This window comes from Periophthalmus magnuspinnatus, chromosome 7 (assembly GCF_009829125.3).
Source record: "Periophthalmus magnuspinnatus isolate fPerMag1 chromosome 7, fPerMag1.2.pri, whole genome shotgun sequence".
In the NCBI taxonomy this organism is placed as follows: Eukaryota; Metazoa; Chordata; class Actinopteri; order Gobiiformes; family Gobiidae; genus Periophthalmus; species Periophthalmus magnuspinnatus.
The window spans coordinates 26,116,935-26,401,358 of record NC_047132.1 but is presented as its reverse complement, the minus strand read 5'-3'; the positions used below and the strand labels follow the sequence as shown (position 1 = coordinate 26,401,358).

Sequence of the window (284,424 nt, the reverse complement as noted above, 5' to 3'; positions counted from 1 at the left end):
CCCAAGTGTTGTTTTACTTGTTTATTTTAAGCCCTTATTGAATACATTTGTCCCAATCTATTTTAGTGTGAGCTGTACCACTGGGTGGATCTCCTGGACCGCTTTGATGGCATTCTCTGTGATGCAGGCCAGACAGTTGAGAATATGTCGTGGCTTCTGGTGTGTGATCGTCCAGACAATAGTCAGCTCAAAGCTCTGCTGTTGGCAGTACTTAACTTCACAGCTCTTCTAATTGAATATAGCTTCTCTAGGCACCTTTACAGTTCCATAGAGGTTGGTTTGAGCTGATTATCACACATTGTTTCTTTGACATATCAATACATGTTATTTATCTTTTTTTTTTTGGGTTCTTCACAGCACTTAACTACCTTGTTGGCGTCATGTGACATGCAAGTGGTCCTATCTGTGCTGAACCTGCTATATGTGTTCAGTAAACGTTCCAACTACATCACAAGACTAGGATCTGATAAAAGGACACCATTATTAGCTCGTCTACAACATCTGGCAGAGGTGTGTTTGGCAAAAAGCTATGGTAGAAATGGCAAAGAAATGTAATCATTGTTTTTTATTTATTTATTTTTTTTTTTGTAAATTTGTAGAGCTGGGGTGGAAAGGAAAATGGCTTTGGTCTGGCTGAATGCTGCAGGGATTTGCCTATGACGGTATTTTGCTTACTTGTTCTCTTGGTAAAAGTAATTTGTTTTTCTTAGTCTTGTCTCTGATACTTTAATACTGGTCTACAGAAGTATCCCCCCAGTGCCACCACACTGCATTTTGAATTCTATGCTGAACCAGGTCCTGAGGTCAAAATTGAAAGAAAGGTAAAGATTACCATTATTTACCAAAATACAGCCCATGTACATATTTTAACCTTCCATTTTACAGCAGACAAGTAGTAATACACTACACTATATTCACATCGAGCAGCTTGACAAGGTAATGTTTCTCAACCTTCTGATATTTTATCAAAAGGACAACAAATATTACTGTTTTGTTTTGTTATAGATTTCTGAAAGTCCGTCTGAAATCATGGAGTCATTGACTGCAATGTATAACATCCCTAAAGATAAACAGACCTTACTGTTTACACACATTCGATTAGCCCATGGCTTCTCCAACCACAAGAAGAGACTGCAAGCAGTGCAAGCCAGGCTACATGCCATTTCTATACTGGGTATGAGAAAGTAGATTTTGTAAATGACAATGCAATATTTTTATATATTTATTTTTCTTTGTATAGTGTACTCAAATGCACTCCAAGAGTCAGCTAACAGTATTCTTTATAATGGCCTGATAGAAGAGCTGGTTGATGTACTCCAAATTACAGACAAACAGCTTGTGGTAAGATTTGATGTACCCTCAAAACACCTAAGCCTAGCACACATTACAGGATTTTAGAGTCTCTGCTGCTACAGACCACAGACAGAGAATAACCATGATTTAAAGTTGTATGGTCCTCTAAGCACAAACAAAACAGCTTTAGAGAGACTGCATAGTTGATGTTGACAGTGATATGAGTTGGTGAACCTTAGTGTTTTGTTTGTTTTGTTTTTTAGTGTAATGCAACTCTTACTTTAAGTATCAAATGTTTTCTGGGCAATTAGAGCTATTCACCTGTATTTCTTTTTTACCTGCTAATGGAATTTTGCCTGAAAAGCTTAGAGTGAGTGATTAAGAAAAGTAATTATTATTTATTTTACTGTTTCTGTGTTTGTGTCCTGTACATGCTAGTGGTGATAACAAATGTTTTGGTTGTAATATTACAGAGCACTTCAGAGTGTCACTGATACAGTGCAGATGAGGAACATAACACAACACAATATTGCTCACAATGAATCAAGCTTGGGTCACGCCTCCCAAGGTTAAATTATTCTGTAATGTGTTCCAGGCTTTACAGTGTTGGTCAGTGTTTGTGTTACAGTATATGTCTGCTATTGATCATGAAACATTGATGCCAATGTAGTCACATTTTACTATGTTCATTGGTTGTTTTAAAGGACATCAAGGCAGCATCTTTGCGCACTTTAACATCCATTGTTCATCTGGAAAGGACTCCAAAGCTTTCGAACATCATTGACTGCACTGGCACTGCTTCCTATCATGGCTTTTTGCCTGTGTTGGTGCGCAACTGTATACAGGCAATGATTGGTGAGGAAAGAAGCTGACATGTTTGACAAGGTGACTTAGTCTAAAGAATTTAAACAATGAGTTTTTAATTGTAGATCCTCTGATGGAACCATACCCACACCAGTTTGCAACTGCACTGTTTTCCTTCCTCTATCACTTGGCCAGCTATGATGCTGGAGGGGAGGCACTTGTTTCTTGTGGCATGATGGAAGCTCTTCTGAAAGTAAATAGTCAAAGTTGATACTATTTGTTTTTTGTTGAAGTTCACTAATCGCACATTTATAATCTATAAGGTGATAAAGTTCCTTGGGGATGAGCAGGATCAGATCACCTTTGTGACACGAGCGGTACGGGTAGTGGACCTTATTACCAACTTGGACATGGCTGCCTTTCAGTCCCACAGCGGCCTTTCCATTTTTATTTGCAGACTAGAGGTCAGTTATTGCTTTGAATTTTAAAATGACAAATTATTTGCCAATTTTGTATTAATTTCCTGTAACACTTAAATGCAGCATGAGGTAGACCTATCAAGGAAAGAGTGCCCTTTTGTCATCAAGCCAAAGATTCAAAGGCCCAACTCTGCAGTGGATGCTGAAGACATGGACACTGACATGGAAAGTTAGTAACAACATTTCAAGCCATATAGATGACAGAGTAAATTTTCCTAAATTATATCACATGATGATTTTCATTTTTTTCAGTGTCAGAAGTTGCCATGGAAAGTAGTCCTGGCCCATCTACATCTTCTGGATCAAGACCAGACGTAGACCACCGGGCACAGAACAATGCCGTTAGTACACCACGTGCAGGTAAATGAAATGTAAATTATGTAAAATACATAAATAATTTACTCAGTTAATTGATTTTTGCCTACCTACCCTTAAGGTATGCAGTGTATACCACAGCGAGCAGCACTGTTAAAATCGATGCTCAACTTTTTGAAGAAAGCCATCCAGGACTCTACTTTCACTGATGGTATTCGCCACAGTAAGTCATTGGCATTTTAATACTTAGGCTCATAATTGTGTAAAGCAGGGGTTGCACTGTGCCATTTTGACACAAATTTTAGTCACATAACAATTTTGGTATGCAGTGTACAGGGGGATATAAGCTGCAATCACCTGCTCATGATAATTGCTGTACAGGTGATCGTGCAGCTATCAGACATGATCGAGGTCCGAGTGCCCATAATATATTTCTATGATGATCGGGGAGTTTAAATGCATACGTATGAAAAGGTAGCAGGGTTACAAATATGTCCACAGCCCTACACATACGCCTCTTCTGGTTCTTGTCCCTTCTACACTGAGCAGGTCAGCATGTCTGACCATCGCTCTGGACAGTGTGTGCACGCTCCTTTTGTGAGCTTTGTGTAAGATTCAGTCACGAAGTGTGAGTTTGGGAATAGTTTGGAACGTCACAAGATTGTACAATGTAAGCCCATCTTAAGCTCCACGCAATTCATACAATGCACATTTGAATCTTCCATAGTAATGGATGGGTCATTGCCTACCTCACTCAAGCACATCATCAGTAACGCAGAATACTATGGTCCATCACTTTTTCTTTTGGGTGAGTTTGCAGCCTTTTAGAATTTTTTGACCAATATTGTTTTTGAAATAAAGGTGTTTACAGAACATGGGTTTATAATACAATTTTTTTTGTTTGTTTCTGCTCCAATTTTAGCCACGGAGGTGGTGACGGTGTTTGTATTCCAGGAGCCATCTCTGCTTTCTTCTTTACAAGACAACGGCCTCACAGATGTTATGCTGCATGCACTTCTCATTAAAGATGTGGGTTTAGTTCAATGCTGTCTTTTTTAACAGAACCAACTGCTATCTGGTTCTAACACTAAAGCTGTTGATTTGTCAGAAAAGTGAGTGGACTGTTGGTGATATTTTACAAACCAAAGCAAACATGACAGCTGCTGCCGACGTACATGTAGGGCTACACAGTTAATGAAATTTTACATATTACACCTGATGATTACAAAAATGGCATAAACAAGATGTGGAAAAATTACAATTCTAGATGAAAAGTAATCCATTTGCACCACAACAGAATAATTGTGATTTCAAATATGAAAAAAATGTTTTCAATAATCGAGAAGCCATATGTTCATGTATTTTTTGGGGAAAATTAGCCAAATGGATGCAATTTTTGCATTTTGGATTCACAAGATGTTAGTGCTTTTCTCTCAACTAGATTAGCAAATGTTTCATTTCGAGGCTTGCTGCGCTTTGCCTAATCAGCTTGACTGCTGCTTGGCCAAGGCAGAGATGAGGCTAGGGGAAGAAGGTTGACTGTCACCAATTTTCTTCACCAAATTGAAACCCAACCCTTCTTATAGTTTGCATTTAATTCTTTCCAGGTTCCAGCAACCCGTGAAGTTTTAGGGTCCCTTCCCAATGTGTTCAGTGCACTGTGTCTGAACGCAAGAGGTTTGCACTCTTTTGTTCAGTGTCAGCCCTTTGAGCGGCTCTTCAAAGTGCTCTTGTCTCCTGACTACTTGCCTGCTATGCGCCGACGCCGCAGTTCGGACCCTCTTGGTGAGTTGACTGTAGCGCAGAGAGTAAAACAAATCAAACCATCAATACACATAGTCATGGCTTGTACTTCTAGGTGACACTGCATCTAATCTGGGAAGTGCAGTTGATGAGCTCATGAGGCACCAGCCCACACTGAAGACAGATGCTACTACAGCCATAATTAAGGTAGACTAATGTCACAGACCTAAATGCACACTTGCCATTATTATTTTTGAAAATCTAAGTGAATCAAAATTGCATGAGAAGAATGGTGAATTTTATTTTACAGTTACTAGAGGAGATCTGTAACTTAGGCCGGGCCCCAGAGTACATCTGCCAAAAACCTTCCATCCAGAAAGCAGATGGCACTGTGGCTGTACCACCTGCACGGTCCAGTCATGCAGCTGAAGAAGCATCCAGTGAAGATGAAGAGGAGGAGGAGGCACTTCACACCTTTAGCCAACAGGGGGAGCCAGAGAGCAACAGACAGTCAGTGCCACTTGAACTGTATGACGCTGAGTTCATAATACAGTAGATTAAAACATCCACTTAGTCAGGCTTTCTTCACCCACATTTATTAACATTTTTCATTTAATCCCAAATTTTATAAATTTTATATCTCTTGTTTATTTTAGGGTTGTGGGTACTGAGGAACGGATTCCTATTCCTCTTATGGATTATATCTTGAATGTGGTACGTATTTGTATTCGCTATCTTTATTAATATTAATAATTATTACCTTTTATTACTGACAGTAATTTGGTATTGGATATTTTTCTTAGATGAAATTTGTTGAATCCATACTAAGCAACAATACAACTGATGACCACTGCCAGGAGTTTGTCAACCAAAAGGGACTGCTGCCTCTGGTTTCAATTCTGGGTTTACCTAACTTGCCCATAGACTTCCCCACATCAGCTGCCTGCCAAGCAGTTGCTGGTGTTTGCAAGTCAATACTGGTAAGGGAAAATGTCATATTTAAAAGAAACATGAGTCCAATTAACACCATTACTCCTTTTTAGACTCTCTCTCATGAACCTAAAGTTCTTCAAGAGGGCCTGTGCCAACTTGATAGTATTTTGACATCCTTGGAGCCCTTACATCGGCCAATTGAGGTGCCTGGAGGATCTGTGCTTCTCAGGGAGCTGGCTAATGCAGGCCATGTTACAGATGCAACATTGTCAGCACGGGCCACTCCACTTTTGCACGCGTTGACGGCTGCACATGCATACATCCTCATGTTCGTTCATACTTGCAGAGTTGGACAGGTGAATATTTGATGTGTTTCAAATTAATTAGCCTATAGTCAATTTAATCAAACATACTGATCAAATTGTGTTTTAGCCATTCATTTTGATAGCCTTTTAATTTTTTTTTACAAATAGAGTGAAATCAGGGCCATTTCAGTCAACCAGTGGGGCTCCCAGTTGGGCCTGAGTGTTCTCAATAAGCTGAGTCAGCTCTACTGCTCTCTTGTGTGGGAGAGCACTGTTCTGCTGTCCCTTTGCACACCCAACAGGTGAGTCTTTGGGCTCAAGTTTCATTTTGTTAAAAGTTTAGTGTCTAAATGTTAACTTTTTTTTTGTCTTCGCTTAGTCTGCCTCCAGGTTGTGAGTTTGGTCAGGCTGACATGCAGAAATTAGTTCCCAAAGAGGAGAAGCCATCTTGCAGCACTACAACAGCAATGGGCTCAGGCTCTAAGAAAAATGGTAACTATTTAGTGGTGTTTAAAATTATGTTTTTCTGATCATTAGGATCACATAATGACATTTTACATTTTGTTCATTTTAAACCTCAGTTTTAATCTACAACAACTTGAAAGAGGTTTATTGACTTTGTCTACAAACCATAGCATTGATTCTCAGTTGCTGGCCTCAACTCTTTACACCTTAGCACATTAACACTTGACTTTCATTTGCATGTTTTTCTTTTTAAATGGCTATGCAACATTAGTCTAAAATCTTCCAAGAATGGCACTGAGGTATGAGTGGAGACATGAGATGAGTAAAAAAAAGTGCTGACATTTCATATGCAGTAAAACTAAAACATGTATGAACCTCAAAACAGTTGGTGTGTAAATGACAAAATAATTAATGTACAATTTAAGGGTAACTGTTAATTTTAAAAAGGGCAGTGTCGAGTATGATGAGTCTTTTGTAAGGGGGTAAAATCTGTGATCGCATGTATACTATATAAAATGTCATTGAAAAATTAGCCTAACATCTCCAATTTATTTTGCATTGCAGAAAATGAAGCAGTATCTGTGGATACTTCTGCTGGAGGATTGCTAGAAGGCATGGGGCTTGATGGAGATACACTGGCTCCAATGGAGACCGATGAACCCACTACATCAGATCCTAAGACCAAATCAAAACTTACTCCAGCCATGGCCACACGCATCAAACAGATAAAACCACTTCTGTCAGGTAAGAATATTCTGCAAGTTATTCCAATGAAATATCCATCTAGGAAAGTCAGACATATTACATTTTACATCTTATTTATGCTGTGTCTTAGCTTCATCTCGACTTGGACGAGCTCTGGCTGAACTGTTTGGTTTGCTGGTGAAACTTTGTGTGGGCTCTCCAGTGCGACAGCGTCGCTCCCATCATGCCACAAGCACAGGCACCACGCCAACACCAGCTGCACGAGCCACTGCTTCTGCTCTTACCAAACTTCTCACCAAGGGTCTGAGCTGGCAGCCTCCTCCATACACCCCAACACCACGTTTTAGGTCAATACACAGCCCCTGCAAATAAATGATCCTTTTAAGGTACATATACACATATATGTATATCATATTAACTAGATTTTTTTTCCCCTCTTTCTGCAGGCTGACCTTTTTTATTTGCTCAGTGGGATTTACTTCTCCAATGCTGTTTGACGAGAGAAAGTACCCCTATCACCTCATGCTACAAAAATTCTTCTGTTCTGGAGGACACGATGCTTTGTTTGAGTAAGCATTTTTCTGTTTCTTACAAGAAACAACTGATGTTTGATAAATTAAATGACACCATATAATTTTTTTTACATTGCTGTTACTGTATTTGTGTGCAGGACATTTAACTGGGCCTTGACAATGGGAGGCAAGGTACCTGTGTCTGAGGGTCTGGAGCATGTAGAGTTACCAGATGGGACTGGAGAGTTTTTGGATGCATGGTTAATGCTGGTGGAGAAGATGGTGAACCCCAGCACAGTGTTGGACTCGCCTCACTCTCTGCCAGCTAAAATGCCTGGAGTTACACCCACTATGCCTCAGTTTAGTGCTCTTAGATTTCTCATCGTCACCCAAAAGGTAAGTATTTGATAGACGGCAGATAACCCACAGTGAGATAATATACAAAAACACAGTGCTAAATTGATATTATATATTATATGTTTGCAAAAACAAAATGGCGAACAATTTGAAACTATTTTTTAGGCTGCTTTCAACTGCATCCGCAGTCTGTGGAACAGGAAACCACTTAAAGTGTATGGAGGCAGGATGGCTGAGTCCATGCTGGCCATACTCTGCCACATTTTAAGAGGAGAGCCAGTAATCCAAGAGCGGCTTGCTAAGGAGCGAGAGGGCACAGTTCGCCCTGAGGAGGAGGCTGCCTCCACAGGCTCTTTGGGAGGCACTACTGCCCCTGGATCAAGTACAACAAGTGGAGAGGGCTCTGCACCAACTGGGTCCTCTACTGGAGCACCACCTGCAGGATCAGCAGAGGATTCCACCAACTCAAGTTCCCGCCGTGAGCCTCAGGTTAACCAGGCCCAGCTCACACAGGTAGTCAGACTTGTTCAACAAAGCAAAAGAATAAGTTTTATCAGACTTAAATGGAGCAGTGTAAACTTGGTGGCCAAACAGACTACTGTGTATTACCACCTTACTCCTTTTGTTATGTATAAATTGAATCCTGGGCCAGCATTTGTTTTATAACAGGGAAGATGCAGAGGGAGAGTGAGGCACGAACAGGTCCGCCAGCAGCATCTTCAACAGGTATCATAGCCAAGTTTGAGCCAACAGTGAGAGGACTTAGACAAGAAAGGAGTGCAGAATAATGGTTAAGAAAGACTCAGAGGCTGTGTTGGAGAACAGACATTTTATGTGTGACAATGTTTGTGTGTTTTTCTTCTCTTCTTTGCTTTTTTTGTTCAGTTTTGTTAATTTATTCTTCCATCCATTCTGTGTTGTAGCTTGTAGATATGGGTTTCTCAAGAGAACATGCCATGGAAGCTCTGCTGAACACCAGCACTATGGAACAGGCTACGGAGTATCTACTCACTCATCCTCCTCCTCTTCTTAGTGGAGCAGTAAGGGTAAGGACTTGTGGCTTTGCACATTTTGACTTGTTGTGATCTTGATGTGTCTTATGTACATTTTGTTTTACCTCCTAGGACCTCACTATGTCTGAAGAGGACCAGATGATGAGGGCCATTGCAATGTCACTTGGCCAAGAGGTCAGCATGGAGCAACGCTCCGATTCTCCTGAGGTGTGACCTCATATTTTGTGTACTTTGCCAGCTTTATGTGACTCAAAAAATAACAGTAGTAAACATTATTTTCTGGGATATATAGGAAGCGGCACGGCGTCGTGAAGAAGAAGATCGAAGAGCCAGGGAGCGGGCAGAGGAAGAGGAGGCTCGCTGTTTGGAACGTTTTATGGAAGCTGAGCCCCTGGACCCACAAGAACTGCATGCCTTTACCGACGCCATGTTGCCGGGCTGTTTTCACCTTCTAGATGAGCTGCCTGATACTGTCTACAGACTGTGTGATCTTCTCATGACTGCGATTAAGAGGAGTGGCCCAGAATACAGAGACCTTATTCTCGGTCAAGTTGTTCACCAGGTGACCCAATAATTGGACAGTACCTTGCAAACGTTTTCTGGTTCCCCCTTTAAATAAAACAGTAAACATAGAAGTCAGCCAATTACATTGACAGATTTTGGAGTCTCTCGAGACATTTGACTAAAATGAATAAATTAATCAATTTGCACTCATGTAATGGATTATTAAAAGTAACTAGCCCCATTCACACATTTTTTTGTTATACAAATTTGTACAAACTTCAGCTCAGTAAACATTACATACTTCTGCTATAATTTGCTGAATTAGCTTGACCATCCTTTTATTTTGTGCTAGCCTAAAGTTGCAGTTGTGAACATAAACAATATCATCTTTATATAGCCAATGTCTGCATGGGCATGCTGTAAATGTATAGTTTAAAGCCACTTACAATTGGTACATTTATTTTTGGGCAACATGTGAAATGCAGTATAGCATTGACCCATGATGCTTACATTAGTTTTTGCTGAAGATGATGACAAAGTACATGCTGCTACAGTTGGGACTGCATACACGCACGCACACACAGACTGATTGTGCTGACAGGGACCTCTCTTTGTCTTTATGTATACGTTTTATCTTATGGATCCATATCTGATTTGTAGGTTTGGGAGGCAGCTGATGTGCTTATCAAGGCTGCGGTGCCCCTCACCACCAGTGATACAAAGACCGTGTCAGAGTGGACCAGGCAGATGGCTACACTACCACAGGCTTCTAAACTGGCCACGCGCATTCTGCTGCTTACCTTGCTTTTTGAGGTAATCTAAAATTATTTTCAAACAGAAATTTCATTTTCAGCTGTAACATGCAAATTTTTAAAATATTTTTAAGGAGCTGAAACTATTGTGTGCCAGAGTGGTGGAAAACAGCGGAATTCTTGATCTACTCATCAAACTTCTTGAAGTGGTCCAGCCATGTCTGCAGGCAGCTAAAGAACAAAAAGACATCCAGACACCAAAGTGAGTGCTGCTTAAAATGACTGATTGTGATTGTATATACTTGAAAATGTATTGTCTATTAATATATTCTTCTGTAGCTCTGTTTTAAAGTTTGTTTTTTTTACAGATGGATTACACCAGTGTTGCTGCTTATAGATTTCTATGAAAAAATGGCTGTCTCTTCCAAGCGCAGAGCAGAAATGAACAAGGTAATTCTAAGTTTATATGATAAAGTAACTTAGTAAATTAGCTTTTACATCTAAATTCCTGAATAAATTGGTGTCACGTCTTATTTTTATTTATTAAAGCTATGAATACAATTTTTTTTTTTTTTTTTTTTTTTTTTTTTTTTTTTTATAAGAAAACTGTCTTTCAGTATCTGCAGCCTAATGGGAACAATTGGCGGTGGTTTGATGATCGTTCAGGTCGTTGGTGCAGTTACAGTGCATCCAATAACAGCACCATAGACTCTGCGTGGCGTGCCGGAGAGACTAGTGTCCGCTTCACAGCCGGGCGCCGCAGATACACTGTGCAGTTCAACACCATGGTGCAGGTACTGCATATTTTCTATGCAGTTAAGCCTTAAGATTTTATTCTTATTCATCTATACATCTATATTATCTCTGAAAATATTACAGGTAAATGAAGAAACTGGAAATAGGAGACCTGTGATGTTGACTGTCATGAAACTGCCCCGGCTTGCCAAGACTACAAAGGCAAACAGCATAACTGATTCTGAGAAGGAGGAGGGAGAGAAGAACAAAGTTGAAGAAACTCAGACTGAGGCAGACTCTGTTGCACCAGTGGAGATGACTGCTCCAAAAGTGGATGCAAGTCAAACAAAAGAAGCTCCTTCAGGATCTGCTTCTTCTCAAGAGCCTGAGCATACTCAAAGCTCTGATATTGTTGTCCAGGGCCTGAGTGAGGACATGACTACCATCCTTATCAGGGCCTGTGTCAGTATGATCAGTGTCCCAGTAGACCCGGATACACTCCACGCCACACTGAGACTCTGTTTGCGTCTCACGCGCAATCACCAGTATGCCATGATGTTTGCAGAGTTAAAGAGCACTCGGATGATATTAGGTCTCACTCAGAGTTCTGGTTTTAATGGCTTTACTCCACTAGTAACACTGCTCTTCAGACACATCATAGAGGATCCAGCTACACTCCGGCACACCATGGAGAAGGTAGGAACCAGCTGAGTTTGCAGTTTTGCAGACAGTTTTATGGTCTTATGTCCCTAACCTATGAGATATATATATATATATATATATATATATATATATATATATATATATATATATATATATATATATATATATATATATATATATTTTTTTTTTTTTAGATTTTATATTATATATGATAAATTATTATTGTAAATTATATATTATTAATATTATTATTGTTATAAATTATTTTATATATTTTTATGTATTTTTTTCCCCCAGGTGGTTCGATCTGCTGTAACAAGTGGTGCAGGGAGCACCACCTCTGGAGTTGTGTCAGGCAGTCTTGGCTCCAGGGAAATCAACTACATTCTCCGTGTCTTGGGCCCAGCTGCATGTCGCAATCCTGAATGTTTCATTGAAACTGCTAGCAATTGTGTCCGCATAGCTTTACCTGCTCCTCGAGGGGCTGGCACAGGTAAGTTTTGAGATTAAATTAAATTATGCACATTGTATTTGTGCTTATAGTCAATTACTGTATGCTTTGTTCTTCCAGCCTCTGATGATGAGTTTGAAAATCTAAGAATAAGAGGACCAAATGCTGTGCAACTGGTGAAGACTACTCCACTAAAGTTGTCACCTTTGCCATCTATTCCGGATACCATCAAGGAGGTTCTTTATGACATGCTCAATGCCTTGGCAGCCTACCATGCTCCTGAAGAACGTAAGGCAATTTATTAATGAAACTCAATGTCACTATTCAGCATGAGACTAATCCAAACTGTCTGTGCAGCTGAGCGCCCAGAGGAACGTGCAGTTGCAGTACCTGGTGGACAAGACCTTTGCCAAATACTGCAGGATGTTGGTGATGATGTTTACCAGCAATATAGACTCACGCGACAAGGCAGTGACTTTGACTCTCAGTCTGCATTTCATATTAATGTAGGTCTAAAAGGCAAAGTTGCTTTTTGCATTGAAATTTATGTTTTAATTCAGCGTGTGTTTACTTAAATGTAGACTCAAGTGTTTGCGGCTGATGGTGCTGTGGCTGAGACCTCCCAAACAGGAACACCACAAGGAGAAGGTTCACTAAATTAGAAACATGCCCTAAAATGAGACGCAAAAATTGAATAAATATTTTACCAATGTCATGAATATACTGCTTTTTTTTTTTTTTTTTTAGCAAACTCCCCAGAGGAAATGCGTGAGGAGAAAAAGGAGCAAGAGGGAGAAAAAAGCACCAGCTTAGAAGAGGGGAAAGCTGCCAAGGCAAAGGCTTCCAAGCCATTAATGCCGACCTCTACTATCCTCAGACTACTAGCTGAACTTGTGCGCTCCTATGTGGGAATTGCCACATTAATTGCCTCATACTGCTACACTGCCGGGCAGTCTGAGCTGATTAAGGAGGTCTGTGGTTCGTCATGATGTGATTTTTAGACCATCTCAGACATAAAATTAATTGCAACCACTTTGTTTTCTTTGTATCATAGGATTGTAGTGTTCTTGCTTTTGTGCTGGATCATTTGCTTCCTCATACTCAGAATGCAGAAGACAAAGATACTCCAGCTCTAGCACGTCTCTTTTTGGCCAGTTTGGCTGCTGCTGGCACAGGCACAGATGCTCAGGTAGCTCTGGTCAATGAGGTGAAGGCCGCACTCAGTCGTGCACTTGCTATGGCTGAAGGGGCTGAAAAACATGCCAGGTAAATTTACTGTAAGGAAAGTGTCAACTCATACATTTTTGTTTTTTAATTTGACAAATATGTTTCCATCTTCCAGACTTCAAGCAGTTATGTGTATTATTAGCACAATTATGGAGTCTTGCCCTTCAACATCTAGCTTCTACAGCACCGCAGCAGCAAAAACCCAACATAATGGCATGAATAATATTATTAGGCTTTTCCTCAAGAAAGGTCTGGTAAATGATTTGGCTCGAGTACCTCACAGCTTGGATTTGTCAAGGTATAAAAATGTATTTTGTATTAAGTTAACAATAATTGCTTTGTTTAAATGTGTTTTTAATTGCAATTTCTTTTTTATAGTCCTAATATGGCTAATACAGTCAATGCTGCTCTGAAACCACTGGAAACGCTATCTCGTATTGTGAACCAACCTAGCAGTTTGTTTGGTGGCAAAGGAGGCTCAAGCAAGAATAAGACTGAGCACGACACAGTGGGCACTGCAAGAGACAGCAACAGTAACACTCAGGACCAAGGTATGCCATTAAACCAGTGATCAGTTTTCACATTTTATCGGCAATGTTATATCTCTTGTTCATATTTATGATTCTCAACAGGTGAATCTGGTGAGGCAGAACCAGTAGAAGGCAATCATAGAGTCACAGGGCCAGATAGTGACCTCATGGATGGAGAGACAGAAGGAGACACTGTTGTAATTGCTGGACAGCCAGAGGTTCTTAGCACACAAGCCATGCAGGTAACTTTTCAATTCATCTTCTTCTGAAGAATGCTTTTAACGTACCACATACATGTAGTTTAACTTGATTCTAGCTGATAAATGCCTTTATTGTTGTATGTAGGTAGAGAATGAGTTGGTGGATTTAATTGATGAGCTCTTGGAAAGGGATGCTGGCACAGTAAATAGTACAATCATAGGTAATACCAATATTTACAAATACTTGGAACTAAATTAGCCAAAGTCTGAAAGTAATTCTGATGTCAATATTGTGTCAATCAGTGGGAAGGAGTGCTGAGGATGAATCCCAGGAAGACGTGTTAATGGATGAGGCTCCATCTAATATTAGCCAAGCCTCTACACTTCAGGCAAACCGCGAAGGTACAGCAAATTCAGAGGCTTGTGTTGGCACAAACGCAGAGTTGTGGCACTGCGATATTCACTTAGTGTCACATTCTGTATCAGACTCCATGAACATCTTGGAACCAGAGGATGAGGAGCACACACAGGAGGAAGACTCCAGTGGCAGTAATGATGATGAAGACAGTCAGGATGAGGAGGAGGAGGAAGAGGAGGAGGAAGAGGAGGACCAGGTATTATTGATTTATGTATTTATTTTTTATTTTTTTTAAGGTAATGGTGTAATATCACAGTGAATAAAAAAACAACTATTTTCTATAGGATGATGAAGAAGGTGATGAGGATGATGACGATGAAGGTTCAGAGATGGAGTTGGATGAAGACTTCCCTGACATTAATGCTGCTCCTCACATTCGGTTTGAGCGCTTTGACAGAGATGATGACCTCATCATAGAATTTGACAACATGTTTTCCAACAATGGTACTTTTTCATAAATTAAAGGCTAAACCCAAAGCCTGACAGCTCATTAAGATATAAAAAAGTCTTGATCAAAACTACTACGTATACTAATTTGTATACTCTGTTCCCTCAGCTGACATCCCTCCATCCCCAGGCAACATTCCCAGCTCCCACCCACTCATGGTGCGCCATGCCGATCATGGCTCTTTGACTCTTGGAGTTGCAGGTTCCAGCAGCCGCTTGGCCCAGGGCATGGGGCGCAGCCAGAGAACACTGCGACAGTTGACTGCTAACAGCGGACACACCATACATGTCCACTATCCTGGAAACCGACAGCCCAACCCACCTCTCATCCTGCAAAGGTGAAAGCATTTACAGTGAACATGAAACGTGTTTTATTATTTTACATCATTACTATAAATGCTGTTATGCCTCACATATCAGATTGTTGGGTCCCAGTGCAGCAGCAGACATCTTGCAGTTGTCCAGTTCTCTTCCTCTGCAGTCTCGTGGCCGTGCTCGTTTGTTGGTTGGAAATGAAGACGTGCATATCATTGCCCGCTCAGATGACGAGTTGTTTGATGATTTTTTCCATGAACAGAGCGGTACTGGAGGTCAAGCAGGTCCAAATCCTTATTAGATTTAATTATGTATTTAAATGCGTACACCATTTTCTTCTAATTACAATTGCTGTATTTTTCTAGGTACTCTTTCCAGTATTCCCACAGCTCTGACCAGATGGACTGATGAGTGTAAAGTTCTTGATGCTGAAAGTATGCATGATTGTGTTGCTGGTAAGTGTAGGCTCAGAGAGTTACTAACTGACAGTAATTTCTTTTATTGTGTTTTTGACTTGAAACAACAGCTAACTTAAGTTATACATTTTCTCTGTAGTTGTCAAAATACCAATTCTTCAGCATTTGGAATATCTTCGAGATGAGGAGTTGGAAGAAAGAAGGGAAAAGCGCAGGAGACAAATGGCTGAAGAGGAAGAATCTAAGCAGAATGAAAGGAGAGCCTCTGGAGCAGAGCAGTCCAGGGAGCAGAGTCTGCAGGTTTGTGGGTTTGCACTGGAAACATTTCTGTTACTTTATAGATAATGTGAGTCTGAGCGCATCACTGGTTCTTGGTTTTCAGGGGTCTGGACTGGGCACAGTGAATGGTGCAGAGAACACTGCAGGTATTTCGAGCTGAAATATTACCTGATGTTAACTGTTTTCAATAAAAGAACTGCATGCATGGCTCTTTATGAAGATGAATCCAAAAGAGCGTGTCCTGAGATGAGGTAGTAGTTTGTATAGTTTTAGGATCACACCAGATCTGGGAGATAACTATACAGTCTACTGTCTTTCTTATGGCAACGCCAAAGCAGCAGCATTTCTCGATCTCTGGGTAATGTGTTAATATTTGCACTAATCTGCCTTTTATGTTGATTTGATATATTTCTGTTGTCTTTTATTTGCTATGCTGTGGTGAGGTAGTAAGTTGTGTTGTTGTTGGGGATCAGGATTGAAAGCCCCGTTAAGGAGATAACTATACAACTTACTGCCTTCCTCAGTGAAAGCTTGCGTCAACCCAAAGAAAGCTTTATTTGATCAGTATTATAATTTCTTAACAATGGTGCATCACAAAGATAATTCATTTTACTTGTTTAGCTTGACTTCACATTTTGTTTGGATATTTCAGAGGGTGAGCAGGCTCAGGGTAGTGCAGTGACATGTCTGGACCCCCCCAGAGTCGAAGGTTTCCTCACAGCGCCCCCATCTGGAGAGGTTACTCCTACCACCCCAGCTCCTCATGAGCCGGCCTTGGTCTCCTTAGAAACTGCTATAAGCCAACAGGTGCACCAACCAATAGCGGATCTGCTGTTGGCCGAGTCACATGCCAGCTCCCTGGCTGCCCTGGCAGGGGCAGGCCTTGCCTCCTTGTCAGACAGACAAAGCAATGAAGTGGAAGCATCTCAGATGGAAATGTCCCCAGCCCCGACAATCGGTGAGAGAGCCGGAGGAAGTGGTGGAGGAGAAAGAGGAGGAGCGGATGAAGGCAGGGAAGGTAGAATAACTTTCAAACTATTGCATACAGCTACAGGCCCCTGTAGAAAGGAAATGCATAAAAGGAGCACTGTGTACCATTTCCATTTAATGATTGGTTTACACATATTATGATTACTATTGATATCTATTTGTACTTCACAGCCTCTCTGAGTCCCGATATCGTTGAGTCGTCAGAGCCTGCAGCGGTGGGCGTGTCACAACTTGAGGGCTCTCCCATGGACACCAGCAGTCCTGCTTCTGCCACTCAGGAAGAGGCCGCTTCTGCTCCTCCACAAACCACCCATCTCTCCCAGGAGCTCTCGGGCAGTGGGGAGAGCGGACTTACTGACAGGCAGACAGATGTAGAGACAGGGTAAGGACTTGGTTAGCATTGGTTAGCATGCTACTTGTATGTGGTAAACTATTAAACTTATGTTCTTTGCAGGTCAACATCTGTATCTTCTCCTGGTGAAACCATGCCCAGAAGTGACAGTGCTGACAGTCAGACTCAGGCCATTCAAGAGGAACCTCTCCCCTCAACTAGCAATGAAGAAGAGGACCCACTTGCTGGTATGGAACAGAATTACTTTTTTAATATATTAGAAACACCAGTATATAGGTAGGAGTTGCCATTTTTTTGTCAAAAGTCTAATGGTCATTCGGGATTCATAGAGCAGTAGTTACATATGTAGTTTTTGTTTTCACAGTCCTAAAGGTCAGATTTAAGTCTTTTTAAGATGTTATATTCAAAGTTGTAGATCTTGAAAACATTTGCACAGGTCTTAAAATGTTTCTGTCAAGTACCAGTTTTTTACCCCGGGGACACAAAGCTAATCAGGATACATTTCTCTGGAGATGTTAAGAGGAATGATTGACTGACAATTAGTGATGAGATAGTTGGTGTGAACATTGTGTGTAACTAATAACAGAACATGAAAACAGTAAGATTAAAGCTACCATCTGTTAGATGGCAGTAGATTGCCACTTGCCAAACCAGTAGACCCAGTGGGAACTAATAATAGTATTCATTCAAAACATTTTTACTTTTATTTTGAATTGTTAGGCATCAGTCTCCCAGAGGGCGTGGACCCATCTTTTCTGGCTGCACTTCCAGAGGACATCCGCAGGGAGGTGCTTCAAAACCAGCTGGGTATCCGACCACCATCCCGTCCGCCTGCCAACACCAGCCTGCCCTCCTCTACAGCCCCTGTGCTGGGGGCACCAGGTGTTACGGAGGTCAGTCCTGAGTTTCTAGCTGCTCTGCCACCTGCCATCCAGGAGGAGGTATGTATCTGTCCTAAAAAGGTACAGTGTTGATCCTTTTATATTTTCTGAACTAAATGTCTTGTTCTAGGTTCTTGCTCAACAACGTGCAGAACAGCAGCGGAGGGAGTTGGCCCAGCAACCACCACAGGGAGACACTCCTCTGGATCCAGTCACATTCATCCAGACATTGCCCTCAGAGTTGCGGCGCAGTGTACTGGAGGACATGGAGGACAGTGTGCTAGCCGTCATGCCTCCTGACATTGCAGCAGAGGCAGCCGCTCTGCGCAGAGAACAAGAAGCGCGGCAGAGGCAGCTTATGCACGAGCGGCTGTTTGGGCACAGCTCATCATCAGCTCTGTCAGCCATCTTAAGGTCACCAGCATTTACTAGTCGCCTTGGTAGCAATCGGGGAGTCCAGTACACCCGTCTGGCTGTACAGAGAGGAGGCACCTTCCAAATGGCAGGAGGAACGAATCACAGGTGCAGTAACAGTTTTTATTGGCTTGTTTGTGGAGGTAATAATTTTCATTTGACAAACTGAATATTGTCATTTCCTTAGACCCTCCAGTTCCAATGTGGACTCGCTGTTGCGGTTACGTGGTCGGCTGTTGCTGGACCATGAGGCCCTGTCCTGTCTGCTGGTGCTGCTGTTTGTAGATGAGCCTAAGTTGAACACGAGTCGCCTACACAGAGTTCTCAGGAACCTCTGCTACCACTCTCAAACCCGTGGCTGGGTCATCCGCAGCCTGCTCTCCATTCTGCAGCGTAGCAGCGAGAGTGAAGTGTGTGTGGAGACGTCCCGACTGGAAGAGTCTCGTGGCAAAAGAAGCATTCAGAGTGGCTGTGGAGGAAAAGGATCTGCCGTGTCCTCTCTATCTTCATCCTCCTCTTCATCTTCTTCTTTAGAGCTTCTAAACAGGGTGGAGTCCAGAAGTTCCAGCCAGTTGTCTTGGCTTTCGGTTTCCATGGATGCAGCTTTGGGCTGCAGAACTAATATTTTCCAAATTCAGCGAGCCTCAGGGAGAAAGCATGCCGACCGCCACTCAGCAGGGAGCTCCACAGGGTCTGGGACAATTGGGGCGGGGATGTCTGGGGCCACTGCAGGGGTGACCTGTGCTGGAGGTGGAGGCTCTACTGTCCATATTCATCCACAAGCTGCACCTGTGGTTTGTCGACATGTTCTGGATACACTAATTCAACTAGCCAAGGTAATTTGTCTTAAAATGGGAATACCTAACAGTTGAATGAAAACAGAATTTAATTGTCTTTTTGCCTTTGTCTGTCTTATAGGTTTTTCCTAGCCACTTCACGCAGCAGCGCTGTAAAGACCTCTCCTCTTCATCAGACCTGGACTCTCGCCTCTGCACAGGCCCAGGAGGTGGTAGCAGGTCAGGCTCTCAGTCTCAGACCTGTGTTGCTTCAAATACCTCCAACTCCCAAAACACCTTAGGTTCTTGTGTTGCCACCCCCCAATCACTGGGAATCTCCACTGATTTCTGGGACTTGTTAGTAAAGTTAGACAACATGAATGTCAGCCGCAAAGGCAAAGCCTCCATGAAGACTGTGCCTCTAGGGGGCAGTGCAGAGGCAGAAGGGGCTCAGTTCAGCCTGGAGACCTCTCCTTTGGGGCAGCTGATGAACATGTTGTCTCATCCGGTCATCAGAAGGAGCTCTTTGCTAACAGAAAAGTTACTACGGTTGCTCTCCCTCATATCAATAGCTCTTCCTGATAACAAGGCTACAGAGGTGCCAGCTGGACACCCCACTCCACAGGCCGCCAACCCCAGTGCAGCCAGCAGCTCAAGCACCACTGTCCCGGTCACCACCACCACCACAACGTTAGCAGGTTCCACCCAGGCCACTGTGACTGTGCCTATTGCCTCTGCTACCATAGCAACCCAGGGCACTAATGCACCAGCCACCAGTTTAGGGGCATCTACAACACCCTCCACCACAATCTCAATACCCACATCTACTGGGACCACTGTTGCAGGTAGGCTCAAATCTTGGGCTCTGTAATGAAAATGATAAATATTAATGTTTTTGAGTGGAATGTTAATTTTTAAATGTAATTACAGGAAAACCAAGGGGCATAACCACCTGCACAGAGAGTGAGAAAATGGCATCCTCTGGGCTAACTGAGAAACAACTTCAGCTATCTGTTGAGGTAAACTGCTCAAGACAGACATTGATTTAATGTTTTTGTTGTTGTGTTTTTCTTTATGGGATTAAATTCTCAGGGTAAAGAGACACATTTAACATCATTTAAATGCTTGTTTGCATTGTCCAGGTGTTGACTTCTCACTCGTGCTCAGAGGAGGGTCTGGAGGATGCAGCCAACATTCTGCTACAGCTGTCGAGAGGGGACTGTAGCACCAGAGACACTGTGCTGAGACTGCTGCTCAGTGGAGCCAGACATCTCGGATACACTCTTTGTAAACAGATTGGTAAGTCCTGTGAAGCAGCACAGTGTTTTCAAAAGTCACCATTTCTAACATTTGTATGTTTTAAGGTACATTATTGGCTGAATTAAGAGAGTACAATTTGGAGCAGCAAAGAAGAGCACATGCAGATTCCCACTCCCCTGATGCCCCGTCTGAGGACTCCTCCCTCTCAGCCAGACTAAAGGGCAAGATGACCAGCAGGTGAGTTTTTCAGGTTGTGGCCCCAAAGCAAATCAATTTATGTCTGTGCTCAATAATTGAACTTATTTACACTTGTGTTTTTGTTTTGGCTTTAGGTTTGATGGGGCTGAAAGTGTGGTCATTGTTGCTGCCCAAAAACGGACTCTTGGAGGTCGTGAACTCCAGCTTCCATGTATGAGTTCGTTGACCTCTAAAACATCAACACAGAAATTTTTCTTACGAGTTCTTCAGGTTATAATCCAGCTTCGGGAAGACACACGGCGCGCCAACAAAAAGGCTAAACAGACTGGACGATTAGGTAATGAAATGCAACACATGTACATATTGTGGGTATTCCCCCACAAACAAGAGTGGGTCAAATAAATGCCCTTTTCTAAATTATCAGGTTCTGCAAGTCTGGGCTCAGCCAGCAGCATCCAGGCAGCAGTGCGTCAGTTGGAGGCCGAGGCAGACGCCATCATTCAGATGGTGAGGGAGGGTCAACGTGCACGACGTCTCCAGCAGGCGGCGCCACCTACTGCCTCTGCTGCTGTTTCCGTGGCAGCTGGATCGTCTGTGGCACCTACCCATGCTCCTGCTGGTGCTGCTCCCCCTGCTGGCACTGCTGCTGCCACGGTTAGCATGGGCCGCACTGACAGCTAGCATACTCACTGGCATTGCAATATACAATTCAGTTAATCATAAAGAAATTACTTTCCAAGTTGTGACCCCAAGACCATCACCATATTCAGCCACTGTGGCATTTGCTAACATTACTGGTAACATTTGCATTTTGCTTATTTGGTGATAGTGATGCAGTATTTATGTTTAGTTTCTTTAAAATTGACCCTGTCATGATTCCCTTGTTTGTACACTCCCTGGTTTGAGGCTGGTTTATCTGAAACTAGTGCATTAAAACACAGATATGCAAAGGGTCCACACCATCCAGTCAATGATGACATGTTTCCTGCTTGAGTTTTTGATTGATTTTTGCTGGCTGGCATAGCTTCTCGCTTTTATCCCCCTATCCCAGGCCTTTCTCTATTTTTTTGTGGAAATGACAACAGGAATGCATGAAGGCATTAATAAAAAGGTTATATTTAGTGTTCTTACAGTAATTTTTTTCCATTGTGTCTAAAGTCTGATGCCCCAGCTGTGTCAGAGACTCAAGCCCAAAGAGACGACTCACCCATGGACGTGGACCAGCCCTCCCCTCTGGAGCAGGATCCTGCACCTCTGGGTATGCCTTTAGCACACACTACCGTTAATGTGGTTTTTCATTTTAGAGCCCAACATAGAAATGTTTTAGAGCAGTTGATGTGCATATGTCAAATGACCAATATATTTTTAGATGAAGATGGAAATGGCCAGAGTGAGGCAGAGGAGAGACTACCAGACCTTCCTCTCCTTAGTGAGCAGCTGTTGCTGGATGAGCTATGGGACATGCTTGGGGAGTGCCTCAAGGAGCTGGAGGAGTCACATGACCAGCACGCCGTTCTGGGTAGGTAGTCTCTCTAAACAGCACCCTCACCACTAGATTCATTGGTCGAGCTGACTTAGTTGACTAAATATTTAGTTCAGTTTATAAGTATTGACATGGACCACATCAGAAGAGATGATGTATGGAGTGACTGAACAGTTTAATCTGTAATTTAGTGCTAGAAGCTAACAATGTTGGAGCTTTTGCCAGTGCCACGACTTAATTGACGCACAAGTCAATTACAGCCCCACTACCCAGATGTAATGATTTGATATGGTTCAATGTGTGCCCTTTCAGTTCTCCAACCAGCTGTAGAGGCCTTCTTCTTGGTCCATGCTACGGAGCGAGAGAGCAAGCCTCCAGTGCGGGACACACGGGAGAGCCAGTTGTCCCACATCAAAGACGAGCCCCCACCGCTGTCCCCCGCCCCTCTCACACCAGCCACACCCTCTTCTCTTGACCCCTTCTTCTCCAGGGAACCATCCTCCATGCACATCTCTTCAAATCTGCCCCCCGACACACAGAAGTTCCTTCGCTTTGCAGGTGTCTATTCAGTTGAATGAAGTCATTGTTTGTCCTTGTCTTGGGTTAGGGCTAACACTTAAGTTGTTTTTCAGAAACACATCGCACAGTCCTTAATCAGATTCTGCGGCAGTCTACGACTCATTTGGCTGATGGGCCTTTTGCAGTTCTGGTTGACTACATCCGAATCCTGGACTTTGATGTGAAGCGGAAGTAAGGGCCCGTATCTGCATAATTTGACAAAGCAACACACATCTAATGTGAGTTTGTTCTTTGGCTCTAACAGCATTTATTTCATGTCTGCAGATACTTCCGTCAGGAGCTGGAGCGGCTGGACGAAGGCCTGAGGAAGGAGGACATGGCGGTGCATGTGAGGAGAGACCATGTGTTTGAGGACTCCTACAGAGAGCTGCACCGCAAGAGCCCGGAGGACATGAAGAATAGGCTGTAAGTCCTCACAAATGTGCATCTACTGTCAACTGTACAATTGTCTACACAATGCCAACTTTGTATTGCAGGTATATTGTCTTTGAAGGAGAGGAAGGCCAGGACGCCGGTGGCCTTTTGAGGGAGTGGTACATGATTATCTCCAGGGAGATGTTCAATCCCATGTATGCTCTTTTCCGAACGTCACCTGGCGACCGCGTTACATACACCATCAACCCTTCATCTCATTGCAACCCGAACCACCTCAGTTACTTCAAGTTCGTGGGCCGTGTGGTAGCCAAGGCAGTGTACGATAACCGACTCCTAGAGTGTTACTTCACACGCAGCTTCTACAAGCACATCCTGGGCAAGAGTGTCAGGTAAAGATAAAAATCCCATCAGACTAGATGTCCTCTGCCACAGGACATTTCATCATGAAGAAGATGTAGTAACAATCTGCTTTGTGCCTAGGTACACAGATATGGAGAGTGAGGACTACCCATTCTTCCAGGGTTTGGTGTACTTGTTGGAGAATGATGTGTCCACACTGGGCTATGAGCTGACGTTCAGCACAGAGGTAGCCAATTCACGCCAATTACATTACATTTATAGCATCTTCAGATGTACAACTGTCATGGTATTTATTTGAATCACCTACAGTATGTGACTAAGTCTTTGTGATGCATGTGTAGGTTCAAGAGTTTGGGGTGTGTGAAGTTAGAGACCTCAAACCAAATGGCGCCAATATCCTTGTTACAGAGGAAAACAAAAAGGAGTATGTCCACCTCGTGTGTCAGATGAAGATGACTGGTGAGTGCTTAAAGGTCACATGACATATTTTACATTATCTACTTGCAGAGAGTTTCCCTTCATTGCCAGATGATTCAGACTTTAGTGTGCTACACACTGAAACCACTAGGTGGTATCCCATGTATTAAATCATAATAAATCTGTAGCAGAGAAACAATGTTTTGAGTTTTAAGATGGCTGCTTATGATTAGCATCTTCCTCCAGCTGTGACCTGAAGTGTTTAGTGAGGCTGTGGGTCCTCAGCTGTTTGTTTAAATATGCTGCTCTGATTTATGCAACAGTGGTTGTTGCCTAGTAGCAAAGCATTTAGGACTGAGCATTGAACAGCTCAGTGTAGATGCTTATAGTAATGCTTTTGCTATTTCTAAGGTGCAATCCGAAAACAGCTGGCAGCTTTCCTTGAAGGCTTCTATGAGATCATCCCCAAAAGGCTGATCTCTATCTTCACTGAACAAGAGCTAGAGCTGCTGATCTCAGGCCTGCCCACTATCGACATCGACGACCTCAAGGCCAACACAGAGTACCACAAGTACCAGTCCAGCTCCATCCAGGTGGGATACTCACAACATTCTACTTTGAAATTATTCTTAGGACTCAGGGCTTCAACATCCTTCAAGTAGAAATTTCAACAAAACATTGCATTGACTGAAAGGAATGGCATGTTTGTTTCCCTGCAGATCCAGTGGTTCTGGAGGGCTCTGCGCTCGTTTGACCAGGCAGATAGGGCTAAGTTCCTGCAGTTTGTGACTGGCACATCTAAAGTCCCTTTGCAGGGTTTTGCTGCCCTCGAGGGAATGAATGGGATTCAGAAGTTTCAAATCCACAGAGACGACCGATCCACTGACCGCCTGCCGTCTGCGCATACCTGGTAAACTCCAACATGGACCTTTGTGTTCAGAATCCTTTCTACAAAATGAGCACTGGTTAAATTCTCACTCTTGTTTCTCTAGCTTTAACCAGTTGGACCTCCCAGCTTACGAGAGCTATGAGAAGTTAAGACACATGCTGCTGCTGGCCATCCAGGAGTGCTCCGAGGGCTTCGGACTGGCCTAACTCTTCACAAACACAACTGTTAAACTAGTTTGCCTATGCCTCATACATTCACACTAAGATTACAACATACACAACACAGTCTCATCAACATCACTGGAAATGTGTTGGATGGCCTGGTCTTACTGGTTTCTATTCCATGTTAAATGAGCAAAACCAGCAAGTGAACGGACTGATTTACAATAACTGAGAGCCTCATGTTTCATGTGTGTCTCAGTTTAATGACAAATGCACCTGCAGATTCAGAGGATTAAAACATGGACTAATATAAGAGACATTTTCTTCATATAGTTTGTTTCTCTGTACAAAAGGTTTGGGAGTTTATTATGTTTAATCTTTTTTGTTCTGGCTGTGTAAAAAGATCTGAGAATGTTGTTTGAACAGGATGGTTATAAAACCTTTGGGGAAAACTGTTGGTTTCTTGTTGCTAATTTGTGACCTCACAAGCCTTGATGATGGGGAACATTTTTATGGGGGTAGGGGGGTGGGTGTATGAAAAAACTTGGTTTGAGATATTCGCAAAAATGCACTTTTCAACATTTTGTGGCATTTTTAAGGAAGTATGGTACAAAAATGAAGAGAATTTGAAGGAGAGAAGACATTAACCATAAATCCTAGAGTATTTTTGGCTATTAAATCGCTGACCCAGCCTTGAGCCTTTGATTCAGAGTGGAATAACTACATGAATAAATGCATAAAATTGCGTCCATTGTCTCCTTTAACATTTGTATATCCAAAAATGACACCGCTTTCTCCCCCTTTGATTACCAGAGTAACTAAAATCCCTGCTATATTTTCCGCTGGAAAATAGATGTTATAGATTTCTTGTTAAGTACTCAATTATTTAGTTTGGGAGAATGGGATGATTTGTTTTTGAACAGACAAGCAATAACTCACTGCCACGATGTCATTTTCAACTAGAATCTACTGCCTCCAGTCAGACAAGTCTGCAGCTACTTAGTAAAAAAAATGCCTGAACTGTCTTCTTATAGTTACAAATCAAATGCATTGTCACTAAATACTAATTATTTTACAGCTACAGTTAGCTTGTATAAATGTTTTGGGGTTTTTTATTCAATAGAAAAGTCATGAGAATCAATTTTAAGATTCAAGTTTATAGCTGAGCATATATGCTGTACAACTCTTAATTACTAAGGCAATATCTTTTGTTCAATACTTTAAACTGTCCAAACACAACAGCCTATGATATGGCTAATTTGTCTTCTCTTGTAAGCTTTCTTATCCCATTTGGTGTCCCTTTAAAAGCCCTTTCATGTTTCCACTTTGCACCTGCCTTCACCCTTTTCCTCTCAGTGCTGTTTGCCTTTCTGCTCCAGCCAGTCTCTCACTTGCTGAATTTGTTCCACTCCACAACCTGCTGCTCCTAGGGAAGAAATCCAATCCCCAAATGCCTGCGCCTGGTTTCTCTATTGCTTCTGTCTTTGACCTGCCTCCTCCTCCCGTAGCAGAATAGGAACATCCATGTCTGATTTGGTGTGCGGTGAAGCATGTTACATGAAATTAGAACTTTGTCATGCAGGAATTGCCACCCTCACACCGAACTGAGGTGCACAAAACCTGGGACAGCCACGCCATCCCCCACTCAAGTCTCGAGAAATTTTCTAGAGGCCCACACCTAATTTGCATTTTCCTCTAACATCTGTTGCTCTTTAATGGTTTTCATATGCAATTAGCTTGGGATTACTGCCGTGAAATTTTCGTATGCCCTAGTGTTGACAATAGATTCCCAACCAGTCTGCTTTTCCCTGGAGACCTCCAATTTCGGTTGAACATGTGATTTTGCCTGTCACAGGAGATGGAGATGTCTGATGGTTTCAAATGAGGTGTGCCTTCACTGAGCGGAGGTCATTAGACATGAACAGGCTTCTTCCTGTGCCCTATTGCATGTGTCATTTTCTCTTGTGTTGGGTTTTCAACAAAGTCAGTGATGGATTCATTTCATGCTTCAACAACAGTTTGATTTAACCCTTGTACAGATTTAATAATTGCTATCAGCCACCCAGCCCTTCCCCCCCGACCACACCCAATGACGCAACACAGCAAGAAGCCTCAGTAATTTCAGATTTTTAGATATTTGCACAATATATAGCAAGAAATGTACAAGTAGCTTTTAATATGTAATGGCAGAATATGTATAAAAGCCTTCAAAAACAGTGATAGTGACTTAGTGGTTGACCTGTTTGAGTGAGTGACTGGTGATTGAGGGGCCGATGGTGCAGATTGGCAGCCACACTGTTAGTCCCAGGGCATAATATAAATCTAATTAATTCTATTTCTGTTATTATTAAACATTCCACTCCTCCACTACTGCCCTCCAGGTCCACAGGTTGGACATTAGGCTGCTATAGTCTAACAGTCATATAGTGTGTAGTTCACAATTTGAATGGAGTATTGCCCTGGGGACCTTGGGCTGTATAGAACTAAATAGACTCAAATCCCTAGAGCAATGCTTTATATAAAAATAGCCATTTTCCATTATCATTATTAAAAGGCAAAGACCGGCACTAAACAACATGGCGTACAGAAGTGATGGCTTGTTCTTGGTGCGGCCGGAGCAGAGGAGGAAGAGAAGGCCTCTAAAGTTCATTAATAATGTGTGCTTTGTGTGTGAGCCAGAGAGCCTCTCAGCCTAATACATTTAGTGTCCTACGCGTCAAGCATAAATCACTACTGCAGTCTCCCAACAAAATGATAAAAGCTCCTTCAGAATTGAGCCAAATCCAGCAACAGTTCATTACGGAAATTGGTTGACCGTTTCTAATTAGCTTGAGAGATATTTATACTTAAGGAAATGGGTAGGCATCTAAAAGTGAATGCATCGCTCTTGTCTTATTTGGGACAAATTTCTCAATCCAAGAAGGAAAAATGTAACATGGTATGATGTCTAAACATTACTGAGATAATAGCTTTCTTTGTTGTTAGTGTGATTTTGTCACAATTGAAATCCTAAAGCCATAATCGTATATCAAAAGTATATGAAAAATGCTTTTCCACCATCTTCAATGAATGATAATGGCCAAAAACTCTACACTACACCTCATCAAGGAAACAAGGAAATTGAAAGTGACTTTGCAAAATCTATTGCCAGATTGAAAGATGGAACTGTATACAAGTTTAAATCAATCCAACTAAACCAGAATTGAACCAGATATAAACTAGAACTAAATCAGTCCTAAAGATTAAAGAGACCATTTTTAATGAGAACACAAAATGCTTATTGTCCAATCCAAATAAAACCTAATCTGGACGTGAACTGCTAAATTGTTACATATGCACAAAAGGACTGTGTTCCAAAAGTAAATATTGCCCTGACTTGAAAACACCTGAAGAAACCATTTTTATCTTGTCTGTGATATTGAAGAGGACAGAGGCTCTGGGAGTGTGCGGCCTTGGGAAGTGTGATGTTTTGTCTGTCACTTTTGTCATCACCTCCTGATGCTGTTACGTGTGCTGCCATGAGGACTCCAGAGCGATTGTGGAAAATATGAAGGAGGAAGAGGCCAGAGATAAATGTGAGATGGCACAGCAGACCTAAGCTTACATAACATGACACAAAAGAGTTTCAAGGTGATGTTGATAACTGAATTTCTTGTCAAGTGAATGTATCTGAATGTGTTTATTCCCTGTCTACTAGGCTAAGTCATTACATGGATTACTGGGTCTGTTCACAAATGCTTTCTAGTTTTATAATACTATCACTTCTTTGTGAGTATGACTATATTTTGAAGCCACAGTGCATATTTGTGAGCAAGCAGTTTCACCATGATTCTTTGGTCAGTGAATAGGAGTGGGTGATTTGATAAACATCTATTGGTTTATACTGACTTTGTTATTGTGTCATCTGACCTCCGGCCACGTGACTTGGACGCTCGGGTGAAGAGAGGGGCAGAGCTGTCAACCGATCACCACCTAGTGGTGAGTTGACTCCGCTGGCGGAGGAGGAAGCCGGATAGACCTGGCAGGCCCAAGCGTACTGTGTGGAAACCTGAAGTAAGGGATGCCGTCAGGCTAAAGAAGGAGTCCTATCGAGTCTTGTTGGCTTGTGGGGCTCCTGAGGCAACTGACGAGTACCAGCGAGCCAAGTGTGCCATGGCTCGCACGTCGTTGAAGCAAAAATTTGGGGTTGGGAGGAATTCGGAGAGGCCATGGAGGAGGACTATCAGATGGCCTCAAAGAGATTCATACCTTCTCCCTACTGGCAGTACTCCAGTAGGGAGAAGGCATTCGATCATGTTCCTCGTTGTACCCTTTGCTAAGGACTGTCTGGTCCATGTATTTCCGGAGCAGGGGCTGTGTTTGCATTGTCAGCAGTAAGTCAGACCTGTTCCCAGTACATGTTGAACTCCGCCAGGGTTGTCTTTTGTCACTGGTTCTGTTCATTCTATTTATGGACACAATTTCTAGGCGCAACCATGGGCTGGAGGGGGTCTGGTTCGGGAACCACAGGATCTCATCTCTGCTATTTGCAGATGATGTTGTCCTGACGGCTTCATCGAGCCAGGACCTGCTGCAGGCACCGGGGCGGTTTGCAGCAGTGTGAAGCGACTGGGATGACAATCAGCTCCTCCAAATCTGAGGCCATGGTTCTCGTGGAAAAAGGTGGCTTGCATCTCCGGGTGGATGGTGAGTTCTTGCCTCAAGTGGAAGAGTTCAAGTATCTCGGGGTCTTGTTCACGCGTGAGGGAAGGAAGGAGCGTGAGATTGATTGACAAGTGGATTTACCGGTCAGTCTACATTCCTACCTTCACCTATGGTCATGAGCTTTAGGTAATGACCAAAAGGACAAGATCACAGATACAAGCGGCCGAAATGGGTTTCATCCGCAGGGTGGCTGGGCGCTCCCTTAGGGTGAGGAGCTCAGTCACACAGAAGGAGCTCAGAGTAGAGCTGATGCTCCTCCCTGTCGAGAGGAGCCAGCTGAGGCGTCTGTTCAAGATGCCTCCTGGACGCCCCACTAGGGAGGAATGTCCCACCAGGAGGAGCCCCCGGGGAAGACCTAGGAGACACTGGAGGGACTATGTCTCTCGTCTGGTCTGGGAACGCCTTGGGGTCCCTCTGGAGGACATGTCTGGATTGAGGGAAGTTTGGGAGTCCCTTCTTAGACTGCTGCCCCGCGACCCAGCCCCGAAAATGAATGGATGCGTGTGTGTGTGTGTGTGTGTATGTATATATATATATATATATATATATATATATATATATATATATATATATATATATATATATATATATACACACACACACATACACAGCATACATTTTTATTCATATATACATCATTTATATATAAAATCTATAAGTATATACAAAATTTGCCTTTTGAAAACAACATTAATGACATTATCAATAATTTGATATATTACCCAGCTCAAGCTAAGAATTTCAGTATTTCAGTTTTTAATTAAAGATAAGAAAACATTTCCTTTTCCCAAGGACATCCAGGAGGACCTAGAAGCTACAGAAAATCTGTAGTGACATTTTTAGTCTCTACGTTATGTTTAAAATATTTATACTTCTTGGACTCATGGAGGAAAAGGTAAGTCTTGTGGGAGACTTGGGGTGTGTCTTAGGGTGCAGACTTAAACAGTATGTGACAGTGCATCTACTGTAAAGGTCATAGTCTTTATGACCTCTTAGTGTCAGCTCGTCGTCCGCTCAGGCTGATACTCTCTAGGACACGGCAGTGTGTTCCCCCTGGCATCTCCTGTAGTCTGGGTCCACCCATGTTACTGATTGTATTGTGAAGTAATTTGGAGAAATGCTGATCTTTTATCTGTAAAAATAAGCTGGACAGACAGAACATGAGAGATTATTTTATCTTGAGACAGCTCACTGTTCCTGCTGTTGAGATGTAGTCCCTCTTTTTGAGGGTAGTGGAATGATTTGAGATAATTCCATTGTTTTAACAGTGCCATTCTGTTTGTTCAGTTAACGATCCGTGTAAATCCTCTATTTGAATATCACTGAAATTTGAGCACACATCAGCTGTGTTATTGTTGCTGCCTGTAATGTGGAAAAGATTATTATGACTTAAATAATAAAATGGATTGAGCAAAATGTATATGCCCCTTCTTCATATATTGTACATATTCCTAAAATAAAACATAGCTGATGTCGCTATCTATGATGGGACAAACTAATATTTTTTATGTTCAAATTAATTGTGTTTTGATGTTAAATATATATTATGCTTTATATGGTCCACATAATTTGATTTGGCAGGTTTTTTTTTCAGCCTCATATACCATTTGTGGCTGGAGCATGCAATGTGGGTGACATGTCTTGCCCAGGGACAAAATGTCAGTAAATGCTTGTACAAGGTTCAAATACCCTCTCAGACTGCCAGTATGGGTAATGGCATTGTGCTTGTTCTCTTCGGTCTGGGCCACTTTACACAGAGAAGCTAAGACTCATTTTACCTCATTTACAGAGTGATTAACGCTAGTCAGAGCTGGCTGCTTGACCTTCTGACCAGATAATGACTTTAACCAGATCAATGTCTCTTCAATTGCCAACAGCATTTCATGGAGCAGTCATGGCAATGCTGACAAGAAAGTCATTTGGGAGATACTTTGAATATGTATAGTCAGATCTACAATGAGCTAACATGCTTACAATTCATGCATTGTGTTTCTTCTGCCTGTGACTAGGTAGGTTTCTACTGGGTACTCCAAGTTTCCCCCATCTATCCCAATAACATGCATTGTATATACTCTACTTCACCAGCTAAGTAATCAATATGCAGTTTCCAATTAGAGACACAAAGTACAGCTGTAATGACTGGTCTGCCTCATATTTCATTATAATATCTGAATGTTCTCTTCATTCTGTCTTTTAATATACCCTTTTCTCCAAATAAATTGAAACAGATTTTTGATTTTGTCTGTATAATTACTGCTGGGCTCTATCGTCCCTCATCTGAAATATTGTATTATTAAACCCATGTTGTTTCGTTAGAGAATTCAAGTTCTCTTGGACAGGGTGAAACATTGGTAAAAATACTGAGATGTTTATGTGGAAAAAGTACAAAAATAAAATTCCATCATTTGTGTTTTTGGCGAAATAGAGGAAAATTGCTGTCTTTTGTTTAGTTTGAAACCAATTACTTAGAGAGAGTACATTGCAAAGGCACTATTCAGGACATTCAACATCCTTCTTGAATACATAATGTTGTGTGGATTTAACCTGGAAGGATAAACAAAACCAGTTTTTTTTTTTCCATTTACTCCTCTGGCTGTTACATCCGCTACTTCTTCACCACATCAGTTTTGATTTCTCATTTAATTATTTTTTCTGTGTCTGTTGGTCAGTGCATGTTGTGTTCTTGTATCTGAATGTATCTGTATGCAGTCTGTGTCTCTGTGCTCTGAGCCATTTACGATATTGCTCCACGTCTCGTTTTGCGGCTGATGCTATTCACTCTGCCACTGTCTTTTGCTGACTACAAGCCCTTTTCTTGCAACTCTAGACTTTAACTTGTTCATTCACAGCCTCTCCTTTATCACTCTATCCTGGATGCAAGTGTATTCTAGGCAGAGCTAGAGACTGAAATATACATTGTTCTTGCCTAAAAAAAGTGAATAGTAAATATTTAACTTATGTTTCGGCTAGTGCACTGTGCTTCTTAAAAATATTTGGGCTTCTGAGAAACACCAGATCCAAACTAATCTGATCTAAAATAGGACTAAGCAGTTGTAAAGCACCACAGCTTGAGAATCAGCCCCTTCTCCTCCCCCCCATGTATCAACTCAAGTGTTTGTGCATAAAACAATACTTTTTGTGTAAGGGAGTCAGAAATGTCCTAGACCCTGTTGGTTTTGAATGAGGGCCAAGTTGCATTTGCAGCTAAACAGAAGTGACAGCAGAGGTAAGCAGTTCAGGTTTAGGAAGCCCCTTTCCAAACCTGTTTTTGTGAAGCTGTTTCACTTTGAGGGAGACAGGATATGCATTATCTGTATTGATCTGTCTGAGTGACGTTTCCTACAAAGCCCTGGCTAATTTTCCTTTGTTCCGCACTTGTCCTGTCCTTCAAATATTAGTACTGGCCTTGTTTTAATTGCCTGTTTGAACAGAGGCTGTTGGGTAAGTGACTCTGTGTCGTGTTCGCTTAAGGTTACATCTTAATAACTATCTCTAAATGTTAGACCTCCTACAGAAAGAACTGCCGGCAGAGCTTTAAATACACGACGCCACAACCTCTAATGTCAGGCCTATGTTAGTTATACTGATTCCACTATGAGCCAAATGTGAACTCCCGATTGCCATCTGGGTGGTAGTGTTGATAAAAAAGTGTGTGTGTGTATTTTTTTCTAATCTTATCACTTTTAAATCTATGTGAATTAATGCAATGTAAAGCGCTTTGAGTTTCCTGCATGGATGTTTGTGTCTGGATGGATGTTTGTGTGCTGATGATATACAGTAGATAGCAAACTTCCACTTGACTGTAAATTATTTACCACAGGTACAATCCCACACAATTAAGTAATGATAAAAAGGGCTCATATTAACTATTTTCTGATCTATATTATAATGTTTTAGTATACCGTATGCACAATAGAAAACATGTGTGCCAATAACTACCAGTACTTTAATACTAATATTTTTGGCATCCTCTAAGCTCTTACGCTACATTCAAAAAGAGCAGCTAATTAACTTTGATTACTCCATAGTCACCAACCACCTTTTGTCTGCACTGCTGGCATTTTTCCAGGCTGCTGCACTGACCCTGATCTGTAGTCTTAACATAATTGAGGAGGTCCCACACCTTCATCAAGTGGCCTCATCAATCATTTCCCCTGGCTGTCCGTCCCATCCCAGCTTTTGTCTGCTTGCTTGGCAACTCAGGGGGCATTCGCAGCAGATGGGCATCCACTGGCATCGACAAGCTGGAGACAAAATACAGAAAAGAGAAATTATATACGGGCAGATTGGAGATGGAGAGTTTGGACTGGACAAAACACTGCCCCAGTTACCTGCTCTGTGAGGTATTTTTAGGAGCAAAACATAAATCTGTGCCATGTCTCCAGTACAGGCCTGCTCCTGGCCTTATTTATTTGTACTGCCAATTCAGAGCTAATTTTACACCTAATAATGGGTCTAACAAAGTATGAGGGGCTTTCTTGTTGTAAAGTAAATGCTTCTTGGATACAACAGGTTCCAATAATAAAGCTATTGTTATCATTTAATTCATGCAATACTACTATTAATCATGGCTTGGTACTTGGTACTAGTTTGAGATTCAACTTCATTTAAACTATACACCATACTTCTTTGATTCTTGAGTTTCCAACATATTCATTTTAACAACTGGTGTTCTTATATGTGTTTTGTTTTGTTTTTAAAGTGATGATGCCTGTTTATATGTTTGGAAAAAGCAACCAATAGTGACTTTTTAATTTATCGTTTCATTTTTGTGTGTGAAATTCTGGAACAACTATTTATTTTCTCAATGATAACCAATCCCACAGTCTGCAGGGGCCTGAGTTACGTCTGACAAATAAGACTAAAAGTCTCGATGATTTAAAACCTTCTGAGACACTGGAAAAGTAGGAAACATTAAAGGTGCACATTATGTTACTTTTCTGGTGAGGTGTGCAGCACCTGCTATTCTCCATGAAGATGTTATTGCTTTGACAGGCATGGCCATGGCCAGCATTAGCGCATGCTGTCTTGCCCCCATGGAAACAGATAAGTTTAATGCCATTCTATGGAATATTCAGAGAAAAAACATAACATGTTCATGAAGACAAACAGGTGGAAAACCTTCCATTACAAAAATTAGAAATTATGGTTATTATTTAAATTACTAACAATCTCTAGTTTGAAAAGTCATTGCATTCACAGCATCACAAGTTTCCTACGCATATACATAAATTTAGCTCCTCCATTTCTTATTTGTGTTAAGTTATTATTGTATAACATCAACGTGAGACACACACTGCAACGAGCTACACACAGAGAGTTCTGAATATGAAAAGTAACTGTCACTAGGATAGAAAGCTTTTCCGATGCTTGAAATACACGCAGACAATACCAGTCTGAGCAGGCAGTGTCTATAAATTTACCCAGTTAAGATGTGAGATCAGAGCTTATGGAGTCGTAACATAAGATCTGTGATTCCCTATCTCCTTGTGGAACTGGATCATCATCGTACTGTGACATTATATGAGTCTATTATCTTGTCACAACAGCAAACAGCCAGACACCGCTTTGTATTAAGCCCTGTTTTATTACTTTGAAATCTCCATGCTCCTATCTCACTTGGATAAGATACAGCGGCAGTAATTCTCAACACATTTCTATTCACTATCCTCACGCAGCAGTCTTCCCGTTCAGGCCTTTGATTAGAATATAATAGATTTAAGCCGTGCAGTGTCCTAGAGGAGGGCTAAATAAAAAAAAGCTGAACCCAGTGGAGCATGGAGAGGCCTAACTCAGAAACCTCAAGGGCGATCGTTTGTACCTTTGTAGTTTGGGGCAAAGAGAAAGGAGTGTAGAAAGTGATGTGGGTGATGTCTTATGTACTGTATGCTAGCTACAGTCTGGCTGAATCATAACCACCAGGACCTCCTCATCCCTGTTGGTGTATTCTTAAAATGTTTTGAGCTGGATTATCTTTAACCATGTAAAAATATGCCTGGAGTTGTATGTTGTGACCTAGAACAAGTGAACTCCATCACCTTGTCTTGATGCGTCAATTTTTACTGATATTGTGTATAATGTAATGTACAGTATTATGTTTTAAGTGACACACACAGATATTAATTAGACCTATTCATACTTACTTTGCAGCACCTCTATAATTATTGCTTGTCCAATTTTCTGTTTCCATTGACAATGCTGAATGAAAGAGCCCATATTATCCTATTTTCTGTCTATCTATGTAACAATGTTGTTTCCTCATCACAAACATACCTGGAGTTGTGTTTTGTTTCTTTCACACATGCTTAACACATAAACCCTGCATATTGAGGCTGAGTTCTTCTCTCAAACAGAAAACGCTCTGTACCACCTTGTGATGTCATGTGGTAATCCTGGTGCTCCACTGTGTTTTTAAACTCCATCCATACGTACGCATTCTATCTTTGTATAACAGGATGGTTAGTTGCTAAAAATAATAAATAACATAATTGAAATCTATATTTTTTGAAATTTAAATAATTATGCACAGCCAGAAGATGAAGAAAAAATACAAATACAATACAGACCTACTATCATTTATCAATAATGTTTAGTGATTCGTGTCTGAAAGGCCACTGTAAATTAGATGAGACATTTGTGGTAGGAGTAAAGTATACAGTGCACTTGGGTCTCCTTGGCTGAGACTCGAACATTTGAACCCCATAATCCACACAGCAGGAAGAGTGGGCAGAGATGGCAGCAGAGGACAAGGAGGAGATGGAGGAGGGACTTGGGCGTAATAATAAAGGAATGGTCAGAACCTATAGAGACACTGAGGTGAGGAAGAGAGAGAGAGGGAGAGGGAGGAGAGAAGAGGAGGCAGAGGCAGGGTGATGTCACCTCTAGCAGCCAGCCAATCAGAGTGAGGGAGGCAGAGAGAGCGGCCAGAGGAGGGTGTGTTTTCCTATCACTGCAGCATCAGCACTGAACAGGGGCACAATCAATTTGATAGAGAGAAGAGGAGAAAAAGGCGCAAGTGCATTCAGACAGCGGGCAAGTGAAAAAAACAGGACTTGGGAGGAATCTACTGTCAAGCATTTCTGAGGAGGTAAGATGGGTTTTTGGTGCGGGCAAACAGTTTGTCAGGGAGCACAGAGAAAGAGCGGCAGTGAGCACTAGAGTGAGGACGTTAATTAGGCTGCAAGGTGGAGGTGGCTTGTTACAGAATTGCACCTTTGCCTTAGATCAACCTTTACTATAAGGAAACATACTAATATTTGAGTTATTCACTGCCCTTGTATCATTTTCCATGACTGAACATAAACGTGTAATGATGTTTAGTTTAATTAAAAATAGCAGCTTTTAAGCCTCCATTGAAATAAAAGTAATAGCTCCTTTGATTTGTTACCAATGGCTGATGTGCAATAGTGATGAATTCCATATTGTTTTTATCTGTTAACTGATTGTGCGCAACTAGTCACTGAGGAATAACCTGTTGGAACGTGCTACTTTTGGATATAGTTTTGTCATGTTTGGTTGGAGATCTTCTTTCTCTAATTAAACATTTAGAGCACTGCATGCAACAGGGTCTTTACAGAATCACACTCCTTCACTGCCAAATGATTGGAGATGATGATTACAGAGAAACGCAGCTTTGGTTTTCGCTTTCAAAATTCTGAGTCTCTCTTTTCTGTTATTTGCATTTATATTGTTTTCAGAGGCTTTGCTGATTTTGTTGTTAAAATCACCAAACTCTTCTCTTTAGTGAAAGTAAATTAGCGCCGGCTTTCTTAACAACGTCTCATCTATAATGTATTATGCAAATGCACTATAATTTTGTGCTTTGCTATTCAAATGTGATATTTTCAGACACATACCAGACTCGCCTTACATCTCTTGTTGCTTTAGAGCTATGAAATGGATATTCGTTTTCTCACCACGAGTGCATGTTCCCCTCCCCCAGTTAATAGCCAAAAGACTTAATGTGGTTAAGTACCGGCAGCCTATGATTGCGGCTGTCATATTCGCTCCACACAGAGGCTGCACTGCACAGCAGACTACAATGATTTTGTAGTCTACCAGTCTTATCTCCTGCTGCTGCAGTAGGTCTGTTGTGGCGGGGCAGGGACAGGGATGAGTAACCCCAAACTACGGCGCTCAGAGCAGAGGGGAGAGAGAAGATTTAAAGAGAGGAAAAGAACCCAGAACTGAGCTGGATATCAACAGGCAGCAGAGTCAGCAGAGGATATTTATATAAAATGGGATATGGCAGGAGAGAAGCAGGGCGGGGCAGTGCTGAAATCAGTCTGTGCAGGTGTAGCAGTGAATAGAGAGCTCACCTGGCCTTGTGCCACACAGCTGCCATCATTATACCCTCTGTGGCCTGTTACACATCTGCTGTGCCTGCAGAACACACACCGTGTTCTTCTGCTCATGTTAATGATGAAACAGGAACTGCCAGAAGCGGGCACTGCTCTGCCTGATGTCTGTGGGTTACATGTGTGCTTAGTGCATTTGGCCATGTACCACAGTGTTTGTCACTAACACAGTTTGGTCAAATACCTTTATATCTGCTCATCACTGTGTATCTGTTCAGCCCGGTGGTGTGAGGAATATCCCAGCATGCCTCAGTGACCAGCCGCCTGCTCCAGTTGAACCTGGGGGAGGAGGGAGGGCAGTGCGGCTGACAATGACTTGTCACCATCTGTAAAACATCCATAAACACACTGCAGTGCTCACATGCTCTGAGCGCCTCACACAGCCGCTGCAGCTGAATGGGGCCTGTGCATGTGCCCAGAGGCAAAGAGCCTCCGGAGAGCTGCTGCTGGTCTCATTATCATACTGTTTATGCAGCCGGAGCTCTGTATGGCAGACACAACTCTTTATGTAGCAGGGAGCAGCAGAGGTGTGGAGAGATGCTGACTGCAATGGGAGTGCATCAGTAAAGTGCTACTGTTCTGTACAGGCCGTAATCTCCTCCTCTGACGCTGCCCGCTTAATTGAGCCGTCCTGTCAAAGAGATGGATTGAAGTGTAGAAAAAAAGGAGCAGAAAAGATGGGGTCTGCACTGAAAATAGGAGGAGAGGCCAGAGGAGAGTAGCATGAAGCAGATAACAGACGGGGACTAGATACTGGACATGCTTTGAAAGAGAGACTACTTTGCATCCTTTCAACCGGCTTCAATGCAGTGGATATTGAAGGCAGGGATTGAAGGATCAAGTGGGATAGGAAAAAGGCCAAGGTCGAGCAATGGTCCGCAAGGATCCATAGAAACCTGGAAGCAAAGTAATTAAAGATATAAATAATTGCACTGTTGCAATCAGGAAAACAGGAGGAGTCGAAATGAGGCCAAGGTGAATGAGAGTCAGGGGGATTTGATTTGAGTTTAGGTCAGTGACTCACTACATGGAGTTTCTAAATGTTTAAATATCAGAGGAAGTACATGATAAGTGTTTTGACCATTACCACCTCCATCTCAAGTATAGGTTGGCCTTGATTATTGTTTAAAATATTAAGGATTAACCAAATTTTGTTTATTAATTTATATAAAAAGTCAGCTTACTTTAGCATTTTTCTCTATATCTCTTCAATACTCTGTTTCTCCACCATCGTCCGGTTGGATATTGTTGCTTTTATGTATTCATTAGCAGCAGATGATAACATGGGTGGCAGAAATTGGCTTTTTTCCAGCTGCCTCGGCCCTGCAGCTGAAGTGGAGCACTGATGCTGTGTAGGAGGAGAGCAGAGGTATGTTTGTCGGCTGCCTCTTAGCAACTCCAGAGAAGAGTGGTCCAGCACTGGCCTTTTGCTCCGTAGCCACCTGTTATTGCCCCAGGCTCCTTTTATCAGCACTTCTGCAGAGAGAACAACACATATACAAACACATACACATGAGAGACTATGAGCACTTACGCACAGCCCTGTTGCACTGCACCAAAATTAGCTATTCTCAAATGTTGCTTCGCTGGCCTCATTACTTAAGCATCTGCTATGATCAAAGCGCTGCACTTGTCACATTATGGTGATTCAGCCATTACTGCGGAGACTAGGTTAGACAAGGGTTAAAGGAACTGACTATTGCTCAGAATGAAGTGTCAACAATTGTTTCATCTGTATTTTGCTTTGCGTCCTCCTTTGAGACCATCAGCTGTACACTTGCACATTCAAAGGCTTGTGCTGTGGGTGAATCCCTTGAGTTGTATTGTAAAGTCTCTAGGCCTTTCCTCTGTTTGTGTATGCTGTCAAGACGAAGAGTTTTCCCTCCCTCCCTCTCGAGCTGTGTCTTGAAGAGCTGTTTGAATTTGGGATGGGCAGATGGGAGGATGGGAGTGCACCCGCTGGGTGTCAAGTGGTGGGGGATCATGTAGATGGGCTGTCAGGTTTTGGTGAGGAATACATTGAGGTGATTTGAGGAGCTAAGGGTCAGGTGGATTGACAAGGCAGCCACGGGTAACTGATTAAAGACTGGGGCAGCAGGGGAAAGGTGAGGAGAGGGGAACGTGGAGGGGTGACAGGACGGGGAGCCAAAAAAAATATACAAACGTAGAAGGTGTGTCAGGAAACCAGATTTTAACTGGTGGGTTCAAATGTAGCATCTGTGTTTGCTGCTTCTGCAGTCTGAAAATAGTGGAAAACAAGTTTAGGTAGGCTGAGGGAATAAAATACAGAAAGTTTGGCATTTGAATATTTTCTAGTAGATTTTACACATTCAATATAGGACACAGAGTATATTCATTTACTTAACTATGGTAGTTGAAGGAATTAATGACATTAGATGTTTTACAGAATACCAAAATATTTAATCAACTCATGCTACAAGCAGTTACTACAGGAAGCCTATGAAATACATCCCTTTTCTCTTTTCAGGTATCTCCTTTTACACTTAGGCTACTTGCTCTCAGTTGTCATATCAATATTCATCCAGCAGTGGACAGAGAGTCTTAATCAAAATAATGACAGAACCTCATCCAATTGGCCTTCCCAGAAAGAGGCTCTTAGACAAAGAGCAATAAATCCAACGCAATTATACTATTGAACCTGTGATGGAAAACTGGGCTACAAATAGAGGCGTCACATATGGAAATGAATTTAATTTGGGAAAGTGAATTACCTTATTACAGTGTTCAATAGCGATGGTATGAGAGAGGGGAAAGATTGCAGAGCTCCCCAGGGTAGCAAATATAATATTGGTGGTTAAAATGACAAAACTGGAAAAGCCCTTGGTGGATATTGCTTCAGTCAAGCAGATAAATAAATAATTATTGTGAGACCAATACTGAGAAAATGAATTAAAAGTGTGTGTTCCAAAAAAAAAAAAAAAACCCCCCCCAAAAAAAACAGATAAATAATGAAGACATTTGGGCCAGAGGTTGTTCAAGAGCTCCAAGACACAATATATGTATATCGACATTGGCTAAAAAAAACAATAAAAGTAACCGCATGGTATCTTGAATATAAATGAGGTAGTGAGATGCCCAACCAGTGACTGACCTTTCTCTGCCTTAGTGCGTTAATCTTTGCCTTTGAAAAATATGTCTTTGTCCCGGGAGCTACAGAAAACCCCCTTCTGCATCATTTCTTCTGTATGAAAGCGTTCCGTCAATTGCTTCCTTGTTTAAATGCGCATTATAATTGGGTCAAATTGACCCTTTGTGCAGTGTTTTTGCGCAGTACAAGTTGGCACACTGTTGATTGTGCGTGAATGACGCATTGACAGAAGCTCATATCCGCGTGCCTTTTGGTTTATGAGGAGACTATAAATCTACATCAGGCTTCATAGTCTTTTATTTGAGGAGGATGAAGTCATGTCTGTGATGTCCACAGCTTCATGGTAAGTCTACATTTAGAGCAGTTCTCTTTAGTTGTTCATAATTATTGAGCCATCTCTGGCACCAGGCAGTCTATGAGCAGCACGTGTTTATATCACAATAGTAACGTTACATCAGAAATAAATAAAAAATGTTCAAATCTTAACTGTCAACTGTGGTGCTGGCATTTATACAACAAATTACATGTACAAAAGTACAGTTGCATTTTAAAACGCATATATGTCACTGTCCTTTAACCCTAAATTCTAATGTGATCGGCATTAGCATTAGCATTAGCATAACACTGCGGCCAGACTCTAAATTTATATATAATATAGATATAAATATACACTGCAGTGTATATTCTTTATACATTCTATGGCCAAATATAAGAAACATAAGAAAGACCTTAAGAAACCTTCCTGAAACGTGGGCTGTAATAGGTTTGTCTGAAACTTTGTGTGTGTTTGGTAATAGTGCTCTGATACGCCCGAGTGACTTTGGCTGGCAGAAAGTTACCTTAATTTTAGTAGAAAAGTAAAACAGTCCCATAAATATGTACTTTTAAGTGAATTAGATGTTCATTTGAACTGAAAGATTCAGACGGTTTCAAGAGGAGGAAAAGGCTGATCTCCGGGAAATATTTTGGTTGATCTGTCCAGTGGGAGGGATCTGGCAAATGCTCATGACAACAGTCCAACAGTGTTCCAGTAACTACAAATTTACAAATTAAACTTTAAATATGGTTTATTAGAGTAACATAAATTGCAGAAAACTCAATGTAGGTAACAGATCGGAAGCAGATTAATAGAAGAAAAAAAAATCTCTTTCATACTGTGTTACACACTGCCTGGCCAAAAAAAGTCACCACCTGGATTCAACTAAGCAAATAGGTACGAGCCTATAGGTACGAGTCAGGTCTAGGTTCAGCAACAGTATGTACCTGAATATACTGAATGACCAGGTTATGCCAGGATTCATCAGGCTCAAATTGCAAAAGTGTCCAGACCTCAATCTTTGAGATGTGCTGGAGAAGGCTTCGTGCAGCGGTCGGACTCTCTAATACTAGTAAACAGTATCACAACATCTGGTAAATATCAACTGGCCTAGAGACAAGATGAGCTTCTGCCAGATTCCTTGTTATACAACTTTTCATTCAACTTACTGGAAATGCTGAACAAGTAAACAAAACACTTCAGAGAATTTTGAGAAATAGTACTGTGTCCTGTTTTATTAAATTACATACTCAAGAATGCTTATTGGAGAAGATTAAGACAAACATCCACAAAAGAACTTGTATTGGGAGAAAGTGGTATTGGTGCATTCACTTACCACTGTCCATCCAGTAGTTTTTTGCATGTCGTTGTCATATGGATTAACCATAGCAACAGATGGCTGCGTCCTGTTTGCTTCCTGTTTGTCAGGGCCACCCAGGGCACAGAGTGATTTTTACATCTTTACACAGGTACCGTTTCTGTCATAACTGCTTTGAACAAAAGATGAACCTGTGGCACTTTGCATAGAGTGACCAGACCCAGTTTTGTCCCATTTTTCCCATGTCCCAGTGGTTTATCCCAAACCAGTCAATTTATCCAGTTTTATACAAGAAATGTTTTTACCCATTTGATTGAGTAAAAAGGGTAATATATTGTCAAATGTGAAAAACTGTCAAAAACTTCCCTTGAAAATCGTCAGAAGGCCAAAAAGTGCACTCAGTTGCAATAACTGAAATCTCTCATGTTATATACAGATTCACAAGTGAGTTGAGAATGGACCGAGTGCTTCACAATGTTCTTAATTACATGCTCTTTTCACATGTTTTTTATTACCTACCACCCCAAACGTGTGTGTCCAGTTTTTAATTTTGAACATCTGGTCACCCTAACTTTGATTGCATTGATTGCTTTTTTCAGATTTTTCTTTTAACTTTTTAGAATTTGTTTCTTTAGGCACTGTTTTTGTCTATTCTTGCAATTGTAAGGATTAACTGCATGGCATAATTAGGATTGAATGGTTCCTAATCTGCTTGTTATAGACTAAAACATCTTGATAAGATGATCTTACATTAAGCCCGTCACCACTGTAACTGATTGATCAGAGGCTGCTTTGGGTATTATGTCATAGCTCCATTGTCCTCTGGCGTCAGTTACATTGCACGGAGCACACATTAGAGAGACATGACAGCATTGGTTTACTAATTATTGATTTGTTACTGCATATTTAATGGGTGGACCATACCTCAGGTCTTTCTATGTTACAAGCAACACTGCTCTTTCTGAAAGTCATTTTATGTCAGAATGTGTCATTTTGTGACTTTTTTTTTTCTCTCTCTTGCACCATCTTGGTCCTTGGTGTTACTTTTATCCTAATCCTCTCCATATTGTCTATTCATTTTTAATACAGTGCAGCACGTAAAACCATGGGATCTTGGATATATTGATATTTTATTAATGAACCATGCATACATGGATTACATGTTAGTGTGTTCCTAGGGGACATTTTGAAGAATTTTCACCATTCAAAATATATAATATTTAGTTTGAATTATTAATTTCAACTGTGTCAATAATATTTTGTAAGGCTGGATGAACATAATGAACATATCAGTACAATACAATTTTTTTAAGTCAATAGGAGCTGTACATAATTTTCACGGTTCCTGTATTTCATTGCTGGGACATAACATATATCGTTTTCTACAGTACCAATGTTTAAGTCAATGATGTCATATGGAAATGCATGTCCCTGGCACTTCTCTTGTCCCTTGTATTGAGTGATGTATTGAAAGTGACTTCTTTGTATTGAATCTGCATTGACCATCATTTTGTTCACACTAGTTTAGTATTAAATCTATGTTAGTGCCCAATTGGAGTGTTTAGTGTTAAGTGTATCGACTCTTTCATTTAGCCTTTCTCCACTCTATTCTCGCACTTCATTTGAATCAGCCATAACTGAGATAGATGAAGTGATCCACTCATACACGCTTGTACTCTCTGTGCCTCCTCCGACACTGAGGCATTGTGGGTAAACAGCCAGCTACTGTCTGTCGACAATACAGCAATGTTGTGACTGTAGTTCCTAGACGCCTTATCTGCTGTGTCAGCCATGATATATTCATTAGTATTGGATTACACAGTAGTGGGAGGAGATCAGAGTGCGAGTGGGTGCGTAATCCCCATACACTGGCCTTATTTAAGATCACCTACTGTGCCATCCTATTACACACTACGCCCACCAAGACACTGAAGCTGAGGGCCTGGCAAGGACCCAGGCAAAACAAGGCAATGTCAGTCTAATAGTGAATGTGATAAAGAGAAGCACATCAACCAGTTGATTTTAAGCAGTGGGGAGGGAGGAAAGGTAAGGCTAGAGACAGGAAACTGAAATGTCAAGTAGTTGCAAAATGTCAGTCCTGCAGAGCTAGATTAAAAGACTCTTTAGAGTTCATTAAAATAAAACAAGTTGTCGACTTCAGTGTGTGACAAATCAGTCTGCCCTGAGAAAATGATGAAAACACTAACATTTATGGCTATTCTGCTACGCCTCCTAGTGCTGGCGTAGCAGTTTTACAAACTTTTCATAACTCTCAAAAGTCACATACCTTAAAAGACCAAAATGCATAAAAGGTAATTCTGTATGTTTACTCATTGTAAGTGAATATAATTACAACCAGCCAATCTATTTTATGTGCCCTACCCAATCCACGTGATGCGGGAGGAAAAGTCAGACAGGAAATCCAGTATATAATAAAATGTGCATAAAATCCATATTGTGTGTAATTACAGCTTATACTTATCTCTCCTTTAATTACATGTAAAACATGCTTCATTATTAGTTAAACGTTACATAAGCTCCACTTAATAAGCTCTCTTGTTAGCATCACAGTGATCCTGGGCCAGTGTCTCATGTAGTTAGATCTTTTACATTATCCTCATTATTGGACTCCAAACAGCTCTGTTTTTCCTGGCACTGCGCTCTGTGTGTGCCTTCTGCCTGCTGTATTTTGGGAAGCCTCTCATCTCATTTGGCTAATAATTTGCAAAGCCTGCAGTCCCCAATGTGTAAAGTTATATAAGCGTGTTGTGATGTTTTGTGTCATGTTTATGACCTACATTGCTCTCTGCTCTGTGGAGTTGTTCCAGCCTGAATACATTTGTCATGCTTTGTTCACTGTCTACCTCGAAGGATGCTGTCTCTCCTGAAGTGTCCTTGTTAGCATCCCACCGATGTGGACTTTCATAATGGGCCTGATGCTGGAGCTGTTGCAGTTTGCACTCTGAATTGATCAGGGCTAATTGGGCATGGCACTACAGAGGGGTTCCACGCAGGGCACAGTTTGCAATAATGAGTCTCTATATTTAGTTTTAAAATGGTCTGTTTACATCCCCCATCATTCTTTGCTCCACTGCATGAAGCACTTTTCTGTGTCTGGGCTCTAACATGCATTGCTATCATTTTTTTTGTGGTTTTTGAAATCATTGTTTGAGATCTCTTGTGCACAGATCAGGGGGAAGTGGTGAGAGGCTGCATGCTGAAACGTCTTGTTAATACGAAACATAGATAAAAGATACAATCCCCAAGAGAGACAACATCAGGAGCAACAAGCAGGAAGAGTGCGTTTAATAAGGGCTGCAGATGTCACGAGGCGAGACGGGGAGCAGAGCAAGTCACACTCAGATAAAGAGGAGACAGGCCCAGACATTGTTAACGAGCATAATGAGGTAATTATAGCAGATCTGTCCTGTAGGCCTCATGTACATGGGTGGGGCTGGGAGAAGAGCACTTATTTTATGTCAGTGTGTATAGGATTTGATCAATTCACAATTCCCAAGACATCATTGTTATATAGATGCTAATGGCTTGTCACGGCTAATCCTACACAACTTGCCAAGAGAGCAAATCAGATTCTATAGTAAAAGTAGTAAAACTGCCATCTCCATCCATCCATTTTCTTTCCCTTATCTGGGGCCAGGTCACAGGGGCAGCAGTCTTAAGCAGACTTCCCCTACCTCAGACACTTCCTCCAGCTCCACTCACTTCCTCCAGCTCCTTCAGTGGGAGCCCAAGGTATTACCAGGCTTTTGTTATCTGGATTTTGATATCAATGATTCTTGATTCAATTTGTTTTCATTAGATTTGCCAATTATTTTTAAAATCAAGATTGAGTTCATCCAGCGCATTTTAACCATACCGAAGAACATTAACATTTGAGAGAATTTTAGCTTGCAATTATTATTTTCATTTTATTGTGATTAGGCTTGCATCTTTCCAGAGCAAAGCAAAAACCAAAACCGATTACTATTTCAAAACCTTTGAAATTGTAGAAAAAAATATATATATTGATTTAATTCTCCATAACTGTAGCTCCTCCATGTAAACCTTGATTGTATTGCCCCTTTTCCTTTTATAACATTGCTGCTACTATTACTACTATAGGTGCCTGGGGCGATCCAACAGGAAGTGTCCAAGTGCTGGGGTGAATGTGTAGCTTGATAAAGATAAGGAGAGCACAGGAGATGTAGAGGCCTGATAGCCTGCCCAGAGTATAATGTCACAATGGTGCGGGCTCACATATTTACACTCACACCTCACCTGCCTTTAGAGCCTGTCCCAGCTCTAATCACATCTGCCTCAAACACAATGAACTGCCTTCAGCCCGAATAGTATCTTCCTCTCTGTATGCCATCATGTAATACATACACCATTTATTTGTGCTCATAACTCTAAATCTTTTCCTAGTGCCTTCCTCCGCCTCCTCTTCACCTTCCTACTCTGTCCTCTCCTCCATCCACCAGCTCAGACGTCTTGTGTTTTATTTATGACCCATAAGCAAAGATGTTCGGGCCAGACAGTCACTCAGAAGGGGACAACAGTAGCAGTAAATGTAACAGGTCGATCATCATACCTGTACCTGCTTTTTGGGACCTACTTTCTGTTACCGGTGCTTTTGTCCATTTATTTTGAAGACAATAGAAAGAGAAATGGTCAGGAGCAGTTGTTGTGATCTGTAAACTGTGTTTGTTTGGCCAGGGTGAGTTGGCACAAGCTGCTGACATGATGTCTGGGTGTCCTATATAAGAACAAGCCTGATCAGCAGCTTCAGAGCCAGGCTATCATGGGATGAGGATGATTTAGATACCAGCCCCTGAGGACACTGGATATTGCCTCTGGCCCATTTTGTCACAGATAAGGTGTACAGTTGGCGCCTGTTGTATACCGACCACATGCCAGTGGTTAATGGTTATTGTACGTTTAAGGCCACTAGTAATCTATAAGAAATACTATAGAAAAGTTTCAAGTAGGTCTGTCACGATCACTATATCGACTTATCATTCAATTTATGAAAGCTGGAGCAATATATTTTGGGTCTCAATATTTATTGTAAGTATGTTTTCTTTGCAAAAATGTGTGTGTGTGTGTGTATATATATGTTATATGTGTATATAGTTTCAATGCGTTGTATTGTGCCATTTTGGACAATATCTTTTCCAAAATCTTCATTTGATTTGGAATATAAAAAGATTTAAAAGATGGATCTGGTGCATGGATGTGCGCCCTAATGGGAATTCTATACTGTACTTTTATACAGTATAGAATTCCTTTTAAGCTGTGACACATTTTCATTGCTTTCTGCGACTTTACAATCCACGTTCCTTGTAAAACGTAAATATCAGCACAGAGGACATATAGTGGCTACTCATAGTCACAAGGCATCTTACATCCTGTGCCTTTGTTTCTTGTGTGTGTGTATATTCTAAGTGTATATAGTTAGACCCCGATGGCCTCTGTCTACATGAAATCCTTATCAGTGGGTTCGTTAGCCTCGGGGAAAGGTCACTACGACTTCCTTCACTCAGCCTGGACCACCGCCACTGCCAAAGCGGAACGTTTTCTGTCAACTTTCATAAGCAAAGAGAAGCTGGAGACACAGAGAGAGTGGACAGTGTGGTCGCAGCTGGGGCTATAGCCAAAAGGAAGAGACAAATGATCCAGACACAGGATCAAGGCTGGAGGGAGGAGCAGTGATGTAGCATCCCAAACAGTATAAATAGCAAACAGATGAAACAGCATTCTTCTCCATAGTACTTCTGCATTTCTGCTTAGGTACTGTGGGACAAACATTAAAATAGGGCTAAGCATACTCTTTGCCGCCTGATGGTAGCTGACGCACACTGTGTACAGGTAGTCACCCTCTTTCATATTACTTCATGCTGGAAATTGCTTTGCGTTCCCCTAAAATGTCACGTCCTTGATCTGTTGGCGCTGCGAAAGCGTGGAGCATGGAGGGCTGGGTGTGCGGCGGGGCTGGACGAGACTGGGGTCTGTAGCTGCGCTCTTCAGATAACGCTGCGGCTTTTGATGGGAGCCTAGGCCCTCCCTGCTGGAGCCCACCGGACCGGGATAGATCGTGGCTGCTGAGTCTATTGGTAATGATTGGATTTAGTTACCGAGCTGAAATGGTTTACTGATGATAATGATAACAGATGTGGAGGGACTTTGTCAGCCACTTAGAGTCACAGGAACATATCGATGCTGCAGCAGTCGGCAAATTTCCCTCAAGACTGGACTGTCTCATTTAGGCTCCATAGAGAGATGAGGGCCTTGGTCTGAGCACTACCTGTAAATGCATTATGTGTGATTCATTCTTCATAGTTGCAATAAAGACATAATAGCGGGCAGATGGATGACAGTGAGTATGTAGTAATTGATATTTTACAATGAGACAAAATTTAAAGGGACCATATGATGCTATTTTGTGATCTATGTTATAATGTTTCCTCATCCAAAACATCGCTGGAGCTGTGTTTTGTTTCATTTACACAGGTTTAACACATGAATTCTGCAAATGTAGGCTGCATTATATCAAACGGAAAAAACTCTGTTCCACCTTGTGAGGTCATGTGAGAATATGGGAAGTGCTCCTCTGTATTTTGAACTCTACCCACCTTCACTAGAATCATTTGGATGATTTCATCCCTGGAATTGCCAGTCACTGAACTAAAGATAAAAGGTGGCTGTTAAGTTGAAAACTGCTGCTTCATGAGGTGGCTTCACAAGGTGGACCAGAGCCTTGGACATGTAGATAGACTAATAATAAAGGATTACAGAACCATGTAGTTTCAGCTATGTTTTTGTGGAAGTAACAACATTATAACATGGCTTAAAGCTCACAATAATCCATTTTGTGTAATGTAAAATCCCTTTCCGCAGGGAGCTGAACATAGACTATTCTGATAGAGTCACTACACAGCTGTTCAGTTTGCTACAGTTAAGTTTGTCATAGGGCTAAAATGTAGTTTTCAGTTGTTATTTTCATTTGCCCTTCAAGAGGTCATTGCATAAGAGTCCTTTCTGTGCTAAAAATGAACATGTAAGGAGACTTGGGGGAGAAAGGCAGAAAGTTTTCTTTTTTGTCTTGAAATCCTAACCAGCGGGGAGCAGAGTGAGCCTGACAAATAAAAGGCGAGAAGGCAGACTTTCAGCAAAGACAGCAGCGGGTCTTTTTAAGTTCACTTTTAGACAGAGCAAGAGCTGGAGATGGAACTGCGACATGGGGGATACAGAAGAAGGATGACGGGTATAAAGGACAAGAATATATATATGACAGTGGGACTCAGAGGTATAGTGTGGTAGGGGGTGGGGTGAGGAACATGTGGAGGAAGGGGGAGGGGTGATGCTGAAGCTGGAGTCAGGAGGTTGTCATGGAGATGGCAGTGAGAAGATGGGGGGATATTGACACCTTTTTTGATGAATGCTCACATCCAACAAAATGAGTGATGCGTGACAATACTGACCTGAATCAAGGCACAAACAGGTGGTTTGAATACATAAAAGCAAGAATTCTGCACAGAACCCATCAAAGACTCAATTTCCCATCATTCCCTCTGCCTCAGATGTCTTTTATGTTTTCATTTGAATGGCAGGGAGAGTGGCTTAAACTGACCTGTCATGCCACACAATTACTCAAAACCAGCAGACTGACTTTGCGTTTTTTTGGAACAGGAAGATGAAAAATGCACGAACAAGTAATCTGAAGACTGGAGCAAAGCACTCTGGGAGCACATTCTGTAACACTATAAACACACTGAAATATGCATAAAAATAAGATTCCTTCTGAGGGCGATCTAACAGGAGGCAGTGGAGATAATATTCCTTAAAATGTTATAGCGAGGCCTGGGAAGAAGTCTCACCTAATGAATTTGTAAAAGCACTTGACAAATGGACTTCCTTGCACTGTGGATTGAGTGTGAAGTAGAAAATAAATGCATGCACGGCAGAAAGGAAAAAAGATTCCTGTCCCACTCTGCAAACAAATCAATGAAATTACTTATTTGAAATTGAGCACAAGTTTGGATAAATATATGCCGCGTCGCAAATTGCAAAAGGAGGTGCCGTATCAGATGAATAGTGGTGAGCTGATGGAGCTTCGATGGTTTTTGTGGTGTGATGTTTAACAAGATGTAAAAAACAAATTAGTCTCTTTTTATCACCATCTCATCACCATCTTCTCTCTCAGTCCTTTCCGGAAATGTTTACTAGCTGTTTACTTGCTGTTTAAAAAGAACCATCTCCTGCCTCATCCCCAGAAGACCACAGATTTGATTAGCCAAGGAACACTTAAAGAGAAGTGCTGTATTTGCAACTTTTAACAAATGGCTTAGAAGATGCCTGCGTCCAGTTTGGTTAATTGTTGAATAATGTAAGTAACCAAGTCCTGGGAGCCATTTAAAAGCCCGACCTAAAGACAACACTAATGTGGAGTTGATTAGATTTCTCTTACACACTAGCAATATAGAGTTTGTCAGAAAGACATGGGTTTCTGGTATCAAGCTTACAAAATGGGAAGTCCTTAAGCCAGTGGCGATGTTTCATGTAAATGTTTCAGCACAGATTCATGTAGTGTGACCTTGCCCTGGCAGCAGCTCATTTCCAGAAGTGTCACAGAAGAAGTGAGGAGATTACAGCCAATGTAAAGACGCCCCGACAACTGCCTCTCACTCTGAAATCCAAAGCTTGCTGTCATGGGATAAACGCCACCAATGAAAGTCACATATTTTGCTGGCCGCTCTTGCTAATATGATGTCTTATTGGACTGGGGGTGTGATGTTGAGCTGGGTTTCAGATGCCATCACTGGATTACTGTATAATTAAGATGGGGGTAGGCAAGATGACTATTTTTAATGTGCATAAATTCAGGCTAACATTAGAAGGTTAATGGACTTTGACACTATTAATGATAACGATGATGATGATGAAGTTTGTGGATTTTCCTGTTGAATAGTGTGACAATAAGCTGTTCATTTACGTAATTTTTAAGTTAAATTGTGAGGAAGAAACTACATTTATTATAGAAGATTGGCGGTTTGCGATTCTAGCTCCCACAGATGAATGCTGTCGCTATGTTCTTGGGCAAGACACTTAACCATCGTGCCCCCAGTGTCTGCGTACACTGGTGGATCAATGTGTGTGAGTGGACGAGTGGTTTGAAGGCGGAAGCTAAGAAATAGGGGAAACACTTAAATATTTTGATTGAAATTTTAGTTTGTATCGAATAAGTAAAATAAATTTTAAAAATATATATATATATTACTGTGTTAGTATGATCATAAAATGGTGGAGTCTGAAAAAGAAAACAGCATTCTATTGAACCTGTTGTGCTGAAGGTCATAGGTCATTCAGGGCGTGGCAGTATTCCCCATGGACCCCCTCTCCTCCTGGCATGTCACACAAGTCACTGGCAGCTGTGTCCTCTATTGCTGTACAGACCACTTATCACCTGACCCCAGAGACCGCCTCCCTCACTCCACGTGCTGTCGACACCCCTCTTTCAGACTTGTTCAAACCTCCCCCACCTGCACTTCACTCAATACTCCTCACACATACTTATGAGCAAAATCACATCATCTCTATAGCGCGAGACTGAGCAGAATACTAATATATTCTTTATGTGAAACTCCTGGTGTTAAACATTTAGTTGTAATGCTGCAGAGGTATAGACAGCATGCCAAATAGATCCCAAGATGTTGCAAATTGAGTAGCATTTGGCTCACATTCACAGAAATAATTTTAGTAATCTTACAGCGCAACTGCAACTATACTTGAATAGTTTATAGTTTACACGTTTTTTTTTATTTTTTATTTATTTTTTTAACTACCAAGGTGCATAGTGGCAGATTAGTTAGCATTTCTATCATTGATGTTGTTAACTAACTCTGATTTTACTTAAAAAACCATGCATACTTAAGAATGAATGATCCAGGTTTATGAAATGTTATGGTGCATGTGTTTAATTGGACAGGACTGTTGAGATTGGGGTGAATTGTGTGGAGAGACATTCGGCTAATTGTCCCTTGACCACGAAGTGTTGACATGAATGAAGTGTCTATTGGCCCATATATTGCTGAGCTCTGTACCAGGCACCTGCAAAGTAAAATGCCCTAAATTACCAAGTATATTGTGCAGAATACTACCACATTCTCCACATCTTGGTCCCAAAGACTTCTTTTTAAAGATTGGCCTAGTTTCATCCTTATCTCCCCAAAGCTGCTCTAAAGCTCAAACATCACATACCTCTAATATTTCCTTCTCACCTGTCTCTGATCTTCCCATATCTCTCTCTCTCTTCTGTGGAAGAATAACTGCACACAACCCCATTCAGTCAAGGATTTCCACCAAGCTCCTCTGTACAAACACTGGGTATTGTCACTAAGTCAGCGCTAAAGCTAAGCAATAAAGTGGTAGCGGTGAAGGTCAGATTGCATGTGAGAAAGCAAACAGGGCCTTGTGGATGTTGGCTTGAGGGAAGCTGGGGGAGATGCTGACTGCGAGAGATAAACCAAAGAGGAGGATGTGGGGAGAGTGCCAATAGAAGGTCATTCCTAATAGCCCCAGTCCATAATTTCATAATGGCATGATTGGCCCTCTTTAGTCAGGCGGACAGCATTACCTCCCCTCTGAACAGACGCTAAACTATCCTGATACAAAGAATACAGTAATAATTGAATGCGTAATCACACCTAGCGCTTTCATAAACTGCAAATATGTGACAGTGCATGCTCCCAATTTGCAGTGTGCATAACAAGAAGCAAGGCTAGCGTTAGCGTAGCATGTGTGGTCGCATTTGTATGCATCGCCCCATACATCTTGTGGTCGACACTTTGGGTGTGTCTGTAATTAGCGTGCTTTGTGCTGCGGGGGCACAATCTGACTGGAGCAGAGGCTAATGAAGTAGAAGACGCCTACAGGAGCCACAGTGCATGCGCAGCCAAAGAGACAATGGTCCTTGTGAGCTGCAAAGGACACATACATGCTTCTCTTTGCTTACAGAAAAGATTAGATTGGGACTTATTGATTATTTAGCCCCTGGAGACGGAGCTGTCTGCTGTCCTAGCATGGATATAGGTGGACACCAAAGGGCTCCTATAGAATTAGTGAACATGACATATGCTTGACCCCATCCCATTTTAAATTTATGCTAAACCTTAGCTGAATATGTAATACTAAACAAATTTCTTATCTAAACAATTGTACATCAACATAAGCTTGTCACATTGTAAAAAATATGAAATTTCAACTTGTTTGTATTTTTTTTTGCTGTCCTAAGATATTGTGGTCAAGCATTGTGTTTTGCTGTGAGCAGTTTGTTTTTATATGAAGGTCTATGGGGAGAATGTGTAGGGAATATTTACTCTAGGTGTACAGGCAACAAGGAGGAAGGAAGGGATATGCTTGCTGAAATAGCCTCTAGATGTGATTTGAGCTTGGGGTAAACTTAAGTGCTCCTTCTGATACATAACCAGTTTAAACCTGTTCTATAATGTTAACCAGACACGACGGCACAACATTGGCTTGGCCTGTATAGTAGTATAGAAGTTTGTGTGTTTGTCAGATCCAAGAACATCACGCCTGTTGCTGCAAGACGTTAACCACAGACCTCAGCATCATGGGATTCTAAGTTCTGATAGTTATTTTGCAAATTGTCTCTCAAAACTCTTACTTCCCATTTGCTGTCCTTTAATAAAGCCTCTAACCAAAACAGTATAATAAAAAATAAAGAAAACTGGTCTACCACCTGTTTTGGCTATAAAATCATCTTTACGACTGCCGTGAAGACATACATGTTGTGTTAATCTGAACAAAAAGAAGTGCTAAATGGATTAAGAAAAAACTTGGCCATGATCCTGAGCTTTAACAGTCCACCACACAGCCTCCTGCATCCCTACTCATTCTACCTCTTTGCTGTGGCCATATGTCTTCATTTCTGTGACTTAGTGACTGGAAGGCTCGGTATAACCATATTATCTCACTGAGCTGCAGTAGCTCCCATGTCTCCAGCCCAGAGGAAAGGGGGAGAGAGAGAACTACAGGCTGCCTTCCATCTGTAGCGCCCGCTCCATTAGCAGACAACACAGATTAGTTGACCTGCTGACACATGGCTGATCTTCACCGATACACACCATGACACACACAGCATATCAAGGCAATGTGATCCACTTCAACTGCTGGATTACACACTACGCTTTTTGATCATTACCAGCTTTTTATGGCATGTATCCCCCCAACGCCTGTTTAGATTCATCTGTTCAGTTATAAGCCCATATTTACACGTACTTGTCCAAATAGTAGGCTATTGTTGTAAAGAGGACTTGGTTGAAATATGAAGTGTCCATTGACCATAATGAACCATCTAAAGCAGAGAATGAAAGAATCCATCTGAAAACTAAAATGTGAGTAAATTCAATCAAAATTCAATTAAAACTTGACTAAAATATTGTGTAAACATGGCAGATGTTATAAATAGGAAAGGTTGTGTCCAGTTTGCAAATTAATAAGGGGAATAAAATTGCATTCATCTCTATATTAATATTTCATTTTCTTCATAATCCTTTTTTTTAAATCTTCCATTGGTGAGGCCCGTTTTTCCTCTCCACATCCCTCCATCACTCTATACCTCCCTGATCTCTTAATGAATCCAAGGCCTGCAGTTTAAATTATTCACTACTTCTTTTATTCTACCGTTCCCATTGTGTCTTAAGGGGAAAAACGTCAATAAATAAATCACTCCTGTGGAATCTTTCCTAGCACTCAGAGAGTGACTGCAGGTTTATGTGGAGAGAGAGAGAGCAAAAGGGCAGATTTGTCCAAGTACTTAGGGAATATTGTTCTTCCGTTACTTTTGTTTTTTACAGTTGGATAACTTTGTAGCTGGTTTGAGCTCATACATTTTTTAGCAGTTGTAAGTCAGAATACAAAATATACTACTAATGCATAAATTATTTCTTTGGCTCACGCAATATAATCGCTCCTTTCAACTTTTCTTTTTCAAGGTCGACCCAGTCTTGTGCCTTTTGGCTTGATCTCACTTGCATATACCAATTTAAAATACGGATTCGAGTGGATGTAATTTGAATGTTTAGCCACATTGCCCTCTTGTAGGTTATTAAGGTAGATGTCGGGTCCAGATCTCTCCATTTGTTTGGGCTTAGGACTGAATAAGTTTTGATGGACGAGACATAACCACAATATCTCATTCATTGAGTAGCAGAACAATGTGAATATTTTTAAAGGAATCGCCTGGTGTAGAGTGTTTACATGCGTGCGCACAGTAAGCTGATAGCCCCTACCCGTGCGTGTGCATAACTGAATTTGTATGTACAAGGGGGCTGCAGTGTGTGGAGACCCCGTTGGCATGGTAACGAGAATGGCCAGAGCCAGAGAGGAGGAAGAGAGAGAGTAGGCGGCTGCCCTCCTGCCTTTTCTTAAAACCTTTATTTTCTACTGCTTTGTGTCACAGTGGCCCTAACCTTTGACCTGTGACAAAACGTTGGCTGGGGGCAGGGAGAAATGTGCGGTCCTTTGACAAAATACAGTATTCCTGCTGTGATGCTTTTGACACTGTGGCGGGAGGGAGTAGCCTTTAGAGCCGTGCCTATGCTAATGTCGGTATTGATAAATGCGCTGCCTGTGTTCCCTGATTGTAGATAAACGAACACGCTGCAGTGTTTTTTCACTGGTGAATTTCCATTTTGAACTGACCATGGATCATTGATCTCCACACACATGTTGGCTCGGCTTTTAAACAAAGCGTATCGGCATGAGGTAGATATAGGTTTGCATGCTTGGGATGCTTTTGACCATTAAAGTTACAAATATTGAATTAATCAGCCATAAAGCCAGAGTGCAAGAGCAGCAGTTACTTACATTGATAAGTAAAAATGTAAAGAAATGGAAGAAGCAGAGGAGATGGGGTAATGAAATGGTCTGTGGAAAAGTGATCATGAGGGAATGAAAAAAGCTTTTAGAGGCAACAACCAGGGGACCAGTAAGATAGGATGGTGACAGGAAAATAGGCACGTGCCAGTCTTTGACATGTCCTAATACAAGGCCTGGCTCGTAACATATAGCAGTTCCATAAAAACATGAGAAATGTTCCAAAGAAATCCAATCCACTTGGTTGCATATAATAAAGGACACATCCTGACTGAAGAAATGGAGCGGAAGCATGTCTCTAGTGTTATTTCACATGATCGCTGGTATTTTTCGGCTGTGACGACAACGTGGAGACGAGACCTGTCTCACTGCAACAGGCTCATGCATTAAGTATGACCCTGCCAGAGAGAGGAGAGCGGGAGGGAGAAGGGTGGGCAAGGTACAGACACAGAGGAGACAGCAGGTATGGATGGACAGCCTAAACCAAATGTAAAGCAGGAGTGGAAATGAATTATAAATTTGGGGGAATTTGGGCCAAATTGGGCCAAAAGGAAAGAAAATTGTTATGAATAATTCACTCGTTGTGGGGTGATGATCAAAGCCCAGTACCATTACCTTCTTTTTTATTATATATATATTTATGCACTTTCACTATCATACAAGCCCCCAAGTGTCCTTCTGCTGTCTGGTCATATTTCCAGGCCCCAGTCCATTCATCTTGAGTGAGGACTCCTTTCCCCCCCATCCCACCGCCAGTCTTCTCTTCCTCCTCTTGGTACGGAACAAGCCTAAGGGGTAAAGGAGGGGTAAAGGGGGGCACATGTTCATTTATTTTTCTACCCCCTCTGCTGTCCTGTGTCTTCCCCTCCTACACGTCTTCACAGCAGGAGCTAGTTAATATTTAAAGGCAACCCATGACAGGACACAAGATGTACACACATGTTGGTACACTTGATCGTATGCTGCAACAAATAAGATCAAAGCTGGAGAAGCATTTTTTAGGATTCATATTTTAGACTATTACCATAAGTATACACCCTTCTACATTCGTCTAAACGGCTGCTTCGTGCTTGGAAGTTGAAAGATCTGAAAGATTAAACATGTTATGTTTATGTGGGTGGTTCAGAGATTTGACTTTAGGGTTTCATCTCGTGCACCCCACCCAGCTCGTCCCATTACCAAAAATTCTATTCTGTTTTAAATTTGGTATGAAAGGTAAATAAATTGGTGATAATGAGAATGCAATGGTAGTGACAATTAATTAGTGTCCCAGTAAAATTCAGTGTTTTGTAAGCCAAACCCCTTAATACAGAAATCATGAATTATTTAGAACCATGAACCTGACTTGTTTACTACATTGCCTTTTGGCTATTTTTTTTTCTTCGCAGTAAAAGCCACACCCAAAAATCACAAGGCTCCCTCTCCATAACCTCTCTGTGATTGAATGACTGTTGATGGCACCCGCCGACTCTCCAACAGTGATAATAGTTTTTAAAAGCACTCAGGTCCTCTGTGAGTCTATGGGCGCAGCTGCGTACAGGCCTCCTATAGGGTCCACCTCTGACCTCATCCAGTGAAGCAGGTAACAGGGTGACGATTGGGTCTTTGACAGCTGCACAGCGGTCCTCCTGATCAAGTGAAGTGAGGCATCTGCTTGGATATGACCATCTCCGCCCTCCTTTAAAGCTAATGGAGCGAACATGGGGCGGCACGCTGAGAGTGCACGTCTGTGTGTGTCCCAGGTCGAACCAGGCTGGCCCTGGGCTAGCACTGCATGTTTTGGTTACAGTCTTGTAAATAGGCTGTAACAAGGCCACCCAAATACAAATTTCAAATGTAAAAAATTGTTTAGTTTTTTTTTTTTTACATTTGAAATGTTTATTTATAAGACTTCACTTTCTGCTTGTCAAAATATGTTATCATGGTACAGCAAAAAAGATTTCTACAGTTTAAATATGACATTTCAATGGTGGATTGTGGACTGACAGCTCATTTTGCTTTAAATTAAATATGGAAACGAGTCCGAAAAAATTGTGTCCTATGCACTAAATATGGCTAACCAAGACAATTTAAGATAAAATGTTATTAGTCCCAAAAGGAAGGAATAAGGAAACCTGTACAACATAGATATCCTGTATCATATGTTCAAATCTATTCCACTCCCTCTCAGTCTATATTCAAACCCTATTATATTGTTCCTCTTTACTGACCCTTTTCCAAATGACCAACTATGTTTTGTGTCAGTCTGCCTCCTGGATTGAACCCAGTGGACCATGCTTTTCTCTCTTGTCTGATCTCTCTGTTCTAGGTGTGTCCGTCTCCATCCGTCCACCCATCCACTTACAAGCCCCTTTTATGTCCTTCCCTTTGTTGATTTTTGATTGCACCCCAGACAAGCCCCAGCGTGTTTTTTATTGCTAATTCTCATTCACCACTGCTCCTTCGCCCCCCCAAGGAGTTGCCATCTCTCCTGGTACACTCCGGCTTGCATTAACACCACTGCTAATACCCCAACTATACTTGCCCTGCTCCATTCATCTGACTCTAATGGCATTTTGGAGAGGCAGGTTTAAGAGCGGATCACTGTAATTGGCCCCTTGTCTCCGGAGAACAACAAGCACTAAAGCGGGGCCCCAGGTAGGACGACATGTAGATGGAGGGGGAAAACTCAGCTAATGATGCACTGATTGAAGCTATGTGTGTGTTCGTGTGTATACAGTGCAAGGATAGGATTAGCGTCACAGCTGTCACCCTTTGTCAACCCTCCTCCTACTCTCACTTCATGCACTTTTCCTCCATTTTTTTCATTTTCTTTGCAAGTAGTTTTTGTTTCAGTCTTCCTACTCCTTTTCTAAACCAACAACTGTTCATCATCTCCTAAGAGTCTCTCCCACTTGAGCTTGTTCTTCTCTGACAAAGCGAGCCAGGAAGTATCATGGCTCATTTAATCCTACTGCTGTTACTGTAAACTGCAGTAATAAGCGCTTGTCTTTAATTGTTGCCTTGTTTAGATCTATGCATGCACTGCAGTAGAGCTGAACGATCATATTGTTGTTGTTTTTTTACAATATTAATATGAATTTTGTTCCTAGAGGTTATTGTTAATGGTTAAATGTGCAGCCCTTTTTCTGTTGTGCATTTTAAAAGACAGAATTTTGATTTTGTAGTATGGAATATTAAAAATAAATTCACTTTAAATTGTGATTTGAATTGCCAGATAGTGAAAATGTTATGCCACTAATGACTTTTTTGCATTTAATACTTAAAACTTGGCCAGTTTTAACTAGATTGTAGTCTAAACCTTAGTCAAACAAAAATTACCAAGAGAATTTGATGGAGATAATGATTCAGACAATGCAGTTTCCCCAATTGCAGAATTAATTTGGCGAGAATATTTAATCTGTTGATAAAATTGGCAAGTTTTTGTATCGCTTTGCAGATCCTTATGTTTTGAAGATTTCAGTTTGAGTGGCAGCTAAATATTCACCACAATCCACTGGTGTCTCCCATTATCCTCTTGATGTGTGAAAGCGACCGATAATTGCTACTTTGCCTCCTCTTTGTAATGCCCCTCTTTGACCTTTCCCTACTCTTCAAGGTCATCTCTGAGTGTTTTGGCAATACTCCTGAACACAGTGCCAACACTTTCACTGTCAGTTGGCATCACCACAGCCAGCCAAGTCCGCATCCTTTTTCTATCAGCGCCATTGTCTTTTGTTTCCCATGTAACATCTCAATCATAGCATGGCGTAACAGCTCTTTGTGTGTGATAAAGGCAGTGTAAACATTCAGCAGGCTGCTCCACGTGGTGCCGCAGGGAGGACAGACCGGGAGGGAAGTGGCCAGGACACACTCCAAGGGTACAGATGGAGAATGGGTAGACTCCTGGTATGGGGTAGCTCTGCTTGGCTCGACATGACTGATAGCATCTTTATTGTGCAGTTATCCCCGCATTATCACCCAAGAACCACAAGAGCTGGACAATTGAGCTCACTGCTACTTTCAGTTAGAGGTTTGTGTATTTTTTTCTAGGTATTTTTACATATATAGCAAAGATGTAAGCTTGGCAAACAGTCTTAATTGATTTTCACAAAAAACATAACAAAACAAACAACAAACAAAACGAGAGAGTAGGCCTACAGAATAGTAGTCTAATAGCCATAAAATTCAACCTAAAGTTTCCTATTCCTTTGTCAATGATTACATTTATTCAGATTGTGCATGTGCACATGCACATGTTCAAGTTGTATTGCCTTCAGTGTCTGTGTGTCACCAGTCCATCTGTGATTCTGTTTTTATTTCATACCACCATACGGACGAGTGGCCACCCCATTAAGCAAATGGACATTTTTATTCTTACATGATTTTAGTGATTGGTGTGTGTCGAGGCGGGTCCTGTTCATGTCTGATTTGGGTTCTTAGCTCCATGTCCCGTTCTGTCGGCTCAGCCTGACCACATGCTACTGGGTCATTTTTCTCCATTTTGACACATGGCCCTCGGCGCCCCTCCCTCACCCTGCCCCGCCTCTCATTGGCTCTCCTCTTCTATTTTTCAGAGCTGGACCAGCAGGGGGTGTGGACCTGACCGTGAGGAGACAGGAAGAAAAGCAGGAGCCTCTGCGATTGTGTGGCCCGACACTCTTCTGCAGGGCAGTGTAAGCGTGTCTGAGCAGGTGGGACTTTGATGGGAGAGTGAGCAATGCCTCACATGCAGCGACAGCAGGTTGGCAGTAGGGGGCAGTGCTGGTCCCGCCTCCCCCTCTTTCTTCTCCTCCTTGCCCTCAGAGACCAGCCAATCAGAGCTGCCATACACATTCCCTCCACCTGTGAGTACCCGTTCATGCTGCACTATGAAGTTCAAACCTGCATTTGTTGTGTTAATAACGCTGTTGATTCATCAAAGCACGCGTGTAATAATCTTTCATCAGATTAATGAGTACAAATGAGAGGAGTGAACACTTTCCTCTCTATGGGTTTGGATTGTGGTGTTACGCTTGAAATGACACACCGTCTGAGACTTCTCAGGTGTTGCTCTCATCTGCACTGTGTCTAATTACTTTGTAACTGATCCATTCATAGCCCATTGATTAGAGCCCCTATTGATCTGGCTTTCGTGGTGTAAATCAGACTCTGATTGGGAGTAATTCAATCAACAATTGAGTTATACAACAAAAAACCCAATGTGGTTTTGTCAAGTTTGCTCAGATTTCCCATTCTCTTTCTCCATGCAATCTGTGGGCTCAGGACCAGTGCGCGTGGATGTGAAATATTGATCTAATCTCCTCTGCAGCTGTAGACCAGCCCACAAAGCTCTGAGAGAATATTGTTTCCACGGCGCTTGTATTGTTCACTCTTCATCTTAGACTATTTGCTGTGAATCACCGTCCTTCACCACCCACACACTTCTCTAAAGTGCACCAACAAACTGATCTCCTCCTGGCGCTGATGCAGATGTGCTTAAACGGCTTGTTGTAAATGCTGATGAGAAGCTGTAAATCACGCAATCTAATTCCCTAAAGAGCTGAGGTGACACAGAGGTGAAGAAGTCCAACAAATGAAGGAGCGATGGATGGAGGAGTGGGTCAAATATGGGAAAGGTCAAGGTGCCCCTGCCTTTCAATTATCGGCCTCGGTGATGTCAATGAGATGCATTGATCAGGATCGATACAGGAGATGCTTCAGAATAAGTGTCAAAAGAGGCAGTGGTTAAAACCAGCACATCATAAGAGGATATAGGACAGGACTCTACACACATATCAGACAAGATCCACTAATATTTCTATGTTGTATTAACACAAATGCCAAACAAAACAAATGGCACAGAAAAGCATGCCAAACGGCTTATGGAATTGTAACATAAAGCATTATTTTATTGAAGACTTGTTTAAAAATAGGAATTAAACTGCTTTAGAGTATATGCTTTCCACCTCAGACCTTGTAGTGTATCAGTTTAATCTAATTATTACTAATTTGGCCTAATATACTTTATTCAGTTAATTCTTTTTTGGTGCCATGAAATTTAAATTTAAAAATGACAACATGCCAAGTTTATTTTTCTATTAATTAAGTAAATTACTAACTGTTAAATGAATGAAATAAGATCTATATTGTTCCTGCTTTTAAGTATACTTCTCCCACAATATAATACTGTCTTTTGTAAATTTTGAAGATAATGTAATGCTTTTTCACTAATAATTACAGTAAAAAAAAAACATTACATTATTTTACATGCTTCTGTGAACTCGAACTGTATTTTAACTCCTGGTCTGCTCTTCTCTTGTTTACTAAAACTCTTTTCCCTTGTCTGGCTTCTCTTTGGCTCCCGCTGTGGACTAACAGACCGCATAAGTGATCGTAAGTGCTTTTGCCCTAATTGATGTCAATCAGTCTTAATGCAGGTTATTGTAAACACTTTCATTATTTCAAAGAGGTTATTTTTCCATCCGGCTTGCAGTAATGTTCACATATAATGAACCCATAATGAATCCACTGGTCCAGCGCATTTCCGTCTTTATGTGCTTACGTGTTTGTTGTTTTTGTATTTGTATGTTTAGCCCTATTGACTCCCAGTCCCAGTAGTTAAGTAAGTTCTACATAGCAGAGTAGGTAACAGCAAGAGGCCTGTCAGATCAAAGAGAGAGAAAAATAAAGAGAAGTTAAGCTCTAAGCAACCATCTCTCCTCCTCTGCTGCCAATAATGTAACCCGCCTACAGCTCCAAAATTTCAATTTGATCAAAAAAATTCCCTATATCTGTGGGACCTCATTACATTGCTTTCCTAGTCTCTGTGAATCTCCTCTTGTTTGTTTTAGCTTCCTGTCAGTGAGTGCCTGTAGTGTAGTGCATGTATTCTCACTCCACTGCATCCTCATCTATCTCCCCTCGTCCTCTACCTCCTGCCTCTCTTACTGCAGACCTCTGTCCTCTTTTACCCATTTACCTACATACTGTAAATCTATCCTTCTCATTTTCACCTCTAAGTCAAATCTGTACCAAGTGGTTTAAATAAAATAAAATAAAACAATCCCTCCTCAAACAGTGACACAAAAGTAAAACATGGCTGCTAGAGGAAAGTGGGACAAGAACTTTTTAAGGATCTTGCTAATGCTAGGACTGTAACATTTATGCCCATCAAAATCACAGTTCAAAAAGATTGGCAAAGATTGCAAAAAAGTAATATAATTTCCTCTGCATACAACAGGTTTCATTGATTGGCCTACCTTTCAAGTGATGTCACCAACAACATTTTGGGAGGGTAAAGTTTACCTGGAGGCGCTGCGCCCTCTGCAGCTGTTACACAAGTTTCAAAGCTGTTCCCTAATGTGGGCATTAGTGGCCATGGTAACACCCTGTAGTTTAGACCTCTACAAACATGTTCTGACATGCATGTGATTCTTGTATTAGTTTGTATTCCAGTCACATCCTCTCTAGATGTGTTTAAAAATGGGCACTGTAAACAGAGCCCTACTATTAAAATATCAACCCACAAGTAAATCTATTTGTAATCTCAATGCTTGTCTGGAAAATTGCAATTAGATATTTATTTTAAGACTGTTCATCTCTAGATTCAGCTGATTCTGTAATATTTGCATTCACACCACATACACTTAATGACCCTGTCCTTGCTTTATGACATTGAACAGAGACAGACAAATCTTTCTCGGTGGTCATTACATTAACCCATTGAACAGTCAAGCTTTATTTCCCCAAGGCTAAAAGACACCCCTTATCTCTCTTTTACTCCCATACTGTATTATGCTGTATCAACGTCCTCCCATTTCAGCCCATTTTCTCCTCCCTGCTCTCTCAACTTCACTCTTTTACTCAGCCTACATTATAAGCCCTTCCTGTGGGACACATTTTAAGTGATATTGACTGACTGTTCCTTTTTGGCAGTGGTTAAACTGGGGAAACAAGTGCTTTCTCTAGCTTAGCGGCTAAAGATGACATATATATATGCATTTCATCTCTATGTGTGAAAGCAGGTCACACTAATGCAGCAACGCACCTGTTCTCTCTGCATCTTTATAGTGAAAGAACCTCCAACGATAACCACGCAGCCTGAGTCCGTTACAGTTTTCAGCATTGAAGATTTTGTGATGACCTGTGACGCTTCAGGCAACCCTGCACCCATGTACGTAATATCACCCCCACCTGCACACAAACTACACAATTTACGATGTGTCCGAATCTGAAGTGAAGATATATAGCTCATAAAGGAGCATATCCACCCACTTTCCTTTTAGCCAACACACTGCGACCTTCATTCTCCTTGTCCAGCGGACATCTACATATTAGTAAAACATGAAAGCGTAGCATCCGCAGCGGGAGACTCATTTTGATTGGGGAGACATACCTTACAGCTAGATTTTCAGGGTGTGTCAGCTGAGCCTATATCTATTTATTTTTAAAGACTAAAAGAGTACACAATTTTGTGATTGTGATTTTCCTTTCTTTTAAAACGTGTCAAATCTCTGGTTTATTGTTGATTTCCCACAAACAAATGTGTAGTTACAAGCGAATAATTGACTTTAAATTGTCCTTGAATGTGAAAGTGAATTGTGTTGCCTCTCAATGCCTCTTTGTCTCTGCCCTGCGAGATGCATACCACCACTGTTACTCTTGGCAACTGTGTCTACAAGTACTTGTAGTAAGCCACATAAATAAATGAATATACATGTAGGCTTTGATATACCTTACATGTATATCTAAAGTAGAATTGTGTGTGTATATATTATATTTTATAACTAGTTATGTTTTTAATCTATTGACATCTTTATGATTTTGTGGCGTTATATTTCCTCTTGTAGTTTTCGATGGACAAAGAATGGAGAGGAGTTTGATCCAGGTGTTGACCCGGAGCTCAAAGTGACAGAGAAAGTGGGTTCATTTGTTTTCTACACACTGAGCAACACCGTGGACTCACTCAAGAATTATCAGGGCAAATATGTCTGTCTGGCGTCTAACGAACTTGGAACAGCAGTCTCCAATGAGGCCATACTCAGCGTTGACGGTAAGCAGTAATGAGTCAGACTCTAATAAAACATACTTCATTTTAAGAAGTGGATCATAAAAGTTTAGCTCATTATGAATCCAATCATGTTTTCTTTTTGGTAATACTGAGTCTCTAGCCGTGAGAATGGATTTGCTTCCACTGAAGACATCAGTAACATCAAACGCTCTGTGATGTGTAAAACATTTGAACATGAGAGGATTATTAAGGCTATCATGTTCACAGTTAGAGCTTGTGAAAATGTCTCCTTGGTGTTAGTTAAGACACTGTAATACATAAGTGCATGGAGATTTTGAGAATATAAAATAAAATTACATTACAGGCCTAGAGATTTTGGGACAAAATAGTGACTATCTCCATCTACTGTTGTGCCTATGTGGTTTTATGAAACATCCTCGATATTGCTTTCTTAGTGGCTTAGCATTTATACTTCTGTGATACATCAATATACTTCTTGCCAATGCACTTTTATTTGCAATAATGTCTCCCTGACCAGATACAATGATTAGATTCCCAGTTACCATGGATACCAATTCCGGGGTAACATCTTTCAATTAATTTCATGAAGTAAATTATTATTTATTCAAACCTAATGAGCCCAACGCAAAGGTGTATGACTTGTACTACTGATTGCATTGTTTTGAGAGTACGCACACACCTTTTCTCACATAGCTTTACAAGGGACACATTTTCAAGCAGATGGAGGCCCCTGCTGTGAGCTCAGAGGACTGCCACCCAGATCATAATTACATGCCATAATCAGCATATACCTCCACACACACCCGGTGGGCCCCTGGGCAAAAGTAAAGAGCACCTCCGAGCATCCATCCACCTGTGACTGCGGCGCTCTCCCGGGGCAACCTGCATGCTGCACAGTTTCCCTGACAACCGTCTCCCCTAGAAACGCTCTTGAGTTGATGTCATGTGACGTGCTCTTCAGTGAGTCCTGTGGGGTTATCAACAATGGGCTGAGGGAAGGAGGGCACCGTGAGGGCATGCTCATATGCGCTTAACAAAACATGTCACCAAGCAAGACACCCTGACACTTAAAATTTCGAGATAATACTGTATATTTTTGGTCTGCTTCAACAAGTAAAAAGTAGTTCAAAGTCTCTGACATTTTTATTATAATACATGAGTTTTATATATATTTATATAACAACTGAAAGACACTTTACGTAAAAATGAAAAAAAAATTAACATAAATCATTCAGGTAAAATGATATACAAAATTTTCACATTCATAGTAGTTGTTCTGAGGTAATCCCATTTTCATTAAGATGCAAAACATTATATTTGCACTTAAAGTGTTGGCAAATGTTGGCTAATGTTTGCTCTGAAACAACCCATATATGCGGAACACTTAACTCTTTTATTTAATAAAGACTACAACTGGCTAATTTAAAAGTGATTTTTGGGAGAGACACTTGGGATAGGAATTGGGGAAGAGGGGACTCTTACTTATTTATTCATTTATTCTTTTTTTCAATTGTTTGGTAAAATAAAAAGTGTTAGGCTTTTGCCTCATGTTGCTTCAGAAGCCTTACTGAAAAGAATGGATCCTAAAAATATATTCTTCCTTGTCCCATCTTGGCTCTTTACTTCTGTCACAAAGAGTCAGAGACAGATACATAAAAAGTATATTAAAACATTCCAACCTTGCATATTTTTGTAAATTTAATATTCTGGCTTTCTTTTTCCAGCTCCTCCAACACAACAGAAAGAGAAGAAGGTCAGTTTAAAGACAGACGAAGGCAACAGCATTGTCCTGAAGTGCAACCCCCCGCAGAGTGCTATGGAACCTATCATTCACTGGATGGACTGGAGTGAGTACATTATCCCTGCAACACTCTGTCCATTACTCCCATTACTCTCCATCATAAAGCACCTACTCAGCCTACCTGCCTTTCCATCCGATGCCCACTTCTATCTCATCACATTAGCCCTCTAAAAATGTTGATCCTATATATTTCCTTCCTTATGTCTTTCAGGGCTACTTCACATCGCCCTAAGTGAACGTGTCATGCATGGGACCGATGGCAACCTGTACTTTGCCCATGTGACCACGGAGGACAGCAGAAATGACTACACCTGCAATGTCCAGTATTTGGCCACACGCACCATTTTGGCTAAGGAGCCCATCACACTGACAGTCACCCCCTGTGAGTTCAATAAGCAGCCAAATTCACACAGCATGAGGCTAAATCACATTGGAAGTAAAATGAGAAGAGACCAATAAATGACATGCTTACTGAACTAAACTAATTTGAGCAATCATAGCATTAAATGTGCACTATGTAACTTTGGACCACCTCCTGCATGTCTCCATGGAGATGTGGATGCTTTGCCTGGAATGTTCCATGGTATATCATTTAACTTACCGGTACCTGTCTCTCATTTATTCAACTACAGGCTGAAATAAATTGTATACTTACTGTGAGCAGACTCTCCTCTCCACAGATATGACTTGTGAGTTTAATAAGCTTCACTGTGGAATATGCCAGGCAAAGCAATCTACATTGAGACAAGTGTGTATCGGACCTTCCATCAAATCAAGAGATGTGTCCAAAAGTTGATAAGTTGAGTTGGAGGATAGTATTCTGTAATGTAGCTGAAACAGCATTAAAAACAAGCAGCTCTCTTAGTGGGTGCATTAAGATTGTGATGTAGACAGTTTCATCCATCAAACTCACAATGGGATCAATATACAGGCTGATTCAACCGATGGAAGATTGGCCAAAAGTTCAGGTGGTCAGATGTTTTACTTTGTGCGAAGTTGGTGTAAATTTACTTTGGTTATACAAGTTATTGCTCTCTTTACGTAGCACAGTGTTCATATCCCTTAACAGGCAATCACTCAGCTGCAATTCAAAAGAAATACATGTTTTTTTCTCAAAGTTCTCCAACCTTTCAGAGTTTTGAGCTAATTTGCTCATGAGTCATGTATAAGTCACCACTTATACTGAGCAAAGCAATGGCCAGGTCGAGTGCAGAGTCCCCAAAGCAGCAGGCGGCCGGAGCTCCTGAGTCCAGTGGTAATGAGAAGAGGCTTACACTGAGATGTTACTGCAGCATCTGTGGCCCAGCACGAGGTCAGAGGAAGAGCACATGTTAACACAAGCCCTCTGTGCACTGAGGTTGTGTGTTGATGTGTGCTGCTCAGTGGAGAGAGGCAAAGCTTGTGCTGAATGATTACACAGGCTATATTTGTGTAATCCCTCAGTTGTCCAGGTATGATCCATGGAAAAAGTAAAATTAAATTCTTTAATTGGACAAAAGAGTGAAGATGTTTCGCTGTTCATCCGAACGGCTTCTTCAGTTCTGGTCAGATTGCTAGTGGACACTGTCCTATATCCATCTGATATTTGTATACTGTTTCAGTTTGTTGGCTAGGCTAACTACACTAAGTGTGAACTGTGCCTGAGTCATATTTTACATAATCATTCAGGCCCCTAATGGGTGCTCTCACTATTACTATTATTTTCCTTTTTTTTTATTTACCTTATTTTGGTCTGAGGATGGAGTTGTAAATGGAAGATAAATTATGTCTAAGCCCCCCATTTCTGTTCAAAGATGGTCTTTTCTAAGAAAAAGAGAGCAGCTCAAGACCCACATCTGCCGTACATCTCAATCTCAAAGCCACTAACCACTCCTTTGAACATAGTGAGGCACAGATCTTAGCCAAATAAAATAAATGGTTTGAGGGGAGAGTTGAAGACAATCCATCTTTGAACAGTAATGGGGGGCTTAGACATAACTAAGCTAACTAACTAAATCAAAACAAAACTATAGTGATAGGTAACAAAACATCTTCCCTCTAAAACATTGGCCCAGTTGACAGAATTGAGTTTTTCTTTTGCCATACACAGGCTATAGTTATCGTGGCTGCTGCATGTGTAAGCAGTGCTACAATTAAATGTTGCTCATGCATATGGATTATATATTGTATCGTCATAATGTACAAAATGGAGAAACACAAGTCAGTAGTTATAAGCAGAAATCTCTCCCTGATAGAGTCAAGACAAAGACGGAGGTTATGGTCCTTTTTAAGAATAAGAAGGTTTTTACACAGTGTATTTATGGGTTTCAGCTTTTTGTTTATAGAACGGTCCTGCCAACTGTCCTATGTGGTTCCCTTTAATTCCCATTAATTTTCCCCATAGACAAATGTAATATCTAAAGACACAGTAGAGGTTACCAAGCTGTGTAGCAACTAATGTCCCTAACACAATTGTTTTCAGTCCAAAATTTGGCATGTTATAATAACTCATTAATGTGGGTTTATTGAGTTTTTGGATAATAGCTAAGTGTGACATTTTCATTTCTTGTACCTTATTAAACTATATTTTTACATGTTATCTATCTTTCTACAGCCAATGCAGTGGTCCGGCGCAGGAGACCGCACATGATGAGGCCAACGGGAACCCACAGCTCGTACCTCGCCCTCAGAGGCCAGTCTCTGGTGCTGGAGTGCCTGGTCCAAGGATAGTGAGTCTGTAGCCATCAACCTAGACCACTTCTCTCAATCAATCTGGCCTGATCCTTATCCATTTCCTCTCCATTTGCCATGCAACAACCTACATCCATTATGTTTCTATTGGCCTTGTGCCAACTTTCTTATATATATCTTTAAGTACAGGTATGGCTCTTAATGCTTTCAATCTTTTTCCATCTTCAGCCCAACTCCTAAAGTCAAATGGCTGCGTAAGGATGGTGAGCTGTCCGAATCCCGTACCACGAAAGAGATGTTTGACCGTCGCCTCCGCTTCACCAACATCTCAGAGAGCGACAACGGAGAGTACCAGTGTATTGCAGAGAACACACAAGGAAAAGTAGTGCATACTTACACTGTCTCTGTGGAAGGTAACTCACACTTTTTACCTCAGAAGTAATTCGCCAATTGATAAAGGCGTAGTAAATATTAATTGTTTGCTGTAGCGGCACCATATTGGGTAAAGGAGCCCCTGAGTCAGCTGTATGCTCCAGGTGAAACAGTGAAACTGGACTGTCATGCAGATGGTATTCCCACTCCAACCATCACCTGGACTATCAATGGGACTCCTCTTTCAGGTTAGGCAATTGGAATTCCGTATATTTATGGACACAAACTCACAGTAATGTTGGGTCTGCACTTTACATTTTTTATTTATATATGTGTTTATCTTTACTATTTACCAGCCATTGACAAGGATCCCAGACGTGTCTCAGACGATGGATCTTTGACTCTTAAGGATGTCAACTTTGGAGACACTGCCATTTACCAGTGCCAAGCCTCCAACAAGCATGGGACTATTCTTACCAACACCAATGTCTACGTGATAGGTGTGTTTAATTTTAAGATATTATTATTTATTTATTTTTACCAATGTGCCTGTTTTTTTGCTTAATTCTCCTTTAATTGTTGTTTTAGAACTGGACCCACAAATCCTCACTAAAGATGGGATTTCTTATGAGTATGTGGAGGGCCAGAAGGCATTATTTGAGTGTGACACCTTTGGATCTCCTAAACCTAAAGTTACTTGGTATGCCTCTGTCAAATCCTGCCCAATCCTTTGTTTTCTGGTTCATTGTGAATGCTTGTTGTCTGGCTGATTTTCCCTAACAAATGCAACAGAAGTGAAAATGCGTAGGTAGCTCTTGTTATGAATAAATTAACAACCAAATGCTGTTACATCTGGGCTGTGACTGTTGAAATGCGGCAGGTATCCAACACAGATTTGACATGATAATAAAAATAATCCGTGCCAGTTTAAATATACACAGACTGTCATTAGCACAAATTAATTGCGTTGGATGTGCTTTTTTTTACAGGGAGAGTGAGAGCACGTCCTCCCTGCTGTCAGATCCCAGAGTCAACCTGCTCACCAACGGGGGGCTTGAGATTTTGAACGTCACCCACGACGACGAGGGACTTTACACTTGCTCTGTGGAGAATACCAACATGTCAGTCAGTGCGCAGTTGGAAATACTCAGTAAGTCACACACTAAAACAGTCAGGTGCATTGTTGTTTTGGGATTGACAGCTAGCCACATGTGAGAGAGGGATGAAAAAAGCACACAACTAAGGCGTATATGAAGCTATGTTAGTAAAACGTGTGGTGTGCAGACAATAAGATGTGCTACAGAGATGGTCTGGCCTGGTTATATTTACTTAAAGTATAATTTTTAGATGACTACATATTTTTTACATAGGTAATTCAGAACAAAATTGTTTAAAAATAACCAACTTGGTAGCACACTAAAATGCCGGAGTTATGTTAAAATGTTGACTTGCATGTTCCACTGTATAGCATTAAAATGAATGAATCCAGCATTTATTTCATTCAGGGTGTTATTATTACTCTTATTTTCATCACTTGCTTGTCTCCATGGAGACAAATAAGTTTAATGTGATAGTGTGGAACATTCCAAGCAAAGCAATAACATGAAGACCTATACCAGAAAAGGTACACAGTGCACCTTTAATTTCAATGCTTTTGTTCCTTGTCTAGACAGGACAGTGGTGGTATCTCCTCCCCAGGACCTTAAAGTGCAGCCGGGACACTCAGCCACCTTCAGCTGTGTCTCCTCTGTGGACCCCAAACTCAGTCCCCCTTTCATTCAGTGGAGGAAGAACGAGCAGAAGATCTTTGAGTCCCACAGTGATGACAGGTAAAACGCTTACCACAGAAAGATTATAGTGGTGATTTTAATAATTGTTCTGTTACTCCTTAGATATACTTTTGAGGGCTCAGATTTGATCATTTCTAATGTCCAACAAGTTGATGAAGGAAAGTACACCTGTCAGGTCATCACTGATCTGGATATGGCAGAAGCAAGTGGCACTCTTGCTTTATATGGTAAGTCTACTAGCATTATTATTCAAATTATTAACCATTTGTAGGTAATTCTGTTTAATAACATTTTGTCCCCCTCAGATCGTCCAGATCCACCGACTCTACTTCAGATTACAAATGCTAAAGAACGTGTTGTGACTCTCAGCTGGACCCCCGGAGATGAGCACAATAGCCCTGTTATAGGTGACTTTGTAATTCATTCATTCATTCGTGTTATATGAAAATATGTTATACCAATATTTTCTTAATTGCTTATTCATGTCATTCATTCATTCATTCATGGTTTTGGATCTTGACAGAGTACATTGTTGAGTTTGAGGACCAAGAAGAGAAGAGTGAATGGGAGGAGCTGAAGAGAGTAGGAGGAACCCAACAGAACACCCGCCTGTCCCTCTGGCCATACATGTCTTACCGCTTCCGAGTTAGTGCCGTTAACGAAGTGGGCAAAAGTGTACCCAGTAAACCCAGTGACATCTGTATCACCCAAGCAGACGGTTTGGACTACAGCAATTGATATGTTGGTGGTTTATAGTTAAGGAAATACTGTAATGTAATGATTTATGTGGTTACAGGTCCAGATAAAAATCCAAAAGGTGTAAGAAGCGACTCTACAGACCCAGATACTTTAGTCATCACATGGGAGGTACAAGTTACTCTTATCAGTTTTTAGAGACACTAATGTGTCTCTAAAAAAATATCAGATCAATGTTTTAAGTGCATAAACTTTTTGTTCGTGTCATAATAAGTTAATAATGAACCATGAAATGGCCCATAAGCTTTAAAAAAAAGCCCTTCTTCATTAATGGAAATAAACCTTGTTGTAGATTGACTCAAAACAACATCATGTAATGAATATTAATAACATTACAGCCTTACTGACAATTAATGGTCCTTTGTTTTAGGAAATGGACAAACGTGACTTTAATGGGCCTGACTTTAGGTACCGTGTGATGTGGAGACGAGTGGTGGGCAGTGGTCCCAACTGGAACACCAACTACACCACGTCCCCCCCACTCATTCTCTATGACATCGGCGACTTCTCACGTTTTGAGATCAAAGTGCAAGCTGTGAACAAGGTGGGAGATGGCCCTGAACCAAACCCTATCGTTGGATACTCGGGAGAGGATGGTAAAATAACTTGTTTATACGGTCAATGTTTGCTTCCTTTTTTCTCCTTTATATTTAATGGTTGTTATTCAGGGCTATTTTTTTCCATAAATAATTACTAAATAAATCTGAAAATGTTTGGCTGATGACATTTTTTCACTGTAGTAATAGCAAGCTGTAATGAAACAAAGCAACCTCAAAAACTATGAGCATATAATTTTTTATTTTATTTTTTTCTGGCGTTTTCAGTCCCACTGGAGGCGCCTGAGGTGGTGGGTGTTTCACTGGTGAACAGCACAGCCATCAGAGTGACCTGGGCTCCAGTGGACAAAAACACAGTGAGAGGGAACCTGCTGGGATACAAGGTACAATATGTCCCCACTATTTCGACCATGCTCATAAATAAAACAAAGGCAGACAGAGGCTTCACAGCTTTCACAAGTTTCAAGGTTGTGAAAGATAGGACCTTTATTTTAGATGGTGTTATCTTCAAGTGCCATATTCTAGTCACACTCTTACTTCATCTTTGCTTTTGTGTTCATGCATAAAATAATAATCTCCAAGTACATGCCATAGTGACTTTGTGCAACTTCAGCAAGATCATGCAGCAAAGATACTTGACTACAACATAAATGTAACTTATTCCATTAGAGTTTTCCATTTCCTGTATGAATGTATTTAAATATGCAGTGTTTGAATCATTTATGTTGATCGATGAAACATCTTTCATGATTAGAAATTTAATTGAAGAAAAATGTATTTTAAATTAGGTCAAATGTTGTTTCCGCAGTGCCAGAGAAGTGATAATGGCTCCAAATCTTTTTACTTTTAATGAAGAAATATGGCTTTACATCACTGAGTGATGGGACTTTTAATTTGATATACATAATTCAATATTAGCAAAAACTGCAATTATTTGTGTTTTGCCCCCAGATCCATTTGACCTGGAAGGGCTCGAGGGCTCACCAACACAGCCGCAGGTCCACAGAGCTGGAGGCCACGTGGGTAGTGGAGACCGGAGCCAACGAAGAGAAGAAAGTGATCAATGACCTCAGGCCATACTCTCACTATAACCTGGCAGTCACTGTGTTCAACAGCAAGGGCGAGGGACCCCCCTCTGAGACCCTGCTCTTCAACACAAACGAGGGAGGTAAGGAGAGCTACCAGGAAAAATGTGAGGTCATTAAAAAGAAACACGGCAGATGGAACAACCAGTAAATGCAAAATCTGTGTTACAAAAATTATTACTGGTACATTAAAGATGAAATATATATGCACCCGATGTCTTAATAAAACCTTTGTTTTGAATGTTAATTTGCCAGTGAGGATATGGTTTAGCTCTGCCTTCAGTTCAGTTCATTTGTTCAATTTGCCATTTTCACAAATAACTAGATTTAAAATTACTCAAACTTCAAATATTTGACAGAATATATAGTTGTCTCATTGTTCAACATATATAGCATATTGGATATTTTTGTATTGTGTAGACTTCTGCTATATGCATTTGGAAATGTATTATATTTTCTTGGTTTTAGTCCCTGGGCCTCCAAAATCTCTAACACTGGACAGCCCTTCAGAAACAGAGATCACTCTTCGCTGGATACCACCAGAGGAACCAAATGGGGTATTGAAGGGATATCTTCTGCAATACCATCGGAGTAAGGTCACCTTTATCAAAACTCTTAATTTTCTCAGACAGTTCATCTTTACTAATAAAGACATGGTAGTAGAAATGTTTGTGAAGTGTGAATGCTACAAAATGTGTCTTGGTAGAATCAATATGTCAGTGGCATGGCCTGCTAATGATGCTCATCAGTCAGGCCTGGTGTCAGTGAACAATAGAACCTTTAATGATCTGCTGTTTGATTGAATGTCTTTGTGTCTGCTTTCTGGTCAGTTGTGAAGCCGGATGACAGCCCCATGCTGGTAGAGACCATTGATGACCCCACAGTGACCCACCTTACGCTGAAAAACCTGGACCGCCACAGCCACTACCGCTTCTACCTGAGGGGGCGCACCTCTGCTGGAGAAGGGGAGTCCATCAAGAAAGATGGGGCTACGACATTGGAAGGAGGTACAACTAAGATTCATTGATTTTGTTTGAATAGTATTTTTTGACTCAGGCATTTTCTTTGAATTCCATAAACTGACTAAAACCAAAATATTATCAACATAAAAAAAATAATAATCTAAATAGAACAAATGAATTTTGTGGTTAAATTATCATACATTTGGGTCTTTACCCCATTTTTAGGTCTTTCTCTAAATATTTATATTGAGTACAGTGGCTTATAACCAGTTTAATTCTTTGTTGCAGTATGTCATAAAAAGTGTCTTACGCCTATTGAAAGTGAAATTTTGCAAGAAAATGTCTCATTGTTTCTGATAATTACAAATCTTTTTTAATAGCTCCTCCTGTAAACATCAGTGTATCTGTGGGAGAGTCTTCAGCCAACTTCAGCTGGGTGGCTAAGAAGAGACATCGCAGTGTCAACTTTCAGATTGAATACCTCAATAAAAATGGTACCTCTAAATCTCTAACATCCCTTACAAACATCCCTGGACCCTGACATGTAAACAAACAGAACACTTGTTATTTCTGCAGATGGCTCTAAGTGGAAAAAGGTGGAAAAGGTAGATTCTTCACTGCCTTTTTACCAGCTGCAGGGCCTGACACCAGGCTCTCATTACCGCATGCGCCTCTCCTACAACAACAGCACCTTCTGGGAGGACGACCTAGACACCGAGGGGACCGGTATGATGAGCACTTCGTTTATCCCTTTTACTTTCATCCTCTCTGCTCTCCTCTAGGCTTCCCACAACTAAATACAAAGCCTGCCTGCAGCAGAGAGTGTCTTACTGTTCCCCGCGTTGTCTGTGAAGTGCTTTCAAAGACTTATGTAAAAAGAGAGCTGGGTTAGCCGCATGAAATGGATCCATTAATCTGCTTGTCGTTTCTAGTCTTGTTGTTTCTGATGTTTGACTAGTGCAGTGCCAGTCATGTGTTTATTTGTTTGTTCCTTTATATGGATCCCCATTAGTTGCTCCTGTAGTAGCAACTAGTCTTCCTGGGGTCCGTTACTTTAGAATCAGAATCAGAAGACTTTTATTGCCATCGTTTGTGAACACAGGAACTTACTTTGGTGATAAAGTGCATAAAACACACTGAATAAATACAAATACAAATAAGGGCATGCACAAAGTTAAAAAAGATATGCTTAAAAAATAAAATAAAATAAAATACTTATAGGTAGAAAATATATACAACAGCAGCATCAGAATAACAGTGCAAACATGACTTATGAAAGTGACTGGTGTTATAAAGTGTCCAGTTTTGTGCAAATTTTATAAAGTGTTCGTGAGACAAACGGCAGAGGGGAAGAAACTGTTCTTATGACGAGAGGTTCTGGTCCCAATGGACCATAGCCTCCTGCCAGAGGGAAGTGGCTCAAATAGTCCATGTCCAGGGTGAGAAGTGTCAGCTGCTATACGGCCTGCTCGCCCCCGAGTCCTGGAGACGTACAGGTCCTGTAGGGATGGAAGGCTGCAGCCAATCACCTTCTCAGCAGAGTGCACAATGCGCTACAGTCTCTGTCTGTCCCTGGCAATGGCCCCAGCGAACCACACAGTGATGGAGGAGGTGAGGATGGACGCAATGATGGCCGTGTAAAACTGCACCATCATCTGGACCGGCAGCTTGCCTTTCCTCAGCTGCCTCAGGTAGAACATCCTGTGCTGGGCTTTCTTGATGAGGGAGCTGATGGTCAGCTCCCACTTGAGACCCTGGGTGATGCAGGTGCCCAGGAAGTGGAAAGAGTCCACAGTGGTGATGGGGGAGTCCGTCAGGGTGAGGGGAGGCAGGGGAGCTGTGACTTTCCTGAAGTCCATGATCATCTCCATTGTCTTCTGGGCATTAAGCTCCAGGTTGCTGTTGCTGCACCAGGACACCAGCTGGTCCACCTCCCTCTTGTGGGCCGACTCATCGCCGTCCGAGATGAGTCCGATGAGGATGGTGTCATCCGCAAACTTAACCAGTTTGACGGAGTCATGGCTGGATGTGCAGCAGTTGGTGTACAGGGAGAAGAGCAGGGGAGAAAGTACACAGCCCTGTGGAGATCCTGTGCTGATAGTCCAAGTGTCTGAGACATTCTTCCCCAGCCACACGCGCTGTCTCCTGTCCGTCAGGAAGTCAGTGATCCACCTGCAGGTGGAGTCAGGCACGTTTAGCTGAGCGAGCTTGTCCTGGAGCAGAGCAGGGAGGATGGTGTTGAATGCAAAGCTGAAGTCCACAAACAGGATCCTGGCGTAGGTTTCCGGGGAGTCCAGATGCTGGAAGATAAAGTAAAATACAATCAAGTATATTACAATTATAAAACAGCAGCACACAATTGGACCAGTAGATACAATTTTAACAGCAAAAAAACACTTTAAAAGAAATATCCTTTGCTAAAAAGATCAAGCCTTACCTAGCTCTAAAATATCTGATATTGTTAGCTTTAATAGCAGAGGGTAACCTATTCCAATGAATAGCAGCTCTGTTGAAGCTTATGAATATTATTTTTGGGGGGGCACAGACCACAGAGCCATAGTCAAGGTGAGTTGACACTGTATGACATTTTATTGAGGTAGCTGTCATAAAGTAGGTGCATCATTTAATAACGGATACAGCCCTCCCCATTTTGGTCACTGACCAATTCAGTTGTTCATTTATAGTTATTCCTAAAAGATCAAATTGATGTACTTGCTCCAAAGGAAGGCCTTTCAAAGTGAGCAGCAAATGTGCTACATTTCTTAATGCAACATTAGAACCAAGAATTAAAACTTTTGGTTTTACTAGTATTTAAAACAAATTTGTTGGTATCTACCCAGTTTGATAAATGATCTAGTTCATTTTGCATGTCCTCTTTAAATTACTGAGGCTTTCTCTTGAACAGTTTAATGTAGAGTCATCGGCATACATTGTTATAGACCATATAAAACTAGTGTGAAACTAAAACTAATTTATCTTTTTGGCTAAAAATTTCTTGTTTTTGTTGTCTACAGCGATGATGGAGAGGCAGCCGCATTTTCCCACTGAGGGCTGGTTTATTGGGCTTGTAAGCGCCATCGCCCTGCTGCTGCTGATACTGCTGATTCTGTGCTTTATCAAGAGAAGCAAAGGAGGGAAGTATTCAGGTAAGTGCAGCAATGAAAAGTAAATAATTGCAAATACTTGTGTTATAGCCATTGAGTATATGCAGGATATAATCTAATAACTACTATAACTACTACTTTCCTAGTTCTGATTCCAATTTTTCCATTTTTATATCTATACTACTTCAACAAGTGATTTAAGACTTTTTCACTACTTTCTGCAAATAATATCATTCATCAGTCCTTCCTTAATACTGAGTGACTGTATAAGAATCTATTTTGTTGATGCATTCAGAACACTGTTGTCTGGCCTTGATTCTGTAATACAGGCTTAGGAGCCAAGCTGTTACAAGAAAGTGCTGCAGTAAACACCATTATTCCTCGAGCAGACAGTAAAATAAGCCTGCCTCAAATGTCCACCCACTAAACCACAGTTTAAAATATTCATGATCTATATATTTAGTCCACATCCACTTACATTTTAAAAATGAGATCACGCTTGACCAAGATAAAAACTATGCAGACATAATCAGACGTTGACAGGAAACTTTTGACCTGTGTTTGACAACATTCTGAACAAGTAAGAATCATCCTGTATCAAGATAATTAGGCATCTTGTATTTCATTGTGGCAGTAATAGAGAAATGTGAGGGAAGCAGTGATCTTTCTAGATAGGATAACATTGTCACTTACCGTTATCTGGCAGCATGGCAGGCTGTCATTATCGATGTCTCAAACAGTGGTTCAGAGAGTTACATGGCTGCGATCTCACTGATAATGAATTCCAATAATCCCTCTACTTCACAGTGAAAGATAAAGAGGAGGGGCCGCTGGACTCTGAGGCAAGGCCTATGAAAGACGAGACGTTTGGAGAGTACAGGTTTGTCATCCATTCACACACACATAATTTCACTCATTATGCAAATCCTAACACTTCCCATAGTCCCATAGCAGTTTGGTTTAATCTTTTGTTTTGCTTTTGTTGTTCCTCTTCCCTCCTCTGCCTGCTCCTGCTATGCAGATCTCTAGAAAGGTATGCTGCGATGTGACTTGCAGTCCATTCCAAACCTATTCATTTAATAGCCCTTGCAAATGCCTACTGACCATTTAAATACAAAAAAACAAAACATTAGATCTAACAATCTTGTTCTTCAGTATTCATTTTACAAATATTGTCTTTATGTCTTCCTTTCAGTGAATCCTCTGCCTCCTTCTAAGCCCATCTTCAACATGTTTCTCCATCACCTAAATAACATGTATTTCATCACCGTGTTTGGTCCTCCCTTGTGCACATTCAAATCATCTCCGTGTGGCATCTGTGACTCTCTGTGACTCTCTGAACATCCAACATGAGCTGTACCTCTGATGTGCTTATTCTAATCCTTCCTCTTCACTTCAAAGTTACTTCACCATGTTCAGCTCTGCCTCCTGTCATTCCTTCAGTGCCTCTTTTTCCTATATTGCTGGTTTCATCTCTCTTGTACTACACTTTCTTACTTACCGTTGTCACACTTTTTCATGGAAAGTTTGAAAACCACTCAAGTCACTAATATGGTTTGATTTTGAGAAACTGCATAATACTTACAACAATAATATACTAATACAGTAATATCATATGTAGTGATCTGGAGGAGAAGCGCACAGCCAGCCAGCCCTCCTTATGCGAGGAGAGCAAGCTGTGCAGTCAGGACAACTTGGACTTCAATGGCAGCAGCGCCATCACCACGGAGATGAACCTGGACGAATCTTTGGTGAGCCAGTTTAGCCGGCCTAGCGATGTACCGGGCACCGACCTCCAAACAACCAACAACGTCCTCAACAATGCGGTCACCTTTCTGGATTAGGCCTCTCTCCAAATCTAAACACAGCGAACCATCAGACCAAAACATGTCAACACATATGTGCCCATACGTTTCCCTGCATCAGCGACTAACACACAATCAATTTAAGCAACTACTCAGATGCCCCATGGCTGTACTCTGAGGGACTGGACTATTTTGACCAAAGGAGTGTCCAAAGTAGTGGACGATATGATTTACAAGCCTGACCTAAAGCCACTTGAGGATGCCGATAGGCCCTCCTTGTCTTATCAAGTCTTTTCATTGTCATCTGTCTTTGTCTCAAGCAGCTGGTGGGTAAAAGGAGGTTAATTTAAGGTAGAATTTGAACAGATGGCTCCGAGGTGTGGTCCTACAATAATGCAGTAAGATGAATGTGGGGAAACAAACAGCAGACATAGCTGTAATTTTATGTTTTGTATTTCTTTGTATTATGTATGGACTAATTGTGTACCAAGCCATTTGTTTGTATTTATTTATTTTTATATTGTATTATTGTTTCTATACATTTAAACCTTGATCAAATCTAACCATTGGAACACACATATTAAGCTAAGTTTGTTACTTTATTGGATGCATACGGGGAACTTGCTGTGAAAATCTTAGTAGCACCTGGTGTACATACTGCATTGACATGTATCTATTTAGCCATATGACAGTATTACATATATGTAAACATGCTCCCCATATGTCCCTGTGCCTGCTGGGTTTGCATAGAGCACCAGATTGATGTCATTATACTCTCTTGCCTTCCCACCAGAAGTGTAATGGCACTATTGGAAACAACGATAATGTATGTTAATTGTGTGGAGACCCGTGTGTAACTTTCTATATGTCTCTGTCTGCATTGTATTAAATCACTATTGTCTTTAACACACAACCTTTCCATACCTGTCCATCTCAAAGCTTTAGTTGGAGCAGTACTTGTGTATGTTGGATACAGATGAGAGCGGTGTCCGCTCTCAGGTCATACTTTGAATCCTCCATTGATGCACGCTGCAGACAGGCTTTATGTGAGCTGAAGTTTGAATGTATTCTTGTTAGAAATGAGCAGACACTGTATTTACACATACAAGAAAAAAGTCCAGAAAGTCCAGTTTGGTTTGCCACTGAATGTAAATACACCCTGAAATTGTTTTGATGAATTTGATATGAAAAAAGCGACTTTATTTAAAATGTTGCAAGTTCTGATGTTGCTTATTTGTACTGATGCTATGAACATTTCCTTTTGACAAATCATTTGGCTCTTTTTAGCAAAAATAGTTCATAGTTAAAAACAAGAAAAAAAGTTTAAAGGACACGAGTTACTATGTAAATGTTTGCAAATTTGAAATTCTGAAAAAAATGTCATCATTAATGTCATTTAGTGATAGTCGTAGTTACATTACAAAGATTTCTACCTGCACATAACCACCTAGCAATGCATTGCAGTGCAGTGAATATCTGTGGAAATTTTGTCTGATGCAGTTGTGAGGTGAGGGGATGCAGCTAGCAGTTTGTGCATACCACAGGGAGTATATCACATCCAACCTTAATATCTCCTGCTGTAAAAAAAAAAAACAATCCAAAAAACACTGTCAGCTGAAATATTTGTGATGTCCTAAGGTTGCTTGAAAATACCGTATATGCTCCCTGGAGAGGTTGCACAAACACACTCAGGACATTTAAGCTTTTTAAAGTCTATTTTCATACAGGAGCAATGAATGCAAAATACGCCAATACTATTGACTATCTGCTGCTAACCATCTGTGTTTGTCAGTGTTCAGGCAAATGTTAGCTTTGAATGAGGGAGCAGTTAACACACAGATACTCACTCGCCTGCCACTCACCCTTTTGCTTTCATGTTTTTAGGGGAAATGCGGGGGCTTTGCTTTTAAACCTGTGTTTTCCCCTTTTTCTAGTGAAAACTTAAAATGAGCGGGTTTTGTTGGAGCGCTTCTTCACAACTCAAAAGCTGCAGACCGGTTTAAAGAATGATGTCTGAGTGGGAAGGGAAATAGTTGGTGGGCGAGGGTTCAAGAGGAGAGCTGCGTAAATGTCACTGCAGCGTGGACATGTGCTTGTTTGTGCTATGTGGAATGCACTACCAGCACACTGATGGTATCTTATGGTGACAGACTGAGTGGACATTGGGGGTTATGTGACAGTAACTGCATTATGACTCAACCATTGTATCTGGATATATGGCCGAAAATAAAGAAGATGGAACAATCTCAACAAAAGAGTTTTTTTTTCTATTGTAGTGTCCATAATTCTTAGCAGTGGAGACATGTACGAAAACATATCTTTTTTCATTTGCATTTGAAGATAGTGTCTTGTTCACAATGACAAGCAAGTACAGTATATCCATTGTGAGAAATGAGATCAGCGAGAGCTTGTATTGAACTGGCGAAAGTAGTCCTTTGTTGGTTTGTTGGTGTATAAGATTTTTTCCAAATACTCCTGACTAGAAACAGAAAAACATAAAAGTAATGATCAGTTTAAAATACAATATTGTAGAAGTGTTGATAAAATAAGAGCCTCATTAGTGAGTGCTTACTGTATCTGCTGCTCTTTAGCCAGCTGCCTGTTGTACAGGTCTATTTCTGCCCTCCTTTGTCTCCTTTGCTCTGCAACTCTTTGCTCCTCTTCCTCTGCTGCCTGAGAAGACTTCAGCAGCTGCAAGCCAAAAGATGTACGCAAACTTCTTTCTTTGTCTTGTTGTTTCTAAAAACAGTAAGAAGCTAACGTTGTGTACAATCTCATAACACTCAGCCCAGTAAGAAACAAGACAAATTATGTTGATTGATTGAACATTTAGTAAACAATGAAATTAAAAGAGGGTGAAAAATGACTTGGTTTCTTATTTAGAAACATTAAAGATGGAATTCTGTGGCTCAAGAGCCTTCGTTTATCCTGTTTGCCTCAAGCCCTGATCTAGCACACCTTTGAAGGAACCCTGATTGATGGTGCTTTTGCCCATTGCTGCAGAATGTGACTTGAATTATTCTCAGGACGTCACCTGTTTCTCCTCACACTGCGCCTCTCTCTCCTTATGGATGGCACTGAGCTGTGTGGGGCTCATCCCTTTCCACCTGTCAGCCATGACCCCGGGCGGCCTGCCTCCTCCTGGCCTCTCTGCTGCCTCTGCGCGTTCCGTCATCATGTCGGACGTCACCATGTGCCACATCTCTGCTAGGTTCTCCCTCTCCTCTCGTCTGCGCTCTTCTCTCTTTCTTTCAGCCTGCTCTGTGGCCTGTGGGGAGCATGAACCATAATATCATATTACTACTACGTCTGTGTAGACCCTCAGTTGTCCAGGTCTGATCCATAGCAAACAACAAAGTTAAATCTGTCAACTGGACAAATCTTGTAGGAGTGAAGAGGTTTCGCTGCTCATCCAAGCCGCTTCTTCAGTTCTGGTCAGATTGCTGGTGGCCACTGCCTTTAAATCTAACTGAGGGGAGGGTAACTAAGAGAATTTCCCTCGGGGATCAATAAAAGTGATTCTGATTCTGATTTCTGATTCTGGCTAACTACACTGAAAAGTGTTGCCTACAAACACAGAGGGAAAAGTGAAGGAGGAGCAACATGTGGAGAAAGCCCTCTCTGCTTGTGGATATCCAAAATGGGCCTTCAATAGATCTAAGAGAGCTAAAAAAAAAACAGGACAACAGGGAATCTGAACCTAGAAGGAGAGGTGTTACCATCCCTTACACTGCGGGTGTGTCTGAAAAACTTCAGAGAATCTTCAGACAGTATGAGATTCCTGTCTTTTTCAAACCCACAAACACTTTAAGGCAAAAATTGGTTCACCCTAAGGACAAAACTCCGAGCCATAAACAAAGTAATGTAGTCTACTCCATTCAGTGTAGTGAAGAGGGCAGTGAGTGTTACATTGGAGAAACTAAACAGCTGCTCCATAAGAGGATGTACCAACACTGGCGGGAGAGTTCCTCTGGACCCCAGTCCGCCGTGCATCTCCATCTTAAAGCCACTAACCACTCCTTTGAAGATAGTGAAGTTCAGATCTTAGCCAGAGAAAAGAAATGGTTTGAGAGAGGAGTTAAGAAAGCTATTTTTGTTAGGAAAAAGAATCCTTCCTTAAACAGAAATGGGGGCCTGAGACATAATCTCTCCCCATCTACAACTCCATCCTCAGACCCAGAACAATGAGAACAATAGCAGGGTCGTTAAGGGCAGGAATAGGGTAGTTTCAGATGAAACTGGAGATAATAGCTGTTTACAGTTTCAGTGTAGTTAGCCCCTCCCCTCAGTTAGATTTAAAGGCAGTGGCCACCAGCAATCTGACCGGAACTGAAGAAGCGACTTGGATGAGCAGCGAAACGTCTTCACTCCTACAAGATTTGTCCAGTTGACATATTTAACTTAATTGTTTGCTATATTACTACTATATACAGTATGTGGTTTGATCATGTCAGCATATGTTGATTGTCCTCTAGAGGGATCCTCTCAGTTAGTCCTATTTGTCTGTGCATCAGGCATGTTATGTTGTTATTAGAAAACAAAAGTGTCATAAAACAACACTGCCTGAAGGATTTACGTACAATGTTACATCCCTATGGAGGCTTTACCGGAGAGCATACTGGCAATTCAGAGAGTGGTAAATAGGGCCATTTAGAGTCACACTTGGTCATGCATACATCAAAGCAGTTAAACCGTCTACTACACTCTGTTTTTGTTTTTTTTTTTAACAAGTCACTGTGTCCCAGATGTGTGCGCCTGCATCACTTAACATTTTCAATTACTAATTTTAATTTGGAAATCCCCGCTGAAGACCCCATGGAGCAGCTGGCACTCCCCCTGGACTCTTTGTGTGTGTGTGTCCGTGTGTGCTTTGTACCAGAGCATGGTTATAGTTATCCAGGGCCATGCGGGACACTCTTCTGCACTCCTCCTCTAATGTGCGCATCTCTTCTCGCCGGTGGTCCTCATACATCAGCCCCTGACCAGTAAGCATGTCTGTAACACACATAAACTGAGAGTTACCCACTGTTCAGACCTGCTTTACTACTGCACAGTCTGGAGGTGACTCGCTCACACATAGCCGCACTTAGGGATGAGCATTCATCAATGCCACCTGGCACTAAGGTCTGTGCGTAGGAGTGTGTGATTGTTTGTGCACCAAACCCTGAAGCATGTGTGTGATTTAGAGCCACTGCACTGTACAACATGTTAGCTCATAGTCACAATGCGTTTGTCTCCTCACCTCTATGCTTCTCTGCCATTCGTCTCCGCTCATTGTCTTCCTTTTGTGCACGTAGATTTCTTTCCGTAATTTTCATTTGTTCTTTCCGGCTGTCTTTTGCTCCTTGGTCCTCTCCCTGTGCAGACAAAAATGACTAAATATGAACATTCTCCTCAGACAGCATCATTATGTACTTAAGATCATCTGCTTTTTGTTTTCTGTTTATCAGAAAATGGCTTTTGGTAAAACTGAAGCATGCTCTTTAAGGGTGAAATTTAATTTATTCCACTATTTGAAATTTGACTGGTCCTTTGATGGTTGCCAAGCATCTGTCTGGCTCATAAAGCATACCTCAAAGATTTGCATACTGGCAGGTCCCAGCTCACTCTCTGGAACCGAGAGCGTCAACGCCCTCATCTGGTCATTGTTGAGATCTGCATCACGGGAGTCCTCAGCTCTCTGGTAAGTGCACCAGAACTTGGTTGCAAGTTCTCCTGTATGCAAGTCTGCGCGCCGCTGTTTTTCATTGTTGTCCTGCTGCATAAGGGCTTCATCATGGTTCAGTCTGAGAAAATCTGACATATACATAAAAAGTGTGAAATGGTCTATCATTGGCGATTTTGTATGATTATTTTTTATGATTTGTTTTCCACAATTTTATTGATTAACGTCATGGGTCTGCTGAAATAATAAATGTAACACATGGACTGCGAAAGTGCATTTATGTCCATGTCTTACCATAATCCTTATCCCGTTGTCTCTCCAAATGTTGCTGGTGTTTTCTGTCCTGCACTTGTTGTTCCAGAGCGTGAAGGTCCAGGCCCATCACTCGGAGCCGGGTGTTGAAGATACGCTCCTTTCGTGCAGATTCTGCCGCTCTGCGCCTTTCCACGGCATTTTGTGTGGACTGATCCACAGGCAAATCCACTTTGTACATGGTTACGGCCTTTATTCACGTAAAAAACAACAGTAACATCATAATGTGATAAACTATAACTTGCTTTCTCAGTTGGTCTCTCTTAACTCAGCAGGAAGTATGAATACATATATGCAAGTTTAGAAAGCTATGCGTATTATCAATCCATTGTATTAATTATAAACAGTAAATATTAGAAGGCTTACCTTCAGATAAAACACTAAAGCTGTTCAGCTACTTTGTGTACAGTTACTATGGCAACTAATATTGCCACTTAATTTTAGAATGTAAAAAGTCCGTTGCAAAATTGTTACGCATGCTGGGACATCAAGACACGTAATACTGACAAAACAACTAAAATAATCTTATATATAATACAGTTATAATAACAAAAAAAGTTCAACAAAAGTATATCCGTCCTTAAAGCATCGGTGATCTCGCGGTAGTCTACGAGCTTACGATGCTCGCGCGCACTACTCACTTCCGGAAGGTCTGTAAAATGGCGCATTGTTTTTGCAATGAACTGCCGCTATTTTATCACTTTTAAAAAAAATTCAGACTATACCACTTGAGATGTGGTTTGCATGATGGTTTTGGCATTACACTGCGATATATTCAATTGATAGATCGATTCACACAAAAGTGCATGCGTCTTTGAGGGGAATCGTTTTTTGGAAGACATCGGTCGTTAGCATTAGCTAGCAAAGAGATCAAAATTGATACACCCCTTCTAGGAACCAACACATAGACAATATGGGATACCTAAAGCTTATAGAAATAGAGAACTTCAAGTCATACAAAGGCAGGCAGATCATCGGTCCATTCCACAAGTTCACAGCGATCATCGGACCCAATGGATCTGGTATGTTGTCATAATTAATGTTTCACTGTTGGCGGTAGCTATTGCTAAAAGCTACTGCTGACTGTAAACAGTGGAGCATGTTGCGATGACTTTAATTTGTGCTTATGTGTTCTCATATACTTTTCTGATAGTAGCTATACATTCCTGTTCTTGATGTCTTGGGGTTTTAATTTGGTTATTTGTTCACCAATTAATGTTTTCTTTACGTTTCTATCAATGCAACCAGCATAACTGATTTTCATTATTGCATGATTTTATTTTTTACTTTTTTTTTTTTTTTTTTTTTACTTTTTTTAGGCAAGTCCAATCTGATGGATGCCATCAGCTTTGTTTTGGCAGAGAAGACCAGTAATTTGCGAGTTAAAACCCTTAAAGATCTTATCCATGGAGCACCTGTTGGAAAACCAGCTGCTAACAGAGCTTTTGTCAGTATGGTTTATCAGGAGGATAATGGAGAGGAGCGTTCTTTTACACGAGTCATTATTGGTATGTGTTCTGTTATACCAAAATGATTTGTCCTGCCACATCTATTTTTTTTTAAATAATGGGCACCATCCCTATGATGTGTCATCACATTGTGTTTTCTGATATTTTCAGGAGCTTCCTCTGAGTATCGCATCAACAACAAAGTAGTTGGTCTGCCTGAATACAGCGAAGAGCTGGAAAAACTTGGGATCCTGATCAAAGCAAGAAATTTCCTTGTTTTCCAGGTAAGACTTTTTCCACATTCTCAAAACTATACGCTATACTACTGATGTTGAGAAAATCTTTGTTGACATCCAATGCAATAATAATAATCATAAAGACCACAGCCAATACTTACTATCATATTCATAAATTGTCACATTGTAATTCATTATATGGGTCATCTATTCATCTGATAGCTTTGCATATATACTAATGAAAAGTCTTCCAGGTATTTATTTATTTCATGTATTGTGCATATTAATAAACATTTCTGTAAATATCCCAGAATTGGCCAGAAAAGCTATTTTTAATCTGTAGCCCCATGACAGGTGTTAAATATAACATTAATTGTCTAAATATGTGCTTATTGTATACTAATATTTATATTCAACATAAAAACTTAATGATCTTTTAGAAATTACAGCTCTTTTACATTCACCAATGTTATTTTTTCTACTTTTTGTTAGGGAGCTGTTGAATCCATTGCAATGAAAAACCCTAAGGAGCGAACAGCTTTGTTTGAGGAGATCTCTCGCTCTGGAGAACTGGCTCAAGAATATGACCGGAGGAAGAAGGAAATGGTGAAAGCAGAGGAGGACACTCAATTTAATTACCATAGAAAGAAAAACATTGCTGCTGAGCGCAAAGAGGCCAAACAAGAAAAGGAAGAGGTATGTTTGTACCTTCTATAATTGATTATTTAAACAAAATTAGAAAAGAAAAACAAATATTAAACTAATTTAAAATCTCATCTCATCTGTGTTTTTCCCCATCAGGCTGAACGTTATCAACGTCTGAAAGATGAAGTAGCTAGGGCCAGTGTTCAGCTGCAACTTTTTAAATTGTATCACAATGAGACAGAGATTGAGAAACTCAACAAAGAACTTGGTCAGCGTAATAAGGAGATAGACAAGGATCGCAAACGTATGGACCATGTTGAGGAGGAGCTGAAGGAAAAGAAAAAAGAATTGGGCAGGCTGATGAGAGAGCAGCAGACTATTGAAAAAGAAATCAAGTAAGTTTTGTTTGGGTTATGTTGAGTTGACATTTTAACATTTTAACATTTCAAATTTTGCTCACAGGGAGAAAGACTCTGAGTTGAACCAAAAGAGGCCACAATACATCAAGGCTAAAGAAAACACATCACACAAAATCAAAAAGCTTGAAGCAGCCCGAAAATCACTGCAAAACGCCCAGAAGATGTACAAAAAGCGTAAAGCAGATATGGACGAGCTGGACAAAGAGATGAGGGCAGTCGAACTGGCAAAGCAAGATTTTGAGGAGCGCATGGAAGAGGAGGCTCAAAGCCAGGGTCAAGATTTAACACTGGAGGAAAACCAGGTTTGATTTTTTTTCATCAAAATTGATGCATATTACCTTACCTTTTATATTCCTTTACACTTTTCTTGACATTTTTGACATTGTAGGTTAAACAGTACCATCGTTTGAAAGAGGAGGCCAGTAAACGAGCAGCTACTTTGGCTCAGGAATTGGAAAAGTTCAACCGTGACCAAAAGGCAGACCAGGACCGCCTTGATTTAGAAGAGAGAAAGAAAGTGGAGACGGAGGTAGAAAATCAGACATATTTGTAATTTTGGTAGGTAAATTATTGTAAATTACTAAATACTGTACTTTTTTGTTTCTAATTAAGGCCAAAATCAAACAGAAGATTCGTGAAATTGAAGAAAACCAGAAGCGTATTGAAAAACTGGAAGACTATATTACTACCAGCCGGTATTAATTTCTGGCTCTGTACTATTTTGTTGCGTTTCTTTTTAGTTGTAAAATTGATCCACCTTTGTCAATGCTTTTCAGACAGTCTCTTGATGAGCAGAAACGTATGGAGGAGGAGCTGACTGAAGAGGTGGAGATGGCCAAGAGGAGGATTGATGAAATCAACATGGAGCTTAACCAGGTAGTCAATATAAATTGAATGACATAAAGTGTTGCACAATGATCTTTAAGAGGTTTGAACATGATGCCGTGTTCCCAGTGTGATCATTATACCTTTTTACATTTGATATCTGTACATGCAGTAGGAATAAATGAATAACCATGGCTACATTTAAAGGGTATAGTGATGCCACCGTAATCACCATATCAGTATATGACAAGTTTGAATCATCACATTTTGCTGTAGGTAATGGAGCAGCTGGGAGATGCCAGGATTGACAGGCAGGAGAACAGCAGACAGCAACGCAAGGCTGAGATCATGGAGAGTATTAAAAGACTCTACCCTGGCTCTGTGGTAAATATAAATTAATGTTATAATTGCTTTTCCCGGTTTGTAAAGAGAGCATGAAAACTAGAGAATTGAACTTTTCTTTCCTTACCAGTATGGTCGGCTGATCGACTTGTGTCAACCAACTCAGAAGAAGTATCAAATTGCTGTGACCAAAGTGTTGGGGAAGAACATGGATGCCATCATTGTTGACTCTGAAAAAACTGGCAGAGACTGTATTCAGTATATCAAGGAGCAGAGAGGAGAGCCTGAGACTTTCCTCCCACTTGATTACCTCGAGGTAGTACTACTGTATAATACTACTCCAGTCACTTGTTGATAAATAAACTAGTTCTACCAAGTACCACATTCAGTGGCTAAATAAAGTTGTCATTATAAAAAGGTTAAGCCAACTGACGAGAAACTGAGAGAACTACGTGGAGCCAAGCTGGTGATTGATGTAATTCGCTATGAACCCCCTCACATTAAGAAGGCCCTGCAGTATGCCTGCGGCAATGCTCTGGTCTGTGAGAATGTAGAAGACGCACGAAGAATTGCTTTTGGAGGGCCCTACAGACACAAGGTGTGCATTTAAGGATAAGTTTAAATTTGTTAAAGCTAGGCTTCATGTTTATTAGTCTTGGATCTTCTTTCTTCAGACTGTAGCCCTGGATGGTACTCTCTTCCAAAAGTCGGGTGTCATCTCTGGAGGAGCCAGCGACCTGAAGGCAAAGGCTCGCCGGTGGGATGAGAAAGCAGTGGACAAGCTGAAAGAGAAGAAAGAAAAACTGACTGATGAGCTCAAGGTACATGTGAAAGTTATCTTGTCTGTCCCTATGAACACTTTTCACTCAAAAAACATTTTTATATTCGGTATGGTCTTTTTTTGTAGGAGCAAATGAAAGCCAAAAGGAAAGAGGCTGAGCTGCGTCAGGTTCAGTCTCAGGCGCATGGTTTACAAATGAGACTGAAATACTCCCAGAGCGACTTGGAACAGACCAAAACCCGCCATCTGTCCCTCAACATGCAGGTAAATCGACTCCCAACAATAGTATTTTTAATAGTCCAAAAGGCTTTAGGCCTTTCTTCCTCATCAGAGGTCATGCCATGTGACGATAAAGGCTTTTAAATAATGAGTGCTCTGTTGTTTTTTTTTTGTTTTTTGTTTTTTTTTTTACTTTTTAAATCTGAGAGTAATCCATGCGCTGAAGAGCTCCAAAATGACATGTATATTCATCCAAGTAACGTGGCTAAAATTCAACAGGAGCAGAGCTAAAAAAATGTGTGTTTTGCAGGAAAAATCAAAGCTTGAGAGTGAGCTGGCAAACTTTGGCCCTCGCATTAATGACATTAAGAGGATCATCCAATCACGTGAAAGAGAGATCACTGACCTGAGGGATCGCATGAATCTCGTGAGCTTACCAAAACTGGGATCTTGTTGGTTTTATAAAAAACATGCATTTTACTACCAACTTTATGCGCTGTAGGTAGAAGATGAGGTCTTTGTGGAGTTCTGTAAGGAGATTGGTGTGAGAAACATACGAGAATTTGAAGAGGAGAAGGTCAAGAGACAAAATGAAATTGCAAAGAAGCGGTGAGTGACAGTTCTAATGAGCATTACATTATACTGCCCATGATCTGATGGATTGGATTTATCTTCCTCAGCCTTGAGTTTGAGACTCAGAAGACTCGTCTGGGGATCCAGTTGGACTACGAGAAGAACCAGCTGAAGGAGGACCAGGAGAAGGTGATGATGTGGGAGCAAACTGTCAAAAAGGATGAGAATGAAATTGAACGACTGAAAAAGGTAACAATGGGAAAATTAACACAACTTGTATTGATATTTTGACTAAATATTGGCTCAAACCTGTTCATTTTTCTGTAGGAGGAACACAGGCATATGAAAATCATTGATGAAACCATGGCCCAGCTACAGGACCTGAAAAATCAGCATCTTACTAAGAAATCTGAAGTGAATGATAAAAACCATGAAATGGAAGAGATTCGCAAAAAACTGGGTGGTGCCAACAAGTGAGTTCTTTCAAATAAAGCTATATCAAAGTGTTCTGTTTTTCTCGTGTTGGTCATTGTCCTATTCTGTGTTTATTCCAGAGAGTTGACACAACTTCAAAAAGAGGTGACAGCTATTGAGACCAAACTGGAGCAGAAGCGCAGCGACCGACACAACTTGTTACAAGCCTGTAAAATGCAGGACATCAGGCTGCCTCTTCGATCAGGGACAATGGATGATATCAGTCAGGGAGAGGTACAGCTACAGTATTACCCAATTAATAAATTGTGTCTAGTCCCATATAACACATTTTTCTTTTACTTTGTTATTCTTTTTAGGGCAGTTCCCAGAATGAGGAGTCCAGCAGTCAGAGAACATCGAGCAATGTTTCAGCAAAAGAAGCTCTGATTGAAATAGACTACAGCCACCTGTCTGAAGACCTCAAGGTACACTTCCGTCTCTCAAGATTAGCATAAACGTCCTCATTCCGAATTAAGCCTCTTATTAATCTTGTTCTTTTCATTCTTTTGTCACAGGATGCACTTTCTGAGGAAGAAATCAAAGCTGAGACAAACACACTTCAGCAGCGTTTGAATGAACAGCAGAGCATCCTTCAGAGGATTAGTGCTCCCAACATGAAAGCCATGGAGAAACTGGAGAGTGTGAGAGACAAGTTTCAAGAAACCAGTGATGGTAAGGGCCGTAAACATTATGGATATGGAATACATACACTTTAGCTTACTGTATTAAACTAGTGTATATAGTGTATTAACACATTTACATTTATGTATTCTCAAGAGTTTGAAGCAGCTCGTAAGAGGGCCAAGAAAGCCAAACAAGCTTTTGAACAGATCAAGAAGGAGCGCTTTGATCGCTTTAATACTTGTTTTGAATCTGTGGCCACGAACATTGATGAGATCTACAAGTCGCTTTCACGCAACAGTAGTGCCCAGGTATGCCGTTATAAGTAGGCACTTGAAATGCATGTTAAAGAATACTTTACTCAACTTTATTTTTCATAGGCTTTCCTTGGTCCCGAGAACCCTGAAGAGCCGTATTTAGATGGCATCAATTACAACTGTGTAGCTCCAGGAAAGCGATTCAGGCCTATGGATAATTTATCTGGAGGAGAGAAGACTGTTGCTGCCCTGGCCCTGCTATTTGCCATTCACAGGTAAATTCAAATGAATACCCACTAGATTAAATTGTTATTATTATAATACTGTATTTCTACACATTTGTCTACAGCTACAAACCTGCACCATTCTTCGTTCTGGATGAGATTGATGCAGCTTTAGACAACACAAATATTGGAAAGGTAATATGACAATTGCCAATGTTTATGACAATTTTAGAACTGTTTATGACACAGAAATTGTTTCCTGCATCCTGACTAGGTGGCCAATTACATCAAAGATCAGTCTGTACAAAACTTCCAAGCTATTGTGATTTCTTTGAAGGAAGAATTCTACACAAAGGCTGATTCATTGATTGGCGTTTACCCTGAGGTTGGTGTCCAATTCATTTCAGTGATCTATTCAGTAGATGTAAACAATAATGCAGCCTGACAAATTCTGTGTATTTTCTTATATTTGCAGCAAGGAGATTGTGTCATCAGCAAAGTGTTGACATTTGACCTCTCCCAGTATCCAGATGCCAACCCAAATCCAAATGAATAGGACAAGCACTCCCAACCCTGACCTCTGCAGTTTTTTTTATATCGTCGGTATTTCCCACTTATTCTGTAGTGACACATCATGTAGCCTTAGCCTATTATGTTATTTTGTTTTAATGTTTTGGATATGCTCAAATAGTGAGTTTTTAGTTTTGGGATTGACAACCAGGTCAATGTGTAACATACTCATTGGCTCTTTTTTGATTGGCCAAATGATTTTAATTGTGTGAAACATTAAACCAAGCTTTTAACTGTCCCAATCATTGTAGTCAATGTACTGCTAAGCTAATCTTTTATACTGTGTATGGTCTTTTGTCAGTAATGTGATTTAAGCCCTTGCTTATTAAGTTGCTGAAATGTGTTTGTGTTTATGTGCTACGTTTTTAGGAGTAATCGAGAAACTGCTATTGCAGTTACAGTATAAACATTCCCATGTGAAACAGCTACAAATACAGTAAGGATCATGACACCACAAAGCTATTTTATGTTTTTTATTGGTCTCTTGAAATATTCTTTTATACGAGTTCTCTGAAACAATTTGGTTTATCTAAAAATTCTGACACAATGTCTATGACCTGTTTTGTTGATTACCTTAATAAATGAAAAACATTAATAATTTAATTGCCTTTATTTGTAGAGTTTACACTGCTGTATGTTACTGTATGAGTGTCCCTCAAAGACGCATCTGTGCTCTGCAACACTATTTTTAGCAGGTTTCAGTTTTCACACCATAACTTCAACTGTATGTCATTCACACACTGACATTTTCCTACTCTTTAACTTCATACCATGAATCATGTATCTTCTTTTTCACCTGTAATTTGTAACTCAAGTATTGAAAATGTTAAATACCAACATTTATTTTTTTAGATTTGTTCACCAAGCCTCATCCAGAGTAAGTCTCAAAAGCACAGCCAAACTAATAACATGTTAAACATTTACAATGTTTGGATCAAGGCACTGGACAGAAAAGTGCAGTGTGTTTGCGCACAATAGTGAATATAGATTATGCTTCAGTCCACGCTACACCAGGTACAAGGACATTTTACATAGGCTATTTACTGTATTTACACAAAAGTATGGACCACAAAGTGGTGTAACAAATCACAAAACTACGTTTAAAATTAATTTGAAATTAAAATGTGTCCCAGTTAAAAAGAGTCTTCTGATACTTCAAACCACAAATAGTGGTGAGCTGAAAGAAATTGTATTAAGAAAACCTAGCAGGAGACTTGAACACCTCCTAGTCTCTTATTGAACAGCATCAGAACCAAATGACCAGTGTAAAGACTGATGTACGTTTGGCCTGGTGATGACAGTGAACTACAGCACAGTCTTAAGCTGCAGGTTTTCACTTGGGTCACAGTGAGTCCTGTCTGAACTCAGGACATGTGGCTCACTCATGTGGATCGTCCATTAGTCAAAGGAATGGTTTACCTCACACACTTCAAAGAATGGTCAGTAAAGAGATTAATGTTGTTTTTTAACTATACCTATAGAGTCCAGTATAAGAATAGTTTTTATTATCATTGTTTTTGTTGATGGATCTGTTTACCGCAATGGATAATTAAACATAAAAACCAACCAAGCTAGGTGAAGTGCGGTGAGGCTGAGCCAACTGTGTGTGTAAAATAAGTGTTTTTCAAGACAGAGTCTAAACATGAGAGTCCGTCTCGTCGTGCTCCTCCCGGGATAGTGAGGGGATCATGGGTACAGGACGTCTTTTCCTCCTCACAGCTGGTTCCGGGCGGCTGGTCTGTGCTGCAGAGGGGGCCGATGGGGCCGATGGGGGTACGGGGATGGGACGTCTCTTTTTGTTAGAAGCCTGAGAGATGGAGCGCTCTTTGAGGAGGCTCTGAGCAGCGCCCTCTATCTCAGATACAGGTAGGTGCATCGCCTCAGCCAGCTCCCTCTTAGCGACAGACACAAACCCAGGATCACCCGCCAGAGAGCCCACACCACCTTTGAACAGGGCCTGAAATCAATTAAACAATGCTGACTTTAAAATAATAGTTTCATTGTTTTACATTTATAAATATTTACATGAGTAACTTTGGATCCAATTACATTTATATATAAAAAAAACTAATTCAGCTTGTTTTGTCCTCCTGATCTTAAATGCCACAGGCACAGAGCTGATAACACAATCATGTGACAGTCTGACACAGTCTGCAGTAATTAGTGTCTCAGTGGTGTACCTCCTGGACGAGCTGGTCAGCTGCCGACTGAGAGAACTGGCTCTGACTGTCATCGTAGTTTGGGTCATATGCAAACTAAAGATAGAATAATCCACAATGTAAATAACATTTATCTTTCTGAAATGATTCAGTTAGATGGTGCTATTTTAGTACCTGTGATTTGTCTGTTCTCACTGAGAAGTTCCAGGAGCGTCTACTGTCTGTTGAAAAGTGAAAAGAGAAAACTATTGAGTCTATTTAAGTGTCAAACACCACATTAGTGTAAACCTTTTTTGTTCACAAACCTAGTTCTGAATCCTCCAGATTATTGTAAAACTCTGCAGGGCTCCCTTCTCTTTCAAATGAAAAACTAAAACAAATATCAGCAGTTAGATACATTTCACAGAACAGAAATGACACTAAAATATTCATATCTTACTCAAATGCATTGTTGTTAGTGTTGCTCCTTGGTGGGGCTGTGGGGAAAAACTCTGTGTTAGAGTTTGGAGGAGAGTCGGGCTGACTCTCAGAGAACTGCAGAGGGCGCTGGGCGGTCATCTGTTGATTTGCTTGAGCATTGGCCGGTTCAGAAGAGAAAGAGGTGACGCGGTTTCCAAACAAGCCATGGGAACGCTGCCAACAAGACATACGGTGGGCTCTTAAAGGTTTTCTAGTGGAGGGTCCGCCACTTGCTTGTTTCCATAGGGATATTGTGATTGCCCATATTGAATTTATCTTTAATTAAAGGGGGACCCTTCAACAGAAAACGTACATAGTGCACCTTTAACTTTTGTAACACATGTAGATTCACCTGGAAAATGGCCTCTTCTCCAGCCTCCTCCATCGCTCGGTCCATCTCCTCCTCATTTTGCAGGTCTCCTGAAATCGCCCGATGCATCTCTGGAGCAGCCTCTTCCTCAATACTCCTCAGACCAGCCTAAGAAACAATATAATGGGAAGAAGTCACTTATTGTACATCACTTTTTTTTTACTAATTTCATGTTCATTGATTTGTAGTTTACACACTACAAAGGCCAAGGGTTTGCACAGACCTGTATCTCTGGGCCTGATGCATTCTTCTTGGTTGGTCTGTAGCCATAGTATTCCTCTTGGCGCTTCATGAATTTGCGGAAATGGTCTTGGAGCAAGAACGTGGCATAGAATTTGCCCACAGTCACCTCATCATCTACAAGCAAAAACAAGACAAGATCATATCAGGCTGTTAATACAGATTTGTAAATATCATACTGATATAACACTGCTGACTTCCCACCTCCAATAGGTGGGATGACCTGATCCAACAGCTTCATACTGGTGCGCTTCCAGATTTTCTTAATAATTGCTCTGAGCTCCTCATTGGCCTGCTCAAAGTTGCCTGTTCAGAGAAATTGCTGTTATTAGAACCGGTAACAAAGAAACAAAGATAAGAAGGTCAATAAACACCAAGCCCCACCTTCAGTTTTGATCTTTAGTGCGGTCCTGACCAGAGCGAACAGTGTTGCATTGAATGTGACAGTGCCATCGCTGTTCAGAGGCATGTTCATTCCAACCAAACGCTGCAGCCAAAAAATGTTAAAAAATAAGATTATTCATTCCAACAAAAAAACAAGCTAGTGAGTGCTAGGTAGTCAGCTCTGAAGTGACAAGGTAGCTCTAGTCGCTATGGTAATGTGTAAATTATAGTCCTGTTCCTAAACTTCAAATGACCAATCACAGCAAAATGTCCCTCTGGTGTTTATTATCTAGCATTAACCATATTGTAATGATTAGATATTTTGTGTTTACCTCAGAGTTGACACCTTTTGTTGTTCTTGTAACTGTTTATGTGTTGTTGTTGTTGTTGTTGTTGTTGTTGTTGTTGTTAATGTAATTGCTTTTTTTATGTGACACTTGGTCGCTATTCCGACAAGTTGAAATGAAGGTTCTGTTCGTCAGTTACTTGTTGTTGTTGTTGTCATACTTGTTTTGGAGACTGCTGTTGTTTTGCTTTTGTTTTGGCATGGGTTATGGCCTACTGTAGCCCTTTTGTTGAGAAAATAATCTTCCCGAAAAAATTCAGTGTGTTTTCAGAATGCTACAATATGTTCCACACAGACAGAACATTACCTTGCAGGCAGCTCGGTGAGGGCAGAACTTGCCAAATCCAAGTGGAGGCTGGATGCGACGCAGTAAAGTGACCACGTCCAGATGCTTAATTCTTCCTCTGTTCAGACAATATGGTTCATAAATAAAAAGATTTATGTTCTCTATAGTAACATATATATATATATATATATATATATATATATATATATATATATATATATATATATATATATATATATATATATATATATAATTTTTTTTATCTTACGTTGCTTCTGGGTCATATTCAGCCCAAATCTTTTTGAATTCATCCAAATGGTGCGGACCAAGGAGAGACCAGTCGCGGGTCAGATAATCAAAGTTGTCCATAATAACAGCCACAAAGAGGTTAAGAATCTGCAAAAAGGAAGACATTTAACAAATACAATTCAATTATATAGTAAATACAATGTACTTCATACAGCTGCTCACCAGGAAGGCACAGAGACAATAGAAGCTCAGGAAATAGATGACTGCAAAACCAGAGCCACAAGTGTACTCCTCCCCGGGAAGGTAGTCTGATTTTGGGTCACACTTTTTCCCATACATGGACGCCATCATGACCTCCTGCCACTGCTCTCCGGTTGCACATCTGCATAAGAAAACACGCAACATCAGACCTGATCCTAACATCTACAAAATGCAACCAAGAATTTAAAGACAGACCGGAACAACATTAGCACTGCTTGTGGGAATGTCTGGAAGTTATTGTTGCGGTTGATTTGGGTGCCGTCAACTAAGGCTATTTTACCAAATATCTGAAACAAATGAGGAGTAACGTAAGCAAATCGACTGAGACAAAAATGGAAACTGTATATGAGAGAGTTTACCTGCATACCGATGACAGCATATATAAAGAATAACATGACAATAAGCAGAGCTACATGGGGTAGAGCCTATGAACAATAAACAAACTGGTAAATTATTTGGCAATGACAATTGTAGTGCTGAGAGATAAGAGGCTTTAATAGAAACCTGGAAAGATTTAATAAAGGTCCACAGCAGATTACGGATGCCCTCTGAACGGTTCAACAATTTAACCAAACGCATGACACGGAAAAGTCTGAAGAACGTGATGGAAACTGAAGCATTTTCAGTTGCCTGGAGAGAAAGAGAAAACATTTGAATTACTCAGTTTAGGAACAATAATTTATTTTGCATCTTAACAGAATCAGGCTTACCGCAATTGCCTGCATTGGATTTGTTTCCTGTATAAAGAAGACAGTGATGTTAGATGTTTTCAACAAATAATAAGAGCCACTATGCTCTACAGTTAAACACAATTCATTATTTAAAAGTACGTATCAAAGCTTCTATTTTCAAGTTCAGATTTCTGAGATGCTCAATCCTTATTTACTGTGAACTAAAACAACAACTATTTATAACTCATCATGCCACAGATTAGCACAAAATTAATAATAAAGTTGCATTCATTGCAAGCTTCATAAATGCTTTGTTGTTGTTGTTTTAAATCCCAAACTAGCATTCAGTACTATACAACCAATACTGTTACAAACTGAAGACATATACAAGTCTTGCATTGAACTGTAAGATTAACAACTGAAGAAAATGAACTACTAAAACTAGATTAGACACCTGCTTTGGTTTGGTCAGTAGAAAAGCCTTTAGATCCACACATGCTTCAGTTAGATTTAGTAGTGCACAGTTTTGTTCACAAGGCTCATGCAGCAGTGCAGATATTTACAGGACAACCATGGAGACAGTACAGGCCTCCACTGGCAGCTAGGGCAGTCTGTGGGGGACACAGTGAGATGGGTGAGGAGAGTGACCAGGACAGAGCAATACAGAAGTGGTGTTCAATGAGAGAGAAAAGCTGCGTGGGTGTTTATGAGCAATGGCAGTGCAGAAATGTGAAGAAAGAATAATGACATCGTGCTCGACAAAATAAGTGTATATCAGCACAAAAGTGACATTAAATTCAAATTTGGACAAATCTTGTAGTTTAATAATAAATACAGGTCCTTCTTGGTATTTGAGCATTTAATGGGATCGATTTGAATTCATTTGACACCTTAAATTCATTTGACACCTGGGTTGTAATTATGTTCATCTGAAGGTGGCATTTTATACAGAAAGCCTTACATTGGGCTTGTAAAAAAAATAAAAATATCAATTGATACTAATTGATACTAAAACTCGTATCAAAACTAGATGCTAATTTGAAGAAGTATCGATAATGAAAAAAATGAAATAAAGGCCAGGGACAAAACTGGACAATTCCTGAATAGTTTTCCAATGGTCTAGTGTAAGACCACAAACTACTATTACTTTTACTTTTACATTGACTGCGGTATAAAAATCAGTATCAAATATCGATTGTATTTCTTAGAATTCAAGTAGAGTTTGAAATATTTGTCAACATTAACACCTGTAAAACACCTGTGGAAAAATAAGTTGGCAATTTACATTATTAGATTAATGTTATGTTTTACTCACATCCACTTCACTTAGGATCACATCAACCACGCTACCAATGACTATAATGAAGTCAAAAACATTCCAAGGGTCTCCAAAGTAGCCCTGTGTACAAAAACAAACACAGTGAATCGTGTGAGAAAAGACGGGGCCTGTCTTGCTTATTGTAATGTTAAACTACTTACTCTCGCTTTGAAGGCCATGAGTTTGAGGATCATCTCCACTGTGAAGAGCACAGTGAAGATCAAGTTCAGAGTATCGGACAATTTGGTCACATGGTCTGACTGGTTACAGTGCTACAAGAGGAATATTCAAACATTAGTCTAAAAACAGCACTTATACATATTTAGTTACATTTGTTCCCTTTAAATAAATACCTGCATTCCAAGACACAGTGTGTTGAGCATAATCAGGAAGAACATGAGGTACTCAAAGTAGCAGGAGGTGACGATGTACCAGACCCTGTACTGATAAGGGTTCTTAGGGATGTAGCACCTCAGAGGGCGAGCTTTCAGGGCGTACTGAACACACTGACGCTGGAGGAACAAGAATCAAAATATTAACTTTTTAAATACTTAAGCAAATTAATTCACGAGGAGACGAAATAAAAGAAAACCTAAACACACATTTGAATAATCTATCTAGATACTATCTTATAATAACTACAGCGTAATAAACCTTAATAAAATATGAAGACTAAATGATTCAGGCTTAGAACTACTTAGTTAATAGGATAGGAGTTATAGTTTGTGTGTTGATTAAGTAGTTACCAAGTCTGACACATTTTTAATAAAGTATTTGTTCATGCTTTATTAAGGCTTATTAAAATGTAGTTATTATATAGTGTGGCCATATAGAAGTCACTGATAGTGTACCTGGTTCTTATCAAGTTCACAGTTCTTGTACTCTTGCTCGCCCTGCTCCTGGAAGGTGACAATGACAAAGCCCACGAAGATATTCATCATGAAGAAGGCGATAAGGATAATGTAGATGATGAAAAATATAGACACATCCACTCTGTTATTGAAAACCGGGCCCATGTCTTCCTGGTCTGAGTCAATCGCTCTGTATAAAAGTCTGGAAACAAATTTTAGAATAGGGTAAATGTTCAAGGCTCAAAGCAAGGATAAAAAGTTGTCAAATGGTTGGGAAATAAAAATGGTTGCTAGCAATGTGATTGTCTCTGACTTAAGGCAATGCATTAAAGCCAAGGTCTTAACTGTTGTTGTCTAAATCAATCGAGATGAATGAGAAATCGAATCTATCAAATTAAATTCACAACTCACTTTGGCCAGCCTTCAAATGTGGACACGGTGAAGAGAGCGAGCATGCCAAAAAGAACATTATCAAAGTTAAAGTCACTATTAATCCATTCTCTTTTGGCAAGAACTGTGTCCTCCAGGGAGTTTTCCACGTGTTTATAGAAGAATCCTCTGCAAACAAACAAATTAGTTCATGTTAGAATAGAATTGGTAGTAATTTATAAAATTTGAAAAAAAGATCTTACTGGCATTCCTCCTCTGTCATTTTCACTGGGTCTGTACAGCTATAGAATTTACCCTAATGAAAAAGCAAAAATATTACATGTTAAGACACTCTACTTGATTTTTATTTTTGCTACTGAATTATATTAACTCTGCATTGTGATGAGAACTGCCTCCAACTATAAAAGACTGTGCTACTGATTGTTCATAATACAGTATAGGGCTTTTAAAATACATACACTGCAGTATTGGAATCTTTCAGTACTATATGTTTTCAAATGTACCTTAAAGAGTTGGACTCCAATACAGGCAAACATAAAATTCAGCAGCATCGTGACCAAGACGATGTTTCCAATGGTTTTAATGGCCACAAACACACACTGGACAACGTGCTGTCAATAAAAATAGGTATTGCGTTAGACACTGGTCACTTATGGGCTGATTGTCGTAGAGGTGTTATTATTTAGGTATGTATCTCACCTTTAATCCTTTGGCTCTATTGATAGCTCTGAGAGGCCTGAGCACCCTCAACACCCTGAGAATCTTCACCACAGAGATGGCACTAGATCTAGACACAGAGAAATACACAAAGTAATGAAAAGGAACATGCACAGTGATAAATCCTGATACTTAATGCTGTGCTCACTCCATTCCCATTGAAAGCAGGGAGACTCCGACCACAATCAGATCAAGGATGTTGAAGGAGTTACGGCAGAAAGAACCCTCGTGCATAAACGCTCCATAGACTGTCATCTGTTCCATAATAGCAGAGATTTGTGTTAGTTTACAACAATAAATGTGATTGACTCAAATTCCATTAAAGCCAAATAATAAAACAGCACAACCTCTAACTAAATTACCTTTAGCACAATTTCAATAGTGAAGACAGTTGTGAAGACAATGTCAGCATAGGCCAGGATCTAACAAAAACATAATAAAGATTTAAAAAGATAGAGAAATTTTAGATTTTTTAAAAAACAATAATTTTTTATTACCTGATTTCTGTAGGACTTGGGGTCAATGGGATCCTCAGCCGCCAGAGAGATTGAGGACAAAAGGATGAACAGCAGGATCAGGTTGGTGAAGGAGGAGGCATTGATGATCTTATAGCACAGCTTACGGAACCTAGGTCACCAGTGTTGAACAATGATAGTAAACACTCAAAATAATTACCCTTGTGTAATGTGTAATGTCACTAGTGGAGTGTGATGTTTGTACTTGTTTTGAGGGCCAAAGATGAAAAAGGAGCTGGCTTCGGGCAGGGGCACTGCTTCCTCTTTTAGCTGCAGGTCGGCCATGGGTCTGGGCCGAGGGCTGATGGGGATCTCCGGCTCTTCCTCTTCATCATCACCTGAGGAACAACAGTGCATTCAAGGGTGAGTAAATAGTGTATCTCTCTCTCTCTCTCTGTCTCTCTCTGTCTCCCCCCCCCTCTCTCTCTCTCTCTCTCTCTCTCTCTCTCTCTCTCTCTCTCTCTCTCTCTCTCTCTCTCTCTCTCTATATATATATATATATATATATATATGTGTGTGTGTGTGTGTGTGGGGGGGGGTGTACATGTTTTGTGTACATGTAAATAAAGGTTTATGAAGTTTTGTGAGATCTGATTATTACCTTTTTATTTACATTGGATTATTTTACAAACTTTGGAAGTTAAATTTGGTGCATTAACATAAAATTTTCAAAAAAATATTAATACATGAATACCAGTTCTTCTTTTTCTTTATATGGAAGTTAGTAGTGTCAGTAGCTTGTCTAAGTTTAGAGCCACTGGCTGAGTCTATTAATAAGTAGGCTTTACTATACTTACCACTGTAATGCAGCATGCAAGCCTGGTAAACAGGAGCGTATGATTCCTCTATCCTTTTGAGGCTTTCATTTGAAATCTTACAAAAATGTGGAATAAATATCACATAAATGTATACCTGGGAAGTCTGCTGGAGGGAATGGGTCCTTTACTTCATTTACGTTGGACTCAAACTCATCAATTTTGAGCTGCAAAGAAATCATGAGGAGTGATTTAATGGAAAATTGTGCTCTGTTATCCAGTAGTGGTGTGTGGTTTCAGAGGCTGAGGCCATATGATACTACAAACACAAACCTTGGCTGTAGTGGGCATTCCCTCCAGCTTTGCTCTCTGCTCTGCCAGTTTCTTTGCATATCTCTCCCTCTCCTCATCAGTTTTATCTGGCATTTTAGATCTGAAGGGCAAAGGAGAGAGTGATGCAAAGGATTCAATTAATTGTGGTATATTGCGTTTTGTCTAATCTGTGAGTAAATACCTTAGTAGTTTCCTTCGCATTTTCTCCTCTGCCTTCTCCTTCTGGGCTGATGTGAGACTCTCGGCTTCAGCCAAATTGTCCACAGCAATGGCCAAAAACACATTGAGAAGGATATCTAATTGCAGCTACTAAGGAAAACATATCTGAGTGCATATATGATACATTGATTGCAGTGAAAATAAAAACTACTTTCTGTCCCCTTTTACTTGGATAGTAATATGCAAATAAAAAAAACAGCTTAATTAAAAATGACATACTGAAATTTTTTTTATAAAATCATAAAATGCCTTGATTTATCATGCTAATAGAACATCAAACAAGCAAAAAAAATCTGCTTATCTGGAAGTCATAATTTGCAAAGGATACAGTTGCCACAAACAAAGAGCACAATGAAATAGATGGCCACCAAGATGCCAGGAAAGACTGGCCCTCCATACGCCATAATGCCATTGTTCATGATGGTAGTCCAGTCCTCTCCTGTTAAGATCTGAGAGAACAGAAAATGAAGGCTGGAAGAAATAAACGATTAAAGTTAGGGAGAAAAGAGAAAGACAGCTCACCTGAAACACGCTAATGAGAGCCTGAGGGAAGTTGTCAAAGTTACTGCGTCGCGGTCTGTTATCAGAAAAGATGAATTTTCCACCAAACACCTGCATACCCAGGAGTGAAAAAATAACAATGAAGAGGAAGAGGAGGAGGAGCAGGGAGGCAATGGAGCGGACTGAGTTTAGGAGAGAGGCTACAAGATTACTCAGGGAGGTCCAATACCTGAAAGACAGAGACAGATGGTATAAGGCCATACAACTTAAACTGTGGGTTATGTTTAAGTGGCAGGCCTTACTTTGTGACTTTAAGGATCCTAAGTAGACGAATACACCTCAGTACAGAGAAGCCCAAAGGAGTAACGGCACCAGCGGAGAGCATGATCATCTCCAGAATGCCGCACATCACCACAAAAAAGTCAAAACGGTTAAAAAGAGACATGAAATACTGTCTCGGGCCCAAAGCATACATCTTCATAAACATCTCCAGAACAAACAGCACCAGGAGCACACGACTGGCCACATCTGGAAAGAAAGTTTCACTCATTAGCACACATTGCGCTACATTTGATATTCCCTAAGTGTATCTATGACCTTGGAGGTTGGTGAGCCGTTCAGACTGGTCATGATGTTCTGTCGCAATAGTTAAGGTGTTGAGGAAGACCAGAATCATCACAATCCAGTAAAAAGTCTTGGTTTTCACATAGATGAGACATTTCATTCTGAAGAATCTGTTCCAGCGGCGAGCCAAGCGACTGTATCAAACAAAGTACATAGTTGTAAATATATTCATTCATATAAGTTGCATAATTCTGATACCTATGTGGCACTCATTATAATTATTGTTATTATTATTATTATTACTTACTAGTAGTAGATTACTTTACTTTTTCCTTCCAAACCATACAAGCTGTCTGTATCATCTTCTCCATTAGTCAAAGGCAGGAGTCCTGACAAAAATAAAACATCGGATGTATAAGTTGCGGTAACAATTAACAATTTAAAAAGAAAAATATATATATTTTTCTTTTCTTTTAATGGTGAAACCCATGAATACAATTGTCTTTTTACACCCACCTTTGCCCTCTCGATCAGCATCCAGGACCTCAGCGTGAGTGATCCACTCCATGTATCCGTGGAGATCCTCATCCAACTGCTGACGTTCTCGTAACTTCTGAAACTCTCCACGGGACTTGGCCTTTTCTCGCTCTTTGGTGAACTCCCTAAAAACACATCATTATAATTGCTATAAAAACTTAAACAAATAAAGTCAGGGTAAATAGTAATCATGCTGTCTTACCCGCTGAGTACACCCAAAACTAAATTCAGCACAAAGAATGAGCCTATCAATATCAGGGGAACAAAGTAGAGCCATGGCCATTCATTTCCTATGGCGTCATTAACCTGAAAGAGGCAGATAACTTTAGTGCCCAAGTTTAACACTAACAGCATCCAATTAATAAACATCATAAAAGACCCATTACGAACTGACCCAGTAGAGCACTTTGGTCCACCCTTCCATAGTAATACACTGGTAGACCGTTAGCATGGCAAATCCAATGTTATCGAAGTGGGTGATGCCGTTGTTAGGACCCTCCCAGCCCGGACGACACTCTGAGCCGTTGATGATGCACCGACGACCATTACCAGCCTGAGCACAGGGCGCAGGCATCTCTCCTTCAGCAGCGGCATAGATATCTGAGGACACAAGACACATTTTTATATATATATATATATATATATATATATATATATATATATATATATATATATATATATATATATATATATATATATATATATATATATATATATATATATATATATATATATATATATATATATATATATATATATATACATGCACACACAAAGATTAAGCTATACATTTGATTCAGTGTGCAACATGGCAGTCTCAATTTACCTGTGTTGGTGTAATAGCAAGTCTTATGCATTTTGCACTTGAACAGCTCCAGTCCCATGATGGCGTAGATGGTGACCAGAAGAAAGACCAACAAAGCGATGTGTAGAAGAGGTAGCATAGCTTTTAGTATAGAGTTCATTACCACCTGCAGGCCTGACAGTGGGAATAATTAAACCCAAACAATGGCAAATGCATAATGGTAAAGTCAATTAAATGTCTTACTTGGGACTCCAGAGACTAGACGAAGCGGCCTTAGCACTCTGAATGCTCTCAGGGCTTTCATATCAAACCCTCCACCTTTCTCCATTGGCACACCTGCAATCTTATTGATGGTGTCCAAGGCAAAGGTGAAGAGACTGGAAAAAAAAATAGGAATCAGAAAGGGGATAAACTGCTGTTAAAGCTTAAATGCCAGTGGTATGAAAGCTTACCCCATAAAGACAATGACAAAGTCCAATATGTTCCAACAGTTCCTTAAATAGGCTCCTTCATGAAACACTAACCCATACGCCACTATCTTTAGAAAGCACTCAGCAGTGAAGATGACCAGGAAGATGTACTCCAGACTTTCCTAAAAATACAAAAATGAAATGTTTAAGTATATTGCTTGTGATGCAAATACAGAAAAAAAATACACTGTGAGCTTGGCAGGGACATTTTGGCTAACAGCTGTTCAATGAAGATGATGCTGTGACACTTCACAGATGAATGGCTAATGAGTCACAATGATTCATACAGTCGGGCATTTGAAATTTAATTATGTAATGCGATATTAAGGAGCAGCCAGTTAATTGTATCTTTAAATATGTACTGGAGGCAATCAGACAGTCACCTTTTGTTACGACTATTTTCTCATATTTTTTGCTAGTGATTTGACCTTCACTGGTACAGTATTTCATATCATGCCACTTGGGAAAATACAATGTAATACACTGTTATGATCAAATGGTTGAATTAGTTATTGTGTGTTTACTACAACTGCTACATGATACTCTGCTCGCATCCTTCTGCTCTGTGCAGACACAACAGGTCAATACTGTTTGGACACCACAACCCATCGACCCCTTAATCAATTCAGACATCTAATGTCAACATTACTCAAAAACAATATATTACATTTAGCCTTGATGAAATATAGCTCTCTTGTTGCTTAAATCACAACAGTTTCAATAGATCATGATGACAATGGTTTTAGGGGTTAGAGGCAACAGTTAAGCAGTTTCACCCACCCTCCCTGTGTCTTTGTGGTGGTGTGTGGTGAGGTGACCTACTTCTAGAAGCAAGGCTCCTGCCCTGCTCCACTTACACTATTCACCTTTGAGAAATAGCACACTAAGTAAGAAGAAGAATTTATGTCTATGAATAGGTCAATGGAAAAATAAATACAGTGAAAAGTGTATTACAAAGTCCTCATGGTTTTAGTGAATTTATTGTATAAGTAGAAGAAGAAACAATAGTATTTTGCATCAGAAAGAAATTCATTTGGAAAGAGTGTAAATTAATTTTAATTAAAGAGTGTAGTTGAAACCTGTGGCAGATTGTATTCATAACAAATGCAGCCAAGTGTATTGTACTGTGTTGTTTATACTTGGAACTCACCAAACTGGAGTTGGTGTTATTGGAGTCTTCTTCAGGCATGGGCAGGAAAACAGCCAATGCTATACAGTTTGCAAAGATGGTCAATAAGATGATTATCTCAAAAGTTCTGAGAGGGAACGCTCAGGATTATTTAGAAATTATTGACTTCACAAGAAAATAACTAAATAGTAGTTACATTTGTTGCACATATTACACTCATGCATTGATGATTTTCTAAAACCTCTAAACTCCTGGCCTAAACTTATATAACAAACAGTTACAGTCACTAGTGTCTTTGTGTTACATGCAGGATGCGCTGCCAGCTAAGAAAGTAGGGCATTTATTAATCTGTTCTTCTGATGTAGCATGAAACATAATCTCTAAACAAGAGTGATACCAAGGTGCCCAGTCACAGTGCGGTGTAATACGGCCTGGTGCACTGACTCATTTCTACCTCTAGGGGTATCTGTGAGAAAATTCCCCTGCCAGGTCAGCATCATGTCTCCCTGTGATGTTGTAGGACAGCTGCAGGACCCAAGAATACGACTGGCCATTTAAACATTATACACAGATGGTTATATAGGAATAGTTGCTCTATTTGGCCAGAATATATAGTGATGATGTGTTTATTCTTTGACCATGACATAAAATACAAATACTTACTTTTCACAAGTTAATTTAGTCTAATATGTATGTGTTACAAAATCACATACCAATGTGATTAAACTGTAACCATCTTCTTGTTACAGAGGAAATAATGTGACACACGTGCAGGAGAATCCACTTTGTGATGTGATGTATATAAAGCTGCCTGCCTGTAAATGTAATGGCTATATAGATTTGACACATGAAAAAGAAAACTCTCCTTGTAATATGTAAGACCAGTCACATCAGCCATGATACTCCATCACTCACCAGGCTGGCATATGGTTATTTGTTTAGCTGTACAGTGACAGTAGCTCTATGCCAACCAACAATGAAATTATATTTTCTTATTTAGATTTTGTCAAGTAATACATGATTAGAGGAGGAACAGATCTCTCTAAATATCACTTATAACTTCCACATTGATAATATAACTTATAAATTTGGCAAATTATTATTAAGAGACCATTTGTTATTAACTATTTTTGAAAGGATACTTCCACTCCACAATGTTGATGCAGGCCTTGCGGAACGGGTTTTTCAGTGTGAACATGAACAATGAGCGAGCTGGCCGAGGGTTGCCACCTGTTGCTTGGAGCTTTTTCAGTTTTTCCCTTTGCTTCCTCTTCAGCTCCTCTTCATTCATGATAACTGTGGCTGCTTCTGCTGCAGCCGCCATCTTGACGCCACTACCTGAAACAAGTCTCCAGTGGTAAAGAACTTGATCTTCTTACAGTATATTCCCAAAGAGTGGAAAAGTTTTAAAATCCCTTGTTGCAATGGTTAGTTTCCAGACTTCATTGGTACATCCGTTTTGCCCTTTCCCCTTCTCCTCTCCATTCAACTTTACGCCGTCCCACAGGCCTCCCCTGCTGCCGGAGGGCCTCTGACAGAAAAAGCCCCCCAAGCACAGTGAAATAACTGCAACCCAGTTGGTCTGCTGCAGTTTAAATTTAGACTGTGAACCACTGACAGGCCATGCTTGGGGTTTGGTTATGGCACTGATGTAGAAGGTAGAGAAGAAGGGAGCCAGGTGGGGGATTAGAGTGACAGACAAACAACTAACTCTCCATAACAGTCTGAATCGACGGCTTATTCAACTGTGGCATAAGAACTAATAATTGCCACACAAAAATACTACTTGTATGGAGTAATTATGTATCCATCAGAATTGTATACCAGCAGTGGCTCTCCTGTCACAGTGACAGTAATAATGATGAAGATGAAGTGACTGGGGCTGAAACATGGTCACATGGTAGTAGCACATGTTAACGAATAATGAGAGCAATTCAGTTCAAGAGATTGTTTTGTTTATTTTAATTTATGGTCAGTGTAAAGACAAAGCAGTGCAAAAGTCCAGTGCAAATGTAGAGATTATCATACATTATTTTAGTTATAGTAAATGTTAGGACCATAACACAGCAATTCAAACTGAGGTATGATTCTAGTGGACCACATGTCTCCTTATAAATAAAAAAGTGAAAATGCTTTGGTTCAAATTCAGTCAAAAAAATAGAGATTCAAACTGAAATTCTGTGGAAATATGATATAACATTACTTAGCATTTAGTTCACTATCTTGGTCACACAATATTAAAGTTCTTATTTAGCTTATTAATTCAAAATGAAAATGATAGAGTATATTCACAAGCTTAAATAGTTCACAGCCATTCCTACCAAATTAACATAAATGTATTGCGTTGCTAGTTTCTGAAAATATTGGGCAAGTGCGGACGCTTGGCGAATGTAATTATGTATTCATTACATACATCTTTAAATTGTTAATAAGTGTGTGTTCTTAATATCAAAGGTCATGCAGCAGATATGCAGCTGGTAACTATGTGGAGCGCTGAGCTGAGGTTACCTACTCTAACCCTGGTGTGAGGTCCTCGTGGGTCTAACTGAGCAGCTTGTGCCGATCAAAAACAGTCTTTCGCTGCTCCTGGACCTGTTTCTTCCACCGCTGCTGTGCCCCCTCCACCCTCTCCAGTACCGTGTTCCCTCTGAGTGTGGCAGTGTCAGCCCGTGGACGCATCTCCTTCAGAAAACGCACAGGTTTAGAGTTTGTGATACTACTACTATTACTACTACACATATCTTAAACAAAATGAACTCATTGTAACTGCAGCTTTACCTCAGAGTCTTCCTCATTGTGCAGTTGCTGAGTGTATGGGTCTTTTTTACGGATGAGAGGATCCACCAGCAGCAAGAACAGCATGTAAAGAAGAAGAGCACCCACAACACCAAGGTAGATGATGATTGTCACCTGTGAAATAAATATCACAGGATTTGAGTAATAAGTTAGTGGACAAACTATCTGTTGATTAAAATTTCCATAAACAGACATTATGTATATAATGCACATTAATCTTGTGCCTCAATGCACAGTCCGCAATGGCATACTTTTGACATTATTATTTTTTGTCCCATTTGAGTTGGCCCAGCTATTACAAGCATGGTAATCATAAACCTATTCATAAAATCTGCATTTTACCAGTTTAACAGCTATTTTTTAATCCCAATTGAAAAAAAGTTTGAACTTTTAATTATTTTGTTATGATGATCATGTTATAATATCTCATTTTATTTTAAATTCTAAATAAAAGTGATCTTTCTCAAACCCATACCTTAATAGTGTTGCTGCTTCGTTCCTCATATTTGCATTCACACAATAAACAATATGCCTCCACATCATGACCAGGAACTGGCATAGGATCAACTACATGCAGGCAGTTACTGTAACATCATGAACAATAATATTCAGAAGTTGTCTTTACATTTACTATAACATTGTAGTACTTAAAACTCTCACCAGTCTTTCTGAGTCACATTTCTGTTGTACACATTGCCCGATATGTTTCTGTATGGGGGGCAGATACACTTGCAGCGAACATCCTCAAAGTTCTAGAGAAAAAAACATTTACAAATTAATAGATCTTGCAAATACAAACTGTGGAATCGTAGGTTAGAGTAAGTTGGGTTATGTTAAAGTAGGCCTACCTTAGCTTGTGCAACAACCACCTCATGCAACAGACACAAAATTACAACTGTAGTTATTACAGTATATAAAGGTCTGATGGACAGCATGATCAGGCTTTGCAGAGAAGACGAGTAGGCCTACTGTACAGCCAGAAGACAGAAATGTAATTAGCCACTGCGACACCATAAACAGAAGGTAAATGAAGGAAAAGCTTGAATGTTAGACAAAGACTACACACTATGACACAGTAGAAGGCGAATTACTACTATAACTTACTTATCATATGTTTGGTACGTCTTTTGTACAGAGCATTCAGGTCGATTTGGTGAAATAAACTGGAGACGCGGTTGTTGATGTCCCAAATCTCACTTCCGTGATTTGGCGCATGCTCAAACTGAAAAATTGAGTCACACTGCCCTCAGGTGGACAAAGAACATCATTGCTGTCTTCAAATGTTCTACCATTACTTCATTTCAATTCACATCTGCATAAAATGTATTAAAAACATAAATTATTATGAGCCGACAGTGGCTCAGTAGTTGGACTGCCTGACCACCAACCTGAAGGTCAGCAGTTCAAATTCCATTTCAAACCAGTGCATGCTGCCGCTGTGTCCTCAGGCAAGACATCTGATTCAGTCTCTCCAGTAGAGCTGACAGATCTACACTAGTGTATAAATGAGAGTGAGAGAAATTTGTTCATGGCTAGAATTAGACGTAGTTATTTCCATGCATGTGTCCCTTTTTCTTTTTTCTTTTTTTTCTTTTTAAAAAAAAAGCTAAATTCTCAGAAAAAAAGTATTAACATGTTTTATGAGTTTCATTTTTGATGCTTTGTGTCTCCTCTCCCTTTGCTCCCCGCCTTGATCTATTCTCATCAGAATAGCCTATATTCCCATATTCCCTCAGTTGTCTCTCCTCTCATGTCAAATCCTGTCTCCTGTGGAATCTGAAATGTAAGCCTGAGCCTCTTGACCCGATCAATATCTCTATTTCCTGGTAATCCGGCGTTCACTTTCCTCTGTATAGTAAGATACTCACACCTTTAATAAGCCATAGAAATCAATGGACCACAAATTCTGCCTCAACCACTTGAGCTGCTGGTCACTGGGATCAATTGAGACCATAGTTATTTTTCTAATGAACTTTGATATGTGCAGGTGGGTACAACTTCATCCTCTGTCTAACCCCAATCATTCACATGACCTTTTCAGCAGGATAAATTCAGTTCAGTGTTTGGCATGGAAATTGACTATAGGCCTATAGGTGTATGACTAATTTTTTATATTGACATGTTTTGTTTCTGATTCAGGTGTGAATTGCAATTTACCATTGTCAAAATGGTACACATAAGAACTACTGTGCACATTCATTTCTCAGTAATAACAATTTGCTGATCTTGTGTTTTTTATTGTTTATGTTGTATTTTAAATATAAATAAAATAAACACAATACATTTATCACAATGCACACCGATCTAGGCCAATAATATTCAAAACAAATGCTTACATACAAGCCAGATTTCACCAAGTGCCCTTTTTATGTGTCACCTAAAGCCTATTATAAGTCTTCTCTTATGCGTCACTGCCCTTTACACCTTTAGGCCAATTACAGCATCAGTGACACAGAGCAGATCCCCCTGTCTGCTCTAATTAGTGGTTCAAAGATAATATTGAAGACATTAAGCTAATACAATAATAAAACTAAGTATGTGTCAATTATTTGGAGCAATACTCACGTAATGGATGAGGTGTCATTGACAAACTCCAGTGGGCTGCAGCAGACCCCCTATGCATGTGAGATAGCAGTTTCTATAATGGAAGGATGTAGTCTACCTTCTAACAAGCACTCAGGACGTTTTCTTATTTGTCAAGGTACCTGGAAATATTGACTGAATCATATTATTCTGAGCATTAATTTTCATGAAAGAGAAAACAGCAGGCAGTTTGCCCACTAGGAGCTTCTACTCAGTTCCAACTAAAGCTTGATAAAAAGTTTAGTTTTTGGGTGAATTTTAAATAAGATGCAAGTTTAATTGGGTCGATCTATGAATACTTTCATGCTTGTATTTAATTTGAGGTGCAGAAATGCCTGGCTCGGGTTGTGTTTTAATATCACTAAAAAGTCATGCAACTATATGTAGGAAATTTCTTTGTGTCCTTATCCTGCAGTCTCACCCCTCAACCTTTCAACGTGCTTCTTTTTGACCTTTATCACATCATCGGCTGCGTCTTTTAGCTCCTCGACCGCTTCCTCCTCCTCTGTATCTTTTGTGGAGGACAAGGCCAGAATAACAAAGCCATCCCTGGGAACGATACGCCTTCTCGTCTTCTTCTCTCCTGCACGGCCCGCAGTGATGCATTGTGGGCAGCAGGACTATTCTAATAGACACATGTGGTAATTACAGTAGTGGGAGGCAGGCAGCAGACAGTGGTGGTCCAGGGACAACACAAAACTATAAATCACCAGCTCTGGTTCCGCCCTCCTGAGCGTAGCCGATCACGCTCAACCAAAAAGCAATTCTGCCAACACGTGTTTGCACATTTGTCTTCATCAGGCGCTGGCTTGTTTTGGGCCCTGGCGACTGACTTTTCTCTTCCCATGGTAATCAAACACACACCACTTCTCCTCACATATTAATATCAACAATTAGCCACACTTGAGATGCAGCAAGTTGGAATACTTAATGTAAGCAAAAACAAGATGGTGTTAATATCACCGAGATGATTAATTAACGCAGGAGGAGGATTTTTAGTTAATTGCAGTACTCAATGCATGAATAAAGAACGCCTCCAGAAATCAAGATGAACAGGTTGAGCAGGATGCATTCTTGCATTCTTGATCCAAAAGCACACACCTCTTCCCCCAAAACTATTTTGTGGGTTTGGCTCCACCGGACTAAACATCAGACTGTACTGACTGTATTGCTTGTTCAGTATTTTATAGGTTCCTTGAAAACCATGCATTCTTACTGTGAGCATGGTCACCAATCCACAGATTTGACTAGTAGCTTGGTCTGCTGGCGTGACCTGTTTATCTTCATAGAGATAAGTGCATCCTTTAAGATGATTTATCAACATTATATTTAAGTTTTATGTATTGAATTGTATTGTTTCCAAATCTGTACTTGTATTGTGTGTCTTGTTTGGTTCCTGCTCCGTTTATCCGTGCTTGGGACTAGCACAGAGATCTCATGACTTATACTCTGTGTGTGGTTTGATTTCTGTCAGCTCCTATTATGGTGTTCCAAAGGTATAGAGAGACAGTTTGAGGTGAAGTGTCCAAACAAAGGAGGTGAGAAAAACAAAGGTGACACTATAAGTTGGTAAGTGTACAGTGAGTGCTCTGTGATGTGATGGCTGCTGACAGCTGCCCGTCAGACAGCTGAGGCCACGCGCACAGAGAGAGAGGTGTGTGAGAGAGGTGAGGGCGGCCCAAGCCCAAACGGAAGCCTCGGAGGGACACTCTTCCTGCGGCAGGAAGCAGAGCGCGCCGGAGCAGAGACTCAGTCAGACAGAACATGAAAGCTGCGGCGGCCATGACACTTGATGGACACACACGGTGAAGACGGGCTGCCTCCTCTTCTCCCTGATCTCCATTCTTCTCATCCAAAAACGTACATGTGCTAGGGGAACTACATGTGCTGCATTTCATCTGTTACTGATAGCTAATTTGAATGCCTACTGTCTAATAAGGTGATTACATTTTATACAAGACTAATCAAGTTTAAAAATATTGTTATTCAAGACTGAGATTCAGGCATTTCTAATTGTCAGTAACATGGTATTTTTAATTTAAAGGAAAAACAGCCAATACTGGTTAAATGAATGTGATTTGGAAAAGAGTTCAGACCAAGTGATTGCTTAAAATGGCAATTATTTAAAAGTATGTATTGTCACTGTTCCAAAAATCAATATTGTAAGCTGTTTTTATTTGTTTTTAATAGAACAAATAAAATTAAATTGTGATTGTCCAATATGGGGTTATTAAATGTTTTGTTTGTTTTGTTGTTTTATTTTGACACTGCCAGATTTTTTTTTCAAAGAACCATCTGGATCATGGTAAATGGTCACATTTTTATACAGCACTTTTCCACCTTCGAGGTACTCAAAGCGCTTTACATCAAGGAACCACTCACCCATTCACACACACATTCATACACTAGTGTACACAGACACTTTGGGGGAGGTGGGTTAAGTGTCTTGCCCAAAGACAACGACAGCAATCCTATGTGGGACCTGGAATCGCACCACCAACCTGGGTGTTTGTGAATGTGAGAGCGGGATTTAAATCACCAACCTTCAGATAAGTGGGCAAACACTCGACCAACTGAACTACTGTCTCCTCGTTTAATCAGCCGCATAATTGTCAAGGTAAAGTCAGTTTGTATTACCAATAAGCAAGCAATTAATTAAATAGGTACTAATAAATTCATTGTTTAAATTTATTTGACCCAAGCGACAGAAAGATGATGGTGCTGTAATCATTGTGAACTAAAGTTGAACTATGACCTTCAACTTTGGGTCAGAGTGTAACAGACTATATGTGTTATGTAATGTCACTGAAGATGTTTATAGGAGCATGCCACAGGCCATTAAAAAACATCATGATGTCTTTAGAAACCCTATTGAGTTGGCAGAAAACCACATGAATCTTTCAACAGAAATCAGGGGCTGTGAGAGAAGACGGCTAAACACAACTGCTGAGATGAAAGGTGACATGAATTGAAAGGTGGATAAATAGCTGCAGGAGGATGCAGGATGTAGAAAGAAGGGCCACTGTGGAGAAGCAGTGGGTTTAACAAAGCTTGGCAGGTGCAGTCAATATACTTACAACTTTTAGAGTAGCAAAGGACCATAGATGTAGGGGATCCTTAGAAATAAAACATCTGAATGACAAACATGGAGCTGTACTCTACATGTGCCTCTTGTACCCATGTGATTTTCTCAAACGACGAGACACTCTAAACTCTACAAATCATAATTCTTAGATGATTGTAAGACCTTCTCAAAATCAAACCAGCTTCTGACCAGAGAAGACCAGATGATTAGACCTGTACCTTTGTCATAAAGATTTTGTAAAAAGTCCAAAAATGTTAATATAGTTTAAAGGGCTCATGTTATGCTTTTTTCTGATTTTGTTATCATTTTGTTTCCTCATCAAAAACATACCTGGAGTTGTGTTTTGTTTCGTACACATTATGGTTAACACACAAACCCTGAATATTTAGGCTGTCTTCTTCTCTCAAACTGAAAACACTCTGTTCCACCTTGTGATGTCATGTGGTAATACAGGAAGCGGTCCACAGTGTTTTTAAACTCCAAATACCATCATCAGAATCATTTGGATAATTTCAGCCCTGAAACTGCCAGTCTCTACTGAACTAAAGAATCAAAGGTAGCTGTTAACTTGAAAATTAACACTTGGAGATATAGACAGACTAATAATGAAGGGTTACTCAAGCATGTGTGAATGAAACAAAACACAACTTCACTGTTTTTGAGGAGGTAAAAACATTATAACATGTCTTAAAGAGTCAGTTTTGTAAAATATAGGATCTTTAAAACTTGTTTTTCCTCATATCGCAACCACTCGCAGAATAAAAATACACACAGAATTACACACAGTCTATCAGTGATTGCAATATACTGATCATTCTAGTCTGTTTTATCAAATGAAATCACGTGTAGTAAATGTGTCTTTCATAGGTGTTGTTTATTGGTTTTAAAATGCCCTTTACCTGTAGCATGTTGTGGCAGTTTACAATCCACCTGCCCCAGGTTTTGGGTCACATCTTCAGGGTCAAGTCAGTCAGGGGCCTCCTTTTCCTCCAAATGCCACCCAGATCCAGCTCCTCTTGTTTGGGCATTCACAGCAATCTGACTTGGCAGCTCCGCGGTGCTCTGTAAAAACAATTGACATTGACGCTTCATACAACATAAACCAAACAACAGTGCAGCATCAGAAACACCTCTAAAGTGACATATGCTCAAACACACAACATTGTAAGACACGACTGTGAGATGTCTGAATGACCGTGAAGGTCCTATATTACACAAAATGGATTATTGTGATCTCAAAACCATGTTAGAATGTTGTTATCTCACCTAAAACATAGCTGTGTTTTGTTTCATTCACACATGTTTGAGTAATCCTTTATTATTAGTCTGTCTACATCTCCAAAGCTCAAAATGCTCTGTTCCACCTTGTGATGTCATGTAGCGGTAGTTTTCAAGTTAACAGCTACCTTTTACCTTTTGTTCCATTTAGTTTGACAGTTCCAGGGCTGAAATGATCCAAATGTCCAAACACAGTGGACCGCTTCCTGTATTACCACATGACATCACAGGGTGGAACAGAGTGTTTTAGTTTGACAGAAGAAATCAGCCAAAATATGCAGGATTTTTGTGTTAAAATGTGTGAATGAAACAAAGATCAAAAAACAGCGTAATATGGGCCCTTTAACAAAGCATCAGATCACAGCTTCTGAAATCAATGAACAAATGTGAGGGGGCTACGTCTGTAAAAGAGGAATATGGAGCTGATCAACAATCCCGCTGCCTTTAAGATGTTTTCAAACCCTTTTACACTGATCATTAACAAAAGTGGCAGGTAACCATGGAATCCATAGTGAAGCTTACATGTTTGATATGACATACACTGAGACCCATGGATCGGATGTAATTACAGAGTGATGAAAGACTTGCAACTCTGTGATAGCAATGATTAAATATTCTGTCTTTTGAATGGTGAAAAGTCCCCAAAATGTCATCTACAAACGTAAAGCAGAAATCTTGTTTTAATGATTAAACAACTTCAAGAATACAAGACTTAAGTTTGGCAATAACAGACATTTTTATTTCATTGACACAGTGAAGTGGAGAAAATATAATACATAAAATAAATACATTTGTAAAGAGCAGCTACGTTTCATATTAAAGGAGTTATCAGAATTGTATTAACAAATATGTTCCTTGTCCATTGGGTGGTAAAGCTCATTGTTAATAATTTTTCAGGGAAGCTGCAAATTATGTGTTTTTCTTAAAGTCTATCTTACTGACTCAACTGGTTTCACTAAGATGCTACTGTAGTATGCTCTGCACACACAGCAATGCAACCTGTCTCTTCAGCATTCAGCTCAATGCGTTCTGAAGGCAGAGTACCAAATGCATCTAAGATTTTTATTTATGTTCTGCCCTTGTGCAAAACATACTGAGAGGAAACGCACCCCATTTGAACTGTCCTTCTGAAATGCAGATCCTATTTCTACCAATTTCTACCTCTCTGTACTCTCCCCTCTCCTTTAGTCTCAATACACTGTGAAGTCAACCCTCATCCATCCTGCTGGACCAATACAGAATCACATTGTTGGCCAAATAACTTCATCAAACACTTCTTTACCTTTAGAGGCAAAATCTGTAGACGAGACTTGAGAACAAAGATAGTGAGAAAGGAATCAGAGCAGGAAGGAGCTGGAGGTTTAAAATACAGAAAATATGGAAGAAACAGAAGGGGGGATAGAAGGGGGGCTGGTGAGAGACGCTCCACTGGCCGGCTGACAAACACTGGGTCCCTCTAGAGCTGGACTGGGGGAGAGGAGGGGAGTTTGACGCGCCCCCCGCCCGCCCGCCAACAGAAAATCTATGCACTCGCTCTTAGTATTCCTCCTATCTCTCACTGAGGCTCTATGGAGGGAGAAGCAAGACAAGTGGACTGCTAGTGAAGCTATGACCAGCCGACTGTGATGCTAGCTGGGAGTTTTATACCCGTCCCCCCTTTTTTTAGAATGGGGTGTATGCACAGCACTGACAGGGCACAGAGCCATGACGATCTCCGCTAGGGAACTGAACTAGATGTTTCCCCCTGTACACTGCTCTTGTAACCAGCAGTTCAATGAGGGCTATGGCACACAATGACTCTTCATACAAACATACAGAGCTGCTAGAGTTGAGATTACAAGATCTACTGTAAATGGATTCTGGCTAGGACGTCTGCACATAGCTCGAAATCTATTACTCCCTTCTGTGTAGCCTCACCATATTGCATGTGCTGTATTTATATTAGGGATTGACCAATATGTTTGTTTTTTTTCATGGCCATTGCCGATTGTGTAGAATACAGAACAATGGATAGCCGATAAACTCTGCCGATATTTTTGGGCCGATATGTTGGGCAGATTTTGATTATTTTCCCCAAATTATGTAATCTAAATATACTTAATTTTATATTTTTGTATTTTAATTTCATCACAAACATATAAGAGAGCTGTGTGGTCACATTTTGTGCAGTCACCTCTTTGTATTAAAGTGTTTTGTGTGTATTTAATTTAGGTACCAAAATAAAATATTGGCCTATATTAGAGATCGAAGGCCAACAGCTGATACACTAAAAAGTTAAAATATCGGCCTAATATATCTCTAATTTATGTGCAATACTGATGAGACTGGTCAATGTGGCCAGTAGTTTTAAACTGCAAGGTTAAACACAAGTATTTGTATACAAAGGCTACAGCAAGCCCAGTGGTTACAGCTGAACTGTACTACAAACCATACAGTACAGTACTAAGCACAAATGCTACTCAAAGAAGTGCCAACTGATAAAATAATATTGGTGCATAAAACATGTGTAGGTCAGATAAGCATGTGTGTGGTGATCTTCTATAATCACTTTCTCGCCAGCGTAGAGCTGCATGATTAATAATAGGAGCTTTAATTGGCATTTAGTCTACAGTGTATTCAATGTTCATTCATACTTTATCATAAAATTACATTAATGGGAAGCCAGGACATTTATGCTGCTTTATTTCTGTCATATAACCTTTAATTATGTGTGCACATTTAAATAAAAGTTTATCTACTCAGTATGCACCAATTTCTGGCATAAAATCTGATCCCGCCAAGTGTCGTTGGCGGGATCAGACAAAGGACAAAGGTTGACAAAGTTTTAAATGTAATCTGTCATAAAAACATCGCGTATTTCCATTAAAATAGTGAAGTTTGGTTATATGCGTTCAATTAGTCAATTTTTGTACAAAGCCATACCCCTCTGTCCTGCTCAGGTTAAAAACAGAAAACCATGTTATATCTGTCAACAATTAGTCATGTGGTGTGCGCCTGTGCAGTTTCCCTGGATAAATAAGAGGTAAATAAAAGCAGAGCTCCCTGGATGACGGATCATTTCATCTTTAACTACTCTCACACACAGTGGGCCATTGTCTGGAGCAAACATTACAGTCCTATTGATCACCGCTGTGGCCATAATCTCCGTCTGTGCGTCTGTGGCATGACTGCTAACCCGTGCACACACAAAAGCCTATTGTCTTTAAAAACAGCCTCTCCTATGTCACCTCCTGTGCGCTCCGTCATGCCTGTTGAGCGCCTTAAAGGTCGCCACATGTAGCTACTGTCATTAGCTGTCAGTCCAGCACGCTCCCCTCTGCTTCCTTCCAACGTCACTGACACGTCCTGTAAGAGTTAAATACCTCTGCACTGCTAACTGAGGTTATTTTATGTCTGTTGTAATAATGTGCAAATCTACATGCAATCTTTCATTTTGGGAGGTCAAAACTGTCAAAATGATCTTTGGCCCACACAACTCCATAGAAGCCTCATGCATGGGTTACTTGTTCTATGCTAGATGCCTCCTGCCCCACATGAAAAAAAATCTACTTAAATAAAAGTATTAAACTATCTGTGTGAAAACGTACTTAAAGAGTAAACAGTAAAAGTATTTTGCGGATATTTGGAGGTCTTATTATGCTTCAAACATAATGATTTTGATAAAGATTTGCGCTTAATTTTATTCAGTAGAAACAATTGAATCAATAATTTTTTGAGCTATTTTTATTTGTATATTTTTGTTTGCTCAGATTATGAATGTGTTAAAAATGAAACCCTAGGGCTTTTCAGCAGGTCTCAAACAATAATGGAGGTTACTTTTCAGACCAGTTCAAAAATATAGTGGCATAGAAAATACAGATACCTTCTCTCAACTGTAGTGTTCACTTAGGTAAAGTAGAGAAATGTGTATAGTACTTTATTACTTTTACTTCATTACATCATTCTACCGCTGCACTTGCTTATGTATATATTGGGTTATAGCAAATATAACATTTTCTGTACATGCATTAAAACAATAGAAATGTGTTGTTTTCATGGATATATTTTACATTATCATCCCTTTCTCTGCATTCTCTCACTTTATATCCTCCAGTTTCCTGGCCCCAGCACTCTTCTCCCAGTATGTTCACTACTGCTCCTCTTATGTCTAAACCAGGGGTGTCAAACTCAATTTCACCAAGGGCCACATCAGCAAAATGGTTCGCCTCAAATTTGCACAGATATAAAAAATATATCTGTGTAACTGCGTAAGTCCTGATAAACTGACATTTTAAGACACTCATACATTTAAATTTATCTTGTCGCGGGCCACATAAAATTACATGGCGGGCCGCATTTTGCCCCCGGGCCTTGAGTTTGACACATGTGGTCTAAACCATCTTGACTCATCAGCTGTTGATAGTGATATTCTTTCTTCTTATTCTATCTGTCCTCAACACAAACCTCTTCAAACATTCTACCTCCAGTCTTCTCCAAAGGTCTCCAATACATTTGAAGCAGAATTTACTACCTTCTTTATGTAACTTTTGGATTTCCCAGTTGATGGCTTCCTGGATTGCTTGTCTGGAAAGTTTCACACTTTGCCATCAAACTCACCTATCCATGCAAACAAGCAGGAGACGTCACCAGGCCAAGTTACGGGTCAGATCTGTGCAGAAGCAACCACCCTCACGGTAAGAATACATGTTTTATAAGGATTTTTTTTTTGAGTAGTAGAAACACATGTGATTTAATGACTGCAAGACATACATAAGAAAATTGCAATCCCATTTTAAAAGGTGGTGCATAAAACTACAGTGTACTTTTAATTTCATTTGACTTGGGTAAACCAATCAAAGATACTTGAACTTTTTATATTAAGTAGAAAATGTATACGCAGAGTTAGACATTTGTTTTGTTATTTGCAATTATTTCTACATGACATAATTGCAATGCTGAGGTGAATTAAGGCTGTTGCATTGCCTGAGGGGAAGAAGAGTAAGAGATTTCTTTCCTTCCAAATCTCAACACTAACTAATCAAGTCCTAATATTTGAGATTGCCATAGACCATAGATAATTGTATCTTTAATTAGTAAGCGGAAGAACAGTATCTTGTTTTCTGAATACAAACACTGCATCTAATAAAATGAATTTTGGCTCAAGCCCCCAAATGAATACTCAGTAAAAGATGGGAAACTTACTCATTAACGAAACTGACAATTTGAGATGGAGCTTTTGTGCATTGTGGTGCGGGCTTGAGACTTTTGATGAGCTGAGGACAGGGGCGAAGAGGAGAATAAATAAGAAGTAGGTAAACACAGGTGTGGCGTGCTTTTATCTGTTGGGAAGGTGAAGCGTAATCACCGCAAAGTTTAATCAGTTCAGATCAATTATTCATGGTCAGGGGCCTAGATTTCTAAAATGCCCCTTCTCTCTGACTCTCTCTCCTTCTCTCTCTGACAGCGCTGTATGAATTATTCACAGAGCATTTACACAAAGAACTCCATACTCGGATACCGGATCAGTCAGTTAGAAACATTATGCAACCGGGAATGTCGATTAGAAACTGGGGGATGGTTATCATAATGCAAAAAGCAAAACATCTGGAAGGAAAGATCTGCCACTTTAGGGAAAGATTATTCATAGAGCGCTTCAATGGGCTCGGCAAAAGTCTGAATTGTTCCAGCGTTGTGTCCACCCATCGTTTATCAGTTTATCCTCCTACAATGTGCTCCATCAGATCACGGGTTGGGAGAGGTTTAATCATCCCCCCGCAGATCCCTCCATCCTCCTCCTCCCTCCACCCACCTCTCCGTCTTCAAAAAAACACCTCACTCAACCCTGGACTGCTCATTTACTATGATGCCGCCCGGCTCATTTTCATTCTCCGCAAATCACCCACATGTCCTTCATCGTAGCCCTCCTTGCTTCCTCTCTTTACCGGCGCGGGCTGCTGTGGGCTGTTTGTACAAGAGTTAAAACACTTCAAGGATGTCATCTCACTCTCCGACCACAGCAAACCCCACTGTGTCCCCTGGTCATTCTTCCGTTTGGTCACTGCACGGTCCCTCAAGGCAAAATGACCTTCTCCTTTCTCAAGTCTAAAAAGCACCCGGACTGTCTGTTTAAAGATCTTTACGGAAAAGAGAGATAGGGCAACTAAAGATTTTTTCCTCTACTTAAGTTTTTTTTTTCATGTTGTTTCCTGTATCACTACAAACATGTTCTGAAATTGACAGGAGCTTTTACTTTTTATGTTATTAATTCAACATATTTCAATCTCCTCTCAAATGTAAATGTTCTTTGAGTTGTTCAACAGAATTTGACTTTTTAAACATACATTTTAAATTTACCTGCAGTCTTTCTTTTTTTTCTTCTTTTTTTTTTTTTTTCAAAATCATCCAGTCCTAATTTTAATCAATAGTGCAATAAAATCAGCTTTTGAGACTACTGAACTTTAAAATAATTTGTCATTGCAGGATAAGTCCGTAAAGGCTAAATGAGAGATAGGGAAAAAAACACTGACACCGCTATAAAGGTCAGAAAAGGAGCACTAGTTTTTCTTTTAGTTCTTCTGGCTTGTTAATTCATGGATTTATACACCCAGGTCAGGTGTACAACTTCTGGGTCCATATCAAAGAAATCTATGCAACAATAGTGTCAGAACCGCTGATCTGAAGGTTGGTGGTTCAAATTCCGATCTTGACATAAAAAAACATCATTAGTAGAGTGGTCAGATCCACTGGTCCACAGGTTGGCAGCGTGATTCCAGCTCCCACAAATGACTGCTGTCGTTGTGTCGTTGGGCAAGACACTTAACCCTCTTTGCCCCCATGAATGAATGTGTGTGTTCCTTGATATAAAGTGCCTTAAGCTCCTTGAAAGTGGAAAAGCACTATATAAAAATGTGATTATGTGAGGTAAAAGTCTAGACTTTGTAAAATATCTTATCTTAGTCAGTTGCAGTTTTAGCGCACAACATGGACTATTTGTGTAGTAAACATAACACACAAAATTTAGCATTAGAATTCTCAAAGCCTGTGATATAATTATTGACATAGTTCACTTTTGTACCGTATTGTACTGTAGACATATGAATTCTGTTAGAAGTTTGTGTATGTTGGTGTACATATCCACTGGCTCTTCTTACATTTGATCTCGCCCTGAACTCTTCTTTGTGACAGGCAAGTGTTGACAACTTTAAAAACTAATTGGACACTTGGATTCCTGAGAACACACTGTACCAGAGGTGACTGAGAAGTTGGAACAAGGACAGAAGAGGGGAGGTGCCACAGAAGGGGTGGTCAGGCAGTGAAAGCTAGACAAATCGCCGTCAGAGAGATGAGAAAGTGTAATTCCTGTTTGTGGCAATCCATCATGGCCTCCCTGTCAGCTTCCAACCATAAGTCACCAAATAATCACGCTCAATAATTTAGAGGAATCACCGGTGTCCTGTTTGCCCTTGTAACACATTTCACTGTAACACCGCATCACGCCATATGCTCGGTGACACTCTTTGGAGATGCGTTTTGACCAGCGCACTGACTGCAGGCTGCAGAGCATGACAACAGGTTAGAGAGAGGGGAGAGGGGCAGAGGTAAGGATGGGCTCTCATTCCTCACTATGTATCTTGGCAAGCCTGAATGTGACTGACCGGACTAATAGGCGATCACTCTTGACATCTCCATGGAAACATCCAACTGAATTGCTGATACACAATTCTGCTCAGTTTTCTGACATTCCGGTAATATCTCCTGATGGTCTGCAGAGAAAGAGAGAGAGAGAGAGAGACGTGAATGCGGAGTTGGGAATTGCTGGGGGTCTATTGAAAGTTTTGCATGGGAATAACAACTCGATTTAGTTTACTGAAATGCACAAGTATGTCAGTCCTGCTAGATGTACATAAACACTTTATAAGGATTCTCACTCACAGTTGGCAAGAACCTATCTTTGCAATCATATGTCAGACACTAATTCATTTCATGGTTAGGAATCATTAGTTTAACCATTTCTTCCAATTCATGCATGTCTTTGGACAATAGGTGAAAGTAAAAGGGCGCAGAAGAACATGTGCATAGTTTCATATCTTCCCTTTCTTTTAGTTTTTTTTTCTCCCTGGCGTATCCAGAATGATATCATTCTGTATTTTTTATACAGATTGTTATCAGTCTGGTCCCCACGTCCTCTGTTTTATCTAGAGCCTGGCCAAACATGATTGTCCAGTCAGATATGTTTTGTTTCAGAGACTCATGAAATGACGATCATTGGTCACCAAGCATTTACAAATAAAATTACATTTCTTTCACCTCATCTTAAGAGAGATTAACACAGCTTTGCTCATTGGTTCTGCAGAAATATGCAGTGTTTTTCAGTACCCGATGATATTTTTTTCCTTTATTTTTTCCGATGGACGGGCCATGCATGTCCCCGATTGACTAATGTGTCACCTGTCAATCAATCTGAAAACTGGAAAATTCACTGGTGGCCAGACTCACGTTTTCATAAAGTATTGAAGAAGTGTGTATTCTGGATCCCAGGCAACCTGGCAGCATTCCTAACCACAGTTTACTGTTGCTTGGTTAGACAAAAATGGACTAGACAAAACTGGCTAGAGTGAGGTAAGTTGGATAACGCTTAAAACTACTATGTACAGTGTGTGACGACCACTTACAAAGCAATATGTTTCAGATGGTAATGATTTTCTATAATGCCACACATAAAGTCTACGCCTTGAGTAAATGACCGTATCCTATAACCTAAAGCAGCAGTGTTGAGGACTTGGTCTTGGCTGAGAGACATGATGAATCAGATAAATGTAGCGTTTCTCAGCAGCACGTGTCTGGCTCTGGACAGCGGACAGTCCATTCATCCTCGTCATGTTTCTGTCAGAGCTCAGCAGTGGACGAGTGATGACCAGCGCTGTCAGACCCTCCTCTGTCTGTCTGTCTGTAGCTCTGACTGATAGAAATGTGCAAAGTGTTCTTAAAGTAGGATCAATAGATTTATCGCTGAGGTCTACAGTGATAAGATTATTATAATATGGGCAACAATAGAAGGCTCGTGGAATTAGGCCTCACCCCCTGTCTGGTCACATGTGGTTGTATCTTTATTTGTCATGATTTGTATTTAAATCCAACTACCCTGCACAAGACATTCAAACATTTTTCTATCCAGAAACACAACTCATCTGATTGGAATACTTTCACCTGTTGCTAATCTACCTCTGATCCCTCCTTAGATACTGTTGAAATAGTTAATTGAAGATACACAAATAAATAAGAAATTATCAAACTGCTGCAAAAAATTGAAAATAAATGTTCTATATATGTATACAATGATATTTGTGCAATACTTGAACCTCAAACAAGACTTTCTTTTTTTTTTTTTTTACATTTGTCAACATTCTTCAGCAATTGTATCACCTGATTATCGCTAAACAAATTCAAACTAGCATGTGCCCATTTTGTGTGCGTCCATTTTCAAGATATTTGCTGCCTATAATTCCATAGATTAACACCATTTTAATCTTCACATCATTTGTAGTGGTCAAATGTTCAAACTTTTCAAACATAAACCCCAAATCCACAGCATATTAGGACATGGCGTTTAGATACATTGGTGAGTTTTCAGACACCTGTCCACTGTCTGTGTGACTCCCTGACCTTTCCTCAGTGTCACTTCTTTTGTGTGTGACTGTGAGCTTGGCTGGCCATGTGTGTATTTATTTCATAGTCGCAGATCGCTGCACGGACTCGGGAGATGCTCCTAAAATGTCACTGTTTGGTTGTGCGCTGCTTTACCACACAGTTTATACAGACTCAATGATTGTATTTCTTTCTCTTCTCTGTGCGTGGACTTCCTGCTTTCCTGCCTGGAATGGGGAAGAGTAAATAAGTGGTAATGGGAAGTGTACAGGGAGGGGGGAGTCTGCGGACGTCTTTCTGTCATCGCTTTAGGAGGTTGCGACCCTTAAGCGCGGTGGCACAGAGCTGCTAAATTATGCAGCCTGTGTCTCCAGCTCACGATCTCTGAAGGAGGTGGGCTTGTGATTGCTGGAAGCTGACGGACTGGCATTTGCACATGAAAATCATCCCCCCAAACACCAGTTCTGCTTAAGTAATACTGTACAGGGACCTAAAAGGTGTGAGAGGAGGGCACTGGGGAGACTAGTGGTGCAGTTCAACATTTTACACCAAATACCACCTGAATTTTTATCACAACCAAGATGACACTGTTAAATGAAAGTTTTATAATTAAAATGTTTTATTTGTTTTCAGATTTTTTATTATCAATCCGTCCAAAGGCACTGTTAACCTTTTGAACAAAGTACTTCATCCACTTTTCTCACTCTATATTGTTACTCAAAAGCTATAATAAGTATTCACTGGATAAATGTGTCACCCAAAAAGGGGGTAAATATAATGTATACTGTATATTGACAAATAAAGTGACAAGTTGTTCAAAGTCAAAGGAAGGTGTTAAAATAATTAGCAAAACACTGTTGTGAGTAATTGTGGGCAAAGTAAACTGTCAACCGGCTCATCACAACTGCAGAAAGAAATAATATAATCTGAAGTTGAAGATTATCCCAAAAGTGCCAATATAATGAGCATAAACAGGAGTGGAGCAGCGCAGTGGCAGAGAGGCCTGTGGGACCAGCGCACTCATAAATCATCTTTCTAAGTGGGGTCAAGGGCCATTTGACTAAGACATGAGCAGAAATGTGATTTTATTTTCTCACCAATAATGCAATAATACTACGGATATTCCAGCATACACATCGATTAAATGTCAGGATTTTGTGTTGGCAACATAGACACTCCAGGAAGCTGGTTTAATGCAACGAAAAATCAATGAGATCCAAAAAGCAACAGTGTGCTTCCACTTCACAAGTTTAAAGGGACTGTGCATGTTTTATATGGTTTAGTTATATTTGAAATAGTGTGCAGCAACCAGCAGTTTCTTGTGTTTCACATCAAATGGACATAGAAAATGAGGATGCGGCATATGTCTGAAATTTGGATTGCACTTGAAGAGCACATTTACCACAGTCTGTTTCTGTAAGATATCAAATGTGTTGTCGCTCCACCTTCGTTCAAAGTAAACAATTGCATAAATGGCTGTGATTTCAATAATAATAATTTAAATAATCTTGATTATTTTTCCATAATTGAGCAGCCCTACCATTATGTATAGTGGCCATTTTGACACTTCATTTTCATGTATTAATTTCATGTATAGATCCTGTGCAACTGAGTAAACATCATGTCACACTGTAATTGAAAATAAGAATTTGTTTTTATTGCCATTTATTATAATATTTAAGTGTATATGTAAAAAGCTACAAAACAGCCAATATTGTTCCAAGTAGTTAACTGTTAGTTAGCCAATTAGGGCTGGAGAGCTCCTGATTAATTTCATTGAGCCCACAGAGTGCAGTTAAAGAGAGAGAGGGTTCATGCTTGTGTATGCTGGACCATGTCTGCACAGGAGGCAGAGCTGTGGGGGTGCAGGGGCGGGGGGAGCGCGATAACTGGCCCTGCTGGGAGAAGGGGGGCTGCTGAGAAAATAGGAGAAGAAGAGGGCGGAGCGTCGGACACATGACAAATTGTGATTAATAAATGTGGTTTGGGACGGCAGTGTGGAGGGTTGTTATTAATAGAGAGAATTAGAGTGGCTGTGCAACTCAATCTGCGCTCTGTCACTCTGCATCAGGTCCGATAATCAGAGCCTAATGAAACAGCGCAACACTGGGATGTAGACATATCCACCTGAACACATCGAGATTACCAATGCACACCTATTTTACACATGAACCGAGGCAGCGGCACAACAGTGGACATTACAATGTGACTGTGTGCATGTTACTCATAATGTGTACACTCCACTGACAGAATAATTTTTTATTTTATTTATTTTAGGGACAGTGTATCTGCAGAAAGCTCAGCAGCACTTGATTAGACAGTTTTTTCCATCCTGCTCTGGACATGTTTGGTTTATTATATGATTGGTCTTACAGAGAAAAAAATCTAAACATTTCTAGAGTTAAATGTATAGTTATCTTATATATAATCAAAATGATAATATTTTGATTTAGAACTGACAAAAATTGCGCAAATGCCTTCTTGTGTTGTGTCTCAATCATTTAAATATCATGTTCTGTGATCTCTGGTAAATGTATGCTTCACGAAATACAAACTGTTAACGTCTTTTTAATGCCTAACCCAGACTCACCTCAAATCACCTCTCAATGCCCCTAATGACCTTTACACTGGTGACGTGCCTCCTGGATAGGGACAGTACAGTTTCAGTCGTAACAGTGGTGAGCAGTGAGGCCCCTGGGAGCCTGGGCCCCTGCAGCAGCTCTGAGCCTCTGGGGGCCCATGTGTCTTCATCTCTCTGAGCTCAAAACAGGGTTAACAGTGTGATAGTCTCGGCTTCTGCACTGGTAATGATAGTGAGGAGAACTACAGCAGCACATATATATATAGACTGTGCTCTGTCTGAACTGAACTGTGTATTGAATAATGAACAAAGACAGTAATTAGTGGTCGATTAATCTAGAACCTAAGCCAAATTGTTGAAGCTGTGTATTGAACTTAAAGTTACTGTGGCCCTATCTTGACTGTCACAACATAAAATAAATATATTAAGATAATATTATATTATTATATCCAACTTGTTTACAAACACCTTTCATATTTTGGGAAAATTTTGTTGTAAATGTATAGATAGCATAAAGTGAATGTGTTTTTCTGAAAGGCGATACAAAAAATATTCAAAATAACGATTATGGTAAACTAAAAATTTTTAACCTTCTGGTAATGTCAAAAGTAGTGTCCAATCTTTCTGTCAACTATGTCAGGCCTTTTCAAAAACTGAATGAGCAGTAATCATAATAACTCTAAACACCTGTCTGTTTTCAAGCGTAAAAACACAACATAGGTGTTAAATTTGATTTGGACATAATAGTGAATAAACCCTTGATACAGGAATGATTTCAACTTAAATTTTCAGTTGGACTGAAATAGTTACAGTTGTGTTTTTGTGTATCTAATGTGGAAATATTGCTGCCATAGACATTTAGTCACTGCAATTCTTTTTATTGGGTGAATGTCAATAAGGCAAACTTATATTACCCATACAAATTGTATCAGTGAAGAAGTGAATAGGGAGGGCAGTGATGGCACCAAGACATCCTCATATTTCAATATTAATCACCTCAGTAATATTTAAAGAGCCTTTAAAAATCCAATCCGCCTCTGAATGTTGGCAATGATTATGTGTCCCGCTCTGAGTCAGGACCTTCAAGCCACACTGTCTATAACCCCCAAACTTACAGTGACACAGCATTTAACCCCCCCACCCCCCTCACACCACTGCCCACCCTGCTCGGGATAACCCCTCCAGGAACATCACAAGCTACGTCTCAGCCTCAATTTCCCAGCTAATCCCAGTCGTCCTTGGAAAACTGCTGTTAAACTGACCAATGTCTGGAGGGATGAGCCGAATGATCCCTACATTTCCGGACAGTAGTGAGTGTTGCTGAGAAGAGGGGAGGTCAAGGAGGGACAGTCTGATGAAAAGGGTGGCTGTCATCAATACTGAATGTAGACCTATTCCCCTTGGTCCCCCTGCCCCGAACATTAAACTTTAAACTCACATAAGAGCCATTATACCTGTCAGACAGCTGATACAAACCTCACAGCAAACCTCAGAGGGAAAGATGACATGAGCAGGAATCTTACACATCATGGAGGATATATTACTTTGGGAAAAAAATAACAGAAATATTATAATGATCAGTTGAGAATAACTTCTATTTAAGTTGCCAAAATGACCAAATGGATAACATGACCAAGAATGCACAACAACATACTGCATGGGCAACCTTATAGGAGAGCCGGAGAAGTTAAAAGAAGACAAATTCATCAATTGAATAAATTGTTCCACATAAGTTTAGTTCCACGCATTTTAACTTTACATGTTTTAATCATGTCTACTACAAATTAGGAGGATGCTTATTTCTAAAACACACATCTGTTTTCATGTGAATTCATATCATGGGAAATAACTGTAATCGAATGAGCACAAAACTCACATAGACCTATTGATATTCGAGTTTGGATATCATAGCCTTATTCCTAATGAATGGGTGCCTGATGTGCTCCTTATTTACGCGTGTGGTCCTTGATCAGTTTGACTTTGACACCGGTGCCGTGGAGAGACAGGCGCTGCGGTGTGAAGCAGGGTGTCTCACTAATGAGCCTTTAGAGCAGTGGGATGCGAGTCACACACTCCGCCAGCGCGCGCGCGGGAATGGTCTGGGGAACGTTTAGTGTCTCCTCCCCATCCCTCACCATCACACACAGGCGGCGCTTTACCCACGGCCTCTGACGGCAGCGTTTTCATCCAGAGCCCAAGATGAAAACATCTGCCTAGCTTTTGCAAGTTTTTATCAAACATTACTGAAGCCTGTAACAGGTGAATACGACTAACGAGCGGAGAGAGGCTTCAGCGGTATTGTTAGCGCCTGGCCAGTGGAGAAATGACACCGGTCCATGTTACTCTTAAATCACCACAAATAGAAATATACACTAACAGTATGCTTCTCTGAAAGCCTACTTTGACATGTAGACCGTTTCATAAATAGGCAACAGTTTCTCTTGAACTAACCTTGAAATGTAAATGATATTATGGCCTACACTGAAGAACTCATTTGGCTCTACCTTGATTAACACAACAGAGCTATGCTCTTCATTAGTAGGACTTTCCAACTAAACTGACTTCTTTCATCCAATCAGAAGTGAGAAGCCGGGAAAGAGATTAGACCACAGACCTACCTAAATGCTAGGGTTAGTTTGCTATATTGCGGTCAGATATTAATGCGCACAGTTGGACCAATGCGCAGGCCTGCAAGTTTACGGATTGTTGTTATACACTTGTAGGCTATGTAAACTGTCTGAATCGTATTTTGAGCAAACAGCCTACTGGGGTACTCAGTGAGGGTAGAAACATGACACAACCTGAGACATACACGAACGGTAGGTTATACTTTTACTATGTAGGCTATGCTTTGAGACAGAAAACATTTCATCTCACAATTAGGCCAACTTTAAATGCGAGTGAAAGCACTTACCCGACATGCGTGCGAGCTGAGAGGGAGGGATCAATCTAACAGGTGTCGACTGGTGCAGCCCACAGCCCAACATCAAGCAGAGCGGGAGGCAGCGGACAGCAGCTCACACGCGGTGGAGCTGACCGGAGTACCGTCTTTTGGAGTCGCACCGGGCTTGTTTAAGCCTGAATTGTGATATTTACATTTTTCTTGCCCATGGAGAGAGAAGAAGGGATTACGCACTGATGCACTGATTAAGAAACTCTCCACACTTTCCTGGCACTCTCTTACGCACAGTCGGCTCTAACTCAGCACTTGGCGTCGGGGTCTCCAAAGTGATTCAATTATTTTAGAGGGACTGAACAGGACTGGAGCTCCGACAAATTCATAATTTCATCATGGAATAAAGACAATCTAATGGTAAGTACAGTGTCTTTGATAAGAAAAAAGAATAATAAGAATTTCAACAATTACGCACGGCCACTTTCATATTAAAGACAAAACACTTTTGCAAAATCTTTATTTCAATAAATTAGCTTATTAACTAACTTTATTCACAACTCCTTAATATCCTTTTAGTTCATGCAATATTGTAAAACCGTCATAAAAACATGAAAACGCCGGTGAACGGTTTCTCTTTTGTTTTTCTTTTGCAGATGTACATTTATTCACTGGGATCTCTCAGACCACAGGGTGTGCAGGACGAAAGTGAGGAGGGCTCTTAATATTGCTGATTAACAGGTGTGACAAACATCATGGTGCCCCCAAAGGCCAGTACGATGAATACTGGAAAACTCAGAAGAAAAGGATTTCATTGAAGAGACACAAATACTAATTGGGTCCAAAAATAGTGACATTAATTTGATTTATTAATACAATTGACATGAGTTTGACAGCCTTTTTCAGCACCCCTTTAAGCCCCTCTTTCACACCATGCTTTATGTGAAACAGAAGTGAGATTTCAGAAAGAGGTGAGCCACAAATTAAATCTACTTAAATAATATCTTGCTCTAAACTAAATTTGTTTTCTCTTTTTTGTCTTTTTGACCTAGGCATTTCAAAGCTGCTCTTGGTCCATAGAACATTCATCTTACTGTGATTTCAACTGGGGTCTGTAGTCCAGGGGACTCTCCACAGCGTCAGCTTATCTGGAGCTTTTTTATTTTATATTTTCTCTCATTCTTCACACCCCTGTAGTCTTGTTCCAATTCTCCCAGAGACTTCACCCTGGCCGGCACTATTCCACCAAAGGGGGAAGAAGACTTCCTGACGCTGGCCGCTTCGCGGCTCAGCCGTAGGAAACGTGTGATTGGAGCTGCAGTGGGTGTGGCCATGGTTCTCGTACTTTTGGTTGCCATTCCTCTGCTGGTCCATACGACCAAAGTGGGGAGTGTGGGAAATGCTGGTAGCCATTATGAAATGCTTGAATCCTGCAAAATGGTATGTGACACCACAGCTCAGCCGGGCCAAGAGCTGACCGCTGTATCCCCACCGCCACAGGATTACTCTGGAAAGAAGATCAGGTCTGGTCTCCGTGGGCCTCCAGGGATTCCCGGACCCCCAGGAGCACGAGGACCCCCTGGAGAGCCAGGCAAACCCGGACCACAAGGTCCACCAGGCCCAGGCCCAGGTGGCTATTCCCCCTCTCTTTACTCTCCTAAAATCGCCTTCTATGCAGGGCTGCGCAGACAGCATGAAGGGAGTGAAATACTAAAGTTTGACGATGTGGTCACCAATGTGGGCAACTATTATGAGCCCAGCACTGGGAAGTTCACGTGTCCGCTACCTGGTATCTACTTTTTCACCTACCACGTCCTTATGAGAGGCGGAGATGGCACCAGTATGTGGGCCGACCTAAAGAAGAACGGGCAGGTCAGTCTAATATATGCTCTGTTTGTATGTATGCACACACACACACATACGATGCATCTCTTCACTGGTGACCATCCATGTTTGACTCACTCACCTCAGCAAAATTGAACCTTTCTAATTCAGAGCACATTCCACTTAGCAGGTGTCAAAATGACAGGAAAAGAATGAAAGAAAAATCTTCCTCCTCATTAAGAGGAATCCATGGTATATAGTTTGAAATCACAGGCCAGAGATATTTGCATTCCCACATGTAATGTAGTTAAATGACAAGTGGCAGAATGCAGCAGCCGCCGCGAAAGGAACAGTCTAATTAGTAAGTATCATACACAGAGCTTGATTATCGCCTAAACAGCAGAGCAAAAGAGCACGGCAGAAATGTCTGTCAGGACGCGGACTAGTCAGTTTACACCTCAGCTAAATAAATAATGAATGTAAAATTGACAGTCCACTCATCCACTCCCTCATTCCCCAGACACTAATTAAAGACACTGTGGCTGATGGGGGGTGGGAGCGGAAAGGTGGGATAAATCACAGACATTTCACCAGAGATCTCCAAATTCAGGAAACATTCTTCAAGTTGTTTTTCACATTCATTCATTCATGAAGGACGCTAAATGCAAATACTCACCTCTCAGCCTCCAGACATCACTGTATCAAATAGAGCCAGCTACAGATAACAGACAACAGCTTATTACAGCTAAGTAAGAGATACTATACTTGGGTAAATCTTTAAAAATCATGTATCATTCAGTGCTGTTTTATTGTATGTGCATAAGGCCACAGAGGTGAGAGGCTGCGGGCTTAATGTTCATATTGTCATTCAAGCCATCTAAGACTGTTTAATAATTTACTCATCTTAGATTAGATCCTCTGCCGAGCAGCTTCCCTCCTCTAACCCTTATTCTGCTTGTTCATTGATTCTCCATTAATTATCTTTTCACTCAACTCAATTATTTAACCTCACCCAGGTCCATCTGACACCCGTCATGTGCTCCACTTCAACAGTTTGGTTAAATCGAGCTCTCACTTAACCAGAGTCCTAAACCCAAGTGTTATAGATGAAAATGAGTGTAAATAAATTGCCAGTGGACTGTGGGATCATGTAGCAGAGCTGGTGAAGCCTTGAGGCAGACGGGTACACAGCCTGAGGCCAGTGAGTGGCTGGGGCCTGCTAAATGGGCACTATGTCTGACAAGCTGGATTGCTAACTCCAGAATTAAACAGCCTGTTTTACCATTGCCGTAGGTGATAAAGCTTTATTGGATATTTTGTCTGAGCTGGGAGGTTTTTGTCAAAGCCTTGAGGAGAATCCACCTTTCCTTTTTGATTACTCTTACACAAGGCCATTTGAAGCAGCACTGTCAAACTTTTCAACTACAGTCATGATTTCCAACCTCACCATTTACAAACAAAACTATGGCTACAATTTAATTTCAATTTTGAATGAATTATTATTAATGAGTTATGTTATATGCATAAATATAACTTACCTCAAATCATTCCAATGAAAACAAAAAAATGAAGTTGGATATGACCAGAAACTTCTGAAAATACTTTTAGAATTTGGCAGATGCATGAAATTTGCCACTTTACTAAATATCACGTGCTGCATCATAACTATGAGGGACATAGACATATAGAGTCTTAGGTGTCTACTCTCTTAAGTGTTCTAATGAATTGTAATACTGCAAAGACTTGTCTTTCCATTTAGTGTGTATGTATTCTGACAATACTAATGCCTAAACATGACAGGAACATGGTGAGACGTGCACTCTGAGAGAGTACAGACAGTGGGAGAGGCAGAGAGACAAGACAAGTGGGTTCAAAGGGTGGAGCAGAGGAAGATAGATGACTTCATGGAGGTGTGGAGACAGTGGGCTGGTAGACGAGGCTTTGGGGAGGCTGCAGTGAAGGCCAGAATGAGATCAGGTCCGATGACCAATGGACACCCACTTCACTGACAGGCTATCAGGGATGGGAGAGACAAAATAAGACAGAACCACTCTATAAACTGTTTATAGCAGTCAATTTGTGAATTCAACATAGAAATGAACTGGCTTTACCACAGCTGTGAATATTAGTAGCCCTATGGAATTTGTGGAAAATGTCAAACTGACTTTTTTTTTTTTAAATATACATGCATGAAATGTACATTGTACTAATAGTGTTTCTAGAATGCATGAATGGCATGATGTTTACTAAGATGACATGATGTTTACTAAGATGACATGATGTTTACTAAGATGTAGAAATGCAGAGAAACCTATGGTTATTATTATATTGGTCATTCAAAACAATATCAAACAATATGCATGAGTTATTTTAGTATTTCTGAGGTTAGGTTATATACTGCTTTAGCTTAAAAATAAAACTCTCCCTGACCACATCTTGAAGAGACTATAGAATAGCCCACATTATAATTAATTGACTGCTCAATTAGTAGAGCCAGTAGTGAAATATAGTTCCGCTTAAACAAGTTCAGCTTTTCATTAAACAGCCTAAATTGTCAGTACAAGGCAGATTCCTTTAGTCATGTGAAGTCTTGAATTAAGGTGCCAAGTTCTCTAGAGGATGTGCTAATCATAGCTGGGCAAGAATGGGATTCCTATAGAACCAATACACATTACATTCACTTAATCCACACTCTGTTATAGACCCACCTGCTCGCACCCGAATCCTACCTTCACCAATCACTGCAGCCTGACAGGCAGTCAGGCACAAGGCAGCACCCTTTAACTACCTCTAAATTGGCAATGAGAACATGATTAACAAGCTGTAATGAAATATTTGTTTTACATCTTCAGTGTATAGTCCAATCAGGTTACATACATACATACATGTTATATATAATCATCTAATGTTGCAGGTGCATGATGATGAATTTGTATTGTATTTCTATAATTATGTAATATTGATTTAACTTGGGCGCATAGGTTGTAGCTGCTTAATATTCAACCTTTGTATCAAATGTTATTAAGACCGTCTATGCTAATGCTAGTGTGTTTTATGCTGGAGAAGACAGGTAATGTGTCTTGCTTGGCTTTTTAAGCAACCTCTCCCCCCAGTGCTCGTTAATTACTTTGCATGGCGTACTTGTCTAATGCATTATGTGCAACTGTATGTCAAAATTAAATATCCTTAATACCGAGTGCAATGTAGACTAAAAGATAGTGGCTGAGTTCCCGTTTAATCTGGCCTGTGTTTTTCACCTGTCATGGACTCCTTTAATAGCTCACTAAAGGTCACGTTATTTCACACAGAACTGTTAAAATGTCATCACTTGCTGTAATGACCCTCACCTGTATTCACTTTCTGTATTGCTGACTTATATAGGCTACAGGTGGAGTGTAATTAGTCCTGTGCTGGTAGCCAAAGGTTTATAACATTTGAATTTAATTTAATAAATCATTCATCTAGAAATTTTAGGTGTAGTTCCATTTGAAGCTGTTGTTTGGGCCTTAGCCGCAGGTAATTCGGCAGAAGAATCAAATAAAAACTGTTACTGTAGTACAGGTACCACTGAGGCTCAAGAGGGAAATGATTTGATGTGTGGAAGCTGTAAGAGGACTGTATAAAACCAAGTCATGGCATTCACTTTACCCATTTTCAGATGCAATGTAAGAACCAAAATAGAAAGTGTAAAGCAGTGGTCTTCCAAGACCAGAAAAAGTCGTACACTTCTAGTCAAAAATAAAGACAGTGACAGAGTAGCCTAATATAATGTAAACCGAATAGAATTTGTGAGCGATGACAAATGTAAATTTGTGAATTTACTGGAGCAGAAATGTTGTTGTTAAACCAGGGCTCATTAACTCATCTGGTCTCAGGGACAGGCTGTTGTTGAGCGAGCTGTAATCCTGAATGGCAGGTAATAGCAATCTAAGGTATGGCTCAATGCAACACTCTCTTGTCGCTGTGTAATCCCCAGGCTCCCCGAGGTAAGGGAAAACCTATTCAATAAATATTCTATTTCCACAACATCGCCCTCCTCAATCCTCCTCCTCTAACCTTCCTCGTGCCGTGTGCCGGGGTCCCCTAGGTAAGTTTAACAGCTACTTTTCTATTGTCTCCGCTCTAAGAGGTCAGTATATCACAGTGAATGAATCCTGTCACTTTTATTACCAGTGGAACAGAGCAGCACAGATAAAAACAGGACTTTATAAACCCCCCGCCCGCCACGCTCTCACAAAATAGCCTCGCTTGATCAGTCTCTCTCCTTCCACACCCCTCCTGTTTCTTTGCTTAGCCCTCTGGCCCTTGCTTTTGTTTTTTTTTTCTTATAGTCTCCCCTTGTCTGTCTTATGTGCCACGGTTGTGTTGTAAATGACACTGCCACTGCCCCCCACCCCCCTGCACCCCCCTCTCCTCCTCAGCTCCCAGGAGCGTTTAGTGGAGGCCTATAATGAAAGGGCTAGGCGGAGACATAGACAGCCACAGGCGAGCCCCTGGGGCCCCTGCCTCACGCCTCACAGCTCTGCCAGGCTCAGGATCAGTGCAGTGTGCTGCCAGTTCGCTCGGATCAGCCTGCGTCCTCCTGTCGTATCCATCGCCTTCTCCTCCTAATCCAACCATGGAGCCCTTATCCCTGTCTGTCTGCCATCTGCATTCATAGATAGAAAGAATTATTCTATCTGCTATACATCGCAAAGCAGTTTCTCACAATGGGAAAAATGTTGTTCTGATAAATATTCTCTTGTTAAAAATATGAGGAGTGAGAGTTGAATACCCAAGACAGAAAAGAGCTCTCTGCTGTTACACTGTTTGGTCAAAATAATGAGCAGGATGACATATGCCCAGTGTCAATACACAGTCACAATAACAGCATCACTGTCAGAAGCAGCCAAAGATGCAAATGTGATATTGGCTGTCACGACACATGTCAAGCAGAACAACAATATAACCTTTAGAGATGACAGAAGATATTTGAGAGATGGGTCTTAAGGGGGTCTCACGATGTTTATAGACAGAAACACAGTCTAAACATCTGGCTTTCCGCAAATATGGTTAATAATGAAAATCTATATTCTTTTGGATGTGACAGATTGCAAGTTACAGAAACAGCATTGATAGATTCGCAACTAAATTCTTTCTTTTATGTAGATTCAGTTCAGTTCAGTTTGAGTAATCTTAATCTTACAATTTGCACTGAACCAGAAATTTCAGATTAAGTCCATTGGTTTGGCATATTTATGGCCTTTTCCCTTTTTTCTATATTTTTTTTAGCACAAAATGAATGCATTACAAATAGAGTTTTGATTATTGCTTGCATCAACAATTGGCTGTCATCACTAAGAAACCCAATGCAGGATTCATGACATATTAGGGATACATACTGTTCACAACGGAAAGAAGGGAGGGCAAAATTGATCTGTGCACGTGTGGGGAGAGGAGGATATTTTTTATTACACTAATTCAGGCCTGCTTGTGGTCGATTGACAGTTTTCAAATGGATGCGGGCTCTTGGGGAGAAAGGCCGCTGTGATGGGGTGACATGATGGTAGTTGAGTTGCAGATCATATTCGGGGGCTGTCATGGTGGAGCGGGGGGCCTGTCTGGATGGTGACAAAGATTGAGTGCTCCTAGCACAGATGGACAGTGAGACAGACACAAGGCCACTGACGGCTGACATGTGTCGGATAATAGCAACAGCTACTCCAGGATTATTGATACTTACAACTTGAGAGGATAGCGAAGAGGCAGGCTGGGGAGTAATTGTACTTCAAAGATTGGTTAAGAAAATGTTAAAGTAGTAGGTCTCAGATTTCAGGTCTCAGATTTCAGGTTTCTTAGCTAGAACATGTTTAGTTGTTGACAGAAGCGTGAAATTTGGTGCTAATTTAATTAATTTATTTTTGTCCATCTTGTAATAAGGTTCCAAATTATGCATATACTATATATTGTGCATTTTTGCATAGTCTTAGCAAGGACACCTCCAGTTCAGTGTTGACATTTCTCTGTGGTTAGCTATGGTGTCATCCAACTATTACAGAATTTGTCCTTCTTTAACATCTTCTTTCCTTGGTCAATTCATCTCACAGAAGCAGTCTACTATGCACTTCTCATTTTATCTCAGCCAGCTTGTCTCCAGGCTGTCCTTCTTAGCTCATATTTAAACCTCTTTGGGTGGAAGCATAGTCATACTTGAAAGGCCTATATTAACGTGCAGTGTTGAGTAAATTCAAGTTACTGGGTCCCAGACTAATGTTAAAGAAACATCTCAGGTGTAAGACCTCCCAATGTTACATTCACAGTTTACTACAGCTTATATAGATAGCTGAATAGAATTAATAATAATAGTTTTGCTGATCCTAAGCACAGCTGGAACAAGAAACCTGGTGTACATGATTTACCAAATGAATATACAGATCCCTGAGAGCTACAATACCGTCATCAGCATGGAAAACCAAAGATAATAATAATTTTAAGCATTGTGACTGTGCATATGTTACATTTTTTACCATCTTTTCTCACTATTCGATCTACGGGTTTCCTTTACAGCTGTAACTGAGTGCAAGCTTGTGTGTTTAAATGTTGACGATGAGTAAACCCAATTAAATGTGTTAACAAACAAGTAAAGATCCACTGCTCCCGGGTCAATAAGGCAGAGCTCACACGCCGCATGCAAATGGAGGTGTCTGGCTTAGGCCCGGCCACTCAATATCATGCATATTGAGTTCGGCCAAGGATCATACGCAACAGGTCAATAGCCGGTGGAGGAGAGTAATGCCGCTCCTCTGGCCTGAGCTGCTCTCCTCATAGATAAACCTGTTGTCCCTTATGACTGAGCTTATCTGCACATCCTAATCATATCCCCATCTGTGCTGAGCCTGTCCATAGCAGATCAATAGCTGTGGCTCTGTTCTTAGTCCACCTCTGGGGCCAAGGGTCACACACTCATCCATCTACACATGGATGACAGAGGTGGTGCCAAGAAGCTGATGCGGTTCTTATGAGCATCTCATTTTAAACACATAAATGACTTATTAAGTCAGTGGTTGGATGTGGAATAAGCTGTTCTTTTTTTTAAACTTGTAGAATAACGACAAGCCAGTAAAATACATGGTAATTTAGAGTTTGGTCTGAGAGAGTTAATTATGTCAGATGTTCAATTAGGAGTGTAGTTGCTTAGTATTATAACTTTCTAACGATTGGGCTACTGCAATTTTTATCTACTGAAATTTGTGTTTCGCTTTGAACTGAATATTATTCCCTATCTAAAATTTCTTTTTTGAACCCATAATTTCCTAATAATTGAAAACAATGGCCATAAAGGAGATCAGATTCAAGACTAATTGTGAGAATATTTTGGTTTGCGTGGTGTTGCATACTTGCTGTGTAATATGTCTCATTGAAAATGCATGTTTCCATATGAAAATATGAGGCTATAAAATTTAAATAAGAAGTTGTGTTTTATTTTGACACCTTGATTTGGAGAAAGCAAAGCACATTGTATCTGAATTATAATCAGTGCTTGTGTTGTAAGCGTGTTTGACATTTGCAAGTGCTTGATCTAATTGTGAATTCACCGCTCCTCTTTCTCTGTCTCTGCGCTCCCAGGTGAGAGCCAGTGCCATCGCTCAGGACGCCGATCAGAATTACGACTACGCATCCAACAGCGTGATCCTGCATTTGGACGTGGGCGACGAGGTGTGTGTCCAACTGGACGGTGGCAAAGTGCACGGAGGCAACACCAACAAGTACAGCACTTTCTCCGGCTTCCTCATCTACCCTGACTGACCGCTGTCCCACTGTGGTCTGTCTGTGGGTCTCCAAATCCAATGCATGCACACACGTAAGCAGACATCACAAAGACTACTAATCATACTGAGCCAAACTGCTTTGATTTGCACCTCCAGTCTATATCACAAATGTATGAATATGTACAGTGAAGGTGCAAAAAATGACTGCACGTTGTGGCTCGGAAATATCCTAAAAAGAATCAATGTGTCTCACATTAAATGCCATTGTATCAGAATATATTGAGCAGCATCATTCTAATTGTGTTTTAATGCAATAATGGTGTCAAGAGTGCCATTAATCAAGCTGGTGAAGCCAAGGCATACCTATGTGTATTGTAATCTTTAACCCATACACTACTGTCTTGCCATGCTTTCTTCATACCTAAATAAATGCCAAATTATTATGCAAAGATGGTAGATATGTCGGATAATACTAAATGCAGACAATATTATGACCATAATTTACATATCACTGGGATTAACGATTTCTTTTTGTTCCTATTTTATTAATGGCACTTGTTTCATTGCAAATGTACAGTATTTCAAAGTGCATTTTTGATTGTGTGTTTGTATTTGATTACAAAATAATGAGTGTGTGGATGTGACTGCCCGCCTGTCTTTTAGTTCAAAATGTTGTATACCTCATAGATGGATTTAATGGATTTTACAATGACATACTGTCCTTTATTTTTTACATGTGACATTATATGTGTACACAGTTTATCTTAAGATGGACTACCTTAGATGTGAAATAGATTGAACAGATAATATTGGTATTAAAAATCCTATACACCGTCTTTTATGTGTTTGGGCATGACTTTACGCCGACAGTCACACTAAATAAAGGCAGGTATGGACCCGAGGAGACTTGGACAGACACAATCCTGTTCACTATTATTTGAAGTGACCAGTGAGAGTGACTGGTGATTGGATATATGGCTGAGCCTTTTGGTCTGATGTGGGATCGAAGCAACAGTAGCTGAGCACAGACTCTGGCTGCTCAGACATGGATTTCCAATATAACTAACACAGTGTCAAAGATGAACATTAAAACCAGTACTAGTATAATTTGCAGGGTGCAAATACCAGAAATAGATTTAATTTAACATTTGACAAAGAGTACACACATGTTCTGTGTTTAGTAAGGGTTTTATATTCTTTATAGACAAACATCCACTTCAAAAAGAAATTCACCAGAACATGGTCCAGGCAATAAAATTGTATTTGCAGTGTGTGATTCTTGTCAAACACTTATTTTATTGAAAGCTTTAGTACACAAAACCCAAAGTGTGCCTTCACCTCTGATCATGCCAAAAACATAACTGACCAGTAGATTACCTGTAGTAGTGATTTGCAAAGGGTGGCAAAATGTACAGTCACTGAGTTCAGTTTGAATGTGGATGTGTTCGGTATATGGGCCTTTCTAAAGGATATCTGTTGCTTCTCGCCAAGGAGGATGCTATGGCGCCGGTTGGGCCCAGTCCTCGGATCCCTCCCATGCTCTCTTCCCCCCATCCGCTGCTCCCCTGCTCTCTCTCTCTCTCCCTTCTCTGCTCCTATCATCCTCTCTCTGCCTCCCTCGCTCCTCTCTCTATGGCAGATTTCAGTTGGAAAGTTAATTGGACGAAGAGAGGTCTGAGACAGGCTGCGCTGAGGCCCATTAGTGATTCCCCTGTCGAATGCAGAGCCACGAGGATCACAGACTCACAAATAGGAGGATTAAAATAATCAATAGCCTTGACTTCCATCGACCACACACATACACACACCAAGTAATTAGTGGACAAGCTATTCAGCACTGGACTATGACACCCCCTGAACCTTAGCACACATAAGCCCGTACTCCAATAGCTGCGTCGCCTAATGAGGGGAAATAGTTGTGCTTGTTGAGAGAAAAATGAAGAAAAGGTCAGGAAGCCACCACGCAGCCTCCTACTGCTCGTATCACCGGGCTTTGTCACCAAATCCTCTTTTCATCAGTGTACAGCCTGGTCACCAAATTCAAAACATTTCAACAAGAAACTTGACCCTACCCTTGTGACCTACAATACTGCACAACAGAAAACTCCACCTGCTCGTGCAGTCAAACATATTTGATATAAAGTAGTTGTCTTGACTCCGATTGGCAAATATTACGATGCGCTCAATGTCCCAACAGAATCTACAGGTAAATGGCGTCCTCTTGTGGTGCTGTGCAGTATGACAAAAATAACAGTTCAACAGTTGGTTTTCAGGACTCATTTATTTAAAATGCAGAAATCGTATGGGTGAGTTTAAAATATGGAGGTCTATTTAAAATGCATCATGATTGTGTGACTTTAACAGTATAAATCTACAATATAATTTGGTGTGGCAGCTTACCTGTGACATGGTAGGTAGCTACCTACTGTACATAGATCTATGATCTAGGGGTACAAAGGCAGTTATAACTACAGCATGTGATTCAAATTGTAAAAGTAAGTGCTGCCCCTGTTACTGAAACAAAACATGCACAAAATATAAAGACATGTTTTGTGGGGTCAGTTGGTGACCTAAGGAATGTCAAGGCACTTAAATTAAGTAAAAATATGAATATTTGGAAATGTATAGAAAGGTTCATGATGTGACTTATAAAAGGGTAAATGCAAAGAAGAAGTTCTAAAATGTAAGACTCTTGTCATCTTCAGCCGTTCATGACCATCCTGACCAGTTCTGGAAAGAGCAGAGAGAAGACACAAATTAGACCAACACCTAAAGACTTGGTTCTCATAGAGAGGCAGGACAGTGGGGTCTAAGAGGTTACTAATGGAAACAGGTGAAGGAATCATCTAACAGGTTCAGCCAAAGCATTTGGCCATGTCTATGATCCAGGTAAAGCTGGTTAGAGAAGCCATCCTCGCTGTATGCTTTACTCCATGTACAAAGCAGAGAAAAGAGGGAGAGACCAAGGGAAGGCTACAGTCCAGAGAGCAGCCAGCTACATTTTCAGCTTCCATCAGTATAAAGAGAAAATCAGCATGAGAGTCATTCACTGGTCTTCTCTGGTTAGTAGGAAAGAGCCTGGTACCTCTCCCAAAGTGGTCGACAATTGTTGCATGTTTAATGCCTGATCACCTCTACACCAAAAGTCAAAATAGAGCTTAAAAATACCAACATGCAAACAGGTCAGAGAGGCTGCATCTGAACAACACCCACTACCGCACACCAGATTAGTTCCATCTATCATGTGTTGTGTCCACCAAACCCCTTTAAATGAAGGGGCTCCCAGACACATGCAGAGGGCCATGCAGCCAGAGGCCAAGGGCCAGGACAGAGGGCTGCAGGAAACAAAGGAGCGGGAGGCTACATGTGGGTACAGCCTCACTACTACAGGAGAGACAGACTACCAGACTTTCCCTTTTCCACTCCAGATATGGCTCTTGTTTAGTGGCAGATGTTAACATGGGCTAATGAGCGACATATGTATGGTAGTGTGTGTAGCAATGAGAAAGCAGGAAAGCCTGGCAGTACTAACTCATGATATACCCAATGCCCGTACCAGCCTCAGCCTGACAGGATGTGACGGACAAATGCTGCAAAGGAAAAACAGTTCACACATTTTCAGAATTTGAGGTTTACACAAAACACTTCAACAGGGACAATTAACCCTAGCATAAGACTAGTTGTTCAACATAGATGCTGACTTCCAAACACAGAAATCTTGATACAAATGTAATCTTTTAAAGGAAACTTATTATGAAAAATGTACTTCTTTTGAGCTTTTATCCATGTTAAACCAGACAAACAATGCATAATGTGTCCTTTAAACTGCAGGAAAGATCCAATATACTTCCATATATAGTCCTAAAATGTGACATTGAGAGGAGTATGTATTTAAAGGAATGTGACACAGAACTGATCCAATTATCACTGGAAGGGCAGTAATGTCACCTATATCCGTAGAATATGTTCCCTACCTTCATAATTGATGCAGCCATTTGCATCTTCATGTCCTGCCAAGAGCATCTCCACCTCCTCTTCTGTCATTTTCTCACCTGTGACAAAGAACACAAATGAGATCAAAGGTTGCATTTAAACAGCGTTTGTTTATATTTAAATAAAGCACTTGCCTAGCGTGGTGAGAACGTGGCGAAGCTCAGCCCCCATTACTGTTCCATTGCCCTCCTTATCAAAGACACGCAAGCCTTCAACAAAATCTTCCATGGAACCTTGATCTTTGTTCTTGCAAATGGCTTGGAACATGGGCAAAAACTCTTCAAAGTTCACCATTTTGGTGGTCATCTCTACAGAGTAAAAGGGGCAGTTAATCAGAGCTTTCATCAGCACCACACTGTTATTTACAACAGAGGCACAGGACTGCTGTAAATAGCCATGTATTGTTCTTACCCTCGGCCTTGGGGTTACCCAGAACTTTGAGCACCTCTGCATTGACAGGGTTCTGCCCCAGTGCACGCATGACGTCCCCACACTGGCAATAGCTGATCTTTCCATCTCCAGTTTTGTCAAACAGCAGGAAAGACTCCTTATACTCTGTCAAATAAAGATAAAAATATGAAAAAACGACCTTACATATTTGGTAAATTATAAACCACCGAGACAGAACATCAACTGATTTACAAGATAGGAAACACAGGTTCTGTGTCCTATACATTATAAATCAAAATCTGTGCCCTTTTTTTGTTTAATAGTCAGATTAAATTGTTGAAGCTATTGCTAACAACAACCCGGTGTTTGTACGATGAAAAAAGTGAACCGGGGGTAAAAATGAGAGAAACAAATAAACTTTCTGTATATCATTGTAAGAATAAAGTTAATTTGAAAAATATTAATGTTATCAAAACGTTATCTCAAAAGGTTGTTTAGAAGTAGCATGAAAGAGTAACCAAAACATTAACCTCCCCTGACAACAGTCTGCAGACTGTTCTTTAACGGTTTAATTAATTTATTTATTTGATTGGGACAATGCATGCTAATGAACAGACATGATACAACATGAATGTAAACACACCGGAACTGTATTATTTAACACAACTGTGTGTAGAATATTGTTAACTAATTAACTTTAAACAACATTTTTTCTTTGGAAATTAGCACAACAGACACATCTGAACACAACTGTATGGATTGGAGGCCTTCTGCTTGGAGATTGACTCCAGAAAACACTGTTGTGGACTTTTCCTGTTCTCAGGAATGCGCAACTTCCCTAGTGGCATGTAAGTACTATTCCCAGCGCCATATTTGGTATTGAAGGAGTGGAGGCAAGTAGGAGGAGAGAGAGTAGCTTTAGCCTATTATGTCAGTGGTGATTAAACAAACCAGCCCTTTGACAAAAACCAACAACAGCTGTATCCAGAACCAAAAAAGGACACAGACTTCAGATGAACCGCTCCACAGATAACAGGTTTATGGCAAACAGACAGAGGCAGCAGCATTCGCAGTCAAACAGACCAAATGACTAGAACCTGTTAAGATCCAACGTCTGACTGACCACAAACACAATGCAACAAACCACCAACAATGATTAGTTTATCACCACGTGAAATAATGTTAATTACTGGTGATTATTGCATCTCCAACAAACTAACAGCTAACATGCTGATCACACCCAAACCAAGATCACCAGCAATGTTTCACTAACACGGCCCTCCTCTGACTTACCATGAAATCTGATCCGCGTTTAATTCAATCTGAAAACAACAAGCATTTGCACAAAGGTAGGAAGGGTAAAACAGTGGATGAAAAGGCAGAAACCCCAAATAACTAGGCTTAGCATTAAGCTTCGCCTCAGTGACAAGCGCCGCACAGAGCAGTGAAAGTGGGACAGATCAAGAGTGAAGCATGCTCAGGAACAGAATGAAGTCGCCAGTAAAAAACTGGAACTTACCAAGGACTTGATCTTCAGAGAAGTCAGACTGTTCAAAAAGAGATTAGGCGAAATCAGTTATGGTGAAGCAATCCTTGCATAAAGGCAGTCACATATAAATGCGATGGTACGAATGATATTATCCAAAAAGAAAACATAATCATATGTATATATGTACAATTGTTAAATCGATTTATTTCACAGATATTTTTTTTTCACAGGCTAAAGCTAGCGTATGAGAACTTCCACTTCCGCTAGCAAACCGCTACAAGACAGGATCATTCAAAATACGGTGTCAAACGGGTGTTCGCTGATGCTAAATCTTGAATTAGAAACTTAAACTGCACTGTAATGGTTAGCTTGTTCTACATGTTTAAAAACAATGACCTACCATGGTTATGTTGGCTGAGGTGTGTCCAGAGATTCTGAAAACCGAAGTATGTGTGACGCCTCGGAGGGAAGAGCAGGGCGAGAAAAGCCGTGCGTCCTGCGTCATCACGTATCATTCCACAGCACGTTCTACGCACTGTAAACTCACCAAGCGTCTGTACGTCTGCTCTCTCCTTATATAGATAATATGCACGTCTGCAAAGTGTTTGACTTATTGAAGTTGTATCTTTGTTCTTTAACTCGGATTTCGAGTTATATAGTTTTAATATAACCCTTGAGTCATAACTATGTGAGTTATTATTAACAACACTTTTTGATCATCTTTTATATATATAATATATATATATATATATAATATATATATATATATATATATATATATATATATATATATATATATATATATATATATATATATATATATATATATATAAACACACACACACACACATCATTTTGTTGGTGGCTGAAAATCTGACAAATTATGGCAAATATGTATGTGTTTTGGGGTACAGTATATTTGAGTTGAATTAATTACAATCAGTGGAAGAAGTATAAGCATACTCAGGTTTGTTGCATGCATACTAAGCCTACTTAAAATTCAAGCTCCATCCATTGCAGGCTCCACATTAAGCTATAGTCTATTATCTAAGTGCGATGATTCACCATAAAAAATGCGCAATAAGAGCCTGACCAACATAATTAGCCAATTTCCAATACGCACCACAAGGTGTCACTGTTGTTCAGTGCACTGGCGTTAATGTGAACGAAACAGCGGGAATCTTTGCAAGTCTCAGAACAGCACACTACGCACAACACAGTCCACAAATATGAACAGCTTACAGCAAGAAGAGCTGGACAGGCACGAGTCTGGATAGCCCAGGCCCATACGTTAGGCACATTGAAGGTGGACCGCAAGGTTTCCATTATTATTTCCAAGAAGAAGTCCATGTCAGTGCTTGGCAACATCAACTCATGTATACGGGAATAGATGCAGAGATTGATAATTACAGAAGTTTGGGCATCTCTCTGTTCTCTCCAATAATCAATGCGCCGTTGGTCCGCGCACTTTGAACACAATCCATCGCTCGCTCAATGGGCCTTGAAATCACCACTTATGTGTCCCGGGCGCCAAAACAAAAGAAACATGCGACCCTTGCAGCGCGACTAACGGAACTTCTGGCGCTTTATCACGGCACTACACAAAGAAAAGGCACCACTAACAAAGTCATGCAGATTAATACGATGACAAAAGATAGCCTAAAATAACGCACTATACAACTTAGAGATATTTGGCTAGTCTCTATAAAGCACGAAAACATTTCTCTTTTTCATAATGCGCTCAGTCTGATCTATTGTTATGACTGGTGTATTATGGCCCTGGCCCATTCAGAGGACAGCTGATTGCTGATGAGTCTGCTGAGCAGACAGCTCTGTGTCAAACAGTTTAAGAAGATTAACACTGCCTCACGTTTTTCTCATCATTTGCAACAATAATCCGTCACAAGAGGCTAATAATGACTAGTGTATATCCTTTGGTTAGCCATAAGATACTTTCAGCTAAGACTGGTTTGGTTTTTATACCTAAAAATATATAGGCATAGACTATAGGCCATGGTGCAGAAAAGTTACTACTCCCCTCTTAAATAATTTCCTACATGTGTGCCAATGTTGTGAGAGAATATTTAATTAGCCTATCAAAATGTTGGTTGAGGAAAAAATCTATATAAGATCCCTTAACTGATTAAATTATTGCAATTGTCCTGGTTAATGCCATTCAAGTCTTGGCTGCTCCACCAAATCTACAAACACCTGATTTAGTTTTAATGATATTACACCCTCAGTCGGCTGTGTCATGGTAATAATGTGGGCAGCTCCAGCTGCCTCTAGATCACATTAGCCAAGCTTTATATTGACAGCACAGGACCAACTGAACAATGAGGATTCAGGCATAGACAGCTTAGTGCAGCTTAGCCGATGGGCATCCTGCAGCAGACAGGCCTAGACACCTTGGGTCCTCATGCCCTGAAGGATTGGCATCATCACTAGTGTGCAGAGATGACAACCCCATTATGAGCCCCACCACAACACTCCAAACATCAGAACTATTTTGTCAAGAGCAAGGCGATAAAACCAGGGCCAATGCCTCTCTTTTTGCTGCTCAGGTCTGAGCTGTGAGGAGCTCAACAGCTGCTCTGGGTGAGGGACCCTGCTGTGACAAAACACACAGGGAGACTCACCTGACAGCAGAGGCCCACAGTCTCCCCTTCGATCTTAGATCTTTCAATCAAGGTTAATTTATTGAAAATAAATACATTCATAAACAAGTCACCCCTATAGGACTGTATTTTGTCACAAATGAACTATTTTGATCTTTGAGTGCCTAGAGAAATGTTCTTGCTGTTGGATTTGATGGAAGTGTTTTTGTCCGTTAGACTCATTTCTCTTGCAGACTCGTCTCGTTGCTGTATTTGCATAATGGTCACACTGGGAATCAGACAGGCCACTTGTGGGACACTTGCACCTGATCACAGACAATATGTGGCTCTCTGCCAGTCACACCTTATCTGTTTCACTCCTCATTAAGAATGGCATAGTTGTCTTCAAGTTTGACTGATTGTCCAACAATTTTTGGTTGATCCTGAACATGGTGGTTTATTTTCTGTCCTAAATAGTTGTTTGGATGGTAAGGGATTTTGTATGGGGGCCCACAGATTAGCGTTGTTGATTAGTGGTTGGGTGTAATCCTTTCAGCCCCTCTCCTACAGAACACCCCTGGGATAGGCCGGACTCCCTTAGGACAGCAGAGTGGCAGATGGATCCTCCTCCCCCTCCTCCCCCTGTTCTGCCCCCTCTCTCCACACACCCAAAAACACAGAGCATGTCCTGGGACCAATGCTGTAAAGTATCCTGAATCTGAAACCACAGGCACCTTTGTTTAATGGCTCTCTCTCCACTTAGTGAGAATTGCCCCCGGGCCTGATTCCCATTCTGTAGCTACATTTCTGCCCAACTGGAATTTATTCCAAAGCCATTAGCCCAGAGGAAGAGAAATAAGCTGCTAACAATCTGTTCATATCACCTCCGTCAGATTCAGCCTGATCTTATCTGTGTGATCAAGGGCTGGCCATCATTGTGTAATTGATATAGTAACAAGCACAATATTTTAACTACAACAAGGTATAACTATAATGATTGTTAAATATTTCAACACAAATGTTGATGTCTATAAACGTGCATAAATGACGCTGTGCAGGGACTATGTTTGTTCAGTAGCAAATTAGGTTACATAATTGTGTTGATTTGTTGAAAAAAAAAAAAAAATACACACATATATATGTGTGTGTTTCTTTAGTTTGTCATGTTCTTTTTTCCTGATGTTCCCATCACTTGGTACTGCAATGTCCACCACAAAGGCTTTCCTCTGTTGTTTATCCACCACCACAATGTCCGGTTGGTTCGCCATCACCATTCTATCAGTTTGTGTCTGGAAGTCCCACAGGATCTTGGCTCAGTCATTCTCCACTACCTTTGGAGGTGTTTCCCACGTTGACCTTGAGGTCTCCAGTCCGTACTCTGCACAGATGTTTCTGTACACTATGCCCGCCACTTGGTTATACCGATCCATGTATGCTTTCCCTGCCAGCATCGTACATGTTGCAGTTATGTGCTGGATTGTCTCAGGGGCCTCTTTGCACAGCCTACACCTTGGATCTTGTCTGGTGTGGTAGATCTGGGCCTCTATCGCTCTGGTGCTCAAGGCCTGCTCCTGTGCAGCCAGGATGAGCCTCTGTGCTGTCCTTCAGACCAGCTCTCTCAAGCCATTGGTAGGATTTCTTGATATCAGCCACTTCAGTTATGTTCCGGTGGTACATCCCGTGCAGGGGCTTGCCCTTCCATGATGGTTCCTCCAGCAGCTCTTCCTCTGCACTCCACTGTCGGAGACATTCACTGAGCACATCATCTGTTGGGGCCTTGTCCTTGATGTACTTTTGGATCTTGGATGTTTCACCTTGGACTTTGACTCTCACACTCCACGGCCTCCTTCCTCACGACTCATGTAAAATCTTAGGGTGCTGGATTTAGGATGGAACCCTCCGTCCCTCCCTACTTACATATACACACACACACTTAAAAAGAGCTTAGATGAACTATAAACACTACAAACAAATATAGCATATATAAATGAACACATACAGAACATAAAAGTAGACATACATATAATTTGTCAGGGCTGCTTCTGCACAGGTTGAGTGAGGTTAAATGCCTTGACTCGTGGTCACGAGGAGACTATGTGCGTGCGCAGAGTGGGCCCCTGTGTCCCCTGAGCAGCTCTGTCCGTGTGCCTGTCAGTCTCTCCCTCAGGAAACTACAAAACATTCAGCCTCAATGAGCAGCAAATGGTGAGGACACAGCCAGGGGACTCTCACACCATGCACACGCCAACTAAATGCTAAGTTTATCAAGCCCATGTTCTACTGTACACAATTTTCAAACTAAATGCATAACAAAGAGTCTTTGAAAATAACATGTCAAGCTCACCAGTGGATTACCACACAGCCATATATTTGGTAATAAGTATGGGCAACCATCTTTGCTGTATGTTTCACTCAATATGAAAGGGCAATATAAGTTCATACTGATACATGCTAATTTAATCCATTTGGCTCTATAGGACACTTTTCCAAGTGAAACACACCACCAAATATATTCAACTTATTAAACAATACACATCCCAAACAGTATACCGCAACATCCCACATCACAAATCCCTGATCCCTGCATCTTTTATGAAGACAACAAGGGGCTCAGCTTTTCATAGCATCTCCAGCAACATGTGTGTGGCTTTTAATTCCCATTGTGCTGGTGTGCAGTGTTGGTGTGTGTGAGTGCGTCATGTCTTAGGAGGAGAGGGAGACAGAGAGGAAGAATAAGACAGAAACAAGGACCCATCTGTCAGCAGAGAGCACCAAACCCTCCCATCCTTCCCCTGGTCCCCAGGGACAAGAGCTAAGACAACTCACTTGAGCTAGTGATTTTTGTGACCCCCTTCCTTCTACAGTATTAATGAGGAAAACAGTCCTTAAACTGGTACTTTTTGCTAAAATCTTTCAATAAATTTAAATAAATTTAAATTTAAATACCCCAGCAATGGCAATCAATAGAGAATTGTAAAAAGTCTGTGAAAAAAAAAAAGTATTTTTAAAGCACATTTAGATGTACATAACTTTATCACTGATAGATCAAATTACTTATTTTTATCTTAAAATGTATTTAATATAAATGGAAATAGAAATCCCTAAACATGAAGTTACACGTGGACTGTTTATTGTGACCTCTTCCAGTAGATTGCCTATCTATGCTACAGTTTATGAGGGGAGAGGGGTAATTCCCTTTAGTTCGTCAGTCATTCATTTGGGAGAGTGATGGGAATGGGAGACGGGCCGGATCTATTCCCTATGCATGTTGCAGGTGTAGTGGAGGCCGGCTCTGACTCATGGGATACAGGGATCTCCTATATGTCTGTCTGTGTTAGGGCTCTGTACCTGGGGAGCCTCGGGAGAATTGGTTAGAGTCGTTTCACTACATGAGCGCATCTCTGGGGCCAGCACAAACAGGGCCAGGGCCTCTGCGTCCGGACGGCTGTGACACGGCTCTGACCGACTGTCATTATGACCGTTGAGGTGGATAAATGCAGTTTTAACACTATACATTATCTTCGGAAAGCGACTGACGCGTGAGCATCCAAGCAACGGATGCCTCAACCCCCAACGCTTCCTATAGTATACAACCATCTGTTCAGCCTTGTTCAATAAATCGTTGAATAAGTGCCCGTTAATGCAAAGTTGTCTATTACCCACGTGACCACGTTTTATTTATCAGATTGAGCATGTTACATGCAGTAGTAAACAATAGCTACCATACTTTGGCAAAGTTGAGTAAGTGGGGTGTCCCTGTCTCGGGCACAGCTGTGCTCAATCGCGCGCACAATGGGATCAATGCGGGGGCACGTGCGATTCGCGAGACCCTGGCCGTCAATGGGCAATCCCCACAATAGACCCCAACTGTGCCCCGGCCCCCTCAGCAAAACCACTGGCGAGACTTTATTATGGCGTGACATTTGTTGTGAAAACTATACAAAATGTTAAATGTTGAGGTTCTATTAACGACAAAGAGCACCGACATCATGTCATCCTGAAACTGTGAAGGGCATAGGCCTGTTTGAGCTGACTAGGCCTGCCTACATTTAGACTACTAAGAAACTTTATTTTTTAACTCAACTGTTACACCAGACGGGCGTCCTTCATAAAACAGTTGCTCATGGGATTAATTTGTGAATCATCTGAGCTGCTCAAACTGAGGGCTGCACGCGCAAACTACCTGCCTCATCACTGCGCTAATTAAGAGATGGCGTACAATATGACGCTGTAAATAGAAGAAAACAGTTGAGTGAGCGAGTGAATAACACACATCACCTGCTATGCGCTGCACTGAGCTGTCAAAACTACTTAGGCGCGCACACGGACGCGCGTCTCTCCCCGCAGTCAGCACCACACAGCGGGTAATTAAGTGGAAAATTCATAATCCAACCGACTAATGAAGAGATAGACAATCGATTAGGATAGTTAATACAGCGCGAAACGCGGGCCCACGTGGTACTAAAACCACAGACTGTACCGAGCAACCACAGCAATTAGGCGATATTAAACTAATGAACCCATGCATCTAGCTCAAATACAATTTATGGAGTAACAGAGGAAAGAGAGGATTGATGGAGGTGGAGTGAAAACTCTACACTAAACTATTTAGAAAGTGAAAAATGTAAAAAGCACAAACGGATGTAGCGTAAAATCAAAGTTGCAGACGTTACGATTAAATCAAATGGTTGTAAGTTTCTGGTAAGATTCGAGATGCTACTTTGTTGTACGTAGTCTGTTTGATGATACTTTGCAGGACTGCGCCCCCCTTCACAGACTATCTCCTCCCCGTTCAACAGGAGCAAGTCTGCAAATAAAACACTACTACAAGTGCGCCCAAGCAGCGGCCACGAGCCCGCCACGCGCATCACAAGAGCTGATGGTGGGAGGGGCGCCGGAGGGAGGGGCTTACATGGCTAAATGTAAAAATATCAGCCATGCCGTGCCAGTTGGATGAAAGTTCCCTGCACACTGATGGCTGCGTAGAGGGAGCGGGACTCTGGGACACGGAGCTACGAGACTAACGCAACCGCGCATTACTGCACTTCAGGGAAGTCTCAATTTAACGGGCACTGAGGGCACACGAGGCAACAAGCAAAACGGTGAGTTTACTCGTTTTTCCAAAATTGTATCTCTTTACCAATTTGCGCCATTTACGTTTAATAGGTATATTAGGTTTATTATAAATGTAATATTTAGACTACTAAACCACCAGCCTAAAAAAAAGGAAAAAAAAGAATATTAGGCCTACCTTTAGTTTCTTATATCTGTTATTTCTTTACGCATTTGTTATTTACTGGGTCTCACATGTAGCAATTTACAAAATTGCAAATTGCAGTTTACCAATTCAATGTTAAGCTTGCACAACCTTTTATGGGGTAATAGGCTGCGTTTTCATGTTTCCATTATAAATCTTTGTACTTTATGAGCGGTAAATCCTATCGTGTCCCAGATTAACTGGATACTAAGGAGGAGTTACAAAGAGGAGTTATTCAAGCAACTAATACCGAGTAAAACAGTATAATTAATTAACTTGTTTCTTCATACATAGTTTACACTTAGTGAGCTGTCCACACAGTGGTGCTGAAATGATGCTCTCACATGTTAGCTTGCACAGAGTAAAAGCCTCTTTCTAAAGCTATATGTTTCCGTTGTAGATCAACATGATGACCAAAAGCTTTGGTAAAAGTGATGTCAATGAGCTGGTCAGTTCCCTCAGCTGGTTGGAGGAGGACGGCAGCTCTCAGGATGGAGATGAGAGCCCAGAGATGAGAGGACGCAATGGCCTTACCTTAGCCAGTCGGATGCACTCTTGCACTGAGCTGGGCAGTGAGGACATGGAGGAGGAAGAGGAGGAGGAAGATGATGATGACATTGGGCCAAATGGAGAAAATGCTCCCAAACGCAGGGGCCCTAAGAAGAAGAAGATGACCAAAGCAAGACAGGAGAGGTTTCGTGCCCGAAGGATCAAGGCCAATGCGCGAGAGCGCTCCCGAATGCATGGGCTAAATGATGCTCTGGATAATCTGCGCCGAGTCATGCCCTGCTACTCTAAGACTCAAAAACTGTCAAAGATTGAGACACTGCGGCTGGCCCGCAACTACATCTGGGCCCTGTCCGAGGTGCTGGAGAGTGGCCAGTCTCCAGAGAGCCACGGCTTTGTGGAGATGCTGTGCAAAGGCTTGTCCCAGCCTACCAGTAACCTGGTGGCAGGATGCCTTCAGCTGGGCTCTAGTCCTATGATGTTAAACAAACTAGAGGAGAAGTGCGGCCCAGGTCTGGCTGCTGTAACAGGCCAGGCTCATACTCTCAGTTTCCCATCGCCGGGCCTCCCAAGCCCCCCATATGGATCCTTGGAGGCCTCACACCTCCTCCAGATCAAAGGTTTCAAGGGGCCAGCCTATGACAACCCTTCTTCGACAGAGTGTAGCAGTGGGACGCCTCCGTATGATGGGCCCCTCACTCCCCCTCTGAGCATTAGCGGTAACTTCCCCCTGAAGCAGGAGCCCTCTCCCCATGACTCAGACAGGAACTTCAGCTCGCACGTGGGACACCATGCCCAGTACCTCTCATCACACCACTACGCCTCGGCTGGCAGCCTGACTGGGCACCAGGGACACCCACTGTTTCAGCCACCCCGCTTTGAGCTGCCTCTGGACGTGGCCTTTGACTCTTTTGCTCCCTCTCACTTGGTCCCCTCTCAGATGGGATCTATCTAAAACAGTGTGGCAACTGCTAAAGACATGACTCATGAACAAGAACTTTTTGCGTTTCTCTTTGAAGAGCACAAACACAAAAAGCTCACCTCAGCCTAACCTACCTGATAAAACATGCACCCACAAATTTTTAAAAAATATTTATTGATTTAGTTAAAATAATACATTACTTGGATTTTAATGTTTTCTGTTGTTGGAACTAATGATGAAATGACCAAATATGTTTTAAATGGAGGTTTTAATAAGTCACTCTCTTTAAACCTGACTTGGAGCCTGCTGACATTGTTCCGTTCACCAGAACAAGAGCAATGCATTTATTTATAGCTGTATTTAATATTTATTTTTGAATGTTTTCTTTTTGTATTTCTCACAGCACACGTTTTGTTTCACTGTCTACTCTGTCTGTCACTCACACTTGGACTGTATTTAAATTATTTATTTGAAGTCTTTCAGGTTCAATAGGTGTTGCAGATTTTGTAAATACTGTACTGTTGTAAATATTTTGCTGTTTCGCACTTAATTGAATAAATATTCTTATAAGATATTTCAATAGTAACAGTAACAGTGAATGCTCTTATTTTATTCCGTTACATTGTATAAGTCTTTAATGTTATTCAATATTGGAATAGGAATTATTTCAAAATCACACTTATGAAAAAGGTAATTATTAAATCCTATAGGGTACCTGTTTAAATGCTATGTATCTATTTTACCCATACGCAAAATGCTTATTTGTATTTTTCTCCTTCTGCAATCTAATAAGAAAAAAACTGAATCTTAGAAGAAGCTGAATAAAAAACATTTTTAAAAACATATTTAGTTGGTCATAACCATAAAGAATGAAAGACTATTTAATCAACAAGTGAAAGCAAAAGAGTAAACTCACCCACAGTTGCGGCATACTGTGTATTAAGATGCACAGGGTTTCACAGGTCAGGAGGCTACAGGGGACCATGGGAAAACTGCTGTGGGAAACAGGTGAATGTGTCAGAGGCTTTTTGGAGTCTCCATCGTTGTGCTCGCTCCCACATGGCTCACTTTCCCACCTCGTTCATGCCAAAACACTGTAGGGCAAAACTCATTAACACATCAGTCTTAGAAAACAGAGCCTTTTTACATTTGCGTTTATAATTATTACTATGCTACATAATTTAATGCTCAAAAACTAAAGAAACTGGCACAAGTCCAGCTACATTTATATCATAGGAGTGATTTAAGTTTCTGTTTTGACTTCTATAATGATGTTTATGGACAAAATGGCTCTTGATGTGGACAAAAGAATGAGGAGGAAGAGTAGAGCGAATGGGAGCTATAAAAGCCAACTGGGGTGCGCAAGTGTGTTTATCAGTGGGGTCTTTCAGTCCATTGTACAAAGGAAAGTCTAAGCCTCTAGAAGAATGCATGAGAGTGGACACCCTACCTCTTGAGCTACCTCTCCAAAATGTTTGTCATTTCCAGTCCTGCAATGGCACAGAAAGGCTGCATGCTGGACAAAAAGGGAATGATTGTTAGACCGGGCGCCTCTGGTCTATTGTATATGCAGCCTGTTCTTTCTCTTGACCTGTGACCCATATTGTTGCATGGGTTGGAGTTGTAGGGAGGCGGGAGTTGGTTCAAGCAGCTGGGGGAGCGGCGGGGGGCTGGCGGGCAGCTGGACCAATTTGAGGCAAAGGGACAAGGAGCAGAGAGTGAGAGTTTGAGTGGAGGATGAGAGCAAAGAGAAGGAGAGTTAGGGCAAGTGGGACAGAGGAGAGGAGTCAGAGGGCAACATGGAATGAGCAGGGGTGACAAGGGTCTGTGCTCCCAATTCAGAAATGCGTCCTCTCATGAGTGTCAGTCAGGCTCGGGAAGAAGCACATAGCTTTACATAACAGTCTGCAAGAGACCAGCAAATGCAGCAGTATGACTCTGCAATCTTTTTAATACATTTCTAACAAAAAACAAACACTGCCAATACTGAATGCTTGAAGACCTGAGATCAAAGAAAATTAAATGAGAAAGAAAATGGGTTTATCCACAACACTGTGCAGGAGACAAAAACCCAGACAGTATTCAACCTATTATATAAATTAGAAGTTTAGTTAATGTTGGCTAAACACTGTTCAGTTGGATGAAAAATAACCTCAGTATATTCCGTAAAATATACCAAAAATAAAATAAAATAAATTGTTGCGCATTAATGTACAGAAGCAATGACATCAACAAACCAAACACAACTGTGAAGGCAAAAACTGAAATGAGCACAAAAGTAGTTATGTCGTTAAAAGAGCCAGCAGTGCAGGTGGCCCACATTACTGCCGTTAAGAACAAGGCGTGTGTGGGCTCTAATGGGAAAGCAGCACATGCTCTGGAACGGGGCAGTGACCGCGGGACAGGCAGCAGACCTCGACCTGTGGCTCTGAGCCTCAGGGGTCAGAGGTCATGTCACAGAGGAGCTCACAGCGGGAAGCGGCTGCACTTCAGATCTGATCCACAAACTTCCTGTGTGCCCCATAGATACACACTAGCATCAAGCCAACAGATCACTTTCACTTACTGATCTGAGCGTATGCCTCCCCATTTAACTGGAAAAGTGAACTGAGGACAAATCACACAGTAAATAAGGGGAGACACAACATAGAAAAAAACTCCAGATAAATTAACAATGGCTTATTACTTCACAAAGTCAGAATAGAGAAAATATAACTTACAAAGAATATTTTTATTTTTAAGTTGACCTCATTACTTGCCTTACTTATTAAGCTTTTGTTGTTGTATGCTTCTCTCAGCATTAAAACATTTTGGTTTTAAACATTTCTCCAAAGTCAAAACAAATATACACCCACCCACATATTTTAGCAGAAAATCCTGTTATTAAACAACATTTGCAACAGGTTTAAAATAACACTGTGCCTCATTAAAAAATACGTTTTAAAGGGATGCATGACAACTAAGTGAAGTAAATGTGCTCCTGATTCCTCTTGATTCTCTCGTGCGCTTGTATTTTAGTTTCTGTGCACAGCGCTCTTAATCCACTGACCAAACAAGAGTGGCTCTCGCTTAAATGAAAAGGTCCTGATCCATAGGAGCGAGATGGAGGGATAAAGCATTGTGATTAAGATTGTATTAATGGGGCCATAGGAGGCTGGAAGGCTTTAATCAGTGTCTGTGAGGCACTAATCCTGGTGCCTTTAAGCTGAGGCCCTGCACAGTGATCCCCCGCTCCGCTCGGGACCTTTCGCACATGCGCACCCTCCACGCACAGAGCACATCACGCCTCTGTCAGGAGCGCCCAGGTTGAGAGGTGGAGCACACTGCAACTGAGACACCCCAGACTTAGCGGAGCAGCTGGTGGAAGAATGACCCGTGAGATGGATGGAGAGAAATTTGGGTAAAGAGAAATAAAAGATGGTGGGGCTGGTGTGATGACACAATGGACTGGAGCTGGGGGTCACAATGGGAGCTTGTCAAGCAATTAAATACAGTATAGGCAAATGCAATTTAGCTGTCTCACCTCAATGGCCACGCTCAATGCCCCAAAACTAATCTTAGAGGGAATTCAACTTAGGCACATTTTATACTCTAGTTTGAGATTCTGGATGGAGTAAACGCAAAGGGCTGTTCAGTGGTCTCATTACCTATGGATAAAGGTTTAAAAAGGTGACATTGTGTGCAGGAGTATAAGGGGTGGAGTGTCTCCTCCCCAAATTCTGTGAGAGTATTAGGCTGTAGGAGTTAAAGAGCTTCTAATGGGATGTGGATGCTGTCGTGTTTACCCTGGCCCCCCTCCGCACGCCCACTGCTTTGTGGAAGTTGCTGAGCTTTGGGACTCCACAATAGGCTGAGTGTAGGGACAGATGGAGGTCCCTTTTTGGGGAGAAAGGCACAAAAAACAGCCAAGGTAGGAGGGTTGTGGTCTGAGGCACAAGCAGCATCACACATTGGTGCCAGGAACGTGGGAGAACATGAAATGTGGAGGAGGGAGAGGGCCAAGTGAAAGGGGATTTAGGTTTGGAGCTAATTATAATTCAACAAGAGTGTAACTCACAGTGTTGTCCCTTTGCTCGGGTAATCTGTCAGCACATAGACGGGATCTAGCCTCATTCACATGGACTTGGTTTAAAAATACTCAAAACAGTGTGCATGTGTCAGCTGCCCTGTGCCAGCCCTAAGCACTTCTAATATTGTCACTCAGAAAAGCACGTAGCATAAGATTAAAAAAAAAAAAGTCTTTAAACATTTTCAAATATTTATTATTTTATTTTTTATTTATTTATTTATTTATTTAAAAAGGGGACAATGCACATTAATAAACATTACAAAAAAATAATGTAAATGTGCCCGAGTTAGCTGACTAGAGCTAATTTTCATCGGTTGTCCCCAGGCCAGATGTAACAAGGTAACCTACAATTACAATTAGTGTCTAGAAAAGAAATTTGTCCAACAAAAATGTATTGTTTAATTATATTAGAATATGCTGCCTCCAACAGATAGTTGTTTTAGCCAATATAAGCACAACTTGGAGAATATTATCTAACTGTGTAACATAATATTTTCACATTTGGATGAATGTAACACCTTGACGAGAGTAAGAATGGTGTTCCACTGGAAATGCAGCACAACTGTAACCCTGGAAATCCAAGGACAGAGTTTGTCATTTGTGTTGTTTACAAAGGGTTAAAGCGGGTCAAAGGGCTGACATCATGTATTTGGGCTAGTGTTCGGGCTCGTGATAGATGCTGATGAGGGGAAGTGAGAGGGGCTGGAGGAGACAGAGGGAGGTACCAGCGCAGCAGCAACAGATGGGGCCGGATGGATGAGAGCTCAGGTTGTAAACTTTCTGTTGGTAACATCTGTCAGTTTGTCCATCTGTTCTCCACTGTTTACAGTTTTAGTCCAAATTCATTAATTAGAAAATTGCAATAAGGGCCCATGTGATAAACCCTGAGCCTCTGTGCATTAATGGGATCAAAAAAGATCCAAATCTATATCAAAACTCCTATTAGCTTAATGACAAGTTTAAATAGATTTAGGGTTTATGTGCCCCATGTTAATACTAGGATGGGGGGACCATATGCACATTGCTCCACCTCAAATTGGATCCAATCAAATTATTACTGTAGCACCATTCCCACAGTTAAGCCGTCTCTCACATCTGTGCCAGGGAGACTGAGTCACACCAGACTGGAGCTTGGAGAGCTAAGACAAACGGATTGCCAATGGCATTACAGCAATTACTGTAAACGCATTTACGATGACTGTTTATTATTAATCAATGGATTAATAAAATATAACTGCAGCAATTCTATTCAAATATAGACAATAACTGTTGCAACCAAGTCTATTGGAGTCCACCTCAGTTGTCATTATATCCATTTTTTTTAGGCTTGGGGCTGCCTCAGAGCACACACGTGCCCCCTGTTTACTGGATAATTATTTATGTTGAAATTTTTTGTGCTTTATGGTTTTCATTAACACTAAACCAAAGCACAACTATAATCGGAACTATTAAAGAGACGGGGCAGATCATTTTACTGCACGAGTAAAATCATGGACAATTATTAAATATAGAATTTACAAATTAAACAAATATTTTAAAAACACAATAGCTCAGAAACACTGAGAAACTTCAAACTCAATGAGTTTCATTACAAATGTTACATCACCTGCAAGGATTTTGACCTTATTGAACTAAAAATATTCCCTCTTCAATTTGCTCCGTAGTGAACGGATAAAAGAGAATTAAGCAGCTGATCTGAGCCCAGTGGCCTGAGTGTTACATTAGACATTAATCCAAAACAGGGAGGCTGGAGAAGGGATAGCATCTGTAATCCTGTGCTCCATCTAGACAACCCTCCCATTGGGCAAAGGGGATATTCATTTCCACAAATTGCACTCAACACGTACCCCACTTTTGTAGATCATTACAGTAAAGTGAAGGGGAGTCACAAAACATTTCATTAACAAAATTATAAAAGTTCATTCAGTTTTAGATGGAGAATATATATATATATATATATATATATATATATATATATATATATATATATATATATATATATTAGTCTCAAGATCACAGCTTACTTATGGCTTTAAAAGTTGAATATGCATTAATTTACCTTTAATAAACACATAATTATTGGTGCTCCTTTTATTGCCTGGAAATAGGATTTGAATTTGTACATTGAATAAATATGCTTTAAATATGACTTGTTAGAAACTTCTGCCCATTGTTTACTTTTCTTGAAAAGAAGTAAACACTAAGTAAGCAGGACTTCTTAAAAGTCCTGCCCACTATGCCCTAAACTTGAGCTGGACTCAGATGGGGTTGGGCCAATGTCTTGGAGCTCTCCAATGCGCAGTCCCCCCTATACGTGACAGATGTTACTGGGGCAACAGTTGGTATTGAATGGGAGGGGCTTCAGGCCATCTGTCCAGGGTCAAGGCTTGAAAAGGGGTGGTGGAGATGGTGGCACGTTCAGGAAAATGGTAAGTATTTTGCAAGAAAAGAAAATATATCTCACATTGTAAAGCTGTTAAATGTGGGCTTTCACTTCAGTATAGCCAGTGTCAAAGTTTGGCCATACACTGTAAATGTATGGCCAACATTCCTGCAGCTAAAAGGCATGTGCACCATCTTGTGGAGAAATCTACTACTACAATGTGGATCGTAAATTCAACAAAAAAACTTTAATACAAATTCAGTTAAATAAAAACATAATTAAACATGTATTAAAAATCAGATTCACAAAGATGTCATCTGTGATTTTAGGGACTCCAGTGTATGGTCTATCTGATCACGGAGAAATGCCATCTTTTTGTGACAAACCTTTCTCTAAAGTAAAGAGAAGTACAAAATTGGCCACTGTGATTAAGATAAAATAGTTCCCTTGATACTTACAAAGTAGATTTTAAGCCTGTCCTTCTCCTTGTGACAGTAGTCAGCCATCGTCAGCTCTGTAAAGTCCTTTTTCAAGTTTAAAAAGCCACAGTTTGGAGATCGCTTCATATGTTCAGACCTACAAGCAAAATGCTCCATCAGGAATTTATTTTGACAATTCTTACAACTTTGTAACCTCTGTAACCATACAACAACATAATGCTTTTATGTGAGTACTGAGATGTGTACCAGAGGAGAATATTCATGGTCAGAATTACACCACAAAAATACAGCACCGTTACATTCAGAGAAAACTTTAATGCATTGTTTATTTTGGTGATGACACGTTCAGTTGTTATTCAGTATTTCATCAATTTGATTTTAGGTTTTACTTTCAACAAATTTGTTAAAAAAAAAAAAAAAAAAAAAAAGGTATTGTACCAAAAAAAAAAAAAAGTGTTAAACCTGTTTCTTGTCATAACACTGTTCAATGTCAAACAATTCAAGGTGTTGGGTTTGGCTGCACTGCTCATTATGTACATACATGTATAATGCAGTAAAATACTTAACCAGGGGTCATCGTCCGGTTCCCAGCCCTCAAGTTCAATCAGACAGAAGAAACAACACACAACATCTGGCTCATTCTCACCGGGGCAGTGGACAAAACCCGCCTTTGCCATCTACAATAAAACAGACAAACACATTTCAAACAAGTCTATGCTTAATGGTCACAGATTAAACTTGTAGCTGTATGTGTTAGAACATGGATGTTAATGAAAGTTGACTACTTTTGACTGCTGAGAGGTAAGAGCTGAGCTGGTACAGTGTATTAGTCACCAGAGACTTGTCATCAGCCAATACATCACAACTGGACAAGAGTGGGCAGAGGCTTTCTACTGAGGATACCTGACCCAGTGTAACAGAACCTGGCACCTGCTTGAGTGTAAATCACAGCTGTCACTGTCATTGATGAAGAGCTTCAGACATTACTGCTGTGCAAACAAGCCTGGGCTCTGGGGTCATAATTTCTTACCCAACCAGTCGTAAGGTTTATAGGTGATATTCAAAGGATGTAAAATGTACAGGTTATGTTTGGTATTTTTACAATTCAAACAACTTCCCAAATTGTATTTTCTCTAATAACTTCTTTTTCTATTTTTTTAGTAGTGTGCCTGGCAGGTGCAAGTTGTATGCTGCAGACATACACAACCTAAGGTGTACAACACCACTGCTATTCTTACATTGTGGTTTCAATATTAGACAACACAATACAATCGTGGTGTCTTGTCACAAAAGAAACACCAATTCAGTGAAATAAAATCAGTGTACCTTCTCGGGTGTACAGTTGCATTCTTCTCGAAATGGCCAATTAGAAAAGCTCTGCTGGCGCATGTCATCAGAATACATTTTTTCATAAGAGAAAAATCTGGACGACAAAACATCTATGGTCGCCATAACAAACAATTCGGAATATTCAGATGAATAATGTGCAGGGAATCAACTAACAGCCAAAACATCAGAGGCCAATCAAAGTCACAATTATAACACCTGTGTGCACCACGGTGTGCGCGCCCTCCACATGGAACTTCTCACCAACAGCGCCCTCTACTGGACCAGCAGTACACTCAGGAATGGGAAAGGGTCATTGCCTGTCATGGAGTCCTTTTTACCTGTATGTTTTTTGTTTGTTTGGTTTAATTTCCGGCGTAAGTGATGCATGGATAAGACACAAAAATATGTTAAATTACCGAATCAACATAAGACAGAACCAGTTTGCTACGTTTCAATTGATTTTCACAATGCTGTTAAATGAAGGTAAGGCTCAGTTTACACTAAAGTTATAACGTTAAACGCAGCAGCTAGGTTCTCAAATGTAGATCTGTCTTATTTTTACTGTTAAATAATGGGGCCCTTAAAAGGCCTATCTGTTATTCAAAGTGTTATAAACTTTGCATGTCTGTCTATCTCACTGGGCATATTCTGTCAGTGTAACTCTATCCCTCTGCCTCTTTCTACCAAAATGTGCTTACATCTACTATACCAGTTCCACTCACTCTTCCACCTGACCTTCGTGTCAAGTACATTCAGAAGTCTGTTTACACCTTGCCAAATATGTGTGTTTTATTTAAGTTAGGCCCACCAGCTGTCTACCGGATGCAGTGGTGGACCTCAGCCTTATCTGTCCAGGATTGAGGTGGACAACTGCTCCATAGGTGTTGACAGGTCCCTGGTCTAAATGCGCTGTATGGTGAGTGGCTGCCTCCTGCACACATTGCCGAATCACATCTACCTCAAAGTTTCCACACTTATGTGCTACTGTGGTCTCTCTGCATTTTTCCATACATCAAGATATGTTCGCAGTTTTTCACAATGTTTGCTGCTTCTGTCAATATTTATCCCCAATTTTTTTAGTTTGGCATATTTCTGTAGAATTAGGACATGATGACATTATAATTGCAGTCTTAATTAGAGACTACAGGTTTTGCAATGCTTTTGGCTCTGATTGGATCCATGTTTAACCACAAGCAATTTCTCGTGTGCTGTTGGTTCCTCTTTGGAGAGCTCTTCTGCTCTTCTTACCTCCATTGACACATGATTCCTGTTTCCGCTAAGACCCCATTGCTTCTGCCCATAGCTCAATGTTACTTCACACACAATTGACCTTAGATTTACCGCAGTCTAGTGCAGTCTGCTCTTGCTCTGACTTTTCACACCGGCCTGCAACTGAGGGAGGAGAGCAGCGAGGTGCATGGGAGGTGTACCAAGCTCTCACTACATGTCCCTATTCTGGCACTGGGATTTACCTCTATGTTGGAGAAGGGGGAAACTGATACTTTGAAATCAAATACATATTTTTGTTTTTAAAGAGGAGTCCACAGTGAAGATAGACAAAGTTTTTAACTGGAGATACCACCGTTCAATGTGGACAACAGGTGAGAACTGGATGTTGTACTGTATGTCGTATGTACATGTAGTGTGGCTCTGTGCGTGCATAATCCAGTGTATTTACGTAAAAAAAATACAAATTAGTGTATCTTTGGGCTGCTTGCTATGCATGTCCTATACAATGTTGAGGAGTAATAAGACTCGTAATAATAATTTTTGTTAGAGATAGAACTACAAAGCTAACATTTTGGTCCAGAAAGTTGGGATCTTACTGAATAATAGTTAATTGTAAATGAGCATTTTTTTCTACATACTATTTTATTAGAGAAATATTTTTATTGCACACATCTCATATGGGTAGATCTACAGTCATGACATTTAGTTTGCAGCAAGTGGGATAATTAACAGTGTGAAGACAGATGTATTTTCACCATTGGAGCAGAGTGATGTAAATCATTCAGAGTTAGTAAATGTCAAAGATTATGATTTGCTGAAAACATAATGACTTTAAATTGCAACATTTTTAGTTATTGTGTAGCATAATAACACGTTGGAATGTCTGAGCTTGGGGTATTTAGTCTAGTGGGCAGCATAGCAGAAACTAAAGTTTGAACAAGTATGAGCTACAAGCAGCAGTGGGGCGATGGTGGCTGCACAGAAAGACATCCTGTCCTGTGATACTGGTGTCAAAATGTCAGAGGTGTGTGAGAGTGTGACAGTCAACATCAACATTCTCCATCAGCAGCAGCGCACACGCCCACCTAACCACACACCTGAACTCTTACACTCATGTCACTGGCAGTGGGAAATGGGAAGATTTGTAAAATGGTAAACAAATAGTACATTTGATTTTGAACTGTTAAACCTAATGCTGCGAAATGCGCATTACATCCGTCTAACTAGCTCTTGGCTGTCAAGATGCAAACTGTGCACATCAGTCAGATTTTTTAAATAATAAACTTTATGAGGGGATATAATATTTCAATAATTACCTTGAGATCAGTTACCATGATTGTACTGCGCCATGAGATTTGTTGTTTGGCAAATCCAGAATGATATCTCTGTGTTTATTGTGGATCCCAGGCAATGAGATTTGGCTGTTGTCATACTTACAATTATAATTGTTATATAATTGTATAATTGTTTTGCAAAACAACTACACAATTTTTCACTTTACTCTATTCTGAAATTATTTTAAAAATAAATCAAACATATTGTTGAATGGAATTGCAGTGGAATAATGATTTATTTTTATTTATCTTATAGATAGGGTTAAGTGACACCATGTCAACTCTATCATGACCAGATCAATAGACTATCCCTCCATGCTGTAAAGCGACGTGTCAGAGCCAGGTCAGATGAAGGAGACTGCAGATGTCTTCTCACTGCTGGTCTTAAAATACCATTAGTTTCATATATTGGCTGCCCTTATCCCAAACTCCTCATTATTTTAAGATATGAAACAACCTTCTATAGCAGACTTCCACATTATTATGAGAACTCTGACTTTGCTGCTTGTGCTATGGCCATGCCCTCTCACCCATGACCTTCATAAGCAGTATCTACATTCTCCACCACAGTGCCAGGGAGACACCCACACTACATTAAGTATGGAGCATGTGAAAGCTCAGTAGAAAAGTGTTTTTGATCAGTCTGTAAAGGCAGGAGAAATATATGTGAAACCTGCCTAAAGGCCTGTGAAATGAAATATAGAATTCAACTTAAATCGCTACCTCCATTTTGACATATAGCAGCAGTCTCTCCTTTAGGAAGTGAGCAGTTAGGAGACTGTCTCATTGTGTTAGCCTGTGTAGATTTACAGTCATGATTGCCTTGATTGACGAAATAGTCTACATACTTGTACAACTCTAGAGTTATGTTTTTAGTCTATAGTTTTATGAATTTTTTATTTCACTTTTCATTGTATTATTTTCACAGCACAGCTATTGAGCCTTGTTAGTAATATCTCATTACAAAATTTGTCAAACTGTCACTTGCTGTAAATAGCTCAAGTAGAGTAAGACAGCTTAGGCATGACAAACTATCCGTGGCAGCTGTACCCTGTGGCCTGTATTTGGGTGAATGGCTGTGTTGACACCATATCTTATTAACCATCTGAGTTCACGTAAGAACATTTTAGTAAGAGGATGTGTAGCAATTATCAAGACTGCAGAAAGTGAGATAGTTGCATCACACTGGCTTACCATGTTGTCTTTGCACTTGCATTTTAGAGAAAGTGCCAGCAGAGGGCAGCACAGAACAACTTCACTTTCAACCAGTTTTTTTTAATATTAAGTACTTAATTGTCTTAAAGAGCCTGTCTGTGCTATACCACTCATTTTCTATGTTGAGGCACCATCTGATCTTGCTTTAAGAATGTGCTGTAACTTTATGTAGGCCAGAAGCTGCAAATTATCACAGATTTTTTTCTGCAGATATTTTGAAATGTTCTTAGTTACCTCTCGTACATGTAAGGAATAAGAATCAATGATCTCTCTCCCTCTATAACCTCTGAGGTCACCTGCTCTCCTGTGACTGTCCTGTACACCTCCCCAGTGCCCTTTAACCTTGCTCTGCTCTGTTTCCCTCGACCTCTCCTCCTTCTGTCCTCCCTCTCCCTTTCTTCTCTCCTCCTTCTCCTTCTCTCCTTCAAATCTTCAGCCTGTGGATGATACAGAATCCCCATACTCCGATTTCACCCTCTCATCATGACATCCATTAAAGTTGTGCTGTGCCTTGAGCCCCATTGGCCCGACAGCACATTAGCACTCGGACCATTGAACGGCAACAAGGACCGACTGAATTATTGATACCAACACAACTAATGAGGAAACCCTATCTCACGTCTTTTGCTGACACACACACACGCACACACTCACAGGTGTGTGTAGGAGAACCTGCAGACGATGCTGTATTGACGTTTCATCTCTTGCCCTTCATTCAGAAATAAAGTCTGAGCCAACTTCAGCTAAGCTGAATATAGAGCCATGTGATTTGGTTGTTGCTGTCTGGAGTCTGAGGAGTTGGATAAATGCACTCAAATCCTGTTTTTATTGTGTCTCATGGAAGCTTCTCTTTTAACACCTGGAGCACAGTTGACCTGCTCTAACAGTGTGCTGAGGAGGGCAGGGCTTCTCTGTTGTGATTTGTGTTTATGATTTGTCAGAGTTTGTTCACACTGACTTTCTGCGTGCCATTGGCTGCTGTGGAGAGGTACCGAGGTGTCAGTCTACTCCTTAGTATTCTCTCCAGCACTGTGTGAGTCACTCAGTCCTCAGTCAGGGAGGGGGCAGTGGCGGAGGGGGTGTGGAGGGAGCAGGACAAGAGGAGCACCTCTGAACATCAGCGCTGTTTGTGTAGCCCCGGGCTCACGTGTTTGTACTGGTGTGTTTGCAGGCATGCTCACCCAGGGGGATTAATTTTTGACAGCTTTGTTAAGCCTTCTTCTGCACTGTGGCACAGGACTGTGATGCTCTGAGCTATCGCTGTACTTATTGTGATTCATCTTGAGTGGGACATGACAGGAGACATTTTCTGATCAACTCAATGGAGTGAAGGGGGTTTAGACCCTTCATATCTTTGCAATGCTTTAGTGACAACATACAGCAATAGTCCACGTGAGAATTCTGCTGTGTCCACCATGCCCCTGTATTTGCGGTCCCCTGGTCGTCTCCTCTTGTCACTCCACGTCTCCTCACCCCTCTGTCAGTTTGTGTTTAGTTTCATCTCTGCCCCTCCTTCCACAGCTTCCTCTGCTCTGTCGCTTTCTATTTCATCTTGTGATTTGCCGCCCCCTCCTCTGCACTCCCTGCCTGAATCACATCCCTTTGTTGAAAATGCTGTGGTTGATCAGATGTGGTGTAACCTTGCCGGTGCAGGTTAAGGGATGGAGACAGCACAGGGGGATAGGACAGAGCCACGTGGATAAAAGGTTAATCCTTAAACAAGTCAGCGCGCAACACCAAATCAAAGGACGGTGAGGGGGAGGGGCATAAACAGCCACTGCAATAAACCCATCTGACAATCAGCCCTGCCTCTGTGTGAGAACAGCGGTTAGGGGGAGACAGGCATTTTCAGTCTGTGTTCCCCCTTCATGACTTCCACTCTGCATGATGACAAATGTCTACAGCTTTTCCCATTGGCCGAGACTAGCACCAATCAGAGTGGAGGCATGCAAGGTGCCTGTAGGTTATACCCAACACCAAAATCAAGAAGCTGTGAGAGGGAGCAGAGGCGGTACAACTGAGGGGCTGTTTGTTTTTAGAGGGAGAACTAAACCAGGCACGACTCGCTGCAGTGAAGACTTTTCTGAAGCTGCCTCTTTCAAATCAGAAGGAGAAACTGCCTGTCAGCTTTTTGTTGGAGATCACACTGCAATTCCTTCAGGCTGCTGTGGAGAAGAAGATCCAGGCTTGTGTGTAGGCTGCTCCTGTGATTGGCTGTCACACTTTAGGCTCCCCCTCCCTCTCTCTCTTTCTCTAACCCCCTTTTCTCTCTCTCTACCCCTCTGCGACTAACCCCCCTCCAAGCACGTCCTTACACTTACCTGAGCCACAACTGCAGAACACGGACCACCTCCTTCTAACTCTCCACTCTCTTCTCTCACACACGCCCCCAGTGGTTTACCTGGACAGGGGCAAAGGCGATAACTAAGGGACGGCATGAGCAGCGGTGTCTCCTCACCTCTCCTTGATCTGCCTTGCTGAGTTGCCTCTTTCTGGAAAGTGGCGAGCAACTCTGAAAAGACGTGTTTTTCCTCGCAGCCATTGTCCCCTTGATGCAAACGGGGGAAACAGGGGCAACTGAGGAACGCTTTTCAACCAGACCAAAGACAGACCACTCAGCATGATTTTAGGTGAGTTTGGATTTTGTTTTTGGAGAGGTCATTCTTCTTGTGAATACTTCAACTTGGAAACAGGCAGCAGCAGTAGCAGCAGCAGCAGCAGCTCTGTAGTGTCTATTAACAGCTCCGGACACTAGACATCTGTCAATACTAAGCGCTGAGTGGAGGTTTAAATCATGGTTAGTGCTTGTAATCACCCTAATAGTGTGCCATTATTGTAGCAGGTGTGAGTGATGACAGAGAAGGTCAAAGTGTTGCCTCACCATATCATTTTGAGCTGTTTGGTCACATGACTGGACTCCACCATTTCTAGGATTTGTGTAAAGGGACAGTTAGCTTCCACTGTTTGTTTTTGTTATGATGTCACCTGCCACTAAGTATTAAATCAGTTCCTTCAGTCTTTTCAAAATGTGACACATGCAACTTTAATTTTAGGATTAAAGAAGCTTGCATGCATCCCAACATACAGTATCTTATGTTATCATTTTGCAGTCTTCTTCTATTCTGAGTCAGCCAGTGTTCTTCTTTAGTATTCTGCTCTCATAGTGGCCGTGTCTGCAAGTGGTGCGTGTGGCCCCTATATAGTTAGCCTATACATTTATCTAGGGAATGGCTTTCTCTGTATGTGCACACAACGATGCCCGGCTGTGTAGATGCTATCGGAGACATGTGCGTAACAGTGGCCGTGTGAGTCAGCTTGTGAAAGTGGACTTGTGGATAGTTTCTTTGTTTTTGGTGTGTGTTGCTATGTGGGGAGAGCTCACTTTGTTTTAACGCATGCCTGGGCTGATTCAGGAGCTGCTCTGCTCCTCTGCTCTCCCGGCAGGCATGTTTTTCAAGCAGACCTCTAATGATTATAGGGAGGGAAGTCTAAGGTGTCTGAAGTCATGGTGCGTATTTCATTTAGCTCCAGGCTTCACCACCACTGTTTATTTGTGTGTGAGAGTAACTTTTGATGGTTTTAAGGGTAATTTTCTAATGTACAGTTTCCAGAGGAGTTGTGTTTTTGAGTTTTTGTGGTGGGTCAAAGCATCTTGTCGCTCATTTCACACTTAGACATGCTGTGTCTTGATCAGGTTGCAGGTGGTAGCGAGATCTCCTGTTAATGATATTTGGTCAGAACACGTTAACAGCAGCTCTTTGCCTGCAGCTGGTGCACTGTAGCAAACACTGAGTAAAGGTAGACAGCTGAACTAATGGTGTGAACTACAAGCACTTCTTTTAACAGTTTGCTGCTCACAGAAAAATGGTGTATCTTAAACTGTGTAATATTAGGACCCTTTAAATATAGTTAATGTTTGCTATAGTCTATGTTCTGCAGCTGGTATTAGTCTTACCACTGTACCTCACTGTATTTCCTCTCATTTGGGTTGGCCTGTAAAATACTCTGTTTAAACCTGCCAGTCAATTATAAGTTGTCTTGTCACATGGATGAAAATGTTTGGTTTGAAGTTTGAATGTTTAATGTCTTTCTGCCTCATTTGTATCATGATGCACTGACATAATCATTTGACATTTGCGGATTTTCTCTCTGAAAAGGCTAATGTCATTTAATGACCTTTACAGCGGTGAAACCAGTCCAGATAAACCACAAACAAATATCAGCAAATATTTACACCTAACCTTTGTCCTCACAAATAAAAGAACGGATAATAATGAAACAACGGGCAGGTGTTTATGCCTTTGGCAATGTTTCACAGCTGTAATCGCAGCTCAGGTAGAAAATGCATTCAATGCAACGCTGATGAGCTTTTCTCTGTGCATTTGTGCAAATGACCTTGAACAATACCCTTGCTAATGCGTGTCTTTATGTTGCATGCCGTGGAGACTGCTGGAGCTCTCGGGGTCTGCTGGAGGATGCTGGCTGCTCTCATAGTGATGACAGTCCTGATGCTGATAATGGCAGTAGATGTGTTATTGTTGTGCAGCACAGCAATGTATAGAGTGTATATACAGAGCTGCAGGCAGCAGCTCCACAAGGCTCTGCACCAAACTATAGGACCAGTGCTGCCAGCGCTTTGTTCCATAAACTGTGTTATCTGGGCACACTATAACAGAGCACTAGAACATCTGCATAAGCTAATAAACAGCATGGTCAGTGTGCTTTTGGGGAGTCTCACACGGAAACACTTTTTTATTTCAAAAGCCTTCTACTTGTTTAAGTTTTTGAGTTTTTGTTTTATTTCATGTAAATGGCCAGTGTAGGGAATCAGTAAGGGTAGACCTGAGCCACGACCATGTGATCAGTCTGTCTCTATGTCTATTGTTCAGGCATGCGAGGCTGCTCACATCTCATCTGTCTTCATAAAGCCTGTCTCCTCATTGACCTGTCTGCATTACTCCCCTCCCCCTTGTCTGCTCACCTGCGCTGGAGGTCACATCTTCAGGTCCAGCTCCTCTTCCTCTCTTTCCACTGCCCTGGTTTGGCTAGTGTCAGAGTGACACAGTAATTGTTCCTTTGAAATGAGACAGAAATCGGTATGCGTGGTACAACTTGCCTCTCTGGGCTTCTTTGCATACCTGCTATATAATTTGCATGTTTTACAAGCACTAAAACATTCTTCTATAAAATGCTAAATACGTATACCAGCAAGCATTGTTTTAGTGTTAGTCAGACTTGATATATTCAACTTAACCAGAACTGGATTCTTATTTTTGAAGAACAAAAAACATATTCAAATTTTAAATAAATTGCATGTCTTTCTTTTTAATGTAGGTATCAGGCATGGGCAATGGCTGTGGCAAACATCCATATAACTAAGCGTTGGATTGCACTTGACCCAATTTACCTCCTGAACAGCTCTGAGGCACTTATATGAAGAGGACTTATTCCCAGGGCAGTAATTAGAAAAGGCCACACACATGAGCAGTGATCTGGGGTGGAGGGTTAAGAGGTACAGAGAACAGCATCATTATGTTTGTGTATTTATATTAAAGCAGAGCATTGGGGATTCCTCTAAGGCCACTGTTGACCTTATTCATGACGTGTTTGCCACAATAATAAGTTGCATATTTCCTCTTGCAGCCTCTCTCTGGTTGCTCCTTTTTCACGCTGTAGTCCCGCTTTGGGAAACCTTGATATTACAGGAGTAGAGGAAGTGTCCCTGCTCCCTTCTCACTTGTGCTACTCTCCACTGCCCCATTTGTTTATGCTGGAGTGTCTGTGTGTCAGCAGCTTGTCAATACCGTCTGTAAGAGACTCTAATGAATAGGCCTGTTATTGGACTGGTGGGATGGCTACCTATTGTGTCTGTGTGACTCTAAGGGCTATTGGAGTGTGTGGTGCAGAGGAGAGATGGAGGTGTTTCTGCTTTGTTGACCATACTGCAGTGTGCTCCATCAGGGAGCAGCCACCACCAGTCAGACATAATGCCACAGATATTTGCATAACTTACATTGGTGGTAATACTTCAAATATATATTTCAAATGAATACAGACAAGCCAAATCCAGATCTATTTTTCTTATTTGTTATGCGTATCTCTCTGCATTACATGTCTCCATAACAGCATTTAAACACCAAAGTTTATTTGTTGATATTGAATCAATGATTCTGTGATATATGGAGTAGTATCAGTGACTATTCATTTTCCTTTCACGTTTAGTGCTTTAGTACTTGACCTGCAGATTCTAGCAGCTGCACTTGCCACCTTTGGCCCCAAACTCTGGCCAGATGCTTAGTGTCTGCTCTGCACATGCAGCTACACTGTCCTGGGACACTGATGCTGCTCTGTGCAGCACAGACGTTCACCTGCGTCATTATGGTGTCACATTAGTGCAGTGAGTGGCTGCCTGGTTGAATACTTACTGGGAGTCCTGGGGCTACAAGACGCCTGGGACTTGCTCTCTGGAAAAGGGGTTTTTATGCTCCAACAGCCAGTGTGATTGCCCAGTGGAAACACAGATGATCCACAGTCTTTGGCTTATAGCTTATAGTGCCACTAAGTCTGTCACTTTGGTTCTCATTACATTGTGTAACTTTCGCTCATACATGTGTGCAAACATTAGCGGAGCAGTTTTAGTCAATCAGCAATTGTAATTTGTAAGATGATACCATTCATATAAGCACAGGAATCTAGTCTATGAGGGACAAAGCAAGTTGCATTCAATAATTTTGCCTGTTCCAAACCTGTATTAATTGTTGTATCAGGTATAGAATTATAAAATTAAAGATACAATTTTGCCCATTGTTTGTTTACCAGTAAAACAGTTTAAATGAGATTTTTGTCTGACATTGTTGGAATAGGCTTAACAGATTCCAGCCGCCAAGTATAAAAGGCTGGGCAAAGCTAACGTTTGGCGGCAATAGATGTTACATTAATCATGGCCGCTCTATTTCTGTGAGCTTAGAGAGAAGGGAGAAGAAAGCAGTGAGGCTACGAAGAAGAGGGAAGACACACAACAGAGTGAAAAGTGTCATCATGAAAGAGAATTAGCTCCATCCAGCTTTGCAGCTGAGAGGATACTCCTTTGAGCACTGTTAAGATGCGATTTCACACAAAGACCAAAAGAGAAATCAATTCTCCTTGAGATGCAGCAAGGTCACTTCATCAGAGCCTGGTTAGAGCAGGGGAAGCAAAGAATCTGAGGGGGCAACCAAAGGATGGAGGGAGAGAGCAGGAGGCGAGATGTAAAGCTGTGAATGCAGAGGCAAACGACAAGACGAGTGAGACAGGAACAGAGCAGGACCAGAGTCTTCCCTGTTAAATCTGGCCCACAGGGAGAAACTGATGCTTCAGCGTGGATTTTATACTGTGTGTGTAATCTGACTCACACTTAAAGGGAATGTGGGCATATTTGGACAAGACTATTGCCTGGTCTGAACTTACAATAATGAATATATAGCATCTTTAGGGTGTAATCGATACTGCCAGTACAGTAAACCTTAACCTATGTGTACATTACAAGCCTTTTTACTCACACATCACAAAATGCAGGTACTTTAATCAAACAAAAGAAAATGTTGGACATAAACAATGGTACTTTCTCCTCATCTATCTATTTATATTCTTTCCATGTACAGACAATTCCAAGCAATGCCTAAATGAACCACATTATCGTTTACTTCCAAGTAGCCTGAGCATAGCGTTTAATCCTTAATGTTACATGAAGTGCTCAGAATAGCCTAAATCCAAGCCCTGCTGCTTCCTTGCTGCTAGACAAATCGGCGCCAACGTATGTTAAACAACAAACAACAACAACACGCTGAGAGACCAGGCAGTGATGAAAAGGTGTAACTATTATGCTTGCCCCATTGAGAGGCACCAAGCTAACTGCTAATGGCTAGCCGCATGCCCTTTTTGGCTTTGGATGAGGGCCTCGCTAACAGGTAGTTATAGGATCCGTGTGGGGCAGGTCTTAGCGCTGGCGTCTGGTATGCGCACCTGTCTCCACACAAGTCCTGCCCCTTTTTGAGAGACAGGGGCTCTGCCAGGACCTGCAGTGGCTCCCTGCCCTGGCCCTGGGGGAGCGGGGGAGGTGTGGAGAGGAGGCCAGATCAGGTGAGGTGCCAGAGGTATGGATTAGAAGGCTGTAAGGGACAAACAGGTAATGTGGTATCTGAGGTCATCCATTTACAGTATGTTACTATGTCAGCACAGGTCACATGATACTCCACCATCTCCTATTTTAGTCTTCACAAAAGTCCTCATTGTCCTTCTCTGACTTAAGAAGTGAGTGTAGGCCTTTCACGTTAACACATTTTGAAGTGCGATATATTTCTGAAGTAAATATAGACAATAAATGATAATATTGAAAACCAAACCAAAAAACATAATTATCCTCCAAAAAGTAAAAAAGTTTTAAAACAAATGCAAAAAAAAAACAACAACCATGAACTGCAATAAATAAGTAACAGAATGCAACACTTAAGTAGTTAGTTTGTATCTATAATGAGTCATAAAAGTTCATAATTACAAGTTCACAGCTCAAATCTCATTGTGGTACAGAAAAATAACCAAACTTTTCCCACTGGCACAAGGAAAAAATCCCCATGTTAAATATTGACCCCAAAAAGTATTATTCCATCTGTCGTGTATTGAACCATAAGTTGATGTAGCCATTATCTTGACAGGTCTAAGTGAGTGTGGCTCTCTCATACCCACTGATTGTTATTTGCGCTCATAAAATGTAGCACAAAGACAGCGGAGTACACAACAAATTAGTATTTCCATAAAATTAGCATAAGAATCTACAAACTTGGTCCACAGAGACAGGATTCACAACACGAGCAAAAGTGGCTTTATCACTTTGCTTTCTTCACATCTGAATAATGTTGGTTAATGTTGAGGCTTGTTTTTGGGATTGCTGACAAATGTCTCATCAGGAATTTGACAGAACATTACAATACCCTCATTTAGTGTGTCATTCATTCTCATTTGCACATGTTTGGCCTTGAGGGCCAGTATTTACAGTAGCCCAGAAGATGTTTTTTGTACTAGGGCTGGGCCAATAATCACCAACCAGCCAGTGCCACAAATCTTCATTAGAGGATTAGGCAGCAGGGAGACAGCTTGTGTTCTTGGGCTTTTATTGGTGGCCACACATCTAGCACTATCAGACTTAGATTCTGCTTTTCTTGTCTCCTCTTGTTAAACCCATGAACAACAATCTCTCCCATAGAGCCCCCTGAAAGTCAGGGGAAACTTTTTCAATTGGCATTTAGTGTAATTGTTACTTTTTAACTTTTCTATGTTATGTTTTGGAGGTTTTTGAGTGCTATGTAACTCTTCATTGTGAATTGGGCAAAACTATTCAAAAAGTTTTTTAGACAGATAAAACATGAGACTCGTTTTAGCAAAAAAAAAAGTATATGGATTTTTAAAATGTAAATGGTATTAGTTTATTTATGTTTTAATGTGAGATTTTTTATGTTTTTGTCTGTGAATATTTATTCTGAAGAACACTTGAACAATGTTTCACAAAAAAGACAAATTAAACTGAAGCTTGAGCGTTTGAATGATCACTTGAGTGCCTTTTATTGTATTAAGTAAATTCCTCAAAGCTCTTCTCTCTTCTATTTGAACTCTAAACCAATTTTATTGTCTGAAAATGGTGATTTTCTTTTGCTCTGGCCCATGCCGCCCTGTGAGACATCCACTCTCTGCATCTCATTGTTTGATTCTGTCCTCTGCTCCGTGCATATGCTTAGAGCCCTGCGATAACGCTCATACGTGCTGTCACTTTGTTCCCTTGAGGAGCATTAGCTGCCCACTGGCCACTCGTGCTCAAGACAGAACAAATTAAGGTCATGGCAGAGAGAGCCGAGCCAGGGAAGGACACCCCCGTCTGCCAGGCCATTGTGGATGTGCCAGTCTATGTGTATTTGTGCCCATGCTGAACTCCAAACACCGGCTAGACACCAGCAGGGGTTTTGAGTGAAAAATATTTTTTGGCCTAAATTCCAGACCAACCCAGGTCTAATTCAAGGGTATTAATAAGTGGTAGTACTAAACTTTTTTTTTTTTTTGTATCACCAAACTGTACAAACTGGGACAAATGTAAGTCTACAGTATCTTTAGATGTCAAGTGCATACTTGTACTAATACTTGTTAAATCATTCATAAATTAGGATAAGAGTAATATAATAGTTTGAAATAACCATAATCTCAACACTAAAACTCTATTTTCTTTGTACACCATTTTAAGTACCACTAGACCTGTACTTCTGCTGCGTACTACCAGTGAAATCCTTACTGTAATTTGGAGATCAAAAATGACTTCAAACATAGTGACTAACTCTCTTCTGTAAGATCTTTGATGACAGTGTAAGATCACATGTCCTATTTAGTTGCTTTGAGGGGGCTGTGACTCACCTGTGGATGTGGTTACAGCCCATAGGTGCCCAGATACAGTTTTCATGTACTTTTTAGAACTGCATGCTTAGTCATCATTCAGTCATCTTAATTAACCTAGATTTGCTTTAGTCAAGTAGCTGGATTTATTGCTGGATTTATAATGACAAAATCAAAAAACAGAAGGCATGGAGTAGTGGGTTTGCTGAAGTTTGTGGGAGGGAATTGTGATTTATTCTCACGTTTTACATGAAGAAAGCTGTTGTCTCTTCTCCTCTCTAAATGTTTGGGTCAGATGCATGCAAGATCATAGAGACACTGAATATTTTTTTTTTTACAGCTTGCATCTTTAGTCGACCAAGAGACCCAAGCACTTTGATTAGAAAAGCCAGGTTGTATTAGCTCTCATATAGACACATGTTCCTTTTTGTGTGCTTTGACATGCTACAGCTACATTGTAACTCGTGGAGGGACGCGGGGGTCGGTGAGGCCTCGTTGTGCCCGTAGACCTCCCCTCGGGCGCGGGATCGTATTCTGCCTGAGTGTGCCGCTGTAATCCATCGCTGCAGGGGGGTTGACCTTCACAGCAGGCTGCGACACTGGCTCTGAGACAAATCTGCCATGCTGACAGCACCAGGGCACCGCACAGCACCTCTTAGATAATTACCTTTTCACATCCACACTCCTGGGCAGTTGCTCTTTTTCCTGTGTCAGCTTTAATTAATTTTCAAGCGATACAGTATGTACCATCATCAGGGCTCAATACTCATAAGCCAATATTGTTATCAAAAGAGCTCAGTAGCTTCTACTCTCACAGTTAAAGTCAGGTTTTCAAGTTGGGAAAGTTAAACATTTGATTTTAAAATATTTTAAGCCTAATATCAAATTTCTAAAGTTATTGGCAGATATGTGGAGATGACGCAGCCAAATAAGTCCCCCCTCATGAATGATGCATGCTCCCAGAGGCTCTGATGGAGAGAAGAGAGTAGCAGGCTGACAGCTGGAGTGCGCTGTGTGTGCATGGTGCAGAACAAGGTGAGACTTTATAGTAGTCTCTCCTTTCTTTCTCCTCAGTCCTCTTTTATCCACTCACTTCTATATCCACTAAATCAGGAGCTCTCAGTGGAGCCGTTACGCTGCTAGTCTCGCAGAGCCCAAACTTGCTCACTGACCTTAACGCGGTCTGCTTTAGCGATCTGTATCTCGCTCTTTCTTTGCACTTTCTCTCACGTCTGAGTCCCCTCTATATTTGCCAGGAACAATCACTGTATGTTTTGCCCCAGTGCCCCGTGATGCAGCAGTCCCAGCCTGCGACAGCAACAGGCCACGTTAGTGACTTAAGCATAACATTTGTCCTTTTGGCTTAAGAAGATGTTATGGTGTCTCCTTTAGAACATCAGTGGTGTCATGTAGGAGCATGTAAAATATATGCATGGTTACATTAGACTAGACGCTTTGAACAGCTGTAGCCTTGATTTAATTGCTAATGTATGCAGCAGGTATAAGCAGTATAAATTAATGAATTTACGTTGAATTTATAAGTCAGGCATTTAAAAATTATAAAAAAAGCTGCAGTCAGATCCAGATGGCATATAAAAGGTGCAATTACAGCCTTACATGTGTAGGATATATTTTGATTCTGTTAGTATTTTAACAGCACATAAAAGCATGACAACAAGTGAAATCTATCTGGCTTGTTTACTGCTTCTGATTTTCATAGCTGTCAATCTAAAAGCCAATAACAGTGATTATCTGCTGTGGATGGAAAACATTAACAATTGCGCTTTACAATTTCACTGCTCTGTCCAAGGTGCTGATCATGAAATTGTTATTTATATATTTAGGAGCTGCACAGGCATACTGTTGTGTCCTGGCTCAGACTGGCAACGAGTTTCCCTCAGTTGGTCCCAGGACAGTTGTAGTTACTGACGGGTGGGCCATGAATGAATAATGCAATTCAGAGAGTTTTAAATATTTTTGTTCAGGTGTCAAATGAAATAATAGTTGAACTGTAGCTGGTGAAACAATCTGTTTCCTGATATCAAATTGAATAATTGTGTTAGAAAAAGTAACAGTGACAGATCCCAACACTTATCTCAATTTGACTGAGCAGGCGTTTGAATAAAACATCGTGGAGGCAAACAACATCATTGGAGAAAGCCATTAAGTCCTAGATTAGGCACACGGCTGTTAATGCAGTTGGTTGGTTTGCAAAGGCCCTGAACCCACAAACAAACACATCAGTCTGAATAACAGTGTGTCAACATGCAGAATGATTACCATGCTAATCCTAGGGCAACACCAGGCACATGCCGCTACAATCGCCACACAAATACATAGAGAGACCTTTAGTCCAATATGCAAATGTTCAAACTAACAGTTTCACAGCCAGCTGATAAAACAATGTTTTCAGTGCCACAATCAGTAAATGGTCTCTGACATCAGGTCTCCTTCACAAACACAACGCAGCAGGCTGTATTTGGACAGTCCTTTAATGGCACTCCAATGATAATGCCATGTAAATGTGTGGTGAGTGTGTGAGATTTCATGAGGAGATGTGGCACTGGAAGAGTTGGGGAAGCATTGAGGTGGCAATGACGATTTTTATTCAAGATGTATAAAAAATGTAAGACACACATATAACACAAAGTTTTAAGTTAAAGTTTAAATTTCTGTGTTTTGTTAGTATAACTTTCCTGATCGTTTACATAATATTCAACAAAAAGGCCTTGTAGCGAGGACAAATATGATGCAAAACATTGCATTTTTCACCTGTACATAAGTATACATATTGGGTGTATTTTGTACTAATACTAAACGAACAATTAGATAAAATAATGACTTTGATTAATGAATGGAAGGATGGGTGCTTTCACCCATTAATATTAACATTTGAATCTATAAAATCCTTCTAATACAGTCAGAAAATAGATTACTTCACCATATCTAAATTAAGACAATTAGGTCTGTTTTGCAGTGTTGCAAATATGTGGTCCTGACAGCGCTCCCTGTCACCTGCTCTCCTTGAGCTGTGGAAATGTGCTGGTGCTGCAATCTGCACATCTCTGCTCTGCATGGTGCCACTGGGCTGTCCTCCAAAATGCATCCACTACTGCACGCGTGTCACCCTGTCACCACTGCAGAGCTGAGGGCATCCAGCCACGCATGGGGGAGGAGAAGGAAAGAGGGGGGGTGTGAGAGCGGGAGGAGGAGAGGGGAGACCAAGGAAGGGAGAGAGGAGGAAAGAGAGGAGATATGAGACAGGGGAGAGAGGACATGAGAAAGAGGGAAGGAGAGAGGGGAGATGGGGATGTGATAGGGGAGAATGGTGATGAGAGAGAGGAGAATGGGCAGAGGGGAGATGTGAGACAATGGAGAGGGGACATGAGAAAGAGGGGAGATGAGGATGAGAGAGGGGAGAAGGGTGGTGAGAGACAGGAGAGTGGACAGAGGGGAGATTTGTGCAGGGGGAGAGGAAAGAGGGGAAAGGAGAGAGAAGTGATGAGAGAGGAAAGGGGAGAGGAGTGGGCAGAGGGGAGAGAGGAGAGTGGGGAGGAGAGTTGAAAGAGGGAAGAGGGGAAGAGAGAGAAGGAATAGATAAGAGAGGGAAGAGGGGAGACGAGAGTGGCTAATTTTGGATGCGACGCATGTGGAGTTAGGATAAGCATCTTCTCTCTGCAGCTCTCCTCCTCCTACTCCTCTGTTTGTTCAATTACTGCAGCAAGAGAGAGAGGCAGGAGGGGGCACAGAGGAGATGCTCAGTGATGCAGGGCATGTTGAGTAGAATGTGGTGAGAGCAAAGCTGCGTGATATTGTCATGTTAAAATGTTGGGTGCACTTTTCTATTAAGAAAAATAAATAACGGGACTGATATGATTTCTATTAGCTCTTTTTTGGCTAATGGAAAGTACTATACATGAGTGATTAATACAGTGGCATATTCTTCTCTCATATCACTTTTTATTCTGTGGGTATCTCTTAGCCAGCTTTGAGCTTGTATCATCCTGTCCATATTTACATTCCATATCCCTACATGTCCAGACTGTCTCTTTCTGTCATGATGTCAGTTTCCCTGTCCTCCCGTGCTCTCTCCCCCTCCCCTACCTGTGTGTCTGGAGCTGGGTGGAGTGCCTGACTCCTCCCGTGCACACCTGGGGTGCATCAGCCTAATCACCACCACCTGCTGCTGAGTACAAGAAGGCTTGGCAGTCTACACTCGGTGCCAGACCGTCCGCGTGTAAAACGTGAATGTTTCTTGCTAAGCTTTGTTATATGGTACTTTCCGGCAAATGCTCATTTGGATTTATGCACCCTCCAGATTCCTGCCTCTACTCGCCCAGCTCCTGCCGCCACGTTCCAGTCCCGGTATCGCTTCCAGCTCGTCTTGTCTCCTGCTCGTCTCGTCTCCTGCTCGTCTCGTCTCCTGCTCGTCTCGTCTCCTGCTCGTCTCGTCTCCTGTCCGGTCCTGGTCTCTGGTTTGTCACCCGCTCCCCGCTCTGGTCTTCGTCTGATCCGCCTGCCCTGGTACCGCACCTGCTTCTATCCCCGTCCTGGTCCTGTCCTGCCCGCCTCTACCTGCACCGCACCCGCCTGACCCGTCTCCCGCTCCCCGGTTCCTGTACCTGCTCTTGTGACCTGTTTAAAGACTGCATTTTCACCGCTGTAAATAAACACTGTTAAAACTGCTCTGGTCTGCATCCTTTGGTCCTATCCGCACCGTTACGACAGAACGGTCTGGCCACTATGGACCAAGCAGGCTCAGATCCGGACCAGACGCGCCGCCTCACGCACTCTCACCCCGAGGCGGTGCTGGGTCAGCATGAACAATCCATTCGGACTCTATTGGAGCTAAATCAGACATTGTCCCAGCAGGTGGCACAGCTTAACCACCAGGTGGCCGCGCTCCTCGTCACCCCGCCTGCTGCAGCCGGAGCGCCGCCACGCCTCCCGGAGCCGAGAGGCACGGATCCGGAGCCGTATGCTGGACAACCTCACCTCTGTCGCGGATTCCTGTTCCAGTGCGAGTTCATGTTCCGGCAATGCCCTTCTCGTTTCAGCTCGGGGGCCACCAAGATCCGATATATATGTGGATTACTCCGGGGCAGAGCTCTCCAGTGGGCAGAGGCGCGCCTAATGAAGACGTCTGTGGATAGCCTGGATTTTAATGAATTTGTGTCCACGTTTAAGCTGGTGTTTGACCACCCGCACTACCAGGACAATGCTGCCTCCCGGTTATTGACTCTCAGCCAGGGCTCCAGGACGGTAGCGGATTATTCCATTGAATTCTGGACACATGCGGCGGAGCTGGACTGGACGGACAGCGCGCTGCGGGCTGTGTTTGTGCGGGGCCTGAACGAGACTTTGAAAGATGAATTGGTTTCCCGGGACGAACCCCCCGACCTGCGGACCCTCATCTCCCTCACTCACCGTATAGACAACCGCCTACGGGCTCGTCGCCGAGAGAGACGCTGGTCACCGGTCCCGCCGGAGCCACGCGCTGCCCCGCCCCCGCCGGATGAGCCCATGCAACTCGACAGGACCCTTGTGTCGGCCGAGGAGCGTCAACGGAGGCGTCGTCTGGCCGGGGCTTGCCTCTACTGCGGTGAGCGCGGACATTATGTGGTCACTTGCCCAGTTCGGCCAAAAGGGGGGGCCCACCAGTAGCACTGGGAGTACTGGTGGGCGAGCAACACATCCTGGACTCTTCTAATAGACTGCGGCTCAGCGCCACCCTGTGCGTTCGCACAGAGACCTTATGCGTTTCCGCCCTTATCGACTCCGGGGCTGAGAGGGACTTTATTGATGCCCAAGTCGCGGAGCAGCTCGGGGTCTACCTGGAGCCCCTCGAACGCCCCTTAAATGCCCAGGGGCTCAATGGACGTTTTCTGGGGCACATCACTCACATCACAGAACCTGTCACCGTGATTCTGTCCGGCAACCACCAAGAGAACCGTCAGTTTCATGTCCTGTCCTCCTCCGCTTCTCCTCTGGTCCTTGGTTACCCCTGGCTACGCGCCCACAACCCTGTTTTCGATTGGGCCAGGGGCGGAGTTTCGGGCTGGAGTCCCGATTGCCACGCCAAGTGCCTTCGGTCCGCCCTCCCTCCGGCCGGGAGGTCCGTTCCTGTCGCTGATCCGTCCCCAGACACCCCCAATCTGTCCTCGGTGCCTGCTGAATATCACGACCTGGGGGAGGTTTTTAGCAAGAGCAAGGCCCTCTCTTTACCGCCCCACCGTCCATATGACTGCGCCATTGACCTCCTGCCGGGTGCCCCACTACCATCTAGCAGGCTATATAACCTGTCTAAACCTGAACGCGAGTCAATGGAGGACTATATCCGTGGGTCCCTGGCTGCCGGAATCATCCGCCCGTCCACTTCACCCGTGGGAGCGGGGTTCTTCTTTGTGGCCAAGAAGGACAAATCCCTGCGGCCTTGCATTGATTACCGGGGTCTGAACAATATAACTGTAAAGAATAAATACCCGCTTCCCTTACTGGACTCGGCATTTACGCCCCTCCACGGTGCGACCATCTTCTCAAAGTTGGATTTGCGGAATGCGTACCACCTGGTGCGCATCAGGGAGGGAGACGAATGGAAGACGGCCTTCAAGACACCCCTGGGACATTTCGAATACTTGGTTATGCCCTTCGGTCTCACCAACGCCCCTGCCGTATTCCAAGCCCTCATCAACGATGTGCTCCGTGATTTCCTTAACCGATTCGTCTTTGTTTACTTGGATGACATCTTGATTTTCTCGCGGTCCCCCCAGGAGCATCATCAGCACGTTCGCCAGGTTCTCCAGCGCCTCCTCGAGAATAAACTGTTCGTGAAAGCTGAGAAATGCGAGTTTCACGCAGAGGAGGTCAGCTTTTTGGGCTTCATTGTGGGGCGGGGCCAAGTAAGAGCTGACCCTGAAAAGATCCAGGCTGTCACTGAGTGGCCCGTTCCTACCAGCCGGAGACAGCTCCAGAGATTTATCGGCTTTGCCAATTTTTATAGACGTTTCATCCGGGATTTTAGTAGGGTTATCTCGCCCTTAACTAAACTCACCTCTCCTGCTTTGCCGTTTGCCTGGTCTCCTGAGGCGCAGACAGCCTTCGAGAAGCTTAAGAGACTATTTACCTCCGCTCCCATCCTGCACCAGCCCGACCCTTCACGGCAATTCATCGTGGAGGTCGACGCCTCCGACTCGGGAGTGGGGGCCGTGCTTTCGCAGAGGTTCGACCCCCACAACCGCCTCTGTCCCTGCGCCTTCTTTTCCCGGCGATTGTCCTCGGCCGAGGTCAATTATGACGTGGGGGATCGGGAGCTCCTTGCCGTAAAGCTGGCCTTGGAGGAGTGGCGCCACTGGCTCGAAGGGGCGGAGCAACCATTCATCGTCTGGACCGACCATAAAAACTTGGAGTACATCCAGTCCGCCAGGCGCCTCAATCCCCGTCAAGCTCGTTGGTCCCTCTTCTTCAGCCGCTTCAACTTTCTCCTCACCTACCGCCCCGGATCTCGGAACGTCAAACCCGATGCCCTCTCCCGCCAGTTCGCCCTGGAGGATAGCCCGGTCACCGCAGAAACAATTATTCCCTCCTCGTGTGTGGTGGCCGCGGTCCATTGGGATATCGAGGACACCGTCCGAGAGGCCCAGACCAACGACCCCGACCCAGGTAACGGCCCTCCAGGTAAACTGTTTGTTCCCGATTCTGTCCGGTCTCAGGTGCTCCAGTGGGTCCATGCCTCCCGTTTCGCCTGCCATCCTGGTGCCGGTCGCTCTCTCTCCCTCCTCAGGAGACGCTTCTGGTGGCCCACGATGGACACAGACACCCGGGCTTATGTCGCCGCCTGCCAGGTATGTGCTCGGGCCAAGGCCTCCCACTCACCCCCTTCTGGTCTCTTGCATCCTCTCCCAGTTCCTCGTCGCCCTTGGTCCCACATCGCCTTGGACTTCGTGACGGGCCTTCCCCCTTCCCAGGGGAACACGGTGGTTCTCACCATTGTGGACCGCTTCTCCAAGGCCGCCCATTTCGTTGCCCTGCCTAAGCTCCCCACAGCCAAAGAAACTGCCGACCAGCTGACCAGTCATGTCTTCCGACTCCACGGCATCCCGGTGGACATCGTGTCCGACAGAGGGACCCAATTCACCTCTCAGGTATGGCGGTCTTTCTGCGACGGTTTGGGGGCCACGGTTAGCCTCACGTCCGGGTTCCATCCACAATCTAATGGGCAGACGGAGCGGGCCAACCAAGACCTGGAGTCGGCCCTACGGTGCACAGCCTCCGCCAACCCCGCGACCTGGAGTACTCACCTGCCCTGGATAGAGTATGCTCACAACTCCCTCGTGAGTTCCGCCACTGGTATGTCCCCCTTCGAGGCATCGCTGGGATATCAACCCCCTCTCTTTCCCACGGAGGAGAGGGACCTCGCCGTCCCGTCTGTTCAGCGCCATCTCCAGCGCTGTCGCCGGATCTGGAAGAAGGCCAGGGCGGCCCTTCTTCGGGCTGGAGCGCGCACTAAGGCGACGGCCGATCGCCACCGTGTCCCGGCGCCCGTATACCAACCTGGCCAGATGGTTTGGCTCTCCGCCAAGACGGTCCCGCTGAAGACGGACTCCCGTAAGCTGTCCCCCCGATTCCTGGGACCGTTTAAGATCATGAGGATCATAAATCCATCGGCGGTGCGCCTCCAGTTACCCCCGTCTCTCCGGATTCATCCGACCTTTCACGTCTCCCAGGTTAAACCAGTCCGGACCAGCGACCTGTGCCCTCCGGCCGATCCCCCACCGCCCGCCCGAGTCATTGACGGCCACCCGGCGTTCACCGTCCGCCGCCTGATTGACGTTCGTCGCCGTGGTAGGGGCCTCCAGTACCTCGTCGATTGGGAGGGTTACGGTCCGGAGGAGCGATCCTGGGTGCCCAGGGCACGCATTCTGGACCCCGACATGGTGAGAGACTTCCACCGCGCTCATCCTGACAAGCCTGGGGGTCCACCAGGAGGTGGACCTTAGGGGGGGGGTACTGTCATGATGTCAGTTTCCCTGTCCTCCCGTGCTCTCTCCCCCTCCCCTACCTGTGTGTCTGGAGCTGGGTGGAGTGCCTGACTCCTCCCGTGCACACCTGGGGTGCATCAGCCTAATCACCACCACCTGCTGCTGAGTACAAGAAGGCTTGGCAGTCTACACTCGGTGCCAGACCGTCCGCGTGTAAAACGTGAATGTTTCTTGCTAAGCTTTGTTATATGGTACTTTCCGGCAAATGCTCATTTGGATTTATGCACCCTCCAGATTCCTGCCTCTACTCGCCCAGCTCCTGCCGCCACGTTCCAGTCCCGGTATCGCTTCCAGCTCGTCTTGTCTCCTGCTCGTCTCGTCTCCTGCTCGTCTCGTCTCCTGCTCGTCTCGTCTCCTGCTCGTCTCGTCTCCTGTCCGGTCCTGGTCTCTGGTTTGTCACCCGCTCCCCGCTCTGGTCTTCGTCTGATCCGCCTGCCCTGGTACCGCACCTGCTTCTATCCCCGTCCTGGTCCTGTCCTGCCCGCCTCTACCTGCACCGCACCCGCCTGACCCGTCTCCCGCTCCCCGGTTCCTGTACCTGCTCTTGTGACCTGTTTAAAGACTGCATTTTCACCGCTGTAAATAAACACTGTTAAAACTGCTCTGGTCTGCATCCTTTGGTCCTATCCGCACCGTTACGACACTTTCTGACTTTTAATGTTCAATGTGATTTGTACCACTTCCTATTAAACATGAACAAAAAAACATAAACAAATACTGAAATAAAATAATCTTCAGATGCATTTTGTCAAACACCATTGTACTGCAAATAGTGTATTTTATTTCACAAGTGTCACAAGCTTTCAAGTGTAGCTGAGGCATACTGTTCAGCTCTCAGCGGGGGGTCCCCATGCACCATAACAAGTTCTCAAGACCGAAGCACCTTTAGGCAGTAACTCCTCCTCCACCTCCCCCTACTCCCACCCTTTGGCCCTCTATCCCAATCCCTACTCACCTCTCCCTCCCTTTAGCCCTCTATCCCAATCCCTCCTCACCTCTCCCTCCCTTTAGCCCTCTATCCCAATCCCTCCTCACCTCTCCCTCCCTTTAGCCCTCTATCCCAATCCTTCCTCCCTTCTCCATAAAGTCTTTTGCCCTTCTCTTTGGCTGGCTCTGGCCGGAGTTCGGAGCAATTACAGAGATGATATCCACTGTCAGTCAGGAGCTCACAAGATGAAGCGGGGCCTCTTTAACATGCTAATGGAACGCCACATTCAATCAGGCCTTTGTATGGCAGAGGGGAGGGCCATGCAGCTCATTAAAAACCGAATCATAATAACAATGAGGCCCTGGACACAAGGGAGGCAGCACCTAGGCCTTAGCCCCGACCTATGTGAGCTCTGTCTCTCTCTCTCTTCTTTTTCTGTCTCTCTCTCTCTAGCTCTCTGTCTCTCTCCCTTTCTCTGCCTATCACTCTAGCTCTCTCCCCCTCTGTCTCTTTCTCTCTTGTGCATTGGATGGTGTGAGGGAAAGGTGCTGTCAGAACAAGGAGAGGAGGGAGAGAGGGGCGGGCATCCAAATCATGTTACAAAACAAAATGACGGAAGGAGGAAATTGTCAAGTCAGCACTCTCTGTCATTCACCGGTGCTGTGTGTCCTTTACAGTGTGCCAGTCATTGTCAGATATACTAGAAAACAGTGAGATATTTCATGAGGTGACCTGAAATATAAGATGTATAGTGTTTCTGTATTTCTGTCAGGCAAGACGGCAGGATTCTTGTTCACTTTGTCACTGTTCATCAAAAATCATCATATTGATGATAGGAGCTGCTGTTTATGTTCAGAGTCACAAACATGCCTGAAGACAAATGTAAAATGTGATTGCACCCTCGGGTAACACTAAACAAGAGCTGAAAAAAGGGCAGATGTTGCAAAACAAAGTCCCTGACAGGCCATGTCTTGTTACAGATAAAACATAAACCGCGTTTTCTTTTTTGTTGGCATTTCCAGTTAAGCGGGAATCTAATTTCAGTGGACAATTTGAGAAAAGTTTTGCTGCTAAAATATGATAAAAAGTTGGCTGATTTGTGTAAAACATTCTATGTTCATGTTCCAACAAGTCAACACTGCACTGATTCTGTGGGAGGCTTTAAAACGGCTCTGTAGTTTATATAAAATGTATTTGCTGTCAAGATCGGCAGTCCTATGCAAAATAATACAACCCAAATGATGATGTCGGCGCCGATGGCAATTTCTGGAATAAGGTGAATACGAACATAATATTTGACATTTCCTTATGACTGCATGGTTTACAGTTTACGGTTTTATGTTACACATATTATCTTCCCACTACAAATCATTGGTGGAGGCTGTGGATACTTGTGATACTTATGTCTTTTGAGAATCCAAGACTGTTGGGATTAAATTAAATTAATGAGTGCCCACAAAGCTAACTCACTGTATATTTTGTTTTTAATAAGGCTAACTTATAAATAGTGTATTGTGTCATGTGATTTATACATAATTTAGATATTAAATAAAATCACCAGTGACCACAGTGTTCATATTCTTGCCCCTCACACTGTAGTTTCAATTTCAAGTTCAGTTTGTTCACAACACTGAATGCATTAGTAAAGATTTGTAGAATGGGTGCCAGAGTTTGCTAAATATATGCTGCATGTTGAGCACAAACTACCTCCTCATGTTTTGACAAATCAGGTCCCTCAGCTGTGACCCTGTCTCATGCACAAAGCAGGTACAGTAGCCCATTTGCATCAGCACTGGGTGAACCTCTGATGTAATCCTCCTGTCACATTTAAAGTAGCACACTGCCTCTCCTCCACTCTGTGATATCCTCATTACTCTCATTACCATGCAGCATTGGCTTGGTTTTTCAAAAGGCCCAGCTCCACTTTCATCCAGTGCGCGCTTTGTTTAAGATCTCTCCATGGAGGTGTGATTCATGGTCGTCCCTTTATTCATCGGTGCAACACTAGAGGATGCAATCTTGTGCACTTGGGCGCGAGTGTGTTTATGTCTGTGTGTCTATAGACCTGAGATTTATTATGGCCGAGATCAACCAGAGCCGCTGAATAATTCATGAGACACTATCATGGAAAAAATGTGCTGAATACACCTTGGCCCAACTACGACAAAGTGAGGGAGGCGGGGTAAAACGGGGAAGCTTGCTCTCAACTTAGCTCTGGTGCGACAGCCGAGGGAAAACACTGCTGTGACAAATGTGCTGCGGTTTACTTCAAGGCCCCCCTCTCGCTCACGTAATGAGCTGCACCAGGGGAATCTAGGTGTATGCAGATATTTTTACTACAACTACAACTGATCACTACTTAGTCTGCCTGCTATCATTGGACTTTGCTATAAACATCAAGAACATATGCAGTATGGTATAGAAGTACATTTATTTCTACTTAACTTACTGAAAACTGAGAGTGTGTGTTTTTACTTTTATTATTATATATGAATAAATAGTGTATTTGACTGATTCATCAGTTTGTCAGGATGAGCCTTGTGATTTGTTTGAGGTTCACTCTTGTATCAGTGCAGTTATGTCCTTAGGCAAGACACTTCACCATCTTGCTTGTAGTGTCTGAGGCACTGGTGTACAAACGTGTTAATGTCATTCTGAGTTTGTTTGTGGCCCTTGTTGTGGCTGTTGCATCTCTGTCAGTGTGCCAGAGGCTAGCTGTCTACCAGTGTGTGACTGAATTAACATCCCTTTAGATCTGTTTTACAAATACTGAAATGATTAACTTACTACATAGTGAATTGATGTGACAGGAGTTTTACTTTAAAATGAACTATTGAAACAAATACACATATTCTGTTAATTTGAAGCAGTGATGTAGCCTCTTTATCTTTATTATAAAAAGTGATAGATGCTGATTTAAACCAAAATGTCATTTATGGACATTCCAATGACAAGTGACATTAGAGGGAGTGCCCGCAGCACTTAAAGAGATTGGAGTGTGCTGGACGCCCGAGGAGCGCACAGGCTTGGGTAGAGGACACTGTGGTGAGGCTTCTCTGTATTCATAGACACTAGACTGCAGGGCTGGACCACAGCAGCCTCCTCCCCCACTCACTCTATTAGGCTGATAGCAGTTTGCCCTTTACCCTCTATATAAGGAGTGAAGTCACGGGAATAAACTGGAAATGGGTTAGTACGCTATATATTATATATATTTTACTACAGAACATGATTTTTCATAGCTTCAGGTGCTTGTAACCATGTTAGCAACAGCAACCAGTAACTTCAGTGTAAACATACAAAATGTAATGCCTCCGGCAAAGCATTTTTAAAACCAATAATATAACATAGTATCATATAGGAGGAAATGTGGATGGCTTCATTTTATCATATAATTAATTTGTGTGTACTGTATGCTAAACAAAATGTGCAACCCGATTACATCATAATCCACGTATTTAAAAACACTGTAAAAGTATAGATTTTGGGAGGAAATGCTTCTCCATCCACTTCTGATGCTGCTGTTGTACATATTTTCTCCCTTTAAGTATTTCATTTGATTTTTTTAAGCATATCTTTTTAACTTTGTGCATGCCCTTATTTGTATTTGTATTTATTCAGTGTGTTTATGTTGCACTTTTTCATCGTATCAAGTTCCTAGTTTGTGAACTGTGTTCACAGACTATGGCAATAAAAGTCTTCTGATTCTGTCTTTAACAGTGGCAGTATGTGCACAGAAACTAAGGATGATGTTTTCCATGTACATTTACAATTTATAAATTGTAGAAAATCAGTGTTACTGTGTCTAAAGATTAACTGATAATGCATAAAGATAAGACACCAAATAATATTATATTGTTGACTTATTTTGACTCCACATTTAGTACCCTGATACAGCATCAGTTGAATCTGTAGCTTACAAAAAAGGTTCTAAGTTACCTTCAACAATTTACACAATTTTGCTCTTTACAGACCTCATACTCAACCTTTTACCACACAACCCATAACTTCAAAACAGTTGCACTACCTCTTTAAAGCCCCACCCCCTCTGCTTCCTGCTCCTCAGGGCGCAGGGTCTAATCTCACAGAAGATCTCCTGCCTTTGTCCATGTCCTGTGAGGTGTGCTCGCCCTGATCCACCTGTTTATGCCTGGATGATAGAGTTCCTCACCTGGGGCCACTAGTTTCAGGGAGGTGCATGGAAATAAAATCACTATGTATTGTTCTGCACCTGGGCGTGTGACTGCTCTAACTCTGCTGGGGAAGACACAAGGTGGGTTGGACAATGAACCAATGTGAAAAACGGGGTAGAGGGAGGGGCAGTGCAGGACAGGTGGGGAGGCATGTTCTGGTATGCTGCCTTTCTCGGCCAAAAATGTCACCTTGTCCCCTCTCCGCTTCCTTTGCTTTTCTCCCTGTTTACGCTACACTGATATCCAAACAGAGTGCACTCTGTTTTTTACACTTGCTAAGTTATATACCGCAGCCCATCAATAATAAAGCACTGCTCCTCTTCCCCGTGGACAATACATCCAAATTAAGAGACATAGCTTGGTCTTTAAGAGGCAAACAAATGTAAAAGGTTCATAGGGAAGCCGATTTGTACATCTGAATGCCGACTACCTTGTATAAGCCCTATGAGCTGGAACAGCTTTTGAAAATATAGACATTGCCTTGGTATGTTTGCACATTTCAACATTCTCAACACTATTATTTCATGTATCAAAGACACAGACAATGCGACATTCCAGAAACATCTTGAGTGGGCAGCTCTGTGATCGTCTTACCAACGTGAATGGCCCCCAGCCAAGGGAGGAGCTGCACTCATTACAAAGACAAAATACATAAAAAACAAATTTGAGGAAGAGGCAGACATCAGAGAGTTTAAAGAGGAAAGAGGAGATGAATGGAGGGTATGGAAACTGCTCTAAAACACTTTGTCCTTTTAGTTGTTTGTGTATTCTCAAGAGACACAGCAGTGAGGTTTGATTAAGAGGATACAGTGACCACCTGCACTTAGTCACTTATAATGTAATGAACCAGCATTATTCCCTTGTATGTTATGGAGCTGGGCAGAAAGTTGATTAATCGAATTTTACCTTCAAATCGATTTGTTTGAAAGAATGTTTGATTTTATTTTCCTCACTTTCTTGCACTGTAAATTACATTGGAAATGCAAGACAGATTGCTCACTGCAGCCACAAGGAGCTGAGTTTTAGAGGTGATGTGCTCTTCCTTCGTGTGTGTTTGTGCCTCACAGAGGAGAGAAAAAGGAGGTTTGCAAGGGGCCGGCACTGTCTGATCTGAAATCAGCGATCAAAATAAATGTTGTGAAAGTGCAGATCATGACTTTTGCTCCAAAAGACAAATCAGCCACATGTTTAATGCAGCCTGTTATGATTAGTTTGATTTATCTCATTTAAAAATGGAGAGATGTTCTTGCCGGTTTAAGCATCTATACTGTGTTTAAGCCTTTTTACTTACAGTCCACAACAAGTGAACATTTTAGCCAAAAGGAGCTTACATTTGCTGCACTACAACTTTAATTGAAACAATTATACATATTTAAATTTTAACTATTTTCTGTAGTTTGTAGAATACTTTGTGGAGAGGGGGGAGAAAATAAAAAATCAAACAGAAAATGTTATTTTTTTGAGAAAAGATCAACAATTTTTATTTTGAGGCAAAATCGCCCAGCTCTAGTATGTCTGTACTCCCAAGTCATGCTATTATGCAAGGAAGAAACAAACATGCTTAAGAACTGTGCGGTTTGACCTGGCTGACCTAGCTAAGTTAACACAGCAACTCTCTGATTTAGTAATATGTTTCAACCAAATGGACGATCACCCTTACTGAATGTGATAAGAGCATTGTCTATGTTCAGCAAACCTGAAAATTCATTATACCCCATTCTTGACTTTATTTTATAATCTCATTAAGTAATTCTTTACCATATGTCTGATAAGTGATCAAAATCACCAAACAAAAATAGTTTTTGATTGTTTTTGTAAGATATACAAATTATGATGCACAAATAGTTCTGGGAACTGCATCGTTCAGTGATTAACATCAAGATATAAGGCCTTGGAGATTTTAGCTGCTTTTCTGATGATGTATGTACGGTAGGTGAGGTGGGAGATATATTTTATTGTCGTTTTTTTTTTAATGTTGTTTTGGGGATGTGCAAAGTTACATGCTTTTAAACCATATGCAGTGCTTTTACTGCCCTTTTGTGTATACTTCCGTCGTTCTTTATTCTTTATGTAATACTTGAACCTCAACCAAGACTACAGGCATGTTTCATTTCATTATTATTTCTGATGGCTTGGCATAGTATTAAGATATAGACTTTAGATGTATTTATTAGATTGACTTGGCAGGAGATATATGATAATTTTGTTATTAATATCACTCACTCCTACACTGTAACAATAGATGAGGCTATAATATGTGGAAATGTGAAAATGATAGTATTTGACAAAGCATATCTATGTAAATGTATGTATGAAATTCCAGTCAGACATTGTGGTGTCTTCTTCAGTGTGAGTGACCTTGTCTGTGCCGTAGGATCCCAGTGTGCAGCATCTCCTCTATCAACCCTCTCCCGCTGTGTCCTCTTCATCTGACTGTCCCCTCCCATTAGTTCTGACAGCTATTAGTCTGTCATTACTGACCCCAAAACAACACACATATACTCCCTTCACAACACACGCACAAACATGCAATAACATACACATAGACATCACACACATACACATACACATCACATTTATCTGGGGACATTACATTGACTTACATTCATACCATAGTCTCTACTAACATAATCTAAACCCTGAACCCCAACCTTATCCTATTTGAACCCATATCTGAACTTTACGTCATAGGGGACTGATTTTTGGCCCCATAAGTGAGGCAGGTCCCCATAAATTGAGTGAGTATATAGATTTTTTTGTCCCCGCAATGTTATAAATACCCTTCCATGACCAACATAAGAGCTCTCCAAAACCATTAGTGTTAAAACTTAATTATACAGTGTAGCATCATGGAGATAAATATCGCAGTGGAATGCATTGTGGCTATGGCCAGATCCGTGATATTTTCATTAGGTCTATTAATCCTGCCCTGAATGGATTGATGCGAGTCGTTGCATGAAACCGAACGCGCCAGTGACTCTCCTAAAACAGCATCATTATAAGTGTTGTCATTGATTTAAGGTGGAACAGGAGACAAACAGGATATCAGTCATGCAGGCAGAAATAGAGCTGTATCGTATTCCCAGACCACCTTTAGTGCCCTTGGATGGTTGGATAATGCTGTACAGATGCGTTGGGAAGGGAAAATTACTGAGTCAAAGGATTTGGAGAGCTGATCATATGCACCGAGAAGGTCATGACCTCTCAGTGCACAGGTCGACCCATGTGTATACATATCCTGTGTGCGTGTGTGTGTGCGTCTGTGTGTGCAGTTCTTAACATCACAAAAGGTATCAAAAATTCAGGCGTGATGGAACCAGGTGCCAGCGGGAGATTTAGGCCCCGGATTACGGAGGGTGCATCTGCTTTCGGACACAAGCACATGTCCAAAAGTAAGCATTTATTTTTAGCATTGACATTGTATAGGACAACTGGCATAGCAACACATATATAGTTGTTATAATATGTTTTAAAAAATCAAATGAATTAGATTTGTGGTTGTGTTGACCTGACATGAACCAGTAAGCACCTTATTCCATTTTTTTTTTTTAAACTAAAATTCATCACTGACCTCTTGTGGTTTTGTCATGTCTCACATTTGCTTAAAATATTTGCAAAAGTCGCTTCAACAAATGATTCTAGGCGACTCATTCAAATAAAAAAAACAAAAAAAAACCCAATACTTTCTCTATTGACATCATCCTGGCCTTTCCACAAATTTGCATAAGAATATAACTAATATTACATTTTATATTAATTCAATTGAAGCTACTGGAATCCCTTTATACTTTATGCACATTTTACATTGTCTGCTGCTGTCTTTTTATCTCATTTCTCATAACCCTCTTCTTTGTGTCTACCATATAGATGGGTCGTGTACATTTCATTAAATCCCCCAAGGGCCTGGTTCAGTTACTTAGATCAAGTAGGCTCTTAGGGCTTCTGGGGGGCTTCCACCGTCAGTCGAACAGGGTGTCATTTACCACGCATACATACTCTGTCATTAAGACCTCACATCTATTTGCTGTAGTTATGAGGTTTTTTGAAGTACTGTAAAACTGAGTTATCGTTTACTTACTTTACTTCTGTTTACTTTAACGATTTAACGATCAACTTAGGGTCATTGCTTTGGGCAGTAGTAAGAAAAAGTTAGAAGACAAAACTGTAGCGTAACTTTAACTTATTTTAGTTAAATAAAAACGTAAAGATAAATACTAGGATACATGCAGGAATGTAAAGTAAACATTTTATGTGTATTTTGTTTCTACCAAAATCTAAATGATTTTGATCCAAATGCTTTCAGAAGGGCGCCTTTCATGCCAAAATGGGCTTTCAAAAACAGCAGCCAAAGAACATAACATCACATGCATGCAGCAGCCTATACTTACTCATACCTCACAGTACAATGAAATTAGCCAAATTGCTGTTTTCCAAATTGGTAGGTTGGGTTGCGTTTAAAGCCTTACAATTACAGGGGAAAGTTTAACACCCTCCCCGTTATGCAGAAAAATGCTTGCAGATATCATCACGTTGCTATCATTGCAAGTACAGACTGCATAACAAAACACTTATTCATTTGTTAGACATTCAAAATAAGCCGTCATATGTCATATCTGGAACACTGTACACTGTTTGCAATGCCGTGAGTGACTGTGCGTGTGTGTTTTTGGATTAAGGCCCTAGACATGTTCTGACTAATTCTCTGCAAAATCGTCAAGAACACATTTATTCAAAATGTCAGCATGCTTTTACTTCACCTGGCTTGTAAATAGATATGCACATAACTAGTGTGTTGGATGAATGAAAAAGGTGAAGCCTTCTGGAATCTGTAACAGTGAGACTAATTCATGCTAGCTTGGCTTCCCTTGCATAATTTTCATTTAAGCATAACACCAGCAGTTCCAGGCAGCAGATTCTTATCACTACCCACCTCCATTTTTATGCATGTATTAACCTTCCCAAGAAGCTTAAATTAGCATATCATGATTAGGACAGATAGAAGGAGACATGGGCTTTGGGCCATACAGTATGTTCTATTATTTTCTCCTAAAAATAAGGACTTAAAGTGATGGCTTTGATGTGTACACGAGGACTCCGCAGCGCTCTCTAGTGGACAGTCACGCTGAAAATGATTTACAGTCCTGGCATCAAAGGACAAACTTAACTCTCTGGCCTCAAGCGTTGGCTGCACTCTGCACTTTGTTCTATAAACCACTCTTCAGCTTCAGTCAAATGCCATATTTTGTCACTGAAAGTGTGTTAGTGATAAGGGCAGCCATTTTGTGGAGAACATTTAGGTTATCGTTACTGTCAACATCCAAAAATCATATGAATCAATCAATACAATAATAATAATACTACACAGCAGCCAGCTCTTGTATAGGTTACTCAAAACTCACCTGTTCAGACTGTCCTACCTTTTGTAATCAATCACACATCTTCTGTTCAGTTTTTTGTCATGTTTTATTGTATTTATATGTTTTTTATCTTCAGTGTCCTTGGGTGTTTTGAAAGGTGCTTACAAATAAAATGCATTATTATTACTTATACTTACTCTAATATACAATGACAACAGTATGCTATAGGTTGCAAGAAAAATGCTTAAGGAATACAATTTCTCACAATTAGTGGGACATGGCATTTCTAACTTCTGACTTTTCAAAGTGTCAAAACTCCTTGTTTAATCCCCCTTACGGTGTGCTTATGAACATAGGTATAAATCCACAGAGACATGTGAGTCAAAGGAATGCTGCTTTTATGGGCCTCACTGCTTAATCCTCTGAGTAACCGGGGGCAATGAGGTGTAAACCTGCATCAGAAGAAATAACGAACTCCACAGCCCTTAACCATGAAAAAACATTTGAAATTATACACATGTCTAAAGGTGCGCTATGGAGCATTTCTGGGGGAGGGTTTGTGAATTGTTTGTCACCATGAAGAGGTGCTTTAAATTATAGTATGTTCCGCAGGCTAACTCACAGGTCAAAGGTGTAGAGAATGGAGATGCAAGCCTGGTCAAAGTAAGAATGCTTGTTTTTTTAATAAAACACCTATTGTTGGATTAATGCTGGATACATTTAACGGAATACTGTGCAACATTCTAGGCAAAGCATGCTTGTACTGACACAGGACTGGCTGTGGGGCTCTTGATTAAAAAGACTCAAGCACATTATTGACAACTCGAAATGATTAGTTGTCAGTTCGATTCAAATTCAGTTAATTGCCTAGTCCTGCTAAAACATGAACCTGTCTGTGGATGAGCCAGACCTCTGATCCTGTGCATGTGTTCAGGTAAAATGCAGATAGTCTCTTTCCACTAGCCCGAGGCTGTAAAGAAATACTCTTTGAAAAAAGACCAAATTCTCATTCTCTCCCCTCTCCCACTCTGGCTGCAGTTTATCATCCCACCTCAGACACTGAAATGAATTGGCTATTGGTATATGTGCTCCGGCACAGCTGTGTACAGGCCCTGCATCCACAGTGAGTCCATCACTAGGGAGGGAACGTCCCGAATGAGGAGAGGGATGCTGCAAGAATCGAGACTGACACCTAGACATATGGCCAGCCACTCGTTACACAAGAAACACCATATGAAAGTGCACATCAACAGTGAATTATCTGTGGGCCATGGCTGATGGTAAATGCGGAAGTCATTATAAGACAGTGATTTTAGTGGCACAGGTCTTCTCTTCACTGCTTATGAAATAGTCTGGCAATCCCATTTGGTGGCAAAAGTTAATGTAAATGTGCAAACAGCCATCCTCCGAGCTGTCAGGAGCAGCTAATGGTGTCGCAGTGAGGGGCTAGTGCAGTCTGCCGTGTCTGCCTCTGCCTATCTGAGTGTGCGGCTTTGAGGGCAGTGGCTGTACAACGTTAAAATGAAGTATCAACTTAGATTTCAAGATTTAAGCATTCTCAGATAAGATGAGAAAGGAATCAGTACAGAAATTCATATATTTTAAATGCACGACAGTTAATATATTATATGTCTTATATTCTTCAAAGGACGGCAGTAAAACTAAAACTTGACAGTTCACTCTGACAAAATCTAGGGAACTACCCAATTGCGATTCCTCTGACAAAGACTGTGATTTGGTTTGCCCTTTTAAAAACAGATCTGAGCAAAGACTAAAGCAGGACTAATTTATAATAAACAGGACATGAACTGCTAAAGGCCCCTTAATACAACTAGATAATGCCAAAAGGTGTCCCATTGCCGCATTTCTATAACCAACAGTGATACCAGTGTCGAGGTTTTCTTATTAAATCACCCCTCGCACTTATTTATGCACACAGCCAGAGCAGGTTTTCTTGGTATTTAGAGCCAGCAGTTCTCCAGATATTTCAAAGCGCTCACTCCCTTCCGCATCGATAAAATAAATTATGAACCATGTACAGTTAATCACTAAAGCCGCTGCTTGGCACAAACTTAAATATGCCAGAAGTATTTGTTGCTTCTTGTTATTCATTATGCTAATTTCAGTCGGATGCTGTTTCTATCAAAATACGGAGGTAATGGCCCGCTGGCAGTTCTTTCTAAACAGTAGGATGACATAGCCCCTCTCTCCAGGGACCCACGTGGATGACAGGTGGACTAGTTTATAGGGCAGCAGACACAGGAGTTGGCAAATTGGCTGTGAGATTCTGTGCTGCCAACAGGCCTGGCACATCTGTGTGTGTCCAGCCCTGCCAGCCTCATCTCCCATTGTTTTCCTCTGAATGCACCCAACGCCCATGGGAGCTGGAGAGATACAACCTACACAGCTCCTAGATAATCTGACACATGAAAGAATCCGTTAGCCCAGATTTGAGCTTTTGTCTGAAAGAAAAATATGCCCACTTGAGATTTGAATGATTCTCTTCCACAGCTTAGTTCTCCATGGGCACAATAACCTGACCTACTGTGATAAAGTGTGTTGTTTGTTGATGTATCCACCCAAAAATAAGAAAGGGCTAAAGAATCTAGGATCTGGTCTAAGATTAAAAGTGTCAGTGAGTTATTGATTATTGAACAATTGGCTGTTTTTTTAGGGATGTCTCAAGCCAAGGTACTGTTTTGGCTAGAAAAGGAGAAAGGTGAGAAAATGTAATTTTTAAACAAAGTGAAAAGAGGAGGTTGTGCTTAAATTACTTGTATCGTTTTCACGATAAACAAAATTATTGGCAATGGAAAACAATGTAACAGCCAGGACTTACTGACACCATACTTCATCCAGGTATCATTCAGTGTAAAAGCATTTAATATATGCTTCAGATAATATGCTGGAGTGACCTTGTAATTAGACAACATATAATGTATTTTTAGTTTTCATTTGATAATTTAAGGAGTGCTCGAGCACCACCTCGTCTGCCTACATCCAAGAGGCTCTAACAAAGTAGTGGCCAGGCCAAGCACAGAGGCATATTGACTGTATATGTTATTTACACTTGTGGCTTGTGTGTGCCTGCTCTAATTTAACTCTGCACACACAAAGGCGAACGCTGGGGTTTGTCCTGTAGAAAATAGGATTTGGAAGCATTGCGTGTGTGTAATGTATGTGTGTCGTTGCAGGACGTGGCCAATGGCACATTTATCAGGGGCACGCAGACTGCAGAATTATTCCAGATAGGAGAATCACACTACTCTGGCTTTGATCTCAGTTCTCTCTAATTTTAAACCCGCCTTCATATCCTCTCCACTCTGCGTGTTTTGCACCCAATTTCATCTCTTAACTACAGCTGCAATATGGAAGTAGTTTGCTTGAATCTATTTATAAAAGCTTTATAAAAGCCTTGGCCCTAAACCTAACCATCACGACTACAAGCATATTCCAAAAAATCCCACCCAAGTGATAATTTAACCCTGAAATATTCTCTAATTGGTTCTAAATCCGAAATAGAAACTGACTTTTATAACTTGGCTTCTATGGAGTCCAGTTGCAATGTCATCCAGGCTGTTTATGACTCCTGATTATGGAGTTATGAGCCGGGAGGATTCCTGGAGTGTCATACAGTTTCACAACATCCCTGACGGTGTGAGGAGATCTACAGTTTGACCCATCTGTCACTCAGACTCACACAGCTCCAGCCACTGAGCATTGAGATTTATGTTTGCACTGCTGTTATGGGTAATGTTTTATGATGGTGTGGTGCTCTTGCGTTTTGGTAGAGTCAAGTTTAAACATGCTAGCACTGACAAACTATCATTCTTCTTAGATATATGTGGTTATAACTTACTTTCTTTGTCCTCAAGCCTCAACCTGGGACCACACAAATGTCTGAAAAGTAATTTGTTTGTTTTGTTGTTCCTGGTTCCATTCATTTATATTAAAAATATATATTGACTTAAAGTTATCAAGTTATTGTTAATGTTTCTTTGGGGAACCAGCTTATGTAAATTTTCCAGTGGAGGGTCAGGCACTTGCTTGTCTGCATGGAGATATTACTGCTATTGCTTTTTTAGCAATAAAAATACATGTATTTGAGTAAATGCAGGCATTTAGTCTTAGGCAAAGCAATAACATCCATGGAGATAAGCAGATGGTACATCCCTCACCAGGACGTTACAGGCACCTTAATGTGCAGCAAACAGTTTGCACTTACTATCACTAAATGTGAACAATAAGATTTTTGGCAGACTTGTTAAAGATCATCAACATCTGATAAGAAGGGCAAAAGTTTAATTCCATGTTAACACTGAGAGATAATCCTCAGATAATCAGTGTCTGCTGCAAAGTGCAAAGAAAAACTGATGAACAGGAAGAGAAATGACTGCACATGAATACTGCAAGAAGCACATCAGTCCCACGGCACAGTCAGTACCAATGATGCGCATAGACCAGATTTAAAACGTACATATTGACTTGTGGTCAATAACACGCTGCGTCAGTGCATATAGAGGTCATAAAAGCACATTAAAGTCTTTTAGTGATTTACCTTGTGTGGGATATCTCTCTAGAGATGTTCAAATTAATGGTGTAATTATACAGTGGTAAGGGAGGCGAGACATTATGATTTATGGTCATAGATAGACACGCATATGCCCAATACAACACACACACATACACACACACACACACACAGAACAGGGAGAGCGCCTCATGGGACGAGCTCTGTCTTTGCTCCAAGGACAACTGCCTCTCCACTGTCTCCTCTCTCCATTTATCTGCACACATTGTAGCATGTCCTCTATGCAAACCACTGGCTTTCTGGCAATGTTTCACATAGACAGTTTATTAAGGATGCACTTCTCCTTGTTTTTTAGGGAAACTAATTATTCAGCTAATTACATTCTGATCTCTAAGGCTGAACGATTGCAAATGGATTTACGTTTGATGTTTTCAGTGCCCATTTTAAACACGTCTGAAATATAAACTGCTAAACTAATCCAAGAATCCCAATGTATCAGAACATTTTTGTTGATCTAAACTGTTGTGTAGCAAGATTTGTTTTTGTTGTTTGCAGAGGAATATGTGTTTCTAAAATAGTGGTTGTGTACTTGTAACAGCCATACAAATTGTGATTAAACTTACTGACATCCTATCTTCATTTAGTATTGAAAAACATTTGTGACAACGAGGGAATAGTACACAAGCCATTTTTTTTAGTTTTGTTGTATGCTAAAAATGGCTATATCCAACTGCATATAAAAACATGTTTTCTGTCCAAGCATCTGCAGAGTGTTCTTGTGGTCACAGTAGACACCACGACGCCACAAACATCAAGTGCACCATTTCCACTTTGAGCCTGTCAGTCTCCCCCAGCACAAAGAGCAGGAGGCCATGTGTCAACTACAACATGTGGTGTAATGGCATGATGAATGCAGTGAAGAGGTGTAGTATTCGTCATGTTGTTAGTGTCCGGGCCCCAGAGGAGGAGCTGCAGTCATCAGTCACTCTGGAGGTAAAGGTGGAGGAGAGTAGAACTCATATCCTCTCACATCTCTGCACACTACATCAGGGAGGAGCACATCAGACACAAAGTCTATACAGACATGCTATTTACTGGTTTTTTATCATGTAGATCCACTGTATATTTCTCATCTTTATTCATTCACGACACAAGTCACAGATGCAGAGAAATATCATAAGATCGCTAGAAATATAATCACTGCAGATGTAAATTAGATATTGAGCTAAACTCAGGTGTAGAACATGAGCTTGATGTAGACAGAAACTAAACTAATACATTTAAAAGTGTATGATTTTAAAACTCCAATGAAGAAATGAAACAAAAAGAGTACACATCATGGTACAAGTTGCACCAAAAGGTCATCCGTTTTCCTTGTCACTACAGTATACTCTTTGAAATATTGATATCATACAAGAATTTTTTTTTTTTTTATATACAAACGGTATTGTCTGGGCATAGATCTCCTGTTATATTTAGCAATGTTAAATTCTAAAGCTATGGTGTTAATTCTCATTATTGCTTCCACATGCCCTCTTCCTCCCCTCTTCCTCTCATCTTTCTCCCCTCTTCCTCTTCTTATCCCCCTCGTCGACTCCTTAACCTCTGTCAAGGATGATAGTGATGGGGCCCACACAGCAAACAGCAAACCTCAGCCTCAGCAAGCTCTCAGATTAAGCTTCTTAATATCCGCAACTGGATTTCTATGGCTTTCAGATTCCCCCGAGACTTAAAGCTTTGCTGCGCTCTTTTTGGGATTGCTCATAAGCTACTCTCTCCCTTGCTGTCCTTCACTTTGCAATCTGTTTTCTTCCCTACCTGCTCTGCGCTTTCACATGCTAATTTGTGCTTTATTTGACAGCCCTGCATTCTCATCTAGACTCTGAATGTGATCATTGGGAATAATGGGGAAATGTGGTGTTTGCAGAGGGATGCTGGCTCTAAAGTTGGCATCATGAGTAACGGGAGATGAGAGAGACACAAGTAAGGCAGATTGTCATGCTGTAGTGAAAGTGCCATCTCAGCTGAAGCCTGCTGCCTTCTGCTGAGCATCTGTGGGCTATGATTGAAGAGTGACATTCATTTTCCACTCAATAAAACACTATTGCAAAAACAAACAGGGTCTCGCCCTTACTGTAAATGTATAACAGTACATTTAACAGGGTCTGTGTAATGAACTGTGTACAATGAACTAAAACAGTTTGCAGTTAAACCACAACAGGGTTGGTGGGGGGAAGGGGGGGACATCTACCTGCTCGTCTTCATGCTTAGTCTTGAATGTTTCACAATGCGGCGTTAAACTGATTCATTACACATTTACCAAATTACACATCTGTACTGCAAAAACATTTCTTCTTACTGTGAATGTGGTCACCTCTCAGCATGAGAGTATGATCTGTAACGTTTTGTTTGTGTCTTCTGCATTTAATGCCATACTGTAGAATATTCCAGGCAAAGCATTAAGATCTCCATGGAGTTAAGCAGGTAGCAGACCCTCCCCCTGACCTAGAAAAATATAGTGCACCTTTAACACAATGCCTTGCTTTAAAACACCGCAAGATAACAAGAAGAAAGAGGTATTCTCTATTGCTACTTATGCTGTCAACATGATATTGTGTTCATACTGACTACTCTTCTGTTTATTTCCCTCATGCTGCAGTTTTACACTTGAGCTGTTGAAACGAAGCAAGGAATTCCAGGGAAAGTTTATCTCGCCGTGTGCAATCCTCTCAAACAGCATGTCGGATACAGTTTAAGCTCTGCTGCATGTGTCGGGCTTTTAGTCCAATCTGCCTCTGACTCATTCCCTTCATAATTAGACACAACCCCGGGATTCCTCCATAGCTCCTTTACACAGCGGACCCAGATATGAGGCCATTATCACAGGGCTGCAGATGTCTCCGCATACAGGGGCAGGGAGGGCTGAGCAGGTAGACGGCTCTGTGATTTTCTCGGGTGGCATTCCTGCTTCATTTGATCTCGGAAGTGAATGAAATGCCAATACAAAGGCCACAAATTCATCAGTGCTGCTTCATTCTTGCCTTTTTGTCTAGCAGAGCAGAATTTGTGATTATTCAAGAATCCTTTTCAGAGATATTCTTTTGCTGCGTCGCCTTTCTCTGTCCGCTGAGAAATAATTGCTTTTGCCGTGCAATCATGGCACACAATACAAGAAGAGCCAGTTGGTTATAAGGTAATAATGTGAATTTATTGGCCGTGACTTGATTTTATTACGTTCCAAACAAAGCCAAAGTAAACCAATGATGTTATTCAAATTAGCTCCAGAACATGCACCATTTAACCTTTCTGTGGGGGATTTTGTTGCAGGAGGAATAAACCGGGCTGGGGCAGCCGTGCCCACGTTCCTGAGGACCCCTACCGTGATCCAACCGCACCTGGACATGAAGCCTTTCCTGCAGTTCCCCATGGAGACCGCCCCCCCTCCGCACAGCATGAGCCTCTTCCACAACTTCAACACGGTACGCCACCATATGCAAATACATGTTAAAATACACGTTACACAAGAGGACAGAGACAAACAATGACAAACAGAATTTAGGAAAGTTTTAGGAAATTTTTTTGATAAGGCCAAGCTATCCACTTTGAGGACTAAAACCTTTTTCCTAATTGTACCTCTATAGTACATTCTTTAAAGTGTGTTTACTTATAAACACCCTGTGGTACTGGATTCAGTCAAGGCTACCGTGAGCCTTAGGTCGGATACATTAACAGTGATCAGACACACACACTGGCCGACTGTTACTCAAATATTTTATAGTGGTAATTTAAGATACTTAAAACATTACTACTACAAACTTTAATAATTACTGTTCTAAATTTGTTTAATGAGGATACAACATTACAACTCAAATGTGGAATGGTGCCGTTGAGAACCAGACGAAAGTGGTTTGGCTATTTCTATTTTTAGTCCCAACATTTCACAGAATTATAATTTTGTAGATATTGATCAGAAACACTCTTATGTGGAAGTGCCGTCACAGCTAACAAGGACAAATACATATGTTGGCATTAAATGAAGCAGTCTAAAGGGTGAATCCATTTTTTGATATGTTACTTGGACTAGAACTTTACTATTGCTGTTCTATGTAATATGTGCATTATATCTTACACTAACTGGGAAATTACTTTGACACAAAGCCCACAAAAACAATATAAGTCTTTTTAAAAAAGTGAATATTCTTCTTTTTATATCTTTTTGTTTAACACTCATTTTTTGTGTGTATAACATTCCCTCATCAAAAAAAAAAAAAAAAAAAAAGAGGTTTTAGATGTCATGTATGAGTATTTTAACAATCTCTCCTGGGCCCGATTCGAACCCTCCTTACAGTTAGCTGTAAGATTCTGCACAATGCTTAGCCCACAAATCTACACTCACCTGAAGGATTATTAGGAACACCATACTAATGCGATGTTTGACCCTCTTTCGCCTTCAGAATTGCCTTAATTCTACGTGGCATTGATTCAACAAGGTGCTGAAAGCATTCTTTAGAAATGTTGGCCCATATTGATAGGAGCATCTTGCAGTTGATGGAGATTTGTGGGATGCACATCCAGGGCACAAAGCTCCCGTTCCACCACATCCCAAAGATGCTCTATCGGGTTGAGATCTGGTGACTGTGGGGGCCATTGTAGTACAGTGATCTTATTGTCATGTTCAAGAAACCAGTTTGAAATGATTCGAGCTTTATGACATGGTGCATTATCCTGCTGGAAGTAGCCATCAGAGGATGGGTACATTTTGGTCATGAAGGGATGGACATGGTCAGAAACAATGTTCAGGTAGCCCATGGCATTTAAACGATGCCCAATTGGGACTAAGGGACCTAAAGTGTGCTAAGAAAACATCCCCCACACCATTACTCCACCACCACCATCCTGCACAGTGGTAACAAGGCATGATGGATCCATGTTCTCATTCTGTTTACGCCAAATTCTGACTCTACCATTTGAATGTCTCAACAGAAATCGAGACTCATCAGGCCAGGCAACATTTTTCCAGTCTTCAACTGTCCAATTTTGGTGAGCTCGTGCAAATTGTAGCCTCTTTTTCCTATTTGTGCTGGAGATGAATGGTACCCGGTGGGGTCTTCTGCTGTTTTCGCCCATCCGCCTCAAGGTTGTGCGTGTTGTGGCTTCACAAATGCTTTGCTGCGTTCCTCGGTTGTAACGAGTGGTTATTTCAGTCAACGTTGCTCTTCTATCAGCTTGAATCACTCGGCCCATTCTCCTCTGACCTCTAGCATCAACAAAGCATTTTCGCCCACAGGACTGCCGCATACTGGATGTTTTTCCCTTTTCACACCATTCTTTGTAAACCCTAGAAATGGCTGTGCGTGAAAATCCCAGTAACTGAGCAGATTGTGAAATACTCAGACCGACCCGTCTGGCACCAACAACCATGCCACGGTCAATTTAGCTTGAATCACCTTTCTTTCCCATTCTGACATTCAGTTTGGAGTTCAGGAAATTGTCTTGACCAGGACCACACCCCTAAATGCATTGAAGCAACTGCCATGTGATTGGTTGATTAGATAATTGCATTAAGGAGAAATTGAACAGGTGTTCCTAATAAACCTTTAGGTGAGTGTATGTCAACCATGCTCCCACATGACAATTCTCCATAAATATACAAAAGCATGATACAAAACTGTACACAGCAACTTGACAAACTTGATGCAGTGTGCAGTAGATTCATTAGTGGGATGCACACTGACTGTGTTGTGATAGCACTCTGAAGGGGGAATGACTCAGAGTGTCAAAAACAAAAGTGAAACTTATAAAACATGTTCATATGTTGTTTTCAGCAAATTTAGCATTTTCAAAACAATAAAAGATAAAATGGTGATCTAAATATGTTATGTGCTAGCAGTTAACACCCCATAGAAGTAAAATGCCCTCTCTTTAAATAACAAATAGTTAATAAATGGTTCTAAAAATTAAAAAGTAAAAAATTTAATCAAAGAATAATAAATCCACTCTTCTTGTTTCTCCTCTCTTGTATACCGTCTTATCATGGCGATTGTTCCTTTAGACTGCATGAGGGTCATGGTGCATTGGCAACACTAAATCTGTGAGCTTTGTATGTCCAAGGTGGGCCTTGCCTAGCACTATTATTGGACCAAGTTCCCTGAGTCCTCTGTATATGTCAGCTGGTATATATTTGGTTTTGCGATTTGCGACGGGGCTACGTGCAAACCTCTTGTGGCTAATTGGAAGTCATTCTCACTATGGCACTACAGGGATGTAACAGGAGTCCGGGCGCTGTTAAGCACATTAGAAGTTGTATATTGAGTTAAGAGCCCTCCTTGGACCATGACATAAGTGGAGGCATTCCCACTGATGTCAAACTGCACCGCGCCCTACACACAAGGATTAATAGGCGCGCTGACATTATCCAGGCTCTGCATTCCCCACTTCTGCCTCTGTAGTTCAGAACTGTCTCTCTTCTCTCTTTGGTCTCTGTAACATTCTCCTAAAATCCCCATTGTTCGTCTTTCGGCTTGTTCAGTCATCTGTACCAGCCAGCCACACTCCTTCTTCTCACAGAAACAGATCAAAGCCAGCTGTAGTCCTGGTATAAACTTGGTCTAGCTTAGGTCTTGTCCTGTTTCATCCATGCACTCCTGGTCTATAGCTTGGTGTAACTTTTCTGGTAGGAGGTCCATCACCTTCTTGTCTCCATGATGCTTTGCTTGGAATGTTCCACAGTATGGCATTAAATCTAGCACTTACGCCATTGCATGAGTTTTTAGATTTAAAATACCTTAAAATAAATGAAAAACATTTGTACTGTGAGTTTATAGTCTACATTCCACCTGTAACTTGGCCTGGTAGTGTAACTTGCTTGTCTCCATGGAGATTAGGTAAGTTTACTTCCAGACAAGCAGGTGGCGAAAAGTTACATAGTGCGCCTCTCTATATGATCCCAATTTCGGCTGCATTACTAATTTTAATGAACATTTTAGATGTTCTTTTACATGTTTGAACCTCTCTCCTGATCTAAATCTACTGCTCTAGTCCCAATTTAGTCCTTGTTAAGAACTGATTCAAACCTGATCCTTATATTTTTGTCCTTTCTATCTTGATTAACCATATATTTACTGATGGTTTGAATGGCTTCATAACTCAAGACTGACTCTATTTTTTGCTTTGTCATACATATTGAGACATTGTTTGCATAATAATCCCATGCACGTGTTTGAATGCTGAGGCTGGCGAGTTGTGGTGCTCTTCAGGCATGTAGCCACAAGAGGGGGCCAGAGGAGAGGCTCGAAGGACACTGTGACCTTTTTTTTTCTGTAGCAGTCCTGGCTTATTCTCTCAGCACTGACACATTTACACTATAATAACAGTTAATGGGATGGACAGATGATATGTGCTCTAATGATCCCAAATAGCATGCCGTATGAAAGAAATTCGAGAGAGAGACTGTGACTGTGTGTAACTCATGGAATACAGGCTGATTTGGGTCATTTATAGCCATTTAGACTTTAGATTACGTTATTTTTATTTGTCTTGCTTTGTCCTGGAGGTTTTTTTCCTATGATAGTCCAGATTTTGTCTCTGGTAGTAAATTGAACCAGTGCTTGAATTGTTCCGCTTTTTACCTGATGTATTTTGGGAGTGTTCTGTTCTTAATCCACTGAGATTTAAAACTTGTTTAGTTTTTCAGTTTGTATTTAGCCTATTTTGTCTTTATATAGTAATCTACATTTCAGCTGTGCGACATTATGTGAAATCATTGGTGTAGCACAGTCCCTGTTGTTTTGAATGTGCACAGTGTTAAGGCTTGCTTAGTGAGGCACTTAAAGACATAAAAAAAAAACACACACACACATTGCGAGTTTCTTCTGCTAACGACCAAACCGTGTTGATGTTTTCCCACAGAATAACTTAAGCCCCCAGCTCTGGCCGCACTGCCTTATGTTTAATTTATTCATGTGCATTTATAAAAGGAAGATTTCCACTTTCAGCGAGCATTTCTATTTACATCCAGGAATCCACTTTATGGTTTGTTTCACTTTTAGGCAGAAGAATTTTTAAACACTGCAAAGGAAGCACTGAAGATGAACCCGCGTTAATTTACATTTACAAGATAACGTTTAATCCCTCGCATGCCTTCTGGTTTATGTCTGTAAGCAATCCATACCGTGTATGTAGAAATAAAGCTTTCATAACTTTTATAACTGAGTGTAGCTGTACCCTCTAGAGTGGCATTACTGAGCTAAGCTGCCGGCGAGCTCTTGTGCCGCTGCTGTTAAGTGATGAGTCCTGAGTTTGTACAGCCCTAATGAGACTATACTTCAGATGGAGGGTTATTATCTTTATTATAACAGAGGAACGGCCCTATCCTGAAGTCCTACACAAGCATAATGGTTTTGTAATGCGATTTGCCCTCTACCTGGATGTCTTGCCCAATGTGCCTTGAGACAGTGACAAGGCTGAATTATTTATTAGCAGCTGCTCCTGATATAGAAACATCTTATGCATAGTACATATCACTCTATACAGCATTCATATTCACTCCACGTAAAGCCAGATTTAAACGATTATTGCGTGGTGTCTGTTGTTTCTATTGACAAATGGTTCAATCTAAGTTTAATCTACATGACAAACATTACATCATTCTTACATCACTTCTAAATCATGTCCAAGTCTTAGAGAAACTTTTGAGAGCTGAGTTTGGTGTTTTGAAGTGGATTCACTCAGTCAAATGAACAGACAAGTCACTGCTGATGATACCCTTGAGACCATTCATTATACTATTGTTTCTAGCACTTTACTCTTGCACTTTCGTTTCACTTTTTTATGTCTGAAGTCCCCGCAAAAATGACTAGAATATTCAAGCAGGTCTGTGTGACTTTGTTTGGGACTGCCTGGAGACTCTTTGGACCGAAAATTAACCCCAAACAAATGTTATTTCTTCCAGTTTGTGCTATATGTCACCCCCCACAATTTGAAGAAGTACAAGAAAGCCCCACAGTACTTTATAAATTAACTTTTTATTCATTTGGAATAGAATTTTCTTGCTGGTCACAGTCAAATAATTTCTTCCTAGCATGCTTTTTTTTTTTTAGGTTATTCTGCATGCATATAAACTGCAAAGTACATTCGATTGTGGGGGCTTGTACCTATTCTGTATTTAATAAATCATATTAGTGATAATTTAATATTTTAGTTTTGTTGTGTTGTCAAATATTAGTACAGTCAACACAGCTTCTTTAAGTTGTAGCCATGTAATGAATAGATTTAGCTCCCACGGGACCTAATCATCATTTATGTGAATTTGGCCATGGCCCGTGACGTAAAGTTCAGAGCTTGTAGCTGTGGTTAGGGACTTTTTATTGGGAGGGGCTGTTGTAGTAATGGGTGAGGCTCAAATCTCCAGTTTCGTTTGATGACACATGATCGATGGTGCTAACATGCACAGGGGGGCGTGGGGGGTTGACTTGCAGGACCCGGTACATCTGGACACATTGAGTATGCATGAGGAATGGGGCGAGATAGACTCCAGCTCCAGCAGAAGGGGGAGGAGACAAGCGCAGAGCCGTGCCGGAGAACATACTCTTTACTGGGGAAAGCCAGAGAGAAGGAGAGAGCTTAGACACACTTGTTTGATGATGTGTCAGTTATAACATTTGGTTTTTGATTTTATGCAGCTGTATAAAGAAAAAAGAGGAAGGAACTCTTATACTTGAAATGCATTTGTAGACTAGAGCTTTTGAGTTAGTATTCTGAGTTGGTATCTAACCGGTGTGGCTGAATGAGTGAATGCAGCGTAGCCAGTCTCGCACATGCTGAGACCCAAACAGGAGCAGCAATGCAGCTAGAAACCTCCACAGAGACAGAGGAGAAGAAGGTGAGTTTGAGAAAGCACTTTAAGTTGAATTTTTCCCCCCCTTCCAGCATTGTTGTAATCTGGCACAAGTCAAAAGAAATGAGGAACTTGTCTTCAAAGGGGGTTGTTATCTTGCACTGTGCAGAGAGTGTGTCTCATAGTGTATTATAGTCGCTGGAATTCAACTCTCTTAAATGTTGCTGAAGTGATCAAAACATAGACGGTGCCAAAGAGGAGGATGAAATGTGTTCTCGTAAACAGTTAAGATGAAAAATGTGAAGTCAAGTTTCTTTCTGCTCAAGTGGCATTGTCTACACCAGAGGCGTTTTGGGATATTTCTGAGTTGTTGACATGAGCGCCGTGATGCTGAACTCTGTGGTTTGTATGGTTTAGTTGTCTGTCTGAGCTGTTACCATATTCAGTAACCACTTAAACTAACTATAGACTCTTCAAACAGGGCTTACCTCATACGGTTTATTTATAACATAACAGTCTAATAAATGAGTGTGACTATAGGTTTTGAGTTGACCACAGTGTTTTGGAAAAATTATGACACTGTAGGACTTTCCTTCTGTTCGTGAAGTTAAGTTTTGGCTAACGTTTAGGCAAAAGCGTAACTAGCTCTCCAAAAGGCTTCCTGGCAGAGCTAATGTTTTCTTCATTTCATTAGTATTATTTTTCAGTGCAGTCCAGTTCAATAGATCATAGCCAACCCACACCCAGTATTTGGACTCACTCTGACTTTAGAGAGTGAATTGTTTGCACGTTCAATGTTCCATAGAGTTACATTAGTTATATTTAGTCTAAGGTGACCTAACATGAATAATAACTTGATTCACGCCTTCCAGGATACACAAACTGTTGCATGTTGCATTATTCATTGACTCCTCCAAATGTAGAAAATGTAAAAATGCAATTTATAGGCCATGTCTGTGAGAAGAATGATTCTGAGATAATGATATAATAGTATTGTACTGCGTCATTTATTCCATCTTCAGTCTGTAATTCATCTGCTGCTGATGTTTGGGATTTAATTTTAAGTTCATTGGCAGGCCTTTATTTTAAGTACAAAACTGTGAATCAAGAGAAATAAGTCAAATTTGCTCAGTAATACAAATGTACTACTAGCAGGGCTAGTGGTACATTTGTATTATTGATAACAAATTTTGAAGTGCAATATACTGCTTAGGCGGTAAATTATAATATTGAAACCAAACCATAAGGCAAAATGACTCCCAAAAAAGTATTCTAAACAAAAATGTATTGTGTGTGTGTGTGTGTGTATGTATATATATATATATATATATATATATATATATATATATATGAATAATAAGACACTCAAGTTGTCAGTTTGTGTCTCTAACAAGTCATAGAAGTTCATAATTTAACCTTCTACAGCTCAGATCTCATCATCGTACAAAAAATTAACCAAAAATGTCCCACTAGTACAAAGAAAAAGTCCCCTCAATAAATATTGACCCCAAAAATGATTGTTCCATCTGTTATGTCAGTGTAACACCTGCATTATCTTTTTGCACTAATATTAAAACATATTATTTGACCAGTTATCACAGATGACTTTAGGGACTGTTTTCAGGAAAGGTTCAGGGAGTTGTGGAGGTCTGTGGTTGAGAAACAGCCAGATACGATAAGAGAATGTGATGGGAGGACGTCCGGACTGGGCCCCAAACTCCCTTTCACTTCTCTGCTTTTCTTCCTCATCACTTCCTCCCATCCATCCATCTCCCCCTGATTCATGCAGCCCTCCAGATGGCGTGTTTCTGTACCATCTTGTCATAGGGCCACATGCCTGGGCTCTGTTCGGCTCTGTTTGCCGTGTTTCCTCACGGTTGCTGAGTAACACTTCTACAGAAACTTGAATAGTTTAGTTTTCCTTTTGGTTCCTGCTCAGGCCAAATTCTTCAGTTTGTTTATAAGATGACACTCTCTAGGCATAGAGTAGCCTTGAGATATAAACCTGGTCATTAGCCAAATTACTCTAGAGCCATAAGCCAAATTTTGACTCATGTTTCCATTAAAGTCAAGCATTCGACCTGGACTGTTTTTTGGAATATTTTTACGAAGCATAAACATAACATGACATGTGTTTACATTGAACATTTGCTAATTCCTCAGTTCCACAGCTAAACTCGTCTGCATTTGGAGACGCTCTCCAGTCATTGACGCCAGGCTATGATCTATGAGCTATCATCATTAAGCTAGTGTCACTTTCAAACATAAGTAATTGGAGTGATGTCTGTCTGATCAGTGATGTGAAGCGTTAAAATAGAGGGATTAGCCACTGACATGCTAAAGCTAGCCAGTTAAATTTATACAAGGTGCTTAAGTCACCACCAGTGATTGACAATGCAGCTGAGACTATTAACACCCTCCAAGGACTATTTGGATTGGAAACTGATCTGGGATTAACATGTTGTAAACACCTAATAACAACACACACATCATAAAAGTAATATGTGCAACTAGATATAATTGTAACTTGTATAATGTTTGTGAAGGATTTGTGGAGTTTGTGTTTGTTTGTTTCAGTGTTTTATTAATTAGTCATTTTTAAGATATTTTCCGTTGGTTCTCACGAATGCTTATCCCTCCAAGCTATTTTTCATAGTCTGGTCACAACAAAATATGCAGAGATAGTGATGCATAAACAGATTAATTGTAGAACGGAGATGGCATTTTACGCCAAACAAGAAGCCTGTATTTCTCAAAAATTGTTTTATTAGGAAAGCTCAGTGCCACCATATACTGACTCAATAGAACCCTCATACATGCATTGTTGTCTAAAGACCTCGGGGCATCCCATTCATCAGACTGAAGGCCACTGTGTGTTCAACCCTTCATTGTAATGGTCTGCCCTGTCCTCTCTGACACAAGGAGCTGTGAGAGTGTTGTGTGAAATATGGCTCCCAGACTTTTTCTTGTTCTTATTCTCTTTCTGTGTGTCTCCTCTGTGTTTCAGATGGATCCGGTGCAGAAGGCCGTGATCAACCATACATTTGGAGTCCCTCTAGTCAAAACCAAGAGGCCGATCATCTCCTGTAACGTCTGTCAAATCCGCTTCAACTCTGAGGTACAGTCCCATAAAGAAACACTACACTTGCCTATCACATTTTAACATTCTTTGATAATCCAGGCATTTCTCAACTGTGTTCATAAGACCCCACATCCTGTTTGCTCTCCCAAGGATATGCTACATTTGTTTATGTTATGTTTTAGCTGTCTGGACTCTGGTGGAATTTAATTTGTTTTAAGACTAGAGTCAAATAATCACAAGAGCACAGAAACAGATGAGCTAGCTGACTGCAAAAGTAAACTGGAAAATCATACATATAAAAGAATTAACAACAATGCAAAGAAGTAGAGATTGCCAGGATTAGTGAGTAATTAGATTTTTTTGTCCATATCACAGAATGCAAAATCCAATAAGACAATGTAAGTGATAACAATAATATTCTGGCTTTAAACATGGAATTTCCTCCAGCTTGTCAAAACTGGATGAGCCTTTCTTGATAGTGAACACATGTATGAGGTATTTTTAGTGAGTCACTAAGTCAACAACGTCAAATTAATCCGGCATGCTTTATTTCGTTCTCTATTTTAATCTTTCTGGCCATATGGTTCAGTTTATTGTCATCATAAACTCGTAATATTTAATCACACATTGTACCCATGGGCAACCTGCACAGATGAGTAATGGCAGATTAAACCAAACAACATGTGAAAGTGTTTCTAGTCTTGCACCAGTCCGTTCCCTCTTCCCGTTCTTCCTCTGTGGACAAATAGGACAGACAGTGGTGTCGCGTGTGCACTTTATAATTTGGCTTTACTCAGAGGTGCTCAGACCCAGGCCAAGGCATGCATCCGTCCACAGCACTCAGCGTTAGGGTGTGGACCAGGGCTATATATACTCGTCAGGTCTACAATCAGGGCTTCCATGTGGCCGCAGAAGCACAAGCCTGTAATCTGTCTCACTGTAAATCTTCAGTCAGCAGGAAGCAGCTTTATGGAAGAGACGCTGCAATGGGAGGTTTTGATCCATGTTGTTCAATATAGCAAGAGGCTCTTAAATCTTATGTGCATCATGTGTATTGTGGACGGCTGTGTTATTTGACATATGGCCAACAGGAACTTTTTGTAACAAGGCTATTGCTAATTAGAATGGGGTCTGGTTTGGATCATTCAGCCAGCCTACTGTTAATTCTACATTATTTTGTTTTAAATCATGTCTAATAAAAAATGCACGATCTAATACATTTTAATGCAGTGACTCCCAACCTAGAGGTCGGGGTCTCCACAGGCTTAACAGTGGGTCCTTAGGGGTTCCTAAAACAAGCTCTTTAACATATTGTATCATAATAAGTTGTTACATTGTTGTTTTTACATAACATCTTCATTAACTTTATTTTCCCTATAAGACAGTAGATTGTCAGGTATATTGGGATCCACTCTATTAATGTCTAACAAAAATCTGATAATAACCACGATCATAAGATTTGCTTGAAAACGTTATTGATATTGTTTCTTTTGGTTCTAAAATTATTTCACAAAATTATAATGCATTCATAAGTCACTGATGTGAGTCTGCATGTTCTCCATTGTCAAAGCCAAGACATAAAAATGACCCACCATTTTAAGCATAGATCAGTAGTGGTATGCATGGGGAACACATGGGCATTTGTTGACATGTTTAGTGCCCAGGTTTAGGTTTATGCTTTCCAATAGTGGACATGTGACTTGTGAATGTGGCATGCATGAGTATAGCTCCTCCTTGTCACTGCTGTATCAAAGCCCCCTCTGCAGTATATCAGCCATTGTGAATGTATGACAGCTCATGTATAGTTTGTGCTGCCCCACTAAGCTCCCTCCCCCAGAACGCTTCAGACAGACTCCCTACCCACGCTGCTCTTTTTACATAATGCCACATCAAGCCGAATATTTCATGGACTGAAATAAAACAGCGGGAAACTGTGCAGATTAAAGAGTGACTTTTGCAGCTCCAGTGTTGATGAAAGTCCTTTTCTCATTCCTTGATATTTTTTGTGTGCTCCGCCTGTATACACTGTTGTTTAAGTCAGAGCATTTGAAATGGGCTTGCTGTTTAATCTGTGCCATCATCAGAGGAGGTTCTTTGAAGGCCCAATCATGGCGCCCTGCCCCAGCCCTGCGCTATCTCACTATTTCACGCTTCATTTTATCTACAATTCACCCGACACATTTGATCATTCTCTTGGCACCCCTGTCCTCATCTCTGGCTTTATCCTCTTAAGCTTTTATTCCTGTCTGTCTTTCCCTTTTTGCTACATTATTTACAGTGTGGAAATACAGAAAATTGCCTGCCACTACTTATTTTATGATGCATTCGTCATGGCCATGTGTTGGTGCACGGGTCTGACAGCCCCATTGCATCTTGGGATTGCGGCTGGTGTGCGTGTCTTGAGAGGTGCTGAAGGCATTATACTGTATGCAGAATAACCTTGTGCCTGCTGCTGCATTAGTGACATCACAGCTCTGTGGCGCTGCATTGACCAATGTCACTGTTGCTGCAGTGAGCTCCGTCCTCTTCTCCCCAGTCTCCTTCACGCGCTCTCGTTCGCTCACAGCTCGGGTTCTCCCTCACTTTTCACTTCCTCTTTGCTTTTCTCTGCTTTGATCTGAAGCTGCAGCTGCTACACTCTAACATCACAGTAGTCTCCCTCAGAAAGACAGTTACCCACTTGTGCTGTTTGAGTCCAGGAAAGACATGCACAAACACACACACATTCTACATCTATATTTGAATGGAAGGATTTGAAATGTATGTCTATAATTTCAGTTATGGCTGTGTGATATGGTGATAAAACTCTAATCGTGATCTGCAATGTTAGTGATAACATGAGTCACTATTTCTTTATTGAATGCGACTCTTTTTCCCACCTGCTTTTCCAACCAATCACAGTGAAGTGTGACCTTTCAGAGGAAGCAAATGACTTTATTTATCTTGTGGCTATAGAAAAATAGACAAAGTGTAAATGGTTCAGTGTAAATGAACCATGATAAAACAGAAATCTGTCCCCAAAAAAATCATCATATTAATGTTTTTACCATAGTGCTCTGCCCTAAATTAAATTATAATGAGTGTTGCCATTTTCTCCAAATATTGTTTTGATTGCGGGCAACACACATTTGACTACACAGATGTTATTTATTTGGATTGGCTTTTCAAAAATTGCCAATAGTGAATTTGGCTAGTAGCGTTCTTGCAAAAATCAATTATTAAAGTGTGGATGTAAATGTTTTTCTCACATTTCGCAGCTTCCTTAGTAGTACCACGTCCGTCCATCTCCCTATTCTTTATCCAGGCCTGTTCTCTTGACAGTCAGCTGTTGGCCAGTTGATCCCTATGGCCTGCAGAGGGGGGTTAAGCAAACTTCTGGAGCTGCCTGTCCACACTGCATCATATCATCCCTCTCAAATCTCTGACATCATTGACCTTTTCTTATGGCTGATTTTCTGTCCATCTTGATCCAAAGGAATTTGCAGTACGATTTCTTAAGACCCCTCTGTTTGGGCACCGCAGGGTCAGCTAAACAAAGGAACAATTTATATTTACAAGAAGCATGCCAGATGCTAATTCAAGTGTAAGCCATAAAACACATACGGCGCGGTACAGCACAGTGGGGCTCATAGGCATTACCCATCAGCTCTGACTTCTTTTGTTAGGCCATCTCGCTGTGATCCTGTGGTCAGTGCAATGTCCTAAGTGCCACTCAAAATATTCCCGGCTTTCAGCGCATACAGCAGCTGTCAGCCCCTCTTCAAGACACACTGATCCAACCACTTTAAAACACTAATCTTAGCGTAACCTCTATTTTATACTTTTTTATGTGGCCAAAAGCAGCACATGGTAGGACACATGGAGCTCATTTAAAAGAACAGGGGAAACTATTTGACTATTTATCAGCCTTGAAAATATTCCAATCAGACATAACTTGTTTTGGTTTTAGCTATATGTATTTTATCACTACTGTCACATACAAGGCTACCATACTGTTATGTGCAATAAGTGGCATTGTCTATGATTACGCACAGTGCAGCATATGCAGTAATCCTATATGCAATCAAATACACAATGCTGTTTTACCAGGTCTGGCATTCATTTCTATAATGATTTTAGTTATAGTCCTTCTTAGTCCAGTATTAGAGCTGATTGTTTAACCATTGAAATTCTAATTTTGTCCATATCAAACTCGAATCAACCTTGTGCTTGTGTTTTCCTTGCTTTTAAAACTTTATCTCCAAGGTCAAATGTTCACTTCTTTTATTGCTTCTACGCAACTCTATGAAGATGTCATCTCTCTTCACCTGTCAGTGGTAAAATATCTGATCAGAGCATAATCCCACTGTAAGCATTATGGCAGTATGGTATGGTACATAAAAAGGTTATATAAATATCCCATGATCCAGGCGTGTGTTTATGTGTCTATGCCATTGTAACATATGGACACTAAAGCTAGACTTGCGGCGGCATCTCTTTATAGCAACATGTTTCCCATCCGCCATATTGTTTTGAACATACACTGTAAGTCATTTGAACGAAACTAAGCTATCTAGATAGATTACTCTTTTGTTTACTGGCTAAACAAACATAATAGTCAGTAGCAAGCCGTTCATTTGAAGCTTCTGCAATACATTTCACACTGTTGTAATGCACTTCACATTCCAATCTAATCTAGATCTTGAGTTATTTTTCCCAGCTGCTAGTTTTTTACTGTTGAAGGCTCGTTGTAACGGTAATCTGTCCACTATAATAATAATACAGTGTGCATGTTTTGAAAGCAGGTCAAAATTGGGCAGATGAGTGCGCCAAGCAAATAGTTCAGGCATCCCACTGACCCCAGGCTCAACTCTCACTGGCATGTCAGTCAATGTGGCTCTAATAATGAAGGCTGGAACCGTGCATTGGCAGCCACAATGTCTACTCTGTATACTTTATTCCAAAAGTGTTATGAATTTGTACAAATATTTCAGGAATCAAAATGGCTCTAGTTATTGGCTTTGAAAAGTCAAATTCAGCTGTTTGTCTACAATCAGAGTTTTCTTTTGCTTTTGTTGTGATTATTATATGAATTACTTGTATTTATTTATATTTTATTCATTTCATAATCCATGTTTTGTATTCCAGTGTTTCACAGTAATAGTGAATACTAACCATCAATGTTGTATATATTTAATATAATTTCTATAATTTCTCTATAATGATATTACATACAGAGTGTAAAGTAAATGAGCATTCTACTCTTTTCTTCTGTGGATAGCATGTTAGTGTAACTGATAGGAACCACTCATCAAGTGTTATTGCTGGAGCAGACAGCACATACTCAAGACTTAAGAAGTGTATGAAAAATTTAGGCTAACTGAAATTAGAGTTTGTTTGACCCTTGAATGTGGCTGGTGTTACATCAGTGTATACTGGTAATCCACCCATCTCGTCACCGTAAACCTGCCTGCTGTCTTTGACTGTGTCCCCAGTGTATATTGAATAACATGGTGTCATAAAGACATGCAAATATGTGTGTGCTACACTCCAATGTTTTATTCACCTGCTGATGTTGGTGTTATTTTCATGTGTTCTCTGCAGAGCCAGGCAGAAGCACATTATAAAGGCAACCGCCACGCCAGGAGAGTCAAAGGCATCGAGACCTCCAAGAGTCGTCCTCAAGACGGGGACAAACCTCCTACTGTGCCCCCCACCTCCTCTCCATCACCGCCTGGAGTCCAGACCAGTACCTCCGACAGTGAGCAAACCAGCAAACCAGGTGAGCGCACCAAGAACCAAGAAGACTCAAGTTTCTCTGATGAACTTTGGGGAATCATGTCTTCTTTCTTTGTTGTAAGTGAAGAAAGTAAAATCTTATAGTACTTATAACCTTGATCCCTGAAGGGGCCACACTGTGTGGGATAAATCCTGATATGCCACACACATGCTACACTTACTCTGAAAAACACCATAATCCTCCATTTATGTGGTCTTAAACAACACCTGGCTCTGAGCTACCAAACCTGGTTTGACAAGGAAACCCTTTGTTAAATCAATATGCACAGCATTACTGCTCTGATAATGTTATTTTCCTGAGGTGGCCCTAGATGGGGGAAAGCCAAAGGGAAAGAAGAAAACACACACAAAAACACAGAAATATGTAATTATAGTTTTTGAGTCACTCCTTTGCAAACATATGTGGTCACCAGTGGCTCCGGCCAACACAACCCCAGGCAAAGCAAAAACACTTAACACGAACTATAACCATATTTCTAACTCAGAAAATCAAGACGCTCTGAAACTAAGACAGTGCACAACTTCAGCATGAAACACAGACGTTATTGCATTGTGCTGGACTGTTGAAGATCTTAATGAAACACAGATAAAATGTTGAAGAAATCAATTTTTTCATTGAACATACAATTCTGAAATTGGAGAATTTTGGATAAGTCTTACAATTTCTGGTAAACAGATGATCTTCAAATGACTAAAGGAAAACACGGCTCAACTCAAAACAGAAGAAATCCATCGATCCAAGGCCAAACTCAGTCTCCTCTTAAGCTAGTAAAATGTATTCATTGCACCGACTAGTGACTGGGCAAGTTCATTACAAGTTATTCTAGCCTGGGTCAACATTTGGTTTTCTGGAAGTGTCTGCTCAAAGCCAGTGCAGATTAAATGCGACTACTTAAAATTCAAGACAGATTGTGGGGGCTGGATAATTCGTTTTTTTCCACTAGATTTAAAGGAAGCTAAATGTGCTCTTTAATTAATCTTCTGGTCAGAAAAGGAGTACAAATCAGACATTCCCCCGTCTCTCCCCTCTCTTTCTGCATGATATCTGAGTCTGAGTGACAGGTTGATGGCATTATTATTGCAGCACAATCCTCATTAGTCTAACACTGGCCACAGCAATGCTTTGTTCACTTCAACTATGTCCCCAGTTTAGTGTTGGTTTATCCTCGGAGCAGGTGAATGGCACGTTTTCAAAGATCCCCACAGTACCATTGATGTGTTTATGTCTGATTAATATGACAATGATAATGAGGGATCAGCAATGGGCCAAAGTTAAAGGTCAAGCTTTGATCAGATCCTATTATCTAATAAGGAGCCATTCTTTAAGGGGCGCCAGTATAAATCATGTGCTTCTAGCTTATTATTGATGGCTTTCAATTTTCTGTTTGTAGGCAACATTTTGAGGATGTTTGACCGTTCAAAGATAGTTTTGTTTAGATTTTTTTTTTTTTTTTTTTTTTTTTTTTTTTTCTATGACAACAGTAGTAACTTTGTAACACCCTGAAACCTAAGGATGCAGAGAGAGAGATTCCTCATTGATACAAATGACTGTAATGTTTGTGCCCCCATTAGCTTTGTATTGTGCTTTCCAACTACTGTATAATAATTGTTGGATTGCTAGTGACGGACTGCTTGGAGTAATTTTAGCTAACTGTAGTGTGTACTTGCAATGTAAATGTATAAAATCTCAGAAATAACAGACTTCCACCATGACAACTACTCATCAACATTAATGTTCTCTATTTGAAACCATTTCTGAATCGCACAATTATGATGATGATTTGTTAAGAAAAACAAAAAAAGCAAAACTTCCTTGGCAAATATAATTAAGTCAATACTTTTTAACTGGCATACTGAAAGGACAACAGATTGTAACAAAGAAAGTAATTTACTGTTGGCTTCACTTATTTACCAGTTGCTAAGAGCTGAGTTTTAATCCCCTTCTTTAGCAGGATGCCATTAGGTTTGCACTGTGTTCTGATCATCCTATTTCCAGTTATATTTCTTGGCACAGTGCTGGTTCTGTTGAGCCTCTGCCCCTCTCCTTCCTTCTGTGATTTTCCATTCTCTCAGTGTCACTCGGTCCCTGGATCAAAAAAAGTGAATAGAAGCACCATCTTTTCGGTGACATTTGCTGAGGTTACAGTAGTCGACAGAGAGCCAAGATGAAGAAACTAACCCATTATAGTAGACCAATATGGAGCAAGTGACCAGCACAAAGGTCATGGCATGCTCCTCATGCTGTATGTTTTTAGCTACGGTATTTTACGTTTGAGATTCCCAAGCTCAGACAAATTTGGGAAACATTTAAAGACTTTGGTAGGGCTGGTCAATATGAGTGAAAACGTTTTCCTATTCATCAAGACGTAATTTTATCTTGTTAACAAACATATTGACATACATATTAACAAATATATTAGGCAATAATAATGTCCTGAACATAAACGATACAGATTTCTAATTATTGTGAATTCAAAAGACAGCAAACTGATCATTGACAATTAGGAATGACAAATATGATGAGTTGCATGCTCAGGCTTTGGTCACTTTGGGGCATTTCACATGATTATAACAGTTTACATTATTATTATTATTACAATCATTTTACCATTGAATGCTGTTTGAAGTTATGCAATCAGCCAATAATGTTATACATGCTTCTCTCACTATATATGGTCAGTATGAGGCTGCCTATCACAATAACACAATACGGCTGGCAAGAAACATCATTTCTGACTCTAACCATGTTTTGAACTGTGAATATGCAATGCTTCCATCTGGGCAATGGTTCAGTGTTCCACGATTTAATAAGGTTAGGCTGAAGCATTCTATCTATCTATCTATCTATCTATCTATCTATCTATCTATATTACTTGGATTCTACTATGTGAATGATTTTCTGTGGCAACTTCTGAAATGGATCCAGCTATTTGTCCATGATTGTTCCTGGGCTCTCACCCCTTCCCCCTCAGAGTCGTGATTAGAGCACACTGCCTGAGCCAAAACAAGCCTGACGTGATTGAGATCCGAGAGTAGTAACATGTGAAAGAATGCTGTTTTGTATCCGAGCCACATTCTCGTGACCCCACAGCCCATCTCCTGTCCCTCTGCTTCTCTGCTGCAGTGGATGTGCCTGTTGTGGTATGGGACAGTCTACACATGTGTATCCCCCATTGGGAAAGACTGTGTCTGGAGGGTGGACAGAGGTTTGGGCAGACTTGCAGAGGCCACTTTAGGGCAGTGAGAAAAAAAGACTTTGTACAAAGGAGACCAGAGACTGCACAGTGTAACCATGCAGGCCTTAAAAAGGAATGATGTGAAAGATTTCCCATAGTGCAACACAAAGAGGCTGTTTAGTATTTTCTCTGTATTAAACAAAAGTGCTGCCTGTTTGAATTATTATTATTTAACTCAAACTGCAGATAGTGTTACTAAGTTGTGCATGAAACAAAAGTGCATGTTGTTGCTATTTTAATGTACCAATAATTATTCAGTTTGAACAGTCACAAAAAGCCCAAGTATATGTTCACTTTATTTATTTTATACTTTATAATGCTTTACATATTTTTCTATACATACCTCCTTATTTTGACCGTGTCTGCCAGTTTAAATGTAGCATGTTGTTTCTGGAAGGGCATCTGGATCTAAGACCTACGGCTTATCAATCAAACATATTGAATACCATTGGTGAGTAATTCTTGCAGTTGTCAGAATAGCCCATGGTCTTCCAGAATGTCAGTGGTGAGCTTGGCCCCTAAAGAGGAGGCCACTGTGGCTTTGTGGGATTTGGTGTGTTGAAGGAAGGGTTTGGCCGGAGCAGTGGGAGATGTTGAGGCAGCTGTTTACTCCGTTCTTGTCTCCTCCCTCAGCTCCTCTGTGCAGTGTGACAGGCTAATGCAGGGCCTGCTAAACCACCCTTTAGCTCTCACAAACACACACACACACACACCCAAGGTCAATTAAACAGATGACTTTCATGTGAAGGCTAGGGTTACCCGGCTGACTTTGGGATTACATTACAAAAAGCTGATATGCTCTTATAGTCTGTCTATATATGTGCCTGTGTTTCCATTCTTGTATATGAAGTCCTTGAATGAGAACAATACCTCAAATGTCATTAACATGGTTTAGGCTGTGAGTGGTTAGGAGACTTTTATTAAACAGGCAAACAGAGTTAAAATGCACAGTACTGAATTATATATGAGTTTGTAAAGCTAGCGTTGGGTTTCTTGTTGCTTGTTAATGATTAAGTCCGGGCATTAGGGGGCATCAGTGGCAGACAGGCTAATCCTGCCTTAGCAACTTCTGTATCACAGCTCACTTTACTAACACAGAGCTGCACACAGCACAGTATTTTCAGTCATTTTCAGTGATTATCTAATTCCATTCCTTTATGTACGGTATTTATATATTTTATGTTTACATAAAGTACTACCAAGCAAAAGCCAGACTGGCCAATAAGATCACCACGGATACTGAGCATACTCTCCATAACTTCTGTCTGGCCACAGGTAAAGGACACTGACTTTAGATGTGAGCCATAAAACTAGCTCAGATCTAAAGTCCCCCATATTGAAGATGACGCTTTGGTATAGCTGTGGCTGTCTTTATTTCAACACAGCCTCCAAAGTTTATCTTATTGTAAAATCTCTGATATTACACCAGTTTAGTATTTCCAATCAATATTCTCTTTCCTCTTTTGGCAGTACCGGTACATCTTTTCATATCTACTGTCTGCTTACAGTGTAGTGGCATGTATTTAACCTTCAAACAGCAACCTTCTCAATTAGTCTTAATTCGAGAACTATAGCTAAGACGATATGCAAATAAGATAAGTAGTTAAGTGCCATAGGGAGTCACTATTGTAGGTATTGCATCCTAAAGAGATCTAACAATGAAAACAAGCAAGTTAGACAGACCATAGTAGCAAATCCCAAATTGCCACCTGGGTTTAGATGTTTATGAACTGCTTTTTCACCACTCTCAGAACTGTACAATGCTTTAATTTCCTGATAGGATTAAGTCGACGTGGACACCCCAGGCGCCGCTAACACATCTGGACTCAGTTATTCTCACACTGACCTGCACCTCCAATAGTGCAGTTCTCTGTAACTGTGAGGTTGGTGCATGGAGGAAGATCAACTTAACTGCCTTATCAATGTTTAATTAGAGCATATCCCACAGCAGGCACAGCCAAGTACCTGAGGATGACTTTATTCAGGGCAATCAGGGAAGAAGTGTTACAATTCACCACTGCTTCCGTGAGATACTTTTTTATTTGAATGTGCAAATATGAGGAAGAGGTGTTGTGAGTGAGTCTTGATTGTGGAGAATGACAGTGAATGAGCAGGGCGGTGCTCAGCGACCAGACCTCAAACTAAACTTGTTCAAACATACTTGAGGAGGAGAGACTTGGCTGTTTCTGGTTAGACTGACTAGATCTGATGGTTTGCTATGGCACATCTCCAGCACTTCTTGCATCTTCTATTTGGCCAACGGTGCCTTTGCCTAAACCCAAACCACATGTTTTGTGCTGTGGAGATATTGTTTCTTGTTATGATAATGAAGTCATGTATGTTTGCATGAATCTGTGTGAGAATTCAGAAATAAAACTATTATGAGACAGCACTATTTCTGTCTTTAACCACTCACACTGAGCACACTTGGGTAAACCAGACCAGACTGTGCCCTGGCAGAGCAGGTAGGCACATTAAGAGCCACGAATCTCCTCTCACAGTTCTCTGCCTTACAGAGTACTTTGATCTCAGTCCAGTTTATAGACTCCTCACTGTCAGAAATATATATTTCTTTCTTATGTAAAAAAAACATCTGCTTGACAGCAGCAGTGGAAGCTTCCAATGTGGAAAGAGAACAGATCTCGATCTAGGAAAGCAGTGGAATGGAAAGCATTCAGATGGCATCTAACTGTGGATGATGCAACGGAGCAGCTACAGGAAATCTGCTGTCATCTCTCATGAAAGACAGAATAATACGGTGAAACATTATAAAGGTGCTAACAAAAGTATCCAGTCCCTTATGGACTATCAGGTGACACTATTGTGAAGCTTATGGCAATCCGTAAAAGGAAATTGAGCAGTTAATGTCAATATTTGTTTGGTTCCCAGAAAGACTCTTTTGCTTTTGCTCCAATACAATAATCCAATGGGCTTTCCCATGGTTGGCCCTCAGCGCCTCATCCTTTGAGGTTTGGACCAAGGCCCACTCCCTCCTTATGGAGGGGGTTCTGCATATCCCACCCAAAATTAGGGGGTCTTATTCAGCCTACACCCACTGCTTAGGGCATACCAGAGTCATTGCGTAGAGAGTGGTTGACCAGAAACATGTGTGCTCAAATATATGTATAAACATAATTCCTCTTATTTAAAAAACACCATGTGACCACAACAATGACAGTCCACCCGGGGCTAATGGCACTGAAATGCTAGATGCCTGTGAGGCCCCTGCTAATGATATTTACTTTGGACTTTGTGTAATGCTCTGTGACAAAGCAAGTGGCATTTGGTTTCGACCCCAGTTAAAAACAACAGGTGTGTGGGAAGGCGCCATGTCAATGGGCCCTAGTTTTCCTTTTGACTGTGTAACATTTAATATGAAGAGACCGCATCACGGCCAGATCAGACTCAGCACTTCAAAAGCCTCAAACATATTAAACAGTTGCCCACGTTTTTTTCAGTAAAATGAGTGCGTGCGCTTTAACCAATGGTGCTATGTTTAGAAAACCAGGAGCAAACATTGAGTTTTCTTCTACTTTGTCTGTGGCTGGGATTTCCACTTTTAACTGGGAGTGGTCAAGGCATATTTTACAATACAGTCAATAAAGTCAACAGTAAAACATTTATATATGTAACTAATGTATCCTATTCTCACTGTTTTATTGTATTATTTCTTGTCTTTCTAGATGAAACTCATCCCTTACCACAGATTAACGGACCACTGCTTCCTCCAATGAGCGACCCGATCACACCACCTCTAGACTCCCCCATTCCCTCCGTCTGCCCCATCTTATCTGCCCCCACTCCGCCCCTCATGCCCCCTGCCTCGTCCTCTCCTGGCTGTGGGGGCACCAGCAGTGGTAGTAGCACTGGCAGCTCCAGCTCTGAGCAGCCTGTGTCCGGACCCTCTGCCCCCAGTGCAACGTCCAGCCCAGAGACAGAGGAAGACAAGGCCAAGAAGCTTCTGTACTGCTCACTCTGCAAAGTGGCTGTAAACTCATTGTCACAACTGGAGGCTCACAATAAAGGTAAAACATGACAAATATGTGAACAATCCAAATGTGATCATATTAACTGTTTACATGACATTTCAATAATCTGATAACCTCAGATCAGATAATGATCAGATTTCTGGTGTTCATATAAACATAGTCAATGAGGTTGTTGGGCTACTTGTGTTTGCGTGAGGAATTTAACCAAATAATATCCATGGCCAAGTTTGCGTCAACAGCCAGATGTTGTTTTGGTAGATAGTCTATGGAGCTATAGACGAAGAAATTGCTACAAAACAGTAGACGAAACAAAGATTTATTGTGTCTAGTCTTTCCCAATCATTCCTCACATTTCAAGTGTCTCTGCGATGCTTGGAGCTACTGTGTACTTGGATTGTTGCTTGTTTTACAGTGTAATTAAACACAGATTCTCCTGGATGGGCTCCATGCAGTTGCAAACAAACAATAAATAACAACTCAGATGTTGTTGCTTCTCTCTGGATTCTTGACTTTTGATTAAAATGTGCCCTTAAGTGTTGGGTCTGAAGTGTAATGCTGCAGAGGGCACACAGACACTGATCACCAGATAACTCATCTGTTTGACAATGAGCACTGGGCGTCTATGTTACACCATCGGCCCAGACACCAGACCGCAGCAGAAACTCTGTTATAGAAACTCACTGCAAAAGTCAGAAACAGCCAGAAGAATAGTTTTGAGAGGCATTCAGCAAAGGAATTTTGTCAATGTACTTGTGCAACCACTTTAATTTAATGAGGTGTTTATTAGTGGATAAACATTATTTGATGACTCAAGTGTAAAATATGTTTTACATAATTAGTTTATTAGTCTAATTGGTGAGTCTTTAAAAGGGGGTGTTTACTCCACTGTATTCATAGCTTTAAACATAATCTGTGTTATCTGCTTTTAATTAAATGTTTTCAATGCTTGTGTATAGTCACTGTTATTGCAGCATAAAATGTCTATGGAGGTTATCACAATAAAACTGTTACTTATGATTAATGTGAGAGAAATATTATGATTTTACAATTATTTGGGAATACTGACACCTTGACCAAACAATGAAATGTCTAATAAGTGACTCCCATCACTTCATTAAATTAAACTTTGACATTTCAGTGACATTAGAGTGTAGTTGTAGTGCAATTGATAATCGCGATTATAGTTGAACAGTCTTTCATCCCTCTTGCAATTGACAGTTCTGAGGTCCAGAAATGTGATTCTTTTGAAGGCAGCTTCACAGAGTGTCACTCTATAATTCTTTCATAAGATGTGACAGCAGATTTTCAGTAGCTGATTTGCCCTTTTTTTGAGCTGAGGAATGAAATATCCCTTATGATAATATGAGGAACTGAATCATTTTTGACATTTGTATTGTAGTAACCATAATACCCAGTAATAGGACTTCATGCTATAATATGCTATAATACACCTTACCTAGCGACGTATCCTAGCCTTATATTGGAGAATGACACAAATACACTATAATTCTGTGTGCTGTCTAAATAAACAGTATTGGTGGCCAGCAGCTTAGCCGGTGTTCATTATTTTTATTTGTGCTTGATCCCTATGTTTAGGTTTACTGGAGTTCCATCACATTGGATACAACTTTCTTTCTACAACTATTACAGCATTTTCCTGGCAGTTAACCAGCTAAACATGTCACCTCCACATATACTGACGTTGTAATGGAAACATTTTAGGTGGAAAATGTACACCTAAGTCTAGTCAAATTTTAAGCTGAAAAATTAGTAAGATTTGAGTACTGCACTGCTTTCACCCATGATAACACTCTTACTGTGCTGTGAACATCCCAGAGGAGCTCTAATCTCTTCTGCTTTTGTGTCTCTGCCCTCTAAGAATGGCTGTCACTGGAAACTCCACTCTTTTTTCATAGCTCTTAATTTCATACAAAGAGCATCTGGCAGCCTTTTTATTGACAGTAAAGTAATTGAAATTCAAAACAGTATGGCTATATTTCCTTTAATGCTGCCAGGCAAGAAGAAAAATCTGTGCTCGTTGTAGAACGTTTAATCAACACCACCATAACTATTGGATTAATGCCTGCTATGCTTCCATAAATCAAGCTTCATATTGATTTTAGCTGCAATGTGTGCTTTGTTGTTCAGCCTACTAGGATTTTTTTATGTTTGCATACATGTAAGGACAGATTTAAGAAAGATCTAAACAATCCTTAAATGCTCCTCATGCCCACTGGTTACAAATTTGACCTCCGCAAGATCTGAAACTAGTAAATCATTCTTTAAACAGTGCATGTCAGCAGAAATGAAATCATATGGCATGCACATGTTGATATTTGAAGTATAGTAGTAGTAGTAAGACACTGAAATTCCTTTCATTTATTGTTTATACAGAATCCTCCTATTTTTGTGTGTTTCTGTGTTTTGGTGTACACTTGGAGTCAACCTTTCAAAGACAGAAAATCCACTGAGCCTTGCTTTGTCATTGACTAAAATAGAACAAAGGGGAAAGTAGATCCCGAAGAGCACATTTCTGGCCTCAAGTGAAATCATTCATTGTGGCCCCCTTTTCCCTCAAATAGCCCCTCTCCCTGACCCCGGCATACCCTCTGTCTCCAGTATGCTTTCTCTTAAAGGGACAGGTCAAAGTAATAGAGAATGACTATGAGGTGGTTGAGTTAGTTAGTGGTTGAGATTGAGAAATACATAAAACATATATGGAACAATGAGTGAAATTGAGATGAAAATTTTCTCTCATTTTTATGCACAATATTCAGTAGCCTACACGGACACTGCTATATCCACCTATAGATTATTTGAGTTGCCAATGAAAAGGGAAATGCATTGCTCCTGTTAAAAGTCTATCTCAACAAAAATATGCCACTCATAAAAATATATCCTTAAATTTCTTTGACATTTACAATCATACATATTGATTTTTATCCTAGCAGTTCATCTTTGCTTCCCTATATTGGCACATGTATACAGCCATATTATTTTGTTTAGGAAATCTCATTTATTACAATTTACTGCTGATGGTGCAGTTAGATTGGATTGCTTCACATTTTGCTGCCTGTTTTGCTCTTCACAGCTGTTTGAAGGGTGTCCTCTAGTGGCCATAGTAAAACACTGCAACATTATTTCTGAACTTACTCAGATGTGGTCATTTTAGTACAATCTAAATCCTCAATTTTGGGTTTCAAAGAAGAATGTATCGCAGACAGACTCAATTATCAATAATGTTAATCCTATTATTTCATTCTTTATTAGTCCCAAATTTGTAATTTCAGTATTGACTCTGTGTCTGTTAGGTACCAAACACAAAACCATCCTGGAGGCACGCAGCGGGCTGGGCCCCATCAAGGCGTACCCACGACTGGGCCCCAAACCCAGTGGGGAGCAAGGAGGAGGGCCAGTGGACCCCAACACTCAGGAACGCACCTTCCACTGTGAGATCTGCAATGTGCGGGTCAACTCAGAACTGCAACTTAAACAGGTACAAAAATAACAAAAAACAGTGCAGTCCAGACTTGGCCTGTAAGAAAAGAGTCTCTCTTATCTATTTTAACAAATAAACAGTAACCTTTGCATCTGTCTGCAGCACATATCAAGTAGAAGGCACCGGGATGGTATGGCTGGAAAGCCTAACCCTCTCCTCAGTAGACACAAGAAGCACAGGGGAGCTGATCTAACAGTGAGTGTTACTGTAATACATATTAGCCTTGTAAATATTTTCAATAATACAGTTATTAGAAGTAATCCAACCTTTCATTATATCAGGCTATATTTACAAATACAATCTGTATATAATATGTTTCTACTCTAAATTAATCAATTGTTTGGGCCATCATTCTTTTTGTCTATTTTTAGTCTTCTTTGACTTTCTCCAAGGATCTCACCAAAGCGTTGGGTGCAGGGTTGTTGCCCAGCCCATTGGCAGTTGCTGCCGCGATGGCAGCTGCTGCGTCCTCTAACCCACTGGCTCTGAGAGCTGCAGCTCCTGCTCCCCACCCACACCACCTCCTGCAGGGCCCCCCCCTGAGCCACGCCATCCTGAGACCGGCTCCAGGGCCCATCCGCACCACACACGGGCCCATCCTCTTCTCTCCATACTGACACATCAACGCCTGACTGCAGCCGCAAAAACAGCCACTCAAAAGCACACTGTGAAGATACGAACAACAAACAGCAATTGGGGAAAATCTGAGGGCAATTTGACTGAGAGAGCTAGGGGAGTTGATGCCAGTTTTCCCTTTACCTGAACTCTCCTTCCATTTCAAAGACTTCTGAGAATCACCAGAGAAATGAGCAGAGGAGAGATATCCATTATGCATTGAACTCCCTGGTACATCTCTCACCTCCCTGTGTGGTGGACCTGTTGAGTCGCTACAATAGCTACAGAAGATACCCATGCAAACCATTTTCCAAACATTAAGCTACATGTAGTGTTACCTAACAACTCTGGGCAGGGTGTTTTTCTCTTGTTGTCATGGCTCAGTGTTGTCTCATCCTATGCACCTCAAAGACAATAATGTTATGTCAGTAGCGTAGCTGCTTCCATTGGTCTTAGCTGTATTGGCCTGTGGACACTCCTGCCCTGTAGTGACAGTAGGTCCCTCTAGTTACAAACAGGACTTAAGCTGACAGGCAGTTGGTCGCCACATCTGAACAAGAGACATGCACGGCTGTGAGGGACTGTGCTCCCCTGTCATCTCCTGATAGGTTGAGGTGAGAGGAGGGCTGGCATGGGTCAGTGGATGGATGGACCTCAGGCAGCATGCTAACACACACACAGAAGCCTGAATAAATCTGTGTTTCAAAATAGATTTACCAACAGAAACCGCTTCAAGGCACATCTGCCAACCTTTATAACAGTCAGACAGAGGCTTCACTGAAGGCAACTAGTCAAAACACATTGAATTGGACACATGCTGTACTTAGTAGTATGACTCATTCAATGTTAATGAAATCATCAATATAGAAGCAATTTCCCCATTTGTCAGTGTAAGCCTGTGCAATCATTTTGTTGCATGTGAACTGAAATGGTCCTTTAAGTTCGAACTTCTGCATGACTACGTTGACCTCTAGTGCAATGCCACGCCCTCCTCTTCCAACCTGCTCTGTTCTTTCTTATCCAAAGGCACAAATGAACAAAAAGCAGAGGGCATGCTGTGAGTGGTGACCATAATGCTGGAATGGAATAAATGGTAGAGAGGAAAATGAAAGCCAAATACATTCTTGAAAAATGACATTGAGTGGCAGTGACAGGCAAGCATGAAGCCCACAGAGGCTGCCCCGAGATCAGACACAGCCCTGGGTATCTATCAATACTTTATCTCTTATAACTGAAAGCCATGAAGCGCACCATGATTAGCTTTCTTTTACAATGACTGGTGAGCACTTTGTTTTCGTTGGGGTTGACTTGTTGTTTTTGCATTTATATTACATAATATATAAAAGCAGAAAACACAAACTATTTTTGTAGGTAGCAAATGTGTTATCAATGCATCCATTGACAAGAGAGAGAATATTATTGTGGATAAATAGTACTGTTATCGTTAAACCCAGACACACTGGCATGCAGACAGAGGAAGCGACTAAGCAGCAGAAGCAGAGCTAAACCTTTTTTCTGAATTAAGATATTTACACTGTGCCCTTCATTGAGAAGCAATGAGCTCTAATGTCTTACCTTTGTTGAAATATTGCAATGCAATGGGAGTGACTTGTGTCTGTGTGACATGTTGTGGAGTGAGTGTTAACTGGGAGTGAGCCAGCTGACAGACTTCTGTGTTCTTCCATGCCCTTGGAGGGCACATTGGGACATGATGTAGACAGACTGACAGAGGTTATAGCTGGGCCCTTCATATTAAAGGGCCATCTTCAATGATAATCTCTGCTTGGGGAACAGGGTACAAAGCCAGGGATCAGAGGATTAGAGCTAGACTTGTTCATCACCATGTTTTTGGTTAAACTTTGTCATTTATTTTTGTGTGTGTGAAATCAGACAGATTTCCATTGCCATTACTTAAACAGAAGCTGGGCTTGGCTTCCACCATTGTGCTCTTTTTGTTGATTTTGAGTGAGAACTCTTCAGGATTCACGCTCTCCCCGATGCTGGTGTGTGTAATATGTATTCTAGTGTGTGTTGGGACTCACTTTCACCAATCAGAGACGAGAAACCTGGAGCTATAAGTGGCCTAACTGTAAGCCAGAGACAAAAACCTGCATGTGTGGACTGGAAACGCAACACATCCTCCTGGAGACTAGACCATCCAACAGACCTGAGTACTGCTCCTGTCCCTGGTAGCTAAAGCTAGTAGCAGCAACACAGAAGTGTTCATACTGTCCTTCATGAGTTCATAATGTGGAGATCCACCCATTTCATCGTCACTATTCTCTAAATGGGATGTAAGTGTTAGATTCAAGGCAGGTATTTCATGTTAGCTGTATTTAGGCTACTAGCCTTAGCCTTATTCTGCCCTCACATGGAGAGGCTTTGGTGTAATTTTGTCTTGCCAATAAAGTTATTTTTGAATTTCATTGCCGGAGGGACAAAGTTTGTATGGCGAACTGTAGCAATACCTGACTCATTCTGGCTACTCTTGTTTATTGCAATAAGAAAATGAAATAATAAATGTGTATGTGAGTAAAGCATTATAAATGTAATTTAATGAAAAGAAACTTTATGGTAAACACTATTGGTATTCAGAGAAACCATGGTGCAAAACTGTACATGTCAATAAAATCATTTAATGAAACAAAGAGCTGCTTTGTTTTTTCCCCTACAGACACGAGATTTGTTATGTGTCAAGACTCACTAGTCACAATAAAGAGACTTTAGGGACTGAGTATTTATCCTCATTACATAATGTAGCATTTATACATAACATCATAGCCTCGTGCAGAGCTACAATAGTCAATGAGTGACTAGTTATATTAATCTCTCTTTGCACAGAACCATAAATGGCAGACTGCTGGTGCCATTAAAGCTTAATGAGAACACTTCCAGCAGCACCACTGCCTGTGTATCTCCCAAACCACTAAAATGAAATACAAAATCCACTGCAAAAAATCACTTTGCTTTTCTTTAGACAAACTTGTGGTAAAACCAATGTGTCACCAACATAAAAATGTTTTTGTTTTGCCTATAATATCTTAAAATCCAATTCATATAGGACACTTTATACTTTATATTTAGAACAAATTAAAAAGTCTGTGCACTTTTGTAAGATTAATGGTATGATCTTTTCTGAAGCTCATAATGACATTGTGGGTGTCTTGTGGGTAAATGCAGTGTTACATATCCATCACCTGAAAGCAGGTGCCCAGGTGAGGAAATGGAGCACTCCCATTTCCCCCGCTCCCCTCAGTCCCACCTGCTGTCTCCCCACAATCCACATCAAGCATACGTCCTGTCATTTTTATTTGCATTTGCTACTTTCTGATATGCCAAGTTTTTATTTTTGAATATATTAAAGTTCATCTGCTACATTTTTATTTTATGTGGTATTTATGCGCATCTCTTTGGTAACGGAGCATCGATCCTTCCTCGTTTTTGCCCAATAAATCACTAAAGTCATTCCTGTCTCCTACCCATCTTTATTGGTTTCCCAATCTCCCCAGTATTCACCCAAATAATATTTTGCATTCAGTGATGGCATTCCTCTGGTTCACTGTGGTCGTATGGAGTTGGAGTGATTTGCCTCGTATTCCGTCATGAACTATGTCTTTGTACTGTCTGGAGACCTAAAAGGATTCACTGTACACTTCTCATAGACAAATGCAACACTGAAAGCAGCCACAAGATGGTGCTGCTATTTTATCTGTGGCTTACACTGTCCGTGATGTGGTGTATCAAACCACATCACACATTGTACTGTGTGCATATAGTTGTGGACGTGCCGTGGTGTTGTATGTAATGATTCATGTACCTCACAGGGGTGTCATCTTTTGACACTTACTGTATTTATTACTTGGAGTTCTGATGAGATCATCTTGTGGTGTGGTTATTTCAACTTTAATTTTTGCTTATGTGCTTATCTATTAACCACTATTATCAGATTTGGGGTTGCATGTATAAGGCTTAGATACTTACTGTACTTAGGCCACCCATAGGTGAGCCTGTTGTCTTCTCACTCACACAATACCAGCTCTTTCGATGTGACACCAGCATCAGTTTTCAGCAGGTCGACATACATTTTGACCAGTTTCCACTTCTTTCTGTGCCTATGTGAGGGTTTCATGTGAGGGTTCCCATAGGATGACCCTGTTTGATTTTGTTGCTGATTGGTGGAAGGCCTTTGTACAGCACTGTATTTGGAATGTGATCCTCCCATTTGATATTGAACTCTGTTCTCAGCATTCCTGTGTAGGTGTCATCCAGTCATTTCTCCATTTGTTAATGTCCAGCTCTCAGAACCAAACAATAGAACTGTGTCCACTGAGAAAAAAACAAAAAAAAAGGTTTACTTTTTGTGCAAGGTTTAATTTCCATATGTTAGGCTTTTTGTTAAGTGCTTTCCAGGCACAGCTTTTCTAATGTTGGTGTCTTGATCCATGGACTGGACCTGTAGAGGCCAGCAGCCCTGTGCCACTATTTACTAGGCTGACAGAGTTTAAAGGTGTTAGAACCATGGCTCCATGATTAGATCCTGTGGACGAAGAGCCCAATACTCGTGTATTTAGTAAAGAATCCTTTTATTGGCATTTTCTTCACAACCACAGTCAAAAACTGTGTGCCTCTGCCCTGTAGCACTGACACATCCTTAATTAGCCCTTAAATAGCACACCTGGGCACACCTAGAAAGACTAAACAGGGAATACAGTGCCACACTGAAGCTGGTGGTGCAAACATATAAAAAGACCTCAAAATGGCTCTTACAGGACCCATGATCCTAAGTATTTGTAATCCTTCACTTCTACTAGAGGTTTTCCTGAGGTGCCTGTGTTTTCCAAGTCATTTAAGACAAAGACCTGCTTTCTGGCATTCTCTTTCCACATTATGATGGGAGCTGCTTGTTATGTTGTGTTAGACAATAAACTGAAATCCAGATCCAATGCCACTGTTTGGTGCCTAGAAGGTCTTTTGGGTGTGGTGAATCCCAGTTGAGCTTTTTGCAGAGCGTAGTGTAACACTATGATGAATAGATAGGGTTAGAGATAGACCTATAGTTGGACTATCGGCTATTGGCTATTGGCCTTCGATCTCTATTTTGTTGTGTGCTGCCTAAAAAACGCACCCAAAGCTTTATATTAACACTTTTATATGTGGAGATAACTGCACAAAAAGGGCTTGGGGTGAGCTTATAGTACATTTAATTTGTGTAATTTGGGGAAAATAATCAAAATAAGTCCAACATATCAACCCAATAATATTGGCAGAGCTTATCAGCCATCAGTTGTTCTGTGTTCTAAACAATCAGCATGATTTTAACGTCTTTCTTATTCTGTAAAGCACTTTGAATTATTTTGTGATCACATTGTGCTATACAAATAAGCTTGCCTTTCCTTGCCTGTACAGACTATGATGTAGACTAGACTATTCATCATGGAATAACCCCAAAACCACAAAATCCTTTAAAAGTATTTTGCAACCACCAACTAAACACTTCATATTTCTCACATACCCCTTTAAATATTTTTAGAAATGGATTTGTAGATTTCTTTCTATAAGTCAATACTAGTCAGAGCTAGTGTAATGGCTTGGTGCTCCTCTGCTGTGGACCACTCTGCCATTGAGAGCAGCACACATTGCACTGTGCCAATAACAGCAGAACAGACAGGCAGACGAGGAGGGCTGTTCAAATGGGATCTGAAGAGGCCCAGGTACCAGCACTTTCTCTAAATGAAAGTCTGCACCTGAGAGGTAAGAAAGGCCCTGTGCTTTTGGTCACACTATTGCTGCGGCACCGACAGCCACTGCCTTCACACACTCAGAGACAGCCTATGAAAGTAGCACGATTTTTTTTTGTATTTCTTCTAAACTTATTTGTCAGAGTGCTTATGCGAGTTGGGAGAGGCTTTGCAATCAACAATGTGCACAAGAGCAAATAACTTTTCATCAAACAATACAAGGGTTGGAGTTGTATCTAGATTGCGTTTTTATGACACCTCCCAGCTTTACTCTTGTGTGTGGGATTGAACCAAATGACTAAATATCTCACATATTCATATTGTAAGAATGTTCATTTCTGGTGTAAGCGTCAATGAGGACAAAGAGACTGAAACATAGAGTCACAAGGGTTTAATGAGTTCCACACAGGTAAACAATGAAGAAACAGACCCTGAGATGTGCAGGGCTCTTCACCCTGCACATCTCAGGGTGAAGAGCCCTGAGATGTGCATGTTGACAGCTTTTATAGTGTCTTTCAAAATATGTGTTTGTGAGGGTCTTCTTCTTGTTTGCATGGTGTTACACATTAAGAAACTTTAGGCAAAGTCGAACAAGGTGATTGTTTTATGACCCTCTCAGAGTGGGGATCACACATTCCTTAGTGAGAGGGAGATAAGAAGATGTGGGCTTAGTATATTGTCCACACGTATTTGTAAGCTCCCACGCTGGTCTCTAGAGCGTCTTGGTGATCCCCTATGCATTCCATATCCACTGGTGGGCATGTGTTATTTACCTTAGCATTAGTAAATCAAGGTACCAGTTTGGTGTAGTGCTGCACTGCTAGAAAATACCTTACAATATCCAGTGGTGGAACGTAATGAAGTAAAAGTAGTAAAGTACTGATACCTAAAATTTATACCTAAGTACATTTTAAAATTAATACTTTTTACTTTTACTTCACTACATTTGAGAGCAGGTATCTGTACTTTCTACTCCACTACATTTTTGAACAGCACTGAAAAGTGTTTTTATTATTATTATTTGAGACCTGCTGAAAAAACAGAGGGGTTTATTTTTAACACATTCATTATGTGAACAAACAAAAAAACACCTAGAATAAAAAATATTGATTCAGCTGTTTCTGTTGAACAAATTCAGCACAAATCATTATCAAAATCACTGCGCTTTGAGCTTTATTAGATTTCAATCTAAGTGAATAACATTTTAAACAGATTACTTAAGAAAAGTAGAGTACTTCTTCCACCACTGTTTATATAAGCATATATGCATACAAAAACACAATGAAAACACAATGAAAATGGTATATTCACACATACAGTTTATTGAAATATAGCATATAAACTACAACTAAAGTTTTGTCACTGTCTGTCAAAAAGGAGCATAATTATGTGATATTTCCATGCAGCCTACTCACCAAATGCTATCAAATATATCTACATAATAATTACTACCATTGAATTGGTTCTGTGGGCGTGTGACAGCTGAAAGAAAATTGACATGAGGCCAGAAAATTCAGAACCTGCGCCCAAAAAGAATAAATCATTTAATATTGATCATTGTTTGAAGTGAAGGTAAATCTATTTTTCTATTAAATATTTTACAGTGAGTGGAGGTAAAACTAAAAGAGGATGGTCTTAACATATGTACATTGTGGAAGGTTTAAGGGCAACAATTGTGTTGATTACACCAGCTTTTTAAAAAACGTGTTTTATTATAAGAAAGGTTAGCAGTGTGCAAAATGATGTACCTGACGTTCCAAACTCTTATTGCATGTATTTATTTACATTGGCACAGTTCTCTCAATTGTTTTTATTATTTTCAGATTAATCTTGGTAAATGACCATCCAGCAGTGGCAGGTCCAGGTGTCTCAATGATGAGATAATTACTGCAGAGATAGTACAGCAGTATATTGTGAGTGGAGAAAGCAGCCGGTCTTGTCTGATAATGGTGCTGCAGAGGCTTTGAGATATCATTTTTAAGTGTTGAAGCATGTGACGGTAATTACATATTCAACTTTTTAAATATTAGCAAAATAACTGGTTTCTTTATAGTCTGTAATACCTGCATCAGTCACAGTGGGAACATAAGAGAGCGATGTGCTTGAGCTAATAAGAGGTTCTCTTCAGGGAAATTAAGTCTCAGCTCCACCTGAACCATAACCACTGCACCACTCAGGGTCACGCCAAAGCCACACTCATACAAGATTCATTTAACTCGACCCTCGACATATTGTCACTGAAGCGTTGGCGAAAGTTAACTGAAATCTGCTGGCTTGTTTTCATATTTTCTGCTGGTGATGCAAAGGGATTTGTATTAGTAAATGGTTTTATGGGTTGTTTGTTGTAGTGGTGTAACATTATTACAGTTGTAATCAGGAGTGGTGGCAAGGGATTTTTGCCCATTTTTCATTGGACATCCAATCTTATCCAAAAACCTTAGTGTGTGTGTGATTATGTAAGTCCTCCACAGAAGGCCTAGGCACACCCCCAGTCCCATAGACTGGACCCTGTAGACTGGTTATAGCTAAATATAAGGGGCATACAGTGAATACTCTTTGCCTTAGTATTTGTGTTAAGAGTGGTTAAAAGCATTTAGTATGGTGCATTAACAGTAGAAGTATTTCAGTAGTATGATTGTAGTAGTGATAATTGTGGTAGTATCTGAAATACTTGTATATTTATTTTCAAATTTCAGTCAAGCCTTTACTCATATCATGATACTTTAAACTCCAATATGGAAAGGGTTTTGTCAACAAGAGTGTATAATGTAAGTGTCTTGTTAATTTCTGAAAATAAAATAAAATTTAAAAAATACCATTACTTTTACGTACTTTTTACATTTTTATTTAGAAATACTTTTACCTGACCACAGCTGTGGCTTACTTTAATTTCTTGCAGCCTAAAACTCTGAGGTGGCAGTTGTCCACTGTCTAATCCTCAAATGCCTTCTCACCAACATCTCTCAAGTTTAGACTGAGAACATCTGGGGGGGCGTTGGCATGGCAGCGGCAGTCTAAGACAAAAGCTCAGATTGTTGTGACTATGGGAGACAGAGAGGGGGAGGGGGTTTGAAGGGGACAGTCCTCTGAGTCAGTGCAGGCCATAGCCGAGTGGATCTAATTAGCCCTTTTCGACCATTGGATATAACCCTCAATGATATGTGTGCCTGATCAAAGACGATTTTTGGCCCTGGGCAGGAACTTAAACAGGAAATTTAATTAAATGTATCATAAATTACAGCATTTGTTTGGTTAACTGTCAAATTTACAGTGTAATGGGGATAAGATACTGGAAACACCCAACTGTGTGACCACTGTGTGTTTGTAATATACTGTAGATGCTTTAAACACAGACAGGACCAGTCTAAAAAGGCATGACAGATAACAGACAATGGCATTTACTTTCAGCCTATAATCAAATGAGTTGTTTTCATAATGACATTTATAGCATCTACATTAAATTGAATTTAAAGAGGCCCTTGGATGTTCTTTCTTTCTACAGTCTATGATATAGTCACGATGATTCAGCAGATTTCTTGGTGGATTGTCATTATATGTATGCATCTGTTTCTGCTCTCAAACTCACTGGCTGTACTATAGCACTCACAGTTACCGGTTTTAAGTACCGGTAATCGTAATCTTTATAATATCTTAAATCCATTAGAGCTTTTCTAAAATAAATATGTAAAGGTGGATTTTATAGTGAGATTTGTAAAACTTTTTTTTTTTACCTCGGCTTACAAGAGTCGCAATGCTGAATCATCTGCACCCATTTAGACCTAAACTCTGAATCCACTTCTCTCACATCATTTAACGCCCTGACTTCTTTCACCGCACTTATATTTTAGATATAACTGCCTGTACCACAACCGACCCCAGCCTTGTGCCTCAGCTGACTACAGTGCTCTCTACTGTACTGATGTTGGCTGTCGTTCCAAACGGCACAGTGAGTCACAGATGTCCACCCCGGCTGTCTATTTTCATCTCCTGCATTTTGCGTTGCAACCCCTGGAGTATCAGTGCGGGTGTAGATGACAGGGGATGAGCGTGCGGCTGGGGGGTACACTGACACTTTGGTTTTCATCTGGTGCTGGTTGTAATGAGAAAGATCGGATGCCACCTTTAATTATGTGACAAGCCGCTGACGAAGGGAACAAATAATGTTGTCATTCAGTTTCCTGTTGTGGCACTAATTACCTTTCCCTTACACTGATGCATGTGTCGCTCGGACCAGCCCTAAAGTGAAAGACTCCAGTAAGGAGCCTTATCAAGCAACAGCTCCTAAATATAATTTGCCAAAAAAATTGCACTTTAAATGTTTTTGAATTTTGAATGTGTTTGATGCGCAACACTGGTCAAATTTCATTCAGGCTTGTCACAGGTCTACCAAGAGCTACATCAACAATAGTATTATCACTGTGATGAGTGTACAGTCACCACTGTTCATTTGAAAAGCCAAGTGTAACAGAGGAGTTAAAGGGGTGCTAGTGTGTGGTCTCTCATCTTAGTCTGGCTGTTGTCTCTCTCTCTAATAGTGTGCCCACACAGTGCTCCAGCTCTCATTGTCATGAGTGGACTTTTGGATACAGACTCACAGCTGTTTGTTACAGCAGCTCTGTGATTACATGATCTCTACTGTATTTTCATTGCACCCTATAGTGACCCTCAATATGTCTTCAATCAAAAACTACACATGGCATCGCCTTTGTTCAATCAGATGTTACATTGTTGGGTTACTTCACAATAAAGCTTACACGAAGAAAGAATACCCCCCTTAACCATAACATGGGTGCCTTTCATTTGCCAAGATGTACATGCAGGATGCTCTTTGTTTTGAAATATTAAATAAAGCACTACTTCAGTGTGTGCATTGCATTGTTCACAGCATCCATTTTATGCATAGATTTTTCAATTAAAAAATTCTAATACCTTGGTCATGGAGACCTCTCTCTCTCCCAAAGACAGCTCTTCTGGGGGTTTGGGTGCCTTGCGTGCTCAGCCTGCTGGTACCACCTTCTGGCTCAGGAGTCTAGAGCCAAGATGGCCTCCTTTTACTGTATATTATACAGATCTTTTGATAGCACTTAATCATGAAATGTTCAAATTAAAGGTGCCCATCCTGCAGACTTTGGGTTTCTGGATTATATCACAGCCAAATGAGAATATCATCATTACAGACAGGACATGGGTTTGTGTGATAAAAATCTCATTTGTGTCAGATTTATAATGAACTACAGTGAGTGTAATTATCTGATAATATAATGACTTTATATTGTGCGTGTCATGCTCTCAACAGACTTAAGTGTTGACTATCCAGGGATCTTATCCGGCACTGAGCTCTTATCACACTGCTCTAGTCAGTCAGGTAGAATAAAGATGGAGTCTGTCTGCTTCTATCAATGCCATCCCAAGAGTGTGTGTAAACTTCCTAAGCGCAATCCATAATTTTACATGACCTGAACAATTTGCCTGTGTACAAAGAGCTGTGTTTACCACTGGTGTTATGAACGCAATCACTTCAGCAGCCCTCGGCCTGTTATGGATGGCACTTGTCATTTCCACAGCAAGGCCCAGGGCTATCAGTCATCTGGATGTGAGAGTGCAGCCTCTACGGGAGCATATATGGGGGTTTGTGTCTGACAGGGGGTTCAGTGGGTTTGGAGCTCCATGCAAGACACAACAGGAAAATCGTCTCAGTGTAATCAATCAACAGAAAAAAAATGATTTTTTTCCCTCACACGTTAGAAAATAGTCCATAAACATGCAAAGATAACCTCCGTGCTGTGCAGAACGAACATCACAGATCAGAATAATAATAATAATAGAAATAGCCAGTTAAAAATAAGAATGGATATGACCTAAACAGATGGTATTGCAAGCTTAGTGCATGTTTGTTGAATCCAAATGATCAGATTCAGGTTAACCACTATGTAATTAAAACCTACCAAAAGCAGACTTATTAAAGCCAAAAGATAAAGCTCAATTAGACCATGCAATCTGAGAGCAGAAAGGTGCATTCTACATTGGGCAAAGGTGTGGGCTAAGGTCACTATAGCTAATAATGATTTTTTTAAGCAATAATGCTTTTCTAATAAACAGCAGAGAGCTAATCTATGCTAACTTCATTACGCAAAATGAGCAGCTTACCAGTTAAATCTTCTATCAACATATGCAGAGAGTTCCTTTGTGAGAGCCAGCACTTGTCTGATGTGTCACAATGATCAATACCTGGACCTTCATACTGTGAAAGCAATAAAAGCTGTTTCTTCAAGGTAATGCAGCAGCAAAATTAGCCCAGTGCTCCATGAATAATGCCTTTCATTGACTCAGTCTCCATCGAGAGAACACAGCTCATGCCAGCGGACATTCATCACCAACTTTATATTGTTTTGAGAGGTTTTTCATGCACAATATCACCTTGGTTTAGATCTGTCAACGATTTCTAAGTACACTTCAAACGTGAGTGCACAGAAGATGCCGCCAGTCCTTGCAGAAATTAAAGGAGATGATTTTCTGTTCATGTGAGATCTGGTAGCACAATTTTCATGGGAGATGTACCACTATCTCTTATCTCAATAAGCTTATATTCTTTTGGCTTATAGCAAGGCTTTTAAGATTAGCCTGCACTTTTTCCATTCATTTCACTCATTCATGTCACTTTCCACCCCTGTATGTTATATTACTTCTTGGATAATATTTTAATTATTTGCAATAGCACACATTTAAGAGCAGGTTGATGTTGTTAAATGAGAAGTAGAAGAGGTCGAGACAAGGTCATCCTCTCAGAGAGTATTGCCTGTATTCATAGTGAAGTAATGAGCGAGGGCCCGGGGTTATTTCAGAAACATTTTTCTTTTGGACTTCTTTCTGTACGCAGAGCACTCAGGAAATGCTTTGTGAACGCTGCACTGCATCAGATCATTGTATTTTGTTTGTCTCTGGGCTGGACTTATGTGACAATAATGTAAATGCAGACATCTTAAAAATGTTTATCATTATTATGTAATAGTGAAAACATCCATGTGTGTGTCATCCCATCAGTGCAGGTCATGGCCTTTTCCTCTCCTCAAGAAAAACTGAATTTCTCATAAACCAATTTGTCAACATCCAAAGGGTCAAGGCAGTAAATAAGGTGTCACTTTCTTGTTAGGTCCTGTATACAACTTAACTGAAGTCAGTATAGCTGTGGTAACTTCTGCGGGTGAATGTTACAAGTGTAAGTGTAACTGTTATTTTTTATAAATAAAGATACAAGGCTATTTTAACATCTATTAAACAAGATGAAGACATAAGTAACATACATGTTAATGAATTACTACTGTAAGTCATCACGTCCACATTGAGTCATGCCTTGTATCATGTTGGCTTCCTCAAGTCACGCTTACTCAAGTCGGGCCATACACTATAGTAAGCCTGAATTCTGGCTATTGTAATCTTGAATTTTGATGTAATATTTAAAGCTGCAGACTATCAGAAAGTACAAAGGCTTGTGACAGTGTTAGGCTTACATAGTGTATTTTTTCAATGTGGCTAACATTTTGCAGAAGAATCAAACGCCCTGGATTTCTCCTGGTGATTGACTTGATGGCTGGATGTCAGATTGTATATGAGTCAGAGTCTAGGCTCACTGCTAACTCCAACCAATCAGGATCCTGATTACACCTATTTTATGTGAAGTGAGACACTGAACACTGCAGTGATGACTTACAGACGCTTAGCCTCAGAGCACAAAAAGATGATTGTTACTGCATGGTGATATTGTCATGCACAATTTCTTAGTGTTGTCTTCTTGTGAATATCAACAGTCCTGGAGAGGGAGAATTTGACAAGGAAGAAAATATCAAATGTATCCAGACAAATCTTTCAAGTCTGGACAATAAAACGTTACAGGTAACCTTGGAGGTATTATTCTTTTTAAGATGCAAGGAGAGAGAGGTAAGTCTGAGGCTTGCTTTAAAACAGAAGTACTTATGAGTTACATGTTAAACTTACTATAATCCTAATAGACTTAGGGACCATATCGATGTCTCTATGAAACACTATTCAAATTAACATTTAGATTAAAGTGACATCAGCAGTCATAGATCAGGCCGGAGTGGGAGGAATCACAAACACACCCATCACAGTCATTCTCCATGCCCTGCGGAGAACTCTGTGTGAAGTGGACCCTCTCACTTATACAGTCTCCCATTAGATTAGCGCCCATTAACTCAATTATTGACAGGTGTGTCTTATGATCTTATATCGCCAAGTCGGGAATCAGATTTTTATAGCCATGTATCGCCACCAGCAACAGCCAAACAGCAGGGCCCAGTCGTGTGAAAAGAGGTGTCATGCCATATAGTTCACACTTGTGCAATTCCCTTCAGACAAACTGACATTAGATGGATCCTAACTGAAAATTTACACCCTCAAATTTTTACTCTCACCATCACACATCTATAGTTCTCAGAGCATGGACATGTTCTCCCTAGAAGAATGGATGTGAGATCATCGCCCCCTCTGCAGGGCAGCACTGTCTTTCTATACGCAGGCCTGAAAGCCTCACAAATGAATGGCTGGCAGCATCAGAGAGGGACAGAAGAGGAAGAGGGGCATAGTGACTCTTACTATACTATAAGCCATATACTCCAAACATTAAGTCTAGATAACTGTTGTATAGGGTTTAGGGTGGGCTACTGTTAAAACTGATGGACAAACCTGAAATTAAAATACCATTTATAATCAATACAGCCACAGCAAAAACTAATTATAATTTGTTTTGGTGTCCATTCAGAAGCCTTTTTTAATCCCATGTAAATCCCCATTGAAATAATATTAATATATCTTTTATCAGCTATTCAATTCCTAGTTAATCTACATCCTTAGTACTATAATTTTTAAGTTTAACTCACCGTTCCAATCCATGAATTGAATTTTAGTGCCTCCACCTCAGTTTCTTCAAACATCTTTCTCTCTTTCAAAGCTTCCTCAAGGTTGCATGAGTATATTTTGCACAAAAAACAAAACAAAAAAAAACCCCCAAAAAAACAAAAAAACAACATTACTGAATAGACTGAAGTCACTTAATACAGGTTTGCTTGTGTATTCAGAGTTCTTCAGATATGTTAACCATGCACATAACCTTTGCTACTGCTGAATGATATAAACATTATAACAGGTTACTTGTATCTGCAAAGCTTGTTGAGACTCCAAGCTGTGGGTGTCGTGCTGACCTGTCATGTTCATAGACCCTTTCAAAATCTAAATGTGATATTGTATAAGTTTTATTTCTGAAAACGAATAGCAATGAAATCCAGCTCAAGACAGCACCGCAAACTGTTTAGAAAACCAGCGGCTATATGTGACTAAACCTGTGATAAATTGTAGGAAGTTTTGTCCATCACCTCTGGTGTATCTTTTGGGTTTGAAATTGACCTCCTTTGTCATGGTATGTTGTGGATAAACAAGCTCACGGCTCTATGGCATGTGGTTGTTCAAAAAAGATGGTACAGTCTTGATTACCTATGCACATGCAAACAACTCATTAATAATGTAATATGCAATTAGTGACTCCCCATTTCAGAGTCAGATCACCCATCACTAGACCCCCAACCTCTGTACAGGAACTGGACAAATATGGAAATGGGAAGTCATTACTAAAACATGGAACATATTAGCTTTTTTGAAATGCACTGGTCAGACTGGTGCCAAGTACTTTGTTGTGGGTGTCATATCCTGTAAAGTGAGCCCTTGGTCATAAAATCCCCCATTTTTTTTACTGCCCTGATCTAAAAGTTAGCTCCACTAAAATATTCATAGTTTAATGCTTGTACGTAAGTGTAATTGCTCGTGAAAATCATAGGTTTGCAATGAGGAATTAAGTGTTCCTTCTGTTACTAATGAGACCATGGGGTCTTTTTTTGTATGTAATTTCCAAACTCAAAACAGTTTTACCAGCTAAATTCTCATCAGTATTCTATGAGTACTGAGATTATTATTAAAACAGATCTACAATGCAATGTTTCATGTTACAAAGCCAACATGAATCCTAGCACTTGTCAAAGCAGTTTAGGAGTAATCCATCACCAGTGAAAGTGTCGTATTACTCATTGTGTCAATATTGCTATGAAGATGTGTCCAAAATCTATTGTCATGACAACTGGGCCTGCTTTCAAAGCCTGCCATCAGATGTTACGTAATGGCACGCTTAGAATTTACATAATCCACCAAAGAGATGTTGCTCTTTAAAAAAGTTCTCATATTGGAGAGGTACTTTTAAATTTAAATGTAGGTGATGTTATATAAAAAGCTTTATATTCCATTAACTTTAAGAGTTTATATTGTCAATTTTCTGTGTGAACGGATACTGTGCATAGAATTTCAACCACTGGGCTGTGTATGGACTACATTAGAAGCAGCTGCTATCTGTGTAATTACTTCCTAAAAAGATTAGTGCGTTGACCATGTTGACTAGAGAAAATACAGACTAGGGCTGCACAAACCAACAAGGTCAGATTCAACTTAAAATACAATCCATTAACTCGGATAAGTTGCACCAAGTACTAACGTCAAACTAAAGTGCTGGAGGGGTCCATGGACGTAGAACGTGACGTCACGAAGACTTTTTGCCCCTTTTTGTGGAAGGCGTGTAAGTGGTGGTGATGGTGGGACTTCGTATTGGTCATCAATGAGTGAGGCTGCGTAAATCTGAGCACAACGCGATATAAGCACTTCTGGTCCCACCTACGCTTCAGTCACTGATTGGCATCGGGCAGGTATCCAGCTGTTCAGTCTCGCTTATCCAGAAGACACCAAGAGCAGGGCAGCTCAGGCTACACTCTGCGGCTGGAACTAAACCACAAGGACTTTTTAAACAGGTAGACTTTTTGCCATTTTGTCTTTGTAGTGTTTTCCTCAATGCACCATTATGCAATGGTTATTTTAAATAAATAGCTGTTTTAACGCGCCAATGTACTTTTACGCACGGATTACGCACGACTTTTGCACCCATTGAGAGCTATTTCTCCTCCATTAATAACGTTATTTTTTTTCCACACAGGTCGGTGTTAAAATGAGGGCGAGTTTGCTTTTAGTTGCGCTTTTTCTTGTCATGAAACTTCGGTACAGCCAGTCCAGATGTGACGAACCAGACGCACGCACATCAAGTTCAGAAGTAAGCTCCTTTCTTTTTATAGTGGCCTGTTTGTTCTTTTTTTTTTTTTTTTTTTCTTTTACTTGAATTACAAAATTGTGCGTCTTTATAGCAGACCATCGGCCGTTTGGATAATCTTAAAAGAAACATTCTGAAGAGATATAGCGATTTGGATTATGACAGCTTTGTGGGTTTGATGGGCAGAAGAAGCGCCGGTAAGGTTGATGTATTGTTGAAATTTGCCATTTCAGATCGGCGTGTTTCGTAATAGCCTACATTGACAGCCTTTTAATATTTCTTTTATTATTTCTACAGAACAAACCCCAATTCAGCCTCCAAATAAAAGTAAGATGAAATATTTTCTCTCTACAGACATGGCTTTAAGTGTCAAGTTAAATCACTTTTCACTTTTTTTAACAGGGGAAATGCATGACATCTTCGTTGGCCTAATGGGGAGGAGAAACTCAGAACCTGGTAAGTGCAGTTTTTCCACTAATATTCACAAGACTTACCTTTGTGAGTTGAGTGTTCATGTATATTTTGACGGTACATTGCCCATGGTGCTCATCTTCTGCACAATATATCTTTATGAGTCCGCCTGGTAATATGTGCTCTCACAGATAATGGCCCTTGGAGGAGAGAGACCCCAGAGAGGAGAGGGATTTTTCTCAACAAATGCAGACTGAGGTGAGTGATTCTGTTTAATAATTTTCACCTTTTTCACCATTTTTATCTTTTTGCTTTGTGCCTAACCCACAACTTCACTTTTTGTGTTAACTCACCTTTTGAACCCTTTTGTCACAGGTTTCTTCAGGGTCTGTAGCATCTTCATGAGCCAACTCCTTTATTATTTGAGACTGTAAAAGGATTGTGAACACCACTTGAAACCTTTCAGTTGAAAGCAACTTGGATTGTAAATGTTTGACCCAATACCCAATAAATTACAGTGAAATTACACATCTGAGATATAGTATGCCATTTTGCTAAAATGTAAAATAAAATATTTTTTGTATACATATAAGTTATTATTAGTGGTTGTCATGTCTTTTCGCTGAGTCACAATGTTACATAAAAAGTGACAAAAAGATTTATTGAATCTTGTATTGTACATTTGTCAAACAGCAGCACTTGCATCAGAGTAGCTCATGTCTCCTCAAAGTCAAATAAAAACATTTCTCAAAATGCACTCATGCTTTTGAAAAACAGTGTGCTTCAATGACGGCTGTGCATTTTAATAAAACAAGTTTAATAAAACAAACTGGTATAATCCATTGTTGCCTCAATACCTTTTTTCTTTGATTAGTGGATTAGAAAGGCCCAGTCAGTGTTAAAAGCCAAAAAGGCAAAGGAGTCAAGTCTAAATCACATCAATTTAGTCATTTTTGTCCTTTCTTATTTCTAAGTACAGTCACAGTTTGTCATAATCAGTGTTGCGTTTCTTGTATTAAAGTAGTTGTTGCATTCTCATTATGTGTATATTTGGGACTAGTTTCCTCTGGTTTCATTGTGGTTTGGTTCATACTGAGGGTTTGGTTTGCTGTCGTGAGGTTTCTGCAGTCTGTCGTCCCATTCGTGATTTTTTGAGCAGGTGGAACAGTAGGCGTGTTTGAGAGCGAGGAGGTGGGGAGGAGACCATGGCGAAGCGGGGGTCTGTACCGCGGCCTGTATCCGTACGCCCTCAGGTGGTAAGTGTAGTACTCCAGAGTGTACATGAGCTCCGCCTCCACATAATGAAATGACACAGCTAGGTCAGAGCAGCACTGTGGACCCTGGGAACACCACAGAGAACCAATGTATACAAATCAAATGAATCAATTCAAAATAAATGGTAATTGCAATGGTTACTGCATTATTGCTTCTAGTTCAGTCCATCTGGGGTGAAAGTCATTATGACAGAATTAGGGGTGTGCAAAGATATCAAAATATTGATATGTCGTATTGTTTTGTTTAATGATACAGTATTGATATTGTGGGCTGCTGTACCAATATAGTGCCAAGAGTATTTTTTTGTATATTTTCCCAAATTATTCTGTCAAAGTGCAACATCTGTGTGGCTTATTTAGAGGAAAGAAACTTATTTATGCAGAACATTTGACATGTGATTCACTGTTTTGATTATTAAAATGTATTTATTTCATATTAACTTTAGTTTAACAAAGACTAGTATCACAATTGTGATTTAGTAAACATGTCGTGATCCTTCAGAGCCGTTAAACTGCACATGTCCCTGTGTACATGTAAATGTGGAACTCATTTAAGCTGTGGATGAGTAATTCTGGCTAATGCAACGGTAGTTGGTAAAATGCACAAAACAAAATGTACTGTTTTGTTCATTTGTCTTCAATAAATGCAAGCTAAATCAAAAAATAAATAAAATTAATAAATATATATTTTTGTGACAATGGTGTTGATCATCAAGTGTCCCAAAAGCCTTTATTTTTCACTCAATTGTGCCGAAACAATTTGCAATATCATATTGTACTGTATCGAATCGACAGTGCACTTTATTGAGATACGTATGGATCGAGGTATGTATCATAACGGCAGCTTCTTGAGGATACCCAGCCCTAGACAGAATCAAACTAATAATATGTAATTTTAAGTATTTCCAAAGATAAAATAAGTTGAATCAGGCAAACTTTGTTCTTATGTAAATGCAGGAATAGCAAATTATTGTATGTTGGTAATCCAATTACCAAATTAAAAAAGCTTCATTGCATAGTACTTGGATTAAAATTCATTAGGAAAATAGGTTGTACAATATTTTGTTTTCGTCATGAATTAAGCTGATGGCAGTGACCTACAAACCGTTTTGATTTAGTATAAAAACTCAATTACTTTCATATAATGCCAACTTCAGTCCAGTTACTCTGACAGTAATAGCTGCTCTCATTTTAATTGCAAAGTACAGTAAATTAGCAGCAGCAGCAGCAACAAATTGAGCAATTTTCCCCATTGTTGCTTGGACATTGTCTCTGAAGCAATCATGTACTCAAACTGTACTAGGATCTATTTTAACACACTGCTTTCTTTTCAAAGGTCAGGTGCAGATTTCAAGTGGGAAAAATAATCAATTATTAATTTGTCTAATGCTTAGAGGTAATCTTTTGGTAAAAAGACTGTTTTGCAGTTGTTTATTAACCTGTAATGCTCAGAAAGTGATGATGTCATACACCTATTTTAAAAATCTATTTAAATATCTTAAACTCACTACCGGTATATGAAAAATTCATATTAACAATAGTAAATGTCACATCACTAGTTAATATAGGCCTATAAAATGTTGTCATCTAAAGCCCAACTATATATACATACATAAAAGACAAATACTGTGTGGCTTAGTGTGTAATTTTGTACTGATACTTGCCTCAACAATTGGGTAGTAGCAGTAGCTCCAGTACCAGAAGCTCTTGGAAAATTTTCCTGTTAAATGGTGCTCCGGTACAAAGGGATGAAATGTCTCTCTCTGCAAAGTGTCTCTGGAATCCCCTGCCATGACCCCCATCCTTTCTAAGCACTGTCCCAGGGCGAGGTCTTCTACAGGGGTGGTATGTGAGCAAACTTTAGTCCTAAACCCCTCCACAAACCTCCGCAGGGCCTCTTTACTGAGCACGTACCCCGCCCCTCCGCTCATGTAGCCCTGCTTGGTGTAAGGTTTAAAGCGTTTGCCAAAATATATCGGCTCTTTCGGAGTGTGATTGGACAAGAGCCAGCGCAAGTTGTCCACGTTCACAAAAGTGTCATCATCGGCTTTGAGGAACCAGTCTGCATCATTTGAATGGTGCTGGTGGACATAATGGAAAGCACGGATGGTTTTCCAGTAGAGTTGGTCGCGGCCCTCCTTGGTGCCCAGGCCTACAGTGGGGAAGTCATTGTCCTCCTGAGAGCTCATGAAGACCACCAAGTTACAGTGGCGGCTCCAGGTGGCTCTGACGTGGCGTGCTCGGATCTCCAGATTGGACGGCCCGGTCATCACCCAGCAGAGGACTCTGACTTTCTGATATAAGGCATCTGCAACCTGGCTGTCCTCCTCTAAAAAAAGACACACAGTGAGTCTGTGATGAAAATTTAAGTATATTCATGTTGTGAAGAAAATATTATCATACGTCTTTAAATGCATGTGATCTGTGTCAATCTGTCAGACCCAGCTTCAAAATCTCATGTGTGTCCCACCATGCTGCAGATACAATTGCAACAACAATAGGCCTCCCCCACTTCTCACTTTTTGGGACACACTTCATCCTTTTAAGCCACTGAAACAAAGCTGTTGCTAAAACAAAAATGGGGAGCAAAATTTCAAGAGGATCTGGACAGAAATATATTCCAACCAAGGAGCCAAGTCAGCTTATGACATCAAAAGTAAAGCAGCTGAAAGCTACTATGGAACTACACAACGACAACCTTCCCTTTCCTTGTGATGCCCTGCTGTGCTGACTGTGCCCAGTCACTAGCCACGCCCCTGATCCAGGTCTAGTCCATGGGACTGTGATGACTGTAGCTCCTCCCTTGACTAAGCTGTGAGACACTGTGTAAAGGTGAACATGTTTTGTTGCACTTTATATAATATCTAGTATTGGGACCTACTTGAACTTTTCTCATGAGGGAGAGTATATTCAAAAGGAGCAGTGCACCTCCATCAGGTCTAAGAATGGAGCTATTATGTAAGTGGCTCAAAACAGTTCTGTTTAGCTGTGCATATGACTGAAAGGTTTTTATTCTGCACTCTGTTTTAATGTTAATTTTATGATGATTATTTGTAATTATTTATGTTTTGATTTGTGTGATTTTAATGTCCTTCTTATTCTGTAAAGCACTTTGAATTACTTTGTCTACGAATTATGCTACACAAAAAAACATGCCTTGCCTAAGTGCAAATTGCATGAAGACAAATGCAAATGTACGTTATGTCAATACTATGATGCCAATGAAATTTTTCACATCAACACCTAACATTGAATTATTTTACTTCTCTAATTCACTCACAAAGTAAAAAAAACAAAAAACAGTAAAAACAAAGCAAAAAAAAAGATTGACTCCAGAAAACTGTGCTGTGTGACACCAGAAGTCAACTGTACGTTTGTGTACAGGTCATTGGACCTGATCAGTCAAGTTGTGCGTCATCACAAAAATGTGTTTAACAGCTCAACTGTTGTAAACAGTGTCAACAAGAAAATGACAGGATGTAGCTTCAACTGATCCACTTATTTTCTACATACATAGACACACACACACACACACACATATACATTATATATATATATATATATATATATATATATACACACACATACATACATACACATACACACACACACACACACACACACATATATACCCATACATTTTGAGTAAATAAACAGATTTTGAAATACCGCCAGAGCACCTGTATGATGAGGATGCATAAGATTGACCAGTGCCGAGCCATGTTTCTTCCAGTTGGTCAGTTTATCTTTGAAGACGGTTCCTTTCTCCTGGGCCTCAGTCAACACAGGATAGCTCCTCTCGAACCACACCTGGCGCAGGTACAGGTACACGCAGCACGAACCAACTAGGAAGCCCAGTGTGAAGGCCCATCTGGAGCTGGACCCCTTCATGTTTGTTGGACTGCTTTCGCTTAAGACATGTCTACAATTCAATACACCACAAAACAAAGGAGCAGCCTGTTAGTAGACATATAGCAGCAGTAGGCCTAAGCACAACAGAAGGATGACTGCAACAAAATAATCACAACATTAATAGAGTTTACGATTTTCAACATGTTTCAGTTCTGCTTCTGGTTATATCCTTGTTGTTAGTGCATGCATAATTTTAATCAATAAAGTATCAAAGCGTGTTTCTATTATATGTTTATATCCGTCCGTTATTGGTGCAATTTGTCGATAATTAGTAGCAAAGCCTGTTCACTGTCTCCTTTAAATGCAAATAGCCACGTGCAGCCGAAATCATCATGGAAATTGTTACATTCTTACCTTATCTTTGCCTTGTGCCCTTTCATTCATGAAGGCGATGTAACTTCAGAAGCGAATTACAGACTTTAAGGAGACAACACACTGTTTGACACCTGCACCTCATGTCTTCTTCACATTGTGTTCACGTACACGGTTTGAAATAAAAGCCGTCTTTGTTGTGCCCGAATAAGATGATTAGACAGAGGAATCAACAGCAGATTCTTCAGCATCACAAGCTAAGCCCTAAAAGCTGGCTCCTGATTGGCTATTGACGCGTGACGTAAGCTATTTAGGAAACTGCTTCCGTTTTGTGCATGGACATCCAACTGCCAATAATAACACATCCGCTTTTAGAATAATTAATAATTAGTATTTTACATATTAACTTTTTATATGTATTTAAAATATTTCCAATAGTAAGGAGCCACCATTGTAAAAAAAAAAAAAAAAAAAAAAAAAAAAGTCAGTGCTTGCAACATAAAAAAAAAATATTACTTTTCATTTGCTACCTTTGGGCATAATAAAAAAATAGTAAAATAATCTGTGACTTAATCTACTTTATAATTATAGTTCATTTATATATATCCATTTTATAGTGGAGGAAAAAATAAGCAGGTGAGGTCATGTGGCACTTTCAAATATTGACCTGTAGGTGTCTCTCTCAGTTTACTCCAGTCCAGCTATGTTGTAAATGTAATAATAATGTTTGCACCAAGTCAAGGCTTCCTCTTTTTCTATTCTCCCCAAAATAAACAACAGCCAATATAATAGTGAATTTATACAAGGAGAAATATTTGATTGGCTCAGTGGCATTTGTAGTAGATACTGAATGATCAGGGAACAGACTTGGTAACGTGCAATATCCTGAAGGTCCACTCGTTTTGTCAATGCTTATCAGCATATAGCTATAAACTAGGCCTACAAGTGAGTTGAGGTTGTTGTAACTTATGATGGTTGACATTGACAAAGCTGTATTTGGGAAGCTGTTTAGTGGGCATTTAAAAGATTTGTAATTTATTTAGTAGCGTCTTTCCCAAACAAAAGAAATAGGCCTACTAAATAAAAAAAATAAAAAAAAACATACGTACGATAGATGTTCAACTTTATTTTGCTGGCCTTTTTAACATTGACTGTTGAATGAAATGATGCCCATGCGCCTCCCAGGCACGAGTCTTTGCGCCAATTTCACCAAATCTATTCCCTTGACTTTGAGCTTTCTACTCTTGTTTACACTTGTTTGCGAGTTTGTGGAGATGCGCGCTCAGGCAGTGGCAGCTCGTGTTTACGCAGTGTGACTGGAACATCCACGGATACAGAGTGCGCAGTGCTCCAGACCCTGTACTGGGGGACAGCAGGACAGTATCAAGTGTCGATTCAGGGACTGAAGCTTCAGCTCTGTGTATTAGACTAAACTCTAATCATTTGGAGACAGAAACAGGACAGCACAGTGGCAGTGGAGATTAGGCTCCATTATAATCGTTGAGCTCATAATGATGGGTTATAGCACATTTTTGAACGGTGATTGTGTGTAAAGTCCCCATGTTTAGAATAGTAGGGAAGCGGAGTATGAGGAAAAATCGCGCTGAGACTCCTCCTGCAACATGTGTAATCAACCACTACAGAGGAGGACAGTCACTCCACGGGGAGGAAAAGTTTGTGATTGACGCCTACAGATCTGTCTAATAACTTACAAACTTATGGGACGTGTAAAATGTCAGTATTTACAGTTTGATATCCTTAATCAATTATGTATTTTTTTGGCTACGACTTTACTCTCGAAAAAAAATGACGTTATTCCCATTAAATTACAACTTTAATGTGGAAATGTTACGACTTTGTTCTCGTATCGGCCGCTTAATTCTTTAACCTTTATACTCCGTCGTAGACTACAATGTTATTCGTTCGTAATATGTCCAACCAATGCAAATGACTTGAGGAGTGGCCAGTGTAGCAACAGAGATAACTAGAGCCACACCCTGCCCTGCAAAGCTGTTGGACCAATGATATCCACATTCTTAGAAGGTAAGCTCACACTTGTCAGTCTGTTAAATGTAATGGTTTTATTTAGTGGTTGTAGCTTCTCTTATTATTTCCATCTTAGATACCATATCTCCATTAAAAGACTCTCTTCTCTTTATTTGTGAAACATACATTAAAACAAGCGTGATTATGACGATATCATTTTGTTTTATGGCAGTAAAGTGGCACTAAATGTGTGCTCATGTATAGCTGATAACAATGTCAATTACCTGCCTTTGTGTTTGTCCAATATATGTGATGTGTTTGTGTGGCATTGTATGTATGTATGGCGTTTTTTTTTCTCTGTGTGTTTTGCCTGTGAAGACAAATTTCCCCTCGGGGACAATAAAGTAACTAAGTAACTAACTAACATAAGGAGAACTTTCGGCTTCCATTCTCAAATTGGATTTTTCCCAGAGTTAATGCTCACAATCTGGACAATGCCTTTTTGGAGTCTCGTTCTGATCCAGAGAAGGTAAAGGTTCAGGAATACTGCAGCTTTTAGAAGAGGTAAGACATGGGCCATTTTATGTGAGAGTAAATACAGCATACAGTGATTTGCATTTTGACTCACAAATACACAGTCCTGTCTATAGTTACCTTTTCACTTATGTGGACTTCAGACTGACAAAGAGCGCACAGCTAATGGTCTGGGCCTGAGGTCCTTTTTAGTCATATAAAAAACCTGTAGTATAATGGGACAATATATAATTAACATGATTGTCCTGAAATTATATTACAAACAATATTTTATTAATTATAGTAATCTTGTAAAATGACATATATGGAGGAATTTATTTTAGCTTATCTTATCTATAGCTGTTCTCTTAATGATTTACACATAAGTTTTGTTCTCTGTCACAACAACTGACAGGAGGACCAAAGATTCCAAAGACTTTTTATTACATCAAGTTCTTTCAACTGAGAACAAAATGGCATTTAAAAGATTGTCATTATTTTGTTAATTTAGTTGCTTCTTTCCCAAACGTAAAGAAATAGGCCTACTGTATTTCAGTGTTTCCCAAACTGCTGTGCATGTACCACTGGTGGTACCTAATCTTTTCCTGAAGGTTTTTGTGATTGCTTGATTTAGAGTGAGTTTTATCAACAGTTTGAGGCTCTTTTGGGTAAGCTTTTCATTATAATCACAGTAGCAATATGTTGTATTTCTTAAGACTAAGATTACACGTCAGGTTCCTCCTCTCTGTTGTCTCCCCCTCCCTTCTTTGTTGTCTCCTCTGACCTGTGGTTTGGACTGGTTTTTTCATCCACTCTTCGCCAGACTGTCATTGATACTTCTCCTGTTAGTAGATGAGTTTGGCTCCACAAAGCCAAAAAAGTTTTTTTTTTTTTTTAAACTACAATTTTTTGTCCTGTGTCCAGGTGCCTCTGTGTTGTTTTTGGAAGAGGGGGCTCACCAGTAGATATGGGGGTGCTGGTGAGCCATTCTACCATTACTTCTGCCACATCCCCGAAAAGAAAAAAAAAATCTAACCAAACCTTCAACTTGCAGCCTTAATTGATTCTGGAGCACAAAATTTTCTTGACCAAAATTTTGATTGTCAAACTGATTTAGTATTTGAATCTCTTAAAACTCCTCTTGTGGCAAATGCTTTGAAGGGAAGACTGTCGGCCAACATAACTCATCGCACTGTTCCAATAACGCTAATTCTGTCTGGGTATCACAAGGAAACTTTAAATTTCAACCTCATCTCTTCACCTCAGTCTCCTTTAATGTTTGGATAACCCTGGCTGATACTTCGTAGTTCCATTTTTGATTGGGCTGGAGGGAGACGGTTAAGTAGCAGTTCCCTTTGCCACTATTGTCTGCAGTCTGCTCTTCCTCCAGGGACTTCCTCTTCCACTCTTGAGCCTTCGGATCTGTCCAATGTCCCAAGTGACTATCACGACCTTCAAGACGTTTTCAGTAAGGACCACAACATCACGCAACAATCTGCATACCACCTGGTTCGTATTCGTAGGGTAGATGAATGGAAAACCGCTTTCAACACCCCTATTGGATATTTTGAGTAATGCCTTTTGGATTGACCAATGCCCCTGGTATTTATAAGACTCTTGTCAATGACGTTCTCAGACTTCCTCAACTGAGCTGTTTTTGTTTATGTTGATGATTTAGTTTTTTTTCTCGCTTCACAGAAGAACACACTCAGCCTGTCCAACTAGTGCTTCAGAAGCTCCTTGAAAATGAATTATTTGTCAAAGCTGAGAAGTGTGAGTCTCACCAGCAGTCTACGTTTTTTGGGATATATCATTGGCATTGGGCAGGTGAAGCTAGACCCAGCAAAAATACAAGCAGTGACAGATTGGCCACAACCAGAGAATCCGAAGGAGTTACAGTGGTTCCTGGGCTTTGCAAATTTCTATTGCTGCTTCACTTGAATCTACAGTCGGGTAGCAGCATCCTTAACTCAACTAACATCTCAAAGTCCAATTTGTTTGGTCCACAGAGGCAGAGCAGGTATTTCAGGAGTTAAAGAAATGGTTCACATCTACACCCATCCTCATCCACCCAGATCCGGCACGCCAGTTCATAGTTGATTTCGACATTTCTGATGCTTGGATTGGAGCTGTACTCTCTCAATATTTAGTTACTGACCAGAAACTCCATTCCTGTGTCTTTTTCTGATGTCGCCTTTCATCAGCTTAGTGGAAATATTCTATTGGTGGCTCTGAAACTGGCATCAGAGGAATGGCAGCACTATATGGAAGGAATCATTCACATTCACATCAGTGGGGGCATGCGTCACGCTTTGCTTGTCACCCTGGTGTTGGATGAACTCTCATCCTCCTTCATAGACATTTCTGGTGACCCGATAAGGAGAAGGACACCAGGGAATATATCTCGGCCTGTACTATCTGTGCTAGAGGTAAAGCATCTAATTGTCCATCTGGCTACTTGCACCTTCTACCTGTACCAAGTCGACCCTGGTCCCATATTGCCCTGGATTTTGTCTCTGGTCTTCCAGTTTCTCAAGGTAACTCAGTCATTCTCACCACTATTGACAGTTTATCCAAATCTGTATAATATTTTACGGCTTCATGGTTATTCCCTTGGACGTGTATCAGATCGTGGATCACAATTTGTGTCCAGAGTATGAAAGAGAAGTTTGAGAAGTCTGAGAAGTTCTTGGTGTCTCAGTTAGCCTTCAGGCTTTCACCCTCAAACTAATGGCCAGTGCGAAAGGGCAAAGCAGGACCTGGAAGCTGCTCTGTGCCGTGTTGCAGGACCAATTGAACTGGAGCACTTACCTGCTTTGAGCGGAGTATGCTCACAACTCCTTCTCATCATCAGCCACTGGAATGGCTCCTTTTGAATGTGCTCTTAGTTATGCCCCCTGTGTTTCCTGAACACAAAAAGGACATTGCAGTTCCATCTGTGGCAGACCATCTTCAGTGATACAGATACATTTGGACTACAGTCAGAGCTTTACTTCAATCAGCTGAGTGGAACCACGAGATTGCTGACCAGCACCGTGCCCCGACTCCAGAATATCAACCAGGTCAAAAGGTTGGGCTTTCGTCAAGAGACATTCCTTCAAAAACTGAGTCAAAGAAACTTTCACCATGATTGATTGGTCATTTTGAAATTGAGAGAATAATCAACCCCACACTAGTCTGTTTAAAGTTACCTGTCTCTTTTAGAATACACCCTAGTTTCCATGTATCCCAATTGAATCCTGCATTGTCTAGTCCTTTGTGCCCTCCTGCCGATTCCCCTCCTACCACCTAAATTGTCGATGATTTCTCGATCAATCAATTCCTGGTTGATTAGGAAGGCTATGGTCCTGAGGAGCAGTCCTGGGTGTCTCATTATCTCATCAAGGATTTCTACCATGCTCATCCCAAAAAGCCTGGCTGTCCACCTGGTGGCATCCTTTGAGGAGGGGGTTCTGTCAGGATCCTCTCTTCTGCTGTTTTCCCTGTTGTCTCTCCCTCCCTTTTGTGTCTGTCACTCCTCCAGACACAAAATCTGATCTGGCACTTACAACAACTTACCAGTTGTGTGCTGCTTTTGGGTCCTTAGTAAAACCGTGACATTACATTCAGCAGTTATGATTATTTTTGTTGTTTTTATTGTTTGCTGCCTTTGTGCAGTACTTGTGGTATTATTCGAAATCCACATGGTGATTGTGGTACCTGCATCAAAAAGTTCAGATTTTTATGCAAAGGCTTGGTGCTAGTTCAGTTTATTAGTTGCCTAATGTTTGCACACTATAATACAATCATTAAGCCCAACAACTATCATAGTCCTACAGTTGGTGTGGGTTTTCAGACAGCTGGGGCTGGTGGGGTCCAGTTTAGATTTATTGGTTGAAGTTGTGTGTTTGTGTTTTTTATTGTTGTGGTCGTGTCGCAGGTGATCAGTAGAGACTTGTAATTCCAGGGCCGAAATTAAACAAATGATTCTAGCTAAGGTGTGTGGAGCTGAAAAATACACTTACATTGCGATCACCTGCATTGCAACTTCCCCTCTGTCATGAGCACCTCCATCGTGATGGTAAAAATAAAGGTTCTACAAGATGGATATTATCATTTTTATATTGATACTTGCTGTGAATTTGGTGACAATAGGCCAACTACTGTAACTACTGTACATATTCATACTTTGCCATATTTCATCAGCAAAATGGCAATAAAGCTTCAGATGGTAAAAATTAAAGTTGTAGTAGATTGATATTGTCATTATTGATAAGTGCTACCACTCAAAAATGTCAGATGTTGAATAGTAATGTTTATTAATTATAACTAACTAATAATTCTTCTTCTTCTTATAATGAAAATTGGGAAAGTAATGGTTGTAGTGTGTGCTCTGTGTTGCATTTATTGTGTGATTAAACCTTTATGGCTCTGTGGTCTTTTGATTTGCAGCTATTCATTTATTATTTGTTTCTTTCTTTTGCCATTTGTTGACGGTTCATTGGCGCATTCCACAGTTGCGCATGTGTATTTGTAGCAATGTACAGTATTTCAATCCACTCAAAATACGCATCTGATTTAAAGACACCACGTGGTATTTGTTAGGATATGTAACAGTGAGTATTATGGTAATTTTATTATATTTCAAGACGGTTTCGTGTATGAGCTATTCACCAAATGCACCCTTTGAAGGGTCCCTTCGAAGTACTCTTCAAAGTGTAGTTTGAAGGTTCCGGTCGAGAATCTGCCCTCCTCAGTGTAGCCGCCATCTTGCTGAAGTGGGACAGGCCCACACCACGGACCACACTTCCACCGCTGTCTTTGAGCGTACGATACGTACATTACGTACGTTATTTTTAATGATTTATTATTTAATAGAAGAAAAGTCAAGATGTCGCCGTCACAGCCGTTTCTTTCTGTTTAGATTGAATATCAATAGGCAAATATAACGTTCGAGGTGATTTTTTTACTCAATTGTAGCTACTTCATAACTTAAACAAAATATACCTTGTGAAAACGTAATAACAGAGACAGAGGTAACAATATCATTTTTACATTCATAGTCTATAAACCAGAGAACACTGATAAGTTGTACATATAGTGGGATATTGCAGTTTAATGGTTCGGTATTTTGGCCAGTGGCTGCACCACTTTAATAACAGTAGAGGGCGCTGTTTCCCTTCTATGCCGTGCTAGTTCTTTTCATCTGATTATTATAAGGTATTTTCTAGAAGTGCAGCGCTACATCAAGCTAGTGTCTTGATTTACTAACACGAAAGTAAATGACATGTGCCCACGAGGGGCGCAGACCTATGGAATGTACAGAACTCATGAAGATTTTGTGCACGTCTCAGGACTCTCTTCTGTCCTTTCCTCAGAGGCCATTGCTTCATTGTTCACATTACCTGTGTGGAACTCATTAAACTCTTCTGACTTTACGTTTAAGTCTCTTGGTCTTTGACGCTTACAATAGAAATGAGCATTCTTACATTATTCTTATTGCAGTAATAATTTTTAATGATAATAATGTCCTCTACATTCCTTTATTCCATGTAACTCCTTTTTAATCATCAAACACACTGTACAAATCTTTATTCAGATTTAACTGTTTCATGTCGCTCTGTTGTAGATGAGGTAAACCAGTGCGAACATTTGAACGTGTATTGCGCAACAGACTCCATTTTCTTCTCTTTTTTGCATAGCTGCGGTGCATGATGGGATATAGAAGTGCATGAAGTGTGCACGGATGCACGCTTCGGTTACGTCCGATCTCCATGGAAACGGTGGAAAGGGAAGGGCAGGTTTGTCGGCCGCATTCAGTAGGGTGCGTTGAAATGGGACAGCCCTTGTCGCGCCGGAAATTACGTAACTGCCCTTCGATGCACACTTCGAATGGTGATTCTAAGGCCAGTTTGGCGAATTGGGACACGGCCGTGGAGTGAAGACTCGCTCATGATTCTAAGTGTTTAACCCCTTAACGTTCCGACGGCCCGCCCTTGGGCGCACTGTTACGCACTGTTTTGTAGCAGTTTTGTGTTTTAAACATGACGAAACGGACAAAACAAAGGAAGTACGCGACCGAGGACACTGTGGATGTTTGTACAAGTTAAACTAGAGGCATCTCGGACCCGGAGCGGTTCACGGAACCGAGTGAAGATCTCATGGTGGACTCAGGAGTAGAGGGACCTTATGTTTTGATGGACTGGATGCTGTTCCTGATCGGTAAGCGTGGTTTATTCTGCTATTGACTTAATTGTGGGTCAAATATATCATGCGTAATCATTAGCATTAGCTAATGCCAATCTGCGCCGAGCGGGTCCGAGTTGGTCCGAGCGGGACTCGATCCTCCAACCTCTAACCACTGAGCCACTGTAGCAGAATGACTGTCTCACTGTACAATCATGTCCAGTGTGTTCTTAGTTTCCAGTGTGTGTTTGTTTACATTTTGAAGTGTGTGTGTTTGTTCACTGTTTGCAGTGTGTGGCTTGTAAATATATATTTGACCTCATCTCTCCTCTGGGCCCTGGGCCGGTGTCCTGTGGCTGCGGGTGACCCTGCTCCTGGTGCAGATGGTTCCTCTGGTGGCGCTCTCTCATCTGGTTCATCTTTATCCAGCCTATGGCATTTAAACATATTTTAATGAGACCAAAGGTATTTTAACATGTGTTGGGGTGGGGGGTGGGAGTGTGCATTGGGGTGGGGGGTTGTCTGGTTGTGTTTATTGATGTGTTGGGGTTGGGTTGTTGGGCTGTGGGGTGGTTGGGTGGGTTTGGTGGGTGGGATTGATTTTAATGCACTGTAAAGCACTTTGTGTTACATTTTTCTTGTATGAAAAGCGCTTTATAAATAAAGTTTGTTGTTGTTGTTGTTATTTATTTTGACCCATACCACTTGTTTTGAATATATTTTATATACAAATACACATTATATATTGTGTTTTGATATGATATGTAAGTGTACAGTAATAGAGCAGCTGTGCAGATACAGATTCCCCTCAGTGTGTGTTGGTCATTGACTGTCACTAGTTTATGAGTTGTAAAAATTAAATGATCGTGTCATATACTGAAAAAGAGTTAACGGACTGTCCCAGACACAGTAGGACAATCTCACTCAGTGCACAGCAAAAGCTTCACACAATGGCTTATACTCATAATACAAGTCAGAGCTTTATCATAAAAATGTTAAGTGTGTTTTCAACATTGGAGTTTACAGTTGGCTTGGTTTGGTTGGAAGCTCATGTTTTGCCATAGTAAAAATAAAATATTTATACTTCCAATAGCATTAACATACTATACAGGTCATGAGCAAGATTTTTGTCATTTTCATTGTATAAGTGGCTAAAGCACTTAATTAAAAGTCTTATAACAGAAATGTAAATGCGGTAATTTGATTCTTTTAATAAACCATTTAACTTGGATGGATGTGATGCAGCATGACCACAGTGCACACGTCTGATTTCGCTCACAGTGGTCCATGGGACCGCTCAGGGAGTTTGTGTGTTTGCTCAGACTCGTGAAAAATTAGAGGGAATATTGGTCATGATACTTTTGAATGAACTGCAAAATATCACATGCTAGGTGACATGCTTTACTTGGTATTAAACTATAACAGAAGTAGATGATTATTTTATATTTTATTCACTGTAAATGCAATATTGATCTTAAACTAGGCTAAATTTAATGGAAAATGGACCATTGAGAGCTGATAAACTGTGATGAACCATTTCCAACTATTCTTTATATGACAAAATTACTCCCAGCTCTCGCCATAATTCATTATTTCTACATTTTGGAAAAGCAGCTAAAAGAAAAAAAAAGGCATGACAATAATCGTCGTTATGCCATCATTAATCTGAAATGTGCATCAGATTTTACTGACTTTCTGTCTAACTACGACAGGGCACTGAGAGAGGAAACTACTATAATGCAAATTGTTCATATTATATGTCCAACCAATGCAAATAACTTATCCCATGAGGAGTGGCCAGTGTAGCAACAAAGAACTAAACCCACACCCTGTCCTGCAAAGCTGTTGTCTTAGACCAGTAATAAATGTAATCGTTTTATTTAGTGGTTTTAGCTTCAGGTGCACCCAGACCTGTTAGTCTACACACGACAAGTAAAAGCTGACGAATAGCTATTATGACACTTTTTAAAATTTAAGTTTAACTATCTTTTCTTATTTTCATCTTAGATGCTGTATCTCCATAAAAAGACTCTTGGCTTGTTAATTTGTACTGGACTTGGTCTCACTGTGTATGTATGGAAGCACGTGGGACCCTCAGGAGGGAACTCTTTACCCAGTCAAGAAGAGGCGCACCTCCTCCAGTGGATCAGCCAGTACCAAAATACTGTTGACGAAAGTGGCGTTAGAGTTAAGGAGGAGATTGCATGGTGTGTGGCTGCCTTGTCTTTATTTGTGAAACATACATTAAAACAAGCGTGATTATGACAATATCATTTTGTTTTATGGCAGTAAAGTCGCACTAAATGTGTGCTCATGTATAGCTGATAAGGAGAGCTTTCGGCTTCCATTCTCAAATTGGATTTTTCCCAGAGTTAATGCTCACAATCTGGACAGTGCCTTTTTGGAGTCTCGTTCTGATCCAGAGAAGGTAAAGGTTCATCGAGCACAGGAATACAGCAGCTTTCAGAAGAGGTAAGACATGGGCCATTTTATGTGAGAGTATATACAACATACAGTGATTTGCATTTTGACTCACAAATACACAGTCCTGTCTATAGTTACCTTTTCACTTATGTGGACTTCAGACTGACAAAGAGCGCACAGCTAATGGTCTGGGCCTGAGGTCCTTTTTAGTCATATAAAAAACCTGTAGTATAATGGGACAATACATAATTAACATGACTGTGGTGAAATTATATTATAAAAAAATATTTTATTAATTATAGTAATCTTGTAAAATGAAAAGTAACAGCTTAGCTTATATTTTTGTCTGTTTCAAACACAGGTCTTACACTGCAGCCAATGGACTCATTGTGGCTGAAGCCAATAGTCCTCTGCAGTATCCTACACAGGGAGTGGTAGTACGACCACTCAAAACTATCATCCTACCTGGTAGTGACCACAGTTTAAACAGTGTTTTTCTACTGGTGCTGATAGTACTATGTACATTTCAGTTTCTACTTGCAGTAATACATATTCTCATGTTGCAGGGTTGGCTCTCAAAACAAACAGAGCATCGATGTACAATGTAAGTACACACTGTGAGGTGCAATAAACCATAAGCATCCATCATATATTTCAAGGTGAAGTGCAAAGTACATCATCCACATTTAATATTTAACGTTTAAGTTTGATGTAAAGTTTTTCTAGTGTCTATAGTATAGTATCTGCTTTTTCCCTGTCTGGGGTCACTACTTTTCTTCTCCTACATTGCTTTTCCTAATGCATCCCTCTTATTGTATCCACTCATGACTATATACATATTTCTGAACACTCGTGACTGGAGTTTTAAAATAATTTTCATAATTTATTTACTAAAATATTTCACTGTTTGATTTATTTATCTAAATATTTGAGCTGTGAAAAAAATTAAATATGTATTTTTATTGAAGGTCTATTTGAGAGCTGCACTAGGCACTTTTGATGTTGCAGCCATTGTAGAGGGTGTCTCTTTGAAAGGAGAAAATGAAAATCACATGACCCTATCCAGTCCAAATCTGTCCACTCTGAACAAGCAGCTGAGTCTTGTCACCTACACTAATACTGTGTTCCATCCCAGGACAGCTGAGAATGGTACAAACTTATCAGTAACTCCATATTTTTTTACTTAAATAAGTTAAGCAAATGTCTAAGGAAAACAGTTTATTGCTTCAGATGTAATGCAATGTTGTAGTAATTGTTTATGTCTTTGTCTGTGTAGTTGAGTTTGGAACTGAGGATCATCGTTCATTTTTCACAATTAAAATCCAACACAAACGTACTCCGAAGCTTTACAACTCTGGACATCAAGGAGGTCTGAAACATTATTCAAATGCTAACCATCACTTCATTTGATTTAATTAATATTTTTGTTCTTCTTTCTATCTAATCTAGAGTACAACATCAGTGCACTGGTCACTCTAGCTACAAAGACTTTTCTACGTTATGACAAACTCAGAGATCTCATTAACAGCGTTCGGAAGTACTACCCCACAGTCACGATTGTGATAGCCGATGATAACCAGCACCCTCAGCCTGTGACCGGGCCATATATTGAGCAGTATTTCATGCCATTTGGAAAGGTAAACAGTCTCAATAACATCTTAGAATTATATGAACATTAGTACACTGGCTTTTCACCTCCACAGGGCTGGTTTGCGGGCAGAAACCTTGCAGTGTCTCAGGTAACCACCAAATATGTGCTTTGGGTGGATGATGACTTCTACTTTACATCAAACACTAAACTGGAGAAGATGGTGGATATTTTAGAGAAAACAACTTTGGATCTGGTGAGTGATTTGTGTTGTCCTTTTACTATATGCTTATTGAGGCACACAGCCTGTTATAACATGTCTGAGTAAGCCCTACCTCTAACGGTACCATGACTCATGTTGCTTTATGTTTCTATGCCTTGGGCACAGGTGGGTGGGGCTGTGCGGGAGGTGACCGGTTACACAGCGACTTACCGTCACACTATTTCGGTGGAAGATGGAGGAGAGGAGGGGGACTGCTTACACATTCGGACTGGACACCACCACACCATACAAGGCTTTCCTAACTGTGTTGTGGCTGATGCTGTCATTAACTTTTTCATGGGAAGGACAGACAAGGTGCGAGAGGTGGGATTTAACCCCCGCTTAGCCCGACATGCTCATCTAGGTGGGTGTGTTACAATTAATACCAAAAGATAAAGCTTAAGAAACACATTGCAACCAATAAAGTAAAGTAAAGTAGCCATGTGCATATCCTCTTGAATTGATCATATGTTTTATATTCCAGAGTTCTTTATTGATGGTCTTGGCCTCTTGCACATTGCTTCCTGCAGTGACGTCATTGTGAACCATGCCTCAAAAATCAAACTGCCCTGGGCAAAGACAGACACAGAAAAAAAATATGATAAATTTCGTTATTCGTTTAACACTGAAGATAATGAACTGTTCAATGAAGTCTTCTATTTTACTGACAGGTTCAAGTGCATGACAAGCCAGTAGAACCTCTCTCTCCTCATATGTGTGTCTCTCTCTCTCTCTCTCTCTCTCTCTATATATATATATATATATATATATATATATATATATATATATATATATATATATATATATATGTATATATATATATATATATAAATATATATATATAAATGATGATTATTTGTGACTATTTATGTTTTGATTTGTTGTATTGTTATTATTTTAATGTCATTATTATTTTAATGTCTTTCTTATTCTATAAAGCACTTTGAATTACCTTGTCTACGAATTGTGCTATACAAATAAACTTGCCTCACCTTGCCAGTAAACGCCTAGTCATAAATGATTTTACCACCAGTCATTAGTGAGAGAAGTAAGAAGTAGTAAGAAGTAAGAGAAACCTTTGATCATGTTTCTTTTGTTTTGTGGTTCAACCATTTACATGGATAACGGTAAATATATTGCCCTATTTGCAATTCAACATAAACCTATATGACTAAATCCTATCAAAAGCCACTGAATACTTATTGTAAGACACTTCTGACAGAAGTAATAGTGGGCCTACTTGGGAATGATTTTCTAATGTGTTTATTTTATTCATGTAACGATTTGTTGACCTAGTATAAAATAACAGTACAAGACCAAGGCTAATGGAGAACAGATGTTACACAGTTCAGACCACATTCTGCATCAGTATCATGGACCCTCAGACCAAAAGACTGCCATGAGTGCTGTTCACCACAAGATGGAAGCACAAGTCCAAACTGAGAACATGTAAAAAAATAAATTATTATTAATAATAATAATAATAATACAGCATTAAATGTTACAATGTGGAATAAAAGAAACAGACATATAACATATCAATATGATAAATCTACTTTATTTTATTTTTTAACCCCACAAATAGGAGTTTTCTTTCATATTATTATTATTATTATTATTATTATTATTATTATTATTATTATTATTATTATTATTATTTATTTATTTATTTATTTATTTATTTATTTTTGCTTATTATTATTTATTTATTTTGTATTTTTTTTACAAATAAGTTAATTTGTGATTGTGAAAACGTTGTTTCGGTCTAGTAAACAGCTGGCTTGAGGCTCGTGTATCGTGTTCTAATTGAAGTGGAATACTTTCTCCCAATTAGCGAAATCCTCCTTGAGCTTTAAAGGGAAAACCCAAAGGGCAGTGTGTCTAGAGACCCCTTTGAAATATGGACTGGATAAAAAATATTCACTTGCCCGTCCAACATCAAGCAAAAAAAAAAAAAAAAATTAGTTTTTCCTGGTTTTGTCCTAGTTTTGAACTCCAACGTTTAGCTGTGTTAGGCCAAGGTAAGACAAGTGTGAGGACAAGTGATGTGATTATTGGACAACAGGGGGCAGCACAACAGCACAGACCTGCTCTACAGGCTCATGGCCAATCTGCAAGTGTAAAAACTACAACATACTTTTGAAGTAGAAACAAAAAGAAATCAACAAAAATCTGACGTATGTCATGTGTTCAGTATTGAAGTTGTGATGCAGTTTTAAATCATTACAGACCTGGCCCTGGTAGAGAGATATCTCTTCTTCCCTGCTCTGTTCTGCTGGGCCAAATGCTTTACATTCTTTAGTATACTTTCGTTGTTACAATCTCTGTTATATACACCGCACATCCACAGAAACAGTTTCTTCTGACTTTTCATTTATAGGCCTATTGTTTCCCTGAAAAGTTAAACTATAATTGGGAAAACACTGCTGAACATTGTCCTTTCTCAAGCATAATACAAAGTCAACATGCATACAAAAAATTAAAGCCATTGTTGAAATTTATATAAATATTCTGCACACATACATCAAATATCAAATATAGAAATAAATACTGAAACATTCAAACGACATCAGAGTTAAATATATTTGTAACACATTTTTCTACACAAAAAATCTAAAAAAGTCTATCAAAAATCTCATATGAGCTACATACTTTACTTATTTTAAAAAACTGCTCCTGTTTTTATCGAGTGTCCTCTTCACCCCAGACCAACTGACTCATACCCAAACTGTGGAGGTGTTTTCTTGAGGTTTCTCCTAATAGAAAATTAGGGGTCACTGCCTATAATAAATTAATGGTCTTTAAATGATAGATAATATTTTTTCTTACCCTCTGGTGTTGAATATACATTACTGCATCATGGACTGTGACAAAAATATGTTGTGCGTTTATATAGTTCATCAGACCACTGGATGTGAGAATCCTTAAGACACTTTCTGTAAAAATCACATGATATATATACGCAAATACACAAAATGTGATTATAATTACATGTTTAATTTCTGAAGAACTCACCATTACAGTTTGCTAAATACACACTCACTCCAACCTTCTGGCATTCAGTGCACATCTGTTAAAGATACAAGTAAATATAGCAATAATATTTCAAAGTAGACTTTCAAGAAACACAACGCACAAACCTGTATGAAGAGTCTTGCTCCAGCTACATCCACAAATATGACACTGCTGCAGTCGATCAGCACCATCTGCACCTCGTGTTCAGGAGTCTCTGCACAAAAGGGTTTCTAACAGTTAGCGACACGTGAGGACCCACAAAACGTGCTCTAAAACTAGTTATTAGCACAATATAGTTTCAAAAATATTTGCTTTAATGGGCTAATTGTATTATAATCTTTTTTAAGAATATTTTAATTCAGTTAAACTAGTGAAATTATTTGAGGGTTTTTGTATTTGTAAAAAGAAAGAAAAACATATTATGTACTTACCAGGTTTGAAAATCTCATTATTAGAGGAAAATAAATGGTTTGTGACGCCTCTCTCCTAAAATGAGTAATGAGCAGTAATATTAGTTTTGATAATCTGCAGTGTATAATGAATAAACAAATGTAGCGTAGCAGCCACCACACACCACAGTGTTGACAGTGGTCTCCCTCTCCCTTTTCTCCAGGGCTTTTTGGGCCTTCTCTCGTCTGCGAATCTTCTCTGGAGTCAGGCCAAGCAGCTTACTGACTTCCTCACGAAAGAAACTGCGGTTCCCATAGTAGATCGGCCCATTATAAGTCAGGATCTTAACCCCCGGCACTTCATAACACTGAAGGCAACATAATAAACTAAAATTAAAACAGTGGATGTTAGTAGAAAAAAACAAAAAACAAAAAAAAAACAAGTTTTAAATACTGAGACAATATTAAAGGAATGAATGATATATTAAAACTTTAGTAAATGTAAAAATGACTAATATAAAAATATATTCCAAAATGCATTATAGTTCTTAAATAAGTTTTTGATGTGCACAATAAAATCTACTATTTTTGCTCTGATGGTGTAGGTAATAAATTACATATCAAACCTTGGTGTGTTTTTCCAAAGGTCTGTAAATTTCTGTGTTGCTTGCCCGACCGAGGACAGAACAGCCAGCCCTGTACACAACAATGAACACTATAAAGAACAACAAAATCCATCTTCTTCATACATCCTTTTGTAATATTTCTATAACCTCTGTGTGCGGCAGATCACAGTCATCATTGAAAACACTACTCCAGTGGCCAGACCCAAGTCCACATTCAGTACCACAACAGATAGCCAGGTCACCAACCATACCATCTACACAAAAAATAAAAATGTATCATTTAATTAAAACTATTTTCAGACAAATAAACACAAAAGAGCCTAAGTACAAAAAGTACTTTACAGTCTTGTACTAAAACACTGTTGTTTTAGGGCAACGACAGGCAGACAAAAATAACAGTAGCACAGGTATGGCTATGCATAATAAATATTTCCTGTGTTTTTCTGTTTCTAGTTTTCTATTAAGATATGTGCAGTTGTAATGTTATGTAAATTTGTCATTGTCCTTACAAAGTCTATTTTACTGATTCTCCAGAGTTCAGGAAGCTCTTGGAACTGCAAAAACATCTGCCTGAGGCTGGTGACATTGATGCATGCGAGGACAGCCTGGGAGGACAGAGACAGGGACGATCAGTTACATGACTTTGTTTTTCTTGTCATAACAAGTTAATATAATCTGAGCATGATTACATACCTTAGGTAGGAAGTAGAAGAGAGGCCCAATCAGCAATAAAACTATAAGAACTACCAAACTGGTGAACAAGCCAGACAGCTGGAGCAAACACATAAAATACTGTTTAACTGTAATCTTCTGCAAGCAGTATGATACTAATAATAGTATCACAGATACTATTAATATATTATAATCAATAATATATATTACAGTCAAATATTAAACAAGTGAAAGTAAGTTTTCATTTTAAAAGGCTAAAATAAATTGCAAAGAAGAGTATCACATTGATATCTTTAGAGTAGTTCATAATTTATAATAAAATGAGATATGATCCTACCTGGGTATGTCCACCAGCGCTCTCGAGTATGTTGGTGGTGGCTAAAGTGGCTGAACTGGGGAAACAGGTGAAAAACGACGACACTGTGTTAGAAATGCCATGTGCCAGGAGCTCCTGTCACACAGAAATCTCAGTGAGTCAAGTCTCCAAAACAACAAAGTAAAAATGTGTTAAAATGCTGCTGTTATTGACCTGGTTAGGGTGTATTGAGTAACCATGTTTATCTGCATAAATCATGGCTAAAGACACAGACACAGCATAACCCACAAACGTTATAGCTATCGTGTCTCCAGCAATCTCAGGAAAAGCATGCACAGCAGGCATCCGTGGCCTTGGGAACCTGTGCACAAAAACAATATGAATGAGATGGCCGGAAATGAGGATATGGAAAACACGGCAAGGATTTTTCTTATGGTAATCTCACCCAGCTGGGATGTGTCCAACTATCTGTATGTTGTAGGAGGAGTCCAGGGAGAAGCCGTATGCCACTGCTGTCACTATGATCACCTGGGGAATACATTTATAGATAAATAACGTTATACCAAAATATTGGTTCTCAATCAGTCTCTACTGTTACTTTTACTGACTAGCACTAGTAGCTCAAGGTGTGATAGTAATACCACGGCTATAACCTCTAGTACTACTGGCAACTGCTGTAGTTTACTGTTAATGTTAATGTTACTATGACTACACAATACAAAAACCCTAGATATTTTCATGTACACTGAAAAGAAACACAAATTAAGTAGTAAAGTATACTTACTACTAGTATCTCCACAGGAATGGGTGTACGCAGTTTCTGTTTGTATCTCATATTGACTTCTTTAATGGACACAAGGAAGATGAGACATACCAGAGAGATCAGCAGCTCTGCCATGTTGGTGTCACCAAGGTTTTTCATCACGGCTGCTAGAGTCTAAATATACAACCTAGCATTAGACATGTTTGTGCCATTATGTGAGAGTATCTATATTACCTTGAACAAAGAAAAGGTGCCTGTGTGGCGGGGAAGTCGCAGTCCCAGCATGCTTTGCAGCTGTGAGATGGTGACATGGAATGCAGCCGCACTAGTAAAGGCCTTAACGATTGGTTCTGAGAGATAGGTGGACAAGAAGCCCAGCTGAAGACCAAACATGCATAGCTGGAGAAACATTTATAATCAGTTAATATTTTTTCATAATAATATCAGCAATCTTGACATTTACTTTCATGGTTGTTGAATGTGGTGTCACACCATAATAATTCCTGAAAGGAGAGCCACAGCCGATGCCACAGCGATTCTCTGAGCCTCAAACTCAGCAGCTGCAGAGGAAGAAGAGTTCAGGTCCAGAGGAGTGGGCACAAGCTGCTCCACCACAGTGCCCGTCATCATACTCACCACTGCAAAAGTGCCTGAACATCCACAAAGCCAGGGTGAGGCACAGCACTTACACATAATAAAATGCATTAGAATGTTTAATCTCACCTGTGGACACATGATGACCAGTGCCAAAGAACATATAAAGGACCACAGGGAAGAAAGAAGTGTACAGACCAAATATTGGAGCCACAGATGTAAGTAAAGCAAAAGCCATCCCTGTTGAGAACATTTTTCTTAGTTAGTTCAGCCAATATGTTTAATACAGAAATATGCTGACGTGTTACACGTAAGAAAAAGGTAATGCCTTTAGCAAAATAACAGTCCTACATTTCATAATAATAAATAATTTTAACAGCATTTACAGCTACACCTTGAAAATATAATGGACATGCAAAGAATGAGCTCTTATACAATGCAAATACATTTGTATTTGATGTGGGTGAAGGATTGTTTCTAAAAAGACATAAAATATATTGGGCCTCCGTTTAACGTGTAGTATTTTTGCACCTGTCCTTTTATATACAGTTGTGACTTACCTTGAGGAATATGCAGAATCCCAACAGTGAGTCCTGCCACTGTGTCTCCTAAAATCCATTTCTTGAGCCTGTAGCTGGGCAGCCAGCTGAAAATAGGCGCCCTCTCCTTGAGCAGGTGGACGCACCCTCGGCGAGAGCACCTGCACGTCCCGGTGAGCCTCTCGCGGAGCCGTGCGTCTCCTCTCGCGTCATCCTCTGTGCCATAGGCCTGTTTGAAGCGGTCCTCCGTGTAGATGTTCCGGTACACGGCCACAGAAGCGCTCATGATGCCGCTAAAGTTGTTGGTACTTGTGCATCATCATCCAGACAGTGTTGTGAAGTAAACTGTTGTCTTTTGCTTTCAATTTATACGAGGGTCTGCCTTGGCCTCAAGAGCCATCGCACTTTCCTGCCGGACTCTCAACCAATGACAAGGCTCAGAGCTCAGGGGTTTTTTTTTGTTACAGTGTTGAACAACTTTTTTTTTTTTTTTTTTTCAAACTCCAATCTCCTGGACCAAAGGTGTGCATGTCCAGTTTGCCCCTCTCTTTTCTTCTGGGTCCTACTGCTCAACAGTGTTTGTATTGTTGTTCTATGGTAAATTTAGACTTGCTGAAATGTGCCTACACACTCACAACACGCTCTTATCTGAGCAAAGGATTATGTACTCTCCAGAGGGCTACGCAGGAGGTTCGAGCCAAATGAGCTACAATTGAGCTTTACAATGTGCAGCACTGTCAGAAGTCAGAGCAGATCAAAGTGCCATTGTTAGTGGCCCTAAGGTGTAACCTCAAACCAGCCAGAGTAAGGAGTTCATTTCCGAGAAGGATGGATATCTGTTTAAACTGTTAAGAGTTAGGTCTGGAGAGACCCCCATGAAACCCAATGACACAAAGCGTCCTGGTCCAGGGATCAAACCACAACTTGACTCTGATAAGGCACATCTCATGAAGGATGAGTGCAGTCAACACAAGGGACACTCTTAAAACATGGTTTGTGTGTAGCTGGACAAAAAAAAAAAGTCCAGCTACACAAATCTTTAACAAAGATTTACATAAACAAAGGTAAAGTGAGGAAAAGTGTTGTGTATAGGCAGCCCTTTGAATGAACCTCTCCTGACAGGCGTCGCAGGTCCCACAAGGCAATGGAAGTCCCTGCAGTGCCGCTGTTTTCTATTGTTGCATGGACCAACACCCAAGGACCTTGGTTTGAATGGGTCTCGACCTTGGCTTGAAACATCCATCCACACTGCATCCTATTTAGTTATTTTTTTGTGTGCGAAACATGAGCAAAATAAAATAAAAAATAAGATCCAAAAAATAACACAAAACACATTTCTCCTGGCACACACAGTGTTATTTTAGAAGTCGACTAGTCAAACAATTATTTCTATTGTACTCTGAGACTTCTCAAGTAAACTGATAAAGGTAAAACATGCTGACAGAAGGCTTAGAGAATATTCATCATCAAAGTGTAATTATTGATACTGTCTTATAAAACATCTTTTGAAATATGTTTTACACTTTGTATAGTGCAGATAATGGTTAATATACTCAACTATTATTTTAATAGTCGATTAGTCACAGTTATTAATTCATAAGTGTTGTAGCCGTATCTATAATCCAAATATTAGACTAGAAATTAGTTTACACTTCTCATGCTCAAACTCATGAAAATCAAACATGCCACATAGACTTATCCTTGTCGTTTTCATTATATTGTGACCAGAAAAATCACAATTATCGATTAACCAAATAATCTTGACGTCCTCACTCAGGTTCCCCAGGTGCAGTGACAGGTAGACTTGAATAGTGGCCTGATGGAGTGTAATACAAAATATCTCTGTATAAAGCATTTAAATTCTAATCAGCTAATTTAGTTGTTGCATTAACAAACAAATACACATGAGGTCGTTGTTTGTGTCCTATTCCTAGAAGCTCTCTGTCTGTGTCTGTGCGGTAGTGGAGGAGATGCAGTGATATAAGGGACTTCCTTGAAATGCCAGGAATGTGGGCCATTGTGTTGATCAGCTCTGGAAAATTTATGCACACACCGACGACATGGTGTGTCTGCGCACTGTTTAAACAAGATATTAATCAGTGGTAAAGGGAACAATGCTCTGAATACAGAGGATATGAAGTGTTCACCCACACTAGACAAAACCCATCATAACGCAGACACACTTCATAAATCCAGACAATGAAAATGCTAATACTATAGAGTGTTGTTTATGTCATCCAAAGTGCTGCGGTGTTTGGTCACATTCTTGACAACAACAATAGAGAAGTCTATGGTAGCCTTGAACTGGCAGGTAATGAGGAATGATACTTTACAAGAAAATAGTGTTATACTGTCATTCTACTGGAGGTGCAAAAGATGACATTGGTCACAGCTGTATAGTACCAATTTGAACATGCACAAATATGTAACAGCAAATATGAATTATTTTATATTACATAAAAGAAACAAAAAACACTTAAGCCATAGAAAGTTGTTTGCATCTCCACTGCCTCCTCCTCATTCATGCCCAAAGTGACTTCTGGACTTATGGGTGCACTGTTTTTGTGGACCAGGGAGAGGCTCAGTCATTATGTGGCCTATAGTTCCTGGAATTGTTCCTTATCTGCTTTATGGGATGCTTGTACTGACCCCCCATGGCATGTTACTTTGGATGTGACCTTGTCTATGAGACTGGCTCCTAGTGTCTCTGTCTCCTCTCCCATCCCTTTCCGCTGGCTGCTCTTTTCTGAACACCACTGACTTTACAACTCATCTAGTCTTTTTAATGAAATGGTCCCACTGGTTCAAGAATTTGCTGTCATTTTTCTCTTTGTCCCAAGCACAACATGAGGGGTTAAAAGTTCGACTGAAGAGTGTGTGACCTTACATGTATCTGGTAGCCCTTTCCAGTGCATTAATAGAGTGCCTTGTATCTATTATTAGACAGTACAATAGTGAATCAAGTTTTTAATTACAGGCTGTTTATATGAACATTTCCAGGAATATAACAACATTCACTCTTTAAATGCATTTTAACTGAAAATATTTTTAATAAATTCGTCTAGTGGTAGTATAGTGGTAATCTATCTGCCTAATGATTAAAAATAGTTCTTATCTAGACACATTTCCTCTGGGACGCTAAAATGTGTTCACAAATACTGCGTCAGGAAAGACTGGCGTTAAAACAAAGTGGCAAAGGCTTGTGTCTAATTAATAAAACTAATGCTGCTACTTGCTTCCAGATTCAGTGGCTCTAAAAACTATAAAGTTACCCACCATCTTTTTATAAATATCACCATGGATGTCTACCTTGCTGTAATAATCAAGATGCACACTTCCCTTTGTATTCATTTACTTCAATTGCCAGGCCTTTCTGTGCAGAGTTTGCATGCTTCTTCTTGTGTCTTGGTGGGTTTCTCCCATGCATTCTGGTTTGCCCCATCAACCTAGTAGGTAAAATCCTCCAGCTGAGGTAGTCCTGATCAGTAGATGGGTCCACAGACACTGCACAGATTGCCCCAGCAGTATTGAAGGATGGGTCAAATGTAGGGGAGGAAATTTCCGTATGGGGACAATAAAGTGTACCTCATTGTAATGCAGACTTTAGCCTTATTTACCTCAATGATAAATGATAAATGGGGATGGTGCACCAGGTAAGCATCATAGTGCAAAATCTGGTTAGAATAACACAGTAGTAGCTGCAGCTGTGGCAAAAAAGGAAACAGTGTAAACATTCTAAACATTATGACCATGTTGCGTGCATCTAGTGATTCTTGGAGCATGGCTGATTTCCTGTCTTCTCTTGATGAACATGACCTGCACCACACCTCACCATCAGCTCCATTTGTCATACATCTGGGTCATGCATCTCCCGGGCGGGACAGGATGCATCCGCTAGGGTCCAGCTCTCCTAAGGGACAAGTCCTGATGCAACATTTTATCTGCTTAACAAAGTCATTCGGTGATATCTTAATGACTGATAAAGCATGGTTCATTGGGGAATGGGTGGGCTGATAGTTCTGACATGTGTCCAATTCTATGTTAAGAGACTGAAGCACACAATAAAAATACATGGCCCGGTCAAAGTGGCCAGTCCATCGTCTCTGGAAAACAAAAGGCGACTTTGGATTCCCCTTTGACCTTCCTCTTTCTGGCTGGTGTCCTGTCTGACCTCTGAGGAGACTATCAAAACACAGGTCTGTCTAGACTGATACATTTCTTATATATGCCTTTATTACAGACTGAGGGCAAATGCCTTTACAAAACCACATGCTCTGACTTTACTGTAGCCATGTAGAAGAACATGAAAAGCTTTTATCAGTTTTTCTTTCTTTTTTTTTCTACACCAAATGGTCCTCGGCACGTGCACGCATTTTAGTAATTCCTTTATAATGATATGTAAACAAACGCAAAAAAGATGTATCTCAGTTATCATGCTATTTACTTCCTAAACCATGCATTTACAGTGCTATCCCATGCTATAGTGCTACCCCTTACTTAAATAAAACTTCACAAAAACTAAAATCAATGCTGACTCCAAGTAGCACAAACCATTATTTTCAGTATGTTCATATAATAATCTCTGTTTGCTTGTAAATGGATTGGCAGGCTCACCTAAATATGGCGTGTCACTTCCTACCTCATTCCAAAGTATTGTTTTTGTAAGTACACAACAGTGACACAGCCTTGAACTGTTTTGTGTCTAAACTTTCTCCTGTCTAGTGGCATTCCATATGGCTCCTTTTGCAATCCACTTTAGTATCAAAACAATGTTGTCATATCTGCCGCTAACACTATAGTCTGTAAGCCTCATGAACACAAAGAAATGGGACAATCTTTTATTCAGTGTTGTGTTATTCCTTGTAAAATTCAAAGGGCCCTTGAAAGTCACTAGTGCAGCCAAACTGCTTGACGTATGTGTCCTCTTTGCTTGAAACAGGTTGAGTCAGCAATAGGACAGCAATTGTGAGGTGTGTGGGGTGTGACACGGTGAAACATTCATGAATAAGGCAGGTTCTAATCAAACCCAGCTCTATTATTAATATTCAAATTGCATCTGTGGTCCATCAGCCTTTCCTAACAGTTTCCAATAGTATTTTCAATAAGGACTAATCCCTTTATCTGCTGTAACATATGGTTTGCATCTCACAATGAAGAAAATAATCAAGATGTTGCCAAGAGTTGAAAAGTTTGTTAGCAGAAGGTTGGAAGGTTCAGCTCTGACCAGCACACACTTTCCTTGTGTCCTTGGGCAAAATAGTTCATCCACCTTGCTTGAATGTGGAGGATGACTAAGAGCGTGGTGGTGGTCTTCGAGGGAGTTGATGCAGATGGATCCAGCCACAGAGCTGCTCTGGCTGTAGTAGTAGCTTACCATGGAGCACAGAGACTGAATGAAAAATGTTATGTAAAGAGCTTTGGGTATTATGAATGGAGCTAAATAAAACCAGGTTATAATTACTCTGGATGTTTTACGGTTACAAAAGTGGCCATTAATTGTATATTAGTGTTCAGAGTGGACTTTTGGCACTGCCCCAGAAACTTCACTCATCTATTCAATGAGTTCCACAAACTCCTGGAGCAGTGGACACAGAGAAAGGCACGTACCCGGCCTGAAGCTGCAGGGTGGAGGCTGGAGACGTGGGCTCACTGTGGTACCGCCGACTCAGATACACAAAGAGATCTGAAACAAAAGCAGAGTGAATTACCTCATATGCAGTGCATGAAAAATATACAAATACTGTACAGAGTAATAGGGACCATCCCTGTACAGTGGGTTTCTTGGTTTCTCTCAAAATACTAAACTTATTCATTCACACACACATGGATGGTAACATCACGGAACCACATCTGAGGCATATAACAGCAGTGGCCACAGCATGATTATTGTTTCATTTAAACATCTTACATATTGATTGAGAATTAAACTAACGTTACAGTTATTGGTTCACTGCCCATTGACTGAGTTTTGGTCAGTGGTACGTTGCTGGAGGATGACCACATGACGTATGCACAAAGGTCATGCCAGCCCTAGCATTAGTGCATTTCACTTTGCAATAGTTTCCCACAAATACAGATGCAGTGCATCACAAGAATATTGAGACTTGTGAAGTTCAGTCCTGTGCTCTTTCCCCTTCAGAGGAACAGATTGAATCAGTCTTCAAAGTGGAGCCCTGGCTCCAGCTGGGTGGCCGTAAGCGCCTGGTTTCCGGCGTTACTCTGTGCCGCGGTGCGCTCCGTCAGGGCTGAGCACACCCCAGGGAGGGACCAAAGGCTCCACCCCTCCCGCACCACTGCTTAGGACGGGCATGATCTGGAGTGCCATTGTCCTGTGTGTTATCTGATGGCCCCACTCCACATGCACACAAAGCCCATAGCCACACTACAACTCTGTGTATCTCAGTGGAAGAAATGACTGGGACTGCATTCACTCTCAGCTCGAGCCTGTAAAGCTGCATCGCTCTAGAGGAAAAATAGAAATAAAACATGTTTCTAATTTAAAAAATACATAATCATTAGACAATAATTAAGAAACTGCTCCTTGTTGACTAAATGTGAGTCTAATGATGAGAGATACTTCCTGTGAATGTTGTGCACCACCAACATGCTCTTACTGCGCTTTCCACTTGAGGATAATTACTGTGGATTTAAAGGCAGCCTTTTTGTTCTTACATTTACAATGACAGATGCTTTGTGTGAATAAAATATGAGGGGGGTTGACGGGTTAGTTTGAGAAAGCTAACTAAGTTAACATACTCCGTCCAGAATGACAGAGTAAGGGGCCATCAGAAAACACACAGAATGAACAAAATTTAATTAAGTTAAATTAACTTTTTTATTACATTTTTGTGTAATTGGACATTTGAAAACTGATATTGTTGGTGCTGATTTAAATCATTGTGGGACAAGAAAAAAGTACACTATGCAGCTCAAAATGAAGTGAATTTAGCATATTAAAAAAAGAGATTTTGGGGGGTTTTTTTTG

General features: G+C 40.7%; 16 protein-coding genes across 30 annotated transcripts in view; 8 read left to right on the top strand and 8 right to left on the bottom strand.

Annotated features, from left to right (window-relative positions):
- Positions 1-25,741, top strand: part of huwe1 (HECT, UBA and WWE domain containing E3 ubiquitin protein ligase 1) — a 29,274-nt gene extending 3,533 nt beyond the window's left edge. Inside the window, exons 6-83 of one of the 4 annotated variants that reach the window (XM_055223280.1) lie at positions 67-273; positions 358-510; positions 600-662; positions 744-821; positions 889-936; positions 1,006-1,174; positions 1,241-1,341; positions 1,998-2,148; positions 2,223-2,350; positions 2,421-2,561; positions 2,640-2,745; positions 2,829-2,936; positions 3,013-3,114; positions 3,619-3,699; positions 3,814-3,920; positions 4,499-4,676; positions 4,750-4,841; positions 4,945-5,162; positions 5,291-5,348; positions 5,438-5,614; positions 5,678-5,923; positions 6,041-6,174; positions 6,252-6,364; positions 6,902-7,081; positions 7,173-7,389; positions 7,489-7,611; positions 7,713-7,950; positions 8,077-8,424; positions 8,581-8,637; positions 8,835-8,957; positions 9,036-9,131; positions 9,217-9,486; positions 10,089-10,241; positions 10,315-10,442; positions 10,549-10,630; positions 10,783-10,974; positions 11,060-11,611; positions 11,876-12,071; positions 12,150-12,317; positions 12,387-12,535; positions 12,611-12,677; positions 12,777-13,000; positions 13,084-13,295; positions 13,372-13,554; positions 13,635-13,807; positions 13,889-14,028; positions 14,132-14,207; positions 14,290-14,388; positions 14,473-14,600; positions 14,689-14,848; positions 14,961-15,189; positions 15,272-15,450; positions 15,532-15,621; positions 15,722-15,882; positions 15,965-16,007; positions 16,514-16,879; positions 17,023-17,233; positions 17,306-17,430; positions 17,924-18,144; positions 18,215-18,606; positions 18,686-19,334; positions 19,417-20,119; positions 20,205-20,293; positions 20,417-20,573; positions 20,639-20,771; positions 20,867-21,069; positions 21,157-21,386; positions 21,891-21,990; positions 22,102-22,251; positions 22,528-22,773; positions 22,848-22,965; positions 23,059-23,199; positions 23,271-23,558; positions 23,650-23,755; positions 23,871-23,988; positions 24,358-24,539; positions 24,666-24,856; positions 24,939-25,741. In XM_055223280.1, the coding sequence (XP_055079255.1) occupies positions 67-273; positions 358-510; positions 600-662; positions 744-821; positions 889-936; positions 1,006-1,174; positions 1,241-1,341; positions 1,998-2,148; positions 2,223-2,350; positions 2,421-2,561; positions 2,640-2,745; positions 2,829-2,936; positions 3,013-3,114; positions 3,619-3,699; positions 3,814-3,920; positions 4,499-4,676; positions 4,750-4,841; positions 4,945-5,162; positions 5,291-5,348; positions 5,438-5,614; positions 5,678-5,923; positions 6,041-6,174; positions 6,252-6,364; positions 6,902-7,081; positions 7,173-7,389; positions 7,489-7,611; positions 7,713-7,950; positions 8,077-8,424; positions 8,581-8,637; positions 8,835-8,957; positions 9,036-9,131; positions 9,217-9,486; positions 10,089-10,241; positions 10,315-10,442; positions 10,549-10,630; positions 10,783-10,974; positions 11,060-11,611; positions 11,876-12,071; positions 12,150-12,317; positions 12,387-12,535; positions 12,611-12,677; positions 12,777-13,000; positions 13,084-13,295; positions 13,372-13,554; positions 13,635-13,807; positions 13,889-14,028; positions 14,132-14,207; positions 14,290-14,388; positions 14,473-14,600; positions 14,689-14,848; positions 14,961-15,189; positions 15,272-15,450; positions 15,532-15,621; positions 15,722-15,882; positions 15,965-16,007; positions 16,514-16,879; positions 17,023-17,233; positions 17,306-17,430; positions 17,924-18,144; positions 18,215-18,606; positions 18,686-19,334; positions 19,417-20,119; positions 20,205-20,293; positions 20,417-20,573; positions 20,639-20,771; positions 20,867-21,069; positions 21,157-21,386; positions 21,891-21,990; positions 22,102-22,251; positions 22,528-22,773; positions 22,848-22,965; positions 23,059-23,199; positions 23,271-23,558; positions 23,650-23,755; positions 23,871-23,988; positions 24,358-24,539; positions 24,666-24,856; positions 24,939-25,041 (13,617 nt within the window). In that variant the 3' untranslated portion in view covers positions 25,042-25,741. Of the gene's footprint in view, positions 1-66; positions 274-357; positions 511-599; positions 663-743; positions 822-885; positions 937-1,005; positions 1,175-1,240; positions 1,342-1,997; positions 2,149-2,222; positions 2,351-2,420; positions 2,562-2,639; positions 2,746-2,828; positions 2,937-3,012; positions 3,115-3,618; positions 3,700-3,813; positions 3,921-4,498; positions 4,677-4,749; positions 4,842-4,944; positions 5,163-5,290; positions 5,349-5,437; positions 5,615-5,677; positions 5,924-6,040; positions 6,175-6,251; positions 6,365-6,901; positions 7,082-7,172; positions 7,390-7,488; positions 7,612-7,712; positions 7,951-8,076; positions 8,425-8,580; positions 8,638-8,834; positions 8,958-9,035; positions 9,132-9,216; positions 9,487-10,088; positions 10,242-10,314; positions 10,443-10,548; positions 10,631-10,782; positions 10,975-11,059; positions 11,612-11,875; positions 12,072-12,149; positions 12,318-12,386; positions 12,536-12,610; positions 12,678-12,776; positions 13,001-13,083; positions 13,296-13,371; positions 13,555-13,634; positions 13,808-13,888; positions 14,029-14,131; positions 14,208-14,289; positions 14,389-14,472; positions 14,601-14,688; positions 14,849-14,960; positions 15,190-15,271; positions 15,451-15,531; positions 15,622-15,721; positions 15,883-15,964; positions 16,008-16,513; positions 16,880-17,022; positions 17,234-17,305; positions 17,431-17,923; positions 18,145-18,214; positions 18,607-18,685; positions 19,335-19,416; positions 20,120-20,204; positions 20,294-20,416; positions 20,574-20,638; positions 20,772-20,866; positions 21,070-21,156; positions 21,387-21,890; positions 21,991-22,101; positions 22,252-22,527; positions 22,774-22,847; positions 22,966-23,058; positions 23,200-23,270; positions 23,559-23,649; positions 23,756-23,870; positions 23,989-24,357; positions 24,540-24,665; positions 24,857-24,938 lie in introns of all 4 variants that reach the window. The other 3 variants (XM_033968974.2, XM_033968970.2, XM_055223281.1) reach the window with 3 other exon arrangements.
- The window catches only part of zgc:158263 (ceramide kinase family protein), a 177,525-nt gene extending 124,357 nt beyond the window's left edge, over positions 1-53,168 (bottom strand). The window contains exon 1 of the mRNA XM_033969931.2: positions 53,160-53,168. The gene's annotated coding sequence lies outside the window, so the exon portion shown is untranslated. The remainder of the gene's footprint in view (positions 1-53,159) is intronic.
- l1cama (L1 cell adhesion molecule, paralog a) lies at positions 36,627-81,793 on the top strand. 3 transcript variants are annotated; one of them, XM_055223284.1, is made up of 28 exons: positions 36,627-36,787; positions 61,253-61,522; positions 63,036-63,050; positions 64,728-64,830; positions 65,507-65,709; positions 67,413-67,535; positions 67,701-67,871; positions 70,083-70,197; positions 70,388-70,572; positions 70,648-70,779; positions 70,888-71,031; positions 71,120-71,231; positions 71,521-71,681; positions 72,201-72,360; positions 72,424-72,548; positions 72,627-72,728; positions 72,845-73,039; positions 73,118-73,188; positions 73,448-73,673; positions 73,902-74,017; positions 74,586-74,802; positions 75,188-75,310; positions 75,550-75,726; positions 76,062-76,175; positions 76,258-76,407; positions 78,696-78,827; positions 79,593-79,665; positions 80,407-81,793. In XM_055223284.1, the coding sequence occupies exons 2-28, from the start codon at positions 61,396-61,398 to the stop codon at positions 80,627-80,629; spliced, it is 3,795 nt and encodes a 1,264-aa protein (XP_055079259.1). In that variant the 5' UTR covers positions 36,627-36,787; positions 61,253-61,395; the 3' UTR covers positions 80,630-81,793. The 3 variants fall into 3 exon arrangements, with proteins under 3 accessions (XP_055079259.1, XP_055079261.1, XP_055079260.1); XM_055223285.1 differs by lacking the exon at positions 36,627-36,787 and adding an exon at positions 41,472-41,509; XM_055223286.1 differs by lacking the exon at positions 63,036-63,050.
- Positions 81,794-82,831: 1,038 nt separating this feature from the next.
- Positions 82,832-86,756, bottom strand: ribc1 (RIB43A domain with coiled-coils 1). The gene is made up of 7 exons (XM_033969976.2): positions 86,550-86,756; positions 86,163-86,386; positions 85,833-85,947; positions 85,467-85,585; positions 83,625-83,858; positions 83,163-83,329; positions 82,832-83,069 (listed from the first exon to the last, which is right to left on the bottom strand). Exons 1-7 carry the CDS (start codon positions 86,746-86,748, stop codon positions 82,988-82,990), a joined length of 1,140 nt encoding a protein of 379 aa, XP_033825867.1. The 5' UTR covers positions 86,749-86,756; the 3' UTR covers positions 82,832-82,987.
- Positions 86,757-87,186: 430 nt separating this feature from the next.
- smc1a (structural maintenance of chromosomes 1A) lies at positions 87,187-94,670 on the top strand. The gene is made up of 26 exons (XM_033969036.2): positions 87,187-87,589; positions 87,887-88,075; positions 88,187-88,299; positions 88,744-88,947; positions 89,053-89,291; positions 89,359-89,617; positions 89,704-89,844; positions 89,928-90,010; positions 90,092-90,191; positions 90,417-90,524; positions 90,613-90,798; positions 90,901-91,080; positions 91,157-91,303; positions 91,390-91,527; positions 91,793-91,909; positions 91,985-92,091; positions 92,163-92,304; positions 92,383-92,528; positions 92,610-92,763; positions 92,847-92,954; positions 93,045-93,201; positions 93,307-93,461; positions 93,531-93,682; positions 93,757-93,826; positions 93,906-94,016; positions 94,107-94,670. The coding sequence occupies exons 1-26, from the start codon at positions 87,481-87,483 to the stop codon at positions 94,185-94,187; spliced, it is 3,696 nt and encodes a 1,231-aa protein (XP_033824927.1). The 5' UTR covers positions 87,187-87,480; the 3' UTR covers positions 94,188-94,670.
- LOC117373303 (dihydropyridine-sensitive L-type skeletal muscle calcium channel subunit alpha-1-like) lies at positions 94,661-110,275 on the bottom strand. The gene is made up of 45 exons (XM_033969258.2): positions 109,873-110,275; positions 108,752-108,857; positions 107,584-107,723; positions 107,375-107,508; positions 107,153-107,305; positions 106,721-106,926; positions 106,529-106,632; positions 106,306-106,451; positions 106,097-106,178; positions 105,823-105,983; positions 105,528-105,753; positions 105,247-105,454; positions 105,053-105,173; positions 104,687-104,801; positions 104,506-104,605; positions 104,330-104,399; positions 103,623-103,755; positions 103,400-103,529; positions 103,265-103,324; positions 103,051-103,157; positions 102,885-102,972; positions 102,689-102,796; positions 102,428-102,480; positions 102,207-102,353; positions 101,796-101,997; positions 101,298-101,456; positions 101,106-101,216; positions 100,942-101,025; positions 100,190-100,237; positions 99,666-99,692; positions 99,460-99,585; positions 99,315-99,380; positions 99,151-99,242; positions 98,917-99,076; positions 98,714-98,841; positions 98,467-98,563; positions 97,814-97,916; positions 97,634-97,735; positions 97,413-97,546; positions 97,172-97,297; positions 96,800-96,993; positions 96,666-96,730; positions 96,535-96,581; positions 96,382-96,456; positions 94,661-96,158 (listed from the first exon to the last, which is right to left on the bottom strand). The coding sequence occupies exons 1-45, from the start codon at positions 110,052-110,054 to the stop codon at positions 95,838-95,840; spliced, it is 5,547 nt and encodes a 1,848-aa protein (XP_033825149.1). The 5' UTR covers positions 110,055-110,275; the 3' UTR covers positions 94,661-95,837.
- A 393-nt stretch (positions 110,276-110,668) lies between these two features.
- Positions 110,669-112,750, bottom strand: tmem9 (transmembrane protein 9). 2 transcript variants are annotated; one of them, XM_033969509.2, is made up of 6 exons: positions 112,631-112,750; positions 112,375-112,494; positions 112,187-112,278; positions 112,002-112,110; positions 111,509-111,640; positions 110,669-111,412 (listed from the first exon to the last, which is right to left on the bottom strand). In XM_033969509.2, the coding sequence occupies exons 2-6, from the start codon at positions 112,459-112,461 to the stop codon at positions 111,272-111,274; spliced, it is 561 nt and encodes a 186-aa protein (XP_033825400.1). In that variant the 5' UTR covers positions 112,462-112,494; positions 112,631-112,750; the 3' UTR covers positions 110,669-111,271. The 2 variants fall into 2 exon arrangements, with proteins under 2 accessions (XP_033825400.1, XP_055079268.1); XM_055223293.1 differs by having other exon boundaries at positions 112,375-112,491; positions 112,631-112,723.
- A 21,602-nt stretch (positions 112,751-134,352) lies between these two features.
- On the top strand, positions 134,353-143,849 carry c1ql4a (complement component 1, q subcomponent-like 4). The gene is made up of 3 exons (XM_033969607.2): positions 134,353-134,541; positions 134,623-135,442; positions 143,000-143,849. The coding sequence occupies exons 2-3, from the start codon at positions 134,903-134,905 to the stop codon at positions 143,177-143,179; spliced, it is 720 nt and encodes a 239-aa protein (XP_033825498.1). The 5' UTR covers positions 134,353-134,541; positions 134,623-134,902; the 3' UTR covers positions 143,180-143,849.
- Positions 143,850-145,404: 1,555 nt separating this feature from the next.
- On the bottom strand, positions 145,405-149,519 carry zgc:153867 (uncharacterized protein LOC337226 homolog). Of its 4 annotated transcripts, none has more exons than XM_055222926.1 (7): positions 149,415-149,519; positions 149,045-149,072; positions 147,547-147,690; positions 147,270-147,443; positions 147,117-147,194; positions 146,675-146,732; positions 145,405-145,872 (listed from the first exon to the last, which is right to left on the bottom strand). In XM_055222926.1, the coding sequence occupies exons 1-6, from the start codon at positions 149,517-149,519 to the stop codon at positions 146,704-146,706; spliced, it is 558 nt and encodes a 185-aa protein (XP_055078901.1). In that variant the 3' UTR covers positions 145,405-145,872; positions 146,675-146,703. The 4 variants fall into 4 exon arrangements, with proteins under 4 accessions (XP_055078901.1, XP_055078902.1, XP_033825357.2 ...); XM_055222927.1 differs by having other exon boundaries at positions 146,686-146,732; XM_033969466.2 differs by having other exon boundaries at positions 146,699-146,732.
- Positions 149,520-157,274: 7,755 nt separating this feature from the next.
- On the top strand, positions 157,275-158,459 carry neurod4 (neuronal differentiation 4). Its single transcript, XM_033969664.2, has one exon. It carries the CDS (start codon positions 157,275-157,277, stop codon positions 158,328-158,330), a length of 1,056 nt encoding a protein of 351 aa, XP_033825555.1. The 3' UTR covers positions 158,331-158,459.
- A 6,546-nt stretch (positions 158,460-165,005) lies between these two features.
- On the bottom strand, positions 165,006-166,641 carry birc5b (baculoviral IAP repeat containing 5b). The gene is made up of 4 exons (XM_033970086.2): positions 166,516-166,641; positions 165,757-165,866; positions 165,208-165,325; positions 165,006-165,141 (listed from the first exon to the last, which is right to left on the bottom strand). The coding sequence occupies exons 1-4, from the start codon at positions 166,639-166,641 to the stop codon at positions 165,052-165,054; spliced, it is 444 nt and encodes a 147-aa protein (XP_033825977.1). The 3' UTR covers positions 165,006-165,051.
- Positions 166,642-168,024: 1,383 nt separating this feature from the next.
- Positions 168,025-237,429, top strand: znf385a (zinc finger protein 385A). 4 transcript variants are annotated; one of them, XM_055223046.1, is made up of 8 exons: positions 168,025-168,119; positions 208,082-208,233; positions 217,597-217,707; positions 223,255-223,432; positions 230,369-230,710; positions 233,986-234,170; positions 234,276-234,368; positions 234,566-237,422. In XM_055223046.1, exons 1-8 carry the CDS (start codon positions 168,107-168,109, stop codon positions 234,788-234,790), a joined length of 1,299 nt encoding a protein of 432 aa, XP_055079021.1. In that variant the 5' UTR covers positions 168,025-168,106; the 3' UTR covers positions 234,791-237,422. The 4 variants fall into 4 exon arrangements, with proteins under 4 accessions (XP_055079021.1, XP_055079020.1, XP_033825387.1 ...); XM_055223045.1 differs by having other exon boundaries at positions 168,028-168,119; positions 234,545-237,429; XM_033969496.2 differs by lacking the exon at positions 168,025-168,119 and adding an exon at positions 172,311-172,927 and having other exon boundaries at positions 234,545-237,422.
- Positions 237,430-251,279: 13,850 nt separating this feature from the next.
- tac3a (tachykinin precursor 3a) lies at positions 251,280-252,751 on the top strand. Its single transcript, XM_033969909.2, has 7 exons — positions 251,280-251,385; positions 251,568-251,681; positions 251,773-251,875; positions 251,976-252,005; positions 252,081-252,134; positions 252,281-252,347; positions 252,465-252,751. The coding sequence occupies exons 2-7, from the start codon at positions 251,580-251,582 to the stop codon at positions 252,481-252,483; spliced, it is 375 nt and encodes a 124-aa protein (XP_033825800.1). The 5' UTR covers positions 251,280-251,385; positions 251,568-251,579; the 3' UTR covers positions 252,484-252,751.
- Positions 252,728-257,852, bottom strand: c1galt1la (core 1 synthase, glycoprotein-N-acetylgalactosamine 3-beta-galactosyltransferase 1, like a). The gene is made up of 4 exons (XM_033968896.2): positions 257,630-257,852; positions 257,044-257,285; positions 255,028-255,692; positions 252,728-253,429 (listed from the first exon to the last, which is right to left on the bottom strand). The coding sequence occupies exons 1-4, from the start codon at positions 257,653-257,655 to the stop codon at positions 253,085-253,087; spliced, it is 1,278 nt and encodes a 425-aa protein (XP_033824787.2). The 5' UTR covers positions 257,656-257,852; the 3' UTR covers positions 252,728-253,084.
- A 10,406-nt stretch (positions 257,853-268,258) lies between these two features.
- b4galnt1a (beta-1,4-N-acetyl-galactosaminyl transferase 1a) lies at positions 268,259-271,224 on the top strand. 2 transcript variants are annotated; one of them, XM_033970253.2, is made up of 10 exons: positions 268,259-268,458; positions 268,541-268,723; positions 269,037-269,143; positions 269,242-269,279; positions 269,644-269,824; positions 269,952-270,044; positions 270,125-270,312; positions 270,379-270,519; positions 270,652-270,889; positions 271,010-271,224. In XM_033970253.2, exons 1-10 carry the CDS (start codon positions 268,259-268,261, stop codon positions 271,219-271,221), a joined length of 1,581 nt encoding a protein of 526 aa, XP_033826144.1. In that variant the 3' UTR covers positions 271,222-271,224. The 2 variants fall into 2 exon arrangements, with proteins under 2 accessions (XP_033826144.1, XP_055078856.1); XM_055222881.1 differs by lacking the exons at positions 268,259-268,458; positions 268,541-268,723; positions 269,242-269,279 and having other exon boundaries at positions 269,039-269,143.
- A 1,914-nt stretch (positions 271,225-273,138) lies between these two features.
- Positions 273,139-277,873, bottom strand: slc26a10 (solute carrier family 26 member 10). Of its 2 annotated transcripts, XM_033969603.2 has the most exons (18): positions 277,461-277,873; positions 277,030-277,140; positions 276,799-276,956; positions 276,541-276,705; positions 276,328-276,480; positions 275,989-276,071; positions 275,757-275,904; positions 275,565-275,678; positions 275,249-275,326; positions 275,065-275,160; positions 274,703-274,809; positions 274,556-274,625; positions 274,115-274,297; positions 273,972-274,026; positions 273,666-273,754; positions 273,541-273,595; positions 273,355-273,461; positions 273,139-273,281 (listed from the first exon to the last, which is right to left on the bottom strand). In XM_033969603.2, exons 1-18 carry the CDS (start codon positions 277,723-277,725, stop codon positions 273,243-273,245), a joined length of 2,076 nt encoding a protein of 691 aa, XP_033825494.1. In that variant the 5' UTR covers positions 277,726-277,873; the 3' UTR covers positions 273,139-273,242. The 2 variants fall into 2 exon arrangements, with proteins under 2 accessions (XP_033825494.1, XP_055078922.1); XM_055222947.1 differs by lacking the exon at positions 273,139-273,281 and having other exon boundaries at positions 273,294-273,461.
- Between the last annotated feature and the right edge of the window lie 6,551 nt (positions 277,874-284,424).

What these genes read in the sequence shown, in the direction of transcription:
- l1cama (XM_055223284.1), top strand. Translation starts at nt 61,396, where the DNA reads ATGCCTCACATGCAGCGACAGCAGGTTGGCAGTAGGGGGCAGTGCTGG. An exon ending in CTTTAGTCATCACATGGGAG is followed by an intron (nt 73,189 to 73,447) that starts GTACAAGTTACT and finishes CCTTTGTTTTAG; the next exon opens with GAAATGGACAAACGTGACTT. An exon ending in TGGATACTCGGGAGAGGATG is followed by an intron (nt 73,674 to 73,901) that starts GTAAAATAACTT and finishes TGGCGTTTTCAG; the next exon opens with TCCCACTGGAGGCGCCTGAG.
- ribc1 (XM_033969976.2), bottom strand. Translation starts at nt 86,748, where the DNA reads ATGTACAAAGTGGATTTGCCTGTGGATCAGTCCACACAAAATGCCGTG. An exon ending in ACAACGGGATAAGGATTATG is followed by an intron (nt 86,387 to 86,549) that starts GTAAGACATGGA and finishes TGTATATGTCAG; the next exon opens with ATTTTCTCAGACTGAACCAT. An exon ending in AATGGCAGAGAAGCATAGAG is followed by an intron (nt 85,586 to 85,832) that starts GTGAGGAGACAA and finishes TGTGTGTTACAG; the next exon opens with ACATGCTTACTGGTCAGGGG.
- smc1a (XM_033969036.2), top strand. Translation starts at nt 87,481, where the DNA reads ATGGGATACCTAAAGCTTATAGAAATAGAGAACTTCAAGTCATACAAA. An exon ending in GAAATTTCCTTGTTTTCCAG is followed by an intron (nt 88,300 to 88,743) that starts GTAAGACTTTTT and finishes ACTTTTTGTTAG; the next exon opens with GGAGCTGTTGAATCCATTGC. An exon ending in GACTATATTACTACCAGCCG is followed by an intron (nt 90,011 to 90,091) that starts GTATTAATTTCT and finishes AATGCTTTTCAG; the next exon opens with ACAGTCTCTTGATGAGCAGA.
- LOC117373303 (XM_033969258.2), bottom strand. Translation starts at nt 110,054, where the DNA reads ATGGCGGCTGCAGCAGAAGCAGCCACAGTTATCATGAATGAAGAGGAG. An exon ending in TTGGAGTCCAACTCTTTAAG is followed by an intron (nt 102,481 to 102,688) that starts GTACATTTGAAA and finishes CTTTTTCATTAG; the next exon opens with GGTAAATTCTATAGCTGTAC. An exon ending in ATGACAGAGGAGGAATGCCA is followed by an intron (nt 102,354 to 102,427) that starts GTAAGATCTTTT and finishes GTTTGTTTGCAG; the next exon opens with AGGATTCTTCTATAAACACG.
- tmem9 (XM_033969509.2), bottom strand. Translation starts at nt 112,461, where the DNA reads ATGCTGTCCATCAGACCTTTATATACTGTAATAACTACAGTTGTAATT. An exon ending in AATGTGACTCAGAAAGACTG is followed by an intron (nt 112,111 to 112,186) that starts GTGAGAGTTTTA and finishes ATGATGTTACAG; the next exon opens with TAACTGCCTGCATGTAGTTG. An exon ending in GAAGCAGCAACACTATTAAG is followed by an intron (nt 111,641 to 112,001) that starts GTATGGGTTTGA and finishes TTTATTTCACAG; the next exon opens with GTGACAATCATCATCTACCT.
- c1ql4a (XM_033969607.2), top strand. Translation starts at nt 134,903, where the DNA reads ATGGTTCTCGTACTTTTGGTTGCCATTCCTCTGCTGGTCCATACGACC. An exon ending in ACCTAAAGAAGAACGGGCAG is followed by an intron (nt 135,443 to 142,999) that starts GTCAGTCTAATA and finishes CTGCGCTCCCAG; the next exon opens with GTGAGAGCCAGTGCCATCGC.
- zgc:153867 (XM_055222926.1), bottom strand. Translation starts at nt 149,519, where the DNA reads ATGACGCAGGACGCACGGCTTTTCTCGCCCTGCTCTTCCCTCCGAGGC. An exon ending in CTCTGAAGATCAAGTCCTTG is followed by an intron (nt 147,691 to 149,044) that starts GTAAGTTCCAGT and finishes TTTATTTGACAG; the next exon opens with AGTATAAGGAGTCTTTCCTG. An exon ending in CCACGTTCTCACCACGCTAG is followed by an intron (nt 147,195 to 147,269) that starts GCAAGTGCTTTA and finishes TCTTTGTCACAG; the next exon opens with GTGAGAAAATGACAGAAGAG.
- neurod4 (XM_033969664.2), top strand. Translation starts at nt 157,275, where the DNA reads ATGATGACCAAAAGCTTTGGTAAAAGTGATGTCAATGAGCTGGTCAGT.
- birc5b (XM_033970086.2), bottom strand. Translation starts at nt 166,641, where the DNA reads ATGGCGACCATAGATGTTTTGTCGTCCAGATTTTTCTCTTATGAAAAA. An exon ending in GAACCGGACGATGACCCCTG is followed by an intron (nt 165,326 to 165,756) that starts GTTAAGTATTTT and finishes TTTTGCTTGTAG; the next exon opens with GTCTGAACATATGAAGCGAT. An exon ending in ACAGGCTTAAAATCTACTTT is followed by an intron (nt 165,142 to 165,207) that starts GTAAGTATCAAG and finishes TCTTTACTTTAG; the next exon opens with AGAAAGGTTTGTCACAAAAA.
- znf385a (XM_055223045.1), top strand. An exon ending in CAGAACTGCAACTTAAACAG is followed by an intron (nt 234,171 to 234,275) that starts GTACAAAAATAA and finishes ATCTGTCTGCAG; the next exon opens with CACATATCAAGTAGAAGGCA. An exon ending in ACAGGGGAGCTGATCTAACA is followed by an intron (nt 234,369 to 234,544) that starts GTGAGTGTTACT and finishes GTCTATTTTTAG; the next exon opens with TCTTCTTTGACTTTCTCCAA.
- tac3a (XM_033969909.2), top strand. Translation starts at nt 251,580, where the DNA reads ATGAGGGCGAGTTTGCTTTTAGTTGCGCTTTTTCTTGTCATGAAACTT. An exon ending in GATGGGCAGAAGAAGCGCCG is followed by an intron (nt 251,876 to 251,975) that starts GTAAGGTTGATG and finishes TTATTTCTACAG; the next exon opens with AACAAACCCCAATTCAGCCT. An exon ending in AATTCAGCCTCCAAATAAAA is followed by an intron (nt 252,006 to 252,080) that starts GTAAGATGAAAT and finishes TTTTTTTAACAG; the next exon opens with GGGAAATGCATGACATCTTC.
- c1galt1la (XM_033968896.2), bottom strand. Translation starts at nt 257,655, where the DNA reads ATGAAAGGGCACAAGGCAAAGATAAG. An exon ending in GGGCACAAGGCAAAGATAAG is followed by an intron (nt 257,286 to 257,629) that starts GTAAGAATGTAA and finishes ATTGAATTGTAG; the next exon opens with ACATGTCTTAAGCGAAAGCA. An exon ending in GCTACTACCCAATTGTTGAG is followed by an intron (nt 253,430 to 255,027) that starts GCAAGTATCAGT and finishes TGGTGTTCCCAG; the next exon opens with GGTCCACAGTGCTGCTCTGA.
- b4galnt1a (XM_033970253.2), top strand. Translation starts at nt 268,259, where the DNA reads ATGCTGTATCTCCATAAAAAGACTCTTGGCTTGTTAATTTGTACTGGA. An exon ending in TACAGCAGCTTTCAGAAGAG is followed by an intron (nt 268,724 to 269,036) that starts GTAAGACATGGG and finishes TTTCAAACACAG; the next exon opens with GTCTTACACTGCAGCCAATG. An exon ending in ACAGAGCATCGATGTACAAT is followed by an intron (nt 269,280 to 269,643) that starts GTAAGTACACAC and finishes TTTTTATTGAAG; the next exon opens with GTCTATTTGAGAGCTGCACT.
- slc26a10 (XM_055222947.1), bottom strand. Translation starts at nt 277,725, where the DNA reads ATGAGCGCTTCTGTGGCCGTGTACCGGAACATCTACACGGAGGACCGC. An exon ending in GCACCTTTTCTTTGTTCAAG is followed by an intron (nt 276,481 to 276,540) that starts GTAATATAGATA and finishes TTGTATATTTAG; the next exon opens with ACTCTAGCAGCCGTGATGAA. An exon ending in GTATTTAGCAAACTGTAATG is followed by an intron (nt 273,462 to 273,540) that starts GTGAGTTCTTCA and finishes TGATTTTTACAG; the next exon opens with AAAGTGTCTTAAGGATTCTC.